We start from the raw sequence: 288,358 nt of genomic DNA on the forward strand, positions 1-288,358 counted from the left end.
TGTTACCAATATCGTTTAAATGCTCAGAAATGCGTTTCTTCAAATTACGAATGGTACATCCAACGTACATTTTATTACATATGGAACAATTAATTATGTATACCACATATTGACTATTACAATTCATAAATTGTTTAATACTAAATTGTTCAGAGGAATTTGAGTTAGAGAAATTCTTAGTAGTTGTCACAAATTTACATATTCTGCACCGGCTTTCACCACATTTAAAAAAACGTTTACAATCAAGCCATGTAGAACAACCATTTTTTCCCCTATTATTTGGAGCTGGTAAAAGACTGCCTAATGTTCTGGCTCTTTTTGCTACTACCGCACAACCCGGTTCTAAAATTTTAGATAATATCCTATCTTCCGCCAAAAGGGGTAAATATTTAAGTACAATTTTTTTAATATTACACAATTGTGGACTATATTGTAAAAATAGTACGGGCTTAGTTTGCCATTTTTTCTTTTTTTTGGATGCATCCTCCACTAAAAGTTCAAAACAATCCTTTTTCTCTACTATATTTTTTGCTCTATGTAGCATCCAATTTGGATAGCCTCGGTTAGAGAGTTTTTTTTTCACTTTCTTCCAATTCCCCCTTTAATTTTACTTCATCATTACAGTTCTGTTTTATACGGGTGAATTCCCCTACAGGGATCGACCTGATCGTGTGCTTGGGGTGACAGCTGCGTGCATGCAGTATGCTGTTGCCTGACATCGGTTTAGAAAAGGTAGAAGTCATTATAAAATTACCTTTGCCCTCCAAAAAAAGATCTAAAAAGAAATAGAAGATGCAAGAGTGCTAGATGTGAAAGAAAGACCAAATGTATTATTGTTAATGTAGTTTACAAAATCAGGTACAGTAGCTGTTGCTTTGACTCAGGGTTCTCTCTCTGTTAGTCAGTATGCTGTCCGTTTTCAGACACTGGCTTCCGAGCTGGAGTGGTCCGATAAAGCCCTCATCTCTGTGTTTTGGAGAGGTTTGGCGGAGCATGTTAAAGATGCTCTCTCTACCAGAGAGGTTCCTGCAAATTTGGAAGAGCTGATTGCCATTTCTACCCGCATTGACCTCCGTTTTTCGGAGCACGGTGTGGAGCGTGCTCAATCCAAATGGAAGGTTACCTCGGCTCCCAATTTTTTTGAGCCTCTGGAACTACCCGAGCCAGAGGTTCCACCCCAAGAGCCCATGGAGGTGTCTCGCGCCGTTCTCCAGGCGCGTCCAGCACAAGACTCCAGTTGCGGTTATATTTGTCAACACGCTGTTTCTCAGAACAGCAGTTCCCCGCAACGGCCAAATTCTGTGCCGCCCAGCAAGATCCTTGTTCCTCCCCGCCTTTGGCCGAAGGTTCTCGCGTGGGCACACGCATCCAGGAGGGGTGGTCACTGTGGCTATATGCAGACCACAAAACTCCTGGCAGGGTCTTACTGGTGGCCGCACAGGGCTCAGGATGTTAAAAAATATATTCGGGCCTGCGCCTTTTGTGCTCGGAATAGCCTCCTTAAACGAAGGGTGGAGATGCCTACCGACACACGGTGGCGTTCCACTTTAACTTCTGCTCCTGTTGTCTCCCATGGGTCCCTTCTCAAACCTGGTGATCTTGCCGCCCCTGATGCCTTCCATTTGTCCCGGGTCTCCCTGTCACCTACCGGGACTACAGACTTGCCTTCGGACGAGTCTGAGGCCTATATCTCTGATGGGCACAAGTTGGTGGATCAGAAGGCTCAGGGAGGAGGGGGCCCTAGAAGGGGGGGGGTAATGTTAGGCGTCGGATTTCTGCGTTTACTCTGCAGGGATCCAGACCTCACATTCTGCAGTCTCCTGCTGTTTATCTACTGCAGAGGAGATTGCAGTGGAGATTTGTTATGAGCTCATTTTCTGCTCCACCAGTTGAGAGTTCTCCTTCCGTTCTCCCTCTGGTGGTGACAGGAGGTAGTGAGGTTGGCTTAATTGGTAGTGATCTGCCACCTGGTGAGGAAGATAACAATTGGATCTCTGGAGTATCAGACTGGATATAAGACAGCCGACGCCCTATCCTGGTGCTGGTGATTCAGTCTGCTTCTCAGGTCTTGGACTCAGCTCTGTTCCAGTCTTCTCAAGCTAAGTTTGTTTTTGCTAATTTTCACACATGCTCTTGTTGGTCAATTCAGTTTTTTGTGTGGTCAGCCAGCCCGGCTGGGCTGTGCTGAATTTCCACTCTTATTTATCTGTATTTGCCAAATTGCCTTTTTTTGACCCTTATTAGATTGGCCTCTTTTTGCTCTGTCTCAGAATATTTCAGAGTGCTGATATAGTGGGAGAAGTCTAGTGACTTCAGGGTTAATTTTACTATCAGTTGTGTTGGACATTTTGGTAGGGTTTTTGGCAGATTGCAGACAGTTTCTCTCCTTTCCTGTCCTTTCTAGTTAGTTTGGCCCCATCGTTTGCTCAGCCTATTTTCCTGCCTTTGTTTGTGTTTTCATCTTGTTTCACCGTTAATACATGTGGAGGGCTGTCTTTTCTTTGGGGTCTGCTCTGGGGCAGTTAGTTTTCCTCTTTTCCTGCTTTAGGCTTATTTAGCTCTCCGGTTGTGACGAGGCATCTAGGACCACCGTAGGAACGCTCCACGACTGATGCTAGTTGCGTGTTAGGATCAGGGGTCTGCAGTCTGCATAGTTACCAACCTCTTTGGTTTTCTGGGACTTAGCTTGTGTTGATTTTTATTTCCTCCTCGGCAACCCGTTCATAACAGAATCACCAGCCTTACCGCAGATTCTAGGGTACTCAAAAGCAGGAGAAAGTTGTTGAAAAAAAAAAACGAAAAAAAAAAAGTGTCAGAATTTTGTTTTTTTTAATTTATTTTTTCCTCTTTTTTTTTCTGGGGCCGTAGGAGGATTTTTTTTTTTCCCCTAATGGAGATTAAGCAATTGTCTGATCGTGTGGAGCAACTTGCTGCTGAAGTACAGGGAATTTCCACCTACCTCATTCAGTCACATGCTGTTGAAACTAAGATCCCTACTCCTGATGTGTTTTTTGGGGATCGGTCTAAATTTCTGAATTTTAAGAATAATTGTAAATTATTTCTTGCCTTGAAGCCTAACTCATCGGGGAGCTCTGTGCAGCAGGTTAAAATTGTCATCTCCTTGCTGCGCGGCAATCCCCATGATTGGGCGTTTTCTTTGACACCTGAAAATCCTATTCTGACTAATGTGGATGCATTTTTTCAGGCCTTGGGGTTGTTGTATGATGAACCTAATGCTGTTGATCAAGCCGAGAGAACCCTGTTGGCATTAAACCAGGGTCAGGATCCTGCAGAGTTATACTGTCAAAAATTCCGAAAGTGGGTGGTCCTTACTACATGGAATGATAGTGCATTGGCAGCCCTCTTTCGGAAAGGTTTATCAGAGACTGTAAAAGATGTTATGGTGGGATTTCCTGTTCCCTCCGGTCTGGATGGCTCTATGTCATTAGCCATTCAAGTTGATCGGCGTTTACGTGAACGTAAAACTACACGGGAGGCGCTGCCACCTTTTGAACAATTGTCAGAATCTATGCAATGTGATGGGGTTTTGTCTACGGCGCAATATCAGGAGTTTAGAAGGCGTAATAAGCTGTGTTTTTTCTGTGGAGACGCCTCTCATACTATTTCTGTCTGCCCTAAATGAGAGAAACGTTTTGCACACACATTTGCTGTGGGCAGTGTACAACCTAAGTTCCTTTTGGCAATTACTCTGATCTGCTCCTTGTCCACGTTTTCCACTAAGGCTTTTGTGGATTCAGGAGCAGCTCTGAATCTGATGGATTTGGACTTTGCTAAACGTTGTGGTTTGTCCATGACACCTCTCCAGACGCCTATTCCTTTGAGGGGTATTGATGCTACTCCTTTGGCGGAGAATAAACCTCAGTTTTGGACCCAGGTGATAATGCGAGTTGCCCCAGACCACCAAGAAAATTGTAAATTTTTGGTGCTGCATAATTTGCATGATACTATTGTTCTGGGTTTTCCTTGGTTGCAAACTCATAATCCAGTTTTGGATTGGAAATCTGTGTCTGTGGTGAGTTGGGGTTGTCAGTGTGTTCTTAGGGACGCTCCTGTTTTCTCCACCTCTCCTCAGTCTCATGATATTCCTGATTATCTGGCTGAATTCTCTGATGTATTTAGTGAGAGTAAGTCTGCGTCTTTGCCCCCTCATAGGAGTTATGACTGTGCAATTGAGTTGATGCCTGGGTGTAAATTTCCCAAGGGTCGGCTTTTCAACTTATCTGTACCCGAACATGATGGTATGCGATCCTATATTAAGGAGTCGTTGGAGAAGGGTCATATTAGACCATCCTCGTCACCTTTAGGTGCTGGGTTTTTTTTGTGGCCAAGAAAGATGGTTCATTAAGACCGTGTATTGATTATCGTTCCCTTAACAAGATGACGGTTAAATATCAGTATTCGTTACCTCTGATGTCTGATTTATTCTCCAGCGTTAAGGGTGCCTGCTGGTTTACTAAGCTTGATCTCAGGGGGGCATATAATCTTATTCGCATCAAGCACGGGGATGAATGGAAGACGGCGTTAAATACTCCGGAGGGACATTTTGAGTACATGGTGATGCCTTTTGGGCTCTCCAATGCCCCTTCTGTCTTCCAGTCCTTTATGAATGATATTTTCCGAGACTTTGTGGATAAGTTTTTGATCATCTATCTGGATGATATTTTGATCTTTTCTAGTGATTGGGATTCCCATGTGGAACATGTCCGGACTATGTTACGGATTTTGAGGGAGAATTCCCTGTTTGTTAAGGGATCAAATTGTCTCTTTGGTGTACAGAGGATTTCATTTTTGGGATTTATCTTATCTCCATCGACTATTGAAATGGACCCGGCTAAGGTACAGACCATTTATGATTGGGTTCAGCCTACTTCTTTGAAGGCTCTTCAGAAGTTTTTGGGTTTTGCTAATTTATATCGTAAATTTATAGGTAATTTTTCTAGTATTGTCAAACCGCTGACTGATCTGACCAAGAAGGGCGCTGATGTGCTGAATTGGTCTCCTGAGGCTGTCTCAGCATTTCAGGAGCTTAAGCGGAGATTTACTTCAGCTCCAGTTTTACGGCAACCTGATGTCTCACTTCCATTTCAAGTGGAGGTAGACGCTTCTGAGATTGGTGCAGGAGCTGTTTTGTCCCAAAAAGATCCTGTGACTTCTAAGATGAATCCCTGTGCCTTCTTTTCTCAAAAGTTCTCCCCATCTGAACGCAACTATGACGTGGGGAATCGGGAATTGTTGGCCATGAAATGGGCATTTGAGGAGTGGAGACATTGGTTGGAGGGAGCTAGACATCAATTTGTGGTCCTCACCGATCACAAGAATCTGACTTATCTGGAGTCGGCCAAACGCTTGAATCCTAGACAGGCTAGATGGGCCTTGTTTTTCACGCATTTTAATTTTGTGGTCTCTTTTCTTCCGGGCACTAAGAATGTTAAGGTAGATGCCCTTTCTAGGAGTTTCTTTGCTGATTCTCTTAATGTGACCAAGCCTACTACTATCCTAGGTGAGGGGGTAGTTCTTTCTGCCATTTCGCCCGATTTTAGACGCGCCCTGGAGGAATTTCAGGAGGATAAACCTGAGCGTTGTCCTATGGGAAGATAGTATGTTCCTGACCAGTGGAGAAAGAGAGTGATGTCTGAAGTCCATTGCTCCGAATTGGCTGGTCATTCAGGTATTTTTGATACCAGAGATTTGGTGAGTCGGTCGTTTTGGTGGCCTGTCTTATCTCGTGATGTCAGGAATTTTGTACAGTCCTGTGGGACTTGTTCTCGGTCTAAACCCTGTTCTCGTTCTAGTTGGTTGCTGATGCCCCTGCCAGTACCCAAGAGGCCATGGACGCATATCTCAATGGATTTTATTTCTGATCTTCCTGTCTCTCAGAGAATGACTGTTATCTGGGTAATTTGTGATAGATTTTCGAAGATGGTCCATCTTGTACCACTCCCAAAGTTGCCATCTTCCGCTGAGTTGGTACCCTTGTTTTTACAACAGGTGGTTTGGTTACACGGGATTCCTGAGAACATTGTGTCCGATAGAGGGGTCCAGTTTGTTTCCAGAATTTGGAAAGCCTTTTGTTCCAATCTGGGAATTCAGTTATCCTTCTCCTCCGCGTTTCATCCCCAGACCAATGGGCAGACTGAGAGAACAAACCAGACCCTGGAGTCTTATTTAAGATGTTTTATATCTGCTGATCAAGATGATTGGGTCTCATTTTTTCCCTTGGCCGAATTTGCGCTGAACAATAGAGCTAGTTCTGCCACTTTGATGTCACCCTTTTTCTGTAATTTTGGGTTTCATCCTCGATTCTCGTCAGGGCAAGTGGATTCTTCGTCCTGCCCAGGTGTGGACACTGTGGTTGTGAGAATGCAGCAGATATGGGACCGAGTGGTGGATAAATTGTCACTCTCTCAGGAAAAGGCCCAGCGTTTTTCCAACCGGCATAGGACCATTGGTCCCCGGTTTAAAGTGGGTGATATGGTTTGGTTGTCGTCTAAGAATATTCCTATGAAGGTTGCATCTCCAAAATTTAAGCCAAGATTTATTGGACCTTATAGGATTTTGGAGAGTCTTAATTCTGTTTCTTTTCGATTGGCTCTTCCAGTTACGTTCAAAATCCATAATGTATTTCACAAATCACTGTTGAAGAGGTTTGTTGAGCCAGTAGTTCCTGTGGCGGCACCTCCTGACCCTGTGTTGGTTAAAGGCAATATGGAATATGAGGTAGAGAAAATACTGGATTCTCGTTTGGTTAGACGGAGACTCCAGTATTTGGTCAAATGGAAGGGTTATGGCCAGGAGGATAATTCTTGGGTCTCTGCCTCTGATATTCATGGCAATAAATAGGTTCGTGCTTTTCACCGGGCCCATCCTGATCGGCCTGGTGGCATGGATGAGGGTTTGGTGACCCCTCCTCAAGGGGGGGTACTGTTATGAGCTCATTTTCTGCTCCACCAGTTGAGAGTTCTCCTTCCGGTCTCCCTCTGGTGGTGACAGGAGGTAGTGAGGTTGGTTTAATTGGTAGTGATCTGTCACCTGGTTAGGAAGATAATGACTGGATCTCTGGAGTATCAGACTGGATATAAGACAGCCGACGCCCTATCCTGGTGCTGGTAATTCAGTCTGCTTCTCATGTCTTAGACTCAGCACTGTTCCAGTCTTCTCAAGTTAAGTTTGTTTTTGCTAGTTTTCACACTTGCTCTTGTTGGTCAATTCAGTTTTTTGTGTGGTCAGCCAGCCCGGCTGGGGTGTGCTGAATTTCCACTCTTATTTATCTGTATTTGCCAAATTGCCTTTTTTGTCTCTTATTAGATTGGCCTCTTTTTGCTCTGTCTCAGAATATTTCAGAGTGCTGATATAGTGGGAGAAGTCTAGTGACTTCAGGGTTAATTTTGCTATCAGTTGTGTTGGACATTTTGGTAAGGTTTTTGGCAGATTGCAGACAGTTTCATTCCTTTCCTGTCCTTTCTAGTTAGTTTGGCCCCATCGTTTGCTCAGCCTATTTTCCTGCCTTTGTTTGTGTTTTCATCTTGATTCACCGTCAATACATGTGGGGGGCTGTCTTTCCTTTGGGGTCTGCTCTGGGGCAGTTAGCTTTCCTCTTTTCCTGCTTTAGGCTTATTTAGCTCTCCGGTTGTGACGAGGCGTCTAGGACCACCGTAGGAACGCTCCACGACTGCTTCTAGTTGCGTGTTAGGATCAGGGGTCTGCAGTCTGCATAGTTACCAACCTCTTTGGTTTTCTGAGACTTAGTTTGTGTTGTTTTTTATTTCCTCCTCGGTGACCCGTTCATAACAGAGATTGCCTTGCAGCAAATCTCTCCTGAGGCTAAGTCCTTCTGTCCTCCTACTGAGCATGCTCATGGGACGATCTCCCATTGGAGATCGAGAGTCATGTACTCAGGTCCAGCTCCAGATCTCATTGGTCCATCTCAGAGATCTGGAAGCTTGCGGAGGGTCCCGGCTGCTATAAAAGGCGCGCATGGCTGTTCCGCCATGTGCTAGTATAGACTTACTTGCTGCTGTGTGCATGAGGACGGATGTATGATTCTGGTGAATGACTCATTAAAAAACCCCTTCCCTCTGATATTACGTATGTGGTTAGGGACTGAGTTACAATCAGCGCCAGCGCTCTTCTGCTGCAACATCAACAGCTGCTAGCATCCGACATTGCGCTTGCGCCTTAGCCTTGTCGTTTAGGCCTCTTTCACACTTCAGTTTTTTGCATCAGTCAAAATCCGCCAAAAGGACGGATGCTGGATCCGTTTTAGAACTGATGACAACGGATGCCACCGATCCGTTTTTTTGACGGATCCGACAAATGAACAATTTTAAAGGAATCGCAGCCTGGAAAAGGAGAGAGAGAGAGAGAGAGAGAGAGAGAGATTTTTTTTTTGTCCGGCACCCAGAAAGAATTTCAGGTTAAATGAGTGTCTGGAGGATCCGCCAGAGAAAAAAACGTTGCAAGCTCCGTTTTCAAATCTTTGAGGATGGTGACGGACAGCAACTTTTGGCGGATCCTCAAAAAAAACGGATGCAACGGACGGCAATCCGTCACAATCCGCCAATAATGGAAGTCAATGGGGAAAAAAACGGATCCTCAAAAGAAAATTGAGGATCCGTTTTTTTTCAAAACCTGGCGGATTGTGACTGATTGCAAAAAACTGAAGTGTGAAAGAGGCCTTAGCGGCAGTGTCCACGCCGCGCTGCAGTAGCAGCCCCTTTTCGTCTACAGTTGCGACGCTCAGCACACGGTAGGTCTAGACGGACGTAGTGCTGCCGTCTTGGGCTACACCTGTGACCTGATACCGTGTGTGCGTTTTTACTGAGTACTGTGACCTCAACAGGCTCAGTCTTTTGTGTTTGTACTTATTTGGCATCTCTGTGCATTAACTGAGATTGCTCTGCGCACCTGGGTGAAGTTTAACCCTGTGCACATTTCCGCCATATTGCTCCTGCCACCACTTAGCAGCGGCTATATCACCTACTGCACGGTGGACCCCGAGCGGCGAACGCACTTTATTATTATTTTTATTTAGTGCGTTCCGCCGTTCCTAACAGTAGAAATATCACCCCTCCAAATAAACAGAAGATCATCAATAAATCTTGCATACCACTGTATATTGGAAATAAATGGATTAAAGCTTGTATATAAATAATTTAATTCCCAATAGAACATTACTAGAATTGCTACTGATGGAGAAAATTTTGCCCCCATTGAAACGCCCCTGCATTGTAAATAAAATTGGTTGTCAAAAATAAAAAAATTGTGTGTCATCAGAAAAAAACAAACAAATCCAATATGTAATTACATAAATCTGCTGAGTAATTACTATAGCGGGACAAATGAAATTTTAATTTTTCCAAGGCAACCTCATGGGGAATGCAAGTGTACAGGGACACTACATCATAACTAACCCAGGAATAATTGGAATTCCAGGACACCTGGGATAGCTGTTGTAGAACATCATGGGAATCTTTCAAAAAACCGCATGCTCTTTGTACTAATGGTTGCAGCATATGGTCGAGCCATTCTCCTGCACGTTCGGTTACTGAACCAATCCCAGAGATGACTGGTCTCATGGGAGGGGGAAAAATCGCTTTATGAGTTTTTGGTAAACCATAAATATATGAAATTGTAGGTTGATCAACAGTCATATATTCTTTTTGTTGCAACCCCCAAAGCGAAACCTTCATTAATAATGGAATGGGTTTCTTTCATATATGTTTTTATCGGATGCCCTGATAATTTGGTGTAAATAGATGAATCGGATAATAGCACATACATTTGTGAGTTATACATATTCAGATCCATAACAAAAACTAGTCCCCCCTTATCAGACATTTTAATAATGACATTATCTAGGGATCTAAGCTGTTTTAAAGCCATGGATTCAGCATGAGTAAGGTTAAATTTCTTAGAATTAAATTGCAGAGACGCATGCATTTTTTTCAAATCATGCTGAATGGCTTCTTGAAATTGATCCATCAGATCCGATCTGGACTGAACAGGATAAAAAGTGGGATTTTTCGTTTGAAATTAAGGCATGTTTTCCAATAAAATTTGTGCATCCCCTTCTCTTTCACCTAAATCTTGTAGATTCAATAAAGTCAACTGTTCATCAAAATCAAGAGACCTGTATTCATTAACGCCAGATATAAAAATATCATCCTCAGTATCATTGTCATGATCAGAAAAAAATGTCTTTTTACCATAAGATTTCGTACAAAACAGTTAACATCCAATAATGTCCCAAAAAGATCAAAAGTTTTGGCTGGTACAAAATTAAGTCCATAACTAAGCACACGTAGCTGCATAGGGGTTAATACCTGCTGCGATAAGTTCAAAACATTCGAAAAGTCCACGCTGTTTAAAACTTTCTTCTGCGTCTGGTTACCATCCCTTGGACGTTTATGGTGTTTCCGTCCTTGCCCGCCTTCTCTGTTTTTTGATTTGTTTTTTGTTTTCCTGAAATAAATCATCAGCAGAGACACGTGGAGGTGAATGGGTAGCAGAGGCGTGGAATTGGTTGAGGATAACAGGTTTTAGAAGGGACACGTGAAAGGAGTTAGGGATGTGGAGCGAGGCGGGAAGCCGCAGCTTGTAGGAGACATCATTGATGCGGGCCAAGACCTCAAAGGGTCCAATATACCGGGGACCTAGTTTATGCAACGGGATTTTTAGGCGAATGAACTTGGAGGATAACCAAACCTTATCGCCCAGCTGATATAGTGGGGAATCCAAGCGCCTCTTGTCTGCGTGTTTTTTCATCCTGTCACGTGCTAGCTCGAGAGCGGTCTTGGTCTCCTGCCAGATCCTGGAGAATTTCCCGGACAGAAGATCAGCCACCGGTACACCCGAGACAGGAGGGACCGGTAGGGGTATGCCTGGATGTTGCCCATAGACGACAAAGAAAGGTGACTTGGCCGAAGATTCGCTGGTGTGATTGTTATATGCGAATTCAGTCCATGGGAGTAAGTCAGACCAGTCATTCTGGTGGGCATTAGAGAAATGACGGAGATAATTCACCAGGCTCTGGTTAGTCTGCTCCACTTGACCGTTGGACTGTGGGTGGTATGCTGAGGAGAAGTCAAGTGTGACGTTCATAGACTGGCATAGAGCTCTCCAAAACCGCGAGGTGAACTGGACTCCCCTGTCCGAAACGATATGTTGAGGTAGACCGTGGAGACAGATATGGTGGATGAAAATTTTCGCCAAGTCAGGTGCTGAGGGTAAACAAGGGTGAGAGATGAAGTGAGCCATTTTGGAGAATCTGTCCACGACCACAAGGATGACTGTGCCGCCCGAAGACCGAGGTAGATCGGTAATAAAGTCTATTGCAATGTGCAGCCACAGATTCGAAGGGCTGGGAGCGGGTGTAGGAGACCAGAGGGCAACTGCCCAGGAACTTTGTTCTTGGCACAGGACGGACAAGAAGCAACAAAACTTTGGACATCATGGAGAAGGATAGGCCACCAGTAGTAGCGGGACACGAGGACGAGAATCTTTTTAAGACCGACATGACCTGCAAGTTGGGAGGCATGCCCCCAGCGTAAGACTCGCCTCCGATTCTTCTCTAGTATAAAAGTTTTACCAGGAGGTACAGAAGTTAGCGTAACAGGTGCCACCATGATGAGCCTGGAAGGGTCCATGATGTGCGTGGGTTCTTCCTCAGTATCTGCAGACAAGAAGGACCTGGACAAAGCGTCGGCATTGTGGTTTTTGTTGCCGGGACGGAAGTGAAGCTCAAAATCGAAATGGCCAAAGAACAGGGATCACCTGGCTTGCCGAGGGTTGAGTCTCTGAGCCGACCGGATGTAAGCTAAGTTTTTATGGTCCGTGTAGATTTTAAAAGGATGTACGGCTCCCTCCAATAAGTAACTCCACTCCTCCAGCGCCAACTTGATGGCCAGCAGTTCCCTGTCACAGATGGAATAGTTCCGTTCCGAGGTGGTGAACGTTTTGAAAAAAGAAACCGCAGGTAACAAGCCGTCCGGAGGAAGATCTCTGAGAAAGCACTGCTCCGGCCCCGGTTGCAGAGGCATCAACCTCAAGGACGAAAGGTTTATTAGCCTCTGGGCGATGGAGCACGGGTGCGCTGGCGAAGGCTCGCTTCGGAGACAGGAAGGCGTTCTCGGCCTCGGATGACCAGAGGTGAGGGTTAGCCCCCTTGCGGATCAAAGAGAAGTGAGGGATAAACTGCCGGTAGTAATTTGCGAAGCCAAAAAATCGCTGAATTGCCTTAATACCATGAGGACGCGGCCAGTTGAGCACAGCGGACACTTTCTCTGGATCCATGCATAAGACTGAGTCAGAGATGATGTAACCCAGGAACGGGAGGGACGACTGCTCAAAGGCGCACTTATCCAGCTTAGCATACAGGCGATTCTCCCTCAGACGCAGCAGTACTTGACGGACATTTTTTCTATGGGTGAACAGGTCTGGAGAGAAGACAAGAATATCGTTCAGATATACCACCACATAGGAGTACAGAAGGTCTCGGAAAATATCATTTACAAATTCCTGGAATACTGTGGGGGCATTGCACAAACCGAAGGGCATGACCAGATACTCATAGTGCCCGTCCCTGGTGTTGAAAGCGGTTTTCCATTCATCTCCGGAGCGAATACGGATGAGATTGTAGGCCCCACGGAGATCCAGTTTGGTAAAGATCCTTGCTCCCCGCAGCCGATCGAATAACTCCGGGATGAGAGGCAGCGGGTACTTGATCTTGATAGTGATTTCATTAATTCTCCGGTAGTCAATACAGGGACTGTTAGGGATGGCGGAACGCACTAAATATAAATAGAAAGTGTGTTTGCCGTGTAACAACCGCTGCTGAGTAATGGCAGACTCACTATATGGCGGTATACTGCGCTCAGGTTAAACGTCACCCGAGGTGCGCAGAGCGGACTCTGTTGCACTCACAGAGGAGCTAAAGCATAAATGGCGAGCCTGTTAGCTTCACAGGTCTCAGCTGGCGAGCACACGCGGTATATGGTCACAGGACACGGCCTAAGACAGAGGTCGGTGTCCGTCTTGACCTACCGAGCGTGCGGCGTCGCTACCGCGGACGCCGGTAAGTGCTGCTACCTGCAGCGCGGCGGTAACTACTGCCGCTGTACGACAGTGCCGTGAGGCATCACACTATCGGACGGTAGTGTAGCGGTGCGGTATGCACTGTGGCGTATGGCTTGCCACTGACTGGCGCTGACTGCTAAACTAATTTCCTAACCACATGCGTAATATCAGAGGGAAGGGGTTTCAAATGAGTTAGTCACCAGAATCATACATCCGTCACCATTCACACATAGCAAGTATAGCCTATACTAGCGTGTGGCCGAGCGGCCATGCGGACCTTTTATAGTCGTGCGGGACCTTCCAGATCTCTGAGATGGACCAATGAGATCAGGAGAAGGACCTGAGCACGTGACTCCCGATCTCCAATGGGAGATCGTCTCGTGAGCATGCTCAGTAGAGTGGCGGAGGGACTTAGCCTCAGGAGCGATTTGCTGCTGAGCAGTCTGCATTGCTATTGCTGACCCAAAAGTGGCAGCAACAGCCAGACCCATAGAGCAGGTCTGGCCAGAGCATCTGTGACACTGGGATTGCTGAGCAATCTCCTCTGTGGTTGATAAATAATGGGAGACTGCAGAATGTGAGGCTCTGGATTCCTGCTGTGTAGCCGCAGGAATCTGACGCCTAACAGGGACGAAGAGATCCGTCCTTCTTCTTGACAAAGAAGAAACCTGCGCCAGCGGGTGAAGACGACTTCCAGATAAAGCCTCTGGCCAGATTTTCCTGGACGTACTCGATCATGGCTTGGGACTCAAGAGGGTTCAGAGGATAGATTCGGCCCCTGGGTGGAGTAGAGCCTGGAATAAGGTCGATGGGGCAATCGTATGGATGATGCGGGGGAAATGTTAGGAATCTGTGTCCTGCCATACATATGCAGAGATCCAGATCCTCACATTTGTCTCCAGAGGCTAAGTCCTTTCAGCCAGCTTCTGAGCATGCTCGTGGAATGAGTTTCCATTGGAGTTCAGGAGTCAGGTGCTCAGGTCCTGCTCCTGTTTCCATTGGTTCAGCTCAGGGCTCTGGAGGTCCTGTACGCTATAAAAAGTGCGCATGGCCGCTATGCCATGCGCTAATATTTTCATACTGCTGCTGTGTGTATGGTGACGGATGCTTGGACTGATGGCTGACTTATTATGAAACCCCTTCCCTCTGATATTACGACTGTGTGAGTGATTGGGCAGCCACCAGTAGCAGCGCTAGCGTCAGCGCGCTCCAGCTACTTCTGTCTCAGCAGCTAGCGTCCGATATCGCGGTGTCTCCGCTGAGGCTCCATTCTCACCACGCTGCGTTTGCAGTTCCTCGAGCGTTCGCAGTTGCGACGTCTCGCACCTCTCTCTCACGGTAGGTCTAGACGGAGTTCTCCTGACGTCTAAGGCTACTCCTGTGACTATTTATCTGCTCTGCTGGAGTCTGTGACCTAGAACAGACTCAGCGGTTTTTGCATGCTTTAAGCGTGCAGTTCTGTGATCTTAACAGAGCTTGCTTTAGTGCACTGGGTGCAGTGAACCCCGTGCACGTTACCGCTAGCAGCCATATCACCTGCCGCACGGTGGACCCCGGGCGGCGAACACGTTTATTTATATTTTTTTTTAAGCGTGTTCCGCCGCCTTAACAGGAAACCTCTCTGCCTCCTTCTTATTGAAGACGTCGGTGAAGGCCCAATAGGCCGAAGTCAAGTCTGCAGGCACCGTGGTTGGCTGCGAAGTCTTCAGAGGCTGAACAGGAAGGAGGCACTTAGTCTGGCAGGACTGACCCCAACGAAGAATGTCTCCAGACCGCCAATCCAAGACAGGTTCATGTATCCTTAACCAAGGAAGACCTAAGAGGAAGGTATGGGACAACGAGGGCAGCATGAAGAAGGCTATTCTCTCACGGTGTAAGGCTCCGATCTGTAGCTCCACCTCCTCCATGACCAGGGAAACGGTCTCTCGCAGAGGTGCGCCGTACACCGAAGCTATCCGCCGAGGAGTCTCTAGGGACCTGACTGGATGAAGTTCGCTGCTGCCCCAAAGTCTATATAGGCCACTTCTGAAAAGCGTTTAGAACCCAGGTTTAACAAGACAGAGAGAGTCAAGGGTAAAGAGGTATCACTGACACCAAGGGAGGCCTCTCTTACCTGTCCTAGGCACCAGACAGGAACGCAGAAAATGAGCGGCACTGCCACAATAGAGGCAGAGACCCTGGACGAGTCTCTCTTGGCGACGCAGCTCAGCCGACTTGAGGCGGTCCACCTGCATGGGCTCTGGTGTTGAAGCCGCCGTGGAAAATCGCGAGCGGGGAGGGCTGCGTGTAGCTGGAGATGAACGAGAAGGCCTTCTCTCCCTGGTAGCTTCACGGGAACGCTCCTGGAAGCGTAGATCGAAACGCGTAGCCAGGGAAATGAGGTCCTCGAGAGACGTTGATGTGTCTCGCCCTGCCAGCTCGTCTTTAATTCGAGCGGACAAACCTTGGCAAAAAGCTCCTACCAGGGCCTCGTTGTTCCATCCCAGCTCGGAGGACAACGTACGGAACTGGATAGCGTAGTGACCAACAGAGAGAGTACCCTGGCGGAGACTAAATAGGGACTTGGTGGTAGAGACCAGGCTTGTCGAAGACTTTATGAAAAGTCTCCAGAAAGGTTGCGAGCTGGGAGAGAGGAAAACGGAGAGGGAAAGTGAGATTCAGGAACAGGCAATAGGAGCTGCAGGCAGGGACAAGCTCAGAGGGACGTGGGGCCAGGATCACTTGTGAGGCACAAATGACAAGCAGGCACCGCCAGGAGGAAGAGGCGGCCTGATAAGGAGAGTGTGTAGGGAACTTCCGAGTCAGGGTCCTCCAGGGGCACAGAGCAGAGAGAATGGAGTGCGCGTGCACTGCTAAACACAGGATGGCTGTGCGCCCTTAGGGGAGGAGAGGAAGCAGGAGGCAGAGCGGGAGCGCACAGGGATGCCGAGGACGGGTAAGTGTGCTGGGGGTTGGGAGGCAGCGGCAAGGCCGGCGGCGGCCGCGGCGGTGTGAGGAGCGGTGTGACAAGTATATTGTCAATCATTTAATTTTTTAAAGATATTTCTACAATTGAAAACCAAAATATCCAAATTTTAAGAGATGATTACACGATGGACACCATTATGAAAGTTGGTATCAGGATTGTTCCCAGAATTTTGTAACGCCCAGCCTGTACAAGCCTTATAACAACATCAATCGATCAAAAATCTGGCTATAAGTGAAGGGCTACTATGGGTGAGGTCATCACCAGTGTAAGACCTCACTTCAAACTAAAAACACAATCCTTTTCCAACCATGATAGATTTTTTAATTGCAATTCTGATCATATAATACATATTATTGAATGTAAAGAATGCAACTTAAAATAAGTAGGATCTACAAGCAGAAAACTCAAAACCAGAGCGAGAGAACATCTGTACGACATCACACACCTGCAGCTTCTGACATGTCTCTATGACATTAAAATGATTTTGTGATGTTACCTTAGAATACACTCTTAAAGGGGGTCTCCCCATAGTATAAAAATCATAGCAGTTATCAGGGGTCAGTACTGCTGACAGACTCCCTCTAAAGGCTCATTCACACCTCAGTATTTGGTCAGTATTTTGCATCAGTGTTTGTATGCCAAAGCCTGGAATGGAACTTACCGAGAAAAAAATATAATTGAAAGACTGACTCCTGTTCTTTATTTCGGAGACACTCCTGGTTTTGGCAAATACTGATGAAATACTGATCAAAAATACTGATGTGTGAAAGAGGCCTAAAGATGTAATCATATAACCTCATTCAGACACTCATTTACCACAGACAGAGCACGCACCACTTATTCTCTATTGGTCTGCTTGTGTTTTTTACTGACCGAGCAAAAGAAAAACAAAGAAAAAAGGAGCCGTCTAAACTCACACAGTCAACAATGGGTCTGATATAAAAGAAAACACCTAGCACACGGATGCCTTCCATTTTACATTCAACTGCAGTCCGTATCTTAGTGTCTCATTGGTGGGAGATGACTGGAAATGTTTGATTTTTTGCATATGAGAAAACGGATGCCACACGGATGGTAAAAATGAACACAGACTAAAAAATGTATAAATATTGGATCAACGAAGCTGATCAAAAACAGTCCAGGAAATACTATAACCATTCACTGTGTAGGGGCCGCTATGGGATAGGTGTCACCTAGGGAACAGGAGCCACCTATGGGACAGGAGCCAGCTATGAGGCAGAAGCCACCTATTGGAAAGGAGCCACTTATGAGGCAGGAGCCACCTATGGGACAGGAGCCACCTATAAGCCAGGAGCCACCTATTGGAAAGGAGCCATCTATGAGGCAAGAGCCACCTATGAGGCAGGAGCCACCTATTGGAAAGGAGCCATCTATAAGGCAGGAGCCACCCGTGGGACGGGAGACACCTATGGGACAGGAGACAACTACGGGGCAGAAGCCACATACTGTATGTGTCAGGAGCCATCAATGAGGCAGGAGCCACCTATGGGACAGGAGCCACCGATGAGGCAGGAGCAACCTATGAGGCAGGAGCCACCTATGGGGCAGGAGCCACTTATGAGGCAGGAGCCACCTATGGGGCAGGAGCCACCTAAGAGGCAGGAGCCACCTATGGGGCAGGAGCCACATATGGGACAGGAGCCACTAATGGACCAGGAGCAACCTATGAGGCAGGAGCCACCTTTGGGACAGGAGCCACCTATGGGAAAAAAGCCAACTATGGGCCAGGAGCAACTATGAGGCAGGAGTCACCTATAGGACAGGAGCCACCTATGAGACAGGAGCCACCAATGGGTCAGGAGACTACTACGGGGCAGAAGCCACATATGTGTCAGGAGCCATCAATGAGGCAGGAGCCACCTATGGGACAGGAGCCACCTATGAGGCAGGAGCAACCTATGAGGCAGGAGCCACCTATGGGGCAGGAGCCACTTATGAGGCAGAAGCTACCTATGGGGCAGGAGCCACCTATGGCACAGGAGCCACCTATGGGGCAGGAGCCACATATGGGACAGGAGCCACCTATGGGACAGGAGCCACCTATGGGAATAAAGCCAACTCTGGGCCAGGAGCAATCTATGAGGCAGGAGCCACCTATGGGACAGGAGCCACCAATGAGGCAGGAGCCACCAAAGAGGCAGGAGCCACCTATGAGGCAGGAGCCACCTATAGTGCAGGAGCCACCTATGAAGCAGGATCCACCTATGGGACAGGAGCTCTCTATAGAAAAAGTCAACTATGAGACAGGAGCAATCAAAGAGGCAGGAGCCGCCTATGGGACAGGAGCCACCTATGAGGCAAGAGCCACCTATTGGACAGGAGCCACGTATGAGGCAGGAGCCACCTGTGGGACAGGAGCCACATATGGGACAGGAGCCACTAATTGACCAGGAGCAACCTATGAGGCAGGAGCCACCTTTGGGACAGGAGCCACCTATGGGAAAAAAGCCAACTATGGGCCAGGAGCAACTATGAGGCAGGAGTCACCTATAGGACAGGAGCCACCTATGAGACAGGAGCCACCAATGGGTCAGGAGACTACTACGGGGCAGAAGCCACATATGTGTCAGGAGCCATCAATGAGGCAGGAGCCACCTATGGGACAGGAGCCACCTATGAGGCAGGAGCAACCTATGAGGCAGGAGCCACCTATGGGGCAGGAGCCACTTATGAGGCAGAAGCTACCTATGGGGCAGGAGCCACCTATGGCACAGGAGCCACCTATGGGGCAGGAGCCACATATGGGACAGGAGCCACCTATGGGACAGGAGCCACCTATGGGAATAAAGCCAACTCTGGGCCAGGAGCAATCTATGAGGCAGGAGCCACCTATGGGACAGGAGCCACCAATGAGGCAGGAGCCACCAAAGAGGCAGGAGCCACCTATGAGGCAGGAGCCACCTATAGTGCAGGAGCCACCTATGAAGCAGGATCCACCTATGGGACAGGAGCTCTCTATAGAAAAAAGTCAACTATGAGACAGGAGCAATCAAAGAGGCAGGAGCCGCCTATGGGACAGGAGCCACCTATGAGGCAAGAGCCACCTATTGGACAGGAGCCACGTATGAGGCAGGAGCCACCTGTGGGACAGGAGCCACCTATGGGACAGGAGCCAACTATGGGGCAGGAGCTATCTCTGAGACAGGAGCCACCTATGAGGCAGGAGCCACCTATTGGACAGGGGCCATGTATGAGGCAGGAGCCACCTGTGGGACAGGAGCCACCTATGGGACAGGAGCCAACTATTGGGCAGGAGCCATCTCTGAGACAGGAGCCACCTATGAGGCAGGAGCCACCTATTGGACAGGGGCCACGTATGAGGCAGGAGCCACCTGTGGGACAGGAGCCACCTATGGGACAGGAGCCAACTATGGGGCAGGAGCCATCTCTGAGACAGGAGCCAACTATGAGGCAGGAGCCACCTATGGGCCAGGAGCCACCTATGGGCCAGGAGAAATCTATGAGGCAGGAGCCACCTATGGTACAGGAGCTACCTATAGGAAAAAGTCAACTATGAGCCAGAAACAATCTATGAGGCAGGAGCCGCCTATGGGACAGGAGCCACCTATGAGGCAAGAGCCACCTATTGGACAGGAGCCCCGTATGAGGCAGGAGCCACCTGTGGGACAGGAGCCAACTATGTGGCAGGAGCAATCTCTGAGACAGGAGCTACCTATGAGGCAGGAGCCACATATGGGACAGGAGCCACTTATGGAACAGGAGCCAACTATGGGGCAGGAGCCATCTCTGAGACAGGAGCCACCTATGAGGCAGGAGCCACCTATGAGGCAGAAGCCACCTATGGGACAGGAGCCACTTATGGGACAGGAGCCACCTATGGGACAGGAGCCACCTATGAGGCAGGAGCCATCTCTGAGACAGGAGCCACCTATGAGGCAGAAGCCACCTATGGGACAGGAGCCACTTATGGGACAGGAGCCACTTATGGGACAGGAGCCACCTATGGGACAGGAGCCACCTATGAGGCAGAAGCCACCTATGAGGCAGGAGCCACCTATGAGGTAGAAGCCACCTATGGGACAGGAGCCACTTATGGGACAGGAGCCACCTATGGGACAGGAGCCACCTATGAGGCAGGAGCCACCTATGGGACAGGAGCCACTTATGGGACAGGAGCCACATATTGGACAGGAGCCAACTATCGGGTAGGAGCCATCTCTGAGACAGGCGCCACATATGGGGCAGGAGCCACCTGTGGGACAGGAGCCACCTATGGGACAGGAGCCAACTATGGGGCAGGAGCCATCTCTGAGACAGGAGCCAACTATGAGGCAGGAGCCACCTATGGGCCAGGAGCCACCTATGGGCCAGGAGCAATCTATGAGGCAGGAGCCACCTATGGTACAGGAGCTACCTATAGGAAAAAGTCAACTATGAGCCAGAAACAATCTATGAGGCAGGAGCCGCCTATGGGACAGGAGCCACCTATGAGGCAAGAGCCACCTATTGGACAGGAGCCCCGTATGAGGCAGGAGCCACCTGTGGGACAGGAGCCAACTATGTGGCAGAAGCAATCTCTGAGACAGGAGCTACCTATGAGGCAGGAGCCACATATGGGACAGGAGCCACTTATGGAACAGGAGCCAACTATGGGGCAGGAGCCATCTCTGAGACTGGAGCCACCTATGAGGCAGGAGCCACCTATGGGACAGGAGCCACTTATGGGACAGGAGCCACCTATGGGACAGGAGCCACCTATGAGGCAGGAGCTATCTCTGAGACAGGAGCCACCTATGAGGCAGAAGCCACCTATGGGACAGGAGCCACTTATGGGACAGGAGCCACCTATGGGACAGGAGCCACCTATGGGACAGGAGCCACCTATGAGGCAGAAGCCACCTATGAGGCAGGAGTCACCTATGAGGCAGAAGCCACCTATGGGACAGGAGCCACTTATGGGACAGGAGCCACCTATGGGACAGGAGCCACTTATGGGACAGGAGCCACATATGGGGCAGGAGCCGCCTATGGGACAGGAGCCACCTATGAGGCAGGAGCCACCTATGGGACAGGAGCCAACTATCGGGTAGGAGCCATCTCTGAGACAGGAGCCACCTATGGGGCAGGAGTCACCTATGGGACAGGAGCCACCTATGGGGCAGGAGCCACCTATGGGACAGGAGCCACCTATGGGGCAGGAGCCACCTATGGGACAGGAGCCACCTATGAGACAGGTGCCACCTATGAGGCAGGAGCCACCTATGGGACAGGAGCCACCTATGGGACAGGAGCCACCTATGAGGCAGGAGCCACCTATGGGACAGGAGCCACTTATGGGACAGGAGCCACCTATGGGACAGGAGCCAACTATCGGGTAGGAGCCATCTCTGAGACAGGAGCCACCTATGGGGCAGGAGCCACCTATGGGACAGGAGCCACCTATGAGACAGGTGCCACCTATGAGGCAGGAGTCACCTACGGGACAGGTGCCACCTATGAGGCAGGAGTCACCTATGGGACACGAGCCACCAATGAGGCAGGAGCCAACTATGAAGCAAAACTGCCAGCGATGTACGCGGCCCTCCGCCTGTCCCGCAGACAATGCGTGTGTTGCAGTTATGTGTATGGCCACCTTTAGTCACCTGCTACATACACCCTACACAGCTATTTTTTATTTTCCAGGATATTTTTGTCTTAAGCGCCATTTGTCTGACGCAAAGCTCCACGTCCTCCCTTTCCACAGGCCCAGCAACAGAATTAGCAGCAGCATAACATTCTGTATACTTCCAGCTGCCACTAGGGGGAGCTCACATCTCTGGATTGTGTCCAGCTCATAATCAATGACTTTCATATCCTGTGAGCGCCTCCTAGTGGCGGCAGGGAGGATTTTCATTTGATCTGCACCACGTTACACACACATTCATAGACTGCATGTTCTACACATATAACTCTCCCTAAAGCGACTTTCACATTACTTGCTTATGAGGCCGTGGTCACACCCAATAGAAAGCCACCGGAAATTCCCGTTAACGCAGACAGTAGCTCCCCATCTCACGTGACTGATGACTGATCACATGCTCACACCGTCATCGCAGGTCCTTTCCTTCAGTAGAATGCTACGCTCACTGTAGCTGAAGCTTCCAGGATCCAACATGGCGGCGTCCACAGTGCATCTCTCACATGCGGCTTTTTCTGTGAACCGGTGCCCGCACTGTTTGAGCTGGAGCCGGGGTGGTGTGCTGGCATGTGGGACGTGTCACTGTGTGGTACTGTACAGCCCTCAGGTAGGCGCTATGGGCCTCATGTCTGCAGCTGACAGCCTGCTGCAGGGGGAGGGGAGAACCAGGTGACAGGTACAGGATGCATGAGGCTGGGCACACACCAGTGTAGGTGACAGGAGTGTGGGCGCACACCAGTGTAGGTGACAGGAGTGTGGGCGCACACCAGTGTAGGTGACAGGAGTGTGGGCGCACACCAGTGTAGGTGACAGGAGTGTGGGCGCACACCAGTGTAGGTGGCAGGAATCTGTGCACACACCAGTGTAGGTGGCAGGAGTCTGGGCACACACCAGCGTAGGTGCCAGGAGTCTGTGCACACACCAGCGTAGGTGCCAGGAGCCTGGGCACACACCAGCGTGGGTGGCAGGAGCCTGGGCACACACCAGCGTGGGTGGCAGGAGCCTGGGCACACACCAGCGTGGGTGGCAGGAGCCTGGGCACACACCAGCGTGGGTGGCAGGAGCCTGGGCACACACCAGCGTGGGTGGCAGGAGCCTGGGCACACACCAGCGTGGGTGGCAGGAGCCTGGGCACACACCAGCGTGGGTGGCAGGAGCCTGGGCACACACCAGCGTGGGTGGCAGGAGCCTGGGCACACACCAGCGTGGGTGGCAGGAGCCTGGGCACACACCAGCGTAGGTGACATAAATCTGGGCGCACACCAGTGTAGGTGGCAGGAGCCTGGGCGCACACCAGTGTAGGTGGCAGGAGCCTGGGCTCACACCAGTGTAGGTGGCAGGAGCCTGGGCGCACACCAGTGTAGGTGGCAGGACCCTGCGCACACACCAGCGTGGGTGCCAGGAGCCTGCGCACACACCGTAGAAGTCTGGGCGCACACCAGTGTGGATGGCAGGAGTCTGTGCACACACCAGTGTATGTGACATAAATCTGGGCACACACCAGTGTAGGTGGCAGGAGTCTGGGCGCACACCAGTGTAGGTGGCAGGAGTCTGGGCGCACACCAGTATAGGTGGCAGGAGCCTGGGCGTACACCAGTGTAGGTGGCAGGAGCCTGGGCGTACGCCAGTGTAGGTGGCAGGAGCCTGGGCGTACGCCAGTGTAGGTGGCAGGAGCCTGGGCGTACGCCAGTGTAGGTGGCAGGAGCCTGGGCGCACGCCAGTGTAGGTGGCAGGAGCCTGGGCGCACGCCAGTGTAGGTGGCAGGAGCCTGGGCGCACGCCAGTGTAGGTGGCAGGAGCCTGGGCGCACGTCAGTGTAGGTGGCAGGAGCCTGGGCGCACGCCAGTGTAGGTGGCAGGAGCCTGGGCGCACGCCAGTGTAGGTGGCAGGAGCCTGGGCGCACGCCAGTGTAGGTGGCAGGAGCCTGGGCGCACGCCAGTGTAGGTGGCAGGAGCCTGGGCGCACGCCAGTGTAGGTGGCAGGAGCCTGGGCGCACGCCAGTGTAGATGGCAGGAGTCTTGGCGCACACCAGTGTAGATGGCAGGAGCCTGGGCGCACACCAGTGTAGGTGGCAGGAGCCTGGGCGCACACCAGTGTAGATGGCAGGAGGCTCCAGTGTAGGTGGCAGGAGCCTGGGCGCACACCAGTGTACGTGGCAGGAGTCTGGGCGTACACCAGTGTACGTGGCAGGAGGCTGGGCGCACACCAGTGTAGATGGCAGGAGTCTGGGCATGCTGGTGACACTAACATGTTCACGTAGAGCTCAGACCTGTGGTTCCCATTGTGTCAGTGTGATCTGTGAATATCTGCTGATCTAATCAGATGTGTCATGGATCCTGTAAAAACCCCGGAACCAAAGGATATCAGGCTGGAATTCTTGAGTTTGGTGGCAGATCCCTGGGTGAGGTGGCTCTCCTCGGTACAAAGTTTTGCAACCATTGAATAGAATTGTATATTTAATTGCAGGTGTTTAGTAAATACTAAGTTCCTTTTAATTCACAGGATGTTTAAAGGGAATGTGTCATTAGAAAATGATTATCTATTGATTAAAGGGTTATTCCCATCTCCGTGATCCTACCCCAATATGTAGATATAATATTAGCAAATACTTCCAAATAGAAATATAGTACAGTTCTTCTGATTTGCTATGTCGCTTACCACTTGTGCAGGGCATTGCAGTAGCTTAGGTTTCCATGGTGACGACCACTCATATAGTGTTAGTTGTTAATGGTCGTGACAATGGATTCCTAAATTACTGCAATGTCCTGCACATGGGGTAAGCAATATAGTGAATCAAAATAACTATACTACATTTCTTTTTGAAATTATTTGCTAATATTATTCTTATAGTTACTTCATATTGGGATAGGATTTTAGAGATGGGAACACCCCTTTAAATCAGATTTTTGTGTTACGTTGTATTTTCTTGTTTTGTTTTACACAGCACAATTTGCACAAAAATAGAAAAACCTTAAAATTTCCACACTGGCCACTTTTAAGCTTTAACACAAGACTCCTGGCTCCTCGCTTCAAAGCTTGCTTTAAACAGTGAAATTTGTGGCATAAGATATGTTACAACTCATCATGAACTATTTGAGTGAGTCTCACCATGCTGTGTCCTGCCCCAGCTCCTTCCATTTGGTGGAACTGGCCAAGAGTGGTATGTAAACGCCAAAAGTCGCAAAAAAGTTGCAACATTTTTAAAGTGTTTTCCGTAAAAACTCTGATGAATCACGGCCTAACTTCCTGCTGTTTCATGAAATAATACATGTACATTGCTACAATGGTCAGATCCCTGTCTTTTGTATTGAAATATCTAATGAGTCTGTACAAAGGTATTTGTGAAGGGAGAAGGAGCAGGTCGGCTGTGACATCGTCTGTTGTATGATCGGTGGGTCCTGTGTTATTTCTGGTGACACATGAGTCTTAAAAAGCCTAAGTGGCCAGTGTGAAACTTGCAAGATTACTCAATATTTTTATGATCAACATAAAAGCACACCTGGCTCAAAAGCGAGATTTAAACAATGCGTCATTTCTTTATTATAAATTCCATTTAATTTTTGTTTTATAATTTCAGAAAAAAACAGTGATAGCTACACTTAATGGACACTCTGAGCGGGTCAACTGTGTTCAGTGGATTCAGAAACCTGATTGCAGTAAGTACTTGTATATTGCAGAATCTACTTAATCTCTTTTCTTTACAGCTGAAATGAAGGTATGCTGATGTATACCACTCTGATGGCATATGAAGCCTTATGGATACGCTTGACATTTTTACCAGGAGACTTAAAGGGTTTCTGTGCTTTCAAGTAACTTTTCAGAATAAGCGGTCCTGTGTGTGACAATGACACGTATCCTGAATTATCACTAGTTTTCTTTGTATGCTCTATCTCTAATTTGCAATCCACGCTGAGCTGGTGGAGAAGACTAGCTGCTATGATGTCGCCCATGCACAGCACACAGATGGATTCCTGCTCTTTGTTCCTGTTTTAGCACATGGAGACTAGCAGCAGCGTGGATGACATTCTAATGCAGCTGAACCCAATAAATCTAGCTGTGGTGAGATAAAAGTCTTGTTAGACAGTTCAACAGAATCTTTATGTCTCTCTGCTTGTGTCCTGCTCATCTTTCATCCTTCCTTCTTCATAGAGTGTAACAGGCTGCATCACATTACAACACTGTGAACTGTCAGTCCTTGTCACAGCAAGATGGATTTGAGATGCTTTTCAGAGTGGATGACAAGTTCATGTGACGGAGAAGGAAAATAAATTACTTATAATTGGGAAAAGAAGCTGATTTCATTGATAAGATACATTACAAAGTTTCTTATATTCACCGGTACTATTTATTTATGCCAGGTTTGTTGAAAGTGCAGTTTCTAAAACCTTCATCCTCGGGCAATTTTTCCTTTTTTTTCCTGTTTTTTCCTCCTCTTCTTCCAAGAACCATAACTTTTTTTTTATTTTTCCGTCCCCATAGCCATATGAGGGCTTGATTTTTTTTTTTGTGAGACCAGTTGTGCTTTTGAATGACTGCATTCGTTTTTTCATGTGATGCACTGGAAAGTGTGAAAAAAAAGTCCAATTGTGTCTAAATTCCCAAAAAATGCCAATCCCACAATTGTTTATTTATTTTTGTTTATTTCCATGTTCTGTATATGGTAAAACTGATCTGGCATTATGGTTCTCCAGGTCAATATGATTCTGAAAATACAAAAACATATAGTTTTTATTTTAAGTGGTGAAAAAAAAATTAGCTTTTGTTGCCATTTGCTGGGTGAGGGCTTATTTTTTTGCTCCATGAGCTGAGGTTTTTATTGATACCTCTTTTGGGGTAGATACAATGTTTTGATCGCTTTTTATTGCAATGTTGCTGCAACCAATAAAACAATTTTGGCATTTTGATTTTTATTCATTACGCCATTTACCAATTGAAATAGTTTGCTTTATATTTTGAGAGTGATTTGAACTTTTTTTTTTTTTTTTTCGTTTTTTTTTTTCTTTTCTTCACTTTTTTCTGTATTTAGTAGTCTCTTTAGGGGACTTGAAGCTGCGATCTGATCACGTGTCCTATATATATAGCCATGCATCAGCACTCCTATGTATAGCTAAAATCATGATTTCCTATTAAAGGGAATCTGTCACACTTTTTTTGAAGCTGCCGGCATTGACATCAGCGGCTTATCTACAGCATTCTGTAATGCTGTAGATAAGCCCCTGATGTAACCTGAAAGATAACAAACAACATTAGATTATTCTCACCAGAGGGGGCGGTCCGGTCCAGCGCCTCCCATCTTTATACAATGCCGTCCTCTTCTTCGCTTCCTGTCGTGGCTCAGGCGCACTGCTCTGCCCTGTTGAGGGCAGAGCAGAGTCCTGCAGTGCACAGGCGTCGGGAGAGCTCTGGCGCCTGCGCACCGCAGTAGTCTGCTCTGCCGTCAACAGGGCAGAGCAGTGCGCCTGCGCCGGAGCCACGACAGGAAGGGAAGAAGAGGACGGCATCGTATGAAAATGGGAGGCGCCGGACCGCGACACTCATCGGACCAGACGGCCCGCTCCGGTGAGTATAATCTAACGTGTTTTTCTTATCTTTCAGGTTACATCGGGGGGCTTATCTACAGCATTACAGAATATCGTAATGACAGGCACGGCGGTCATCAGCAGACCCCCAGCTATCATGACAGCCCACTTTCGCCCCACTATTGAGTCACAAGCGCACCAATGGGAGCTTGGAACAATGCGTCCCCCTACCAGCGAATGTTATATGCCTCTGTCAATCTTTTGACAGCAACATTTATCATGTTTATGACCTCAAGCCAAGCTCCGCTCCACCCATGGCTGTTAAATGCACATGATGGCTTATTAAATCAGCCATCATCTGCTGGGAATGATGTGGTCTCATCGTGTAAGCATACTTAAAAGTCAGGGACACGACTTTTGACGTACATGTAAGTGAAGGTGTTAAGATTTCAGATGAAATGATGTGCACTAAACTTAATTTTTAACTTTGGGAATAACCCTTTATCAGCTAAACATAGCATAGTGACTAACTTACGGGTTCGACTGCTGCGACCCCAATAATCTTGAGAATGGGGCTTTGCATTCATTTCCAGTGGAACTGACTGAGAAAGCTGAGTGCAGCTCTTGGCGTTTTCCCATACAGAGTGATTGGTGATAATTTGGTATTTTGGAAATACCCCTTTATTTCTAATCCTAATCTGTCTTTATTGTATTACGTTTACACTTATAAAGGAGGGTATTGCTTCAAGGCAGTTTTTAACCCCTCTCTGCCATCTGACGTACTATACCGTCCATGTGACCTGGCACAATTTGACCATGGACAGTATAGTACGTCATAGCGCCGGCACTAGGAGCTAGGAGTGGTCACAGACCGCTCCCTCCACTGTAATCCATGAAATGCTGCGATCGAATGCCATCGCAGCATTCCGGGAGCAGGCAGAAGGCTGACAGCCTCTCTGCCTTGGGATCGGAAACCCCGCGGCGTGACGCGGGGTCCTGATCGCTGCCATTGATCTGTTGTGCGCAGTGAATGATCAGGAAGTCTCTCAGTGTCGGTGCCATAAGTGCAGCGCTGACAGCTTCTCTAGCATGCAGATGCTGCTTCATCTGCATGCTATAGAAGCGATCAGCCGGCAAAAAATGATTGTCCCATAGTGGAACAAAGGAAAAAATAGTCATAAAAAAGAAAGCATTTTTTTTTTAAATAATTGTAAAATATATATATAATAAAAATTCTATATATTCTATCACTAAATAAATATTTGAATGAAAAAAAAAATCTAAACAATAAAAGTAAACATATTTGGTATTGCAGCGTCTGTAGCGACCCGACCTATAAATCTGTCCCACTAGTTAACCCCTTTAGTGAACATTATAAAAAAAAAAAAAGAAGCAAAAGAAATTGCTTTATCATCATACCGCCGAACAAAAAGTGGAATAATCCGCGATCAAAAAGACGGATATAAATAAATGTGGTACAGCTGAAAACGACATCTTGTCCCGCAAAAAACAAGCCCCCATACAGCTCCATCAACGGAAAAATAAAAAAAGATATGGCTAGTTATGCAAAAATAATTATTTTTATATAAAATAGTTTTTATTGTATAAAAGCGTCAAAAGACAAAAAAAGATATAAATGAGGTATTGCTGTAATCATACTAACGCGAAGAATAAAACTGCTTTATCAATTTTACCACACATGAAACTGTAAAAACGCCCCCCAAAAAGAAATTCATGAACTGCTGATTTTTGTTTATTCTGCCTCCCAAAAATTGGGATCGCTTTGCCCGGATTTTCCCACTTGTCATGTAGCGGTGGCAAGTGGGGTTCATATTTTTGAGGTTGATGTCACCTTTGTATTGCCCTGTGACATCAAGCCCACCACCAGTTTACCAGCCTGAGAATACCAGCCCCCAGCTGTGAGTTTTGTCTGGCTCGTTATCAAAAATAGGGGGGAACCCGCGCTGTTTTTTTTAATTACTGTATTTATTTACAGCACAGGAGCGGCAAATGAATACTCCAATCCGCTGCTCCTGCTGTCACTGTTATTAGCAGCAGCAAGGGTAGGCTGATGGGAGTAATAGTCCCATCAGTCGCCGCCTGCTGTCTTTTATTACTTAAATGTAACTCTCATCATTCTCCCCTGCTTGCGCCGATCGCCTGCAGAGCAGGGGAGAATGATGAGAGCCGTGTTCAGCACTCGGCGCCGGGGAACAGCGCTTACTGTAATGCTTCTTCCCTGGCGCCCATCCTTGTGGTACTGATGCGGCACACGCAGGGGAGAATGATTAGAGCCGTGTTCCGCACCCGGCGCTGGGGAACAGCGCTTACTGTAACGCTTCTTCCCTGGCGCCGATGCGTGTCACATGGATGACATTCACGTGTGTTATGCGTATGCACGTGTGCTAGATGTTTTGTGGCCCATGCTGACATTAAAAAACGGACATGTCAGTGTTTTGTCCACGGACACATGGTCCGTGGAAACACACTGACATATACACAGACCCATTCACTTGAATAGGCAAACAGCTCTCAGTTCCTCCCAAGTCTCTCCACATGGTTAAGTAGCACTGTACAGCCACATATGGGGTATTGCCACATTCAGTAGTAATTGTGGGACAAATTTTGGTGACATTTTTACCCACTTCTTGTGTGAAAATGTAAAATCTTTGACTAAAATTAAATTTTGGTGGTAAAAATGTAGTTATTTTGTCCTCACTGCCCAATGGTATAAAATTCTGTGACACACCCATAATGTCAATATGATTACTGCACCCCTAGATTAATTCATTGAGAGGTGTAGTTCGTAAAATGGGGTCACTTATGGGGGGATTCTGCTGTTTTGGTACCTCATGGGCTCTCCCAGTTGGGTCATGGCACCTGCAAACCGTCACAGTAAAATCTGGTACTCCTTGCCTTCTGAGCTCTGCCATGTGCCCAAACAGTGGTTTACCCCCACATATGGGGTATCAGCGTACTTGGGACAAATTGCACAATACCTTTTGGGGTCCAATTTCTTCTGTTACCCTTGGGGAAAATAAAAAATTGGTTTGAAAAGATCATTTTTTGTGGAAAAAATATGATTTTTTTAAATGTTTTATTTTTATGGCTCTATGTTATAAACTTCTATGAAGCACTTGGCGGTTCAAAGTGCTCACCACACATCTAGATAAGTTCATTAGGGAGTCTAGTTTCCAAAATGGTGTCACTTGTTGGGGGTTTCCACTGTTTCGGCACATCAGGGGCTCTCCAACTGCGACATGGAGTCTTATCTTAATTCCAGCCAATTTAGTGAATCCTGCTTTGAGCAGGGGGTTGGACCAGATGGCCCAGGAGGTCCCTTCCAACTCTACGATTCTATGATTCCAGCCAAATTTTGCGTTGAAAAAGTCAAATGGCGCTCCTTTCCTTCCGAGCTCTGCCGTGCACCCAAACAATGGTTTACCCCCATATATGGGGTATCAGCATACTCAGGACAAATTGCACAACAACTTTGGGGTCCATTTTCTCATGTTACCTTTGGCAAAATAAAAAAAAATGGATCTGAATAAATTTTTTGGTGAAAAAAGATGAAGTTCATTTTTTTTTTTTAAAACATTCCAAAAATTCCTGAGAAGCACCTGAAGAGTTAATAAACATCTTGAATATGGTTTTGAGCACCTTGAGGGGTGCAGTTTTTACAATGGGGTCTCTGAGTATTTTTCTATCATATAGACCCCTCAAAGCGACTTCAAATGTGAAGTGGTCCCTAACAAAAAATGGTGTTGTAAAAATGAGAAATCACTGTTTAACTTTTATCCCTTATAACTTCCTAACAAAATAAAATTTTGGTTCCAAAATTGTGGTGATGTAAAGTAAATGTGTGGGAAATGTTATTTATTATGTATTTCATGTGACATATCTCTGTGCTTTAAGGGCATAAAACTCAAAGTTGGAAAATTGCAAAATTTTCGCCAAATTTCTGTTTTTTTTTCACAAATAAACGCAAGTCATATCAAATAAATTTTACCACTATCATGAAGTACAATATGTCACGAGAAAACAATGTCAGTGTCACCGGGATCCATGGAAGCGTTCTAGAGTTATTACCTCATAAAGGGACAGTGGTCAGAATTGTAAATATAGGCCTGGTCATTAATGTACAAACCACCCTTGGGGGTAAAGGGGTTAAGCCAGACCGGAGAGCAGCTCATTAGCTCCCCCTGACTTATCCTAGTAATTCCTGAATTACAGAATATACCTTAGTGATAAAGGCGGGCTACTAAAATGATAAATGTAGTTGGTTCACTACAATAACCAGAAAGGTTATCAAAATTAGGTCTATTTACTCTAGAAAAGAGAAGACTTAGGGGAGACTTAATATATATGTACAAGTATATCAGAGGGCAATACAGAGATCTCTCCATTGAACTGTTTGTACCAAGGACTGTGACAAGAACAAGGGGGCATTCTCTTTGTTTGGAGGAAAGACAATTTCTGCACCAGCATAGAAGAGGGTTCTTCACGGTAAGAGCAGTGAGGCTCTGGAATTCTCTTCCTGAGGAAGTGGTGATGGCCAACTCACTGAATGAATTTAAGAAAGGAATGGATGCTTTTCTTGTGAGTAACAGTATAGAAGGTTACGAATAACAGAATATTATAGGTAGATTGTTGACCCAGCTTAGGGGAAGGAATTTTTTTCCCTATGGAGAAAATTGGCTTCTACTCTGTGGGCTTTTGCCTTCCCCAGGATCAACAATGCAGAACAGCTGCACTAAAAATAGGCTGAACTAGATGGACATAAGGTCTTCCTTCAGCCTTCAAAACTATCTTACTATGATAACAGTCCATTTAGTTTTGTGTAGCTGGACCTCCTGCGTCAGCCAAATTACTGCCAATATCTATTGTGTTATTCATGTGACACTTGTGTAATAAATAGTGAGTTTCTCTAATGTCTGGCCTGTGTATTTTTAGGTCCTGAAACAGAGCTTGTTTCTGGGGGGTCTGATAAGAAGGTGATTATTTGGAGGACAGGTGACTATCAGGTATGTAGAATTTTGAATACTGTAATAACGCATACGGTAATATAATATTATATGCGGCTGTGTGCTCCATTCTATAAATGATGTGAGTATTAGCCATCACTGGGGAGTACTGTGATATCTCTAGGCTAGGGCAAAGTGCATTTCTACAGGTCAAAGGACTCAGGTGACTCCTGATATGTGCCACTGAACTTCTTATTGAAGAGATTGGGGCATAGTTTCATGTCTGCTGCTTTTTGATAAGTAACACCAGCACACTTTTTTATACAAAAGTTCTGCAGCTGCTTTACTTGTGCACATTGTTGTACACACTGCTCCAGCTGAACAACCATTTCTTGAAGAGATTTGCCACTGCTATAGTATTTAATGACCTTTCCTCTTGGGTAGCGCGGTGACTGAGCACTGCAGCCTTGCAGCGCTGGGGTCCTGAGTTCAAATCCCACCAAGGACAACTTCTGCAAGCACTTTGAATGTTCTCCCCTTGATTGTGCGGGTTTCCTCCCATCCTCCAAAGACATACTGATTTATACTGACTTCTTTAGTGGCTGCGCCACTTTGTGGTGTTCCACTCTGCACCCCGTTTACATCCTGAGTGTGCTGTAACATAGTCGATTTGCTTTTGATGACCTATATGCATAGGTCATCAATATCATATAGTTAACAATGGCTTTAAAGAGAATGGGAGTACAGTATATAAGAGTTGATCACTTTCTGATGAAATTTCTAAAAGGCCATGACCTGACATGCACTGTCATAGAAAACCCTTACCCTTCTGTTTTTTTACTGCATCACCCCAGCTTTAGGCCTCTGCTGCCCATGAGTATAGTAGATCCCGGCGGCCCCCACAGTATTAGTGCTTCAGATGGTGGCAGTCACGTGTTGTATCCAGCTTCTTCTTCTGAAAATGTTGAGCACACAATCAGATACAGGCAGCAGAATCTGCTGGGATTGGCACAGTGAAAGGAGCTTTGTATAAAAGCATTCAAACATTCCTCTTCTTCGGGAAGAGATAAACCACGTCTATGAAATGACATTTATCTCTGTATAATCATTGTGTTCTGAGTGCAGAATGTTACATTCATACAATATCATTTCCAGAAATGTCAATGCCGAACTTCTTGCAAATAACATTTATTATAGATCCTACAGAAGAAAGACCAAGACACAAAAGTACAATTTATGAAGAATGAACAATCTTTAATGATAATAATTTTTATTTGTGCCAACATTTTCCACAGCACTTTTCCTGTTCAGAGGGTTCACGTACATACAAGATAAGACATTACAGAATAACACATAGTTCTCCACATACCGAGAGGAGTGAGGGCCCTGTTCAATAGGGGGACACAAAAGTTAAAAATAAAGTGATAATCATGTAAGGTCCAGTCATCAATATAATAAGGTATTCAAATAACTCTGAATGAACTAGTCACCAGCCATTATCTGTTTAGTACTGGTAAAAAGAGCTATTGAGTGCATGGAACAGAGAACAGGGAAAAGTTAGATTAATGAAGTGAGGTGATAGACCAGTCTAAAGAAATGTGTTTTTAGGGCATGCCTGAAACTGTGGATACTGGGAATTTACCGAATTGTCCAGAGTAGTGCATTCCAGACAACTGGTGCAGCACAAGAGAAGTCTTGGAGATGGGTTTCGACTTAGGTCGTTAGCATAACAGGGATGACTGGTTGGTTTCTAGACAGAGATGAGGGAGGAGATGTAGGGTGGTGCAGAATAGTGGAGAGTTTTGTGGGTGAGAGTAGTAAGTTTATATTAGACTCTGTAGTGGATGGACAACCAGTATCAATTGGTCATACATATGATCCTGTTTACTGCATTCATTATAGACTGCAGAGGAGAAAGCTTTATGAGGGGGGGTGAGGATCATAAGAGCGTTGAGGTAGTCCAGATGACAATGAATCAGAGCAACAGGAAGAGTCTTTGCAGAATCAAATGTACGGAAATCTCGAATTCAGGAGATGCTTTGAGGTGTAGGTGACATGAGTGAACAAATGTATTATTACTCTTTATTAAATATAGCAAAATAGACAGTTAAAAATGCATCACACTGTGGGTGAGAAACGGATGTTGCATCAAGATGACACTGATACTGCTGTATTTACAGCAATGCCAGTAGAGAAATCATATATCATGGTGTCACATGAATGAAGCCGTATGATAGGAAAACAAAAACACTCCTGCCTTCCAGAGGTAGACTCTTGTAGCTGCAGGTGATCAAAGAAGGGTCCTGTGCAGTCCCATGTAAAAGTAGAAGATCTAAAAGAAGCTTTATCATTACTGAAAATCTAAAAGGTCCCTAACCTCATTCCACTATATGCATTGGTCCTTTTGTTATCATTACTGTTAATTTGGTGGGTGTGATCCATATTTATCTATTCACTGTGCTCACTAGAGTAAGAGTGGTTCTCTGCGGTCAAAAAGGTCATATTCTCCAGCACCAAAGGAAAGTAGTTAAAACTCAGCCTTTAATCATTCAGGATAAAAATAAATAGCAGAATGTGCACATGTTAAAAAAAAAAAAACCATAATGCTTTTAGGGTAGAAAAACTTTTAATCATGGTTGGTCATAACAGCAATGGGTAAGGGTTTTTCTACCCAAAAAACATAAGTATTATGTTTTTTTTTTAATATGTGCATATTCTGCCATGTTTTGCATCCACTATGACTAAAGGCTGAGTTTTAACTACTTCTCTTTGGTACATAACATCATTACCTTTTGTACCATTTAGAGGTATTTGCCCTGGAAGCCAGACCACAGACTGTGTACCCTGGAAGTTTTCTGGGATAGTTATCTACATTATAACACAGGAGTAGTGAGCTGAATTAACACTTTTTCTGTTTTTTTGTATATATATGAGTGTTTTTATTCGGTCGTCTTTGACAGAACCACCTGAGAGGGGATCCGCCCTCCAGGAACAGGAAATCCTACAGATACATAAGGGCGGCACCTCTCTCACGCATCAGTTGATTTCCTGTTCCAGGAGGACAGGATTCCCTACAGATCATACCATCATGGACGAAGGAATCCCCAGGCCGGCTGTCTGACTCAGGTAGCGGGGGGTCTCCTACCTTGGGCAGTGCGGAGTCCCCTGGAAGCGCTACGGTGGGCCCGGGTAGGGTTCCACGTCAATGTGCGGAACAGGTGGGAGCGGGGTCCGGCGGATGCCCGTCTCCGGCGGGTAAGTATGGATCCCCCCGGACCCCTGTCCCCGGTCTTGCAGGTGCGGTCTCCCTTCGGTCCAGATCGCGGTCGGGGGCGGGCGGCTGTACCTCGGTGGCGTGCAGGGAGCGCTGTGCGGGGTCGGGCGCCGCCATGGCACTGGTGACCTGCGTGTCCCCGCGCGTTCACTCAGACCGGAAGTGACGCGGGGGACGGTAGCGCCAGGCCGGAAGTCGGATGCCGGCCGGCTTTTCTCCCAGGTGCGTCGCCGGGCACAGCGGCGCGAGCGCCGACATAGCGGCTGGGGCGGGGGGGAGGGGCCGCGCGCAGGGAGGAGTATCCATGGACGTCATGAAGGGGAAAGGGGGGGGGGAATTATCCCCTGGCCATGACACCTGTGATCCCGGATTGCCGGGGGGAAGATAAAAGGGCTCAGAAGCACTGTAAAGCGGCTTCTGCTCAGGTGCAGAAATGGACGAGCTGGAAGCTCCCATGGCCCAGCTGGACCGAGAGCAGGAACGTACCTCAGAGAGGTCCCAAACCAGCTCCCAGCAAAAGAAAAAACGAACTGGAAAATCCGGCCATAGAAGTTCCTCCAGGCCGAAGGATCCAGCTCGCCCCCCTGTGATCCGGTACCTATGCCTTGTGCTCAGGGTTAGAGATCTTCGTGAATGTGCCCTGATGCAGTGTTCCCCTTATGTTTTCCTCCTATAGGGGAAGAAATGCCCTGACAAGGCAAAAAACAGGGAGTGCGCCCTTTGCAAGTACCCCTTGCCGGATGCCTACCCTAAAAGGCTGTGCCAGTCATGTATACGGCAGACGGTAAAAAAAAAAAAAAAAAAAGAGTAGTCCCAAAAAATTAGCATGCATACTTCCTTACCCTGTCCCCCCTCCTGTAGGTGGCGGAAGAAACCCCTGACTTCGCTGCAAGTCTAAGGGAAATTATCAGGACGGAAGTTAAAGCCCTAAAGTCCGTACCCCAGGGGGAGTCATCTAGGAAAAGAAAGAGAGCAAGTTTCGTAGGGTCAAGCTCTTCAGCTGACCCTAGAGGAAATGAAGACTCCTCAGAGCCCTCCACCTCCGCATCTGCGTCCTCTTCAGAGGAAGACGCCAGTCGTTTCTCCCTGGGTCTTTGGGTCTGGAACAAGTGGACAAACTAGTCAAGGCAGTCAGGGCTACCATGGGGGTAACAGACACAAAACCAGAACGGTCAGCGCAGGACCTAATGTTCGGGGGTTTAGACCCCAGGAAACGTAAGTCGTTCCCGTTAGACGACAAGGTCCAAAATTTGATCAATAGGGAATGGAGGAAACCAGAAAGGAAAGGCTCCCTACCACCAGCTTTTAAATGGCGATACCCCTTTGAGGACCCCGTGGTGAACAAATGGGACAAAGCCCCGAAATTGGACGCAGCCGTGGCTAAGGCGTCCAAAAAATCCGCTATCTCCTTTGATGACATGGTCTCTTTAAAGGATCCACTAGATAAAAAGGCTGACTCCTGCTTGAAAGGGACATGGGAAATGTCAGCTGGCGCCCTGAGACCAGCAGTAGCAGCTACCTGCACAGCCAGATCTATGATGGTCTGGCTGGACCAGCTGGAAACACAGAGGACAGAGCCTCGAGGTAGTCTATCTTGAAAACCCTACCTACCATCCAGGATGCGGCAGCCTTTTTAGCCGACGCTTCTGCAGATTCCACAAGGATGGCGGCCAAAGCCGCAGGGCTATCAAATACAGCCCGATGGGCTATATGGCTGAAATGCTGGCCCGGGGACATCCAGGCCTGATCCTGGCTTTGCTCCATCCCGTGTGAGGGGGAATATCTATTCGGACCAGTCCTAGATGAACTGGAGATGTGAAGTACAGTATTCAGATGTACGGGATATCTTGTTCTTCAGACTCCATTTTTGTGCTTGCGACACCATTTTGTTGTTTACAAGTTAAATTTTGTAACCTAACTAGATGAAAGTTCACGGCTGTTATGAAACCAGACTGTTCCAGCTTGCACAAGATATGAGATGAGACCCTAAAAGAATGTGCTATTGTTCTATATTCTACGTCACGCAGCTAGGGACATATTCCAATTTTCTTGCAATACTATTGGCTTAAATGTATTACGATTCTATTGGTAGTTGTATACTTTGCATAATTAAGCAAAAGATTATAAAAGATGTGACTAAAATAAAGGGGCTTAGTGATCTGCCTGGAACCTCCCATACAGAGACACATCTCCGTATGGTTATTCTCAGTTGCTAGCAACATCCTGTGAATTAATTTGGAAATCACTGGATCAACCGTGAAGGGTTAATTTAGCCCTACCTCAACAGTTTTGGCGCCCAACGTGGGGCCCCCCGAACAGGGATGCCTCTGCCCCCGGAGGACAACAAGACAAAGGACCCTCGGAGCGGACACGGGTGCTGGAAAATTGGGACTGATCATCCCCCATGGCAACCACGGTAAGTTGGCAGTTATACTGTTCAGACTGACCGTTGGTGTGGTTTTCCTGTGCTTGTTGCTGCAAAGAGGATCTGAGATTTGTCCCCTGGTGGGGTGATTCATGGGTGGAATCATATAGAGGTGCAGTCCCATTGGGGGCCCAGTGCTCGAACCGTACCTCATAAGGGACGGACACCCCGGATTGACCAGTAATTGTGACTCTCTTTATAGTCAAAATATCCTGAATTCCTGATAATTGTTAGTAATCAGGCGTGGTCATGTGATCGAAGATGGGTAGGATACGTAACTCAGGTGTGTGTATATGTATGTATGTGTGTATAATATATATATATAACCAGAGGGGTCCGGAGGGATAGTCTGAGACGCCCTCCTCCTTTCACTAAGTACCGCGAATTTTGGGCTTCCCAGAGGGGGTTGACCTGGTGGAACAAACTGAGACGGCCGCTCCAGTATTATGCACAACTAAAGGATATTTAGCTCTAAATGAGAGAATCCGTGGAAGGAAAAGAATTTTGTGGCTTGGCACATGAATTGTGTGACAAAGGAGTTAGGAAGAACAGAGGAAGTGAATTCTGATTGTTTCTGTTACTGCTATGTTGAAGAAGGAAAAATTGTCTATTATTATGGCAAGGACGGGATGTATTGTGGTTCAAGAAAGTGACTGTGGTGTGAGGAAGTGATTGATTAAGAAGCAACTAAGATTGATACTGTGTCAGGCAGACAGATGGTTAAGAATGATTTGAAACAAGAAGTTTCCCTGCTAGATGATAAGGTCCCTCCCCAGGAAATCAAGCCTCTCCTCCCAACTGTAAGCTCTGTGCCCCTTAACCCTAAGGCACCGATGTATCCTGGACTACCGAAACTCAGTATGCCCCCACCCTATGATCCTGCCGGGTGGATCTGTGCTGTATGTGGAGTTACTAATCCTCAGTGGAGAGAGGTCTGTTATAATTGTGGCACAAGGAGACCGAGAGTCGCAGCCCCCACCTTTTCTTTGTTAAACGCTCACGGTATCTATTATCAGCCACCGCTGCCAGCCTCAGTCCCCGCTAAAAAAAAAAAAGTTTTCAGAAGAATTTAACCCGTCTGTTCAGCGTAGAGAGAAAAAAAAAAACAAGCTAGCAGCCAGCAGCTGCTCCAGCCCCCACCATTGTGCCCAGCGAGGCTGCGAGTTCACAGTCCCTTATCAGTATCAGTGTGCCCTTCAGCCCACACAGCAAACACTGGCCCCCCCTCAGACTTCAGCTACTGGGAAACCTGCTCCTCAGCCCCTCCCTGCTAATGCTGGCGCTGTGCCAGACTCGAACACTTTCAGAGAAGTTGTCATTCCCCTGCTATTTTAATCCGAGTAGATGGTAGACCCAATTAATATACTTTTATAAACCCTATTTCTGTGGGACCTTTTCCCAAGGTTACTGTTTAGTTCGTAATCTCTCCCATATGTCCAGTAAATTTACTAGGGGCAGATTTATTATCACAGTTCCGCTCCGGAATACCATTCCAAGATGATGGTCAGATGGCTCTTACGTTATATAATCCCTATGTAGATGAAGACAGTGAGGAAATCTGTATTTTGCATGCCCTTCCTACAGTTATGATGGCCCTGATAGGCTCAGATCCACCCCCAATATTGCCTGAGGATCAACGACTCACCCCATAACTCTCAGAGATACCATCTAAACTCTGGTCAAAAGGGCCAAATGATATAGGGAAAATGCCTGTAGAACCAGTAAAAGTGTTTCTCAAACCTGGTGCCTAATCCTCATACTCTTTTGTCCCAAATACCCCAGGATGCTGCTTGGTTTACAGTTATTGATCTTGCCAATGCCTTCTTTAGTATTCCGTTACACCCAGACTGCCAGTTTCTATTTGCATTCACTTATCAGGGACGACAGTAAATATGGACAGTTATGCCACAAGGGGCCCAAAACAGTCCCAACCAGTTTGAAAAAAATATGAGCGAGTGTCTTTTGCCATTTTTGCCAATGTTAGTCTCCTTAAGTATCTGGCAGCACTGAACTGTCGGGTTTCGGCCTCGGGACTTCAGTTCTGCCTTGGTCTAGTGATATTCTTGTGTCACTGGCTCCTTCAGGGTGTTAGACACCTCACAGAAGAACGAAAAATAGCTGTCAGCTCCCTTCCTTTCCCAAAAGATGAAACTGAACTCCAGCGTGTTCTTGGATTATGTACCTACTGTCGTCAGTGGATACCGGATGCATCCCGCATAATGCAACCCATTTACAATGCCTTGAAAGACGGTATAATGAACTAGAAGGAAAGATGGCAGTGATGAGGATTACCTCCAACATGATTGTTCCCAACTTCTGACTGAAGAAACAGCTACTCCACCAAATGTCAGTGAGAATTCACTCCCAAATCCTGATCTGGTGTTATACACGGATGGTTCAAGATATGCTGACGAGTTTGGTAGATTCCACACGGGATATGCTGCTACCACAGAGGACACTGTAGTGCATGCAGCTGCACTCCCGCCCTCACAGTCAGCACAAGAAGCAGAACTCCAGGCTCTGTCTACTGCATGTACTTTGGCCAAGAACAGACGGGCTAATATATACACGGACTCATGGTATGCATTTGGTATTGCTCACGATTTTGGGGCTCTATGGGCCAATCGAGGGTTTATTACTACTGCCGGAACCCCAGTGAAAAATGCTGAAGCTGTTAAAACCCTCATGGACTCGATCAAATTACCTACTCAGGTGGCCATTATCAAAGTTAAGGCGCACGGTCCTAGGAACAGTCCACAGACTGTTGGCAACGCATTTGCGGATATGCAAGCAAAAGCCGCAGCTCTTTTACCTGTTGAACCAACCATACCAACTATGGTGACCACACGCTCTCAGCGTAAACAGTTACAAGAAGCTTTGACCCTACAAGAACTTGATGATCTACAACAGACTAAAGTTTTCTGTCGGACCCCGCAAGACCGCTTAATGACAATGCAGAGAATGTCTCCAAAGGAAGAGGTGAAGCAATGGAAGACTGATGGGGCACGAATGGATAATGGTCTCTGGAAAAAGGACCAACTTGTGTATCTCCCTAAGCGGATGTACCCTGGTATTGCCATATGGGCACATGGGCCTACACATAGAGGAAAGAATCAGGCCCTCGCACTCAACAGAGAAAGCTGGCGACGATAAAAAGAAATTCCCTTCCCTGCCCACCCCTTCCTATAGGTGTCCCTTTGCTAGTAAGAGATTTTTCCATAGGAGATCATCCAGGGACCGGGGCAGATGGGAAGATAAAAAGAAAAAAGGTACCTGGTTTATGTTTGGAGGGGGACGCCAGGAAGTATCCCGTGAGACCAAGAAACCTCCCCAATGACTAGAGGCCCCGGTGGGAGGTAGACTATCGGCCTTCTACCAAGCCTGGTCGCAGATCTCAAACAGTGACTGGATCCAGGGGTTGGTAGCCTCAGGCCTAAGGCTAGAATTTGTCTGTGTCCCCCGGAACAGTTTTAGGGTCACCCCGCTCAGGTCTTCCCTGGTGTTACAGGCTGCCCTAGAGATTGAAATTCTTGACCTATGTCATAAGGGAGTACTGATAAAGGTACCAGAGGAGGAGAAGGGCGAAGGCTTTTACTCCCCCCTATTTTTGGTCCGTAAACCGGACAATTCTTACAGGACCATAATCAACCTGAGGGCACTCAATAGATACCTGGTCATTCAACCTTTCATACTCACAGACGCGGATTCTTTACTGTAAGAGCAGTGAGACTATGGAACTCTCTGCCATATGATGTTGTAATGAGTGATTCCCTACTAAAATTTAAGAAGGGACTGGATGCCTTTCTTGAAAAGTATAATGTTACAGGGTATATACACTAGTTTCCTTAATATTGCGTTGATCCAGGGAGCTAGTCTGATTGCCGTATGTGGAGTCAGGAAGGAATTTTTTTCCCCAATGTGAAGCTTACTGTTGCCACATGGGTTTTTTTTGCCTTCCTCTGGATCAACATGTTAGGGCCAGTTAGGATAGGATATGGGTTGAACTAGATGGACTTAAAGTCTCCCTTCAACCTTAATAAATATGTTAATATGTTAAAATGGAAACGATCAATTCCACAATAAAATTACTGTTTGAGAAATGTTTTATGGTGGTGTTGGATTTAAAAGACGCTTATTACCATATACCCATCTATGCGTCTCATCAGCGTTTCCTTAGAGAGGCGGTTCATTTAAAGGGGTCGTTATAGCATTTTCAATATGTCACCCTTTCCTTTGGTATAGCAGTCGCACCCCCGTGTTCACTAAGGTTATAGCGGAAGTTATGGCCCATCTGCGGGAAGTAGACATCCTAGTAATCCCCTACCGGGATGACTTCCTTATTGTAGGCAAAACAGCAGACCATTGTCTGGATCAATTGCAAGAAACAAAATCAGCTCTGGAACGGTTAGGGTGGCTATTAAACATTAAGAAGTCCCATCTACAGCCCATGAAAGTCCAGCAGTTCTTGGGCTTAACCCTAGATTCGCAGAATCAGGAGTGTCGTCTTCCACCCGAAAAATTAGTTTGCCTACGTCAGCAGGTCTTGAACGCCTCCAATAGCCCTACCATGTCTCTTAGAAAGGCAATGTCCCTCCTGGGTTCTCTCTCATCCTGCATCCCCGCGGTCCGGTGGGCCCAGTTTCATACAAGGGGGCTACAGGGCGAGGTTTTACGCCATCAAAAGATCCTGGGCGGTTATCTAGAAGGCCAGTTGACTCTGTCCCAACATACTTTGAAATCCCTGGAGTGGTGGCTAGACAAAAACAATCTAGCCAGAGGGGTGCCCTGGAAATACAATGTAACCCGGGTAGTTGCCACAGATGCAAGCCCTACGGGTTGGGGGGCCCACATGGGGGAAATCTTGATCCAGGACCTGTGGGAATACCATCAGATGGAAATGTCCTCCAACCTGAAAGAACTAACAGCCGTAGAGCAGGCAGTTAAAAACCTTCTTGTGTATCTACAGGGTCACCATGTTCGAATATTCTCCGACAATCAGGTCACTGTGGCTTACATCAGCCACCAAGGTGGGACTCGTTCCAGGCCCCTGATGGAGGTAGCAGAGCGGCTGTTCCAAACGGCAGAGCAACATCTCCTGTTTTTAACAGCTCTGCACATAAAATGGAAAGAAAACACCGCAGCAGACTTCCTAAGCCGCAACATTCTAAAGCAAGGGAAATGGTCCTTAAAAACCTCCATCTTCTACCTGATTGTAAAAAAATGGTGGAAGCCAGAAGTGGACCTCTTCGCCACCAGAGAGAAAAGGAAGGTGCCTCAGTTCTGATCTCTAAATCCCAGGGAGATCCCTCTGGCAGTAGATGCCCTTCTGATCAAATGGGACTTCGGGCTAGCATACGCCTTCCCTCCCCTGTCTCTACTACCTCTGGTGATGAGGAAAATCAGGAAGGACAAGGCGAGGATTATAGGGATCGCCCCGTTTTTGCCCAAAAGGGCATGGTTCTCATGCCTCAGGACCATGTCGCTGTCCGACCCTTGGGTCCTACCAAACATCCCAGACCTCCTATCCCAGGGCCCAGTTTACCATCCTCAGGTAGCTGGCCTACATCTGACGGCGTGGATTTTGAACGGTCGCTACTAAAGGAGAAAGGTTTCTCCCCAGGCCTAATTAACACCCTGCTCAAAAGCAGAAAGCCAATTACAACTGAAATCTGTCAGGATTTGGAAAGATTCCTTCAGGGATCAGGGGTAGTAGCTGGGCAGTCCATTCCCATAGCACAGAAATTAGAGTTCTTACAAAGAGGTCTGGACATGGGACTCTCCACCAGCACCCTTAAAGTACAGGTGTCGGCTCTAGGGGCACTTTTCAACTGCAACATCGCCAATAACTATTGGATCAGTAGGTTTATTAAAGCAACAGGCAGGTCCAGACCAGTAGGAAAAAAATAAATTTATGTCATGGGATCTAAACCTAGTCCTCACGGCCATGACGGAGGTTTGAACCTATCTCGTCAGCCTCCACAAAAAAACTGTCTCTTAAAGTAGCTCTTCTGGTAGTGTTGACATCAGCCCGTAGAGTAAGTGACATCTAGGCGTTATCTAGACTTCCTCCCTACATACAATTCAGGGACGACAGGGTAATTCTTACACCCGATCCAGCATACCTGCCTAAAGTAGCCTTCAGTTTCCATAGAACTCAGGAGATGGTCCTTCCATCCTTCCTCCCTAATCCCACGAACGGTAAGGAAAGGAAACTACACACTCTATACGTTAGGAGATGTCTCCTAGAGTACCTGGCGGTAACTGACCCCTGGAAAAAGGATAATGCCTTGTTTAACTCCTATCAGGGCACCAGAAAGGGCCTTAGGGCTTCAAAAAGCTCACTAGCAAGGTGGATTAGGGAGGCCATTTCATTAGCATACACCTCAAAGGGCAAACCGGCTCCTGGCAAGCTGAGGGCGCATTCCACCAGGGCCATGGCAACCTCGTGGGCAGAGAGATCGGAGGTCTCGATCGACCAGATATGTAAGGCAGCTACCTGGTCCTCTCCGAGCACCTTTTATAACCATTATAGACTAGACCTGGGTGCTTCCTCAGACCTCTCCTTTGGTGTCAGGGTTCTGCAGGCTGTAGTCCTTCCCTAAAGTAATTATTACTCTCTGTAATTCTCTCAGGTGGTGCTGTCATGGACGACCGAATAAAGTTGTAGTTACTCACTGGTTAACGGTTTTTTTCGGAGTCCATGACAGCACCCGTATATTCCCTCCCTTTAGTTTAATTTGGGTGTGCACTTCTTCCTCTTATGACACGGGTAATTAATAGTTGTGTAGAGTATTGTATATTAATTGTTCTATTAACTTCGGTGGTCCTCTTGTGCTCTGTAAACCAACTGATGCGTGGGAGAGGTGCCGCCCTTATGTATCTGTAGGATTTCCTGTTCCTGGAGGGCGGATCCCCTCTCAGGTGGTGCTGTCATGGACTCCGAAAAATACCGTTAACTGGTGAGTAACTACGACTTTCTACCTTTCTCTTTAAAGGGGACATCCGGGACTTTATTAAAAAAAAAAAAACAAAATTAAAAATGTGCTTAAGTGCTAACAGGCAGGTAGTCACTACCTACCCACCTGTTGTGTCCCGCACTGTTTTCGCTGACACACAGTGGTCTGAATGACAGCCGAGTCGCTACTGCCTAACTAGCGGAGCTGCCTGTCAATCAACATGACAACGACAAAGAGCGGAAAATAAGCCGCTGCTAGGTCAACGTGACGTCAGCAGAGGCAACTGAATCGCCGGCAGGAGGGGTCTGGTGGCCTGTGTGACTATTATGTTCAGACGGAGGTTTTTGAGGTGGAAAAATCTGATGTGGTTTTCAAGAAAAATCCACATCAAGAATCCTTGCATTTTTTTTTTTAAACTTTTTTTCGACACCTTATTTTTACACCCTTATGACTTGACAATTGCAAGTTTAAAGCGGAATCTGCATCAAAGAAGTATTGTTTCACTCGTTTTTTTCTCAAGTGAGGCTTTCAAAACCTTGTTAGTAAAAATAAAAAATGCTGTTTGCATTGTAGTGTAGATTTTATCATTAAATCAATAAGAACAGTATTTTAGAGCGGATCTGATGTGGCTTTATGTATTTTTTTTTAAATCGGATACATTTTTATTTAACCAAAATACAAGGTACAAAACAATAGAACAAAAATCGCAATGAGAACAACATTAACAATGGTCATTAAGCTGGAGTCACACATAGCGACTTACCAATGATACCGACACCGATATCAAGGTGTCAGGATCGCTGGTAAGTCGCTATGTGATCGCTGGTGAGCTGTCACACAGACAGCTTCACCAGCGATCAGCACAAGCGATGCCGAGCGCCAGGCATCGCTTGCCATCCCTGTAAAAAATAGAATTAAAATAAAAAATATTGTTATTCTCACCTTCCGACGTCCCGTGCAGCCATCCTGCCTCTCTCCACGCTCCGGTCCCAGTAATCCTTTGTGAGAATGGCCGCGAGAGTCACGGTCTCGCGGTCATTCGTGCAAAGGATTACTGGGACCGGAGCGTGGAGAGAGGATGGCTGCGCGGGACGTCGGAAGGTGAGAATAACAATATTTTTTATTTTAATTCTATTTTTTACAGCTGATCGCTGGTCTCTCCTGCCTGTCACACGCAGCGATGCGTGCTGGCCAGCGGGAGCCCAGCGACCAAAAAAATGTCCAGAGGTTTCTTACAGCGATCAGCGATACCGGCAGGGGGGCCGCTCGCTGATCGCTGGTTTCCTCCCCCCACCCCCATTACAAGAGCAGCAAATAATGCATGGTGTAACCTACGAGCATGGTCATATTCTCTCCACCCAAGGTGTCCACAGTGTCTCAAATGTTCTTATGCCTTTTCTCTTAACGTAAATGTTTATTTCCATATTCACAATAGAGTCACTGTCTGAAAAATTCCCTCAATGTCGGCGGATCTTCATTTATCTACTATCTGGCGATCAGTTTTTGCGCAATATATAATAATCTAGCTATTGCAGCTTTATATTTATTATGTACCTGGACCTCCTCCACATATCCCAGTATACACACCACAGGATCCCTCTCAGTCCTACAACCATACGCGCCTCCTATGTCATTAAGCACCGCCGTCCAATATGGTTTCAGATTTGGACACTGCCATAACATTTGAAGAATTCCAGCCCCCTCCATTCGGCACCGAGGACACTCAGAAGTCTGTTTCAGACCTCCTCTATACAGCCGTTCAGAAGTTTTATATACTCTATGGAGTACATACATCTGCGAGAGTCTGCCTGGCTCACTCAGCGATAATTGGCAGTGCTTCCCAGGACTCACATCCAAGGATGATATTTCATATTTTTTAATTTTATAGGTTAAAAAAGGAGATACAACGCGTTTCGGATACAGTGTATATCCTTCATCAGGTATCATAAAAACACAGTACAAATCCTAATACTATAACATTCAGTTACACTTTTATATAGTAGCAACCTTTTATCCCAGTCTCAGAAACTTGATTTAGGGTGTGGACCAAGTTCAGGAGCACACCCACTGATTGATCCAACCTTGACAACATAGATGCAAGAAGAAGAAAAAAAAAAACCCAGAGGAAAAAAAAGGCAATGTTCAAACTCTCTCTCTGATATCATTCAATCCATTTGGATATAATGTTCCCAGACTACATATCCAAAACGTTTCTTTCCGGTTTAAAAGAGCATTCCTATTTGCAACACCAGAGGGTATCTGCTCCACAGGAGTTACTTTTATGTAAAAAATGTTATGTTTAATTAGCAGATGCCTTGAGAGACTATGTTTTAAAAAGCCGTTTTTTGCTCTAGTTCTGTGACCATTAATGCGGTGTCAATGATATTGAATGATATCCTAGAGAGAATTGGAACGTTGCCTTTTTTATTTCCCCCCTGGGGTTTTTTTTTCTTCTTCTTGCATCTATGTTGTCAAGGTTGGATCAATCAGTGTTTGAGTTCCTGAACTTGGTCCGCACCCTAAATCAAGTTTCTGAGACTGAGATAAAAGGTTGCTACTATGTATAAGTGTAACTGAATTTTATACTAATAGGCTATGTGCCCATGTTAGCGTTTTTAAACGCTCAGGAAACTGATCCCCTTCCCAGAAAACTCGCATTTTATTTCTGCACGTTTTTTGCATGTTTTTGACGCGTTTTTTTCCACGCGTTTTCTGGGAACATTGGAAAAGGCTAAAAACGCTCAGCAATGTGGAAATTAATGAGCATGCTGCGCTTTTAGCCACTAAGCGATTCCTGAGCGTTTAAAAACGCATGCATTGGCACAAGAAGCCTAAAACGCATGCAATTTAATGTGAAGCTTCTTTTAAGCGTTTCTGCAGCATCTGAGCCGGCACAAACGCTGCGGAAATGCTTAAAAAAACGCAACGTGGCCACACAGCCTTAGGATTTGTACTGTGTTTTTATGATACCTGATGAAGGATATACACTGTATCCGAAACGCGTTGTATCTTTTTTAACCTATAAAATAAAAAAAAATGAAATATCATCTTTGGATGTGAGTCCTGGGAAGCGCTGCCATTCATGGGCTGGATGTGCCTTTCTTGATTTACTCATCCTGTGTGAGCCTAAATCTGTCTTTTTCACTTGGATCCACCCGAGGCAAGCTGCAAGCCCTGTCTATTGAAAAGTATCCCAGAAGGAGGGATTTTTGAGGATACACAATCTAAGGCCATATTAGTCTTCTATCAGGTGAGTGCATAAAATTGTGCACCCTTTAAAGAGTACAATATTGTGTTTACGCAATTAGGGTGCCGCGATTTGTCTGTTCTTCTCTCCCAAACAGGGGTTTTTCAGTGATAATTTGGGTATATATTCCATAATCACTTCCCATTTATCTTCCTTTAGCCTACCCAATTCCTCCACCCATTTCCCCTGTGCTCTAATAGGATAATTATTTAAAAAAGTATGCATTAGATCCTTATAAATGCCCGACACTACCCCTTTTGTTCCCCCCTCTGCACAGACATAATCAATTAATATGTCCTTGTGAATCTCCATATTCATCGTCCTACTCTGCGTAACATAAGAATGCCTAAACTGCCCATATTGAAATCTGCAAACCTCTGGTAGCCCATAATCTTCCTGCAACTTTCCAGAGGGCACCAGTCCCTGCATGTCCTGCACTTGAACCATGTACTGTATTCCCAGTCTCATCCAGTGTTCCTAACCCCTAATATTTTTAATTGCCTCCCAAACTTTACTTTATGTATCAGCGCTAAAGTAGAGTACATCAAACCCAACTTCCTAAAACTTCCTGCCTCTAACCCCTGAATCAGCTCCAGACACATCTCTCCACCCCCTGATTTGTTGGCCCTGAGCAGCTAAGTAATAAATCCAAGGGTTCGGAAGTGCCAGTCCCCCTCCATCCTTGGGTCTCTGTAATATCTCAAGTCTGATCCTTGGCTGCTTTTTTCCTCACACAAGATCCCTAAATATAGAGTTAATAGTACAAAACCACCGCCTAGGGAACCATACAGGGGCATTGTGCAAGAAGTACAGCAGTTCATCAAAATCATCTTAATCAGATTAATTCTTCCACTACTTAAAGATACAGTTTACACCACGCCCCTACTTTACTCCTAAACTTATTCAGCAGTGTGATCAGATTCAAATCTGCATAGCTCGAAATCGGAAGTGCCACCTGAATGCCCAGGTATTTAAACTGTTGCACCACTGCCAACCTACTACCCTCCCAGGACACTGGCAAATCAACAACACAATAATCTACAGCCATGGCAGTGGATTTTTCCTAGTTAATTTCTAATCCCGATATAGACCCAAATGTTTTAATAATATCCATTGTTGTCAACAACGACTCTCCGGAATCCTCCAAACAAAGCAACACATCATCTTCATACAGTGATACTTTTTCTTCTGCCAAGCCATATCTGAACCCTTTAACCGAAGCCGTCTTCCTAATTGTCTGCGCCAAGGGCTCCACTGCCAAAGCAAAAAGTAGAAGGGACAGCAGACACCCCTGCTTAATCCCCCTATGAAGCGCAAAAGTCCCAGACATTTGCCCATTAACTCCGACCCTAGCGGTCGGGGAAGTATATAGCAAACGTATCCATTAAATAAAGATTGGCCCAAAACCAAAGCGTTCCAACACCCTCCAAAGATACTGCCACTCAACACTATCAAACGCTTTACGTGCATCCAATGATACCACAGCTCTACTTGCCCCTATTGTCCGACGGCAGCTGCAAATTCAGAAAAAGTCTACCCAATTTCAGAAAAAGTCTACACAAATTAATCGCCGTAGACTTATTTGGCATAAATCCGTATTGGTCAGGATGAACAAGATCCTGAACCACACTCACCAAATGGCTAGCCAAAACTTTAGCCAAAATCTTTACATCTACCGTCAGCAACGAGATGGACCTATAAGATTCTGCCAACCCCGGATCTCTTCCCTCTTTCGGAATGACCATCACCACCGCCTCCCTCATGGACGCCGGTAATTCACCCTCCCGAAGAGCCTCTTCAAAAACCTTTTGCAGTCTGGGTGGTACCATCTCAATTTCTCAATTAGGCTATGTGCACGGTGCGGATCCTCCCGCGCGGATTTTACTAAATCCGCAGGTCAAATGACCTGCATTTTTCCTGCGGATTTAGTGCATTTTTTGTGCGGTTTTACTGCCGTTTTTGTGCGGTTTTCCACTGCGGTTTTCCACCTGCGGATTTGTAGAATGGAGCAGGTGGAAAACTGCAGCAAAACCGCACAAAAGAAGTGACATGCTGTTTTTTTAATTCCGCACGAAATCCACTCGGAAAAATCCGCAGCATGTGCACAGCGGTTTTTTTTTTTTTTTTTTTTTACATAGCCAATAATGGTACTGTACATCACCTGCAGTTCTGCTGCGGATCTGCAGCAGAATCCGCACCGTGTGCAGAGAGCCTTAATTTGTTTGTAAATTTCACTCGTGATACCATCTGCCCCCGGGGCCCTATTATTAGCCATAGATACAATAGCCATTTCAATCTCTTCTTTTGTTATGGGCCCCTCCAGTCTCTGTCTTTAATACTCGGGAGCCCTGCCTCCTGAAGAAAACCCTCTATGTACCCAAATGAATCCCCCGATCCCAAAGAATATAACTGATTATAGAATCGTCTAAATTCCTCCAAAATGCCCTCTGTGTCCCCCACCTCCCTTCCCTCATCAGTCTTCAATTTATATACAGAAAACGATTCCCTCTGCGCCGCTACCACCACTGACAACAGATGCCCCACTTTTTCACCTTCATCATAAAATTGCTTTTCTGGAAGGCCATCCTCTCTGCTTTCTTCAGATACACCTTATTAACTTCTTTCTGTGCACCCCTTAGCCTACTCTGATTTTCTGCTGACGGGTCCAGTACCATATCCCTCTCCAAGGTTTCTATTATTTTCCTGTCTTCTAGCTGAGATTTCGACATTCACCTGGAAATCTCTTGAAACAAAAGACCCCTTAGGACCGCTTTCATAGCGTCCCACACCACCCGACTATCAGCACTCCCTTCATTAATCCGCCAATACTCCTCCAATTCTTCCTTTATAGTATTCATATCAATATATTCCAGCCACACTGGGTTCAACTTCCACCCACCTCCCTTCCCAATCTTGCCCCCCCTATCCATCTAATGGACAATTCTATAGGCTTATGGTCCGAAATCACCCTTGGGAGGTACTCCACTCCACAGACCATTTATGTCATTAGCTCATTTCCCAGCGCCATATCTATTCGTGAGAGAGACCCATGCGTCGCAGAATAACAAGAGTAGCACATCGCATTCTCATTTCTCACTCTCCACAGGTCCATCATTCCAATCTCTTTAATATAATTCCCAAATGCCATCAATTTCCTAATGCTTTTACCTGTACTCTGTTTATGTCTATCCCACCCCTCATCTATAACATTATTGAAATCACCAATAATAAGTAATGGTAATCCCGTACCCCCCTTAAATAATTCCATAACCTCACATAACTTTTTCCCGCTATATGGCGGTGGTATGTACATAGCTACTATACATAGTGATTGCTCATAGATTGTATAAAAAACAAAAATATACTGTCCTTCGCTATCAATATGGCTTTCAATTTCTTCAAATGGCGTAGACGTTCCTATTAATAAAGAGACCCCTCTAGCATATGAAGAATATGTGGAATGATATGCTCTCCCACTCCACCTTCTCTTCAACACCTCCACCTTTTCCCGTAGTAAATGAGTCTCCTGGAGACATAGAATATCCGGTCTCCTCTTCCTAGCATATTTCATGATCGCCGTTCTTCGTGTTCCCTCTGACAGTCCTCTTACATTCCAACTAAGGATTTTAATTCTATCACCCATCATACAATTCTATACATGCAAGTTCCCAACCCTTGAAAATATCTTGCAGCTCTCCGTATGCAATAGCACTCTTCCCCAAAACAATTAGCTTTGTAATGTAGCAGGTGATTCCTTGATATTCTTGATATTCTGGTGGCTCTTGTAATTTGGTTTTCAATTGTTCTTGGATGGTAGCCCTGATTCAAAAAGTTTTTTCTGAGGCGACCAAGGTGTTTGTCTCTATCCGTTGGGTCTGGGCATATACGATTGTATCTGATGGCTTGGCTGTAGACAATAGAGTTTGTGTTTTGGATGGAAACTGTCCCATTTAAGGTATGTTGGACGGTCGATTGGCTTCTGATACAGGGATGTCTCTATTTCATTGTTCTTTAGCTTAATGATGGTGTCTAAAAAGTTAATTTCAGTGCTGGAATAGTTGAGTGTTAAGTTGATGGTGGAATGAAATTGATTAAACTGTTCGTGGAACATCTTTAGCTATTGCTCAGACTTCGTCCAGATGATTAGAGGCCTGATGGGACATGAGGACAAAAAAATTGCTTTCAAGCTTGGCCATGAAAAGATTTGCATACTGTGGAGCCATTTTACTTCCCATAGCTGTGCCAGTCTCCTGTAAATAGATATTATTGTCAAATTCAAAGTAATTGTAGGTGAGGATAAATTTTGTGAGTTTCACCACAGAATTTGCATCATTCCCGGTGTTTTCCATGAAGACTTTGCAGGCATTTAATCCATCCTTGTGTGGGATATTAGAGTACAAAGATTCCACATCCATGGTGGCCAGGATGGTTCCTTCTGGTAGAGGACCTATTGCTAGTTTATTCAGTAGGTCAGTTGTGTCTTGAATGTAGCTAGGTGTATCCTTTACCAGGGGTTTAAGAATACCCTCTACCCATCCAGATAGCTGCTCAGTAAGGGTGCCCACATGCTGGACATTTCTTCTTTAACTCCTTCAACTCTCTGTGTAAGGGTTGTTAGTGCAGTCTTACAAAATCTATCCAAGTCATATACAGTACATCCATCAATATGGGCTCCTTTATAACAGGCTCTTCCATGTCTTCCTGCTCCACACTCTTCTTTTTCCGCCATTCATCTTCACCCATTTACCCCTCCTGTACCAAATCAATCTCTGAGTCTTCTTTCTCCTTCTCCTTGGACCCCCCTCCTCCCCCTTCAGACATCACCTTTTCTGCTCCTTCCAGCCTCGCAAACGTCTCCAATTTGGCTGCTATCTCGAGTCTCCGTACATAGGAGGCATTTGCTGCGTCTGCCTTCTCAGCTGCCTCCACGCTGTTGGCACCATCTTCAACCCGGCTCCCAGCCCCTGCCTTCTCCTTTCCATGACCTCGGGTCACCACAACACAGCGTGTTGGGGGTCTGCTTCCACTCCCCACCACCACCAGCACAGATCGTTATCAGCACTCCAGAGGGACTTTGAACAGGATAAATGAAGATATACAGTGAAGAGATCACAGGAGCCGTCCGCTCACATCGAGTGCTAGGCCACGCCCCCCTGATGTGGATTTATAAATGGATCAACCACGCATTTCACATAAAAGACCTGTGTGAACTTACCCTAGGAGGGGATGTTCATACAGAGTTTCTTTTGTATCGTCATCTCGGGTTGAAGAATCCATGTTAAAAAAAAAATTACTGTCACGATCCCGCCGCTGACACCTCTATGTCACGGACGGAGGGACGCAACACACTGCCGACACACGGATATCACAGGCACAGGGACTTATCTTAGTTATCCCGCCGCTGGCACCATGTGATAAAAAAAGCAAGCTAGTCTTGCCCTAACAATTTATCGCAGGGGGTTACTTTGGGTGTCTCACCACTGCCAACAATACTTCACGAAACTTTTCAGTTCCACTTTGGAACTCGCAGCTCTCCGCGCCCCCCTTACCCTCAGGTCAGTCAGGGAACTACACCTGGGATAATTGGTCACCGGCCGGCTGCTTCAATGAAGTATGGCCACCCGGCACGCTACAGTGAGGGAATTATAAAATGCTCTGGCCGCAGCCACCCAATTAGCTTATAAAATCCCTTTCTGTCACAGCCAGCAGTACTCGGGACCCAGACCACACTTCGCCGACACCAGCTCCAGATTTTCTCTTATTAATTTATAAACTTAATACAGGGGTTCGAAGCCAACCCGATTCAGTAGCGTGATTATCTTAAAGGCACGTAAATTCGTCTTAGAGCATGAAGACAGACTAATAAAGTTATAATTTATTCCCCAAAAGGCGGGCAGTGATTACAGAGATAAAAGATCTTACAAAGTTGAGACTTTAGATATGTACAATGCAAATATAAAATAAACGGGTTTAAAAACAGAAATTAACACTTACATGTGCTTAAATGGTCTTAGGCTAACCATGTGGGGAGGAGGGGCAGCCAGCCTTACGTCTCCACTCATCTGAGAACCTCTTGGCATGAGATCTCTGGCAGAAATGCTGAAGGTTTAGGGGACAATGCCTTATAGCTTTGGGCTAGTGACATCACAAAAGGGGCCGCCTGGTTATGGTCCTCCCCCTGCTCTTGGAGTTAGAATCTGACTACAAAACTTATAATAACCATATCTCGCAGAGGGTACCTCGTATAAACACGCACATAGTATCATTTTCTTTAGCCTGTCGAAGGCAATCATTCAAAACCAAACATGCAGTAATTACATCAAACCGTTTATGAGAAATCCATTTCTCAGATTCTGTCGGGTCTAGAACTTGGCAAGAACCACCGTAGTGAAGCTGGATCGGAGCACGTCACAGAAATGTCCATTTCATTTTTCTGTCGCGAATTGGCTCCGCTGTACGACCTCTTTTAATATTTCCCACACTTGAATTCGCCGCATGGTGAGGACAAAGGACATTCTTTCCACTGCTAATTAACATTCCTTAGCTGGGGATGGGGGGGAAGGTTGGCACAGGAAGTGTCTGGTGTCCTGTTACAGATGCAGGCACAGAGCTGCAATGTGTGTGAGCTGTGGTACAGTATCATTACAAGTATCATTACAAATACGTTGAAAAATCAGTATTGATGTCAATAGCAAACTTAAAGCGTATTTAGGTAGTTTTTTATTTGGATTTTGGAACACAATCCACACTGAATTCCATGTCCAAATACTTTTTGTGAACATAACTTGATGTTTATGTGTGTGTGCACAGTGTCTTTTTCAGGCAGATTCCGCCTGAAAGAGGCTATTAAAAAAGCAAAAAGAATAAACATGTACACTGCAATGTCAAAACAACTTGCTGTGCATAATTTCTGTCTTTTGTAACTTTTTTTTTTTATCACTTCTGGCTTCTGAAATGGACAGTATTATAAAAAAAAAACACTTGAAGTAAAGACGCTACAAAATGTCCATGAAGGCCTCCAAAAAGGAATAATCCCTGCTTCAAAAACGATGTGGGTATGCCAGCATCTTAAAGATGCTGTATTCATATATCGTAAATAATATGTCAGTGCTTTACTTGAATACTCTAAAAGGTTCTCCTGGCATAAGAACTAAACATATTGCATTAGCCAAGTATGAATAGAGCCTACCTTTGTTTCTATATTACAGTACCTAATCATTTCATTTTGGCACCAAGTCGAAGAAGCATTGCTTTCATAAGACTTGGCCCTGATTCATCATTGCTGTTTCTCCATTTTTCTGGATTAATTTGCTCCTTTTTATTTGGCGTTAGTATTTGCGCCTTATAGTCTACGTGTTTTGCCCCTAATTACCGTAGTCTGTCTGTTTTTATTTTTTTCTTCTGCATCTTTGCTTATCCTGATGTTTTAAACAAACAGATTCATGAAATATGACTTTTACTAGATGCCCCTTTTTGGCACATCTCACTTCAGTGTGACCGCTGGAGTAAGATTTCTAGGGGAGTTTTCAATTTAGTGCATTCTTGCGACTTGCTAAAGGATTTGCGATTTATTTTTTTTTTTAGTGGCTTAATGTGCAAAAACTAGTTAAAGACAAAAATAAAGAGCAATTTTTTTTTATTTTGCACTAAATTCATGAACCCCATGCACCATTTTTGAAGAATTTGATACAAAAAACATCTTTGAATGACACAAAAAAAAGTGACTGCAATAAATCGCAAATGATAAATTAAGCTTTTTTCAGTTAGTGGGTCCTTAGTTCTTAAATCAGCCTTCATTGTTAACATCTGCTTTTTCTTCTTTCTAGCTCATGCACAGTGAAGTACTGGATGGTCACACAGAGGCCGTGTGTGCAGTACATGCTGTGTATTGGCCTTCAGACTCTGAGCATGATCTTCTTGTGGCCTCGACTGCATCAGACTGCACTGTTAGAATATGGCAAAGAAATGGTTCAACAAGTAAGTCATCTTAATCAGCAATCAGCTAGTGTTTAAAGCCCCCGTCACACTAAGCGACGCAGCAGCGATCCCGGCAATGATATGACCTGGTCAGGATCGCTGGTGTGTTGCTACATGATCGCTGGTGAGCTGTCAAACCGGCAGATCTCACCAGTGATCAGGACCAGCGACGATGCGGGTCGCTTAGTTACTCGCTGTGTACCCTGGATACCAGCGTGCTCGCGCTGGGAGCTGGTATCCAAAGTAAACAGGGGGTAACTAAGCATGCAACGCTTAGTTACCCGCTGTTTATCTTGGATACCAGCTGCCAGCGCGAGCACGCTGGTATCCAGGGTACACAGCGGGTAACTAAGCGACGCGCGCGCTTAGTCACCCGCTGTTTACCTTGGATACCAGCTGCCAGCGTCTGCTTACAGCGCTGGGAGCTCGCTGGTCGATGGTCTCCTGCTGCCACACGCAGCAATGCGTGCTGGCCAGCGGGAGACCAATGATTTAAAAAATGGCCCAGGACATTAGAGCACGATCAGCGATACCCAGGCGTGGGGCCGGTCGCTGATATGTGTCACACACAGCGAGATCGCTGTTGCGTGACAAAACTTGTGACTCAGCAGCTATCTCGCTAGTGATCTCGCTTAGTGTGACGGGGGCTTAAATCTACTTTTTTCCATGAAATGTATTCTTGTAGAGCAGTAATCCAGACAGATAAACTGCTACATAATGGGAGGTGGCAGTAATGTAGGGTGGTGTCATATAGGCTGTCAGTTAGACAATTAGGGTAGAAAAATGAAGAGTAGATTTTTAGAATAAAATAGCTTAATAAAAAAACTTGCACAGTGGTTTGTATTCAATGCTTCTCGTATACCATAATAGCGAAAACGAAGCAGAATCCTCACCGAGCCATCTTTGCAGGTTCCTTAGCTCATGTGCACTGTACATAGTGAGATCATATAGACCAAAATAAGATCTGCTCTAAGATCAGGTGGTAGGTTAGCCTTTACAGGGAATCTGTCACCCATATTTCGTGATATCATGTAAAGATATCACCCAATTGCGCATCCCATAAGGATTCTGTTAGGGCTTTTGACTCCCCGGACCCCGCACCTTTGAGGTATAAATACCTTTTTGATCTTGTTGGGAATGTATACAAATCGTCGCGGTCCGGTCCGATGGGCGTGGCTTAGTCGCCTTCTCCCCCCCCCTCCTCGGCTTGCTGCACGTAATCTTCATCTGTGAATAGCACAGATAACGTTGGTTTCCGCTCTTGCGCATTGTAAAGGCCACCAGCGCCTGCGCAGTATGCTTTGCCCAACTGTGGGCGAAGCATATAATCGCTACTGCGCATGCACCGGTATTTTCCAGCGCGGTCTATGCCCCGGAAGTCTTCACATGCATGCGCAGTAGCGATTATATGCTTCGCCCACAGTTGGGCAAAGCATACTGCGCAGGCGCCGGTGGCCTTTACAATGTGCAAGCACGGAAATCACCGATATCTGTGCTATTCACAGATGAAGATTACGTGCAGCAAGCCAAGGAGGGGGGGGGGAGAAGGCAACTAAGCCACGCCCATTGGACCGGACCGCGGCAATTTGCATACATCCCCAACAAGATTAAAAAGGTATTTATGCCTCAAAGGTGCGCGGTCGGGGGAGTCAAAAGCCCTAATAGAATCCTTATGGGACGCGCAATTGGGTGATATCTTTACATGATATCACGAAATATGGGTGACAGATTCCCTTTAATTTTCTAGCTTTTATTGATCCGGTGCAAGACCTAAATGGGTAATTATTCTGAATTGCTTTTTGTAAGAATGACCTACTTGTGCCTCTGTAATGGGAATTTACATGAGGATATGGCAATGCATTATCTTTACTGCACTCACCTGACCTTATATTCTCGTATTCTGAAAAATACACTTACTGTACTCTACCCTTCTGTATGTTGTCTTATCTATGTGGATGTTAAGTTAGTATTTTTCTGAACAATTTATTTGAGCTTTGTTTAGGTACATTTTTTTTTAATATTTAAAATTCAAATGGCCAATAGTGTGGCACCCCAAACATTAGCTGTAACTGCCTGACCACTATGTGCATCTGTCTTCTATAATTGTTTCTCACATTATAACTCTGAATATACCAAATACAATGTAGTAGGAGCAACAGAAAAAATGCCCTTTCTACCTCCTTATACTTTATCACTAAACTGTCTGTGTAACTATTGCTTTTAGTATTTTGCGTAGCTTACACTTGACAGCAGCAGTAAACTGATCTTTGCCATTGGGCCCATTATAGTTTTTGATTGAGGGTTAGGCTTGGGCTATGTGGTGACTTTGACAGTGACATAGGTCACACAACCAAATGTTGCTATATGCCATTTCTCCAGCGCAGTGAAACGCAAGTGAATGGGGTCCATTGCGATCCTTAGGCTACTGCAACAAGCAAGTGTAAGAAAGTCACACCCATTTGGATTCTTTGTGAACTACTTCTATCGGTGCCATAGGATTGTACTGTAATGTGTGATGTAGCAGCAGCAGACACATAGCAATTTTTGACCGTGTAACCTGCGTCTCCTTATTGGAACTGCTTTATTCTGTTTTCTTCAAATTTTTCAAATTATATTATGATACTTAACTGAAATAACCAAAACTGGGTCTATTCTTCATTTAGTCATTCGAAAATAATCTGTTATTTGAAACTTGTTTGTTACCAATTTGGTTGTTTTTTTTTTTTTTTTTTAATGTTTCTTATTCCTATCTTTATTTAAAAAAAAAAAAAATCTTGGAATCTGGTAGTTTTCACTCTGCCCACCAAGCCTAATTATAGACTGACACCTTCTCTAGAGCTCACGCTTTAGCAGTTATCTCATTATCATTACAGACAGGTTTACAGTGAAAGGAAACACCTCCTACTATGTTGACAATGGAATGTCAGTTGTCACAGAGTGACTGGCCCTGTGTGACATGACCCAACAAACGGTCGGTCACTAAACGGTAAACAAACAAGGGACCACCGGGGAAAGAATTACAAGGGGGGGCCCTGCGATAGGCAAAGGGGAAATGGACACCTCCTGCACTCTCCTGAGGCTGTGCCCTGGTCTATCCTGACGTCCCTATACGGCTTCTTTTAAACCGCCGTCGAGCAGGATACCTTAGCCCTCACTTGCCCTGCACCTATCCCTCAGTAGGGAATTGGCGAGTGCGGGCACTGGTCCCACCGCCGCACTAATACAACACCACGGAAAAATATAACAGACAAGGAAAGACAAAAAACACTTCGCTTTCTCTGCTGCAATGCACCGTATATCAGAGTAAGGCACCAGATCACAGCATTCAGCTAAAGCACCACTGCACCAGAAAGCTCTGGTCTTCAGCACGGTTGGTCTCCCAAAAGGACCTGTATAACCAACAGTCAGCTGATGCACCAGGTGACCTTTTAAAGGAATGTGGGAGTGGTCACCACCTGCATCAGCAAACAGACCAGCCATGTAATTACACCAGCGGCCACTGCGGGGGAAAACTGATATTAACCCCCGATGGCCTGAAAGGAAAAAAATTTGTATGTGAGAATGCAGATCTGCCACAGATCCAAAAATGGATCGTGACAGTACTCCACTGACCCCCCAACACCGTACCTAACCAGAAAACCACCTACAATGAGGATGCCTCGATCCACCAGAGTTCACCTCGGCAGTCACCTGACTCTCAGGTTTATGGCAGACGTGGATTCATGGAGGTGGCAACGTATGCTCCGGAGGCACCACAAATCTCCAGAGTGCCGACCTGGGGAATGAGTTGTGTACGGGCATTACTGGGGGTAACTCCAGCTTGTAAGTCCCCGGGCCGAGAATGGCCGACACCCGATACCGCCCGATCAACCGAGAACTCCAGACCCCAGCAGCAGAATTCCACCGGATTTTTAGTGGACACCTGAACGTTTATTGCCACGCACACGTTTGCCACAAGATGGTGAACTCTTCACAGGACCGACAACAGAGGCGTCCCCCTGTGTCACCCACCATGCTCAGAAGGAACCACCACCTTCCTCTGGCCCTTCCTCCTACGAGGACTCCGACACTCAGGGTTAGCATGTGGTGATGGCTGCAGCTTGCCCCTACTCCCTGGCAGCACCTCTGCTGCCCCCACTGGAGAAGAAGGGGACGGTTGTAGAATGACAGCAGAGACAGTTGCCCCTGGGCAGCAGCCCTCACACGACTAATACCAGCTGACTACTTCCCTAGACCACCAATCAATGACCGGGTTGTGTCTTTTCAACCAAGGGAGGCCTAAAACAATGGGTGTTAGCATGCCCCCCAAGATGTAGCATGACAGGGACTCTACATGATGAGTCCCTATACGCAGATGTATATTATCCACGAGTTGGGTCAACCTCCCCTGGCTAAGTGGGACAGAGTCAATGGCCTGGACGCTTAGGGGTTTTGCTACTGTCCTACACCTCAGGCCATGGGTCTGGACAAAGTGAGCATTCACCAGATGGACACTTGCTCCACTGTCCACAAGCACCGGTATACCCTCAGTTACCCCACCAACCACCACTTCTGCTGACAAGGTACACTGAGGGGAAAAAAATGGAGGAAATATACACTCCCTGGTTTCCTCCCTCCACACGACCAGGGGGACGTGGCTTCTTAGGTGGTAGAGATGTTTTGGCGCGATCTGGGCAGACCCCGATAAAATGACCAGTCTGCCCACAGTGAAAACGACGAACCACAGGCAACACCTTTTGGGAACTAGCTCCTCCCACTTGTATGGGTTCGTCCGTCCGCACTGGTGTCCTCCCTAACAAGGACTACAAGGGGGCACATTTGGTGTATGCCTCTCCCTGAGGCATCTATCCACCCGGATGGCAAGGGACATGGCGGCCTCCAACAACCTGGAGGTGGCTACTGCACCAGAGTATCCTGCAACCTTGGGGACAGACCCTGCAAAAAATGACTCCTAAGGGCAGGGTCATTCCACTGTGTGTCAGTGGCCCACTTCCTGAACTCTGAGCAGTACTCCTCAGTCAGCCGGCCCCCCTGCCTGATTTTACGGAGTGGGGTTTCCGCCAGGGAGATGCCATCAGGATCTCCATACACCAGCGCCAGAGCCGCAAAAAAACAGTCCACTGACCGTAACGATGGCGAATTGGTCGGCAGGGAGAAGGCCCAGGATTGGGGATCACCATTAAGAAGGGAGACAATAATCCCCACACGCGGTTTCTCACTCCCTGATAAACGGGGGCAGAGCCTGAAGTATAATTTACAGGCCTCCTGAAAAACCAGAAATGTCTCTCTCTCCAGAAAACCTGTCAGGGAGAGAGATCTTGGCTTCTGGTTGAGCATGCACCTGAGCCAAGGCCCAGAACCCCACTAACTGCTGCATCACCTCACCCCGCAGCACCTTAAGCTCATCGGTGAGGTTCTGAAGCAGTTGGGCAAAGGCCTGCATTTTGGCCATGATTCACCATAAAAAATGGAGCGCTTGGTTATAATGTCATGGAGTGACTGGCCCTGTGTGACACGACCCACAAATGGTTGGTCACTAACAACGGAATACCGTTGACACAATTACAATGGTGGGCTGTTATGAATGGGTCACCGAGGAGGATGGCAGAAACAGACTAAGCCACCAGAAGACCAGAGAGGTTGGTAACTAAGCGGATTGCAGACCCCTGATGCTATCCACACAACTAGCCGTAGCCGTGGAGCGTTCCTACGATGCCCTAGACGCTTTGTCACAGCCGGAGGACTAACTAAGCCTAAAGACAGAAAGATAAAATCTAAACTGCCCTGGAGCAGATCCCCAAAGGAATAGACAGCCCCCAAACATATATTGTCGGTGAGACAAGATGAGACACAAACACAGGCAGAGAACAGACTGAGCAAACGGTGGGGCCCAAGCTGTCTAGACAGGACAGAAAAGATACGCACAAAACCCTGAAAAAGTCCAACACTTCTGATATACAAAAAACCTAGATCAGCACTCTGGTATAAACTGGCAGCAAAGCAAAAAGGTACTAACATAACAGGGGACTGAACAAGCTGCAACATATGAAGCAGGACCCAGTGCTGCCCCCAGCAGGGAGCACACTGAACCCTAGCAGCAAAACAGAAAGCAAAAAAAAGACACAACCAGATTAGATGCAAAGGATTAGCAAAAGAATCACTTAGCTGAACCATGCAGATCAGGCAGGGGACAAAAGAGCTCCAAATGCACATGGAGGAAATCACCAGCAACCTCCAAGAGCACCCAGCTCAATTATATGCTCCCAGCCAGTAATCCCAGGTTTCCAATTATTGTTGGCAGGTGGGGAACTTCCATCCACCTGGCCAGCTCCACTACTCAGCAACCACCAGAGGGAGCTTCAGCTCAGAACTCCGAGCAAGAGAATTCACAACAGTGGGCCCTGCGATAGGGAATGGGGAAAGGGACACCTCCTACACTCTCCTGAGGCTGTGCCCTGCACTATCCTGACGTCCCTATACAGCTTCATTCAAACCGGCGCCGAGCAGGATATCTCAGCCCTCACTTGCCCTGCACCTATCCCTCAGTAGGGAATTGGCGAGTACGGACACTGGTCCCACCGCCGCACTAATACAACACCACGGGAAAATATAACAGACAAGGTAAGACAAACAACACTTAGCTTTATCTGCTGCAATGCACCGCACAGAAGAGTAAGGCACCAGATCACAGCATTCAGCTGAAGCACCAGAAAGCTCCGGTCTTCAGCACGGTTGGTCTCCCATAAGGACTTGTATAACCAACAGTCAGCTGATGCACCAGGTGACCTTTTAAAAGAATGTGGGAGTGGTCACCACCTGCATCAGCAAGCAGACCAGCCATGTAATTATACCAGCAGCCACTGGGGGGGGGGAAACTGATATTAACCCCTGATGGCCTGAAAGGAAAAAAGTTTATATGTGAAAATGCAGATCTGCCACAGATCCAAAAATGGATCGTGTTATCAATGGTGTAGCTAGTCAGATGGTCCAGGTGCCTTAATTTGACCTGGGCCTCCACCTACATGTTGATCAGATCTGTTAACCATTGTAAAGTTCTAAGTCCTAAAAAGACATTCATGTTACCCCCCCCCTCGATAATTTAATAATGTGCCCCATCCTGGAACTGTTCCATAAAAATGTATCTCATCCTGTATCCCTTGCAGTAATAATGTCCAATATTTTATGCCCCTTCCAGTAATAATGTCTACCATCCTGGTCCCTTCCAGTACTATATGTCCCCCATGATGGCCCTTTCCTGGTATATTGTCCCAGTTCTTGAGCCCATCCTGTAATAATGTGCCTATTCCCGCTGTTGTCTAACACATTAAAAAAAAAAAACCCAATAAGCTCACATTTCTCCGCTCCCATTACATGCAACATCCTCTATAGCCACCAGCTGACTTCTCCGTGCCTGCTATGGGCGAAGCATGATATTATTGCTATGCACCTGTGATTGGCACATCAACTTCAGCTGCATGTATTGCGAAGTATTGACCCGGTGGTTCTCTGCACCGCAATAGGCTTCAGCAGAATGTCGTCCTCTCTGCGCCAGTGATTTTTTGTATCTGCTATGAAACCCATTATCAAATGCGGTTAATAGACACTTGTATTCTAAATGTCCATTTTATGCAGTCTCCATTGGCCAAAATACTTCACGGACTTGGTTTCCATGTTAGATCCATTCAAATGGTGATTTGTCATCTGAAAACCTAATTGTTATATCCCATATTAATGGGATTGAAATGCGTGCCATATTATTTTTTCCTAGGGTTTTGAGCAGCAGCAGCAGTAGACTGTGATAACATATGCAAAGTCCAAGTCTAAAACGAGTGCGCAACGGTCTCTGTGGATTCTTTAAAATATCAATACACTACTCTGTGATCGGACCTGAGTAATATTCTTTCCATTTATATGCTTGGTTGAAATTGAGAAGCGGAACGGGTCAGACATGCACAATAAGTTCAGCACTTGAGGCCAAGTCATTAAAAGTTAGCTTGTTAATACTATTCCCAAGCTTTTGGCATTACTTTTCTCTTTGTCTCCTGTAGAAGTGTGCACTAGCCTAATGGATTTCTCACTATGCTCCTTTTTAGCTAAATGTCTGCAAACTTTGTCATTTGGAAATGGATTTGTGCTGGATGTCTGCTTATCGGTATTGCCTGGCAGCGGAGGTGCGTAGAGTTCACTAGCTTTTTATCATTAAGTCAGAAAGCAGATGGCTCTGAATTGACATTTAGAGTTTACCTTGTCACTTAAAATAAGGGGATTTACTATTTTTCCGCCATTTTCTTTTTCTAGTATAAATGTTCCTTTGATTATTTACTTAACCCATTTCTGACATCTGACTGTACTATCCCGTCCATGGGACCCGGGCCCCTATGCCCATGGACGGGGATAGTACGTCATAGCGTTCAGCGCCGCTGATTGCGGCCAGGTGTCAGCGCACTATACCCCTGGCACACTGCGATCAAACACGATCGCAGTGTACCGGGGGTTTAGGGAAGCATCGGCAGGGAGGGGGCTCCCTCCGTGCTTCCCTGAGACCCCTGCAGCAGCGCAATGTGCAGTGCTGCTGCAGAGGCCGCCTTTCCTGCAGGTCCCCGGATCCAAAATGGCGGCAGGGACCTTCGGGGGCCTGCAGGGAGGCGGCTTCCTCATGCCTGCAAAGCGCCGGCATGAGGAAGCCTGCAGCACTGCCTGTAACAGATCGTCACATGACAGTTATGTCCCCCCTGGGACATTGTAATAAAGTTAAAAAAAAAAAAAAAAAAATAAAAAAAAAAATGTAAAATAAATAATTTATAAAAAATCGCTAAATTTAAAACAAAAAAAAATATTCCCTAATAAATTCATTTTTTGGAAATAAAAAAAAACAATAAAAGTACACATTTTTAGTATCGCCGCGTCCGTAACGACCCGCCCTATAAAACTGTCCCATTAGTTAATCCCTTTAGCGAACCCCTTAAAAAATAAAAGTAAGAAACAAAGCAAAAAAAAATGCTTTATCATCATACCGCCATACAAAAAGTGCAATAACGCGCGATCAAAAAGACGGATATAAATAACCATGGTACCGCTGAAAACGTCATCTTGTCCCGCAAAAAACGAGCCGCTATACAGCCTAATCAGTGTAAAAATAAGTTATAGCTCGCAGAATAAAGCAATGCAAAAATAATTATTTTTTATATAAAAGTTTTTATTGCATAAAAGAGACAAAACATAAAAAAGACATAAATGAGGTATCGCTGTAACCGTACTGGCCCAAAGAATAAAACCACCTTATCAATTTTACCACACGTGAAACGGTGTAAACGCCCCCCCCCCCCCCAGAAGAAATTCATGAAATGCTGGCTTTTGTTCATTCTGTGTCCCAAAAATCGGAATAAAAAGCGCTAAAAAATGTCACGTGCCCGAAAATGGTACCAATAAAAACGTCAACTCGTCCCGCAAAAAATAAGACCTCACATGACTCGGTGGGTCAAAATATAGAAAAATTATAGCTCTCAAAATGTGGTGATGCAAAAACTATTTTTATAATAAAAAGTGCCTTTTAGCGTATGACAGCTGCCAAACATAAAAACCCGCCATATATAGTAAATCAAACCCCCATTTATCACCCCCTTAGTTAAAGAATAATAATAAAATTAAAGAAATGTATTTCCATTTTCCCGTTAGGGTTAGGGCTAGGGTTAGGGCTGAGATTAGGGTTAGGGGTGTGTTGGGGTTAGGGTAGGAGTTAGAATTGGGGGGTTTCCACTGTTTGGGCACATCAGGTGCTCTCCAAACGCAACATGGCGTCTGATCTCAATTCCAGCCAATTCTGCTTTGAAAAATCAAACGGTGCTCCTTCCCTTCCAAACTCTGCTATACGCCCAAACAGTGTTTTACCCCAACATACCGGGTATCCGCGTACTCAGGACAAATTGCAAAACAACTTTTGGGGTCCAATTTCTCCTGTTACCCTTAGGAAAATAAAAATTGGGGGCAAAAACATCATTTTTGTGGAAATAAAATGATTTTTTTATTTTCTCGCCCGGGCATTATAAACTTCTGTGAAGCCACTGGGGGTTGAAAGTGCTCTCCACACATCTAGGTAAGGTCCTTAATGGGTCTAGTTTCCAAAATGGGGTCACTTGTGGGGGTTTTCCACTGTTTAGGTACATCTGGGGCTCTCCAAAGGCAACATGACACCTGCAGACCATTCCATCAAAGTCTGCATTCCAAAAGGTCACTACTTCCCTTCCGAGCCCCGACGTGTGCCCATACAGTAGTTTTCTCCCACATATGGGGTATCCGCGCACTCAGGACAAATTGGAAAACAACTTTTGGGGTCCAATTTCTCCTATTAGCCTTGGGAAAATAAAAAAATTGGGGACTAAAAGATCATGTTTGTGGAAAAATATAATTTTTTTATTTTCACGCCTGGGCGTTATAAACTTCTGTGAAGCCCTTGGGGGTTCAAAGTGCTCACCACACATCTAGATAAGTTCCTTGGGGGGGGTCTAGTTTCCAAAATGGTGTCATTTGTGGGGAGTTTCCACTGTTTTGGCACATCAGGGGCTTTCCAAACGCGACATGGTGTCCGATCTCAATTCCAGCCCAAAAAGTCAAATGGCGCTGCTTCCCTTCCGAGCTCTGCCATGCGCCCAAATAATCGTTTACACCCACATATGGGGTATCAGCGTACTCAGGACAAATTGCACAATAACTTTTAGGGTGGTGAAATTGGTGGTGAAAAGATCATTTTTGTGGAAAAAATGATTTTTTTAATTGTACGGCTGTACGTTATAAACTTCTGTGTAGCCCTTGTGGGTTCAAAGTTCTCACCACACATCTAGATAAGTTCCTTGGGGGGGTCTAGTTTACAAAATAGGGTCACTTGTGAGGGGTTTCCACTGTTTAGGCACATCAGGGGCTCTCCAAACGTGACATGGCGTCCGATCTCAATTCCAGCCAATTTTGCATTGAAAAAGTCAAACGGCGCTCCTTCGCTTCTGAGCTCTGCCATGCGCCAAAACAGTGGTTCCCCCCACATATCAGGTATCAGTGTACTCAGGAGAAATTGCACAATAACTTTTGCAGTCCAATTTCTCCTGTTACCCTTGGTAAAATAAAAAAAAATTGGACCTGAAGTAATTTTTTTGTGAAAAAAAGTTAAATGTTCATTTCTTTTAAACATTCAAAAAATTCCTGTGAAGCACCTGAAGGGTTAATACACTTCTTGAATGTGGTTTTGAGCACCTTGAGGGGTGCAGTTTTTAGAATGGTGTCACTTTTCGGTATTTTCTGTCATATAGACCCCTCAAAGTGGCTTCAAATGTGATGTGGTCCCTAAAAATAAAATGGTGTTGTAAAAATCAGAAATTGCTGGTCAACTTTTAACCCTTAATACTTCCTAACAAAAAAAAATTTTGGTTCCAAAATTGTGCTGATGTAAAGTAAACATATGTGAAATGTTACTTATTAAGTTTTTTGTGTGCCATATCTCTGTGATTTAAGGGCATAAAAATTCGAAGTTGGAAAATTGCGAAATTTTCGTCAAATTTCCGTTTTTTTTCACAAATAAACGCAAGTTATTTGAATGAAATTTTACCGCTAACATGAAGTACAATATGTCACGAGAAAACAATGTCAGAGTCACTGGGATTTTCAGCGTTATTACCTCATAAAGGGACAGTGGTCAGAATTGTAAAAATTGGCCCGGTCATGAACGTGCAAACCACCCTTTGGGGGTAAAGGGGTTAAAATGCAGATGATTTTATGGATAACTAAAAACATTTCTCACTTCAAGTTATTAGTGCGTTTTCCTAAAAAACCCATCAACTTAATATAAAAGGGTATTTCTGACTAGTTAATATTGATGACCTATTTTTATTTTAAAAAAATTAAAAAGCAAATTAAAAAAGGGCCCACTCAACATTTGTATTAAATTTGTATGCATTTGCACAAATATATGGCTAATATACAAGCACATACATACACAGTCGGCACACTGTGACTGATGAATACAAGAACCCCAGTATTGCTATATGCCTAAAAAACATGAGCTACTTAGCTAACAGTTTTAGATCTAAAAGTGTAAAAGCCATACAGCCATGACATGTTGTACCTCATATGGATGGTCCCTAATTCTAGTCACTCGCCTGTCCTATGTGCCTAAAGAAGCCTAAAATTAAATGGGGAAGCGATGGGAACCAGGCTTAGGTTTAATGGGGTTGTCCGGTCCAAATCGATAAGTCTGCAGTCACTCTGTCTGACTACAGCCTTATGAATCCCCCCCGGGTGCGCATTTTGCACTGCACAGAATCGCTGGTTTCTGAGCTGGGACCGGAGGGTATGCATGCGTTTATACATACTCCTGGCCAGAGCCCAGCCAATGGGCACGGACTCGCTCCATACACTTGGCCATGACATCTAGTCGGCCACAGCCATTGGATGGCTGCCTCACTTAAAAAAAATACAAGTGTATATAGTGAAGCCAAGCCCAATGGATGGGCTCTGGCCTGGTGTATGTATAACACATACTGTACATACCCTCCGGTCCCGTTTAGACACCATTGAATCCTTGCAGTGCACAGTGTGCGTTAGGAGGATTCATAAGTCTGCAGTCACACCGAGTGAGTGCAGACTTATCGATTTGGACAAGACATCCTCTTTAATAAGAACCTTCTTGGGAAAGATGGATGGTTATTGGTGCAAAGCCTGGGAGGGGAGCCACCCAACCCATTTGCATACTATAAAAAAAATAAAAAATGCCCCGCACACCTTAAGGCTATATTCACACGTTGCTTTTTTCCTGCAGCCAAAACCTGATCTCTTTGCAGTAAAAAAGCTGCAGACAAAACGCAGGTTTTGCTGACTTTTTTCCTGCGTTTTTCAGGATCCAAATGTTCATCTTTGCTTCCACCATACAAGCATGAACAATGCAAGGTATTAGGCCACTAATTTAAGACATATGTAACACCATAAAACATTTTTTTGAAAAAAGGGAAATTTGATCAAATTATTTAGTGGAAAAGGATTTTTATGTCTGAAAAAAGTCCCTATTCTGCTATGTAGAAGATGACAGTTACTACTGATAAGATTCTCTCTCAGTAATGCCCCAATTTTACATACCAGTGAACTGAGAATTTTGAGAATGGATTTTTCTGATAAGATACATTACAATGTTTCTTATTTTCACATTTACTACTAATTTATTAAATAAAAATTAAAATGATAGATATTCTTTCTGAATATAACAAATATTTACGTCATCGACCGCGTTCCTGCCTGAGCCAATATCTTTCCCTTCATATGATAGCTGATTTAATCATCCATCAAGTGTCTCTGACAGCTGCAGGTGGATCCAAGATCCACCCACCACTTTTAACCAGTTAAATGCCGCTGTCAATCACTGACAGCAGCATTTACGGTAAACCCGGCGCTCTGCAGAAGACCCCTGTGCCTGCCATTGTGAATCTCCTGTGAAATCTGGCTCTTGGCCAGCGTTCATAGATCGTTATTTTTGATATACATAGCAGGGTTGAAGCCCTGCTTATGCATAGCACAGGCGATTGGACGATTGCTGCTTCAAGTATCCTTAGGAAACTAATAAATAAAGTAAAAAGTGGAAAAAAAACATTGTAAAAAAATGCAAGTTCAAATCACGCCCCCTCCTTTCACCCCATGTTGCTGCATTCAGAAATGTCGATCTATCAAAATATAAAGTAAATTAATCTTATTGGTAGAAAGCTTAACAAGAAGACAAATCAAGATGCCAGAATTACGTTTCTTGGGGCACCACAACATTGAAATAAGAGGCGATGAAAACATCATATTTACCCCAAAGTGGTATTAATAAAACTGTCAGCTTGGTGTGCAAAAATTAAGACCTCACCCGACCCCAGATCATGAAAAATGAGAACATTATGGGTCTTGGGAGTCTTGGAAAATGGTGACAAAAGCAAAAACTTCTTTTTCAGACAAATTTCTAAAAAAATTTTCACAACTTAAAAAATAAACCATACATGCTTGGTATCAGTGTACTCATACTGACGTGGGGAGTCAAAATTTCACGGCAATTTTATTTTTTTCCCCAATTTTCCTGTACACTATATGGTAAAATGAATGTTGTCAACAACAAGCCCTCACACTGCCATATTGACAGAAAAATAAAAAAGTTATATCTCTTGGAAGAAGGGAAGGAAAAAACAAAAAGTGGAAAATCGCCTTGGGGTGAAATGGTTAATATGTGGGTGCCCAAATATGCCGGCCAATATAGATATATTGACATATAATGTGCAGCAGCACATTTTTATTAACGCATACATGAATTCCATTATTGCTATACAAGTATTGCATCGTAAAAGCAAGTCATCGACAAACTTTCTTATTTTAATGCAAACTAAAGTAATTTAATAACATTACTGACATAAATTTCCAAAAAATGGAGTCTACTGAAATTACAGTTTTAGTAGCGCCTTGTCAGTGGGGTGGTGTGATGGGCTGATCACCACTCTACTCATACTAGATTCTTCAGAACCCTGGTTTGTGGATTGTTGGAGGTCCAATCGGTCAGACCATCAATGATCATGAAGTTATCCTCTGATATATATTTAGCAAATAACTTCCAATTTTGGTAATACCGCTTCAATACACAAAACAATACCTTCAAGCAAGCACTGCAGAATAGTGTTGATCACCTTTTCGTATTTGTGTCTGACTTTTCCTTTCTGTCTCCAGTCCCCATTTTAGCTTGCGGAGCAGATGATAGCCGGGTTCATTTGTATGTAAAGCAGGACGGGCAGGTAATTATTCCTTCCACAGTTGATATTGGTTTTTGTGTAGAAATTAGCATTATTTTTCACCTTCTTTGATGTATAACCTAGCTCCATAAGTTCTCCCCAGAGGATTGCCACACAAAACCTTTGTCATTTAAATTCTGCGCCTCCAAGCCTTGACTAATTAGGACATGTTAATCTGTGACTTTTCCTATTAAGTTTAGGTAAAATATGTTTTCCTCTGTGAATAATGCAAAAGCTTATCTGCCACAATGGGAAATAAATGTCAGAAATGTGATTAATATAAACTAGCACTTTAGCTCCTCAGAAGTACTGATTACATTTTGACCAACTAGACAAAACACCATGCATCTTTATCTACTATATAATTGTCTAATTCTGTCTGTCTGTCTGTAATGGAAATCCCACCTCGCTGATTGGTCGCGGCAGTTAGGCCGCGACCAATCAGCGACAGTTGCTTAGTCGTCGCGGCAACACGGCCGCATTGCTTATTGTACAGGCACATTACAGCCATTAAAGGCATCACTGCTGCGTTGCTCATTACACAGGCACAGTCCTGTACATATTCTGGAGTACAATACATTAGGTAACAGCAGAACAGTGACTGCAGCTCTGGGTGTAACTTGTGTACAATACATTAGGTAACAGCAGAACAGTGACTGCAGCTCTGGATGTAACTGGAGTACAATACATTTGGTAAGATCTAAACAGTGACTGCAGCTCTGGCTGTAACAGGAGTATAATACATTAGGTAAGAGCAGAACAGTGACTGCAGCTCTGGGTGTAACTGGACTACAATACATTAGCTAACAGCAGAACAGTGACTGCAGCTCTGGATGTAACTGGAGTACAATACATTTGGTAAGATCTGAACAGTGACTGCAGCTCTGGCTGTAACAGGAGTATAATACATTAGGTAAGAGCAGAACAGTCACTGCAGCTCTGGGTGTAACTTGCGTACAATACGTTAGGTAACAGCAGAACAGTGACTGCAGCTCTGGATGTAACTGGAGTACAATACATTTGGCAAGATCTGAACAGTGACTGCAGCTCTGGCTGTAACAGGAGTATCATACATTAGGTAAGAGCAGAACCGTGACTGCAGCTCTGGGGGTGTAACTGGACTACAATACATTAGGTAAAAGCAGAACAGTGACTGCAGCTCTGGGATTAACAAGAGTACAATATATTAGATAACAGCAGAACAGTTACAGCAGCTCTGGGTGTAACTGGAGTACAATACTTTAGGTAACAGCAGAACAGTGACAGCAGCTCTGGGTGTAACAGGAGTATAATACACTAGATGGTTGCCCGATTCTATCGCATCAGGTATTCTAGAGTCTCTGTTAAAATAAAAAATAGTTATATACTCACCTTTCCGATGACCCCCGGACTCTGTCCCTCCTCTCACCACGCTCCCGGCATTTTCCGGTCCCAGTAATGCTTAGCAAGAAGGGCCGGAGATGACGTCACTCTCGCGAGAGCGCGACGTCATCAGCGGTGTTTCGCGCTAAGCATTACTGGGACCGGAAGATGCCCGGAGCATGGAGAGGAGAGAAAGAGTCCGGGGGCCGTCGAGAGGTGAGTATATCACTATTTTTTATTTTAACAGAGAATCTAGAATACCCGATGCAATAGAATGGGGCCACCATCTAGTTATATAATATTACTGTACAACTCATTAATTTTGAAAAGGAACCTGCCATCAAGTTTCCCCAATATAAACTGCTCTTCAACTTGGTTTGCCCTTAAACAGGTATTTAATTGTGTTTTGTGGCTTCGCCACAGGCTGGCATACAGTATAGAAATGACTTTATGCATGCCATCAGGCTTGCCTTGTGCTCTAGCCCCTTTTCCTGAGATTGATCTGGGTGCCTTTCTGTGTCCTCCATTTCTAGCTTTAGACCTCCACTATTGCAGTTCACCTAGTGCAGTGTCAAATACGCATGCTCTGATGCATGGCAATAGTGTGAAGTTTACAGTTAGATGTGGATGACGTAAGGGATGTCAGGCACATCAATCACAGGCAGGGGGTGTCAAGACTGCTTTGTTCCCGCTAGTGAGGAGCCTATGTGCTCAGATAAGGTGTTATCCGAGTAGGCTCGAGTGCTATCCAAGTGTCTTCGGCGTGCTCGAATTATATATTCGAGGCCCCGCAGCTTCATGTCTCACGGCTGCTAGGCATTCCCTGCATATGTTGCGGCTGTCTAACAGCCGTGAGACATGCAGTCGCGGGGTCTCGAATTTATTATTCGAGCATGCCAAACAAACTGTTAGCATTCAAGCATATTCGCTCATCACTAGTGCCCACCAAATGGTCGGCATGCCAATGATTTGCATGTTCTAGTCACTTTTTTGGCAGGTCAGGCTGCGATGGTGATCTGAGGACCTATTTAAAATCTGTTTAGAGGTATAACAAAATGATGGAAGCCGTTTTATGCCAGGAAACCTGAGTATCTGCGTCTACTGCATTGTCACAAGGAAAAAATTATTTCATGTAATTTAGATGACCAAATAGGACTTTATGCAACTGGCATTTTTATTATTTGGTGAGACTTTTGTGTAGATACCAAAGCGCCGATTTATCTAAGCTAACTTTTATACACTTGTCTTGATGAACGATGCTCTCGAATAGGATGTGCTAAACTCAGTAAGAGGCTTGTACCTCTTGTTGAATTTGACGCATCTTTCAGCTGCTGTGCACCAACGTATGACATTTAGTCGACTCGGCTACAAGTTGCGTAAGTTTTTGCCATATTTCAATTTTATGCTAGATTTCTGACGAAAAAGGTTTGATGAATCGAAGACCATGTTCCTGATTGTGTGCCGTTCAGAAACCTGAGACGAATTTGATATGGTTTTCCAAGACTTACAACCGTTGCGATAGGCACATTTTGGGTTTACTTGCTAAATATTTTCTATTCTATAATACGGTATGCTGCCTTACACAAAGGCATCGAGTGACTTACCATCTCAGAATCCTGGGAATAAAGCAGTGCACAGAGGGTGGCAGGCAAACACTTTGTTGTCCCATCAGTTGGACTTCTCCAATCAGAAAATAATGGCATATCCTGGAATTATCAATTCACTTTCTGACATGGGAAAATTCATTTAAAACTTATTTCAATCTTCATAAAGCTCTACTGCAAGAATATTTTCAGCCATGAAGAAAAATGTGTGGCAAACAAAATGGTTAGAAATCTAATAGGGCTTATTATGTCTTTAGTTTCAGAAGACACAAGTTCTCCCAGGACATGAGGATTGGGTGAGAGGTGTGGAATTCGCTATTAATGGTATGTACTTTTGCTGTCTATGTTAGAACATCACTCTAGTCGTGCGTAATATCTGGTATAATATGTGTCAGGAATGAAGCCTGACATTAGGTTTAGCCACTCTCCAATCATAACACCCAAACCACCTATTTTTTATTAGAACCTGATTTGGCGCAGCATAGTTCAGATGACTTGCCAGAGGTACAAGTGTGCCATCCGTGATACAGCCACAAGAATCATTACATCAGGGCCAAAAAATTAATTAATTATAGCGGGACAATAGCACTATGATATATTTTAATCATATAAATAAAAATGTGAGTAAATAAAATTAATTTCATATCCAAAATATATTAAACATTTCATGACCAATAAGGTGTAAAAAAAAAATATAAAAATTAATAGTGCATAAATAAAATTAATTATAAAGTGATAAATATGCATTATATATCAATATTTAAGTGCACTAAATGAAATTAATAAAACACCATCACATAGTATACAATTTACTATGGATTAAATGCAAACCTCATATAAAATATCAAAAAAAAAATATAATATAATAGTGCAAATGGTGCATAAGTTGATAATATCAAAGTAATTAATATGCATCATACATTACTTAGAGGTGTACAAGATGTTAATAAGCTGCTATAAAATAACATATAGTTTGCTAAGGATAAAAACTATCATGGATGCAGACCTCACATATGATGAAAACAATGGAAAGGGTCCATTATCAAAGAGGATACATTATCCACCAGAAATGGCAACAAACTGCCCCCGCACACACCACTTCAACGCGCGTTTCGCTTTCACCACTTCATCACGCGCGTTAGAGTCGTGTGTGCGCAAACCCCATGTGGCAAACAGTAAGCTTCACATTGGGGAAAAAAAATTCCTTCCCGACTCCACATACGGCAATCAGACTAGCTCCCTGGATCAACGCAATATTAAGGAAACTAGTGTGTATACCCTGTAATATTATACTTTTCAAGAAAGGCATCCAGTCCCTTCTTAAATTTTAGTAGGTAATCACTCATTACAACATCATATGGCAGAGAGTTCCATAGTCTCACTGCTCTTACAGTAAAGAATCCGCGTCTGTGAGTATGCTTAAACCTTCTTTCCTCCAGACGTAGAGGATGCCCCCTTGTCTCCGTCACAGGTCTAAGAATGCATATTTATCACTTGGATAATTAATTTTATTTATGCACTATCAATTAATTTATATATTTTTTTTTACACCTTATTGGTCATGAAATATTTAATAATATATTTTGGGATATGAAATTAATTTTATTTAGTCACATTTTTATTTATATGATTAAAATATATCATGGTGCTATTGTCCTCCTATAATTAATTAATTTTTTGGCCCTGATGTAATGATTCTTGCCACCTGTTCTGGCTTATTTTCTGCCCCTGCGCATACAGTGTTTTGTTTGTTTGTAAATTATTGAATAAATATTGTTTTTAATCATTTATTGAGATATTGTGCTTTCTTTGTTTATTTTAAGTAAATATTATTGTATAGGATCTTTTTTTTTTTATTTGATGAGAAGCCTGAATTTATCAGGTTTAAATTCTTTTTCTCATTTGCCATTTATGTGGTTTACCTTGAGCCCATATGGAACTGTGTGTATATATATATATATATATATATATATAAGTGCCTACAAGTAGTATTCAACCCCCTGCAGATTTAGCAGGTTTACACATTCGGAATTAACTTGGCATTGTGACATTTGGACTGTAGATCAGCCTGGAAGTGTGAAATGCACTGCAGCAAAAAAGAATGTTATTTCTTTGTTTAATTTTTTTTTAAATTGTGAAAAGTTTATTCAGAGGGTCATTTATTATTCAACCCCTCAAACCACCAGAATTCTGTTTGGTTCCCCTAAAGTATTAAGAAGTATTTCAGGCACAAAGAACAATGAGCTTCACATGTTTGGATTAATTATCTCTTTTTCCAGCCTTTTCTCACTATTTAAGACCTTCCCCAAACTTGTGAACAGCACTCATACATGGTCAACATGGGAAAGACAAAGGAGCATTCCAAGGCCATCAGAGACAAGATCGTGGAGGGTCACAAGGCTGGCAAAGGGTACAAAACCCTTTCCAAGGAGTTGGGCCTACCTGTCTCCACTGTTGGGAGCATCATCCGGAAGTGGAAGGCTTATGGAACTACTGTTAGCCTTCCACGGCCTGGACAGCCTTTGAAAGTTTCCTCCCGTGCCGAGGCCAGGCTTGTCCGAAGAGTCAAGGCTAACCCAAGGACAACAAGGAAGGAGCTCCGGGAAGATCTCATGGCAGTGGGGACATTGGTTTCAGTCAATACCATAAGTAACGTACTCCACCGCAATGGTCTCCGTTCCAGACGAGCCCGTAAGGTACCTTTACTTTCAAAGCGTCATGTCAAGGCTCGCCTACAGTTTGCTCATGATCACTTGGAAGACTCTGAGACAGACTGGTTCAAGGTTCTCTGGTCTGATGAGGCCAAGATCGAGATCTTTGATGCCAACCACACACGTGACGTTTGGAGACTGGATGGCACTGCATACGACCCCAAGAATACCATCCCTACAGTCAAGCATGGTGGTGGCAGCATCATGCTGTGGGGCTGTTTCTCAGGCAAGGGGCCTGGCCATCTGGTCCGCATCCATGGGAAGATGGATAGCACGGCCTACCTGGAGATTTTGGCCAAGAACCTCCGCTCCTCCATCAAGGATCTTAAGATGGGTCGTCATTTCATCTTCCAACAAGACAACGACCCAAAGCACACAGCCAAGAAAACCAAGGCCTGGTTCAAGAGGGAAAAAATCAAGGTGTTGGAGTGGCCTAGTCAGTCTCCTGACCTTAACCCAATTGAAAACTTGTGGAAGGAGCTCAAGATTAAAGTCCACATGAGACACCCAAAGAACCTAGATAACTTGGAGAAGATCTGCATGGAGGAGTGGGCCAAGATAACTCCAGAGACCTGTGCCGGCCTGATCAGGTCTTATAAAAGACGATTATTAGCTGTAATTGCAAACAAGGGTTATTCCACAAAATATTAAACCTAGGGGTTGAATAATAATTGACCCACACTTTTATGTTTAAAATTGATTAAAATTTAACTGAGCAACATAACTTTTTGGTTTGTAAGATTTATGCATCTGTTAATAAATCCTGCTCTTGTGTGAAGTTTGAAGGCTCTAACTTATTTGCATCTTATCAAACCTGCTAAATCTGCAGGGGGTTGAATACTACTTGTAGGCACTGTATATATATATATATATATATCTCAAAAGGGCAGCACTACCAAAATTATAAAATTGGTGCAAAACCTATTCAGCAGTGTCCAAACAACCGAGTTAATAAATCAAGAAAAATAAGCAGCACTCCAAATTAAATATGAAAAAAGTGGATACTTTACTGATCCTCAGGTGGTCACCTGAGGATCAGTTTTATATATATATATATTATATTATATTATAGCCATATAAGATTACTCTTTACTGTCTTCAAATGTCCCATAGTGAATGAATGGAGGGGGTGGGCGAGCTTGTGCACTGCTGCTCCTATCAGACATCTTACAGGTGAAGAGAGGGGCTATGGAACTGGCGAGAAAGCCAAGCCAAGCTCTTTGCTTTCTTAGTCTATCCCATACAGAATGAATGGACTGACGCTTCATTTAGACCAGGGACAAAAATGTACCATTGTAGTCATCAGAGGGTGATCACTAGAAACGGGCATTTTTGTCTCCCGTCTGATTGGAGTGAGAAGTTATTACATGTCCTGTGGATAGGTGATAACTTTTTGTATTTTATAATACCTTTTTAAATGGAACTTAACAGTTCATTCATGGTGCCCAAGCTACAGAGTGTCAGAGAAAACATAGTTTAAACATTTGGCTTCTTCCCTCACCGCTTTAGTTGATTGAGTCTGTCCTGCTGCACACTTCTAGGAGAAACCTGTCAATCACCTGTAGCTGTGCCTGGAGAAGCCAGCCAGGGCCTTGATTCTGCCTATGATTCCATGCCGGACCGACAAGTTATGATCTATCTAAAAACACTGGAGCGTTTAAGAGAAAAACATACCTGGATGCAATCACGCATCCAGGATCTGATTCATGCTGCCCACGGTTTGGGCAGCATAAATAAACTGACAGGATCCCTTTAAGTATAAAATAGACTTGAACACATGGACTGTATTTATAAACCAGAACTTTGCTAAAGGCGGTGTGACGCACAGGGACATTTTAATGACCTAATAAAATGCCAACATTTTGCTTCAAAGTTCTGCCACAAAGTAGGTTCCCTAATAAGTGATGTAAACTTTGACTGGACATTCTAAAGATGTGCCAGATTTATCAACCATGAACCACAGTGATAAGTCTAGCGCATTTTGTGACTATCTGTATTAATTAATATCCGTTAGTATTTTTGCAAGCGCTGTGTGTTCCTTGTTCTGTTCCCAGAGTCTGTGCTGATCCTGTGCTTGAATTTATTTTTAATGGCAGTTATCAGAAAAGTCTTAAATTAATGTCTGTGGTGACAGAATTCTGTCGGAATGCGAATATGTTCTGATTGTTCCTTACCTGAGCTGTAAATCCTTCTTTTCATCTGAAGGGTGTCTTATGAGGGCTGTGCTCTGCTCTCCTTCAGATAATCCCGACTATACAAACTGATGACGCCTTTCATTCTGACCTTTTACTAATGCTGAAAATGGCTTGTTGACTCACCACTTTGCGTTTTGTATACATTCTCTTAGTTGTGTGTCCTGCTTTTTAGCCATTTACTTCTTCGTTTTTCAGCAATGTGCCAGCAAAATTCTGCAAGATTTGCTCTAAACAGCAAAAACTTATCTAGAAAAAAACCCTGAAAGTCTAATACTTTTGAGTTACACGGTAATATAACATCATCCCTGATAGAGTGCCAAATCCGCACGGACCTGAATGCAGGTCGCTAATATTGACTCTCGGAGATGTACTTTCCTAACGTGCTAGCCTAGAACAATTGCTATTCAGAACTGGTGAAACTTCTCCATACATCATTTGGCTACATTTTTTGTTGATGGTCCAATTAAAATAATGGAAAAGGATTGACAGAAAGTTCAAAAGTGTGCAATAAAGGAGATTTACCTGTACATTTTCTAATGGTGTTCTGGTGTACTACACTAATGCAATTTTCCAATCCCCTTCCTTGCTTTTAAGAAGAATGCTTTTCATTCATTTTTTTAGTCCTGGATTCCTGCTATAATTATTACTGTCATAGATCCATCAATACATTACAATGTATAATGGCTCCATTCTTTCTGTACCAATGAATCTACTTGCCCTTTCCTTCCATATGTATTATATAATCTGTCTCAGGAGCGGACACTGAAAGAAAAGGATCCCGATGCACAATTCCACCTGCTTTGGAGTTAGTAGTGGGCCCTCTTACCTCTTGGGCCCCTGGGCTCCTGTATAAGTTGCACCAACGGTATGCCTACCTTATATCTGTCTGGCCATCTATCTGATGTTTTGACTCTGAACCATCTGTACAATCTAGAGATGTGCCATATTTTTAAAGCCAAAAACAGTAGTTCAAAAAAGAGGTAACATAAGTCTTTCCTCTATAGCTTTCCTTCCTATTAGATCTAGTTCTAGCTTGGGCTCCAAAAACTTTATCATAATATAGTACAATGGTTGCCATACTGAGTGCATGTGGTGATGCAGCAAGAAGTTTTCTACTTTCAGGAAAGTGGACCCCAAGTTAAAAAATAAGAAGCTGAGCTGGTATTCACTCTCCCTGGGTCCAGCTCTGGCTCCCATCTGCCTCTCCTGTCTGTAGAGCTCAGTGATTGTGCCAAGGTAGGCCGCAAAAACCGCCGTGCCTTTTGATTGGTTATAATGGTGATAAGTTCCGTAGACGTGATGCCTCCACAGCAGCCCATACACTGAGATCCGAGCAGTGGCAGGGAGCCTTTGCTGGTCTCATGGTACCTGCTCTGTTTAGGTATTTCACAGCATTTGACATCTACTTTTCTAAAACTGGAAATCCTCTTTAAAACAGTTGGCTTACAATCCCAATTTATCACTTAAACACAATTTTGTAATTTCTGGGTCTCCCACTAATCAAGAGATTGATGGTCCTTCTGTTTAAATGAAAGTGTTAATACAAGCAGACTGCCGCTCAGTTTAAAGTCTATGGGACTGTAAAGCGCTGCGGAATATGTTGGTGCTATATAAATAAAGATTATTATTATTATCATTATTATTATGGGACTGACTGAGATAGTGGAGCATCAGCCCGATAGATTTAAACGGGAGCGTCGTGTGCATATTTGACCCCCTCTCTAGGTTTCCAACACTGGGACTCCTAGCAATCAGGAGCCTATTACCTCTTCTATGAATATGGTACCGTTCCTGTGGACATAGGTTGAATGTGTGACAACCCCTTAAATTATAAGGTCACATGAATATATGCCCTATTCAGAAACATGCTAGAAAAATGAAGGCATACATCTGTTTGTATTATAGTGTTAGTATGTCAGGAAACAGTCTTGCCCATCTCTCAGTCCAAATGAGTCTTTGCATATTCATCCATGCCTCAACAACTTGAGTAACCGATAGAGCAGTGGTCTAGAAATAACTCTGTTGAGCCCAGCAATGTCAGTTAAGGCCCTGGTTCACCCAAGACTCCCGCCCTGATAAGGGCAGTCCACAGCTGTCCATCTGCAGAGGATGCCCTAAGTGTGCTCTATGTGGTTTCTGACGCGTTTTCTCCATCTGGGTTCATCAGGGGAATTGGCAATGCAAGTGCGTATCTGTATACAAGCTCCAGGGCTGTGGTACCAGTATTCCAGTTGTGTAATGTGCATTCGTCAAAGTGGTCTTTTTATGCACACATCTCCCCACACACGCCAGTGGTTTAATGGCTATCTGTTTTTCATAGAATTGGTTAGTCCTGTATTTACGGACCGTTCTTGGATAACTGAACAATTGTCAGCACAAACCTGTTATACACCTATACCATTATTAATGACTCCTAACTGTCATGCTTGCATCCATCACTGAGGATATTGTTTTCTCCTGTATTGAACAGGTGACTTTTATTATGTGTGGTTATTTGATTTGCAATTGCAAATATATTTGCTTTAATGCATATTAAAGGCTATGTTTGAAATAACTCACAATGTGCTGATATACTGATATATTTGTTGAGTAGACTAGTTCTTTAGGACATGGAGTTGAGGCTATCTCTTTTCCCTTTATACTTATCTATATAATATATAGTGTGCTGTTGTTTTTTTGTTCGTATTTTTTTCACACAGGTCAGGATATATACTTGGCAAGCTGTGCCCAAGATTCTCTTATCCGTATATGGAAACTTTTTCCTAAATCTGCAATTGAAAATCTCAAAATTGAAGATGATGAAAACAACATTAAGCTAAAGGAGAATATACTCACCGTTAAAGAGAAGGGTAAGTTTTACAATGCTGTTTCTAGACCCGATATAGAATGTGAAACAGGGCCGTCAAACTCTTCACTAGCACTTTATACTACTAGTGTTCTTTTCTCCACCTTCACTGTGTGTTCCTGACTTTGTACATTGCATGGTCTAAAACATTGAAAAGTGTGCTGACTTAGCTAATGAACAGGCTCGGGTGTTGATACATGTAGGGCAGAAATAGTTGGAACCCTGGATTGAGCTGTTTTTTACAATGGGGTAAAAATACTTTTCTTAGCATTTTTGAAGTGTAATTTTAGCCAAGGAGGCGTGTGTAATGTCCAGTAACGCAGATTTGTAAAATGAAAAGCGAGTAATACTGTATTTTTTTTATTTATAACTGTCTGACTGTTGGCAGTATGCCACAGTTGACAATCTCCATCCATCAGACATTTTTACCTATGTTTTGTATAGTTGATATCTTATTAGTGGCACAAGTTCAACATCCAACTCTGTTAAGCCACCAGCCCCAGGGTCAACATCCACTTCCAGTACTGACCAGCTATGCCAAGCCTAAATTTTAACGTCCACGTTCATAGTCTAAGTGGATGTTAAATTGGGAGCATAACAGACTGGTCAGTAGTGAAAGTTCTACTGGACAATCACTAATCCAGCCGCAACTAATTGACTGCCTAGCAGCATTATCTGTACAGGAGACTGATTAATCCAACCTGTAAAGGGCCTGTCACACTAAGCGATATCGCTAGCAATATCGCTATAACGTCACTGGTTTTTGTGACGTTATAGCGATATTGCTAGCGATATCGCTATGTGTGATACTTACCTCCGACCGCTCCCCCGCTGGTTATCGCTGATTGTGCGAGAACGTCCTAGACCGTTTCTCGTCGTCAGCTTCCTGTGGCGCCGACGAGTGACGTGCCGTGGACGCGGGCGGGAGGACGTCAGGATCGCCTCGTCTCACAGGTAAGTAAAGACCCCCGACCGCTGCTATGTCACTGGTGAGATCTGCCTGTGTGGCAGCTCACTAGCGACCACTTAGCGATGCACCAGCGATCCTGACCGCGTCATATCGCTGGTCGGGATCGCTGGTGCATCGCTAAGTGTGACAGTGCCTTAAGTCAGGTTAATGATAGTGGTGTGCAGCCTGCAGAAGCTTCTTTACTCTTTCAACTTCAGGTCCTTTTGACTGGGAATAGGGAGATTTATTACTGTCTCGGCCATACACTCGAAGTACAAAAGTGTCATATATGTAATGTTGTGGAGCGCTGGGAACACAGAGACAGAGAATATTTTTTCTTTCTTTAAGCCCACAACGTGTTTCGACGGTGACGCCATCTTCATCAGGTGGTAGAAACTACCACCTAATGAAGACAGGGTCACCGTCGAAATGCAATGTGGGCTAATAGAAAAAATATTCTCTGTCTGTGTGTTCCTAGTGCTCCGTGACCGTCCATCCTTATTGCTATTTTACTGTCTTCCTCTGGAAGTCTACGGCTGGAGCCACGGTGGATCACTCCCTTCTAAATTATTGGGATGGGCCGTCCCCCTGGCACGCTCCCCAGTGACCACAATTCACATCTGTTCTATATATGTAATGTATCATGTCAGTGCTGAGTAAAGGTTTTGGGCATATGAGGCAAATGAACTGCAAAAAATACTTTAAAAAATAGAAGGGTTAATATTTTTTTTTAGATGGTTAGTCGCTGGCTCGCTCTTGTTATCTGCACCTCAAAAACATTTCTAGAATTCGACCTTTTCTTATTTTTGGCTCCGCAAAAACTCTTACGGTTTCTCTTATTCATTCTCGTCTCGACTATTGTAACTCTCTTCTAATCGGCCCCCCTCTTACCAAACTCTCCCCCCTCCAATCTGTCTTGAATGTTGCTGCCAGAATCATATTCCTCGCCAATTGTTAAACCGATGCCTCTACCTTGTGCCAGTCATTACACTGGCTACCCATCCACTCCAGAATCCAGTACAAACTAATTACCCTCACCCACAAAGCTCTTCATGGCTCAGCACCACCCTACATCTCCTCCCTTGTTTCAGTATACCATCCTACCCGCACCATCCATTCTGCTGATGACCTGAAGTTAGCATCCTCAATAATCAGAACCTCCCACTCCTGTCTCCACGACTATACACGTGCTGTGCCAATTCTTTGGAATGCACTTCCCAGGTCAATACGATTAGTCCTCAATCCCCACAATTTTAAGCGTGCCCTGAAAACGCATTTATTCAGACTGGCCTACCACCTCAACACATTAACCTAATCTATCCCTGTGTGGCACAGCCAAAAGTTTTTACCATAACCAGGTTCCCCGCATCATGTTCCCACATGCTTTATGCATCCATTAGCCCTCTGCGTCTGTACTGTTACACACTTAACATTATGGCTGGTCCATACAATCAGGGCAACTGTTACCCACCCACCTTTCGTGTCTACCTTTTTTCCTCATAGATTGTAAGCTTGCGAGCAGGGCCCTCATTGCTCTTGGTATCTGTTATAATCTATGTGATTATTGTTATGCTGTAATGTCTATTGTCTGTACAAGTCCCCTCTGAAATGTAAAGTGCTGCGGAATATGTCGGCGCTATAGAAATAAAATTTATTATTATTATAAGTAGGTATGGATATTGTATTTGCCGCACCTCCTAACTATATAGTTATAGGGAGAGTGAACCAAGCTATTGATCTCCTAGCACATCGTCTGCGGGTCACTGACTCTGTAGTAAACATTAGGACACAAAATCTTGCCAGTCAATGTACATATGATTGTATAAAAAACTTGACTCTTTCAGTCTGATGTGTAGCTATGCATGAGGCTGATTTTAAAGCATACAATTTGCTTTATAGGTTTCAATGACACCTGTTCTTGTAACATCTAGTCAGAACTGCAATGGAAGTGGAACTTTGGTGATCAAAAGGGGATCATAAATTGGGCCACTTCATTATTTAGAATATAAGATCGTTAGTAAGTTTTATTACTTTACATCTTGACAACAACCAAACAACTTTTGATGTCATTGAACAACCCCTGTAACCAGCTCTCTCCAACTTTAACCATCCATTGATTAAGAAAGACATTAGCCATGTTTTTCTATCCCTGCACTACACGTTTTACTCTTTTCCTGGCAGGGCAATTTTTATAATGTTGACAAATGAAAATTCTGAGTTCATTTCTAAAAAAAAAATACGTCATGTTATTCAAACTAACGCCAGTAACCTGTGAAAATGTCAACCAGAAATTTATAATCATAAGCACCTTCATGAATCTTTGCAGGAAAAAACGTAATGTTGAGTTAATAAAAAAAAATGATCATGTTTATAGCTAAGATTCAGACCCACACAAAAAGTGGACACACATCCCCTCCTAAAAATGTAATGATGTGCTGTGATCTTAAATCACATGGCAATGAGCTCTTGTCATTACTTATGCTCCAAAATGAAATGGACCAAAAATTGTGATGCGGATGCAGGTAACCACCTGAGTCAAAGAGTTGTCTGACTAGGCACAGGGTATGCAACAGCTATGCTACAAAAATGTCCTCTCCAAATATGACAGTCAACTTCAAAACCTCTCGGCTTGGCAAAGGAAAAGAAGGATGACAGCACAAAGAAAAGCTCCTGTATTGCTTACAAACTGACCAATAAGGGATTCTTGGACTTTTCACGACAATAAATTTGCGTGTCTTTTTCAATGGATAGGTCATCAATGTCTGATTAGTCGGGAGCCGGAACTGCTCAGTTGCAGGACTGCTCTGTCTTCTGATAGTGGCCTCCGTAGAGTACTGGAGATCCGCCTCCTATTGATTTGACTAGAAGGTGGATGTGCGGTACCCTGCCGTGGTCACAATCAGAAGACAGTGCAGCTCCTCAATTATGCAGTTCCGTCCGGCGGCTGCCACCACCAACACAGAGAACAGCTGATCAGCAGGAGTGCTGGTTGTCTACTGATCAAGCTTTGATGACCTATCCTGATTTGCAATTAACTTCTGTTATAATGAAAAGCCACTGCAATTTTTATGAAGCATTTTCTTGGCAGCTGCACGTCAGATGTGTGCTACTCCTGTGAAGAAAGATACACAAGGACCCCAGCCTATCCACAGGGTAATCATCGCTCATTTCTGATCATTGTTCAGTGTAGATAATATGACTAGCAAATAAACGACAAACAATAATTTGCTTGTTTTGCATCGCATCTTTTATGCAAACATAAGAATCATCACAAAACCCTTACAGTAATTTCAACATATGGTTGTATAGGAAGCAAGAGCTGATCAATTTGATCAATTGTTGATCGGCACTCATTATTGGAAATTTAGCCTCACATGTTAATGGACCCTTAGTGTTTTGTGATTATCAGCTTACTGTATGTAGAAAAACCGTGAATATACAGAGAGGTCGTGTTTACCATACAAAAGATGAGTGAATTTCACATTGTCGTTGTACTTTATAACAAATACGTATTAAGTTCCCTTGTAGACAGCTTTTTCCAGTGCAATCACCTTCATTGTCAAAGGGAAGATTGTAATCCGGGAGAAGAATAGTCTGGTCTTTTGAAGTAGTCATTGTTATTCTGCAGAGCACAGAAGTGACACTGTTTCTTACCAGTTCATTGGGGAAATATTTCACATGTCACTTTATTGATTAGAAGCCATTTGGCTCTGCTGCTCTCTAGTGTATGCCTCCAGCAAACGCTAATCATTTCATATCAGAAGAAAAAGCTTTGTCCTTATTGTTTGCATTTGCTATTGATGCATGGACCTGTTGTGAAAGAAAGAAATGTTATTTACATGTCAAGTGCTGGAGATGTAGTGTTTGCTGATGCAAATGCCCTCATAATGTTTTTAGAGATCATCTATTACATAATGAAGCTCTTAATTTTAGGCCATCTCTACAACAAAGCTTCTACCCCGACTAAGCAGCCCCAGTCTGCCAGTCACTGGGTAAAAGATCACATGCATTCTGTAAGGGAACCTGAGCCCTTATGTTAGCACCACGCCGGATCCCTGCTCTGACAGGCAGGGTCTCCAGCGTGTCATTTTACTCACCCGCTCTGCGGTCGATTCCTCTCTTCCTCATGCTTTACATGCTCCCAGCAGTATTTCCAGCCGGGCTTCCAACCGTGTCCTTATGGCACGCGCTCCCTCCCTCTTAAAGGGCCAGCGCGTGCACTTGATATTTCCTCCCCAGCCAATGGTTGAGAGTCATTATGTATATATTACTTCCGCTGCACTGGGGAGGTGCCTGAGCAACTTTCCTATTTTGCAGTCTAAGTTGTGTAAGGTTGCATACCAGTCCCTGCCGCACTCTGGTGCAAGTCCTGCTTGCTGCCGCCCCCTGGTGCAAGTCCTGCTTGCTGCCGCCCCCTGGTGCAAGTCCTGCCTGCTGCCGCCCCCTGGTGCAAGTCCTGCTTGCTGCCGCCCCCTGGTGCAAGTCCTGCTTGCTGCCGCCCCCTGGTGCAAGTCCTGCTTGCTGCCGCCCCCTGGTGCAAGTCCTGCTTGCTGCCGCCCCCTGGTGCAAGTCCTGCTTGCTGCCGCCCCCTGGTGCAAGTCCTGCTTGCTGCCGCCCCCTGGTGCAAGTCCTGCTTGCTGCCGCCCCCTGGTGCAAACACTGTCTGCCGCACTTTGTCTGGTGTGAACTGTGTCTGCTGCATTCTAATACAAACTCTGTGAGCTGTTCCCTTCAGTCCGTCTTGGAGTGACACCTGGCGTTCATCGGGAGCCAAGTCTAATCTCACCATCAGAGGCTCTAGTGAACAGTCAGGTGTGCGCTTAGTCACACCCCTTCAGGCTCTCCAAGGTCCGTGACACAGTGGTTCCACAAACCACGTCTGTGTCACCTTAAAACCATGTAGAGATGGCTTAGGCTCCTTAATTTATAATTGAAGGTTTAAAGAGGACTTGTCACTTGCTAAAAAAAAATGGAGTTAAATACCTTGTTAAAATCCCTGAGTTCCTCTGATTCTGCAGCTCTTTTCCGCTTTGCTCTGTGTTACCCCATTGCTTTTGTTGGTGATGATAGCTTCAAGTCACCTCCTGCATGGAGAAACTAGTCTCATGCATTGCTCAGGTGTGATTTGGTCCCATTCTTCTCCCTCGCAAACACTCTTTATTCCTGAAGGTCCATGGGCTCCTTCTCTCAACTCTGAGCTTTAGTTCCTTCAGTAGTTTTTTATTTGATTTCTGTTAGGTGATTTGCTGGGCCATTCTAGCAACTTTATTTTCTTTCTCTGAATCCAATTGAGAGTTTCCTTTGCTGTGTGTTTTGGTTCTTTGTCATCCTGAAATGTCCACCTTTATTTCATCCTGGTAAATGGCAGCAGATTTTTATCTAGAATGTCTCAGAATATTTGTACATTCATTCTTCCTTCAAATACATGAATTTTGCCAGTGGTGTATGCTGAAAAACTGCCCCACACCATGATGTTCCCACCTCAACATATAAAGGTACTGTCACACTTAGGCTGTGTGCCCACGTAGCGATTTTTAAGCGTTTTTGCCGCGATTTTCGGCGCAAAACCGCTGCGAAAACGTTTAAAAATCGTGTACAGAACGCCCCCCATGCATTCCTATGGCATTCCGCACATGCTGTGCTAATGCTGCGGCGGAATCGCATCGCGGAAAAAATCGCAGCATGCTCATTCTTTTGTGTGGAATCGCAAACAATTGCCGCGATTCCGCACCCATAGGAATGCATGAGAATCGCTTACTTCCCGCATGTGGCTATGCCCACCATGCGGGATGTTAAGCGTCTCATGTGCGGTTGGTACCCACGGTGTGGAGGAGAGGAGACTGTCCTCCAGGCCCCCTGGGTACCATACACCTGTAAAAAAAAGAATAAAAAATAAAAAATCGGGGTATATTTACCTTCCGGTGTCCCGCGCTGCATTCCCGGCCTAAGCGTTCCCAGTAATGCCTTGTGGCAAGGCCCTGTAATGACGTAGTGTCGCGTGACTCTAGCGGTCTCGCGAGATCGCTATAGTAACGCGAGACTACGTCACCACAGGTCTCGCAAGGCATCGCTGGGAACGCTGAGGCCCGGGAATGCAGTGCGGGACGCCGGAAGGTAAATATACCCCGATTTTTTATTTTTTTTTTAGCATTTTAACATTCTATCTTTTACTATTGATGTCGCATAGGCGGCCTCAATAGTAAAAACCTGGTCACACTTGTCAAACACTATGTTTGACGAGTGTGACCAACCTGTCAATCACTTTCCAAGCGATGCTTCAAATCGCTTGGAAAGTGCTTGAATATCGCACGCGAAAATCGCGGCAAAATCGCGATCATAATTGCGGTGAAATCGCGCGGAAAAAAAACCGCGCGATTTCTGGGAAGGAGTCCGGTTTTTAGAGCGTTTTAAAACGCTACGTGGGCACATAGCCTTAGCGATGCACCAGCGATCCCGACCAGCGATATGACTCGGTCAGGATCGCTGGTGCATCGCTAAGTGGTCGCTAGTGAGCTGCCACACAGGCAGATCTCACTAGCAACATCGCTGGGTACGGGGGTCGCTACTTACCTGTCACACCAGGCGATCCTGCGTCCTCCCGCCCGGCTCCACGCGTCGCTCGTCGTCACAGCAGGAAGCGCCGCAGGAAGCTGACAACGAGAAACAGTCCAGCCTGTTCTCGCGCGATCAGCGATAAGCAGCGGGGGAGCGGGTTGTAGCTAAGTATCACACATAGCGATATCGCTAGCAATATCGCTATAACGTCACAAGTTATAGCGATATTGCTAGCGATATCTCTTAGTGTGACAGGCCCTTAATTGTATGGTGTTATGGGGGTGATATGCAGTGCCTTTTGGCCTTAAAACATTGTCTGTATTATGACATCCAAAGAATTCGATTATGATCAAACTATGTTCTCCCAGTATTTCACAGGCTTGCCTAAATGTTGTGGAGCAAACCTTAAACTTGCTTGAGCATGCTTTTTGTTCAGCAATGAAGTCTTGTGTGGCGATCGTGCGTGCATACAGGCCATTTTGCATGAGTTCATTACTTGATTTCTTTGAAACAATTGTACCTGCTGATTCCAGGGATTTCTGTAACTTTCCACGTGTGGTCATTGGCTCTTGAACAACTCTTCTGATTCTTTTCACTCCTCTTTCTGAATTCTTGAGGGGAACACCTGGTCATGGCTGGTTTATGGTGAAATTATGTTCCTTCCACTTCCTGATTATGGCCCCAACAGTGCTCACTGGAACCTTCAGTAGTGTAAAAAATTTTCTGTAACCAATGCCATCAGTACTGTATGTTTTGCAACAGTAAGGTAGCAAAAGTTTTCAGACGGCTTACTAGTTTTACCCATCATGAGTTGTTTGTTGTGTAGGACCTTGTTAAAGAGACACCTTTTTGTAGGCCATCAGTTGAACCAGCTCATATTATTTGTCATTAAGTGGCAGGAGGATTGCTTTCTAACTACTGATAGATTTCAGCAGGTGTCACGACTTTCCATGGCTTTTTGCACCTTCTTCATATGTTAAAACATACTTTTTCCTTGTGTCATTTCTCATTATTACACATAACTTAATTTATGGACATCTATGGCTTGATTTCTTTGCCTGTGTTGATTGGATGGGTTGTTACCAACATCTTGTTAGAATTTCATGACAATAGTACCTGTAGAAACATACTTACTTAGAAATTTGGTGACGTGCTCAATACTATTTCTCCCACTGCATGTGTTTGTTAAACATTTTGCATACGTTTTTTAATTTTGACTTCTTATTTATGTCTGTTCTGTGGCTGCGACCAATGTGAGCCAGTGCTCTTGTGGAAGCTTGCCTTGTTTTTGTCAAACAATATACATGCTCCTTTTTTATACAGAGATTTTTTGGCAGGTTAATCTGAGGTTCAGTTCCCATCTCATAATGTGAACACATTCAGAGTATGTGAAGGGAAAGCTCTTGGAACATTTCCCAAATGTAGCCATAGTGCCCTTGTCAAGGAAGATACAAAAAAACAGTGCATTGAGCTTTTTAATACTTTTCAGGCATCTGTAGGTTTTTTTTTTGCATGTAGTCCAACACCACAGATGTGTTATGAACCTAGCCTAAGAATAATTACGAGCTTTCCACTGTTCACTTTTTAAAGGTCAGTTTATAAAGAATCTGAGTAATTGTACTAAAGCGGTTGTCCAAAATGGGAAAAACATGTCTGATTTCTTTTGGAAACCTGATTGAGTCATGCCTGTTATTGCAACTCAGATCCACAGAAGTGAATGGAGATGAGTTGCAACACCATGTACAGTCCATGCTTTGGTTGTGCGGTTTCTGAAATGTAGCCGCCATGTTTTTCTAATACTGGACTGCCCCATTTATAGAGACACTCCAAACTCATTTTCGAGAACACTCCTAGGCTAGAAGAGGTGGTTCTTGGAGGGTCACCACTTTTTCCTGGCATTTGTAGGTTTGGGAACTACATGTCTCTGTGACATATCAGGAGATTGAATATCCCACCATTTTAAGTTAGAATTTGGTGCCTGCATATTTTTGGAAACTTGTCTAAAGTGGAATTGTTAGATGGAGTCCTACTTACAATATTGCTTACCTAGTTGTGAATTGCATATGAATTTCCTGTAGTGGATTTTCAGATTCCCTTCGGTGACCCAGAAACTTCAGAACGGGTTAGACTATTCAATTTACCAACGATCAATTAGTTTGTGCATGGGACGCAGAGGACAAAGTGTTGTAAATCATTTTATAGTTTGTCAAAAGAAATCAAATAAAGGGAACGTATTCCCATATCCTGCAGGACTAATGGGATAACGTCTGATAAATATGTGGAGGAGCTGTTTGTGTGACACCAAAGGCTCAGAAAAGTGTTCTGTGATCAGACGTCTGGCTAACTGTAATTGTTCTTGTTTTAGGGGAAGAGTTCAGTTATGCAGTTACCTTAGAATCTGTCTTGGCCGGTCATGAAAACTCCGTGTACGCCGTTCACTGGCAGCCGTCTTTCTTGAAAGGTAAACGCGTGGCACATATTATGGACTGAATGGACTGTATGTGTAGCCTATTTCCAGACCATTACAGTAAATTGCAGCTGGTAATCAGAAGGTTTCCTTTTCCATGATTTCCATAGTTATTTATATAGTGCCAGCATATTTAAATAGGACTGTATTTTCAACAAAGTTTGTATAAATCAGTAGTACCGGGAATCATAAGAAACTTTGTAATGTTTCCAACTTACTAATATTCTTAGGTTGTCCAGAGAAGTCCAAAAAAGGTAAGAGAATAAATTATTACCTTGTAGAAACAAAGAAAAAGAAACAAAAAGATTGCAAAGATATTGAATGTATTTAGAAAGAGAGTTGGAAACAAAGTTCACAAACTTTGTACCTGGATGTGTTGCAACCGACAAAAGAAGAAAAATTGGTGCTTAATATCTCATATTCACATTATTATTATTATTAATAATAATATAAAATAATGCGATTTCCAAAGACACAATAGCCAGTAAGGTGCACAAATGGGATGGTGCCTAAAAGATACAGTATAATTACATAATGTAATTCCCTCCAGACCTGTTTCCCATCTTCCTAATGGGCATTTCACCCTCATTAAAGATTAAGAGCTATATCTTGCCTTTTCATCTTTTTTTATGATATGTAGTTCTTTAGGTGCATCTCCGTTACATCTTGCCTTACTAAGAGCTTTTGGAGACTTTGAAAGTGTAACTGTCGTCTCTGGAAACTTGCAGTAGGATGTCTGTGTCTTCCTCTAGCTCCTCTCTCCACCCCTCTCCCCCTGTCATAGAACTTTATGAGCACCACCTGTCATACATTATTTCAGGATTGGGAAAGTCTCTAGTCACCGAAGATAGATTGTGGCTTGTGATTTGAGAAAATTGAGAGTGAAAGCTCAGTACAGGAGTTGAAAGTAGCACATTTCTTTAATAAGATATGTTACAAGAATTCTTATTTTTGTGACTACTATTGATTTATGAAAAAACCCTGTCAGATAGGGGAAGCTGTCACCCGCTGCCACTAGATTCATCAGGAGGCAGGAGGTTAGAAATTACAAAATACCTGCAGCAATATTTGGTGGCAGCAGGCAATGACGTTTCAGATTGCACAGTTAGGTGCATGCTGATTGCTGAGCTTCTCCATGCCTAAACTCCAAGATGTATGCCACTACTGATCCAAAAGCACAGGACACATGCTAAAGCCATAAAAGTATTGGGATTCTGTTCTGTAGAGTGATGAAACAAAACTGGAACTTTTCATACTTATGTATCAGCAGTATGTTTAGAGGCCGAGGAATTAACCATACTCTGAAAAACTACGTGTTATACAGTGAAGCATGGTGGTTGCTCATTGATGCTTTAGGGCTGGTTTGCTTCCTCTAGCAATGGAAACCTACAGAATGTGGAGGATACAATGGATTTAGTCAAGTATCAAGAAATCCTATAAGATAATGTCATGCCTTCTGTAAGGAAATTGAAGCTTAGATGTCATTGGATCTTCAAACAGGCCAATAATCCTATGGATTCAGTCAAGTATGAGGAAATCCTATGTGATAATGTCATGCCTTCTGTGAAGAAATTGAAGCTTTGAGGTCGTTGAATCTACAAACAGGACAATAATCTTCTGCAGAATTCACCAAAACTTGGTTTCAGAAGAAATCGCGGAAAATTCTGGAGTAGACGTCACAGCCTCCGAACTCAAATCCCATAGAAAATCTTTGGGATTTGAAGGTGGCGGTTGCAGCACACACAAACCCAAGAATATGAATATTAATAACCTTGAGGCCAGGTGTTTATAAAGGAATATGCAAGTGCTGGTGATTTGGGGGCCATGGGGGACCTGTCAGGTTCCCTTCATTCGTTCTTGTTAATTGTTTTAATGCAAAGAGCATAAAGTTTGTAATTGTACCTATAATTTCAGTGGGGGGTGCAGCTATCATTTGGATTGGATCCGTACATGTAATATGTATATATTTCCATAAATATAGAAAATCCTGTACATAAATACTTAGAGAAAAAAAGATTCTGCTTCTTATGTAATATTAAAAAAATTGCCTCAATGAAGATTTGGGAATGTACTCAATTATATTTATTAGTACAGATTTTTGACAGGAGTTATTTGTATGGAGTACAACTTTTTTTTTCTGTTCACTCTACATGACTACAAGACAAGGGTCACAATATAGTTTGGCATTCTCCTGCAAGAAACACTTCCATACCATGATGGATACAAATGACGTAGAAAAATCCCATTCACTATAATGGGATCAGATTGGTTTCCGTTGAGGAAACCATTAATTTAACTTACCTAAAAGTGCAGTATATTTTTTTTCAAGCAGAATTGACAGGACTTGTATCGAAGCCTTCATTAGGAAGCTCTGTCACAAGTATGAACCAATATATTATGTATGCCACTGCTGTGTTTTGTCCTGCAGGTGGCAGCATTGTACAACCTATGAGCCTCTTATCCGCATCAATGGATAAAACCATGATTCTATGGGAGCCTGATGAGGAGACGGGAGTATGGCTAGAACAGGTTTGTATCCTATTGTTTGTTATTACATCTTGTGTAGTAACTTTTGATTAGGATTAAGTAAAAAAAAAAAAAAATAGCAAGTCTATCAAAATTGGCAAGTTTTGCTTGCAGCCTTTCTAATGTGCATGGCGAGCTCGAATAAGGCACAAACTGCAAACATACAAACTTCTGAACCATGGGATTGATCTTAAAAATTTTAAAGATCAATCTAAATTAGCTGTGTCTTAATAAAATCTGTATGTAAACGATTAATTCAAACCAATCATATCTTAAAACATGCCTAATCTTAAGATCGTGGTCAGATGAGTGTACGCAAAGTTGTCCAAGTTTTATCCTGAAAACTTGGACGATTTTCATCCCATATTGCCTTTCATGTGTGCATTTTTTGTCCGTGTAGCATCCGTTTTTAAACATTAGTTTAAAATGTACATGATCAAATACAGTTTCCTAGGTTAATGGCAATGTATCCACAAAAATCAAATGTCAATTTTTTTGTGCTCCCCCATAGTAACATTGTTAGCATGGCCGAAAAAAGACATTTGTCCATCCAGTTCAGCCTGTATTTCGTCAGAATAAATCCCCAGATCTACGTCCTTCTAAAGCACCTAATAACACTAAAATACAATATTGTTATGCTCCAGGATGACATCCAGGCCTTTCTTGAACCCCTAGACTGAGTTCGCCATCACCACCTCCTCAGGCAAGAAATTCCAGATTCTCACTGCCCTAACTGTAAAGAATCCTCTTCTATGTTGGTGGAAAAACCTTCTCTCCTCCAGACGTAGAGAATGCCCCTTTGTGACCGTCACCTACCTTATTTGTATTGTCCCCTTATATACTTACACATGGTTATTAGATCAGTCGTCTTTTTTTCTAGACTAAATAATCCTAATTTTGCTAATCTCTCTGGGTGTTGTAGTTCCCGCATCCCCATAGACTTGAGTAAGCGAGTCCTATTTGAAATATGGAAGATAATGGTACTCTGTCCATGTGAATAAGTTGTCATCTGGACAGCCCTGTTGAATTACATTGGTCTGTGTGCTGTCTGATTTTTACTGTGACAGCACATGTCCATACTATGCTCTGGTCTGAACGAACCCTAATGCTAAGGCTTTTCGCATGTATAGACTGCTTGGCTATGTGTATGGTGGAGCTGAAGCTGGTACATTATCTTGTAAAGGCCGCCGCCGAAACGCGCGTTGGGGAAGCGGCACCATCACTGTAAGCTTGGTAGGTTATTACCATGTATTTTTTCATGTGATTCTTTGCATCCAGTAGCTAACTTTAATGATTTCTATGTATGAGACTATTTTTTACAAAGGTTGCTACTATAATTAATATAACTACTATGGCGTTTTCCCTTTTGTAAACATCTTCTATGAAGTATATAAGTTTAAGTTTATAGAATCCATGATTTTAATGTTAGTATAATTTATACCTGCCCAGTGTTGGTGTCGCTTTTGTTGGGCTCATGATCATTCACTTTTTGCACCTTTTGTGATATGTATATGTGTTTTTATGTTCTTTTTAATAATTATGAATAAAAATTTATATTTTGCACATTCATTATGCGCTGTTTTCTTTTTTGATAGAGGGAGTTGTCCATCTTTGAGGATAATTATTTGGTCTTACACAAATGCTTGTCTTTTTGGCAAAAAAAAAAAATTCAAATTGGATTTAATTAAAAATGTTGTACTTTTTGCCCTTTATAGCCTTTATGTTGGACTGCCTATTGCTGGCTGCAGAATGAGTGTTCTAAAAATCTATCAGTAAGCTTATTCTGATGGTCCAGTGGGAATAGGAAAGTTTTTATCTGCCGTTTCATGAGCTCCTCTGAGCTGACAACACCTTTTTCAGTCTGATTCCACCGCGGAATTGGAAATCGCTCAAACTAATGAATATTTCTGTATAAAATGATCTTGTATATGTTCAGGTTTTTGACTTTTTTTTACCACTTCAGATTTCTAAAAATGCTAAAAGGTTAAAAGAAGTGACATGACCATTCTTCAGACGGTTTACTTTCAGAAGACGCTCTGTACTTTATAATGCATGTCAATGTGAAAGTTGTAAAAAGAACATTAGCTTTTTCTCCATTAGTCAGTGAGGTGAAAAAAAATGACAGTAAAACGACAGTAAGAAAAGACGTGGCAAAAATAATGGGAAAACCCTTGAAAGACAGGCAGAAAAACACTTCAGAAATGTTCGAAATAATGGGAGAAAACGCTTTGGGATAAAAAAAAAAAAAAAAAAAACCACCAGACTTTCTTGGATCAACTTCTGCTTGAAAAACTCGGGTGGTTGTGTATATAGCCAAACAAGAGTCTATAAAAGCTAAACAGAATGGTGCAAGGTTTTTATTGCAAAAAATGATTTCTCTATCGCTTCATTGGGGGACATAGGAACCATGAGTGTGTACTGCTGCCACTAGGAGGCTGCCACTATGCAGTGAAAAAAATGTTAACTCCGCCTCTGCAGTATACACCCCTCCGATCGGCTGTAGGACAATCAGTTATCAGAGATGCCCTCAGATGAGGTTTCGGGGTACGGGCCAGAGCAGTCCCAGGACATCAAGGATATTGTCCAGGGCATCATTGCCGCGGTCAATGAGAATTTTAACATTCAGGACTCCACATCGATACCCGATGATCAGGCGTTTTCATTTAAGCGGCATAAGTCCCCCTCCAAAGTCTTCGCTTCCCACAGAGATTTTGAGGAAGTATTGGCCAGGAAGAGGGAGAACCCGACCAGGCGGTTTCAAAGAGGAAGTCGTTTTGAGATCCTATATCCCTTCCCTCCGGAACTCGCCGCCAACTGGACTGCTTCCCCTTCCGTGGATCCGCCAGTGTCGAGACTATCTAACAATACAGTCCTTCCACTCGCCAGTAGGGCAGCCCTTAGGGATCCTAATGACAGGATGATGGTATCCTTGACAAAATCTGCCTTCGAAGCAGCAGCCGTGATATTGTGTCCAGCCTTTGCCTCAGCTTGGTTGGCTAAATCTGTTACAAAATGGGCCAAACAGCTAAGACAGGGCATTTTGACTGGAGCTCCACCGATAGAACTAGCGGATGTCGCGGATCAGATCTCAAATGCAGGGAGGTATATGGTATCAGCGACCTTGGACGCCACATCTCGCGCAGCTCAAGCATCCAGTAACATGGTAGCTGTCCGGCGGACAGTCTGGCTAAAGGCCTTGCAAGCTGATTTATCCTCAAAAAAATCCCTGTGTGACGTTCCGGAGTGGACCCTCTGGGTCGTGTATCTGGAGCCCCTGGGCCGAGCATGCCAGGTGATGACCGACCCCTATACAGGGATCGTTAGGGGCAGGACCGCAGATGTCAGAACCGCGACAGCCGGTACCAAGAGGGGCGGCTCACAGGAGGTACGGATGAGTGAAAGGTACAGGACTGAGGATAGAATGCAGAACGGGGTAGGAAGTGCAGGTCAAGGTATAGAACGGAGACACAGATTACAGGACTGGGTGCTGGAGTACTGGACAGAGACACGGAGTACAGGACTGGGCACTGGAGTACCGGGTGAAGACACTGAGTACAGGACAGGGCACTGGAGTACAGGACGGGGATACGGAGCACAGAACTGGGCACTGGGATACAGGACGGAGATACAGAGTACAGGACAGGACACTGGAGTACAGAACTGGGAGCGAGCACCAGACTGAAACAAGGCAGGAATAGGAGGAAGGTTACAGGAAGGCTCCTGCAACCCGGCCAGAACACCGCAGGCAAGGCACACGATAATCAGGCGTCTCCACCATCTTAGAGACGCCTGATATAGCCTGTGCACAGCTCTCATTGGTGGCCTCACAGCTCTGAGCGGGCGCTGCAGGGTTAAGAAACCCTCAGAGCGCGCGCCCGCACCCTAGAGCGAGTGCACATGGCCCGCCGGCGCCAGGAGGACGGGAGTGAGGAGGAGGCAGAACCAGCGCGGCGGGGGGAGGACGGGTGAGTGCTGGCAGCGGCGGGCCCCACCGCTGCTGGAACGGCGGCGGCTACCGCCGCAGCCGTGACCCCCTGACTAGTCTGCCTTTTCAGGGTTCCTGCCTCTTTGGTCCAATGTTGGACCAAATCATTAAGGACGTGACCGGGGGCATAAGCTCCCTTCTCCCTCAGTCCAAATCTCACCAATACCCCTCAAAACGAAAGGCCCAACCGTTTTGTTCCTTTCGTCGCACCCTGACAACAGACGCTTATGCCCAGGGCTTGCAGAGACCACAGGCGCCTAAAGATAAAAAGAAAGTGTCTTTTCGAGCCACCCTTTCATGGCATTCCCACAGTTCCCACAGCAAATCTGCCAGGACGGGGCCAGGCAGGTCCATTTCAGCCTGACTCTTGCAGGAATCCCAGCCTTTTGCCCAAGCTAGGAGGCCGTCTTCTCTTCTGCAGAGACATTTGGCTAAGTTCGGTAGAAGATGCATGGGTAAGAGAGGTGGTATCCACAGGATGCAAAATAGACTTCACCTCGCTTCCGCGAGACCGTTTTTTCATTTCCCGACCGCCAAGAGACGCTTCCCTTGCTTCGGGTTTTTTCGCAGCCATCGACTCCCTCCTCAGCTCCGGAGTAAACATCCCCATACCTGAGCAAGAGCGTTTCACAGGTTTTTATTCATGCCTGTTCGTGATACCAAAAAAGGATGGCTCGGTTCGGCCGATACTAGACCTCAAGATGCTAAACAAATGGATTCGTCTGCGTCACTTCAGGATGGAGTCGATTCGTTCAGTGATTGTTTCTATGGAGGATCAGGAATTCCTGTGCTCCATAGACATTCGGAACGCCTACCTGCACGTTCCTATTTTCCCGGGACATCAGAAATTCCTGCGCTTCATTATCCAGCAGGATCATTTCCAGTTTGTGGCCCTAACATTTGGGCTGGCAAGAGCCCCCAGGGTTTATACAATGATTATGGCTGCACTGGTAGCCATTTTACGGGTCAAGTTCATAGTGCTAAATCCCGTTTCTCAATGGTATTCTCGTCAAATCGCCGTCCTTCGCTCAGGCTCAGGAAAACATAACCGTGGTCCTCGACACTCTGTCCCGGTTTGGTTGGCTCATCAACAGGGAAAAATCCTGCCTTACACCAATGCAACACCTACAAATCTTAGGCGTGCTATTCGACACCAGTCGGTCAAGGGTTTTTCTCCCCAAGGGAAAAAGACAACTCTCCAGCAGGGAATTCTCTCTCTGATATAATCCCGACTCCTGTCTTTTCGCGCTGCCATGAGGGTCCTGGGGAGGATGGTAGCAGCATCAGAAGCGATCCCCTTTGCCCTGTTAATTCCAGAATGCTTCAAAGAGACATTCTCCTTCAGTGGGACATGTCCATCCCTTCTCTGGATCACCCTTTTTGTCCTTCTATCCAGGCCAAGCAGTTCCTCAGGTGGTGGCTAACCTCCCCTCTTGTTCATCTGGGTTGGTCTTTCCTTCCCGTCCACTGGCAGGTGATAACCACGGATGCCAGCTTCCTAGGCTGGGGGGCGGTATTCCGTCACTTGACGGTCCAGGGATGTTGGTCGACTCTAGAATCTTCGATGTCGATCAACGTTCTCAAGCTGCGGGCAATCCTTCTATCCCTCCTTCATTGGGAAGGACTCCTGAAGGACCAACCGGTCCGGATTTAAACGGACAATGCCAGAGTAATGCCATACATCAACCACCGGGGTGGACCCGGAGCTCCCGGGCATTGGCCGAGATATCTAAAATCTTCAGCTGGGCAGAAGCATCGATTCCGGCAATATCGGCTGCTCACATCCCCAGTATAGACAACAGGGCCGCCGACTTTGTCAGCCGGGAGGTATTTCGTCGGATCTGTCTTTGATGGGGGACTCCGGATGTGGACCTTCTGGCGTCTCGACAGAACAGAAAGGTCCAACAGTTTGTCGCTAGGTGCTGCGATCCTCTTGCAGTAGGGGTTCGACGCTCTGGCCATTCCTTGGTCACCGTTCAGACTCCCATACCTGTTCCCTCCCCTTCCTCTCCTTCCCAGGTTGATGAAGAAGATCAAGACGGAAGGGGTGCCGGTCATACTGATCGGGCCATATTGGCCCAGTAGGGCCTGGTTTGCAGAAGTAATCTCACAGACGCCCCCTGGAGTCTCCATGGCAGACCAGATCTTTTGGCTCGGGGACCGTTCTACCACCTGAATTCTCCGTTGCTCAATTTGGCGGCGTGACTGTTGAAACCATGATACTGAGAGCGACGGGATTTTTGAACCGAGTCTGTAGCACGATGATCCAGGATAGGAAGCCATCTTCTTTCAGGGTCTATCACCGAACCTGGAAGGCTTACTTTAGCTGGTGTGAATCCAATCACATCACACCTATGTCCTGTTACTTACTATCTGTCCTAGCCTTCCTTCAGGCAGGGTTAGATGCCGGTGTTGCCCTGAGTTCCTTAAAGGACCAAGTATCAGCACTCTTAATTCTTTTTCAGAAGAATTTAGCTTCCCATCCACAGGGTAAAACCTTTCTTCAGGGGGTGGCATTAACAACACCTCTGTACAGATCTCCAGTGGCCCCCTGGGATCTTAGTCTGGCCCTGGAAGCCTTGACAGATCCCCCCCCCCCCCCCCTTTAAACCTCTCCGGAAAGTTTCCATGTCCTTGTCCTGGAAGGTGGTATTTCTCGTAGCCATCACCTCTATCAGAACTGTCTCAGAGCTGGCAGCCCTTTCATGTCGCCCTCCCTTTTTGATTCTTCACCAAGACAAGGTTGTTTTGCGGCCTCCCCCTTCCTTCCTTCCCAGGGTCGTGTCCGCCTTTCACATGAATGAGGATATAATCCTTCTGTCGATCTGCCCAGCCTGGTCAGGGCGATAAGGGTCTATCTGGCTAGGACCACCCCTTTCACAAAGACAGACTCACTCTTTGTCATTCCTAATGGTGTGAGAAGAGGCCTGACGGCCTCTAAGGCTACAATCACCCATTGGATCAGAATGGCAATTCTGTAGGCCTATCGAGTTAGGAACAAGGTGCCTCCTGCTGGGGTTAAGGCTCACTCTACCGGACGGTGGGCGCCTCCTGGGCGGTGCACCATAGGACATCAGCCATGCAGCTGTGCAAGGCGGCTACCTGTTCGTCCGTTCATACCTTTTCAAGGTCCATACCTATGCTTCTGCGGATGCCAGCCTAGGCAGAAGTATTTTGCAGGAGGCAGTGGTGAGCTCTCCGACCTGAATGAAGTTCCTGTTTTCTCCCTCCCCAAGGACTGTTCTAAGACGTCCCATGGTTCCTTTGTCCCCCAATGAAGCAATAGAGAAAACAGGATTTTTGATTGCTTACCGTAAAATCTGTTTCTCGGAGTCTTCATTGGGGGACACAGCACCCTCCCATGTTTATATTACTTGTTATGATTGGCTTATATGATGATTTCTCCTACTGTTTTCTCACTAACAGATTGTCCTACAGCCGGTCGGAGAGGTGTATACTGCAGAGGTGAAGTTAACATTTTTTTCACGGCATAGTGTCAACCTCCTAGTGGCAGCAGCACACACCCATGCTTCCTGTGGCCCCCAATGAAGACTCCGAGAAACAGATTTTACGGTAAGCAACCAAAAATCTTTGTTTTTCAGCCTCAAATGCATCCACTTAAGTAAAACAGAAAATATCCCCAGAGATGGACTAAATGCATAAACATTAAACCAATGTTGGCAGGATCTGTTGACTCTCTAGTTTTTGTGGGGGTCTCCTGGCTGTCCCTTGATAGATGATGTTAGAAGAAAAAGAAGGATACAGCCCTTGGAGATATTTTTTTTTCTCCAGGTGATAACTTGCTGGCAGAGTCGTCTGACAGCAGCTCGCTCATAGAGAACATAGTAGCTCCCAGCCTTTCTGTGTATGAGAGACTGGGGAGAGAAAGCTGTTGGTCTACTGATTTGCTCTAATGTATGTGGAGGCTTTTACTGTGTCCTAACAGTAGGCATACTGATCAGACCGCTCTAGGGCTCTTTAAAGTTTCTCTAGTTGGGACATTGGAAAGCACAAAAACCCCATCATGCCGCCATTAAACATCCAAATGTTTAAATGGATCATATTGAATTGTGTTCTTTTTTTTTGTTTCCTTGATTGCACTTTACTGTCGTTAAATCTTTTTGGGTGATGGCATTGTCTAGTGCACTTAGCTAGAATTTTGTTCTTTTCAAGGATAAAACCACTGTAGCCCATGAATGGAATATAGAATCTGTCCCCAAGGGTGCAACACTTAATTCTTCCATTTGGAATGTTTCAGTCTGCTGCCTGGTTGAATATATTGTGCAGTCATGATTGACCAGACATACAAGGACAGTTGTTTCATTTCTGTTCGACTCAATTTCAGCATGCTTGCAGGCTATCTTCTGTGAAAATGGGAATCGTTTGCAAACCAGGCAGAATTAGTTTATGGCATATAGTGATAGAGCATTGTATGTGCGTTTATCCATTTATAGGCATTCTTTGTGGGAAAGCTCCAAGCCATGTTCTTTGGTGACCTATAAGCAGTGCTGCTCTAACATATCACTCGGGTATAAAATCCACTTCTAGTGCTGAAATTGCTGTCTATCATTTCTTTTCAACTTCACTTCTGCTTCTTGGCATTCCAATCTTGTAGGAAAATACTAATGCAGCATAAAATTTCTGATTTTTCAAGAAGGTTTGAAATACTTAAAAATGTAGGCCAAGTATGTAAGCTTTGTCTGGATGATGGTTGTTGCATGTGAAATAGACTGTTACACACACCTCAACAGTGAGATTGCAACACAAAGAAGAAAGTTGTGGAATTATGGAAATTGCAGGAACAATAGACATATTAATGATATGGAATTTATGAAAATATAAAGACCACATTTTCAAAGCCTTTTCAATTTAGTCAGTATCGACTATTAACATCAAGTGCAGAAATACCCGCACTTAATAGTGAAGAGCGAATATGCTCGGATTGCTTAAAGAGAACCTGTCACCAGGTTTGGCTGATGCGAGTTATGGCCACCGCCTTTCAGGGATTATATACCGTACATCATTCCATAATGCTGTAGATAAGTCCCCGATCCGACCTGCAAGAGAAGAAAAGTAAGTTTTATTATACTCACCTGCAAGGCGGTCCTGTCCGATGGGTGTCACTGGTCTTGATTCGACGCCTCCCATCATCTTTCTATGCCACTTTCCTGCTTGCTTCATGGCTCCCCGGCATCACACTCCTGTGCAGGAATACTTATCTGCCTTGTTGATGGGAGAGCAAAGTACTGCAGTGCGCAGGCGCTGGATCTCTGACCTTTCCCAGCCCTGAAAGGCGGTGGCCGTAACTCGTATCGGCCAAACCTGGTGACAGGTTCGCCTTAACAGGCAATCCCCTCGTGTTGTGGCTGTCTTAACAGCCACAAAACATGCAGTCGTGGGGACTTTAACATAATATACGAGCATGCCCAAGATATGCGGATAGCACACTATCCGAGCACGTTGGCTCATCTCTAGAGATGAGCGAATTTGTTTGGCTCCTTCCTTATTCGGCAAGCTATAGCGCTTACCGAATAAGCTGCAAAGGGAACCCGGCTTTCTGGACCGCTCATGATAATCATCTGTCTGGCTTCGCAGCATCATGTGTCGTGGCTGTTTCACTGTTAAAACACATGCATGGACAGCCTGTTTGTTGGGCTCTCTATGTATGTTTTTTGACAGTGAAACAGCCGCGACACATACAGCTGCGGCGTCGGACAGCTGATCAGCAGGAGCAAGCCAGGTTCCTTATGCTGCTTATTTGGTAAGCACTATAGCTTGCCAAATGAGGAGGGAGCCGAACAAATTCGCTCATCACATATATATATATATATATATATATATATATATATATATATATATATAGATATATATATATATATATATATATAGATATTACTCTGCTTGCTGAATCATTGCTATAATTCATCTGTTGCATTGTACTCAATACTCACTGCTGTATATCCATGGCTGGGGTCACTGTAGATAATATCTTGGGAAAGGTGTTATAGCATAGAGATGGAGCCAGGACTAGTGTCTTTGATCATCTATCCACTCCCTTGTGTGTTGGAGCTGCTAAATTATCCCAAACCAGCTCCCACAATCCCTCTCTCCTGACCCTGTAGTGTGGCCTATAAATTTAGAAGCGTTCTAAGGGTCCTGTTTCACTTAGCGACGCACCAGCGATCCCGACAATGATACGACCTGGTAAGGATCGCTGGTGCGTTGCTAAATGGTCACTAGTAAGCTGCCAAACAGGCAGATCTCTTCAGCGACGCAGCAACGATCCAGCGATCCTTGTAACGACCTCGCCGGTCGTTGGTACCTTGTCACACAGCAACTCTTCAGATGATTCCCACCTGCGTCCCTGAGTTCTGCGTCGCCAACAACGAAAAAATGTCCCAGGACATTTGAGCACGATCAGTGATATCCAGCGGGGGGGGGGGGGGCGGTCGCCGCTGCGTGTCACATGTAGCAAGATCGCTTGCGTGGTCGCTGTTGCGTCATAAAATCGGTGACGCTTCAGCGATCTCGCTATGTGAGAAAGGGGCATAAGGGGTGCGTGCAGTGTGAGGTGCAAGCATCCCCTCAGCAAAGCATCCCGGCAGCTAAACATCAATAAAAAGCAGCTAATCCATAGCAGTTAGGGCAGGAAACAGGTAACACACACTTTGCTCTCCCTTTTATCCATGTGCTTTATTTCTATCCTGCTGTGTTCCCTTGCCATCCAAATTCATTGCCCCATCCCCCCTCCATCACGACTCATACACATTTTTTTATTTTACTCATTTATATAGCACCATTAATTCCACAGCGCTTTACAGACATTATTGGCACTGTCCCCGATGGGGCTCACAATCTAGAACACATCAGCCCCTCTATACTTCCCACTCCCATGTACAGCTCCCATGCACTTCTCACCTTCCTGAAAAACAGCCCACCTTGCACAAACACATTGCACAAAAAAAATTCTTACAATTCCAATAACTACTTGCTCTTTATCTTCCTACTTCTACTGATTTCAGGGGACATCTCCCCCAACCCTGGTCCACCATCCCTCAACCCCTACCCTACCTCACATCGAAACTTTACAAACTTTATTAATATTAATTGCACTCCTTCATCTCCTTCTTTTAATTGTGCCCTCTGGATTCCACGGTCTGTACGTAACAAGCTTCCTTTCCTGCACAATTACTTTCTGAACAACTCTCTTAATCTGTTGGCCCTCACTGAAACTTGGATTCAAGACAGAATCCTGACACTGTCTCCCCTGCTGCCATTTCCCATGGTGGCTTACAATTCTCCCATTCCCCGAGACCCTCAAACAGACTTGGTGGTGGAGTCAGCATACTCTCGTCCCCACAATGCATTTTCCAGGTGATCCCCCCTCCTGGTTTCATCACTCTCATTCCCTTCTTTTGAGGTCCACACCATCAGGCTCTTCTGTCCCCTCTCCCTTAGAGTAGCAACCATATACCGCCCCCCCGGGCTCACCCACCCACTTCCTTGACCATTTCTCTGCCAAGCTGCCGCACTTCATGTCCTCAGAGCTCCCAACCCTTATCCTGGGAGACTTCAACATCCCTATTAACAGTCAAACTTCCACATCTGCATGCCAGCTTCTATCACTAACCACTTCCCTCGACCTCTCGCAGCTCTCAACCTCTGAAACACACAAAGATGGTAACACTCTTGACCTGGTCTTTGCCTGCTCTGTTCAATCTCCTACCTAGATAGCTTACCGCTTTCCCTCGCTGGCCACATCATTCTCTCCTTCATGCTCACAAATCCTCACCCACCCCAGCACACTCCTACCTACCACACATTCAGAAATCTACAAACCATTAACCCTGATACGCTTTCAGACGCCCTACACTCATTACTGGCCCCAATCTCCTCTTTTTCATGTCCTGATCTGGCTGTACATCACTACAACGACACTCTTAGAAGTACCCTTGACCAATTATCTCCCCTCACCCTCAGAAACTAAGCACAGAGTAAAACAGCCCTGGCTCACATCACAAACTCGATTTCTCCAGCGTTGCTCTAGGGGTGCTGAATGCTTATGGAGGAAAACTTGCACACCAGAAGACTTCATTCACTTCAAATTTATGTTAAGAACCTATAACTCTGCCCTTCACCTTGCCAAGCAGACCTACTTCACCAACCTGATCTCACTAGCCAACAACCCCAAGAAACTTTTTGACACCTTTCACTCCCTCCTCAGGCCGAAAGCACAAGCCCCTATCACAGACATTTGTGCTGATGACCTGGCCTCCCACTTTATAGAGAAAATAGATAATATCCATCAGGAAATCCGCTCCCAGGTGCCGTGACTCACATCCCTCCCTGCATTTCCCCTGGCTCACTCTCCAAATTTGATCCCATCACAGAAGTCGTCTCCAGTCTCCTCTCTTCTTCTCCTCTGACTACATGCACTACTGACCCCATTTCCTCACATCTCCTCCAGTCTTTCTCTCTCCAGTCATCACAACTCACCTAACTACAATCTTTAATCTCTCCCCCTCCTCCTTCAAACACTATCATTACTCCATTATTAAAGAAATCCGCTCTCGACCCATCCTGCACAAACAACTACAGACCACTCTCCAATCTCCCCTTCATCTCTAAACTCTTCAGAGTCTGGCTTTCGCCCCCTACATTCGACAGAAACTGCACTCAAAGTGACCAATGACCTTCTGTCATCAAAATGTAAAGGTAGCTACTCTCTGCTCATTCTTCTCGACCTTTCTGCAGCTTTCGACACTGTTGACCACCATCTCCTTCTCTCTAAGCTCTAGTCACTAGACATTAAGGACACTGCTTTATCCTGGTTCTCTTCCCATCTTTCTGACCGCCCCTTCAGTGTTTTGTTCACCGGCTCCACTTCATCCCCTCTTCCTCACTGTTGGGGTACCCCAGGGCTCAGTCCTTGGCCCCCTTCTCTTCTCTCTCTACATGGCCCCAATTGGACAGACATCACCAGATTTTGCTTTCAGTACCATCTTTATGCCGATGACACACAACTATACATGTCATCCCCTGACCTTACCCCCGCTGTAGTCCAGAACACCAGTGACTGTCTGTCCGTACTCTCTAACATCATGTTTGCTCTCTATCTGAAACACAACCTTTCCAAAACTGAATTTCTTCTGCTCCCGCCATCTACTAACCTACCTAAATCTGACATTTCCCTCTCCGTGGGTGGCATTGTAATTACACCCCAGAAGCAGGCAGGCTGTCTGGGTGTTATGTTTGACACCAATCTCTCCAACGCCTCCGATATACAATCTCTTGCCCGCTAATGCAGTTTACACCTAAAGAACATCTCTAGAATCCGCCCTTTTCTCACCATGGAGACAACAAAAACCCTCAGTGTTGTCCCGGTTCCACTCCCGTCTGGACTACTGTAATGCTCTGTTAATTGGCCTCCCCCCTCACTCGACTTTCCCCTCTCCAGTCCATCCTTAATACAGCAGCCAAGGTCATCCATCTGGCTTATCAGTACTCGGACGTGTCTGCTCTTCGCCAGTCGTTAAACTGGCTGGATCCAATTCAAAGTACTTTTTCTCACCCACAAAGCTCTCCACAGTGCGAGACCTCCTTACATCTCCTCCCTCATTTCTGTCTATCGGCCTAGCCGATCGCTGCGCTCTGCAAACGACTTTCGACTAACCTCTGCACTATTCCGTACCTTCCACTCCCTACTCCATGACTTCTCCCGTGTTGCACCAACCCTCTGGAATGCGCTACCCCAAGAAATTAGGACCAGCCACAACTTGCACAGTTTTAGGCGCTTCCTCAAAACACATTTGTTCACAGCAGTCTATCACGTTCCCTAATCAGTCTTTTTATGTGTAAGTATGTATAGCCCAATCAATATCTCTATCTATCCCCCACTTCCTCACGATGGCTGGACCATCATCGTAAATACATCATTGTAAATATACACCTTTACTTTGTATCTTCCCGACCTCATTGTAAATTGTAAGATCTCATGAGCAGGGTTGTTTTATTTTGCTTTAATTATTGTATTATTGTTAACGTTGTTACTTATGACTGTTGTGTTTGAAACTATTAAACTGTAAAGTGCTGTGGAATATGTTGGCGCTAAATAATAATAATCTTATAATTATTTAATCATTGAGATCTGCTGCTGGAAGCTGCCTTTACAATTGCTATCCAGTGATATCCCAGATGTTCTTCATGGGAGATAAGTCTAGAGATGCTGCAGGTCTTGGTAGCACATTCAGACAATGCAGCTTGCTCACAGTAGCACAAGCAGCCTGGCGTTTTCGTGTTGAAAAATGGCCGCTGGGACAGTTTAAGCAAATGGCCAAACGACGGGTTCCATGACCAAATCAATATCACGCCGAGCTGTAGGGTGCCTGAAATGAAGACTAGAGGGGTTCTGCTATTGTACATTATTTCATCCCACACCATAATCCTGGGTTAGGACCTCTTCAAGACTTTTATTGCCCACATACCCTCAATATAGAGATCATATGTAATGATTACTGGAAAATGATCTGTAGACCTTGTGGGCAATGCCATGAAGAAGCCTATATAAGGGAATAAACACTAGTCATATTTCTGAGACTATGGTGTCAGGTGGCATAAAGTACAGTAGTTGGACCCCTCTAGTCTGCATTCTTGTTGCACTTAACAGCTCAGTGTTACATTAAATTGGTGGTGCAACCAATGGTATTGGCATTTCAATGTTCTGCCCAAGTGCATACAGATTGGTAGAACATTCTTCTCACAACAGTCTATAACCTCATGGATTGCCTGCCAAAGAGAATAAGTGCATGTAGCATTACCTGCATGTGGTACTCATACTTGATACAGAATAAATCAATAGGATTTGAAAAATGTTTCCAATTTTCCGGTTCTTAAAGGGGTATTTCAGTATTGCAATATTGATCCAATGTTGATCCTTGATAGGCCATTTTGAATCCAGAAATTTTAATGCATCATGTAAGGGGTTACCATATCCAACATTTTTCACCTAATTGCCTTTTCCTGCTTAAAAAAATTAGCTATACTTGCCTTCCCTTGCTGCAGCTCTCGGCAACTGCTACCAGTAATAGTCTACAGCAGTGTTTCCCAAACTCCAGTCCTCACGGCCCCCAACATGTCACGTTTTCAGGATTTCCTTAGTATTTCTCAGGTGATGGAAGTATCATCAGGAATTCTCTCACATGTGTAACACTATGGAAATCCTAAAACATGACCTGATGGGGTCCATGAGGACTGGAGTTTGGGAACCACTGGTCTACAGGGTATGGTATATTACAATCTAGTGCACGTGTCTGTTGCAGCTCAGCAGCCACTGCCGTCTACATCTGCATCCATCTTGAGCCCAGTGACTAGTTGCAGTTGTCATGTGCTGTAGTTGTCTTGTCATCGCTGTAAACAATCACCTGAAGCAGTGGTGGAGAGTTAGCCCTGAAGCAAGGGAGGGAAGTACAGCTGATTTTGTTATTTTTACATAGAGCAAGCTGATGGGATGAAAAAGATTGAAGATGGAAAACTCCTTTAGCCAATGAAGTTTAAAGGGATACATGCTACCTTACCCATGGGCAGCAATAAATAGTAACTGATTAAATAGTGTTGCTATCCATGTGACCCTGGTTTTTTTTACTATCACAAAGAAGTCTTTTCATCTGCATCATATTTCAGATGCCTTCCAAGAGATGCCTAATTATTTCCTTTTTATTTTGTCAATTGAAGGTACGTGTTGGAGAAGTTGGAGGAAATACTCTAGGATTTTATGGCTGTCAGTTTAGCCCAGATAAGTCAATGATCCTTGCCCATGCATTTCATGGAGCCCTGCACTTGTGGAGTCGAAATTCAGAGAAGCATGTAAGAAAAGTGCATTTTGTGTTTTTTGATAAAAAGAAAAGACAAAAAAACCTAATAGGAACATGTACTGAAAGTCATATGATGAATATTGTATAGTTAATGTGATCGCGGCAGATATAAAGGAATGTACCATAGCAGTTAGTCATGTTTGCCGTACAGTGAAGATCTAAGACCTAACCCAAACATCTTACAACACTTTGTGTTCAGTACACTTCTAGTTCAGTTTTAGTATGCTGCACCTAGGAAAATAGATTTTTATGCATCTTTCTCTAATTGAGCTAGTTTAAACATACGTCATTGATTCACATGAAAACGTCCTTTTTGTAAGTTTGTAATCTAGATTTAAAACAACATACTTTGTAGTGTTGATTAGCTTTACTTACCTGCAGGCTCGGGCAGAGTAGGAGGAGACTGTACTTATTGCAGCCCTTTACTTTGTCCCTGCTCACATCTGTTGCTGGTGTAAGTAGAGATTTTTAGCCAAAATACCTTATACTACTTATTTCCTGTTTGGATTTGTGTCTGAAGAGTTGGGTTACCGAGCTTCCCCAAATATAAGCTCTAGCGTGATTTTAAAGGAAATCTGTCACCTCAATTTTGGCCTATGAGATGCGGCCACCTCCTTCAGGAGCTTATCTTCAGCATTCTGTATTGCTGTAGATAAGCCCCTGATGTAACCTGAAAGATAAGAAAAACGACTTAGATTCTACTCACCCTGGGGTCCGGTCCGATGGGTGTCGCGGTCCGGTGCCTCCCATCTTCTAGCGATGACGTCTTCCTCCTTACTTCTGCCGGACCTCTCTGACCTTTCCCGGTGCCTGCGCACTGCAGTACTCTGCTCTGCCCTCAACAGGGCAGATAAAGTACGCCTGTGCAGGAGCCACGGCAGAAGTAAGGAGGAGGACATCACTTGAAGATGGGAGGCACTGGACTGCGACACCCATCAGACCTGACCGACCCCCGCTGTGAGTATAATCTAACTCGTTTTTCTTATCTTTCAGGTTACATCGTTGGCTTATATTCGGTGGCCGCATCTCTTGGGGCAAAAATGAGGTGACATATTCCCTTTAAAGGATTTTTGGTGTGTGCTTGAAATATAAGCCCTAATCCAAAAATAAACCCTAGTTACAGTCGGGGCCGGCGACAGGGGGAATCAAACTGAGCAATTGCCCAGGGCCTCCACTCTATTAGGGGATCCCAGTGTTTCTTTTCTGAAGCTAAGATTGCTTGAGGATCTTTGGTGACTTCACAGTCATGTGACCATGATGTCACCAAAGGACTCTTAACTGCAGGAATCTAGAGAACTAAGCAGGAGACTGGCTGGTATGCAGGGCCAGCAACCTTGCTTGAGGACCTCACAGTCATGTGACTATGATGATGTCACCAAAGATCTCTCAACAGTAATCTGGAGCTGAATAGGAGACAGGCTTCTGTGTACTGTATGTGCAGTGTGTGTATATACATGTGTATGTGCAGTGTGTGCTTATATATACACTTATGTATGTATATATCTGCCAGAGGCGCACGGCACTTGTAAGATTCCTAATTTATTAAGTGGTGTGCGCCTTTTAATGAATTAGGTGCATCTTACTCCACCGGCCCCGTTCACTAAGACAGGCCTGCCAATGCAAGTCTTAATGAATAAGGGCCGTTTTTCTTGTTAGAACATCGCACAGTGTAGATAGATGTGCTGCCGTTAACATGATATGTATGGGGACAGAATGATCTATTAGTGATCTTTCTGTCCCCATCGTTCTTCGTTAGCCTGTGTGAAGAGTAGATTGTTGTACGTGGAAAAAGGAAATAGGATCTCAATAAATTCATGATGGAATTCAGGGTTTGGAGAGTTACGTTGATGTCCCAAAATGTGATGACATGATTGTATTTGAAATAACTGTTGATATTTTTTTTTTTTTTTTTTTTTTTGTTCAAGAATAAATGTGGATTGTTGTTCATGGGAAAAAAAGAAATAAGACATCCCCTGAAAATAAGCCCATCCTTTAGAGCAGAAAATAATATAAGACTGTCTTATTTTCAGAGAAATATGGTAATAAAGTCCTGTAATTACAGCTGCATGAATCAAATAGTGTGTAAGGATGTACTGCGAATGGCGGTGTCAGGAGACGTGAGAATGATGTGTGTTACCAGACTTATAAAAATAGTGACTGGTGATAATCTGCAGCTCAACAATATGTCTCACATGGCAGACAATAATGGCTTCCAATTAGGACGTTATTGAATTGGCAAGAAGGATGTGTATGCAGTAAAGACTGCCCAGCTTTGAAGAGAGAGGCTGCAGAAAGGTGTTACATGTGAAGATCAAGGAAAAAAGGGGCACATTTACTAATCCTGTTAGATAGCTGAAGACTACAGTCTCCAAATTATCAATGTGTCTCATGCTGTGTGATACATTTGGTGAATAAGTGCACCAATAATTTGCTCCTGGACTATCTATTATTATTATTATTATTATTATTATTATTATTATTAATTTAGCACCATTGATTCCATGGTGCTGTAAATGAGAAGGGGTTACATACAAATTACAGATATCACTTACAGTAAACAAACTAACAATGACAGACTGATACAGAAGGGAGAGAGGACCCTGCCCTTTCGGGCTTACATGCTACAGGATGGTGGGGAAGGAGACAGTAGGTTGGTGGGTTGCAGCAGTTCCGGTGTTGGTTGAGGTGATATCACCGGTAGTGGTGAGAGAGAAGGAGGTAGCGGGGTCATTGCAGGCTGTAGGCTTTCTTGAAGAGGTGAGTTTTCAGGTTCGTCTGAAGGATCCAAATGTGGTTGATAGTCGGACTTGTTGGGGCAAAGAATTCCAGAGAATAGGGGCAGTTCGGGAGTAGTCTTGGAGGCGGTTGGGTGAGGAGTGAATAAGTGTGGAGGAGAGAAGGAGGTCTTGGGAGGACCAGAGATTACATGAGGTAAGGTATCGGGAGATTAGTTCAGAGACATATGGGGGAGACAGGTTATAGATGGCCTTGTAGGTCAGTATTAGTAATTTGAACTGGATACGCTGAGGTAACGGGAGCCAATGAAGAGATTTGCACTGCAGAGGGGAGAAGTGGAGGAGTAGTGAGGAGAGAGATGAATTAGTCGAGCAGCAGAGTTAAGGATGGACTGGAGAGGTGCGAGGGTGTTAGCAGGGAGACCACAGAAAAGGATGTTGCAGTAGTCGAGTCGGGAGATGATGAGGGCATGCACAAGCATTTTAGTAGATTGAGGGTTGAGGAAAGGACAGATTCTGGAAATATTTTTGAGCTGGAGGCGACAGGAGGTAGAAAGAGCTTGGATGTGCGGTTTGAAGGACAAGGCAGAGTCAAAGGTTACTCCGAGACAGTGGACTTCTGGTACTGGGGAAAGTGTGATGTCATTAATTGTTATAGCTAGGTCGGGTAAGGAAGATCTGTGAAATGGAGGAAAGATGATGAGTTCAGATTTGTCCACATTGAGCTTGAGGAAGCGAGAGGAGAAGGAAGAGGATATGGCTGATAGACACTCTGGGATTCTGGACAGCAGAGAGGTGACGTCTGGGCCAGAGAGGTAGATCTGAGTGTCATCAGCATAAAGGTGGTACTGGAATCCGTGGGACTTTGAGTTGCCCCAGACCAAGTGTATAGATTGAGAAGAGTAAGGGGTCCTAAAGCAGAGCCTTGGGGGACTCGAACAGAGAGAGGGTGGGATGAGGAGGTGGTGTGGGAGACGCTGAATGTGCGGTTGAAAAGGTGTGATGAGATCCATTATAGGGCAAGGCCTTTGATGCCGAAGGAGGAGAGGATCTGTAGTAGGAGGCAGTGGTCAAAATCACATACCATAGAAGAAAAAAAGCAGGACAAAGGCACAGCTGTATGACCTCGGGTTAATGAAGCTGCACACACATCAGGGAATACCGGTGCCACTTCCAAGGAAAAAAGTCTGTATATCCATAGAGAAGAAAGTGGATAGGCACATACCGTCCCATGCAAAAAATATCCTTTATTGTGGCATCAAGTTACCAACAGCAGGCAGATAAAACCATGGAGCAAGTACAGATGACGATCGTTTCGCGCTTACATTGCGCTTCAACAGGTCATATGTAGGACAAAGCTCACAACATATTTAAAAGCAACCATTGTCCTTGTCCCACCCACCAAACATCAGGTGACAGCATCTCATTAATTATGAACAAGTGGAAAGTAAAAAAAATTGCAAAAGACAGATTATTTAAAAACAAATTAAAAAATCACAAAAACACAGCCATGTTTATCATTGGAACCTAATGGACCTTGAGCACGAGTCCGAATAATCCATCTAGCCTCCTTTCTTAATAATAATTTATTTAGGTCCCCTCCTTGTGCAGGCATTTTAACGGTTTCAATCCCTGCGGACCATAAAACTTCAGGATTACCTGCATGTTTTTTTCTTATATGTTCAATTAGTCTGGGACCCTAGTGTTTCATATGAAAAGAAACGCCAGGTCCAACAGAACAAAAAGAAAAAAGATTTATTTTTAATTTCAGATTTGGTCCTATGGATAGTCAAATTAGATCTGCGATCAACAAGAATTGGCATTTGCTAGAGGGAGAAAAAGAAATTGCGGATATAGTGTCCAGGGGCCCGCTTGTTACATACCGGAAGACTAAAAATATTAAAGATATTCTAGTTCGCAATCGTATACAAACTGAATCTAATAATTGGTTGCAAAAATATATGCCTGTAGGTAATCATAAATGCGGAAATTGTTCTTTCTGTTCCTTCCACCTTAATAATAAATATTTACAGATGGGAGGTATTTCACATAAAGTTCAAGATTTTATAACATGCCGCACTAATTACATTGTATACGTTGTTTTTTGCCCATGCTGTTTTCACTACATTGGAAAGACTATTCGTCCCTTATTTGTACGTTTCCGTGAGCATTTTAACTCCATCACCTCAGGTAAAGGGGTCCCGAGACTAATTGAACATATAAGAAAAAAACATGCAGGTAATCCTGAAGTTTTATGGTTCGCAGGGATTGAAACCATTAAAATGCCTGCACAAGGAGGGGACCTAAATAAATTATTATTAAGAAAGGAGGATAGATGGATTATTCAGACTCGTGCTCAAGGTCCATTAGGTTTCAATGATAAAATCGACATGGCTGTGTTTTTGTGATTTTTTTAATTTGTTTTTAAATAATCTGTCTTTTGCAATTTTTTTGCTTTCCACTTGTTCATAATAAATGAGATGCTGTCACCTGATGTTTGGTGGATGGGACAAGGGCAGTGGTTGCTTTTAAATGTGTTGTGAGCTTTGTCCTACATATGACCTGTTGAAGCGCAATGTAAGCGCGAAACGATCGTCGTCTGTACTTGCTCCATGGTTTTATCTGCCTGCTGTTGGTAACTTGATGCAACAATGAAGGATATTTTTTGCATGGGACGGACTGTGCCTATCCACTTTATTTTCTAAGGAGGCAGTGGTCAACTGTGTCGAATGCAGAGGACAGGTCTAGAAGCAGGAGTATAGAGTATTGTCCATTTGATATAGCTGTAAGTAGGTCGTTAGTAATTTTGGTCAGGGCTGTCTCAGTGGAGTGATGGGGGCGGAAACCAGATTGTAGATTGTCAAAGAGCGAGTTAGATGATAGATGGGAGGAAAGTTCAGCGTGGACGTGCTGTTCCAGGAGTTTGGAAGCGAATGGGAGCAATGATATTGGGCGATAGCTGGACATAGCGGATGGGTCGAGTGTTGGCTTTTTAAGGATAGGGGTGATTGTGGCATGTTTGAAAACAGAAGGGAAGTTACCGGACGTTAGTGATAGGTTGAAGAGGTGGGTTAGGAATGGGATAAGTGTGGTGGTGAGGTTGGAGAGGAGATGGGATGGGGTCAAGTGCACAGGTTGTGAGGCGCGATTTGGAGAAGAGACGATTAAGCTCCCCTTCAGTGATGTTGGAGAGTGAGGTTATGGGGTTTGGGCATTGGTTTGGTATACAAAGGGGTTGTGGTGGTTGAGTGATGAAGACTTGCCTTGTTTGGTCGATCTTATTTTTGAAGTGTGGGGCAAAGCCCTCGGCAGAGATGAGGGAGGTTGGAGTAGGCAGTGGTGGGTGGAGGAGGGAGTTAAAAGTTTTGAATAACTGTTTGGGGTTGTAAGATAGGGAAGATATGAGGGTTGTGAAGTAGGCCTGTTTAGCAGAGGTGAGGGCAGGTTTGAAATCGAGTGTTGCCTGTTTGAATGTGGTGAAGTCATCTTGCAAATTTGTTTTCTTCCAGCGCCGCTCTGCCATCCTGGACACTTGCCGGAGCTTTTTAATGGTGTTATTGTGCCAGGGTTGTCTGTTGATACGTCACATTCTGCCGTGAACGAGAGGGGCAACCGCGTCTATAGCTGATGCGAGCGTGGCATTGTAGAAAGCAGTGGCACCGTCTTTGTCATGGAGTGAGGATATGTATGCCAGTGGTGGAATAGAGTCAGAGAGCGCGTGGGTGTCTAGGTGTGCAAGGTTTCTGCGGTGGTGCGCGTGTTGCTGGAAATGGGTGCCAGGTGAGGAGGACAGGGATGAGAAAGTGAGTAGATGGTGGTCAGAGGGAGAGGGGAGGTGGTGAAGTTAGAAAGAGAGCGGGTGAAGACCAGGTCTAATGTGTGTCCGTCTGTGTGGGTGGCTGAGAAGGACCACTGAGTAAATCCAAAGGATGAAGTAAGGGACAGGAGTTTGGAGGCTGCTGACTGAAGGGTATCAGTGGGGATGTTGAAGTCACCCATGATGATAGTGGGGGTGTCAGTTGAAAGAAAATGAAGAAGCCAGGTAGAGAATTGGTCAATGAAGGCAGTGGTCGGGCCTGGAGGTCGGTATATGACGGCCACTTGGAGGTTGCAGGGAGAGTAGATGCGGACAGAGTGGACTTCAAAAGAGGGGAGAATTAGGGAGGGAAGAGGTGGGATTGGGTTGAAAGTGCAGTTGGAAGAAAGGAGAAGACCCACTCCTTCACCATGTCTATTGCCAGGGCGAGGAGTGTGGATGAAGTGGAGGCTGCTGTAATACAGCTCAGTATGAGAGGCGGTGTCAGCCATGTTTCTGTGAGGCCGAGGAAGGCAAGATTGCGAGAGAGAAAGAGGTCATGAATCACATGTAGCTTATTTCAGATGGAGCGGGCATTCCAAAGTGCTCCCGAGAGAGGGAGCAGGGGGTTGGGTGTCAATGGCACAGGTTTTAATTTGGAAAGATTGCGGTAGTTCTTATTAGATAGGGAGTGGTAGGAAGGGGTAGTAATGGGGGGGTATGAGCTGTGGGGGTCCAGGATTGGGAGATGGGTTGCCAGCAGTGAGGAGAAGCAGAGAAAGGGAGAGCAGATGGGAGAAGGAGAGTGGGCAGCTTGTTTTATGTTTCATTCGGACAGATTTGAGATTGAGGAGCAGTTCAGCAGAGGAGGTCAGGTGGGGAGGAAAGAGGGAAGGGGAGATGATTATTTGGTTAGAGGGTGCTGGGGTTTGGGGATAGCGAAGGAGAGTGAGGATTAAAGGAGCAAACACTGTGAGGGCATATGTAAACATGGTGAAGAAATAAGATAGGTTAAAAGAAAAGCTAAGACCAAGAAATAAGAAGGGCTTACTCAGCAGACATACCCAAAGAGACAGGTGTATAGTGAGGGGTCCTGACTCCTGCCGTGACTAACTGCCGTAGTAATGACTGCATCTTCACTTTCACTATACTTATGCTGCAGGGAGACGCGTGCCCCCCTAGGAGGTATCTGAATATTTAGGACTGAGTAGTGGATCAGGTGATAGGGATTGTGGGAACTGATTTGGAATAAATTACCAATTGCCTAGCACACCAGGGGAGGTTAGACAATCAAAGGCACAGGGCCTGGCTACATCCATATGCTAGTAACACCTTACACCTGATAGCATCTCTACTGGCCCCAACATGGCTATACAGCAGTAAGTATTGAGTTCAATGCAACAAATGAATTTAGCAAACCTTCAGTAGGCACTGTTATATACCATTAAATGAAATGTTTCACTAGATGACAGCAAACAGGCATTGTAGCAGTAGCAGAGATTGTACCTGTGTGAAGAAAGGAGAGGAGCTTGATGTTAATTATCGTCCGTAGTAATAACTGCATCTTCAGTATACTTATGCTGCAGGGAGACACGTGCCTGACCCGCACACGTGCCTGACCCGCACACGTGCAATGTAGCAGTTCAAGCCATGCTTCCTTTCTTGTAAATTTTAACTCTTTTCTATGGCTCTTAGGCTAGTTCCACACTAGCGTTCGGCAGGGCTGCGCATGGCAGCCTTCTTCCTCCGTTAAGCCCCGCCCACTGCCGCTCCTCTTCCTTCAGTTCCGCCTACGTCTGCATGCGTCCTGCGTATCCTATCTTTAACATTGGGTACGCAGGTCATGCGGATGTATGCAGATGCCTCCGCATGCGTCGTTTTGACACTGCGCCGAGCTGCGTCGTACGCAACATGTTGCATTTTGTTGCAGTTGGCGCAATGTCAAAACGACGCATGCGGAGGCACCCGCATGGCCTGTGTACCCAATGTTAAAGATAGGGTACGCATGATGCATGCTGACATAGGCGGAGCTGAAGGAGGAGGTGCGGCAGTGGGCGAGGCTTAATGGAGGAAGTAGGCTGCCATCCGCAGCCCTGCTGAACGCTAGTGTGAAACTAGCCTTATCGAGTCAGTGAAAAAATGACTAAAACCGTTAGAGATCAACTACCTATTCTGAATTATTTTAAAATTTATGCCAAAACCTGTAAATCAGTAGGGGTCCTACACTTTTCACAGGACTTAGGCCTCTTTCACACATCAGTTTTTTGGCATCAATCACAATTCGTCGGTTTTCTGAAAAAAACGGATGCAGCAACTGATGCCGCTGGATCCATTTTTTTCTCATAGACTTTTATTAATGACGGATGGCCGCATGTTTCATCCGTCATTCGGCGTATCCGTCAGAAATTCTTTGTCTGTCGGCCGAATACAACAGACATAGGAACGTTTTTTGTCTACGTCGAAAAGTCGAACAGCGACGGATCCAGCACCATCCGTCATTGGCTATAATGGAAGCATATGGGCGCAGGATCCGTCGCTGTCCGTCAAAAGATGGATTCCGGCGACAGATTCCTTTTTTTAAAACTGAGCATTTAACCCATACAGCCATTCTGGCACATAAAAAATCTCTCTCTCTTCACAAGGAACAAAGTTCACCACAAGCTGCTGTGAAGGATCCGTCAAAAAAACGAATCCAGCACATCAGTTTTTTACAATCTGCACAGGATCCTTTTTTTTCACACTTTGACGGATTACGACTGATTGTAAAAAACTGGTGTGTGAAAGAGGTCTTACGTGAGCCTGCATTTACAGCAGCGTACGGATTCAATGGAAGGCATACATTTTGTACTCTTTCCCTTCTATTGAATATACTCTGCTCTTTGTGCAAACTTTTGAATAATTGTTTAGGGTCTCAGAACCCAGACCCCCACTGATTTTTTGATATTTAAAGTAACTGCAGAATGTAAACGAAAATTGCTGAAAGTTTACTTCGTAAATAAATGTGGTACAAGGCATGTCCACTGTTTTTATGGCACAAATTCTTGCATGTTAAGCATAGTACATCTCCATCACATTGCTTTAGGTTTTGCTGGAGGTACTTTGTAAGTTTGGAAGCCTTGATGCTAGGGCGCACTGAACATAGTGGTAATGTGTGGACATCTACTTTAGGCCAGGAGCAAAACACAAAACAAATATCCTGGAATAAAAAAGTAAAAAAATATATTGCAAAAATTGCATGAAGGTAGTAATAATAGTAATAATAAGGGTATTTAGTTAACATATGACCGCCGTGTTTCTGAGTTGGAAAATCCATTCTGTCTGGCCTATACTATTACTGGTGGTTCAGTCCCTCTGTCCTTGTTCACATTTACGTCACTTGACAAGTGGAAAGGTTTTAAATACAAGAGTTAGGACTGTCCCACAAGGGTTGCCGTGACGTGGCGGGATGGCTTCTACATTATTTTGATCAAAATTATGTTAACTAAATACCCTTATTATTACTATTATTACTACCTTCATGCAATTTTTGCAATATATTTTTTTACTTTTTTATTCCAGGATATTTGTTTTGTGTTTTGCTTTTGGTTTTCTCTGTGTAAAGGTCATGTGTTCATATGCAATTACATTTTGCATGCACATTAATTTACTTTTTCTGCTCAGACCCAGTTTCTACTTTAGGCCAGGGTCGGATGTGCGAGATACTCGCACGAGTCTTGCACGTCAATACCCAGCACTGCCGCCAGCACTCGGACTGGAGCGTTCAGCTGCATGTATTTCTATGCATCTGAACCCTCCGGTCGCGAGTATCAGCGGCAGTGCTGGGTATTGACGTGCGAGACTCGTGCAAGTTTCTCGCACGTCTGACCCGGCCTTAGTGAAATAGTTGAAGACTAGCGATGAAAAACTGAATCCGCTGCCCCCGTTGTGCACGCCTTTCACAGTGTGCGACGGTACGTCGCCCCGATGCAGGGCGTCGGCCGTCGCACGACGCTAATGTGAAAGTAGCCTTTGGCTTCATTTCCACAATGAGTATTTGACGCTGCTTATTTTTGCTGCATAAAAAACGCAGCATCTTACAGTTACAAAGTGGATGGGATTTCTAGAAATCTTATGCCCACTGTTTTTTCTTTTGCGCTATATAAAATGACCTGCGGTACGCATTTGGAAACAGCGATTTATCAATTTCTTTTACAACTATGCTGATTTTCCCCATAGACTTGCATCAGATGACAAAAATCCACAGGTAAAAACTCATGTGTTTTTAGTGCGTTTCTTTTCTTGAATCACACTAAAAATGCGTATAATACATGAATCAATAACGTTTAACAAAGCCATATATCCGTAACTAATAAAAACAGAGTAAAAAACACTGACACCAGAAGGTAGTAAAATATAAAAATAAGAATATAAGAAAAAATATGTATGTGTGTATATATAATCAAATTATCATTTCATATTTTTATAATCTATCTGGTGCACAGTGAGAAAGTGGAAACCACTTAATATATAGAGCAAAACTCCAATACCAAGAGCATAGAGTAGATAGAGAATTCCAGACATGAAATTTGTGCAATAACAAAGTTTATTAAGGTTTAACAAATAGTTATAAATGGCATTATAGAATTAAAATATTTAAAAAAAAAAAAAAAACTGTTGTGCGCATCTACAGGATCAATAAAATACCATATAAAATGAATAGTACTAATTAGGTATATATAGTAACCCATAAAGGTAATAAAAGTCCATATAAAAAACCTCTAATAGCAATAATGACAGTGAATAGGTGGAAATATATTAAAAATTGCGAAAAACTGAAGTGCAAAATAGTGCTAAAAATTAACTCACGATGTGCTGCAAATAACAAAAGAAAGGTAGAAGTGCAAATAACAAGATACACCAAAGGGTATATTATAAACAGGGCACAAAGTCTTCAGATGTTAGGATCATGTGTACACACATGAATCAAATAAATATAAAGTGCAGATAAAGATATGCAAAAGGTTATATTAAAAATAGGACAAAATACCTTAAGGGGTTAAGATCCTGAGTGCATACAGGACACCCCGACGCGTGTTTCTGTTTAACTTCCTTCGTCAGCTTCAACAACAACGCTGGAATCAACAAGTGTTTTGTACCTAGGGTTATTCTGTGTTTCTTCTGCTTAATATTTGAACGAATGAGTCATAAAGTTAGAAGCATACAAAATCACTACCAAAGAGCTTCAAATTAGTAATTAAAACTGTAAGACAAAGGGAGATTTCAGCCTCCACTCCCTACAAGTGATTTATTCTCTGCTAAGATGATCTTCCTTTTGTGGGGCTGCAATGCTAATCAGTGCAGGGCAGATGGCAATCAGTATTGCAGCACATTAGAGCTGATTGCAACAGAAGTCCAACTGGCACTTCTTTATTTTATTTATAAAACTTCTGATGTGCCTGCTGTCAGAGCGACATGGTGCTGATATACAGCACAGTGCTGCTTCACTTCATTTCATTTTCCATGCCCTGCACCTTTCAGTGTGCTGTTTGTCCATGATAAAGTTAAAGGCTAAAAATTGCACTCCTGAAGGGAGCGCTTTTTAAATTGCAGATCACTTTAAGCTGATTAGTATATAATTTGCTCTAGAGTATGCTGAGATCTTAATACGGACAATATATTACCTTCCTGTGTAATTGTAAAGACCAAAGGTGCTTTCTCTGTATTTCATTTTTTTTCGTGTAGATGTTAGAAGCTATCCGTCTAAAGCCGGCAATACAAATAGAGAAAAAAGACCAACACTAAGCTAGTGGGAACAGGTGCCAGCCAAAAATCATATTACTTGAAAAACTATAAGGTTACACCATGTATTACTAAAAATGATTACTCTAGAACATTTAAACTGCATTACTGCCATAGAAAACGGGAAAAAGGAAAAAAGTGCTATACAATGTATATCTGATACTTAGCGAATAGATTGGCCAATGTATGTGAGCTCAACTACAATATATGTGAGCTCAACTACCAACTTCAAGGTGTCCTTCAAAGTTGAGTCCCAGTCCTGTTATGTGTCAGAAGGCAAATTTGGCAAAATCTTTTTGCAAGGTGGACAATCCTTTTAATTGAATTCCACTGAGAAGTATCCCTCGTATTTGATTATATGTATGTTCCATTATCATGCATCTATTGTTTTCTGAATACTTTTTAGGAGGAGTGGATTCCTATGGTTGTCATCTCTGGACATTTCAACAGTGTTCAGGGACTCCGATGGGATCCCGATGGAGAATTTATAATAACAGTAGGTGCAGACCAAACTACCAGACTCTTTGCTCCTTGGAAAAGAAGTGACCAAGCAGAGGTATTTCATTATTTTAATAGAAGTGAAGTTTTCTAAAATTATAATTTGTTTGTGTTATTTATTGGCAGACTATTTTCTGATTTTTGTTTTTATTTTTTATAAATGTGTGTTTTAACTTCAAGAAACAGAAAGAAAGGGTTAATAAACTTCTTGAATGTGGTTTTGAGGACTTTGAGGGGTTTAGTTTTTTAAATGGTGTCACCTTTGGGTATTTTGTGTCACATAGGCCCCTCAATATCACTTCAAATGTGATTTCTTGGATATATGAGAAATTGCTGATTAACTTTTTACCCTTCTGGCTTCCTAACAAAAAAAAAAAGATGTTTCAAAAATGATGCAGATGTAAAGTAGACATGTAGGAAATCTTATTTACTATTTTGTGGCATAAATTATCTGGTTTAAGTTCATAAAAATTCAAAGTTTGAAAATAGCTAAATTTCGATATTATCATAAATAAATACAACGTATCAACAAAAATGTACTCCAATCATGAAGTACAATGTGTCACGAAAAAAACAATCTCAAAATCAGTGGGATCCGTTGAAGCGTTCCAGAGTTATTGCCACATTAAGTGACAGAGGGCACAGTTGAAAAAATTGACCTGCTCAGGAAGGTGAAAACAGGCTTGGGTGTGAAGGGGTTAAAGCTTCCCTGGTCTTGTTGAAGAGGAGGGGTCATTATTGCTAATTTAAATGCACTAAGGTAGAATAGGGATTTAACAGATCTATTGTTAGTTTTTTTCTGCAGTGTGTAAGTATGTATTATGCACAGACTTCTCTGCTATATATGCGTATACTGTATATATACCTACCAGCTCTGCTACATGCAAATATAGGCACACAAAGCACTGCTACATGTGAACATATAGACATACAAGCACAGCTGAGCTACCTACACGTTTACAGATACATGCCATACATTACTTCATTCTGCAGTTCCTTCCAGGCTGAAAGGTCCTGGAGCTAGTTGGGTGGAATGTTATCAGTTGGTCAGGATGGCTTCCTCTTCTGATCTGGACCGATCAGATAGATCAGTGTAGGGCAGGCAGTTCTATCTGTGATTGGGAAGGACAGGTGACTGCTTTCTCCTCCATCACAGGAAGCTGCCTCAGTCCAAACGATTAGACACACACTTTTTTAGTAAATGTCCTTGATCTCTATATACAGGTGCTTCTCACAAAACTAAAATATCATCAAAAAGTTAATTTCAGTTCTTCAATACAAAAAGTGAAACTCTTATATAGAGTCATTACAAACAGAGTGATCTATTTCAAGTATTTATTTCTGTTAATGATTATGGCTTACAGACTATGAAAACCCAATAGTCATTATCTCAGTAAATTAGAATAATTACAAAAACACATGCAAAGTCTCCCTAAGCATTTAAAAAGGTCCCTTAGTCTGTTTCAGTAGGCTCCACAATCATGGAGAATGGCCATTCAAAAATTAGGGGGAGATTCACAAGGAGTGGACTGCTGCTGGAGTCATTGCTTCAAAATCCACCACACACAGACGTATCCAGGATATGGGCTACAAGAGTTGCATTCCTGAGGCAAACCTTCACGTGACCAGTAGACAACGCCAGAAGCGTCTTACCTGGGGCAAGGAGAAAAAGAACTGGACTGGTGCTCAGTGGTCCAAGGTGTTGTTTTCAGAAGCAAGTAAATTTTGCATTTCATTTGAAAATCAAGGTCCCAGAGTCTGGAGGGAAATACACACTATCCAAGCTGCTTGAGGTCTAGTGTGAAGTTTCCACAATCAGTGATGGTTTGGGGAGCCATGTCATCTGCTGGTGTAGGTCCACTGTGTTTTATCAAGACCAAAGTCAGCGCAGCCGTCTGACAGGAAATTTTAGAGCGCTTCATGCTTCCCTCTGCTGACAAGCTTTTTGGAGATGAATATTCATTTCTCTTAAGTATCGGCACACGTGACCGCCGGCAGTAGCAGGAAGCTGGTGGCTGACACTGCGCGCTACTGAAGAGCAATGAATACTCACTGCTCTATGCGCACACAGTCCTGGCGAGTATTCCGGCAGCTGTGCTCTGCTTGTGAGCAGTGCATGACGTCCCTGCCATGCGCTGCTTACAAGCATAAAGCAGTTGCTGGCACCGGAGCAGGACGCTGCGAGGGAGCACTGTAAAGGTAAGTGTAATGTTATTTTTTTAATTTTTTCTGATGGGGCCAGTCATACCAAGATAAGAATGGGACCAATCATACCAGGAACGGGATGAGGGCATGCATACCAGGATGGGGGTGGTTGGGGGCCAATTATAAGGATGGGTCATGCATATTAGGATAGGGATGGGGCCATGCATACCAGGACGAGATGGGGGGCCCTGCATACCAGGATGGGGCCATGCAAGCTAGTATAGGGATGAGGGCGATCATTCCTGCCAGGATAGGGATGAGGGGGCATGCATACCAGGATAGGGATGAGGGATCCATGCATTCCAGAATAGGGATGAGGGGGCTATGTGTATCAGGATATGGATGAGGGGATCATATATACTAGGATAGGGGATATTAAGTACAGAATTGACCATGTTTTTTGCTTCAATTTTTGATGATATTCTAATTTTGTGAGGAGCACCTGTATTTCTTATAATCTGGTTGCTCTGTGTTGTTAGTGCCATATGCTTACAAGTGCTATGGCTGTAAAATGTAGCAATTTATATTGTCATAAAGTTAAAGCCAATAATATTACTACTTATTTATTATGAGATGTCTCTGGTTTTTCTTATTGCACATGTATTGTGACATCACTACTTGTAGCAAATTGAGCATTTACTTAAAATACCCCCAAAAGGATTTACTATACAGCGTGATGATTTATCTTTTAATATTGATCGGTGGACATTAGGCAGAGAGTGCAGTGAGTCAAGTGCACACAAGCGTTTTATTGCATTTACAGTTAACAAGATTATAAAATCACATCCTGTGCTTCTTGGTGTGTTAAATGTATTGTCATCTTACAGATTGTTACATTCCAAGATTCTTCAAAACAGTGTCAGTTTTATCTTCATGTAGACCTCATATATTCCAAAGACTATATGGCCTTCCGAGAATCCTTTGTCATGGTCGCAAGCAGCTGCCGAAGTTGCCATTTATGGAGAAGATGACATATAGAGACTTAGAATTCGCCTCTTGCGATTAGAAGTGCTCTGTGTCATGGTGAAATATTGCTCGTTATCTTCTCACTAGCGAAAACTGCAAACATGAAGGAGTTGGATCTTTTATATGCATTAACTTTATCTGCTCATTATGCTCTTGTCTTCAGCTTTTTGACATGGGAATGCTCTACCTCTTGTCAGCCATAGAAGCTTAAAATCTCCATCCCCAAGTATGTAAGACTATTCCTTTCTTTCCATCAGCCTAAGCTAGTCACACATGTAGGATAGCTGTAGGCCGATGTCTCCTTCATATTATCCTTTATTAGTCCCCTCAGGGGACTTGACCTTGCAATTGTCTGATGGCTTATACCAGTGATGGCGAACCTTTCTGAGACTGAGTGCCCAAACTGCAACCTAAAACCCAATTATTTATGGCGAAGTACCAACACGTGCCAAATACCCCATCATAATCCCCTCCATGTAGAAATATGCCCCATCATGATCCCCTTCATGCAGAAATATGCCCCATCATGATCCCCTTCTTGTAGTAATATGCCCCATCATGATCCTCTTCATGCAGAAATGCCCATCATGATCCCCTTCATGTAGAAATATGCCCCATCATGATCCCCTTCATGTAGAAATATGCCCCATCATGATCCCCTTCATGTAGAAATATGCCCCATCATGATCCCCTTCATGCAGAAATATGCCCCATCATGATCCCCTTCATGTAGAAATTGCCCATTCCACCACCTCCATCATTTCCTCCTCCCCATCACCACCCCCATCATTGACCCTCTCCCCATCACTGGCCCTCTCCCCATCACTCCCATCATTGGCCCTCTCCACATCATTGACAAACACACACCACAGCGGCCACACTCACCACACACACACCAGCGGCCACACTCGCCTCTCTGCGAATTGCACTCGCAGAAATGCACTCTCCAGAATTGCCATTTCTAGTCGATGCTCCTCCTCTAAAAAAAAATGTAATAAGAAAGTAATCTAAGCATGGTAGTATGTAATGCAAAGTGTTCGCAATAAAATAATCCGCTCGCCATGCAGGAACGTGTCCTCATTAGTGATGAGCGAGCATACTCTGTAATGTTCGGTACTCGCCCGAGCATCGATGTACTCGCGGTACTCTGCAAGCACCGAGCATTTCCGTGATTATGCGGTGGGAGCTCGCGTCCCCACCCTGCATGTTTGTCGCTCTTTAGAGCGCCAGTCAACATGCAGGGATTGTCTGCCACGCACTGTAATGCCGCAGCCATCTTGGTTGTGTTATTACAGGGATTGGCTGGTCGCACAGCATCATTAGGTGTATAAGATACCTAGCGCCATGCTTTTCACAGTCACCTCCGAAATCAGTTAGTGTAGTTAGAGCTGCTGCCGAGATAGGGTCAGGCGATTTGAGGGTTTATAAGTTAGTGGGTATACCATCATAGAATACACAAATGCAGCTAAACCAACAGTCCTTAATTACTGGGTATAAAGATTGCAGTGCTAAGTAGGCAGGGAGTGTATGTGCGTATATACATATCAGTGGAAGGCATGCAGGCACTGTATGTGGGTATATAGAGATTAGTAGCAGGAAGGCATTGTATGTGGCATACTTCATTGCTTACATCAAGAGGGTCCATTCCATTACTGTCTGCTGCTGCCTATTACACTCCCAGGGGTGCTGGGTTTCTTTTTATACACACCCACTAATTAACCGATCATTTACTGAGCACAGGTGAGGATGTAAACTGGAATTGGGTGCATTATATGACCAGGCGACAAAACTTTTGTCTTGCCAAAATCTGACCATTCTGTATCCATTAAATGATCAATATTTCTGCATTGATGCCAATTTCTGTTCTTAACCTAAACCACATTTCGGAGGGTTTCAGCTTTCAAAAGAATAATTTATACAACCAATGGAAAAATATTCAGGATTGAGAGTCCTCAGTAGTTGATACCTTTTAATGGCTAACTGAAAAGATGGTAACACATTGCAAGCTTTCGAGACTACTGAGGTCTCTTCATCAGGCTAGACTAATACAAAATCTGAAGTCACATATTTATGCACAATACAGCCTAGAAAAAATGCAATAGATAAGACAAGTGATGTGAAGCAGAACTATCAATATGGGAGATGGAAAAACATAAATATAAACATTGGACCAGTTCATAGATAAGGAGTCCGGATGTTTTATGGTCCTCTGATTGGGGTCCTTATCTATGAACTGGTCAATGTTTATATTTATGTTTTTCCCTCTTCCATATTGATAGTTCTGCTTCACGTCACTTGTCTTATCTATTGCATTTTTTCTAGGCTGTATTGTGCATAAATATGTGACTTCAGATTTTGTATTAGTCTATGCCTGATGAAGAGACCTGAGTAGTCTCGAAAGCTTGCAATGTGTTACCATCTTTTCAGTTAGCCATTAAAAGGTATCAACTACTGAGGACTCTCAATCCTGAATATTTTTCTATCTACTGGCTAACACGGTACAAAGATGTACATCTTTCCTGTACAACCAATGGATGAATTTAACGTCAGGTTATAAGCTTTTATTTACATAACGTGGATAAGCAACATAACTTCTCTCAGGAAGTGTACATATATTTACCGTATATCCGTAGCCCCAGGTTTCAGTGGGCAGGAAAAAATTTTTTGGTATCTTAATCCTGATTATTTTATTCCAAAGCAATCGACACCCCTTTTTTTTTCTCCATTTGCTTGTCGACACTGCAGAATACAGGCAGATCCTTTTCATAGTACAGCATGAAAAGCCAGCTATTTTAAACAGGTTTGCCCGTCCCCAGCCATCACATCTGAGTGCGCAGAAATTTATGACATTTTTGTGGTACTGTTAAATTTTTTTGGAGTGTCTTATATAATTTCTTAGTTTCAACGTTTTTATTGAAAAGAAAACATCATTTAACATGAAATACATTCATATTGGAGTACAAGGATCCCCTCGCAGGGGGAATTATTAAAGAAAAAGCATGGGAAACCTATATAGTATCCTTGACTTCATTGTCTTAGTTTGAAAGAATTGCTAAACAACAGTTTTTACATAACCAAATTAGTGTCAAAAATATAAGATGAGTCGACGTGAAATACTAGCATAAGCGGTTCAGAGTATATAAATTTAGACAGTAACTACCTTGTCGATTAAACTATATAGATAAAGATATCATCCTAGAGAGGTCCTCACCATTGAATGCCTGGATCCAAGGTTCCCATACACCTTGGAAAGCATCGAAAGTATCGGATCTAATGGCTTCTATTTTTTCATAAAGCATTATCAAATTAACCCTTCTTTTCACCTGCGTTATTGAAAGCGTCTTAGTTTTCCAACTGCTAGCTATGTGGTTCCTGGTTGCCATAGTAATAAAATCAATAAGATGACAAGTCTTATTATTCGCATTGACTGGTCTGTCTCCGAGCAGTAATACCGACGGAGATAAAAATAATTTCCTATTTAGGGCTGTATTAATTAATTTGACCACATCCTTCCAGAGAGATTTCACTATCGGTCAAGTCCACCATGTGTGGAGCATGTCCCCACTATCACTACACCCCCTAAAACAGTTGCCTGGGATTTTGTGGTAGATGTTGTGTAGGAAGCTAGGTACATAGTGAATTCTATGGAACAATTTAAGGGATGTCTCAGTAAGCGAAATTTGATTGCTACCCTTCACAATGTTTTTGTAGCACCTGTACCACCTTTGTGGTGAGAGGGAGATTTATAAATCTGCTTCCCATTGCTCCATAGACTTCAGTTTCAAGCATTCTCTAGGTTGGTTAAATGTGGAATAAAGATGAGATATAAGGCTGTTACTCAATGGGTCGTATAGACATTTTAATTCGTAAGTTGTGGGCTTTGTATTTGTAGAGTTTACTGTTAGATTTTGTAAAAAATGAAAAATATGCTCCAGTCTGAAAGCTTCTGATCTTGGTGCTTGATATTTTGTGATGAACTCTTGTTTTGACATTAGTTTAAAGTGAGTAGATAGACTTTGCAGTCTGGTTAATTTATTCTGTTGCCACCATGCGTGATTCCTGGAGGTAACTCCTGGTGGTAACATGGGATTGTAAAACAGGTTTAGAAGTGGAGAGGGGTGGGATTGTAATGCAAATTGAAATCTATTTGCTCTCCAGACACGTAGAGAATGAAAAGTATATGGCGAATGCAGAGCTAGATCTTTCGGCAAAGGTCCTGTAGCCCAAATTAAGCTTTCCAAGGAGTATGGTGCTATATGGGAGTTTTCTATTTGTGGCCAGATGGGCGCGTGGTGTTCTGCATTTACCCCTGCCAGCTGGGCAATCTGGGCCGCCTTATAGTAAAGATTGAAGTTCGGCAGCGAAACTCCTCCCTGTCTTTTGTGTCTGAACAGTATTTGCTGGGAGATACGAGGTTTTTATTGTTCCAGATAAAACCTGTTATGTGTGAGTTTATCGTTTTGAAGGTCAATAGAGATATTGGGATGGGTAGAGATGGGAATAAACATAGAGATTGAGGCAATGAGACCATTTTTATCGAGTGCTCTCTTCCCAGGAGCGAGAGAGACGGAGAGAACCATTTTGATAGGGATTGTGTTAGTTTTTGAAGTAGGGGGGTATAGTTATGCTTAAAGAGTGGATTTGGATGGCGTAAGATTTATTCCTAGGTAGGTGATATATCGCTTCGCGTGTCGGAAACGGAAGTTCTCTATTATTGAGGCTTGTTCATCCGAAGGGGTGTTCAGGAACATAATTTCTGATTTATCAACATTGACCTTTATACCTGAAGTTTCCTCAAAATGTTTAAGTGTGCTTATAAGATTAGGCAGAGATACATGGGGGTTTGTCAGAGTTAAAAGGAGGTCGTCTGCAAACAGACTGACCTTGTATTCCTGTTTACCAATAGTTTGACCTGAGATATCAGGGTGTAAACGTATCTTTTGCGCCAAAAGTTCCATTACCATAGCGAATAGGGCTGGGGATAGGGGGCAACCTTTCCTAGTTCCCCTATTAATGATTATTGGTTTAGGAACGGTTGAAGGCAGTTTTAAATATGCTACCGGGTTATTGTAGAGAAGTTTAAGCGAATCAATCAGTTGTTGCGATATCCCCATACTATGCAATATATTAAACATGTATGGCCATATAACGGTGTCAAAAGCTTTTTCTATATCTAAAGCCAGTACTGTCATGGGGGTTTTACGTTTATTGGCGTTATGAATAAGATTTAGATTCTTGCGGATATTGTCCGGGGCTTGTCTTGTTGGAATGAATCCGACCTGGTCCTGATCTTTGTGAATGAGGTTAGGCAAACATTTATTAATCCTATTGGCAATTATAGAGGAGAAGATCTTGAGATCCAAATTCAGTAAGGAAATGGGCCTGTAGTTTTGTGTAAGTAATGGGTCCCTCCCTTGTTTTGGAATAACTGTGATATGTGCTGTGTAGTATTCTGGTGGCATGGCTTGACCTGTTAGCATGCTATTACAGTATGTTTGTATATGCTTGAACAGGATGTTTGAGAATTTTTTATAATATAGTGCAGTCAGCCCATTGGGACCTGGAGCTTTCCCAGTTTTTAGATGATTTATGGTGGAATTTAATTCCTCTTCGGAAATAGGAGAATGTAGTGTAGCAGCGAAAGTCGTGGTTAGGGACGGTATTGGTACATTAGTTAGGAAATCATCCAATTTGGGTAAAGAGAAATTTGTACTATCTGTATACAGTTTTTGATAATATTTTTGAAATATTTCATAAATTCTGTTCGGGTTGAAAGTAATTTGACACTGCTCATCTTTTATGGAGAATATGGAATTTAATCTCTCTTTCTGTTTTAATTTTAGTGCAAGCATTCGGTCCATTTTGTTAGAAAATCGAAAAAATGTTGCTTGTGTTCACCTGATTGCTTTTTCAGTACGAGTCGTTAGTAAAGTTTTTAATTGTAGTTTTAAATCGTAGATACGTTTAGTGAGATATAGTGAAGGATTTGATTGATTGGCGATTTCTAATTTATAAAGTTCATTTTCAAGGGTGAGTTGCTCTTGGAGGCGGTTTCGTTTCTTTTGAGAAGCTATCCTAATGAGTACGCCAGTGATATATTTTTTATGGGCCATCCATGTATTGCCTATAGAGGTATCGGGGGTGATGTTTGAAAGAAAAAAGGCTTTGAGCTCTTGCTCAATCGTTATTCTTGTATGGGGGTCGGATAACAAAGATTCATTTAACCTCCATGTATATAACCTTGTATTTGCTACTTCTAATTTGAACACAAAGTACACTGTCATGATCAGGCCATGAAGAGGGGACATGTCTAGAATACATCAGTGAAGGTATGTTTTCTGACTTAGTAAGAATCCAATCTATCCTGGAATATGAGTGGTAAACATTAGAGAAATAGGTATAACCTCTTGTTTGTCTATGAGATTCTCTCCATGTATCAACTAAATGATGGGCTTGGAGGATATTCTCAAGTATAGTTTTTTCCTTCTTTGACATGTCAAGCCTCTTATTATTGGAGCTATCAAGGGTTGGGTTTACCGTTAAATTAAAATCGCTACCCCATATGATAGTGTCGTAGGAAATGGAATTTAAGGATCTAGCAATAGATTTGATTGTTTTCATTTGTTACGTTGGAGGGGCATAGCAGTTGACAAGACAGATTCTTTTTTCTTGTACCGTTCCAGAAAGAATTATATATCGGGAAATTGAACCCCCTTACATTGTGTGACAGCATCCTATACATTTAGTTTGTTTAAGGGGTTTCTAATTAAATCGACTACTTGGAATAGGTTGTTTCACGTCGACTAACAATCTGGTTACATGTTTAAATCTCATCAACACTCTGGTAGGGAAAAGTGTGGTGGTAAGGTGAACAGAAATAAGGTAACAGGAGAAACGTTCACAACCATTGACCATTATGTGGGCTAAGGTGTGCCGACCCATTATTAGTAGGGCCAGAAACAACAGCAGCCCAAAGTGGAGTGGCATACTTACCCCAGGGGCACAGCACTCCAGAATTAGAGAAAAAAAAAAGTAATATCATTCGTAACACGTCATGAAAGACATCAAGTAATAATACTATCAGAACAATGTCTCAGTATTTTGATTGCTCATTTTAGGTCCGTTCCAGGACTTACGTCGACAGGAGTCTCAGGAAGCAGACTGCCTATTGTGTGGTAAATTGTTGGGCCTGGTACGGCGAGCTTCTATCCATTCTCTGCGAGGCCTTTGTCTCTGTGGTAATGTTCCCGACTCTATGATCATGATGCCTGCTTTTTCCAGCACCCTTCTACCTTCCTCTTGATTTTTTGTGGAGTAGGTGGAGATGCAATGTGAAAAGATTAGAGCATGCGGAAATCCCCATCTGTATTTGATGTTTGCTTTGATTAAGGCCATCGTTGTCTTTCATGGCTTTTCTACTCAGTAGAGTCGCCAGGCAGATGTCAGGGAACAACCGTATCCGGAACATCTGGTAAATTATTCATTTTACGAGCTGCTGATAAGATCAAGTCTCTGGCCTCTTCATGGTGCATTTTAAGTACAACATCTCTTGGCGAGGCGTCCGGTTTGGGACCTCCCAGAGCTCTGTGGATTCTGGTTATTTTTAAAGAGTTAGAGTCTGCTTGAGGCAAGAGAGTGCAAAAGAGGTTCGAGGCAACCTCCATTAAATTGGTGCAACTTTCTGGTAGTCCTTTGATTCTGATGTTACCTCGGCGTGATCGATTCTCCAAGTCCTCACACTTAAGCTCCAGAGACTTGATTCTAGCATCTTGCTCCTGCAGTTGTTCTCTATCATATTCAAGGGCATCAGCAGTCATCCATTCTTTTCTCCAGGTCATTGGTTCTTTGGGCAATATCTTGAATTTCTTGTGTGAAATTGTCCACAGCTGATGACAATTCAGCCCAGAACTTTTTCTGAATGGTAGCTAGGAGAGTCGGTCTGCTGTGACCTCTGAGGTGGGCTCCTGGAGCTCGATGTGAAAGATTGTGATGCCGACATAGTGCGGCTTGTCGATTTTGGACGTTGAGACAACAATTGTGTAATCGATCGAGTATTAATTTCTGAAGAATTGAATTTTTTGGAACGCATTGCTCTGAGACCTCCTGCGTTCTGTAAGTTAGCTCATGACGGTTACTTAAATAATCGACTGCATATTAGTGCCCGTGGTGACAGACCTATGGCACCATGGTTATAGTCCACCAGGGCTGTCCATGCCCTCCGTGTTGGATTTTAGCAGGATATGGGGTAGATTTTGTAAGATGCAATATGTCTCTAGTGTGGCTCTGTTGCAGACTCTATGAACTGTGTATCCCTTTAATATTTTAGGAGTGAGGGGGTGGGAGGCCCAGCATATCAAGCCAGCTGAAGATATTGTGGTACAAAAAAGGAAAAAGAGTTAATAAGGGTAATAGTGCCAGTTGGCCAGTAGATGGAGCCCCTGTCACTGTAATGTGAGGCAGCTGTTGAGAAATATTTCTCAGGCTATGTGCCCACGGTGCGTGTTAAAACGCACACCAAAAACCGGACTCCTTCCCAGAAATCGCGCGTTTTTTTCCACGCGATTTCACCGCGATTATGATCGCGATTTTGCCGCGATTTTTGTGTGCGATATTCAAGCACTTTCCAAGCGATTTGAAACATCGCTTGGAAAGTGATTGACAGGTTGGTCACACTCGTCAAACATAGTGTTTGACGAGTGTGACCAGGTTTTTACTATTGAGGCCGCCCATGCGGCATCAATAGTAAAAGATAGAATGTTAAAATGCTAAAAAAAAATAAAAAAATCGGTGTATATTTACCTTCCGGCGTCCCGCGCTGCATTCCCGGGCCACAGCGTTCCCAGTAATGCCTTGCGAGACCTGTGATGACGTTGGTCTCGCGTTGCTATAGCGATCTCGCGAGACCACGTCATCACTGGACCGTGCCGCAAGGCATTACTGGGAACGCTTAGGCCGGGAATGCAGCGCGGGACGCCGGAAGGTAAATATACCCCGATTTTTTTATTCTTTTTTTTACAGGGGTATGGTACCCAGGGCCTGGAGGACAGTCTCCTCTCCTCCACACCGTGGGTACCAACCGCACATGAGACGCTTAACTTCCCGCATGGTGGGCATAGCCACATGCGGGAAGTAAGCGGTTCTCATGCATTCCTATGGGTGCGGAATCGTGGCAATTCTTTGCGATTCCGCACAAAAGAATGAGCATGCTGTGATTTTTTCCGCGATGCGATTCCACCGCGGAAAAAAGCGCAGCATTAGCACAGCATGTGCGGAATGCCATAGGAATGCATGGGGGGCGTTCTGTACACGATTTTTAAACGTTTTCGCGCCGAAAATCGCGGCAAAAACGCTTAAAAATCGCTATGTGGGCACACAGCCTCACTGTGATTTATGTTAAAGGGAATCTGTCACCCTTTTTTGAGATATCATATAATGTTATTCAATTGTGTGTCACATAAGGATTCTCTTAGTACTTTTGCTTCCCCCTGACCCCGCACCTTTCATGCATAAATACCTTTTTTATATCGGGTCAGATGTATGTAAACTGCCACGGTCCAGTCCGATGGGCGGGGCTTATTCAACTGCTCCCCCCCTCCCTGTCTTGCTCTATGCATTTCTTCTTGTGAAAACAAAAAGCAAAAAACACAAATATCCTGAACTAAAAGTAAAAAATATACTGCAAATAATGCATAAGGGTAATAATAATAATGGTATTTAGTAAACATAATTTTGATCAGAATAATGTACAAGCCATCCCGCCACGTCACGGCAACCCTTGTGGGACAGTCCCTACTCTAGTATTTAAAACCTTTTCACTTGCCAAGTGGCGTGAATGTGAATAAGGGTCGAGCGGCTGAACCACTAGTAACAGCTTAGGCCAGACTGGATGGCTTTCCCAGCTCAGAAAGAGGGCAGTCACACCCATATATGCACTGAATGCATTTCTTCTTGTGTAGAGCAAGACAGGGAGGGGGGGGGGCAGGTGAATAAGCCCCGCCCATCGGACTGGACCGTGGCAGTTTACATACACCTGAACCGATATAAAAAAGGTATTTATGCATGAAAGGTGCGGGGTCAGGGGGAAGCAAAAGTACTAAGAGAATCCTTATGTGACACACAATTGAATGATGTCATTATATGATAACTCAAAAAAGGGGTGACAGATTCCCTTTGAGTCCCTGGTGCTCCTTTAATATTGCTGAGTGGGGGGTCCCAGGGAACTCAAATCAAGCAGGCCGGCTATCTCAAACCCGGGACCGGCTCCCAGGAGGTCGCTCCTCAGGATTAACTGGGGGAAGGAGCACGGAGGGGGGAAAAGGGCCGCCCGTCACTTTAACAAGCCGACTCCACGAGGCTCACAGCAGCTGGAGTTCTCCTGCTTGTGTGCAGGAGCAGGTGAGGGGGAGAAGAAGCCGAGGGCCCGCAGGGGGGAGGCTCCACAGCGTCTATCTCACCAGAACTCAGAGCAATGCAAGGTCAGACACTGTGAGTAGCGGGGGGAGGGGAGAGAAGCCCAGGACTTAACAAGTAATACCTTCACAGAGCAAGTCCTGTATGTCACCATAACAATTTCAGCTCCTCTCTCAGCCCTCTCACCTCCCCGAGTTTGCAGCTCCCTCGCTTCAGGATTTCGTCCTCTCATCTTATATAATGTCTTGACACCAATTTGCCGCACAAAAAAATTTAGCTACCAAAAAAATATTTAGCTACAGGGCAGATATTTTACACCGGGTTTTGTCCGCCACACGGATCGCATATCATTGCGCTCAAAATTGTGTCATTTTCAGGCCTCCATAGAATGTTCTTTGTTGTGTCAGCCTACTTGTTGACACAATTTGGCTGGGCAAAAAAACAAAATAAAAATTTAGGCCAGATATTTAAAAGTGGGCTATCTCCGTCAGACGCCTCATCTATCTGTGGGCTACAAATTGTGGCATTTGAGACCTCCAATCAACTGTTTTGGCTGTCTGTTACCCTAGTTACTGCATATACACTATCTTGCGTTACTCTATTTTGGGATAAAAAAATACAGGCCACATATTGAACAGTGTGGTATTTCCGTAAGACAGATCTGATCTATCTGTGGGCTATAAATTGTGGCATTTCAGGCCTCCATTCCACTGTATTTGCTGTCTGTTACCCTAGGTTTATACACTATTTTGCATGGTAAAAAAATAAATAAAAATAACACATATTGAACAGTGTGGTATCTCCGTCAGATGCCTCATCTATCTGTGGGCTACAAATTGTGACATTTCAGGCCTCCATTCGACTGTGTTTACTGTGTCTTACCCTAGTTATTGACACCACTTTTGTAGCAAAAAATTCATTTCTACCTATATTCCTGATATTTGAGTGGTTTTCCCGCACACGGATCACATACAAGTTTGCTCCCAATTCAGCCATTTGAAGTGAACATGGAAAATATTGTGGTCCATTTAAAATGGGCAAGGCGTGTGGCTAGGGATGGGGAAGTGCATGCCGAGGCCGTGGACAAGCTAAAATTGTGCCACAACAAACACCAACATCTTCTCGCATGACCTTCCTGTCAGAAGTCATATGGACTGCAGAACAACACTATTGAAACCAGAGCAGTGTCAAAAGGTTGTTGCTTGGATAGCAGATAATGCTTCCAGTCACTTATCCACCACCACCAGCACCCTGTCTTCCACACGGTCAAGTCTGAGTAGCCGTGAGTCTGAACTGCATATTCCTCACCCTGATCCTCCTTTCTCTCGCAATGCAGCGTGTCCGGAGACAACTGATCCCACACTTGGACCCTCCGAAGAGCTGTTCACTTTTCCATTTATAGATTCGAGCCTCTCGCCTTGAAGCAGGGCAAGATGAGCTAGCATGTAGCGATTCCCAAATATTTGAACAGCCACATTCACACGAAGGCGATGGTAATAACGTGTCACAACAGGTGGACGATGATGAGAGACAATTGCCAGAAAGAGGAGGACCAGGGTGCGGAAGTGGAAGCCGAGGTGGTGGATGATATAGTAACTGACCTAACCTGGCAGGAGGACATGCAGAGCGAGGACAGCAGCACACAGGGGGAGGGAGGCGTAGCACCCCAACAGGCAGGAAGAAGCAGTGCGGTGTCCGCAGACTGAAGGCGGGCAACCGTTCCTCGTAACACCAACACAACAGAAATCGGCAGTACAACTGTTAGATCTTCCCGCGTCTGGTTGTTTTTTAAAGACTATGCAGATAACCCCAGACAGGTCATTTGCACCACCTGCCATGCCTGCATCAGCAAGGGTAGCAAAACTAACAGCCTGATCACCACCAGCATGATCAGGCACATGGCAGCAAAGTACCCGACTTTGTGGGCCGAACACCAGGCTCCAGGAACAGTGTCTGTGGGTGAAAACACTGCTTCCACTGTTGTGCGTGCAAGCCAATCCCCTGTCCACGTTGCACGTGAAGATGCCTCCTGCCCTGCACCTGTCGTTGCACACACTCAACTACCACGATCAACAAGCACGTCCTTGTCCCAGCACAGCTTTTAGTTGTCCATACCCAAGTCATTGGAACGCAAGCAAAAATACGCAGCCAATGCCCCACAGGCTACAGTACTAAATTCAGACATTTCTCGTCTCCTTGCACTCAAAATGTTGCCTTTTTAAGCTCGTGGAGATGGAAGCTGTCTGCAGCGTGATAGCTGCGGCTGTTCCAAAGTACTCGGTCCCCAACCTCCACAGTTTCTCCCGGTGTGCTGTCCCAGCATTACACAAGCACGTGTCCCACAAAATTACCCGTGCCCTGAACAATGCTGTTACTAGGGAAGTCCACCTAACCACGGACATGTGGACAAGTGCTTGTGGGCAGGGACACTAAATGCCGCTGACGGCACATTGGGTTAACATAGTGGAAGCCGGGACCCAGAGGGACCTTGCGCTGGAACACGTTCTCCCAACGCCGAGAATTTTGGGCCCTACATCAATCAGGGTTTCCCCCACAGTCTACAGCTCCTGCACCTCCTCTTCAGCCTCCATCTCCGAATTGACTACATCAGTCACAACCTAGAATCACTGCCTCAGCCAAGCGTCAACAGGCTGTACTAAAGCTAATATGCTTAGGTGACAAACTACACAATGCTGAAGAGTTGTGGACAGCTCTGAAAGAGCAGGCAGATGTGTGGCTGACACCGCTGAAAATACAGCCAGGCATGGTTGTGTGTGACAATGGCCGGAACCTGGTGGCGGCTCTGAGGCAAGGCGAGCTCACACATGTACCATGCCTGGCCCAAGAGGGGGATGAAAAATGAACACACAAAAAATGGTAACTTGCCCAGTATTAAATGGTTTAAGGGAGGGGTACTGACATGATGTATGCCCCCAAGGCGGTCCAGTCCAATGGGCGTCACTGGTCTTAGTCTGATGCCTCTTTTCTTTTTTGATGCCGTCCTTCTTCTGTGCTTCGTGTTGATGACACATCTTATGTCATCCACACAGTGTCCCCAAAATCGCACTCCTGCGCAGGCATGCTTCTCTGCTCTGACCAGGGTAGAGTAAAGTACAGCAGTGCGCAGGCGGGGCTCACTGCAGTACTTTGTGCTGCCCTTGACAGAGCAAAGAGGCATGCCTGAGCAGGAGTGCGATGCCGGGGACACTGTGGATGACATAAGATGTGTCATCCACACAAAGCTCAGAAATATGACAGCATTGCAAGAAGAAGGAAGGCACCGAACTAAGACCAGCAATGCCCCTCGGACCGGACCACCCCACCCCATATATATAGAATGCTGTATATCAGGGCTGAAAGGTGGTGGCCTTAGCGCATATGGGACAAACCTGGTAATAGGTTCCTTTTAATTTAACCCTCTTTGAAGAAGCTGACATTGCGAAACGTGCGTAAGCTGGAAAAGTGGTAAATTTCATACTTCAATGCCTATACTTTTGGCATGTTGTTTTAGGACATTGATTTCATACTTTCAAATTAGGATGTTTATTTTCACAAATCAAACGAGTTGCACCAGACTCATGGGATATGCTATAATAGCGCTTGCTAGCACTTTATATACATATATCTTTTATTTTTCTACCCCATGAGTCTGATGCACTGTTTGCTGTGATTATACCCCCTTTTTTTTCTCTGTGTCCTCACTATATGGGTTATTCTTTGACCAGTGCATCACATTTTTGTCCTTCTGGGTTGAATATAATGCTTATAATTAGATTATTAACTAGATGAAGAGCCTGGCGCTGCCCAGGCATAGTAACTAACTACAGTTAGTCATAATAAATTATAATGATTATATATATATATATATATATATATATATATATATATATATATATATATATATATATATATATATATATAATATATATATATATATATCTGAGTGTAGAGCCCCGCCCACTCCACAAATTCACATTCACTATAATATCCCACATCGTCTCGTCAGCCAGAGCTACCGGACTACTACCCCTAATATCCCACATCGTCCCGTCAGCCAGTGCCACCGGACTACTACCTCTAATATCCCACATCATCCCGCCACAGCCGCCGGACTACTACCTCTAATATCCTGCATCATCCCGTCAGCCAGAGCCACCGGACAATTGCCACTAATATCCCACATCATCCCGTCACAGCCGTCAGACTATTACCCATAATATCCCACATCATCCCGTCCGCCAGAACCACCGGACTACTGCCTCTAATAGCTAACATCATACCGTCAGCCAGAGCCACCGGACTACTACCCCTAATATCCCACATCATCCCGTCAGTCTGGGGTCAGAACCAGAGCGCTGAGTGGAACGGTCCTAACTTCCATACCGGGGATCCCTTTAAGAGATTCCTGGGGTCAGTACCAAAGCGCAGAGTGGATTTGCCCCAACTTCCATACCGGGGATCCCTTTAAGAGGGGCCTTGGGTCAGAACCAGAGCACTGAGTGGAGTTGCCCTTACTTGCATGCCAGTGGGGTCAGAATCAGAGCGCTGAGGGATTTGCCCTATCTTCCATACCAATAATCCCTTTAAGAGACCCTGGGGTCTCTCTCTCCCCTTTTCCAGCGTTCTGTTCCTTTAAATTTCATACACCGGCTGTTGCGACGGATCCGTCCAAAAACCGGATTTGTTGCATCAGTTTTTTGCAAATCTACAACGGATCCGTTTTTTCGCAATTTGACGGTTTGGTATGGAGGATGTGTGATGGGTTTATAGGCACGGGAGCTGGGATTCATTTTCTATCATGTGCTCGCTGCTCCTTTCTGGGGGGCAGACAATGGCTGGGAGCTTATGTTCCCGGGGATGCTAGATTTCTCCCACCATGTCAGTGTCTGCTGAGGTGTTGTCAAGTGGGAAAACTTGCTCATAGCAACCAATCACAGCTCAGCTTCTTTTAACCAGCTCTGGTGACATGAGAGATGCTTAGTGATTGGTTGCAAGGAAACCTGTTGCTCATAGCAACTAATCACAGCTCAGGTTCTTTTGAACAGCTCTGGTGAAATGAGAGATGCTTCGTGTTTCGTTGGTGATACACACATACATAAATTCAGTTTTATATATGTAGATTACCTATATTTACTAGTCTTAAAATAAAGTTAATCTTTTATCATTTTGTATATATACATATATATAAACCTGATAGGAACCTTTAACTTACCTCATTTTTGCACTTTTGCACATAACCACCAGATGGAGCCACCGTATCCAACACGTGCCTGTTTTGTCTATATTCTCGCATGATTTACATAGATTTTTGAATTGTTTGGTTGAAATACCTATCCTCTTATCCCAATAGTTGTATAACTAATGCATTTATTTTGTATGTATATATGATTGACCACTTCTGTCTCTGGAAAAACAATCCCCTTTATGATATGCCTTTGTATGTTTTTATTGCTATTTAATAAAGATGAATTATGTTTTATGAGTTTTTTTCTTGGTAGTTTAATGTTTGATGGCGTTTATTGTGTAATCTAAACTCCCGTATAATATTGTCACCCCGTCTTGTGTTGTCCCTTTAATGCTTCACTGCCCCTCCATTCATTCTCCTAAAATGCGGGGCGCGTCGAGGAGGAACAAGGACCTAACATAGATCTGTTCTGTACGACATATGTGCTGCCGAGTGCATTAGAGTAAAGATTGTGTGTGCTGGTCACTGAGAATGCTCTGCAATAAAGTCTGACATTGTGTGTGCTAAGGGACTACCATTAAATACATTAGGCAAATGTGTGGCAATAATCGAAGTGTTTTCTGCATGACTCGTTTCTTTGGGTCCACCTTACCCTAATGCATAGTGCCATTTTTTATTTACAATTTGCTGAATAACTGTTTTCTGCCTGAGAAAGCCGTTCTATTCAGGTCGGTGAAACGGCCGGCTTTGTTGCTAGGCAACAATACAGCATGAGGAGCAAGTCTTAAACAAATGCGGTGTAATGACGTGACGTGGTTTTCTAAATGCATCTGCAGTGTCAGATACTTTTTTTTTTTTTATTGTGGCCAGGTAGCTGGAACATGTTTGTAGAAAATCTGTCACCAGGTTTTTGCTACCTGAGAGCAGAATAATGTAGGGGCAGAGAATCTGGTTCCATCAATGTATCATTTACCGAGCTGTTGTTTTTGATAAAATCACTGTTTTATCTGTTGCAGATCTACCAGTTCTGTCTGCTGACCTCTGAATAACCATTCCCCCACCACTATTTGGCAGTTTTCTGAGTGCACTGTGCATAGGCAGAAAACTGGCAATCATTACTGGGGTGGGATTCTACAGAGCCCATGATTGTGGAAAGCTACATGGCAGCAGATTTGCTAGTCCTGCTGATTTAAAAAAAGTGTCCTCTTCAAATCAAGCAACCCAGTAAGTGGCACAATGCTGGAGTCAAGGTCTCTGTCTCTACCTTATGTTGCTCTCAGATTAGGTGCAAAAACCTGGTGACACCTTCCCTTTTGACAGGTCATTTTTTTCTGCAGCTGGCAGATTGTCCTGTAAGTCCTCTTAAAATCAGAAGCTCTCATTGGTGAAGTTCTCACTGGTGAAAGCACAGTAAGGTGCCTCCATATGGCTCCCTGTACAGCCAACCACCTCAATTATACATGTGGTGGGACCTGCCACATATATTTTCCTAATGTTTTTCTTCTAGAACAGTGCTCAAGGTGTCAAGCTCCAGTCCACTTGCTCCACAATAAATCTAAAGATGGGGAACCACATTCCCCCATGCAAATATTGAAGCTAATATTCATCCAATGCAGTTTTAAAAGCAGCAATGTTTAATTTCTATATCGGTTTTTCTCAAGTTTGAGGAAGACTCGTCTGTAGTTGAAATGTCGCTGTTTAACTGTATTTGATGAATAAAGGAGACCATTTTTAATTTCCTATATTGGCTGGGGTGTTGTAGTTTCCACATGTTTGGATTTATTGTGGGGCAAGTGGAGTAGAGCTTGACACCTTCATTACCATCTTGGATGTATTACTACTTGAATAAAACCTTTGTTGCAGTGCAGCTTTTTTTCTGATTTTTTTTTTTTTTTTTTTTTTTTTTTATTTCTATTAATCTGTTAGGGGAAAAAAAATCAAAGATGTGCAGACTTACTGTTCAAGCAAGTCTGAAAATTTATGTGGGTGTCCTATAACTGGATCCTTAAAGGGAACGTGTCAGGTGATTCATGTCACCCACAGTTAGCAAGGACCAGAGACTAACTCTATTAATACAAATATCTGTTTTAATGTGAAACGCTGTGATTTTTCAGAGAAAACCTAGTTGAAAATTGGAATCATGAATAAGTTAACTGAGTACACCAGTTGTGTAAACATGTTCCATCAAATTCTGAAAAACTTAAAGCGATGAACTGGATTGTAAGTTGGTGTGCATGCAGCGTGTAAGCACATGTTCCAACTGGCCATTAAACAGACAGAAACATATTAAAGAAATACCCTGCAGTAAATGAACAGCAATAGTGCATGAAAGTAATATAGTGTGCTTGGTTAACATAATTTTGATTTAAAAAATGCAAAAGCCATCCCACCACATCATGGTGACCCTATTAGGACGGTCCTAACCTCTAATATTAAAACCTTACTATTTGTCAAGTGACGTGCGTGTTGATAAGGACTGAAACACGGCTAGTGAACACGCATCCTCGGGGAACTATATGAATATAATGTCCAATTCAAAAAAAAAGGCAGGCCACACCTGAGTGCAAACAGCCAAAGAGAAAACCTGAAGAGATGAACTGGAATGTTAGTTGGTGTGCATGCAACTGGTAAGCGAAACACATGGACACTTGACAAATTATAAGGTTGTAATATTAGAGGATGTGCCCGTCCTGTATAGTTGGTATAGTTGGTTGGAAGTTGGTTCGCATACAGCATGTAAGCGCATGTTCGCACTGGCCACTAAAAATACAAAAAACAAAGAAAAAAACATGAACATGATAAGCAAATAACCTGCAGTGAATAAATAAACAGCAATAGTGCATGAAAAGAATATAGCATGCTTGGTTAACATAAATTTGACTTAAAAAATGCAAAAGCTATCCCACCACATCATGGGTCACCATGATGTGGTGGGATAGCTTTTGCATTTTTTTAAATCACTGCAGGTTATTTGCTTATCATGTTCATGTTTTTTTCTTTGTTTTTTGTATTTTTAGTGGCCAGTGTGAACATGCGCTTACATGCTGTATGCGAACCAACTTAAATTCCAGTTCATCCCTTTAGGTTTTCTGTTTGTATTCAGTAAATATAAAGGTGTGGCCTGCCTTTTTTTGAGCTGGACATGAAATTTATGTAGTTCCCCATAGCTGCGTGTTCACTAGCCAGGTTTCAGTCCTTCTTTGCCCTTATCGACAGGCACATCACTTGACAAATTATAAGGTTGTAATATTAGAGGATGTTCCCGTCCTGTATAGGATCACCATGATGTGGTGGGATAGCTTTTGCATTTTTTAAATCAAATTTATGTTAACCAAGCACCCTATATTATTTTGATGCACTGTTGCTGTTTATTTACTGCAGGGTATTTGCTTATATTTTTATCTTGGGTTTTGTTTCCATCAAATGCGGAGTCTGACTCAGCTTGATGAAGTGGTCTCTTCCCAATGTGTGTATGTGGATGTGCCCCGGCTAGCTGAGTCGGGGGGAGGAGAAGCCACCTTAATTTATTCATAAATGTCCAGGAGATTTCATGATGAGATACAAATGTTGACTATAGTCTACTAATGTAGACAAGACAGTTGACAGGTCTGCTTTAAAGGGTTTATCCAGGACTATTTTTTTTTTTTGGCTACGATAGTTCTTAACTACTTGCCTATTGTGCCCGGCACCGATCTCTGCTGGCACAGAGTTGTCACAGACTGCTCCTGCTGGGGATTCAGCCTCCATTAGCAACTACCTGCCTGTTAGTTTTTAGTCCCATAGTAAAAAAAAAAAAAAAGACTCAATTTTGGAAGAAGTGTGCAGTTCTGTTTCCATTACATATAAATGTGATCCGCTTTTTTTTTTTTTTTTTTTTTTTTACATAGGTGACTTGGCATGAAATCGCAAGGCCTCAGATCCATGGCTATGACATGCAGTGTATTGCAATGATCAGAAGATTTCAGTTTGTATCCGGAGCAGATGAGAAAGTTCTTAGAGTGTTCTCTGCAACAAGGAACTTCATAGATAACTTTAGTCGTATTTCTGATGTGTCAATGGAAAAAATTCTTTTAAACGCAAGTATCATTTCCATTTACTAGAAATCTATTTAACCCTAAAATGTCCCGTTGTGCGTGATTTCTAACTGACACAGAAAAAGATCCCCCAGATAACTATGAATCCCTTCACACGAATACAGCTACCAAAAAGAGCAAATGAAGGACTAAGATCAAATTTATAAAAAACTAGCTGAAGAGCCCGGCGCTGCCCGGGCATAGTAACTAACTGTGGATAGTTATAACAAATTATAATTATCCTCCATCCCATAGTCCCGTGCCCATATACCCAACATACCTATCCTCCATCCCATAGTCGAGTGCCCATATACCCATCACACATCCTCCATCCCATAGTCCCATACCCATATACCCATCATACATATTCTCCATCCCATATTCCCATGCCCTTATACCCATCATACATATTCACCATCCCATAGTCGAGGGCCCATATACTCATCACACATCCTTCATCACATAGTCCCATGCCCATATACCCATCATACATATCCTCCATCCCATAGTCCCATGCCCATATACCCATCATACATATTCGCCATCCCATAGTCGAGTGCCCATATACCAATCACACATCCTTCATCTCATAGTCCCATGCCCATATACCCATCATACATATCCTCCATCCCATGGTTCCGTGCCCATATACCCATCATACATACATATCCACGATCCCATAGGCCCGTGCCCATATACCCATCATACATATCCTCCATCCCATAGTCGAGTGCCCATATACCCATCACACATCCTCCATCCCATAGTCCCATGCCCATATACCCATCACACATCCTCCATCCCATAGTCCCATGCCCATATACCCATCATACATATTCGCCATCCCATAGTCGAGTGCCCATATACCAATCACACATCCTTCATCTCATAGTCCCATGCCCATATACCCATCATACATATCCTCCATCCCATGGTTCCGTGCCCATGTACCCATCATACTTATCCGCCATCCCATAGTCCCGTGCCCATATACGTGTCATACATATCCTCCATCCCATAGTCCAGTGCCCATATACCCATCATACATATCCTCCATCCCATAGTCCCGTGCCCATATACCCATCATACATATCCGCCATCCCATAGTCCTGTGCCCATATACCCGTCATACATCTCCTCCATCCCATAGTCCAGTGCCCATATACCCATCACACATCCACCATCCCATAGTCAACCATTATGACATCATAATGAGCGGCGGGGCTTGCAACCTAGGATGACATCAGCGTCGCCATGGCAACCATTATGACATCATAATGAGGGGCGGGGCTTGATACACACACACTTTTTCCCCATTATGTAGATAGGGGCAAAATTGTTTGGTGAATTGGAACGCGCAGGGTTAAAATTTCACCTCACAACATAGCCTAGGACACTCTCGGGGTCCAGACGTGTGACTGTGCCAAATTTTGTGGCTGTAGCTGCGACGGTGCGGATGCCAATCCCGGACATACATACAAAGTGTGTATGTATGTGTGTGTGTATGTGTGTATGTCTGGGATTGGCATCCGCACCGTCGCAGCTACAGCCACAACATTTGGCACAGTCACACGTCTGGACCCCGAGAGCGTCCTAGGCTATGTTGTGAGGAGAAATTTTAACCCCGCGTGTTCCAATTCACCAAACAATTTTGCCCCTATCTACATGCAGGGGAAAAAGTGTGTGCATGTCAAGCCCCGCCCCTCATTATGATGTCATAATGCCCCTATTTGCATACTGGGGAAGCAGTGTGTGCGTATCAAGCCCCGCCCCTCATTATGATGTCACAATGGTTGCCATGGCGACGCTGATGTCATCATAGGTTGCAAGCCCCGCCGCCGCTCATTATGATGTCATAATGGTTGACTATGGGATGGAGGATGTGTGATGGGTATATGGGCACTGGACTATGGGATGGAGGATATATATGACTGGTATATGGGCACGGGACTATGGGATGGCGGATATGTATATGGGCACGGGACTATGGGATGGAGGATGTGTGATGGGTATATGGGCACTCGACTATGGGATGGCGAATATGTATGATGGGTATATGGGCACGGGACTATGGGATGGAGAATATGCATGATGGGTATATGGGCACGGGACTATGGTATGGAGGATGTGTGATGGGTATATGGGCACGGGACTATGGGATGGAGGATATGTATGATGGGTATATGGGCACGGGACTGTGGGATGGAGGATATGTATGACGAGTATATGGGCACGGGACTATGGGATGGAGGCTATGTATGACGGGTATATGGGCACGAGACTATGGGATGGAGGATGTGTGATGGGTATATGGGCACTCGACTATGGGATGGAGGATGTATGATGGGTATATGGGCATTCGACTATGGGATGGAGGATATGTATGATGGGTATATGGGCATGGGACTATGGGATGGAGAATATGTATGACGAGTATATGGGCACGGGACTATGGGATGGAGGATATGTATGACGAGTATATGAGCACGGGACTATGGGATGGAGGCTATGTATGACGGGTATATGGGCACGGGACTATGGGATGGAGGATGTGTGATGGGTATATGGGCACTCGACTATGGGATGGAGGATGTATGATGGGTATATGGGCACTCGACTATGGGATGTAGTATATGTATGATGGGTATATGGGCATGGGACTATGGGATGGAGAATATGTATGATGGGTATATGGGCATGGGACTATTGGATGGAGGATGGGTATATGGGCACTCGACTATGGGATGGAGGATATGTATGATGGGTATATGGGCACGGGCCTATGGGATCGTGGATGTGTGATGGGTATATGGGCACGGGACTATGGGATGGAGGATTATTATAATTTGTTATAACTAACCACAGTTAGTTACTATGCCCGGGCAGCGCCGGGCTCTTCAGCTAGTAATAGATATAAATTCAAATTTTATTAAATATCATGAAAAACTACAGATTACAACACAGTAAAACAGAGTACCAAATAGTAGGGACCAAGTAACAATGAAGCACACAGGAGGTATGACCAAAAAGGACTATGATATACAAAGGTATGCCCAAAGAAATAAAGTGCATAAATACCTAAGCTGCCCTATTAGCATTCTAAGGGATATACAATACTTGTAAGGTGTCACCCAATCAGATAAGCAGATGACTTTGGCGTTTAGCATCTACTATATAATCATCTAAGTCTGTCTGTCTGTTTGTAAAGGTAAATCCGTTCTATAGTGGGTGTGTTAGGAACTCATTTCAGTGGTCCACACCTTATTTAGCATAATGCTACTCCTTTATAAAGCTATCCACAATTTTGGAACATATCACAATATACCTGAGGAAGACATCTTATACTGTCGATGTATGATGCCAATCCCGGACATACACACATACAAACATACACACATTTAGCTTTATATATTATATACTAGCTGAAGAGCCCGGCGTTGCCTGGGCATAGTAACCAACTGTGGTTAGTTATAACAAATTATAATGATTATATTGCACATAAAAACCGTGCATCTAATCCTATCCTGTGTGATACTGACTGCTGAGCCTTGTATCTAATACTATTCTGTGTGATACTGTGTGCTGAGCCGTGTATCTATTCCTATCCTGTGTGATACTGACTGCTGAGCTGTGTATCTAATCCTATCCTGTGTGATACTGACTGCTGAGCTGTGTATCTAATCCTATCCTGTGTGATACTGACTGCTGAGCCATGTGTTTAATCCTCTCGTGTGTGGTACTGACTGCTGAGCCGTGTATCTAATCCTATCGTGTGTGATACTGGGCTCCCCCTGCAGTCTGTGTCAGAGGGTGGTCTGTGTTGGCACGGTAATAAATTGTGTTATTTCCAGCTTTACAGAAGGCCTCAGTTACCACAACTGTCTACAAAGAAAACTGTTGCTCATAGCAACCAATCACAGATCATTTCTCATCTTTTAAACAGCTCTGGGACAGCGTGACGAGTTTTGAGTGGTGACTTTTATGTGGCGAGGTTGGTATATGTGTGGTGAAATGTGTGCTGAGGTGGTATATGTGTTGAAGCACGTGGTAGTGTGTGGCACATTTTGTGGGTGTGTTCACATCCCCGTGTGTGGTGAGTATCCCATGTCAGGGCCCCACCTTAGCAACTGTACGGTATATACTCTTTGGCGCCATCGCTCTCATTCTTTAAGTCCCCCTTGTTCACATCTGGCAGCTGACAATTTGCCTCCAACACTTTTCCTTTTCACTTTTTTCCCATTATGTAGATAGGGGCAAAATTGTTTGGTGAATTGGAATGCGCAGGGTTAAAATTTTGCCTCACAACATAGCCTATGACGCTCTCGGGGTCGAGACGTGTGACTGTGCAAAATTTTGTGGCTTGTAGCTGCGACGGCGCGGATGCCAATCTCGGACATACATACACACACACAAACACACACACACATTGAGATATACACTCACTGGCCACTTTATTAGGTACACCATGCTAGTAACGGGTTGGACCCCCTTTTGCCTTCAGAACTGCCTCAATTCTTCGTGGCAGGGATTCAACAAGGTGCTGGAAGCATTCCTCAGAGATTTTGGACCATATTGACATGATGGCATCACACAGTTGGCGCAGATTTGTCGGCTGCACATCCCTGATGCGAATCTCCCGTTCCACCACATCCCAAAGATGCTCTATTGGATTGAGATCTGGTGACTGAGGAGGCCATTTGAGTACAGTGAACTCATTGTCATGTTCAAGAAACCAATCTGAGATGATTCGAGCTTTATGACATGGCGCATTATCCTGCTGAAAGTAGCCATCAGATGTTGGGTACATTGTGGTCATAAAGGGATGGACATGGTCAGCAACAATACTCAGGTAGGCTGTGGCGTTGCAACGATGCTCAATTGGTACCAAGGGGCCCAAAGAGTGCCAAGAAAAAATTCCCCACACCATGACACCACCACCACCAGCCTGAACCGTTGAAACAAGGCTGGATGGATCCATGCTTTCATGTTGTTTACGCCAAATTCTGACCCTACCATCCGAATGTCGCAGCAGAAATCGAGACTCATCAGACCAGGCAACGTTTTTCCAATCTTCTACTGTCCAATTTCGATGAGCTTGTGCAAATTGTAGCCTCAGTTTCCTGTTCTTAGCTGAGAGGAGTGGTACCCAGTGTGGTCTTCTGCTGCTGTAGCCCATCTGCCTCAAAGTTCGACGCACTGTGCGTTCAGAGATGCTCTTCTGCCTACCTTGGTTGTAACGGGTGGCAATTTGAGTCACTGTTGCCTTTCTATCAGCTCGAACCAGTCTGCCCATTCTCCTCTGACCTCTGGCATCAACAAGGCATTTCCGCCCACAGAACTGCCGCTCACTGGATTTTTTTTCTTTTTCGGACCATTCTCTGTAAACCCTAGAGATTGGTGTGCGTGAAAATCCCAGTAGATCAGCAGTTTCTGAAATACTCAGACCAGCCCTTCTGGCACCAACAATCATGCCACGTTCAAAGGCACTCAAATCACCTTTCTTCCCCATACTGATGCTCGGTTTGAACTGCAGGAGATTGTCTTGACCATGTCTACATGCCTAAATGCACTGAGTTGCCGCCATGTGATTGGCAGATTAGAAATTAAGTCTTAACACACAGTTGGACAGGTGTACCTAATAAAGTGGCCAGTGAGTGTGTGTATATATATATATATATATATATATATATATATATATATATATATATATATATATATATATATATATATTCCATCCAGAATAATTTAGTGGTTTGATGTAGGAAAGATGTATATCTTTGTACCGTGTTAGCCAGTAGATAGAAAAATATTCAGAATTGAGAGTCCTCAGTTGTTGATACCTTTTAATGGCTAACTGAAAAGATGGTAACACATTGCAAGCTTTCGAGACTACTCAGGTCTCTTCATCAGGCATTGACTAATACAACATCTGAAGAATCACATATATATGCACCACACAGCACAGAAAAAATGCAATAGATAAGACAAGTGACGTGAAGCAGAATTATCATTATGGGATTTTATCCTAAGTCATATTACAAGACTCGTTAAAGGGTTGATTGTGACTTGTAGGATCGCTACCACCAATAGGTGGCGCTGTAGAGTAAAAGTCCTCTTTCAGTCTGAAGAGGCAATTTGCACATTATGGGATAGGGAGAAACATAAATATTGGACTAGTTCATAGATAAGAAATCTGGATGTTTTATTGTCCTCTGATTGGGGTCTCCTAATGTGTTGTGATGCCCCCACAAGGTCTTGGGAGCAAATTCCTTAACTGATGTAAAAAGACCTAAATCCATGCGACACATTCATTCCAGCACTGAGAGTGTCAAAGGTCATCATAAATTTATACTCCCATACCCTCCTGTCTCTCTGAGAAGTGAAGTTACTTTTCAATACCAGTAATTTCATATGTAGTCATGGGAGGGAAGCACTAGTGAAGTGACCTTTGAGGAAGCACCTCAGGGGTTTCCTTTCTTCAGAAGATTTGCTGAAAACATATTTCTAGCTAAAAATCTACTGTATTTTTGAATGAGTGGGGTCTTGACACATGACATTGCTCATTTTTAGAAGTAAGATGTGGTTACAGCAAAGCTTTTTTTGATTATATTCTGTCAATCAATGTTTTTTTTTTTATTTCATTTTCATACTTTGATTGAATTTATCTCATTTCTTTTACATTTGATCCTATATTGGTCCCAAAAACTAATACGTGATGAAAAATAAATCTACACTGTAATGTTACTTCTAATGAGTTTTCGGTGTTGATGGTACATTGTGCACTGTAATGACTCCATTTGTGTTTTCCCATGTCAGTAGTATTATATGGAACTTCTTCACCAAGTTTTGAATCTGTCTTGACAGCTGTTTTTTATCCATGTTATAAACATGATTGACGAACGGATGTCCATCGTCCTAATGTGCCTTTAGAATAACAAAATACAACATTGAAGTAACAGATAGAAAAAAAAGAAATAGAGAAGTTATCTTGGCCTAAAGGGACTCTGGCACCAGGTTTTTCCTACTCCATGTTATTATTATTACTACATGTGTGCCCGATGCTATAGCATCGGGAGGGCAGTAACGTCACGATGGGGGCAGCTTTGTGGTGCTGGGGGTGGCAGCCCACTTCCGTGCAGTCACAACCGGCAGGAAAGATGGTGTTTTGCGGCCTGTGCTGGAGATGGTGTGCGGCGCCACCAGAGGGTGACCGCATCCAATCTCCAGCACAGGCCTCAAGCCGCGGTCTTTCCTGCCGGCTGTGACTGCACGGAGATGGGTGGGAAAGCAGCGGCGGGATCCGTAGTCAGGCGGTGGGTCCTGGCGGGTGTCCGGCGGCAGGCAGCTTCCCTCTCATTACTCCCCTCTCATTACACCCCTTCATTACACCCTCTCATTATACCCCCTTCATTACACCCCTCTCGTTATATCCCTTCGTTACACCCCTTTCACAGCCTTGTGATCGCAGTGGCAGCCTGGATCCGAGCGGCCGCTGGGATCCAAGCGGCGGTCGGGATCGCAGCGGCAGCTGGGTTCCCAGCGAAGGTCGGGATCGCAGCGGCGTTCGTGATCACAGCTGCATTCTGGACCTGAGCGGCATCACTTGAGTGTTCCAAAATGGCGGTTGGCGTAGTGGATTGTAGGATTCGGGGCATCCAGACGGAAGTGGATGACAGCCAATTTAAGGCAAATATATATATATATATATATATATATATATATATATATATATATATATATATATAATTTTATGCATTTTATTGATAAGGGGGGAGTAAAGGAGATCTTGAGAGGATCGAAGGTTGCGTGTGGGTAGGTACCGGGAGACCATGTCACAGATGTATGGAGGAGACAGGTTGTGGATGGCTTTGTATGTCATGGTTAGGGTTTTGAACTGGAGCCTCTGGGCAATAGGAAGCCAGTGAAGGGCCTGGCATAGGGGGGAGGCTGGAGAATAGCGGGGAGACAGGTGGACCTTTTGTGTCGCTTTATTTATTACCTGGTTTATTTATCAAGCCTTTTGTTATGGATTGGTTTTTCCATTTTCCATACATATATTGCTAATGTGGTTGTATATTTTATTATACCGGGTGAGTCATAAAGGACGGATGTATTTGAAGTGGCTATAACTCACCACCAGGTGGAGGTAGAGATGTGCGGGAGGCGGGGTTATGTTTGTGAGGTGAAAGCATTGTTTTTATTTTAGTTTCAGTTTAAGCTATGGTGCCGTGGACGATAGAACATCGCGTTTTTGCGTACGACAGTTTTGTCAAGAATAATGAGTGTATCACAGCCATTCAGCGTGAGTTTCGGCGTCATTTCAATATTCACAGAAATCAAGCTGTTCCCGCTCGTAACACTATCCTACGTTGGGTTGAAGCACTCCGTACACGAGGTACACTAATGAACAAACGACCACGGGGGCTCCACGAACGGCACGTACCCCTGAAAATGTGGAACGCGTCAGGCAAGCCATGCTGCGTAGTCCGAGTCGATCTGCTCGGAAACATTCTTTAGAACTTGCCCTCAGTAATCGTACAGTAAGGCGTATTTTGCATTTAGACCTGCATTTCCACCCCTATAAATTGGCCATTGTGCAACAGTTGGAGCGCGGGGATTACGCAGCACGACTGAAGTTCGCACATGAGATGGAAGCAATTATTGAGCAAAACGACAACCTTATTTTATTCATGAGTGATGAAGCTCATTTCCATGTCAATGGCGTGGTTAATCAGCAGAACTGCCGTTATTGGGCCTATGAAAATCCGAAAGAATTACATGAACGACCGCTGCACAGCCCTAAGGTAACGGTGTGGTGCGCTATGGGCAAATATGGCGTGATCGGTCCGTACTTTTTCGAAGGCGATAATGGCAATACTGTTACCGTGAACTCACAACGTTATATCGCCATGATAAATAACTTCTTTGTTCCTGAGTTACGACGGCAACATATCCCCATCTCTAGTGTGTGGTTTCAACAAGATGGGGCAACGGCCCACACAGCCGGAGCAACAATGAACGTTCTTCGCCCTCTCTTCCCTGGTCGCATCATTTCCAGGTTTGGCGATATTAATTGGCCTCCTAGGTCCCCAGACCTGTCCATGTGCGATTATTACTTATGGGGTCACCTCAAATCACATGTATACAAGCTTAAGCCTCGATCATTACAAGAACTGAAGGAAGCTATTCGAGTGGAAGTTGCCCAAATCGACAGAGTTGTGTTGGAACGTGTTGATGCCAACTTCCAAGAACGCCTTTGGAAATGCATCACTGATAATGGCCACCACATGGCAGATGTTGTTTTCCACACTTGAATTTGTCAAATGCTATTAGTATACGTAACCAAATCTGTGAATACATTTATATTTAATAAATATTTAACGATTTTATGATTAGTTTAAAAACGTCCGTCCTTTATGACTCACCCGGTATATACATTTTTTATGCACTTAATTGTTGTGCCAATATTTTAATAAAGGCATTTTTATACTTAAATAGTGTGTTACCAATTATTTTATATTTTTTTATATTTTTTATATGTTATATTAATTTTTACATCTTTTTACCCTGTGGGATCTTATTTCCATCCATCTTTGAGTCACTTTTCTTTTACATATACCGGATGGTCTGCCATCCTTTGTTAGAGGGATTGGTTCAACCACATTTTTGAGTTAACATATATTATCACACACATGTTTATAAAATATTATATATAAATACAGTCATGGCCAAAAGTATTGACACCCCTGCAATTCTGTCAGATAATATTCAGTTTCTTCCTGAAAATGATTGCAAACACAAATTTTTTGGTATTATTATCTTCATTTAATTTGTCTTAAATGAAAAAACACAAAAGAGAATGAAGCAAAAAGCAAAACATTGGTCATTTCACACAAAACTCCAAAAATGGGCCGGACAAAAGTATTGGCACCCTCAGCCTAATACTTGGTTGCACAACCTTTAGCCAAAATAACTGCGACCAACCGCTTCCGGTAACCATCAATGAGTTTCTTACAATGCTCTGCTGGAATTTTAGACCATTCTTCTTTGGCAAACTACTCCAGGTCCCTGATATTTGAAGGGTGCCTTCTCCAAACTGCCATTTTTAGATCTCTCCACAGGAGTTCTATGGGATTCAGGTCTGGACTCATTGCTGGCCACCTTAGAAGTCTCCAGTGCTTTCTCTCAAACCATTTTCTAGTGCTTTTTGAAGTGTGTTTTGGGTTATTGTCCTGCTGGAAGACCCATGACCTCTGAGGTAGACCCAGCTTTCTCACACTGGGCCCTATATTATGCTGCAAAATTTGTTGGTAGTCTTCTGACTTCATAATGCCAAGCACACGGTCAAGCAGTCCAGTGCCAGAGGCAGCAAAGCAACCCCAAAACGTCAGGGAACCTCCGCCATGTTTGACTGTAGGGACCGTGTACTTTTCTTTGAATGCCTCTTTTTTCTCCTGTAAACTCTATGTTGATGCTTTTGCCCTAAAAGCTCTACTTTTGTCTCATCTGACCAGAGAACATTCTTCCAAAATGTTTTAGGCTTTTTCAGGTAAGTTTTGGCAAACTCCAGCTTGGCTTTTTTATGTCTCGGGGTAAGAAGTGGAGTCTTCCTGGGTCTCCTACCATACAGTCCCTTTTCATTCAGATGCCGACGGATAGTACGGGTTGACACCGTTGTACCCTCGGACTGCAGGGCAGCTTGAACTTGTTTGGATGTTAGTGGAGGTTCTTTATCCAACATCCGCACAATCTTGCATTGAAATCTCTTGTCAATTTTTCTTTTCCGGCCACATCTAGAGAGGTTAGCCACAGTGCCATGGGCTTTAAACTTCTTGATGACACTGCGCACGGTAGACACAGGAACATTCAGGTCTTTGGAGATGGACTTGTAGCCTTGATATTGCTCATGCTTCCTCACAATTTGGTTTCTCAAGTCCTCAGACAGTTCTTTGGTCTTCTTTCTTTTCTCCATGCTCAATGTGGTACACACAAGGACACAGGACAGAGGTTGAGTCAACTTTAATCCATGTCAACTGGCTGCAAGTGTGATTTAGTTATTGCCAACACCTGTTAGGTGCCACAGGTAAGTTATAGGTACTGTTAATTACACAAATTAGAGAAGCATCACATGATTTTTCGAACAGTGCCAATACTTTTGTCCACCCTCTTTTTTATGTTTGGTGTGGAATTATATCCAATTTGGCTTTAGGACAATTCTTTTTGTGTTTTTTCATTTAAGACAAATTAAATGAAGATAATAATACCAAAGAATTTGTGTTTGCAATCATTTTCAGGAAGAAACTGAGTATTATCTGACAGAATTGCAGGGGTGTCAATACTTTTGGCCATGACTGTATATTGTGAGTTTGAATTCTTTTCCTCTGTTTATTTTTGGATTAGTTGGGCAGCAGAGTGTAGGGTGGACTGGAGTGGTGACAGAGTTTCTAGAGGGGAGGCCAGAGAGTTGGAGGTTGCAGTAGTGAAGGCGGGAGATAAGAGCGTGCACTAGTGTTTTTGCAGTTCCATGGTTGAGGAATGTGCGGATCTGGGAAATATTTTTGAGTTTGAGGCGGCAGGAGGAGGCAAGGGCTTAGATATGTGGTTTGAAAGAGAGGGCAGAGTCGAGGATCACCTCAAGGCACCGAGTGTGCAAGACTGGGGAAAGCGACCGGCCATTGACATTGATGGATAGGTCTGGTGGAGGGGGTAAAGTGAGATGGGGGAAAGATAATGAATTCTGTTTTGTCCATGTTCAGCTTGAGAAAGCGAGCAGAAAAGGAGGATAAGATAGCAGACAGACATTGGGGGATTTTGGTCAGTAAGGAGGTGAGGTCAGGTCCACATAGGTAAATCTGCGTGTCATCGGCGTAGAGGTGATACTGCAAACCATGGGATTCTATGAGCTGTCCCAGGCCGAAGGTGTAGATGGAGAAGAGTAGGGGTCCTAGGACTGAGCCTTGAGGAACACCGACAGACAGGGGGCCAGGTGAGGAGGTGGTGTGTGAGAGGGAGACACTAAATGTTTGGTCTGTTAGGTATGATGAGATCCAGGATAGGGCCAAGTCTGTGATGCCAAGAGGTGAGAGAATCTGTAGCAGGAGGGAATGGTTCACGGTGTCGAAGGCAGAAGACTGGTCCAAGAGAAGGAGGACAGAGTAGTGTCGCTTGCGCTTGGCGGTTAGTAAGTCGTTAGTGACTTTAGTTAGGGCAGTTTCAGTTGAGTGATGTGGTCGGAAGCCAGATTGTAACCAGTCAAAGAGGGTACAGGAGGAGAGGTGTGAGGACAGTTCAAGATATACATGCTGTTCCAGTAGTTTTGAGGCATAAGGGAGAAGAGATATTGGACGATAGTTAGACACAGAGGATGGGTCGAGGGAGGGCTTTTTGAGGATGGGTGTGATTGAGGCATGTTTGAAGGATGAGAGAGTGGCACCATTTGTAAGTGAAGGGTTGAAGAGGTGTGTTAGAGTTGGGAAGAAGACTGTGGCAAAGATAGAGATGAGGTGGAATGGGAGCGGGTCAAGCGCACAAGTGGTGAGGTGTGATCTTGACAGGAGGGTGGAGAGCTGATCTTCTGTCATGGTGGAGAAGCTGGTATTGGAAGAACAGGGCTGAGCGGCTAAGAGGAGCATTGGGGGTTGCGGGCCAAAGCTTTCTCTATGAGAGCAGCATTATGTAGGGGCAGTGACCCTTATAACGATGTATCACTTACTGTGGTGCTTGCCGCAGTTTTGATAAAATCCTTGTTTTATTTGCTTGCGATCTAGCAGTTCTCTGAATGCTGAGCTCTATAACCACGCCCACATCACTGATTGGCGGCTTTCTTTGTGCACTATGCACAAGCAGAAAGCTGCCTATCAGTGGTGTGGTACAGTTGGACTACCTGACCAGGTTTACGTGTCATCCAGTGATAATCTTCTGCTCATAAATCAATGATGTTATGAAAACTACACTAAGCACCACAGTAAGTGACATGTTGCTGAAATGTGGGTCTCTGCCCCTACATTATGCTGCTCTCACGTTGGGTGCCAAAAATCTGGTGATGGATTCCCTTTAAAGTCATGTATTATGAAGCCATTCCACTTGTTCTACATTGATATTCCTTAACTAGGAAACTTTTTAATACGTCAGTTCACTAGATCCTGTGCTTCTTATAAAGTATATTGGCTGTAAACCAGGTTCAGTATCTATTTCCTTGAAGTCACCTTGGAAAGTGATTACCTTCAAGCCTCTTACATTCGTGACTTTCTATTGACCTTCAAGTCTCATCTGCTTCATTTACTAGACTAAATTGTTTCCATTTGTGTAGATTAATTTAATTGAACATGGAATGTGCAGCTCAGGAGGAGGTAGCCATGAAAGAATTGGTGTCATAAGACCATATGATACTGTATTTAAGTCCAGCATCTTGTGAAATGAAAAGTTAAATGCCCAGCTAAATAAGTAATGTAATATTATCATTTCCATGTGATGTCACCACATTAGGCTAGTTTCACATTAGCGTTTTTTTGCGCAGCGCATCGTGCGCATAAAAAACGCAAAGAAAAACGCAAAACAAACGCACGTTTTTTTAACGTCATGCGCACGCTGATGCGTCAAAAAAACGCAGCGTTGCTTGCGTTTTACATGCGTTTTTGCATGCATTTGCGTTTTTTTTATGCACATGCGTTTTTAGGTGTGACATTTTTTCCATTGTCTAGAGAACATTCTAGACTTGTTTCACTCAAAAACGCATGCGCAAAAAAACGCAACCGTGCGCAAGACCATGCGCACGCATGCGTTCCCATAGACTTCAATGTGTTGTTTTTGCGCATTCCGTGCGCAAGCGTGCGCATGCGTTTTTTTGCCGAGACATGGCACACCAAAAAATGCAACATGTTGCGTCTGGCGCGCCTGGCGCAAAAGACAAAAAAACGCATGCGCACGAAAACGCAAGTTTCCAAGACCATGCGCACGTCATGTTAAACATAGGTGCGCAGTGCGCACACGCACGATGCGCTGCGCACAAAAGCGCAAATGTGAAACCAGCCTTATTCTTTTAGTGTGGACTAAACCAGAAGCTGTAAAATGAGTAACTAGAATGTCACTGTTATTAATGGGTTACAAAGGCATCAGACCACTTTGTGACAGTACCGTCACTATCCAGCTTTTCTATGTAACACGATACATACAAATAGTGTCATACTTTCCATGTTTAAGAACCATCATTATCCAAAATTCAATATTATACAATTGTCATAAGATGAACTATTTTGCTTTACTGGTTGAGAGTTACCGTAAGTCATCCAAAGGAGCGTTCGCAGTTCTGCAGACTCATGAGTTTGAGTCTCCTATAACATTTGCTTGTTCCTTCTCTGTTCGGGGCTTGCGCTAGTAACTTGCATTTGGAAAAGGGTCATTTTTGTCCCATGCAATGATTTAGTGGTGGACACATGCAGACTGTTCCAGGAACCAGCACAGATGATTGTGCTATGGTATCTCATATGTTGGTGGTGGAGTAAGCCTTCGGAGGGCTTTTAAAAATGGCTTAGTTTCTACATTGAAAAATCAATCTTCAACCAATCTGACAATGACTAATCAGCTGATAATGCTATTTGTGCCATGGTTCATTGGGTGTTTTCTTTTGGTGAGAGAACATCACCTGTGCAGGGAAGTGACTGATTCAAGGTAAGGAAAAATAGAGACAGCAGAGGACTCAAAAAAAAAAAAAAAAAAGGTGTTACAGGGGGTTTTACACATAGCGATATCGCTATAACATCACCGATTTTGTGACGTTATAGCGATATCGCTATGTGTGATACTTGCCTCCGACCGGCTCCCCCGCTGTCCATTGCTGATCGCGCGAGAATGTCCGGCTCCATTTCTCGTTGTCAGCTTCCTGCTGGGGCTTCCTGCTGTGACGACGAGCGACGTGTGGAGGCGGGCGGGAGGACGTCAGGATCGCTGTGTGTGAAAGGTGAGTATCGTGCGCTGTGTCGCTGCTGCATCGCTGTGAGGTTTGCCTGTGCGACAGCTCATTAGCGATCATTTAGCGATGCACCAGCGATCCTGACCGGGTCGGATCGCTGGTCGGATCGGATCGTTGGTGCATCGCTAAATGTAAAGGGGCCTTTAGAGTTACTAGCTGGCTATTTTGCCAGAAGATGGGAGTGGATGAGAATGAAGAGTATGTATTGTAATTTGGTAAAGTGGGAAGAGTGTGGATGGGAAATGGTTAAATAACACATTTTCTATTTGACTCCACCGTCATCCCAAAAATTAGACCTAATGTGTAAATTGGAATGCTATCCCTAGTTTTGGGCAGCAAGAGAGTTTATTCCACCCCTGTGTTCTCATGCCAATGTGCTTTAAATATATAAATTTCCTTTTCAGAGAGGAAGAGAACTCGAACTTTAGTGCTACCTTTTGGAAGGAGCGATTCTAAAAGTCAACTTTGACCCTTTGAATAAGCACTTCCTCTAAGTTTTTCATTCAATAAAGAGGTTGTCCACTACATTCTACAATGCCCCCACAGATTTAAACCTTGTAAAGAAGTATTTTGTAAATACCTCTTATTGCCATCTTTGCCTGTGAGCAGCGCGATCTCTGACCGCTCACTCGGCATCATGTGACCCCGGCTGCAGCCGCCGCTGACATTCGCTGATGTCAAGTTCCAGAATCCCTTGCATCACCCAGGTGTGACCCAATTGCACGCATCTCTGCTGATTGACTGTGCTCTGGCCAGTGTTTCACTGCTTGTCACAGACTAGTATCTGGCGCGCGCTCGGGGCTTGTGAAAGCAGGGAGAAGGAAAGCATGCCCTGGATACTGGGCTGTGACGTACGGTGAAACACTGTCGAGAGCACAATCAGGAGGGGTGCCCCCAACTGGGTCATGCCTGCAATGGAGTCAGGAAATTCACGTGCTGCAGCCGGGGTCACGTAATGCGGAGTGAGCGGACAGAGATCGCGCCGCTCACAGGCACAGATGACAACAGGAGGCATTTACAAAAATACTTCTTTTACAAAGTTTAAATTGATGGGGAATGAAAACTTTTCCAGAGCGTGCTTCTTTAAGTGAACATGCAAAGATACAGTTTATATGCACACATTTCAACACATGCTGTAATTTGGGACCAGTACAAGATAAGTAATGTAAGAAATGTTAATGGGGTTGTCCGGTGTAAATCAACAAATTTGCAGTCACTTTGTGTCATTGCAGACTTGTGAATCCTCACATAGTGAAGATTCTCCGGTGCCAGGAATGCCGGTCATGAGACCACAAGTATGTGATATGCATACTCTAGGACAGAATCTGACTAGACTGTTTCCAATGCTCTCAATGTTCTCAAGTGTATTGCGCTAGGCCAGAAACAGCCTAGTTGGATTCTGACTGGGAGTATGCATATCACATACTTCTGGTCTCATGTCCGCCGTCCCTGGCACTGACACCAGAGAATCCACACAGCATGTAGTGCACGCTACTTAAGAATTCACAGGTCTACGGTCACATAGAGTAACTGCAGACTTGTCATTTTTAGACTGAGCAACCCTTTTAAAGTAATTTACATTTTGCCTGCTCTTTTGCATTATTTCAGGGTCATTCCAATGCGGTAAAGTGTTGGTGATTTTATAGGTCACGATACGCCATGATTTTATGATTGGTGGGGAGCCACACTGATCTTAAAAATGAAGAGGCTTTAGCTCTGTATCCTCTTTACTACATTTCCCCACACTGCAGCTCCTTAGAACTACAGAGAACTAGGGACATACATCACCATCATGTTCAAATATTTGGGACCAGCTGCATTCCCCTGCACAACCTGGTGGCCAGAAATCCTGTTTCCTAGGGAAAATTTAGAAGGGGATTCAGTGGTAGACCTAGCGTTGTGGCTTTTTCATTCTCCAGATTGGCAAGGGTCATAGAGGTGAGACCACATAAATATAAAGAGATGATATACTGTATCCTTGTGATATGCCATCACTTTACAAGATCGAACTACATCTATAGACTTCATTCGGGAGCTAACATTTAAATTAGTTTTAGCTTTCATGTAAATTAATATACAGTGTGTCCGTAAAGTCATGGTGCACTTTTGACCAGTCACCGGAAAGCAACAAAAAACGATAGAAATGTGAAATCTGCTCCAAATAAAAGAAAGCCTCTCCCAGTTTCATACCTATTCAGTGCCGTTTGATGTGGGCTCCATTTGTTGCTCTACACACATCCAAACGATAGTGAAGTTCTTGCCACACACGGGTAACGACGTCTGGTGTAACAGAGTGAATAACGTCTGTGATTCTCTGTTTTAAGTGATTAATGTCGTTGATATGTTCAATGTACACATGTTGCTTCACATAACCCCAAAAGTAAAAGTCTAAGGGCGTCAGATCCAGGGAACATGGTATACTTGTATAATAAAAAAGAAGAAATGCCAGCTTACCCGGTTGGTTCAAATGATAAGCTGCTATACTGTATAGGCTCTCAGCAATGGATAAATGACAGGAGCTCTTGTCAACAATAAATGCGAAAAGGAGATGAATCCAGCGAGCCAAGTTTGAAGTACATAAAAAATATTTTTCTTTATTTCAAACGTAGATTAAAAATATTATCCATAGCAGCATATTATATAGGCAGAGATAGGAAAAATTACTGCTGTAAAGCGCACGGCAAGACGCGTTTCGGCTAAACCTTTATCATTGGCAATGATAAAGGTTTAGCCGAAACACGTCTTGCCGTGCGCTTTACAGCAGTAATTTTTACTATCTGCTTATATAATATGCTGCTATGGATAATATTTTTAATCTACGTTTAAAATAAAGAAAAATATTTTTTATGTACTTCAAACTTGGCTCGCTGGATTCATCTCCTTTTCGGTATACTTGTATACTTTCCTGTGACTGGTCAAAAGTGCACCATGACTTTACGGACACACTGTATTCCTCTATATTGTTTAGGAGTTCCTAGAATGTACTTTACCTTACTGTTTGACTTGTGAAAACAGTATGTTATAACCTATTGATTTTACACTTCTGTGCTGTTGCAGGACCACTCCAGTCTTCCCGAAGGTGCTACTGTGCCAGCTTTAGGTTTGTCCAATAAAGCAGTCTTTCACGGTAAGATTGATAATTTCATTCTCCAGGGTACAGTGAGTGTTACTGCAGAAGCCAGTCCCTGAAAACAAAATATCTCTGCATTCTAGAGATCAGCTGGTTTTTCCAGATGGCGTTAGTTTGACTGGCCAGAGACCATTGTCGTAATTAGCTACTGCAACAACAATGACTTTTTTTTTGCTTTCACGTGAATTATGTTTTTTCCTTTGGTTTGTCATTTAAGTTTATTTTTGGGGTAAGCAGTTTCATATCTTGAACTTTATTGAAGGCATTAAAAGGAAGTTTCTAAAAATTATTCATGTACGTAGCTAAAAATTCCCTCCAACAAAAAAAAACAAAAAACCTTGCTATATGATGAGAATATTATTCATTTACCAAGATGCAAACCCGAATAAGCTATGTGGGGGCATACATTGATTAAAAAAAAATCTATAGAGCTTTTTTTTGTTTTTTTCCTGCATTAACCATATTCTCTGTTCCATTCTATCTTGCATAATAATTTGTCATGTGACATTCAGTACCAATTATTTGGCGGCAATTATTAAAGGAACATGGTTGACGTGACTCTAATTACAGAATTCACTTATTTCATCACTGTGGATGACCACACTAAATTTAATACAAATGGTAGCAGTGGACCAAGTATACTGACTTTGCGGTAAACAGACTAAGATAATTATTTATTTCGGACAAATCGAAAAAAAATTTTACGTTTTGAAAAATGATTCCTTATTCCTTTTTCCAAATATATATTTTTTTTTATCATCTACTAGTCATTATAATGTCCAACCTTAGGAAAGTAACAATACTGTACAGTGTATAGAGACATTGCTACTCCAAGGCATTTTTAACAGCATAGAAATGTTAAGGCATTCGGCCAATTCTTAGTGTTCATGGAATCCCAAAAGGCGGCTCATTGATTTCACGACAACTTGTTTGGAGTATAGAGCTTATATGGCTTACATTGTAAAGGTTTGTTTTAACTTACACTATGTTGGGTTTAGTTTGTTGTTCTAGATAGTTCATATAATCTAAAGTGGCTTTTGAAAGATTCACCCCCTTGGCTTTTCTACCTATGTTGGAAAATTAAAACCTGTGTTTAACCCCTTAACAACCGGCGATACGCCTTTTAACGGCGGCAGTTATGGGTACTTATTACTCAGCGCCTCTTTTTAAAGGCACTGAGAAAGAAGGGTATAGCGCCCCCCCAGCGTCGAAAAATCTCTGGGATTTCAGCTACTGGGGGTAGCTGAGACCCTGGAGAACATGATCAGGGCCCATCACCGAATAACGACGATCAGAAAAAAAAGTGCTATTTAAAATTCATTTTTCTCCCCTCTGATATGATCTAATATATCATAGAAGAGAGAAATGGGTCCCTCATTACCCTCCGCCATCCCATGGGCCCTCCTGCTTCGTCCCCTGGGCCTCCGCGTCATCTTCCATCTTCCTGGAAAAAAATGGTGGTGCATGCATTGTGCGCCTGCCGATATTTGCCGGCCAGTACCCGGCAACAATAGGGAATTTTTCCTATTGGTTCCTTTTGAGCAGTGTGCTAGACCCTATCACAGTGATCAAAATACAAAAACATAGTAAATCAAATCCCCCTTTGTCACCCCCTTTAGTTAGATAAAAAATATAAAATAAAAAAAATTCATTTTTTCCCCCTTCTTTGGGGTTGGTGTTAGAGTTGTGTTGGGGTTGAAGTTAGAATTGGGTTTTTCAAAAGTTTTTAAAAAAGTGATATGACGGCTAGTGTTGAGCACAAGTTCTCACTACTTAAGTTTGCATCGGGTGCTTGGGTATGTATGGGCTATCGCGGATTCCCACATGTTTTTTTTTTTTTTTTTGGGTGTCTAACAGCTGTGAAACAGGCAAGGCAGGAATTCACGCATGTCACTTGAGCACCCGCTTTATTTGGTGCATGCCCGTGCTCAACACTAATGACGACATATTCAATGTGTTAACAAATTCTGTGTTGTATTTGTGGGCTCAAAATGCTCATTATACCACTGGATAAAATCCTTGAGGGGTGTGGTTTCCAAAATGACAAGTTCCCTGAGGGGTCTAGTTTTCAAAATGGTGTCACTTGTGGGGGATTTCCACTATTTAGGCACATCAGAGGCTCTCCAAATGCGACATGGCGGCCAGTCTCGATTACTGCCAATTTTGCGTATGGGGTATCGGCGCACTCAGGAGAAACTGCACAACAAATTTTCATGTCCATTTTCTCTTGTTACCTTGTGAAAATAAAAACGTTTGGGTCTAAATTAAATTTTTTGTGAAAAAAGTTAATGTTAATTTTTTTCCGTCAACATTGCTTCAGTTCTCATGAAGCAACTGAAAGGTTAATAAACTTCTTGAATGTGGTTTTCAGTATCTTGAAGGGGTGCAGTTTTTAGAATGGTGTCACTTTTGGGTATTTTCTGTCGTGTAGACCCCTCAAAGTAACTTCAAATGTAATGTGGCCCTTAAAAAAAAAATGGTTTTGTAAATTTTGTTGGAAAAATGAGAAATCGCTGGTCAACTTTTAACCCTTATAACTTCCTAACAAAAAAAATTGTTTCCAAAATTGTGCTGATGTAAAGTAGACATGTGGAAAATGTTATTTATTAACTATTTTGTGTGACATATCTCTGATTTAAGGGCACAAAAATTAAGTCTGAAAATTGCTAAATTTTTAAATTTTTTGCCAATTTTCCTTTTTTTCATAAATAAAAACAAGTCATATCGAAGATATTTTACCACTATCATAAATTAAAATGTGCCACGAAAAAACGTTCTTAGAATCCGTGTAATACCTTGAAGCGTTCTAAAGTGATAACCTCATAAAGTGACACTGGTCAATATTGTAAAATTTGGCTTGGTCACTAAGGAGTTAAATAATTTTGTAATCCGATTTGTCTGTGATGCAGCAGCACTAAGAATCAGCACTGGTCTAAAGGGGGTTTTACACATAGCGATATCGCTAGCAATATCGCTAAAGCATCACCGATTTGGTGACGTAGCAGCGATATCGTTATGTGTGATACTTACCTCCGACCGGCTCCCCCGCTGTCCATCGCTGATCGCGCAGCTCCATTTCTCGTCTGGCGCTTCCTGCTGGCGCCGACGAGCGACGTGTGGAGGCGTGCGGGAGGACGTCAGGATCGCCGCGTCTGAAAGGTAAGTATCGTGCGCTGCGTCGCTGCTGCATCCCTGTGAGATCTTCCTGTGTGGAAGCTCACTAGCGATCATTTAGCGATGCACCAGCGATCCTGACCGGATCATATCGCTGGTCGGATCGCTGGTGCATCGCTACATGTAAAGGGGCCTTAAGTTGGTGAAGTGAGAAAAATATAGGCTTAAACTAAATTTATCTGATCAAATAACTAAAAATTGTCATGTGCGTATGTATTCACCCTTTTGGCTATGAAGCCCCCAAAAATTTGTGGTGCAAGCAATTACCTTAATAAGTCACACGCTTAGTGAAAGAAAGTCCACCTGTTTGCAGTCTAAGTGTCAGATGGTCTGTCAGTATATACACACTTTTTCTGAAATGACATAGAGGCTGCAACCCTACTAACCAAACAACAACATGAAGACCGAGGAGATCTCCAAAACAAGTCAGGGACAAAACTGTTGACAAGTACAAGTCGTCAGGGTTGGGTTGTGAAAAAAAAAGTATACCATTCTCTGTAGAGTTCCCAGCAGAGGCTGGAGTATCTGTCCATATGGACACAATAAACCCTACACACCATTGAAGTAGCCTTTATGGAAGAGTAGGCAGAAAAAAAGCCTACACTTACACACCAAAATTGTAATGCTCGTTTTGAGTTTGCCAAAAGTGATGTGGGAGACTCCCCATATGTATGGAAGAAGGTGCTCTAGTCAGATGAGACCAAAATTGAACTTTTTACCCACTAAGGTAAGCATTATGTCTGGCGCCAAACCAACAAAGCTCATCGCCCCAAGATCTCCATCCTTACAGAGAAATATTTGGTGGCAGCATCATGTTATGGGGATGTTTTTCGGTTGTGAGGTAAAAAAACATAAAAAATGCCAAGGGGGTGAATGCTTTCGCAAGCCACTGTATTTAAATTTTTGTTATCCTTTTATTTTTTTTATATCATTATTGCAACTGATATTCCCTTGCTTTTATCAAGGTGATTTGAATGCACCGTCTGTACAAGAAGAAGCGACCTTCAGCAGTGCGTCTGACCAGTATTCGCAGCCTTATTTTCAGCCTCATGTACTTACAGGTCAGTGAACAATCACTAGTCTTTTAAGTATATCGGAGATTATAACATTATGTAATATGATTTAAATGGTGACATTTGTATTGTAAAATTGACAATATCACAAAGACATCTCATAGAGCAGGGGTCTCAAACTCTGCAGAGTAAATGGGCCGCACATAAAAAAAAAATTTGAGCTGGGGGGTCGCATTCCTTTCAAACTTAATACACCTCGTACACGCGCGGCTCTGCACACCTCGTACACATGCGGCTCCGCTCTGTACACCTCGCACACACAGGGCTCCACTCCGTACACCTCAAACACACAGGGCTCCGCTCCGTACACCACATACACACAGGGCTCCGTACACCTCGTACACACACGGCTCCGCTCCATACACCTCGTACACACACGGCTCCGCTCCATACACCTCGTACACACGGCTCCACTCCATACACCTCGTACACACACGGCTCCGCTCCATACACCTTGTACACACAGGGTTCCGCTCCATACACCTCGAACACAGAGCTCTGCCCCATCCACCCTGTAAACCCCTCCTGAACCAATGCATAAGCTTACCTTCATCCAGTACCATGACAACCAGCACACACACAGCAGCGTCTGTCCTGCACACACTAAGGCCCCTGATCATGTGACCCCTGACTCCTCCCCCACCTCGTACACACAGGGCTCCGCTCCGTACACCTCGTACACACAGGGCTCTGCTCCGTACACCTCGTACACACACGGCTCCGCTCCGTACACCTCGTACACACACGGCTCCGCTCCTTACACCTCGTACACACGTGGCTCCGCTCCTTACACCTCGTACACACAGGGCTCTGCTCCGTACACCTCGTACACACAGGGCTCTGCTCCGTACACCTCGTAGACACACGGCTCCGCTCCTTACACCTCGTACGCACACGGCTCCGCTCCTTACACCTCGTACGCACACGGATCCGCTCCGTACACCTCATACACACACGGCTCCGCTCCATACACCTTGTACACACAGGGTTCCGCTCCATACACCTCGAACACAGAGCTCTGCCCCATCCACCCTGTAAACCCCTCCTGAACCAATGCATAAGCTTACCTTCATCCAGTACCATGACAACCAGCACACACACAGCAGCGTCTGTCCTGCACACACTAAGGCCCCTGATCATGTGACCCCTGACTCCTCCCCCTCCTGTGACCTCATCCCAGGTCCTGTGCAGTGTGTGCACACAGAACAGCCAATGCCATTGCTGCTCCTGAATGCATTCCTTCCCCCTGCTTCAGGGAGTGAGACATGTGGTGCACCGCGGGCCGCAGATGCCTGCCTCAGGGGCCACGTGTTTGAGACCCCTGTCATAGAGCATGTTATTAACTGAAAGAATGTATTTTATGCAATAAATGATACACTGGTATTCACTTTTTATTGTGTAGCAAGTACGAGAGGTTTATTGTTCTGCAGTAACCCATGTTTTCGGCTTCATCATATTGCTTTGCATGATTGAAATGGGTATGCAGTCCAGTCATCATGATGCATGGTGTAAGCATGAAGTAAGATTCAACGTAACCTTGCACCTGATTCGTGCTGTAATAGGAATCAGAACCTGGCTACAAAATTGTAGCCAGATATGTTTTTTGTGTAGATTATGCAGCAAGCAGCTTCTGTCACAGACACTTTATTGTACTGCAAAGGATCCATATACCGTTCTTGGCCCTCTCTGTGTCCACCCCTGGTTTCAGAGAAAATATACTTTGAAGATGCAGCTGGGAACCATAGTTGAAGATGAGACTAGTTTGGTGCCACCCCTGACTAGTGCTTTACAGGTCTCTTTCTATGGAAGAGATTAGATTTGTATGTAAATATTCCACTAATGCCAACAAAAGTGTAAGTCTACATCTTGCTCAATATAACATTAGTGAATAGAATCTGTTTTCTGCAGAGCCCCCAACAGAAGATCACTTGTTGCAGAATACGCTGTGGCCTGAAGTTCAAAAGTTGTAAGTTTTTTTGGTCAAATCTTGTTTTCCAGTGGTATCTGCGCCGTATTGTTACAGAGCTTGTCTGTTTTCCATTCCTGCAGTTATACAGTGCTCTTTAGAGGTTGTTCTTTATAAATCCCTAGTCTTCTCACAATATGGTCTTATGTTAAAGAGAACCTGTCAGCTCGATTGTGTAATGTAAATACGTGGATGTAATGGCGCTGTAATACTGAATACATTGATACCTTTGGTGAAGAAATCTGCCTTGTATTTCGATGTACACCTCCACCTGCCTTTGGTCTGTGAATAACCGGCCTCCCCTGTCTGAAATCTCAGCAGTGGCCAGCAGGAGGCGTATCATTCACAGACTAGAGGCAGGTGGAGGGCCAGGGAATCTCATCAGGGAGAAGAACACCCGGTGCACAGTACGGCCAATGTGCACCAAAGTCTAATTAGCAGAAAACTTTACATGGTGATTAAAGAGGAACCACAAAGTCTATTTCTTCACCAAAGGTATCAATGTAATCTGTATTATAGCGCTCTAACAGCCATGTCTTTACTTTTAATTACAAAATCATGCTGGCAGGTTCTCTTAAAGTAAAGAGGTTTACCAGGACTCTTTAAAAAGTTACCAGAATAAAGAGACCTTTATAAAATCAAGAAATAATTGTTACTGACTACGCCAAAGTCCACCACTCTGGAAGTCTCTAACAGGGCCAGATGTGATGGCGTCTCATTCAGTCATCTAAAAGTTTCCACTGATCGACTGCTCGATCAAGTGACTGATAACCCGGACATCACCACTTTTATTCATGGGTGTAGAGTAAGCGACAGTTGTTTCTTTATTACATTAATATCCCTTCACTCGTCTTTTAAAAATAATCCTGTTGACATTGGACTGAAATCTGAGAAATGAAGGCGAGATGTACCAAGCTAAATGTGCAAGGATTCTGGACCAATTTTTGCCAAATAATTGTCCTTTGTGACTCGCATTATATTTTGGTGCGTTAGACACTTTCTACACTTTGGCTGACAAAGGGGTGAAGTTTTGCTTAAAATGGGCATTGCTTCATTGAAAGGAGAGTGGTCTAGTATGCCGCCCTATTTACTGCCCCCAGATTGTGGCTCATAGTTAGCCAAATAGGATCTGGTGTAACGTTTAACTGGTCTGTCTAAAGATGCGCCAGTTTATCGAACAGTGTGAAGATAAAAACTGCTGCATTCTATGACTCTTAAGAATTAGACAGTGTTTATTAATCTGCCCCCAATTTTTTCTTAATGTGTTCTTTGTATTCACTTTCTAGGTATGGACACGGCTATGAAATTTTTGCTGTAGCTTGTAACAATGCTGGAACAATCATTGCTTCTGCATGTAAGGTAATAGAAGAAATAAGCATTGCGTGCTGATGAGGCCATTCTCCTTCCCCCATGAATAAGTTATGTCTACATGTATCCCATTTGTAAATTTTATGTCTCATTATAGGAAGATATTTCCGAAGCTGCTGCTGGTACTTTGTGCTGTGGGCACGTAATTTGTTCGGATCGCTCAGGCTGACACAGGTTTGACCCACTTTCATTTTTTTTTCTTCACCCCTGTTTAGGCTTCCAAAAAAGAACACGCAGCAATTATTCTGTGGAGTACCACAAGCTGGAAGCAGATCCAGACCTTGTCGTTTCACAACCTGACTGTTACTCAGATGGCATTTTCTCCCGATGACAAATTCCTATTAGCAGTTTCCAGAGATAGAAATTGGTCTCTGTGGAGGAAGCAGGAGGAAATTCCCACAGAGTCAGGTAAGTGGTAGCAGATGGGCTTTTGAGTGCACTACTAATTGGTTATCTGGCCTAAAAAAAAAATGTAAAATGTGTCGGTGGCACATGAGTATATTTTATTATTGTATTACTTCTAACCCGAGGTCCCTGATTCAGTAAACTTAGTGTAATATTATTAGTAATTTTATATATGTGCAATGTTCATCCACCAAAATAATCACTTTCTGTCTCCAAAGATTGTGAATTGGTAATGGACACCATAGTAGCTTGTAAATAAGCCTGAAGGTTGTCTTATTGAAAAGGAACCATCATATTATTGTCTGTTTTCCCATTGCCCAGCAGGCACTAATAGCCGAATACTGACACTATGTGCAGATGAATGGACTGTTTATAGAGGATGTCACAATGCCTGTCAACTTGTTTCGACTTTTGACTTTTATAAAGTGTATATATATATATATATATATATATATATATATATATATATATATATATCTCAAGACAAACATACACGTAATTTCTGGTGGGGGCAAGCCGGAGATGAAAGATGCGCCAAATTAATTAGCAGGTGATTGATTCTTAATAAATTTAGCATATCTTACTCCTTCAGTAAGACATGCAAAACACCAGTCTTTAGGAATTGGGGCCTTCATTTTTAGTAGAGCTTCAACAAAATTGTGTTTTAACTTTTATCTCTCTTTTTTCCTTAAACAGCACTCCAGTTCAGATTACATGCAAACACTGACAAGAGTACATCTGTCCATTCTCGAATCATTTGGTCATGCGACTGGACTCCAGACAGCAAATTCTTTGTAACAGGAAGCAGAGACAAAAAGGTGTGTGGATTAGAGTGTAAATTGGATCACAGTGCATTATTTTATACCTTGTCCACCTATTACCAGGGCTGTGGAGTCGATAAGCCAAACTTCCCACGTCGTCAACTCCTCAGTTTTCCTGAATTCGACTCCACAGCCCTGCCTCACTACTGAGCATGTACATACAGTTTGGCACATTCATCTCAACTAAAAGCTGAGAACCTCAGATCGGGAACAGAACAGACATTTATAGGACATTTCATAACTTCCCAAATTGTTATGAAAACGTTTACAGCACATCCTGCACTGAACTACAGAACCCAATTTATTACATATTTTAGGAGTTGGTCCATTTTATACCGACACCACGACTCCAACTCCACAGCCCTGCCTTTTACTTAGGATTTTAGCAACAGAAAGTGAACAGAAGTGCGGGATTGGTGTTGCAACTAGTACAGTACGTTGTGGTTTGTTTAAGGAGTAATTAGACTTTATTTTGTTAATGTGCCCAGCATGGAATGTTATGAAAGTTCACTTCTTTGGGTAATTGAGCTTTTTTCCTTTCAAAATTATGATCAGAGTGGCCTTCAAAAACCCAGCTTACTTCTGGCTTGTACAACCTCCGTACCCCACCTCTATATAATTGGATTATGGATTTTGTTAGTAGAAAGGGTGGCAGCTTTGCAACTCAAGGGCCTGTCACACTAAGTGATATCTCTAGCAATATCGCTATAACTTGTGACGTTATAGCGATATTGCTAGCGACATCGCTGTGTCTGATACTTACCTACAACCCGCTCCCCCGCTGGTTATCGCTGATCACGAGAGAACGTCCTGGACCGTTTCTCGTCGTCAGCTTCCTGCGGCGCTTCCTGTGGAGAGACGAGCGTGGAGCCGGGCGGGAGGACGCAGGATCGCCTAGTGTGACAGGTAAGTAGCGACCTCCGACCCCTGCGATGTCGCTGGTGAGATCTGCCTGTGTGGCAGCTCACTAGCGATGCACCAGCGATCCTGACCGCGTCATATCGCTGGCCGGGATCGCTGGTACATCGCTAAGTGTGACAGTACCTTAAGTAATGATCTAACTTGAAATCTCTTCTGAGTGCTCTGTTGCGTAGCATTATGACATTGCATAATGAGTGAGAGATGCCAACACAGCAGCAGGAGAGGAGCTCATCTTATCTTCTGCTGCGGCAGCGTGGCTCACTCACGGTGCAAAGTCACAATACAATGCACTAAACAGTGGAGAACTCAAACATGGCTGTTTTTTCCATTATAGCATCACACTATGAGAAAGAGATGCCACCACAAAAGCAAGAGAGTAGCTCATCTTCTGTTTATCCTGCCTCCTGGCTTGTGCACCATCCCTGCATATGTAATTGGAGTATGGATTCTGTCTGCTGAGTGGTTTGCATCTTAGGAGCATGCTTAATGCAGAGTGTAGTAATGGGCTGATGTACATTCTCCTTTCAGATTTTGCATTTGACATCACACAGTGACTGAGGGACACCAGCACAGCTGCAAGCGAGCAGCTCAACATCTGTTTATCCAGCATTCCTCTCCTACTGTTGTGCCAGTATCTCTCACAGTGCAATTTCAGAATGCAAGTTAGAGCTTTCCAAACAGTTGAGCACCAAGAGGAGAATGCCTCCTGAATTGCACTATGACTGAGAGATGCTTGCACAGTAGTAGCAGGGGAACGCTGGATAAGCAGAAGATGAGGACTCTTGCAGCACTGCTGGTGTCCCTCACTCCATAGTGTGATGTCAGAATGCAAAATCTCAGAGGAGACAGTACATCAGCACATTACCTCCCTTGGAAACGGGCACGCTCCTGAGGTGCCAACCTCTCCGCAGACAGAATCCATACTTCAGTTACATAGACAGGACAGTTGTACAAGCCTGTATAAAGCCAAAATTGATAGTTAAAAAGTAAATATATTTTTATGTATACAATAACTGTCAAACATGTATGAGTACACAGAAACAGACAAGGCACATACAAAAACTCGTGTGGAAGGGCACAACTACTCTAGTAACGGAGAGGGTTAACCACAAAAGTTGTAATCTATTGCAGTGACAAATTTACAATAAAGTGCATAGTGCAAAAAAGATATGCATTAGTCACAAAGGTGCTCTCCCATATATATATGGCAGACATGAGATACATGGATTGATCTCATTCAGAGCTGCAAGATCACTACAAAGTTTTGGGAAATCTCCCTTTAAGAAATGTTGGACTCACCCATATAAGTATCCTCCAGTGCGTATCCAATGGCAGCCCCGACTCGCGTTTCGGTCCCTGACTATGTCTTCTCCTGTATTGCATTGTTGGTATGCAGTGACTTATGGCAACATAAATATACCTGGAATGTGCTGCCGGCCTTTAGCCAATAGCCATTGTTGCTTTAAACAGTCGGTAGAGTGGTAATTGTCTCTGTTGTAGCCACCTTTATCTGCTAGGACGGAGAGTGGACCTGGAAGAACTGAGCCACAGCTTAATTTATTAGTGGTTATTTAATACTTAATCTCCAATGTGTGGACAAACAAGCGTTTCCTTGGCAAAGTCTATGGTTTATCAGAGATGCATTCTGAAATAGGGTTGTACATTCTGAGACTATTCCTTGAATTGATAGTGTTAGCACCCCCGGAGGACACTTATTGCATGCTGAATTATTATGCAGTGAAATTTTCTGCTAGGTCCTGCTAGTGATTGAAGAATTTTATAAATTAAACAGGTTTTCCAAGAACGTGATAAAAATGGCCCCCGTGACATTTTGTATACTTTAACCTGTCCTAGTAATGTGCCAGGATCGGTTGCAGACTGAAAGAACACCGCTTGACATGTGTTTCTCAACTGACTGAAGAGGAACATGATGAAGAAAGAAATATTTTTCCCCTACCTGAGTCATATGAAGGTTTTTATCTCTAGCTTCGAACTTCTCCATGCCCATTTGTATACCCTTTTTGCTCAGTCTCCGTGCCATGCTATAAAACGGTCAGGCTGACTACACAGAAAAGCTATACAAATGTTCATGGAGGATGAATCTAGAGCTAAAATCCCCGTGGGACTGTTCCAGTGGCTGAGTGAGCTATGTTTTTCTTCCCGTGTGACAGTCCTGCTCTGGCACCTTAGTGAGATATGCGTGTTTATGATGCTGCTTTTCTGTCATTTCAGACGTCTCCAGTGATGTTTTCAGTCTGCAATCCATCCTAAATCGTGACTAGGATAGGTTGCAGTTTGAGATATGTCACGTTTCTTATTAAATTTACATTTTTGCAGAACATTTTAAGGAGGACCTGTCATCAGGTCAAAAATGACTAGTTTTTACTCTACCTTCATTTTTGCTAATCCCATTAGTAGTCAGTTTTTTTTCCTTTTATATCTACTATATGGTTCCAGAGATATGGGCCATTTTATTTAGTGCCACTTTTTCTTTTTCTAGCTGGCGATGCTCACAGAGTAATAAAGCAGAGCAGCCTAAGGGTGTGTGCACACGCTGCGGATTCTGCTGCGGATCCGCAGCAGTTTCTGCTGCATTGTACAGTACCATTATAATCAATGGAAAACAAAAACCGCAGTGCACACGGTGCAGAATTTTCCACACGGATTTGCTGCGGTTTCAAAACCGCAGCATGTCACTTGTTTGTGCGGAATCTGCAGCGGTTTTACACCTACTCCATTGTCCAGGTGTCAAACCGCAGCATGTCACTTGTTTGTGCGGAATCTGCAGCGGTTTTACACCTACTCCATTGTCCAGGTGTCAAACCGCAGACTAAACCGCAGCAGAATCCGCAGCGTGTGCACACACCCTAAAGCTACTCTTCTAGAGATTGTTATGAGCAATGCACACTTGGTACAAACCATAAAAATTAGAACTAATTTAATAGATCCATATTGCTATAACCTTATGGAATGTTTAAGAAAAAAAATAACAGTGGATTAGTCAAGGGAGCAGCAGGAATAAAGTCAGAGCACAGACCTTTCACTTTTGACCTGGTGATAGGTTGTCTTTACTCCATGGCCTTGCAGGGGGTTTTGATCTTTGAGGGAAAACATCTCAGATTTCAATAATGATAACATATTAAATGAATCACCACAGAATTTTGGACATAATAGAATAATAAAAATGTTTTTAAAGGTGAAACTTTACTTAGATTTTTTTTTTTTCTGGTTATAGTGATCTGCAATTTCCAGCTATGGCATAACATAAAACATTGTGTAAACCATCTAATATTATATTTGAATGGATTAACCCATGAACAATATGTATCGGCTCTGCACGTCATGTGATAAATGTTTGATTGCTTGTGTTCCCAAAGCTAGTACACCCACTGATCGAAAGAATGGTGGTCCTTTGTCTCCTGCTAGAAGAAAGCAATGGGCACACATGCACACTACCGCTTTATTCATTGCCTATGGGACTGACTGGGGTAGCCAAGTACAGCACTTGGATATCTTCATCAGTCCCTTAGACTTTGAATGGACCAGTAGTGTGCGTGCATGACCTCCATTCCATTTTAAATGGGGGCGGGGGGGCAATTATTTCCTGTGATCTGTGGGGGTCCCAACAATTTGATTCTCAATCTGGATAATGATAAATGTTTGTCATGGGCACACTTTGATATGTAGAGCATAATATTTTTTTTCCAATGTTAATTGTTATTGCTTTCTGTATATCCATTGTTTAGGTGATTGTATGGGGTGACTGTCAGGTGTGTGATCACATGGATGAGAAAAGCTGCTCATCTGTGAAACCTTGCTCTACACCTCTGGATACAGAAGACTCCGTCACTGCCGTCAGTGTGAACCAAGTAATTGCTTCTCAAGGAAGGTAATCATGTAAATAGATTATGTGAACGTCAGCTGAAGATGTGGTTTTCCCATCCCTCATATATTATTGATATGAGATCCGCCAGTATAAAGCATATGGACGTCTGTATTGGGGCATTCGGATGTGAGAGGGTGCACCTCAACAAGCAGATTCTCAGAACTGGGCTATTCATCTTAATGTGAGAGAGTAAATGTTTGGTAGGCTCTGGCATTCCTTGGCTAAATCTTCTGCTTGCCGGGGGCTCAGGTGATCGCTACACTGGCTCCCATGTCTGTGATGAAACAAGCAAACGTGCCTTAAAGTTCTTTATAGATGCTATTTTCTATGTGCTATGTGCATATTTAGATATATTTAAAATTACATTGGGAAGCTGTAAGTGACATAATTTTTTCTTATCTAGCTATATCATTGCTGTTGGATTAGACTGTGGAAAGATTAATCTGTACAAATGGCAGTACAATATTACTCCTAATGACTGGATAAAAGCTTATGAGATAGACCAAAGGTGAGTGTTTTTTTCTGTTACTCTTTGGAGGGTCCTATATTATGAGTACTAAATGAAGGCAAAACTACACAGGGGTGGAGTACTTTTTTTTCTGCCAAGGGCAGTTTCAATATTTATAACATTTCATAAGCCTTAGGCAACTTTCACACTTGCGTTTTTTTGCGCTGTGTGCGCAGTGCAAACGCGCATAAAAAACACATCGTACGCTTTTATGCGTTTTCTTGTTTTTTTGCGCATGGTTTTTTTTAAAAAAAACGCATGCATTTTTTTGCGCTGACGTGCGCATGGTCGTGGTCAGCGCACCCATAGACTATAATGTGTTTTTGGGTGAATTTCGTGCACATGCGTTTTTTTGAGACAGGTAGGGCGCACAAAAAATGCAACAGGATACATTTTGTGCGCCCAGGCACACACTACAAAAAAAACGCATGCGCATACAAACGCATGACTATGCGCACCCATTTTAAGTATAGGGAAAAAAACACATGCGCATTTATGCGCAAAAAAACGCAAGTGTGAAACCAGCCTTACAAAATTATCAACTTGAAAATGATCCTACTATATTTGGTCAAACATTTATTTTATTATTTATTATGCTTTGCTTATATAGCGCCATCATATTCCACAGGGCTTCACATACATTATCAGTACTGTCCCCATTGGGGCTCGCAATCTAGATTACCTAAGAATGTGTCTTTGAGTGTGGGAGGAAATCAGAGTAACTGGAGGAAAACCCATGCAAACATGGGGACAACATACCAATTCCCTGCAGATGTTGTCCTTGGAGGGACTTGAACCCAGGACCCATAGCTGCAAATTAACAGTGCTTACCACTAATTAACTCACCCCTAATGTGGTAGCTGGAGCTGCTTTCTTTGATGAGGCATATGATGTTAGGTGATATTGATGATGTTGCTGCTTGCAACTGATTTTCCAAGTTTTCATCCGTCTGGAATGCAGTCGACTCTTGGTGATAAGGTTTGTAATAAATTGATCACAGCAGTAAGTTGTTCTGAGCATAGATGTAAATTTCACTGCATGTTACATTTATAGAACATTGGGAAGTCAGCTGTATACATCACATAGGATACACTGAGACTGCAATATTTACATCATATAGGAGACACTGAAACGGCTGTACGTGACATAGGAGATACAGACTGCTGTTTAGTCATGTCCTCGGAGACATCAAGACTGCTGTATACTTCAAATAACAGACACTAGGACTTGTGTATACATTAACTTGGAGAAACTGGGACTGGTGTATACATCACATAGGAGACACTGGGGCTGCTGTCTTCATAAGTGGGATGGGAGCATGAAGCGTGCTAACTCCTCCCCAAACCTTCATTGCAAGTGTAAGAAGAAATTAAAAAGCCAGCGACTAGCAAAATAGGGCAGGTGGCCAAAGCATTGCAGTACCCAGGAGTCTGCCTGGGGCCGTAGAAAGTGACATTACCCTCTCCTGGTCTACATTTTACAATCAGTAAGCATTTTCATGAAATAATCTGTCATCCCTCTTTTATTCTTCGTGTGACTAAATGGATAACTTAAAATTTCTACAGTTTGCCCAATCAATATGGTGTCTCTACACAGTCTGTCATTGCCAGCACTGATTGGACAGTGTCACATTGTTTTGCGGACATGCCTTGTTGACAAGGGCAGAGGTGAAGTCCACTTATGCAAGGAGATGTTAATGAGGAACATGACAAAGCATGTTCCACTCTGCTTCATCAGCTGGAAGTTACAGAAGAACAATTTCCCCCCCATTTTCAGTAGTCAGCAGAAGACTTTACCACTGCCTGACCCAGTGTTTTGGAGGAATGCACAGCACTGACATTAATAATCTTTAATAATAATCTTTATTTTTATATAGCGCTAACATATTCCGCAGCGCTTTACAGTTTGCACACACATTATCATCACTGTCCCCGATGGGGCTCACAATCTAAATTCCCTATTAGTATGTCTTTAGAATGTGGGAGGAAACCGGAGTACCCGGAGGAAACCCACGCAAACACGGGAGAACATACAAACTCCTTGCAGATGTTGTCCTTGGTGGGATTCGAACCCAGGACCTCAGCGCTGCAAGGCTGCAGCGCTAACCACTGAGCCACCGTGCCGCCCATACATTACATATAAGCTGCTATGTACTTCCTCTACACATTAGGAAACATTTGTGATTGTTTCAGCTAGGAAAAGAAGAGGTGGCATCACCCAACACCTTGAGGAAATATCTGTCTGCCAAGTTCATGAAGAGTACATAGGCCAATAATGTGATTGCTAGGGTCAAAATATGATTTACTTGTATGTACAAACAAATGGGTATACACACAATTTGTTTGTGCATATAAAGTGGATGTAAAAAGTGTGCACTACCCTTTTTGTCATGTAGAAAAAATTGGACCATGAAGAAACTTCTCGGAACATTTCCCACCTTTAGTGTTACCCATAATCTGTAATCCAGTAAGAAACAAAATGAAACCACTTACAGGGGGAAATAAAAATATCAAAACTAAAATAATGTTGTTGCAAAAGTGTAAACACCCTCTTAAAATTGGGGATGAGGTTGTGTTCAGAATTAGCTAATCACATTTAAACTCATGTTACATAGTAGTCAGTGCACAGCTGCCATCATTTAAAGTGATTCTAATTAACCCCGAATCTAGCTGTGCTACTTGAATTTTTCTGACATTTTCTTCATTGCATTTTACATCAAAAGTCATGGTCCGTAAACAGCTTACAACACCACAAAGGGATCTTATTGTTGAAAGTCATCAGTTAGGAGTAGGGTCCCAAAATTTTCTAAGGCATTAGATATACCATGAAATTCTGAGAAGACTGTCAAAGGTTGAACTTAAAGGCTATAGTTCCAAAACATATGTTTGGTTCAAAGCCAACATTGCGCATCACGAAAGAACATTATACCCGTAGTGAAGCATGGTAGATATAGCATTATGCTTTAGGCTGTTTTTTTACAGCAGAAAATCCAAATCCAATTGAAAATCTATGGGTGACCTGGACCTGGGAGCTTTACACAGGACATCCCTTTACAATCTGACAGATTTAAACTGGTATGTCAACTTTCATATCCACCATACGTGTGTGTATGTGTATGTATGTATGTATGTGTATATATACACTCACTGGCCACTTTATTAGGTACACCATGCTAGTAACGGGTTGGACCCCCTTTTGCCTTCAGAACTGCCTCAATTCTTCGTGGCAGAGATTCAACAAGGTGCTGGAAGCATTCCTCAGAGATTTTGGACCATATTGACATGATGGCATCACACAGTTGGCGCAGATTTGTCGGCTGCACATCCCTGATGCGAATCTCCCGTTCCACCACATCCCAAAGATGCTCTATTGGATTGAGATCTGGTGACTGAGGAGGCCATTTGAGTAGAGTGAACTCATTGTCATGTTCAAGAAACCAATCTGAGATGATTCGAGCTTTATGACATGGCGCATTATCCTGCTGAAAGTAGCCATCAGATGTTGGGTACATTGTGGTCATAAAGGGATGGACATGGTCAGCAACAATACTCAGGTAGGCTGTGGCGTTGCAACGATGCTCAATTGGTACCAAGGGGCCCAAAGAGTGCCAAGAAAAAATTCCCCACACCATGACACCACCACCACCAGCCTGAACCGTTGATACAAGGCAGGATGGATCCATGCTTTCATGTTGTTTACGCCAAATTCTGACCCTACCATCCGAATGTCGCAGCAGAAATCGAGACTCATCAGACCAGGCAACGTTTTTCCAATCTTCTACTGTCCAATTTCGATGAGCTTGTGCAAATTGTAGCCTCAGTTTCCTGTTCTTAGCTGAGAGGAGTGGTACCCAGTGTGGTCTTCTGCTGCTGTAGCCCATCTGCCTCAAAGTTCGACGCACTGTGCGTTCAGAGATGCTCTTCTGCCTACCTTGGTTGTAACGGGTGGCAATTTGAGTCACTGTTGCCTTTCTATCAGCTCGAACCAGTCTGCCCATTCTCCTCTGACCTCTGGCATCAACAAGGCATTTCTGGCCACAGAACTGCCGCTCACTGGATTTTTTTTCTTTTTCGGACCATTCTCTGTAAACCCTAGAGATGGTTGTGCGTGAAAATCCCAGTAGATCAGCAGTTTCTGAAATACTCAGACCAGCCCTTCTGGCACCAACAATCATGCCACGTTCAAAGGCACTCAAATCACCTTTCTTCCCCATACTGATGCTCGGTTTGAACTGCAGGAGATTGTCTTGACCATGTCTACATGCCTAAATGCACTGAGTTGCCGCCATGTGATTGGCAGATTAGAAATTAAGTCTTAACACACAGTTGGACAGGTGTACCTAATAAAGTGGCCAGTGAGTGTGTGTATATATATATATATATATATATATATATATATATATATATATATATATATACATATACACAGTCATGGCCAAAAGTATTGACACCCCTGCAATTCTGTCAGATAATATTCAGTTTCTTCCTGAAAATGATTGCAAACACAAATTCTTTGGTATTACTATCTTCATTTAATTTGTCTTAAATGAAAAAACACAAAAGAGAATGAAGCAAAAAGCAAAACATTGATCATTTCACACAAAACTCCAAAAATGGGCCGGACAAAAGTATTGGCACCCTCAGCCTAATACTTGGTTGCACAACCTTTAGCCAAAATAACTGCGACCAACCGCTTCCGGTAACCATCAATGAGTTTCTTACAATGCTCTGCTGGAATTTTAGACCATTCTTCTTTGGCAAACTACTCCAGGTCCCTGATATTTGAAGGGTACCTTCTCCAAACTGCCATTTTTAGATCTCTCCACAGGTGTTCTATGGGATTCAGGTCTGGACTTATTGCTGGCCACCTTAGAAGTCTCCAGTGCTTTCTCTCAAACCATTTTCTAGTGCTTTTTGAAGTGTGTTTTGGGTTATTGTCCTGCTGGAAGACCCATGACCTCTGAGGTAGACCCAGCTTTCTCACACTGGGCCCTAAATTATGCTGCAAAATTTGTTGGTAGTCTTCTGACTTCATAATGCCATGCACACGGTCAAGCAGTCCAGTGCCAGAGGCAGCAAAGCAACCCCAAAACATCAGGGAACCTCCGCCATGTTTGACTGTAGGGACCGTGTACTTTTCTTTGAATGCCTCTTTTTTCTCCTGTAAACTCTATGTTGATGCTTTTGCCCTAAAAGCTCTACTTTTGTCTCATCTGACCAAAGAACATTCTTCCAAAATGTTTTAGGCTTTTTCAGGTAAGTTTTGGCAAACTCCAGCCTGGCTTTTTTATGTCTCGGGGTAAGAAGTGGAGTCTTCCTGGGTCTCCTACCATACAGTCCCTTTTCATTCAGATGCCGACGGATAGTACGGGTTGACACTGTTGTACCCTCGGACTGCAGGGCAGCTTGAACTTGTTTGGATGTTAGTGGAGGTTCTTTATCCAACATCCACACAATCTTGCGCTGAAATCTCTTGTCAATTTTTCTTTTCCGTCCACATCTAGGGAGGTTAGCCACAGTGCCATGGGCTTTAAACTTTTTGATGACACTGCACACAGTAGACACAGGAACATTCAGGTCTTTGGAGATGGACTTGTAGCCTTGAGATTGCTCATGCTACCTCACAATTTGGTTTCTCAAGTCCTCAGACAGTTCTTTGGTCTTCTTTCTTTTCTCCATGCTCAATGTGGTACACACAAGGACACAGGACAGAGGTTGAGTCAACTTTAATCCATGTCAACTGGCTGCAAGTGTGATTTAGTTATTGCCAACACCTGTTATGTTCCACAGGTAAGTTACAGGTGCTGTTAATTACACAAATTAGAGAAGCATCACATGATTTTTCGCACAGTGCCAATACTTTTGTCCACCCTCTTTTTTATGTTTGGTGTGGAATTATATCCAATTTGGCTTTAGGACAATTCTTTTTGTGTTTTTTCATTTAAGACAAATTAAATGAAGATAATAATACCAAAGAATTTGTGTTTTCAGTGATTTTCAGGAAGAAACTGAGTATTATCTGACAGAATTGCAGGGGTGTCAATACTTTTGGCCATGACTGTATATATATATATATATATATATATATATATATATATATATATACATTTACACGTGTATGTATATACTGTATATATATATGTGTATGTATATGTATATATAATATATATTTTTGTGTGTGTGCAAATGCAAGCTTTAACGTCTTTTCAGCAGGCCTACTATGCTTTGTATTTTTTTAGTTGCTAAAATGGCAAAATCTGTACGTGAAAAGACAAATTGAAATAGCGACACTGTATTCAGCTGGTCCACATATCAGTTTATCTGGTGCATATCTAGGAATATGACAAATCTTTTTATTGCAACGTAAGATTATCCCCTCACCAAAAAATCATTAAATGGTAATTGAGAAGTGTGACCCGACACTAATGTGTTGAAAGTTAAAATTGATGTAGTTTGCAGTTTAAATTATTGACAAGTGAAGGGATAAATGTCATTAGTGTTGTTAATAATCTTGGCAATTCCGGCATATTTAATACCTGCAGGTTGTGACAAGTCAATTTCTCCCGGTTGGCAGAAGTGCGATAAAGTAGACTAATTAGATGTAAGATGGTATTTGAATCTTGCAGCCCAGCTGAGTTTGACATTTTCCTGTTGTCACACAGATCCTTTCCTTATTCCATTCTCTCTCTTTCAGCCTTTGTCACACTCTGACTGTCAAGCAGCTCTGCTGGAGAAGCAAGCCAGGTCGTGCTGGACATGATGATCCGGACAATGGAGAGTGGTTGCAGCTGGCGAGCTGTGGAGCAGATCATGGTGTTAAGATATTCAATGTTAACAAGAGTATATTCTCATTATAAAAGCTACTTAGAGAAATGAACATAATTTATGAATGAGCTAGCACGGCCAGTGCTGATAGATCATGGCTTCAAAGAAGCTGAGTGTCATTTCACTTACAATTCCAAGACTGGCGGATTTTTTATTAAAAGTAGCAATAAATAATCTATGGGACAAGTGAGATTTGCATGCTGTCAATCAAACGTTTTCTTCTTATATGACATTCAGCGCACAAGGTGAATCCAGGAATCATGATCTTATCTGTCCTGGAATTCTCTTAAACGGTCAATTTTGTGTCCCATTTGTCATCACATTAATGGAAACATGCACTTATCTGATCCTTAGCTTCTTGTTCACTGTCTAGACTAAAGAAAAAGTCTGGAAGGTTGTCTTGTACTATGAATTAGCTTTAAAAGGGTTGTCCACTACCATGACAATCCCTTCTTAATCCATATATTTACCCTCAGTAAAATAATAACACACTCACCTCTGGTGACAACGCTGCTATTCCAGCAGTGTCGACAGTGGCTCTCTGTAGGATCACGTGATATTGTTACTTCACACGATTCTTAAGGCCAACAGCCGATTCACTGTCTTCTCCTTTGGATAAATCACATTGATCCTGAGGAAGTGAGAGCTGCTACTCTCTCTCTTCCTCCAGGTCATAGGCTGCATAGGCAGCCTCAATAGTAAAAAGTTGGTCACACTAGTCAAACACTATGTTTGACAAGTGTGACCAACCTGTCAATCGGTTCTCCAAGCGATGCTACAGATCTCTTGGAAACCGCTAGCATTCTGCAAGCTAATTACGCTTGCAAATCGCTTGTTTTTCCGCTGGAAAATCGAGGGAATTTAAAATGCGAATTTCCCGCAGAATGGAATTCTGGAATTCTCGCGGTAACTTCCGCGGGACTTCCGCTACGTGTGAACCCAGCCTCAAGGCAGAGACACACTGCCGTATTTCTCGTGCGAGAATTGCATTGTAAACCTCGTACTGGCTGTCGGCTCTCCTGACCTGAGCTTGACAGCTGCATAGTAATCCATCACACTGTCATGCTCGGGTCAGGAGAGGTACCGGGCCAGTCCATGCATTGCGATGCGATTTTTGCACGAGTTATACGGCTGTCTGACTCTGCCCAAGTGTTATTGTTTTATAAGTAGGAATCAAACGGATTGAGAAGGGGTTGTCTGAGAAGTGGACAACCCCTTTATTATTGTCAACAGGGAAATTGCGAGTCAATGGGAAGAATTCATTCAGCAGGCTTTACTCTTTTTTTTTTTTTTTTTTTATTCTGAATTTCCTACATGGCAAGTATATATAAAAGTAGCATTTTCACAGCAATTTACAAGGAAATGTCATTTTTTTTTTATTTTTACTTCTTTAATTTACTTATTGAAATGAAAAAATGAAAATACACTTTTTGTGGCGTTTACATGGTTTTACATCGTTTAATTAAATTTCAGCTGACAGTTTAAACGTTTTTCAGGTTTTCTTTTTCCTAAAAATAAACGGAAAACTATGAAATAATATTTGTCATCATTCGTGTTGCTGCAACATATTCCTCCATAGCACTTTACAATTCAGTATTCAGAAATTTAAAAAAAAAAAGTTACTTCTCTGCTCTCATCTCCAGCACCTTGACTCTTGTAGGCCCTGTCTGTTCTGCAGTTATGATGAGCCATCTCATGATATTCCTGCAGCTAATCACTGGCCTGAGCTGCAGAAGTAGCATGTGACTGCTTAGGCCTGTTTCACACATACGTTTTTTTGCATCAGTTGCAATCCGCAAAAATGGCGGGACACGGATCCGCAACTGTTTTTAAACCAACGTGTGCTTCCGGACCGTTGCTTTGACGGATCCGTGGAAGGCAGAAATTTAAAGGAACCCGTGCCCGGGATGAGAGAGAGAGAGATTTTTTTTTTACCTGCCGCCAGAACGGGATTTAGGGTTAAATGCTCGGGAAAAGCAATGCTGCCAGGCATGCGCAGTGACAAATGCGGATCCGGCTAGCCAAAAAAACTTGCATTGTCCGTCCTGTCATATCAGCGGACGCCAAATTTTTGGCGGATCCGTAAAAAAACGGATTACCACCCGTCTAGATCCGCCGATAATGAAAGTCAATGGGAAAAAAAACGGATCCGCCAAGAAAAATGGCGGATCCGTTTTTTTTGCAAAACGGCGGATTTTGACTCATGGTCACAAAGGGATGTGTGAAACAGGCCTTAGGCCAGTAATTGGCTGCAAAAGTCACGTGAGTGATGTGCGAGATGTTATCACTGCAGGACCGGCAGGGGCCATCTAAGCGGCAGCACTGGAACAGCATGGAATTCAATTGGTGAGTAATGCTTATTTACCTTAGAATATCGCCTACTCTTACGACATTGTGTAAAATTCCTGAAATTCCCTATAATGCCTTAATGACCTCCAGTACACCTTTTTAAGCTGTCATTAAGCAGCCTTATTCCTCAGTGTTGCCTTTAAACGGTGCTGAGGAATAAGTGAAATGTGCCCCCAAATATGTGAAAATGCAGTGGGACTCGGTTGTATACTACAGCTGACACCATGCTGCATCTACCATGATCGGTGTTAATACTGATAGGGATCCTTATTTCACCATTAATGTGGCATAATTAGATGCAAATCTGTAGTAATGGTCCAAAAAATACGGTAAAGCCCACGTCTCGCATAGCGAGATCGCTGAAACGTCACCGATTTTGTGACTTCGCCAGCGATTTGGCTGCATGTGACACGCAGTGGCAGCCGGCCCGCCTGCTGGATATCGCTGATTGTGCTCGAATGTCCTGGGTCATCGTCAGTGTCCCCCTGGCCAACATGCATCGCTGTGTTTGACCCCGACGAGCGACCTCGTTGGCGACGCAGAACTCAGGGACGCAGGCGGGAATCGTCAGAAAAGCTGCTGTGTGACAAGGTAGCAATGACCACCGAGGTCGTTATACGGATCACCGGATTGTTGCGTCGCTGAAGAGATCTGCCTGTTTGGCAGCTTACTAGCGACCATTTAGCGACGCACCAGCGATACTTACCAGGTCGTATCGTTGTCGGGATCGCTGGTACGTCGCTAAGTGAAACAGAACCCTAAGTCCTTCTGGCACACCATCTTTGAGCATAAAAGCATTCAGATAAGGGTTAGTGTGTACTTTAATTAACCACTTAAGCACCAACCACTTTGTAGGTTAATGACCGTGCCTTAATTTTGAAATCTGACCACTGTCACTTTATGTGGTTATAACTCTGGAATGCTTCTACAGATCCCACTGATTCTGAGATTGTTTTTTCATGACATATTCTCCTTTTATGATAGTAGTAAACTTTCTTCAAAATTTCTTGTGTTTATTTGTGGAAAAAAAAGGAAATTTGGCAAAAAAATTTAAAATTTCACAATTTTCAAACTTTTAATTTTTATGCCCCTAAATCAGAGCATTATGTCACACAAAATAGTTAATAAATAACATTTTTCACATGTCTACTTTACATCAGCACAATTTTTGAACATAATTTTTTTTTGTTAGGAAGTTATAAGGGTTAAGATTTGACCAGTGATATCATTTCTCTAGCAACCTTCCACGACAGCATAGGAGGATGTCTCCACGCCCTAATGGGGGACAGGAAGCACGAAAGGTTAAAAGGTCCCTCCCACCTCCCTCTCACCAGTGACTTTCCTGTCCCTCCATGGGGCATGGAGAGGTCTGGTATGCTGTGTGGCCGGCTGCCGCAGCGTACCTGGAAGATGCCAAAAAAGCGGGGCAGTGGTGGTCGGTGGCAACGCCTCCCCTCCTCCGTTTCTGCTCCCGTCTTCTCTGAATTCGGGACCGTTCCTGGCCCTCCCGCGCTCCCCTATGGGGAGTAAAGCGGGCCAGTGATCCCTGACCGGAGGCCTCCTGCAGCTCTCCGGTCTCTCCTCTCCCTGCGTGCAGTGCGATACTGGAAGTGACGTCAGCGCGCGTGTCACTTCCGGGGTATGTGGCGGTGGCGCTGTCATGGCGGCCCCCATCCTGTTGCTGGTGCGTCGAGCTCGCCAGCGTTGCTGTGCCTGCTCCGGGACCCAGGGAGGAGGAGAGGGAAAAAGATGACTGCGCTGAGGGCGGGGTTAATTTCATATTAACCCACCGGAAGACGCCGACAGGTAAGATGAGAATCCCCTGTTAGCATGGATGGATCTTCCTGCCCTGCGTCTGCAGAGCCCAGCGCTGCCCCAGCCACAGTAAGTGTCCAGGGGGGTCCTAATGGTGCGGTCAGGGCATAGGTCCTCAAAATGCTTCTCCCCCTTATTCCATAGGGAGAAAAGTCTGCCCATAAGAGCACCAATACATCTATCAAGTCGGCCAAATGTGCCATATGCAGCAAAAAACTTCCCTCAAATTGGGAGAAGAAGCTATGTAGAGCTTGCACGGATAAAGTGGTTAGGGCTGAGCATCCGTCATTGATTGACGAAATCCGCAGCTTGGTTACAGGAGTGTAGCAGATATGATTTCCCAGGAATGGGAGTATCCAGAAAAACGCTACTCGGCCCCTTCAGAACTCCGACATAGATTTCCCCTAGAGGGAGAGGAATTTAGATGGGACATCCCGAAAGTAGATGTCCAGGTAGCAAGAGTGGTAAAAAAGATGGTTCTGCCGTTCGATGATGCATCCCAGCCTAGAGACCTGATGGACCGTAAAGCAGAAAGCCTCCTAAGAAAAGCCTGGGAAAACCTCTGCCTTTACTTTAAAATCAGGAATCGCGTCCACCTGTATCTCTAGGTCCCTCTTCCAATGGATTGAGGAGCTAGAGAGCCATATTTCTCGTGGTACCTCAAGGAGTGACCTCCTTAACTCCCTTCCTATCTTGCAGAGAGCTACGGGTTTCCTGGCGGATGCATCAATGGAGATGATTCATGCCTCTGCCAGGGCCATGGTCCAGTCAAATTCCGCCAGGCGGGCCCTCTAGCTTAAAACATGGAGTGAGGATGTTACATCCAAAGTTAAACTCTGCTCTTTACCCTTCAAAGGCGAACATGTTTTCGGCCCTGCCTTAGGCGAAATTCTAGAGAAGGCCACAGATAAAAAGAAGGTGCTTCCAGAGCAGAGGACCACAAGAAAGCATCTTTTTCGAGCCCCCCAGAGACAGTCATCCCAACCGCGAGGAAAGGGAAAGACTGGAAGATGGAGCTACGCTAAAGGGAGAGGCAGGAACATCCTGGTCCCCCAGCAGCAGCAGCAGCAGCAATCTCAAGAAAAGCAATGACTCGACCCCGGTTGGGGGAAGGCTTTCGAGGTTTTTTTTCTTGCTTGGCGGTTGATTTCCAACAGCCCCTGGGTCTTCAGTGTGATCAGAGAGGGCCTACTGCTAGAGCTCAAATCCTCCCCCCCGCGGGGTATAAGAGTTACCTCCCTACCACCTCGGGAGATCCCAGCATTAAAATCCGGCATTCGGCTTCTTCTACACTCAAAAACCATCTCTCGGGTCCCTGCGGAGGAACAAGGAAGGGGGCATTATTCCAGATTGTTCCTAGTAAAAAAATAAACCACAGGGGAGGCAAGAATAATAATAAATCTGAAAGGCCTCAACCGACACATTGCGTACCGCAAATTCAAGATGGAGTCAGTAAAGACCGCTATTCCTCTGATAGGGCCGGCGTACTTCATGGCAACCATAGATCTGAAGGATGCTTATTTCCATATCCCCATACATCCTTCCCACAGGAAGTATCTGAGGTTTGCGATTCATCAGGGTCCGGAAGTCAAGCACTTTCAATACAATGTGCTTCCCTTTGGAATATTCTCTGCCTCTCGAGTTTTTTCCAAAATTATGACAAGCCGTGTCCTACATCAGAAGCCGGGGTGTTATGATTGAGTCACCGTAGGAGGCAAAAACAGAACTACTAGCTAAGCCCAGAAAACCAGAGAGGTTGGCAGCTATCGGATTGCAGACCCCTAATCCTTCACAACAACTAACAGTAGCCGTGGGGGGTTCCTACGATGCCCTAGACCCCTCGATCACAGCCGGAGAATTAAATAGGCCTAAAGAAAGAAAGGGGAAATCTAAACTGCCCCAGAGCAGACCCCAAAGCAATAGGCAGCCCCCAACATATAATGACGGTGAAGCAAGATGAAAACACTAACACAGACAGAAAGATAGACTGAGCAAAGACGGGGCCCAAACTACCTAGATAGGAAAGGACAGGAAGGCTGCTGTCTGCAATCCGTGAAAAACCCTATGAAAATAAGAGCCAACAGACTGACAGTGAAAAAGGCCCTGAAGACGCTAGGCTTCAAAAAGACTGTCAGTACTCAGGAATATTCTGAAGACAGAGCAACCGGCAAAAGGAGATTCAGCTCATCCCAGCAGGGAATGGCAGAATCCAGAAAAGCAAGGAAAACAAAACAAATGCAAACAGGCAAAGCAGAAAACTTAGCTTTAGGGAAGCAGGAATCAGACTGGTGTCCTAGAAGTCCACAAAGAAATCACCCGCAGGGCAGAAGGGCGTCGGCAGCCTTATATCCAGTCAGTGACTCCACTCAGCCAGTCATCCTCATTAGACTCAGGTGCCTGATAATCAGGCTCATTACCTTCCATTACCAGAATAGGGAGTTCACCAGACCTCAGTGACGAAGGGGAAAATGAACTCACAACAGTACCTCCCCTTTGAGGAGGGGTCACCGAACCCTCAACCACGCCACCAGGGCGATCAGGGTGAGCCCGATGAAAGGCACGCACCAATCTTTTGGCATGAATATCAGAGGCAGAGACCCAGGAATTATCCTCCTGACCATAACCCTTCCACTTAACCAAATACTTGAGTCTCCGTCTAGCCAGACAGGAATCCAGTATTTTCTCTACCTCATATTCCATGTTACCTTCAACCAATACAGGGTCTGGAGGTGCCACCCCAGGAACAACTGGTTCAACAAACCTCTTCAACAAGGACTTATGGAACACATTATGGATTTTAAATGTGACAGGAAGAGCCAAACGAAAAGAGACCGGATTAATAATCTCAAAAATCTTGTAAGGTCCAATAAATCTAGGCTTAAACTTAGGAGAAGCCACCTTCATAGCAATATTTTTTGATGATAACCACACCATATCATCAATCTTAAACTGGGGACCAATGGTCCTATGTCGATTGGAAAACCGCTGGGCCTTTTCCTGGGAGAGAGATAACTTATCCACCACTTGGTCCCAGATCTGGTGCAGTCTCTCCACCACAGTGTCAACACCTGGGCAGGCAGAAGGCTCCACCTGCCCTGAAGAAAATCGAGGATGAAACCCAAAGTTACAAAAAAAAGGTGACATCAAAGTGGCAGAACTAGCTCTATTATTTAAAGCAAATTCGGCCAAGGGCAAAAATGAAACCCAATCCTGATCAGCGGAAACAAAACATCTCAAATACGACTCCAAGGTCTGGTTTGTTCTCTCTGTCTGCCCATTGGTCTGAGGGTGAAAAGCAGAGGAGAAGGACAACTGAATTCCCAGCTTGGAACAGAAAGTCCTCCAAAATCTAGACACAAACTGAACTCCTCTGTCAGATACAATGTTCTCAGGAATCCCGTGTAAGCGAACCACCTGTTGCAAAAACAGGGGCACCAACTCAGAGGAAGATGGCAAGTTAGGGAGTGGTACAAGATGAACCATCTTAGAGAACCTATCACAAATCACCCAAATAAGTCATTCTTTGAGAGACCGGCATATCAGAGATGAAATCCATTGAAATATTGGTCCATGGCTTCCTGGGGACCGGCAAAGGCATCAACAACCCACTAGAGCGAGAACAAGATTTAGACCGGGAGCAAGTCCCACAGGACTGCACAAAATTCCTGACATGAGACAAGGTGGGCCACCAAAAAGAGTGACTCACCAGATCTCTAGTACCAAAAATACCTGGATGACTAGCCAATGCAGAGCAATGAACTTCAGACATCATTCTCTTCTTCCACTGGTCAGGAACATACAACTTTCCACTGGGACAATGCTCAGGTTTGTCCTCCTGGAACTCTTGCAGAGCAAGTCTCAAATCGGGCGAGATGGCAGAAAGAACTACCCCTTTGCCTAAGATGGTAGCAGGCTTGGTCACCACAGGAGAATCAGCAAAGAAACTCCTAGAGAGGGCGTCTGCCTTGACATTCTTAGTTCCAGGAAGAAAAGAGACCACAAAATCAAAACATGTAAAAAACAAGGCCCACCTAGCCTGTCTAGGGTTCAAGCGGTTAGCCGACTCTAGGTAAATCAAATTCTTGTGGTCAGTGAGGACCACAACTTGATGTTTAGCTCCCTCCAACCAATGTCTCCACTCCTCAAATGTCCATTTCATGGCCAACAGTTCCCGATTCCCCACATCATAGTTACGTTCAGATGGAGAGAACTTTCGGGAAAAGAAAGCACAGGGATTCATTTTAGATGTTACAGGATCCTTTTGGGACAAAACAGCTCCTGCACCAATCTCAGAAGCATCCACCTCTACCTGGAACGGGAGTGAGACATCAGGTTGCCGCAAAACCGGGGCGGAGGTTAATCTTCGCTTCAGCTCCTGAAAGGAAGCAACAGCCTCCGGAGACCAATTCAACACATCAGCACCCTTCTTAGTCAGATCAGTCAATGGCTTGGCAATACTAGAAAATTTTGCTATAAATTTCCGATAGAAATTAGCAAAACCCAAAAACTTCTGGAGGGCCTTCAAAGAAGTGGGCTGAACCCAATCATAAATGGCCTGTACCTTGGCCGGGTCCATTTCAATAGTTGACGGAGACAAAATGAATCCCAAAAATGAAATTCTCTGTACTCCAAAAAGGCATTTCAATCCTTTGACATACAGGGAATTCTCCCTCAAGATCCGGAACACAGTCTGAATATGTTCCACATGAGAATCCCAATCCTTGGAGAAGATCAAAATATAATCCAGATAGATAATCAAAAATTTATCGACAAAGTCTCAGAAAATATCATTCATGAAGCACTGGAAGACAGAAGGGGCATTAGTGAGCCCAAAAGGCATCACCAGGTACTCAAAATGTCCCTCCGGAGTATTAAGCGCCGTCTTCCATTCATCCCCCTGCTTAATGCGGATAAGATTATACGCCCCCCTGAGGTCAAGCTTGGTAAACCAGCAAGCACCTCTAACTCTAGAGAATAGATCCGAAATCAGGGGTAACGGATACTGATATTTAATAGTAATTTTATTGAGGGCACGATAATCAATACAAGGCCTTAAAGAACCATCCTTTTTGGCCACAAAAAAAAAACCGGCACCTAAGGGTGAAGAGGATGGTCTAATATGACCCTTCTCCAACGCCTCCTTAATATAGGACCGCATAGCCTCGTGCTCGGGTACAGATAAATTGAAGAGCCGACCCTTGGGAAATTTACACCCCGGGTTTAGTTCAATAGCACAGTCATAACTCCTATGAGGAGGCAAGGACGTGGACTCATTCTCTCTAAATACATCATAAAAGTCCGCCAAATAGTCAGGAACATCATGCGACTGAGGAGAGGTGGAAAAAAACGGAGCCTCACTAAAGGCACATCGAAAACCCCCACTCACCACAGACACAGACTTCCAATCCAAAACTGGATTATGAATTTGCAACCAGGGAAACCCCAGAACAACGGCATCATGCAGACCATGCAACACCAAAAATCTGCAATTTTCTTGATGGTCTGGGGTGACCCGCATGACCACCTGGGTCCAAAACTGAGGTTTATTTTTAGCCAAAGGAGTAGCATCAATCCCCCTCAAAGGGATAGGCGTCTGCAGAGGTGTCATCGGAAATCCACAACGTTTAGCAAAATCCAAGTCCATTAGGTTTAGCGCTGCTCCCGAATCCACAAAAGCCTTGGCGGAAAATGTGGACAGGGAGCAGATCAAAGTAATTGCCAGAAGAAACTTAGGTTGAACACCACCAACAGAAAACGTGTTTGCAAAGCGTTTCTCTCATTTAGGACAAACAGAAATAATATGCGAGGCATCTCCACAGAAAAAACACAGCTTATTACGCCTTCTGAACTCCTGACGTTGCGCCTTAGACAAAACTCTATCACATTGCATAGGTTCAAACGTCTGTTCAACCGGTGGCAACACCTCTCCTGCAATCCTGCGTTCACGTAAACGCCGATCAACCTGAATGGCTAATGACCTAGAATCATCCAGACCAGAGGGAACAGGAAATCCCACCATAGTATCTTTTACGGCTTCTGACAAACCCTTCCGAAAGAGAGCAGCCAAGGCATTATCATTCCAGGTAGTAAGGACCGCCCACTTTCGGAACTTTTGACAGTACAACTCTGCAGAATCTCGACCCTGGTTTAATGCCAACAGGGTCTGTTCAGCCTGATCAATAGCATTAGGTTTATCATACAACAACCCCAAAGCTTGAAAGAATGCGTTCACATTAGTCAGAATAGGATCATCTGGTTTCAAAGAAAACGCCCAATCCTGGGGATCGCCACGCAGCAAAGAGATGACAATTTTAACCTGCTGCGCGGAGCTCCCTGACGAGTTAGGCTTCAAGGCAAAAAATAATTTACAATTATTTTTGAAACTCAAAAATTTAGATCGATCCCCAAAAAATACATCAGGTGTAGGGATCTTTGGTTCAACAGCATGCGAACGAGCAAGGTAGGTGGAAATTCCCAGCACTTCCGCAGCGAGCTGCTCCACACGATCAGACAATTGCTTTATCTCCATTGAGAGAAAAAAAAATTCCCCCTACGGCCTCAGAGATATAGAGGAAAGAATATACACACACTTTTTTTTTTTTTTTTTTTTTTTTTTTTTTAACACAATTCTTTCCTGCTATTGAGTACCCTAGGATCTGCGTTATGGCGGGTGATTCTGTTATGATTGAGTCACCGTAGGAGGCAAAAACAGAACTGCTAGCTAAGCCCAGAAAACCAGAGAGGTTGGCAGCTATCGGATTGCAGACCCCTGATCCTATCACAACAACTAACAGTAGCCGTGGGGGGTTCCTACGATGCCCTAGACCCCTCGATCACAGCCGGAGAATTAAATAGGCCTAAAGAAAGAAAGGGGAAATCTAAACTGCCCCAGAGCAGACCCCAAAGCAATAGGCAGCCCCCAACATATAATGACGGTGAAGCAAGATGAAAACACTAACACTGACAGAAAGATAGACTGAGCAAAGACGGGGCCCAAACTACCTAGATAGGAAAGAACAGGAAGGCTGCTGTCTGCAATCCGTGAAAAACACTATGAAAATAAGAGCCAACAGACTGACAGTGAAAAAGGCCCTGAAGACGCTAGGCTTCAAAAAGACTATGTCAGTACTCAGGAATATTCTGAAGACAGAGCAACCGGCAAAAGGAGATTCAGCTCATCCCAGCAGGGAATGGCAGAATCCAGAAAAGCAAGGAAAACAAAACATAAATGCAAACAGGCAAAGCAGAAAACTTAGCTTTAGGGAAGCAGGAATCAGACTGGTGTCCTAGAAGTCCACAAAGAAATCACCCGCAGGGCAGAAGGGCGTCGGCAGCCTTATATCCAGTCAGTGACTCCACTCAGCCAGTCATCCTCATTAGACTCAGGTGCCTGATAATCAGGCTCATTACCTTCCTTTACCAGAATAGGGAGTTCACCAGACCTCAGTGACGAAGGGGAAAATGAACTCACAACATCGGGGTATATGTATTGTACCGTACCTGGACAACCTACTGATAATAGGGTCCTCCTACCAGACCCTGGAAGACCAGGTAGCCCAGACTCTGGACATTCTTCAATCATTGGGGTGGATCCCAAATATAAAGAAATCACAAATTCAACCCTCTCAGGAGGTAAAATTCTTAGGAATCCTACTAGATTCAAAGAATCAAATGTCCTTCCTCACGGAGGAACATTAGAGGTCCATAATGTCAAGAGTCTCAGATTTCAGGGGACAGAGGTCCCCGACCCTCCGGTCAGCCATGTCCATTCTAGGGTTAATGACCTCCTGCATCCAGTCGGTGCCTTGGGCTCAGGCCCACTCCAGAACGCTCCAATCCCATATCTTAAGAAACTGGAACAGGGATCACACCTGCCTGAACAAAAGAGTCCAGACCCCAGGAACAGTGAAAGCTTCACTGGCATGGTTGATGGACCGCAAAAACCTGTGCAGGGGAATCAACTGGTCCCAGATCCCCTTAGTTACGGTTACGACAGACACCAGCAAAAAAGGCTGGGGAGCTGTAGTGTCTCGACAACCATTCCAGGGGTTATGGAGCCAGAAAATGAGTGCAAGATCCTCAAACTTCAGGTAGCTGAAGGCAGTGGAGGAAGCCCTCAGGGCAGCAAGACACCTGGTCCAAGATCAACATATCAGAGTCTACTCGGACAATGTAACAACAGTGGCACATCTGAGGCATCAGGGCGGCACAAGATCCAGCAACCTGGAGGGCCTCTCAGGCCGAATATTTTGCTGAGCTGAAAGACACCTCCGTTCCCTGACAGCGGTCCACCTGAAAGGTACGGCCAATCTTCAGGCAGATTTCCTGAGCCGAAAACGCATCCAGCCCGGCGAATGGACCCCGAATGGAAGAATCTTTCGAATACTAGTCAGCAGGTGGGGTCTCCCGGAGGTGGACCTTCTAGCCTCAGGAGAGAATGCTCAGGTGAGAGACTACTTCTCCCTGAACCCCAGGGACAGATCCCTGGGAGTGGACGCCTTCGCCCACAAGTGGAGGTTCCGTCTGGCATATGCCTTCCCGCCAGTTCCAATCCTTGCTGCAACCCTGAGGAAAATCTGGGAGGATCAGACCCCAACCATTCTAGTAGCTCCGCTGTGGCCAAAGAGGAGCTGGTATTCGCTAATTACAGAACTACAGGTAGATGGGCCATTCAGCCTGCCCATAGAAGATGACCTTCTCTTACAGGGCCCTCTATATCACCCAAACCTCCGAGCAAAGAAGCTAGCGGCCTGGTTTCTAAAGCCCAGATCTTGAGAGCCAAGGGGCTATCGGAGGCGGTAATTAAAACCCTCCAGAAATCTCGGAAGCCGGTCACCATTGCCATGTATAATAAAATATGGAAGAGATTCTCCTCATGGTGTCTGCCAGACCTGCCCAACCCAGACAACCCTAACAATTCCCGCATCCTGGATTTCTTACAGAGGGGGCTGGAGCTAGGTCTAAAACCTAGCACACTGAAAGTACAAGTGTCGGCATTAAGCTCCATGTTTGACTGTGACTTGGCTAACCACAGGTGGATAAAAAGATTCTTAATCATAGAATCGTAGAGTTGGAAGGGACCTCCTGGGCCATCTGGTCCAACCCCCTGCTCAAAGCAGGATTCGCTAAATCATCCCAGTCAGATGTCTGTCCAGCCTCTGTTTGAAGACTTCCATTGAAGGAGAACTCACCACTTCTCGTGGCAGCCTGTTCCACTCATTGATCACTCTAACTGTCAAAAAGTTTTTTCTAATATCTAATCTGTGTCTCCTCTCATTCAGTTTCATCCCATTGCTTCTAGTCTTTCCTTGTGCAAATGAGAATAAAGTTGATCCTTCTACAATGTGACAGCCCTTTAGATATTTGTAGACAGCAATTAAGTCTCCTCTCAGTCTTCTCTTTTGCAAACTAAACATTCCCAAATCCTGCAACCTTTCCTCATAAGACAGGGTTTGCAGACCGGTCACCATTCTGGTCGCTCTTTTCTGAACTTGCTCCAGTTTGTTGATGTCTTTTTTAAAATGTGGTGCCCAAAACTGGACACAATATTCCAGATGAGGTCTGACCAAAGAGGAGTAGAGGGAAATAATGACTTCACGTGATCTAGACTGTATGCTTCTGTTAATACATCCTAGAACTGCATTTGCCTTTTTTGCTGCTGCATCACACTGTTGACTCATATTCAGTCTGTGATCTATTAGTATACCCAAGTCTTTTTCACATGTGCTGTCACTTAGCCCTATTCCTCCCATTCTATATATGCTTTTTTCATTTTTATTGCCCAGATGTAGTACTTTGCATTTCTCCCTGTTAAAAACCATTCTGTTAGTTACTGCCCACTTCTCCAGTTTATTTAAATCTTTTTGAATCCTCTCTCTCTCTTCTCTAGTATTAGCTATCCCTCCTAGCTTTGTGTCATCAGCAAATTTAATCAGTTTACCCTCAATTCCTTCATCTAAATCGTTGATAAAGATGTTGAACAATACAGGGCCCAGGACAGAGCCCTGTGGTACCCCACTTGAGACATTCTTCCAACTGGATGTGCAGCCATTTACGACCACTCTTTGGGTCCGATCACTAAGCCAGCTATGAATCCACCTAACAGTTGCCTTGTCCATTCCATACTTAGTCATTTTTTCAATAAGGATTGTATGAGAGACTTTGTCAAATGCTTTGCTGAAGTCAAGATATACTATATCTACAGCATTTCCTTGATCCACCCAATCAGTGATACCGTCATAGAAGGAAATTAAGTTAGTCTGACATGACTTATTAGTTACAAACCCATGCTGACTCTGTTTGATCACTTCATTCTTATCCAGGTATTGACTTACATGTTGTTTAATTTGTTCAAAGATCTTTCCTGGTATAGAAGTCAGACTCACCGGCCTATAGTTGTCTGGGTCCACCTTCTTCCCCTTTTTGAAGATAGGAACAACATTTGCTCTTCTCCAGTCTTCTGGCACTTCTCCTGTTCTCCAAGAATTTTCAAAGATTATGGAGAGTGGTTCAGAAATTTCTTCTGCTATCTCCTTCAGTACTCTGGGGTGTAATTCATCTGGACCTGGAGACTTGAATTCATTTAGGTTAGCTAAGTGTTTCCTCACTATCTTTCTGTTTATAGATATCCTGGATTCTTCTATTCCCTTAATAGGACAGTGAATAACAGTTGGTGTTACATTTCCTTTCTGAGAGAAAACAGATGCAAAATAGGAATTTAAAAGTTCAGCCTTCTTAACATCCTGTCTTACCATTTCATCATTTTCATCCTGTAAAAATCCTATAGCATCTTTGACTTTTCTTTTACTTTTGACATATCCCCAAAATCCTTTATTATTGCTTTTGACATCTCTTGCAAGCCTCAATTCATTTTCAGCTTTAGATAATCTGATTTGTGCCCTGCAGATTCTGCAGACAGCATTATATTCTTCTTTAGATATGCCTCCCTCTTTCCATTTTATAAACATTTTTTTCTTCCTTTTTAGCATGTGCTTAAGTTCTGTGTTCACCCATCCTGGTTTCCTTAAATGCTTCCTATTCTTCCCTCTTTTCGGAATTGTTAACAACTGTGCTTTGAGAATTTCATTTTTCAAGATTTCCCATCCTTCCTGGACATTTTTGTCTTTAAGGATATCCAGCCATTGGATCCCTCCAATTATCTTTCTGAATCCCTTAAAATCTGCCTTTCTGAAATCTAACCTTGACGTCTGAGTCTTCACAGGTCTTCCGCCTCTAGTTATCCAAAATTCTAAAATAGCATGGTCGCTACCTCCTAGGGTTCCAGCCACTTTTACCTCCTCAACCATTTCCTCCCTGTTTATAAGGATTAGATCCAAGGTAGCAGTTCCCCTTGTTTTCTCCCCTACCTTTTGGAAGATAAAGTTGTCAGCAAGAGAGGATAAGAATTTCCTTGACCTGTTAGTTTTGCCTGAGAGAGATTCCCAACAAATGTCTGGATAGTTGAAATCTCCCATGACAACTATGTCATATTTTTTGGAGAACTTGGCCATTTGATGCATAAAGAGTTCATCCATATCTTCAGCTTGCACAGGCGGCCTGTAGTAAATGCGTACAATGGTGTCCTTTCCATTGTTCTGTCCTTGTATTCTTACCCAAACAGTTTCCACAGAACTCCCAGTCTCTGAAGCTTCAATCTCTGTGCAGATATACGCGTTTCTAACATACAATGCAACACCCCCTCCTCGTTTATCAAGTCTGTTTCTTGCAAATAAGTTGTATCCTTCTAGTCTTGTATTCCAATCATGTGTATCGTCCCACCAAGTTTCAGTGATTCCAATGACATCATATTTCTTTTCCTGTGTTAGAAGTTCCAATTCTCCTTGTTTGTTGCCCATGCTTTGTGCATTAGTATAGAAACATTTTAGTTTGTGATTGGTTTCTCTTTCTCCAATATTTTTATTAATTAGATTCTTTCGTCTTTGTTCTTCCTTTCCACTTCTATTAGCAGAGTTCTCAATAGCATTTGTCAGGTGTATGGCTTTTTCTGGTCTTTTGCTTCCCTTCCCATGTTGTTCTAGTTTAAAGCTCTCCTTACAAGTGTAGCAAGGCGACTTCCAAATACATGCTTTCCAGTCTTCGTAAGGTGCACCCCATCTCTAGCAAGTAGTCCATCGTATAAGTAGTTCACTCCGTGATCCAGAAATCCAAATCGTTGCTGACGGCACCATCGACGTAGCCAGTTGTTCACCTGCAGAATCTTATTCCACCTCCTTGTTCCATGGCCATCCACTGGGAGGATGGAAGAGAAGACCACCTGCGCTCCCAGTTCTTTCACTTTCTTGCCTAAGTCTTCAAAGTCTCTGCAGATGGTTTCCAGGTCGTTTCTTGCGGTGTCATTTGTCCCCACATGTAGTAGCAGGAATGGGTAGTTATCTGTAGGTCTGAAGAGTCCTGATATCCTGTCAGACACATCTTTAATTTTTGCACCTGGAAGACAGCACATTTCTCTTGAAGTTATATCCGGTCTGCAGATAGCGGCCTCTGTTCCTCTCAACAGGGAATCCCCCATGACCACCACTCTCCGTTTCTTCTTCACAACATTTTTCTTTCTCCATCCAGGAGGACTCTGAAGGCGTACAAGGTTGCTGTTTGTTGGCAAAGTCTTATCCTGATGTATTTCTTCATCATTTTCCTGCGTGAGAGCCTGGTACTGGTTTCTGAGCAGTATGGGTGCTGACTGCCTCCTGATCCTCCTGCTTCTCTGGGTCACATGTCTCCATTCCTCTGTTTCTTCAGGTGCACTTCGAATTTCTTCTCTTTCTGTAACATGAAGAGATAATTCTGCTCTGTCCAAGAACTCTTCACCTTCCTTAATGATCTTCAACGTAGCCAACCTCTCTTTGAGATTTTGCAACTTTTCCTCCAACAGGGACACAAGCTTGCATTTGTGGCATGTGAAGTTTGGCTTTTCCACTGGTAAGTCTGTGAACATGTAGCAAGAAATGCAGCTCACCAAATGGCTCCTGGCCTCTTCCATATTGAGATTTCTTAAAAACGATGAAAGATGAGCCAAAATTTTTCCGATTTCCTCTTTTCAGCTGCAACGGCCAAAACCCAGTGATCGTTGAGCTCGCGGAGACTCTTCACTTATTCCAGAAGGCACTGGGAATATGCAAATGATCTCCTCAAGACTCTTCCCCTGGTTTTCCGATTTCCTCTTTTCAGCTGCAACGGCCAAAACCCAGTGATCGTTGAGCTCGCGGAGACTCTTCACTTATCCCAGAAGGCACTGGGAATATGCAAATTTTCTCCTCAAGACTCTTCCCCTGGTTTTCCGATTTCCTCTTTTCAGCTGCAACGGCCAAAACCCAGTGATCGTTGAGCTCGCGGAGACTCTTCACTTATCCCAGAAGGCACTGGTAATATGCAAATGATCTCCTCAAGACTCTTCCCCTGGTTCTTGACATCATCCGCTAGGCTACATCCAAAAAAACTAATTTCCGTTCCACCATGGGACTTGAATGTGGTGCTTACGGGACTCACTCAATCACCCTTTGAGCCTCTATCGTCCTGTACTTCTCAGCTCCTCACCTACAAATTAACCTTCCTTATAGCAATAACCTCAGCAAGGCGAGTAGGAGAGCTCCAGGCTCTCTCAATCAAGGAACCTTACCTAACAGTTAGAGACGATTCCATAGTTCTCCCTTGATCCATCTATTCTACCAAAGGTTGTGTCTGACTCTCATAGGTCTCTGAATATAACTCTTCCTTCATTCTGTCAAAACCCAGCAAACCCCAAAGAGGAGGAGTTCCACACGCTGGATGTAAGACGTATAATTCTCCACTACTTGGAGTACACCAAACCATATAGAGTCGACCACAACCAATTTATCCATACCTCTGGTCCAAACAGAGGAAAGAAGGTGGCAAAGAACACCATTGCGAATTGGATTAAAAAGGCTATCTCTGAAGCATACCTGGCGCAAAACATCACTCCCCCTGCAGGGATCAAAGCGCATTCAACACGATCTACCTCTACTTCATGGGCTGAGAGGGCAGGTGCATCTTCAGAGCAGATTTGTAAGGCAGCAACCTGGTCCTCCTTACATACTTTTACTAAACACTATAGATTAGACCTTGTGTCCAACAGGGATCTAGTCTTTGGCCGAAAAGTTCTTCAGGCCGTTGTCCCCCCCTAGTGCAGTATAGGTTGTTATGCCTCCTATGCTGTCGTGGAAGGTTGCTAGAGAAAATAGAACTAGACTTACCAGAAATTCGGTTTCTAGAAACCTTCCACGACACCACTATTTCCCTCCCTGTTTTCTTGGACAAATTCTGAGAATCCTAAAGGTAACCGGTGCTATGGTAATCAGTTATAAGTCACTGGTGAGAGGGAGGTGGGAGGGACCTTTTAACCTCTCGTGCTTCCTGTCCCTCATTAGGGCGTGGAGACATCCTCCTATGCTGTCGTGGAAGGTTTCTAGAAACCGAATTACCAGTAAGTCTAATTCTGTTTTTTCAATAATTTACAAAACCAAAGTCACTTTGAGGAGTCAATATAACAGAAAATACCCAAAAGTGACACCATTCTAAAAACTGCACCCCTCAAGGTGCTCAAAACCAGATTAAAAAAGTTTATTAGCCCTTCAAGTGGTTCTTCACAAGAATTGAAGCAATGTGGAAGGAAAAAATGAACATTTAACTTCACAAAAATTTTACTTCGGACACATTTTTTTAAATTTTTTCAAGGGTATCAGGAGAAAATGAACCACAATATTTGTTGTGCAATTTCTCCTGAGTACACTGATACCACATGTGTGGAGGAAGACCACTCTTTAGGCGCACGGCAGGGCTCAGAAGGGAAGGAGCACCATTTTAGGTTTTGAACATAAAATTGGATGGAATCGAGAGCGGACACCATGCCATGTTTGTAGAACCCCTGATGTGCCTAAACAGTGGAAACCCCCCATTAGTGACCCCATTTTGAAAACTAGACCCCCCCAAGGAACTTATCTAGATGTGTGGTGAGCACTTTGAACCCCCAAGTGCTTCACAGAAGTTTATAACGTAGAGCCGTGAAAATAAAAAATCATATTTTTTCCACAAAAATTATCTTTTTGCCCCAATTTTTTATTTTCCCAAGGGTAACAGGAGAAATTGGACCCCAAAAGCTGTTGCACAATTTGTCCTGAGTACGCCGATGCCCTATATGTGGGGTGAAACCACTGTGATCGCCTTACTGCGATCTTTGGGAGGCAGAATGAACAAATCCATAAAAGTTGAAGAATTGGTTTTATTTTTTACATCATTCCTCGTGCGATATAAGAGATTAGGCGACTTTATTCTTTGGTTTGGTGCGATTACTGAGATACCAGATTTATATCCTTTTTTTATGTTTAGCTTCTGTCACACACTAAAAGACACTTTTTTGTTTTTGCATCACCGTATTTTGAGAGCTATAATTTTTCCATATTTCGGCCGATAGTCATGTGAGGGCTTGTTTTTTTCGGGCACATGACATTTTTTGATCGCTTTCTATTCCGATTTTTATGGAGGCAGAATGAACAAAAACCAGCAATTCAGGAGTTGTTTTTGTTTTTTTTTCTCCATTCCATGTGTGGTAAAATTGGTAAGACAGCTTTGTTTTTGGGGTCACTACGATTTCAGCGATACCTCATGTATATCATTTTTTATATTTTGGTGTTTTTACACAAAAACTTTTTAGAAAAAAATATTTTAGCATTGTTTTATTCTGAGAACAATAAGTTTTTTATCTTTCCGCTGATGGAGCTGTATGATGGCTTGTTTTTTGCGGGATAAGATGGCGTTTTCAGTGATACCATTTTTATTTACATTTGTCTTTTTGATCGCGTTTTATTCCACTTTTTCCAAGCGGTATGATGATAAAGCATAATTTGCTTTTTTTTTTCCTCTCTATGGCGTTCACTGAAGGGGTTAACTAGTGTAACCCTTTTAAAGATCAGATTTTTACGGACGCGCCGATACCAAACATGTACTTATTTAATTTCTTTTACATAAAAATATGTATTTATTAGTAAATGTTTTTGTGATTTTTTTTTTTTTAAGTTTTCTTTTTTACCTAGTCCCTTTATGGGACTTTCACTTTTTTTTTTACTTTGATTTTAGGTATAATACATTGCAATGCTCCAGCATTGCAGTGCATTTTACCTATGCTGAAAGCGTATGACACCATGCTGTGAGCATGGTCTCAGATGCTTTCCATAGCTTGATGACCCGGGGGCAGTCATGACGACCCCGGGTCGCCAGGGCAACGATCAGGCCCCGCGGAGATGCCGATCTGAAGGCAGAGGAAGCTCCTGTCTTTCTGCCTCCCTCCTGAATGCTGCGATCACGCTCGATCGCACCAATTAGGGGGTTAACAGCCAGGGACGCCACTCCTTGTTACCGCAGAAGCTCAGCCACTGGCAGCGCTGAGCTCCTGCGCTGACCGGGTATGAGGTGCTGATATTTCAGCATCTCCTGGGCGGTCATGCTGTGATCAGTCAGTCAGATTGACTGACTGATCACAGCGATCTGGGTGCGGGGACCTACGGCATGGGTCCCTGCATCTGTTCCCATGCCTCTCAGCTGTCACAGACAGCTGTCGGCACTGAATTACCACTGCGCGTGCATAACGGGCACAGTCCTGGTGCGGGACCTTACACCCGGCCATGACGGACTGTGTGTCCGTCAATGGACATTAAGGGGTTAAACAGGTAACTTTGACATTGGTGTTTTTAGTATCTCTGAATGTAACCCACTGTCAGTTTTGTACACAGCAAAAATAATCTGGTTATATAAGTAAAAAGTGCAAAAATAAAATATATCTCTAAACTTCAGGGGTTGTTTCTACATGGTGCATGTGTGGTTCATTGTACATTGCTGAAATCCTGGGTAGTGGCTGCATGTAAGAAACTGACTGAGTACCGTGAATTCACATTGAGAACCTATGAGACTAGTAATATGTTCATCACATGCTTTAATTCATCAGTGTATTGTTGGATAAATCACGCTCATACTGTATATTAGTTTTTCACAATGTGAATACACTCTTGTTGAGTTTCCAAGTGTTTATTGATTTCCATTGGTTTAAGCAATTATGCAGAATTGTTTGCCTAAATCAAAACCGATTTCATTTCTGAAATATTTTGTATTTTTTAGAAGTTGTCAAAGGTAATAGAATAGGGTCGAGGAAAGCAATTTTCTTTACTCATTATTTTGACTTTATATTTTTTATGGTTTCGTGTGAGAATTTTTTACTTATAAGATTGTGCACTAAAGGTGTATACAACCCATTATAACAAGAAAAGAGAACGTATAAAAGGTTTACACATTTCTGTTTCACTCTATAGTAATGCATACTGTCATTTATGTTTAGTACAGAGGTACACAAGTTGATATTTATCTTTAATAGTATCTTGGTAAGGTTGCCCCGTCATGAACCAGGGGTGTCTGGTTGCCCCCAGTTCATCAGGGATTTATTATATCCCACTTTCCAGTTCCTGTTGGGAACTTGCAGCTCTCTGGCGACCCCTGGCTATTGGGCACTCTGCAGGGAGGGTGGTATGTATATCCCCCATCTCAGGCAGGGTCCACGTTCTTGATGAGCCTTCATCATATTGACGTGGATGTCCTTGCGCCTATCCCGAGCGTGGTCAAGAGTGACCACGTAGGTGACTGGGTTGAGCTGTTGGTGTACAACATATGGGCCTTCCCAGGTTGCCTGAATCTCATGTTTTGGTACGGGGACCAGCACCCACACCTTCTGACCCACCTGGTAGGTCCGATCCCGGGTGTTCTGGTCGTACCAGTGCTTCTGGTCTGCCTGAGCCTGCGCCATATTGTTGAGCACCAACTGCGTCAAGGTCTGCATCTTGTCACGGAAGCGCATGACATACTCCACGATGGACACTTCTGAAGGGTTTGTCTCTTCCTCCCAGGATTCCCTTACCAACCCAAGGGGACCCTGGACTCGCCTACCGTACAGTAGCTCAAAGGGGGAAAACCCTGTCGAGGCCTGCAGAACCTCTCGGTATGCGAATAGCAGGTGTGGGAGGTACCCCTCCTAGTCGGGTCCTTGAGTCTCAGACGGCATTCTTAGCATCTGTTTGAGGGTACTGTTAAAGCGCTCACACAAACCGTTGGTTTGGTTTGGGGGTGATACACATTCGATACCAGAGGCTTCCCCTGCATTTTCTTACAGAGAGCCTCCATTAGGCGTGTCGCAAATTGAATCCCTTGGTCGGTATGCATCTCCCTGGGAAATCCTACTAGTGAAAAGATGGCCAACAGGGCGTCCACCACCTTATCCGCCCTAGTTGAGGACAGAGCCACTGCCTCCGGGTACCGTAGTCTACCACAGTGAGGATTGTAATGCTTTCCAGAGCTGCTGGGGATGGAAAGTCCCACAATGTCCACAGCGATCCTCTGGAAAGGCTCCTCTATTACCGGCAAAGGGATCAGTGTAGCCTTGGTAACAGGCCCTGACTTCCCTACTCTTTGACAGGTGATACAGAAGTGGCAGTAGTTTGTCCCCATCTTGGGCCAAAAGAAGTGTTGAGACAGCCGTGCCTTAGTTTTGCTGATCCCCAAGTGTCCAGCAAGTGGGATCTCATGGGCAATCCGCAACAACTCACCCCTAAATTGGTACGGGATGACCAGGTGTCTTTTCCTCAACCACTCCTTTTGGGATTTACCGGGACCTGTCTCCCAGTACAACCTCCCTCGTTCTCAGAATACCCTCTCCTTATCCATCTCAGAGGTGGGCATCTTGACGAGGTGTCTCAAGGTCTCCAGGCTCAAATCTGAGTGCAGAGCAGCCTGGAACTCTTGGCTGAAGGCAGCCAGAAGTGACATCAAGGTTCCTTCCTCACAGGAACCCTCAGGGACCTACTTTGGGTCCTTCTCTGGTTCAGTTAACCCTCTGACTGAAGAGGGTCCAGAAGGCAGGGCATTACCTACATTCTGGGCATTCTGACTGAGGGTGACAGCGGCTACGTAGGCTGTCTCCCCGGAGATTTCCATAGACCCATCAGCTGGCGCTGCTATGAGTTCTACCTCCCCATCCATCCCTAATAACTCAGGAGCAGTGCTATATATGGGGCATTTACCTTCCTCTGTGGTACTGGTCAGTTGCACGGCATCACCTTCCTCATGGTTCCCATGCATCTCCTCATTTCTCTTAGCACTGTCGCTTGTTCCTGTTAGGGGTTCCTCAGCCATTTCACCCCACAGCGTGACATGGCTGAGTACTCCTGCACCTGTAGACACATCATCATTATCAGATAGTTTGTTGTCAGGTAAAGCATTGTCAGGTAAATTACTGTCAGGTGAAGCATGCATATTCACATCATTAGCATTACCATTGGTATCAGATTGGGGAGGGGTGTCAGGGACATAATACGCAAATATTCTCCCCAAATCGATCCCCAACAAAACGTCGGTGAGCAAGTTTTCGGACAACCCCACTTCCTTCACCTCGCTCCCAGCACCCCAATCTATAAACACCAGGGCCATTGGCAAGGGACAGCGGACGTCCCCAATCCCTGTGACTGTCAGGGTTTTCCCAGGAATAATCTCTTCAGGGTTCGTTCAGCCCCGATGTCCTTGAGACCTGTAGTGACATGGCCCCCCACGGTGACGTGTTGCAAATTTTCACGGACCCTCCCAACCCCCCACCTACAAAAATAACTGCTGCATTAGGCCCTGAGGCCTTGGTTGGGGGGATTGTTCTGCTTCTCCAGACAAGTGGCGCTGAGATGTCCAGTCCGATTGCAGGCAAGACACTTGCGAGGGTCTGATGTAGGCCTGGCGGTGGCAAAGGTAACAAGGCCTCCGGTGAGTTGACTGGCAGGGGTACTGGGGTTGGTTGTTGGCTTACCCCCTTTTCCAGCTGGCGGTGACTGGCTTCCGCTCTTCCGGGTGGCTTCGTATGTGTCAGCGATCTGCGCTTTTTTGTCTGCGAATTTTGGCTCTCAGTCCATCACAAACTGTCACACCTCAGCTTGGAAAAGATGTAGGAATTGGTCTTTTATCATAAGGTCCCTCAGCTGCTCAAAGGTGGTCACTGACAGTCATTGGATCCACTTGTCAAAGTGGATCCTGAGTCTATGCACCACATCGCTGTAACTGTCGTGTGGGCCACTTTGGAGGTTCTGGAACTTTTTACAGTAAACCACAGGAGTCAGTTGGTACTTCTTTATCATGGCCTGCTTGATGGCCTCATAGTTTCCGTCTGGAGGGAGAGAAGCAAACACCTCCAGAGCTTTTTTTGAGGACTGGGGTTAGAGGTCAGGTCCATTGGCTCTCAGGCAGCTGATACTGTCTGCAGGCTTTCTCAAATCCCCGCAGAAAAATGTCCAAGTCCCCATCCTTTTCCATCACTGGAAAGGGCTCTGGCTGGAGTTTAGGAATTGTTGCATTATTGGACTCTGCTCTCCGTGTGGTAGATGGTGTTACCCTGAGTCGGGTCAACTGCAGTTCGTGGGCTCTTCGAGCTTGGGCCTCCCGTTCAGCGCTCTCCGCCTCCCACTCAGCTCTCTCCTCCCACTCAGCTCTCTCCGCCTCTCGCTGGGCTCTCTCCACCTCCTGCTGGGCCTATCACTATTGGAACTGCAAGATCAGCTTCAGACGTTCCTCACAATCGTCTGCGGGGATTTGTTCCAAGGCCATCTGTAGGTGGGGGTCCACTCCACCCTAGGTGTGAGTCGGGCTGGCATTCACCGGTTGGACCCCCACAGCAGCATCACCTGCGCTTGACGTGATTCCTGTGTCCTCTGGGCTCTGGGGACGGACTGGCTCTGCTTCAAGTCACACCAGTTCCGCGACCATTTGGTCTTGTTTCGTCCGTTGGTTTAAACTGCACAGGGCAATAAGAGTGTCCTTGGACTGCTGCCTATACCAGGCCACTCACTGCGTAACCATGGTTGCCAAATAAAATATAGAATAGAAAAGCAAAGAAGGGGGGGTAATTGCTATACACACTGTACTGTCTCAGTACTTATAAACACTGATTTCATTCTCCAAAACTTTTTGCGCAGGGTCCTTGCAAGAACCGTGCAAGTTTTTAGTGAGAGAAATGATTGCTCATACCAGATCACTAATGCTCTATTATCCCACCGCTCTGCCACCAATATGTCATGAACTGGGGGGTGTCTGGTTGCCCCCAGTTCATCAGGGATTTATTATATCCCACTTTCCGGTTTCGAACTTGCAGCTCTCTAGCGCCCCCTTATCTTCAGGTCAGTCAGGGAACTACACCTAGGATAAGTAGTCACCAGAAAGGCTGCCCTGTGTACTGGCTATTGGGCACTCTGCAGGGAGGGCGGTATGTGTATCCCCCTTCTCAGGCAGGAAATGCACAAATTAAACATCTGTTCCGTCACCAGCATAGTCTCACCAAATCCCCAGAACACTTGCTGCCACCAGCTCCTAGTTTTATATTAATATCGAGTCAGGAGCCAACACACTAGGTAGCATGAATTTAGCACGGAGATGTGGCAATAAGTTTATACTGCAAGGAAAACAGAACTAGTAATTTTTTATAGATTTTACTCCAAAAAGAATAGGCAGTGTTTACAAAAGTACAAAGATGTTACAAAGAGAGACAGATACAGTATATACAAGCAAATTCAAAATATAAGTGGATTAAGATATGAAAATTACAGTTATCAATCAATGGCACGCCATGTGGTGGTGAGAGGAAAGGAAACGTCCCAAATCATCAGGTCAAAATGCACAGCCTCTCATAGCTGATTCTCCGGGCAAGAAGACAATTTCCTAATTGGGCTTCATAGCCTTATACTCTCTGTCCCATGACCTCAATGGGTGCGCGGAGCTAGGGAATGCACTCCCCTTTTGGAGGTTATTAGAAAACATATAATCACCAGAACTCTGGCTGCGAGGCTCATAGAGTGGCGGCAGGGCTATCATTTTTGCTATTATGAAATTAGTTTGTGTTTCGTAGCAATAGAAAGCTATCTGATGGCTAGGGGAAGGCAGGAACCCTTTTCTCAGCTCCTGATGCACGCATAAGTCAGAAAACGCCACTGTGGATAGCTTTCAGGATGAAGATTCCAAGAATATATTTGCCATGCTTCCCTGCCTAATCTGCTTTATTAAATTTGGTCTGAAATGAACAAAGAGACATTGGATTGCCATGTGCTTGAGACAGACCAGATTTATCTGGTTAGGGCAATAAATGTGCCTAGCTGCTGGTCTCACATTACACCTTCACATTACACAAAGCTGTAGCAGCCAGAGGAAGAGGAGGGGGGGCTGCAGCTTTGTGAGACGGAATATCTGTAAGTTGTACCTGCATGTCATTCCCAAACCAAGGAGATGCAGCAAAGCTCTGTATGTGTGACTAGAACAATAGACAAAATGTCAGTGAGACAAGATGAAAACAGAAACACAGGCAGGAAAATAGACTGAGCAAATGATGGGGCCCACACTGACTAGACAGGAAAGGAAAGACACTGTCTGCAATCACGCAAAAAAACCTGCAAAAAGTCCAACACGTCTGATGCACAAAAAACACTGAAGTCGCACGACTTTGCCCCCACTATATCAGCACTCTGGTATATTCTGAAAGCAAAGCAAAAAGAGACCAATATAACGGGACAAAACAAACTGGCACAAACCGTAACATATGGGCGGTGATTCAGCACAGCCCCAGCCGGAGCTGGCTGACCCGCACAAAGCAGAGCTAGACAAAACCAGATCAAATGCAAACAGAATAGCAAATGAACCACTTAGCTAAGCCATGCAGTGACAGAGCAGGAGACATCAGACCTCAGAAGGCACAGGCAGCAGGCGCGCTGTCTGGGTGTTATGCTTGACACCAATCTCTCCTTCACAACCCATATACAATCTCTTGCCCGCTCTTGCCACTTACACCTATAGAACATCTTTAAAATCCACTCTTTTCTCACCATGGAAACAACTAAAACCCTCACTGTAGCATTGATCCACTGCTGCCTGGATTACTTCAACACTCTATTAATTGGCCTCCCCGTTAGTCGACTATCCCCTCTCCTGTCCATACTTAATGCAGCAGCCAGGGTCATCTATCTGGCTAATCGGTACTCGGACACGTCCGCTATTAGCCAGTCCTTACATTGGCTGCCCTGTTGTGAGTTCATTTTTCCCTTCACCATTGAGGTCTGATGAACTCCCTCCTCTAGTGAAGGAAGGTAGTGAGACTGATTACCAAACACCTGGGCAGCTAGATGATGACTGGGTGGCTGGAATTGAAGACTGGATATAAGGCTGCCGACCCCCTTCCTGGCTGGTGATTTTTCTGCTGGATTCTTGGAGACCAGTCTGATTCCTGCGTCTCAAAGCTAAGTTTTTCTGCTCTGCTTTGTACTCTTCAGTTTTGTTTTTGTTTTGCCTTGTTTTTTGGGAGTTCTGCCATCCCCGGCCGGGGGTGAGCTGAATTCCATTTTTGTCTCTTATCTGTTGATCTTTTGCTCTGTCTTCAGAATATACCTGAGTGCTGAGATAGTCTTTTGGTCTTTTGAAGCCTAGCGACTTCAGGGCCTGTTTTTCCTATCAGTCGGTTGGCTCATTTTGATAGGGTTTTTGCGGATGGTAGACAGCAGCTTTCCTATCCTGTCCTATGTAGTTAGCTTGGGCCCCATCATTTGCTCAACCTATCTTTCTATCTGTGTTAGTGTTTTCATCTTGCTTCACCGTCATTATATGTTGGGGGCTGCCTATTGCTTTGGGGTCTGCTCTGGGGCAGTTTAGTTTTTCCCCTTTCTGTCTTTAGGCTATGTAGTTCTCCGGCTGTGATCGAGGGGTCTAGGCCACTGTAGGAACCCCCCACGGCTACTGCTAGTTGTTGTGGATAGGTTCCGGGGTCTGCAATCCGATAGCTGCCAACCTCTCTGGTTTTTCTGGACTTAGCTGGTATTTTGTTTTTTCCTCCTTCAGTGACTCATCATAACAGAATCACCAGCCATACCGCAGATCCTAGGGTACTCAATAGCAGGAGAGAATTGTAAAAAAAAAAAAAAAAAAGTGTCAGAATTTTTTCTTTTTGTGTACATATTTTTTCCTCTATATCTCTGAGGCCGTAGGGGGAATTTTTCTCTCAATGGAGATGAAGCAATTGTCTGATCGTGTGGAGCAGCTCGCTGCTGAAGTGCGGGGAATTTCCACCTATCTTGCTCATTCACATGCTGCTGAACCAAAGATTCCTACTCCTGATGTGTTTTTTGGGGATCGGTCTAAATTCTTGAATTTCAAGAATAATTGTAAATTATTTTTTGCCTTGAAGCCTAACTCGTCGGGGAACTCCGCGCAGCAGGTTAAAATTGTCATCTCTTTGCTGCGCGGCGATCCCTAGGATTGGGCGTTTTCTTTGAAACCTGATGATCCTATTCTGAATAATGTGAACGCATTTTTTCAAGCCTTGGGGTTGTTGTATGATGAACCTAATGCTATTGATCAGGCTGGAAAGACTCTGTTGGCATTAAGCCAGGGTCGGGATTCGGCAGAGTTGTACTGTCAAAAATTCCGAAAGTGGGCGGTCCTTACTACCAGGAATGATGGTGCCTTGGCAGCCCTCTTTCGGAAGGGTTTGTCAGAAACTGTAAAAGATACTATGGTGGGATTTCCTGTTCCCTCTGGTCTTGACGATTCTATGTCATTAGCCATTCAGGTGGATCGGCATTTACGTGAACGCAAAACTACACAAGAGATGTTGCCACCTGTTGAACAAATGTCTGAACCTATGCAATGTGATAGAGTTTTGTCTAGGGCGCAACGTCAGGAGTTCAGAAGGCTTAATAAGCTGTGTTTTTTTTGTGGAGTTGCCTCGCATATTATTTCTGTCTGCCCTAATCGAGAGAAACGTTGTGCACACACGTTTTCTGTGGGTGGTGTTCAACCTAAGTTTCTTCTGGCATTTACTCTGATCTGCTCCCTGTCCACATTTTCTGCCAAGGCTTTTGTGGATTCAGGAGCAGCTCTGAACCTGATGGACTTGGATTTTGCTAAACGTTGTGGATTTCCTATGACACCTCTGCGGACGCCTATCCCTTTGAGGGGTATTGATGCTACTCCTTTGGCGAAGAATAAACCTCAGTTTTGGACCCAGGTGGTAATGCGGGTCGCCCCAGACCATCAAGAAAATTGCAGATATTTGGTGTTGCATAATTTGCATGATACCATTGTTCTGGGGTTTCCCTGGTTGCAAATCCATAATCCAGTTCTGGATTGGAAATCTTTGTCTGTGGTGAGTTGGGGTTGTCGGTGTGCCCTTAGTGATGTTCCTGTTTTCTCCACCTCTCCCCAGTCACATGATGTTCCTGACTATTTGGCTGACTTTTATGATGTATTTAGTGAGAATGAGTCTGCGTCTTTGCCTCCTCATAGGAGTTATGACTGTGCAATTGAGCTGAACCCGGGGTGTAAATTCCCCAAGGGTCGGCTTTTCAATTTATCTGTACCCGAGCACGAGGCTATGCGATCCTATATTAAGGAGGCATTGGAGAAGGGTCATATTAGACCATCCTCTTCACCCTTAGGTGCTGGGTTTTTTTCGTGGCTAAAAAGGATGGTTCATTAAGGCCTTGTATTGACTATTGTGCCCTCAACAAAATTACTGTTAAATATCAGTATCCGTTACCCCTGATTTCTGATCTATTCTCCAGAGTTAAAGGTGCTTGCTGGTTTACCAAGCTTGACCTCAGGGGGGCGTATAATCTTATTCGCATTAAGCATGGGGATGAATGGAAGACGGCGTTTAATACTCCGGAGGGACATTTTGAGTACCTGGTGATGCCTTTTGGACTCACTAATGCCCCTTCTGTCTTCCAGTGCTTCATGAACGATATATTCCGAGACTTTGTGGATAAATTTTTGATTATCTATCTGGATGATATTTTGATCTTCTCCAAGAATTGGGACTCTCATGTGGAACATGTTCGGACTGTGTTCCGGATTTTGAGGGAGAATTCCCTGTATGTCAAGGGATCGAAATGCCTTTTTGGGGTACAGAGGATTTCATTTTTGGGATTTATTTTGTCTCCGTCAACTATTGAAATGGACCCGGCCAAGGTACAGGCCATTTATGATTGGGTTCAGCCCACTTCTTTGAAGGCCCTCCAGAAGTTTTTGGGTTTTGCTAATTTTTATCGGAAATTTATAGCTAATTTTTCTGGTATTGCCAAGCCATTGACGGATTTGACTAGGAAGGGTGCTGATGTGCTGAATTGGTCTCCGGAGGCTGTTTCTTCCTTTCAGGAGCTGAAATGAAGATTCACTTCTGCTCCGGTTTTGCGGCAACCTGATGTCTCACTCCCGTTTCAGGTGGAGGTGGACGCTTCTGAGATTGGTGCAGGAGCGGTATTGTCCCAAAAAGATCCTGTGACATCTAAAATGAATCCTTGTGCTTTCTTTTCCCGAAAGTTCTCCCCATCCGAACGTAACTATGATGTGGGGAATCGGGAACTGTTGGCCATGAAATGGGCATTTGAGGAGTGGAGACATTGGTTGGAGAGAGCCAAACACCAAGTCGTGGTCCTTACTGACCACAAGAATTTGATTTACCTGGAGTCGGCCAAGCGCTTGAATCCTAGACAGGCTAGGCGGGCCTTGTTTTTCACATGTTTTGATTTTGTGGTCTCTTTTCTTCCGGGCACTAAGAATGTCAAGGCAGACGCCCTCTCTAGGAGTTTCCTTGCTGATTCACCTGTTGTGACTAAGCCTGTTACCATCTTAGGCGAGGGGGTAGTTCTTTCTGCCATCTCGCCCGATTTGATACGTGCTCTGGAAGAGTTTCAGGAGGACAAACCTGAGTGTTGTCCCAGTGGAAAGTTGTATGTTCCTGACCAGTGGAAGAAGAGAGTGATGTCTGAAGTTCATTGCTCTGCATTGGCTGGTCATCCAGGTATTTTTGGTACTAGAGATCTGGTGAGTCGGTCTTTTTGGTGGCCCACCTTGTCTCGTGATGTCAGTAATTTTGTGCAGTCCTGTGGGACTTGCTCCCGGTCTAAACCTTGTTCTCGCTCTAGTGGCTTGTTGATGCCTTTGCCGGTCCCCAGGAGGCCATGGACCCATATTTCAGTGGATTTTATCTCTGATATGCCTGTCTCTCAGAGAGTGACTGTTATTTGGGTGATTTGTGATAGATTCTCTAAGATGGTCCATCTTGTACCACTCCCTAAGTTGCCATCTTCCTCTGAGTTGGTGCCCTTGTTTTTGCAACAGGTGGTTCGCTTGCACGGGATTCCTGAAAACATTGTATCTGACAGAGGAGTTCAGTTTGTGTCTAGATTTTGGAGGACTTTCTGTTCCAAGCTGGGAATTCAGTTGTCCTTCTCCTCTGCGTTTCACCCTCAGACCAATGGGCAGACGGAGAGAACAAACCAGACTTTGGGGTCGTATTTGAGATGTTTTATTTCTGCCGATCAGGATGATTGGGTCTCATTTTTGCCCTTGGCCGAATTTGTTTTAAATAATAGAGCTAGTTCTGCCACTTTGATGTCACCTTTTTTTTGTAACTTTGGTTTTCACCCTCAATTTTCTTCAGGGCAGGTGGAGCCTTCTGCCTGCCCAGGTGTTGACACTGTGGTGGAGAGACTGCACCAGATCTGGGACCAAGTAGTGGATAAGTTGTCTCTCTCCCAGGAAAAGGCCCAGCGGTTTTCCAACCGGCGTAGGACCGTTGGTCCCCAGTTTAAGGTGGGTGATATGGTTTGGTTGTCATCAATAAATATCGCTATGAAGGTGGCTTCTCCTAAGCTTAAGCCTAGATTTATTGGACCTTACAAGATTTTGGAGATTATTAATCCGGTCTCTTTTCGGTTGGCTCTTCCTGTCACATTTAAAATTCATAATGTGTTTCATAAGTCCTTGTTGAAGAGGTTTGTTGAACCAGTAGTTCCTGTGGTGGCACCTCCTGACCCTATATTGGTTGAAGGTAACATGGAATATGAGGTAGAGAAGATACTGGATTCCCGTCTGGCTAGACGGAGACTCCAGTATTTGGTTAAGTGGAAGGGTTATGGTCAGGAGGATAATTCCTGGGTCTCTGCCTCTGATATTCATGCTGAAAGATTGGTGCGTGCCTTTCATCAAGCTCACCCGGATCGCCCTAGTGGCATGGATGAGGGTTCGGTGACCCCTCCTCAAGGGGGAGGTACTGTTGTGAGTTCATTTTTCCCTTCACCATTGAGGTCTGATGAACTCCCTCCTCTAGTGAAGGAAGGTAGTGAGACTGATTACCAAACACCTGGGCAGCTAGATGATGACTGGGTGGCTGGAATTGAGGACTGGATATAAGGCTGCCGACTCCCTTCTTCCTGGCTGGTGATTTTTCTGCTGGATTCTTGGAGACTAGTCCGATTCCTGCGTCTCAAAGCTAAGTTTTTCTGCTCTGCTTTGTACTCTTCAGTTTTGTTTTTGTTTTGCCTTGTTTTTTTGGGAGTTCTGCCATCCCCGGCCGGGGGTGAGCTGAATTCCATTTTTGTCTCTTATCTGTTGATCTTTTGCTCTGTCTTCAGAATATACCTGAGTGCTGAGATAGTCTTTTGGTCTTTTGAAGCCTAGCGACTTCAGGGCCAGTTTTTCCTATCAGTCGGTTGGCTCATTTTGATAGGGATTTTGCAGATGGCAGACAGCAGCTTTCCTCTCCTGTCCTATGTAGTTAGCTTGGGCCCCATCATTTGCTCAACCTATCTTTCTATCTGTGTTAGTGTTTTCATCTTGCTTCACCGTCATATGTTGGGGGCTGCCTATTGCTTTGGGGTCTGCTCTGGGGCAGTTTAGTTTTTCCCCTTTCTGTCTTTAGGCTATGTAGTTCTCCGGCTGTGATCGAGGGGTCTAGGGCACCGTAGGAACCCCCCACAGCTACTGCTAGTTTGTTGTGGATAGGTTCAGGGGTCTGCAATCCGATAGCTGCCAACCTCTCTGGTTTTTCTGGACTTAGCTGGTATTTTGTTTTTTCCTCCTTCGGTGACTCATCATAACACTGCCCATTCATTATAGGATCCAATTCAAAGTTCTTGTTCTCACCCACAAAGCTCTCCACAGTGCGGCACTCCCCTACATCTCCTCCCTCCTTTCTGTCCATCGGTCTAACCGACCGCTGCGCTCTGCAAAAGACTTTCGACTAAGCTCTGCACTAATCCGTACCTCCCACTCCCGACTCCAAGACTTCCCCCGAGCTGTGCCAATCCTCTGGAATGCTCTACCCCAAGAAATTAGGACTATCCACAATTTGTATAGTTTCAGGCGCTCCCTCAAAACACATTTGTTCTGAGCGGCCTATCATGTTCACTAATCAAAGTTATTCTATGTGTTAGTGTGCGTGTGTAGCCCATTCTCTATCTCCATTTATCCCTCAGTCCCTCAAGATGGCAGGACCATCATTGTAAATACACCATTGTAAATACACACCTGTACTTTGTATCTCCCCCACCTCATTGTAGATTGTAAGCTCTCATGAGCAGGGTCGTCTTATTTTGCTTTAATTATTGTATTGTTAACGTTGTTACTTATGACTTGTGTTTTGAAATTGTTAAACTGTAATGCGCTGTGGAATACGTTGGCGCTATATAAAGATTATTATTATAAAAATAATAGGCCTCAGTTACCACAATGGTCTACAAGGAAAACTGTTGCTCATAGCAACCAATCACAGCTCAGCTTTCATCTTTTAAACAACTCTGGTGAAATGAAAGACGCTTAGTGCTTGGTTGCTATGGGCAACACAGGCAGTGTACCTGTTGTGGTCAAGAAGATCTTACTAAGGGACTATGTGATGGAGGATGTGTGATGGGTATATGGGCATGGGAGGGGGTGATTCAATTCTGTCATGTTCTCTCTGCTCCTTTCTGGGGGCAGACAATGGCTGGGAGCTTATGTTCCTGGGGATGCTAGATTTCTCCCACCCGGTCAGTGCTGAGGTGTTGTGGAGTGGGAAAACTGTTGTTCATAGCAACCAATCACAGCTCAGCATCTTTTAAACAGCTCTGGTGAAATGAAAGATGCTTAGTGATTGGGTGGGGCTATGTGGAATGGCCATGGCTGAGGCACACATACATACACTTATATATACAGTACAGACCAAAAATTTGGACACACCTCATTCAAAGTGTTTCTTTATTTTCATGACTATGAAAATTGTAGATTCACTCTGAAGACATTAAAACTATGAATTAACACATGTGGAATTATATAATTAACAAAGTGTGAAATAACTGAAAATATTTCATATTCTAGGTTCTTCAAAGTAGTCACCTTTTGCTTTGATTACTGCTTTGCACACTCTTGGCATTCTCTTAATGAGCTTCAAGAGGTAGTCACCAGAAATGGTCTTCCAACAGTCTTGAAGGAGTTCCCAGAGATGCTTAGCACTTGTTGGCCCTTTCGCCTTCACTCTGCGGTCCAGCTCACCCAAAACCATCTCGATTGGGATCAGGTCTGGTGACTGTGGAGGCTAGGTCATCTGGTGTAGCGCTCCATCACTCTCCTCCTTGCCTTACACAGCTTGGAGGTTTGTTTGGGGTCATTGTCCTGTTGAAAAATAAATGATGGTCCAACTAAACGCAAACCGAATGGAATAGCATGCCGCTGCAAGATGCTGTGGTAGCCATGCTGGTTCAGTATGCCTTCAATTTTAAATAAATACCCATCAGTGTCACCAGCAAAGCACCCCCCACACCATCACACCTCCTCCATGCTTCACGGTGGGAACAAGGCATGTAGAGTCCATCGGTTCACTTTTTCTGCGTCGCACAAAGACACGGTGGTTGGAACCAAAGATCTCAAGTTTGGACTCATCAGACCAAAACACAGATTTCCACTGGTCTAATGTCCATTCCTTGTGTTCTTTAACCCAAACAAGTCTCTTCTGCATGATGCCTGTCCTTAGCAGTGGTTTCCTAGCAGCTATTTTACCATGAAGGCCTGCTGCACAAAGTCTCCTCTTAACAGTTGTTGTAGAGATGTGTCTGCTGCTAGAACTCTGTGTGGCATTGACCTGGTCTCTATTCTGAGCTGCTGTTAACCTGTGATTTCTGAGGCTGGTGATTCGGATGAACTTGTCCTCTGCAGCAGAGGTGACGCTTGGTCTTCCTTATCTGGGGCGGTCCTCATGTGAGCCAGTTTCTTTGTAGTGCTTAACGGTTTTTGCCACTGAACTTGGGGACACTTTCAAAGTTTTCCCAGTTTTTCAGACTGACTGACCTTCATTTCTTAAAGTTTATGATGGCCACTCGTTTTTCTTTACTTAGCTGCTTTTTTCTTGTCATAATACAATTCTAACAGTCTATTCAGTAGGACTATCAGCTGTGTATCCACCAGACTTCTGCTGTTATGAATGGGTCACTGAGGAGGATAGCAAGCCCAGGCTACGCCACAGAAAACCAGAGAGGTTGGTAACTAAGCGGATTGCAGACCCCTGATCCTATCCACACAACTAGCACTAGCCGTGGAGCGTACCTACAATGATCATAGACACCTTGTCACAGACAGAGAGCTAACTAAGCCTAAAGCAAGAAAGGGGAAATCTAAACTGCCCCGGAGCAGACCCCAAAGGAATAGATAGCCCCCAAACATATATTGTCGGCGAGACAAGATGAAAACACAAACACAGGCAGGAAAATAGACTGAGCAAATGATGGGGCCCACACTGACAGGACAGGAAAGGAAAGACACTGTCTGCAATCACGCAAAAAACCCTGCAAAAAGTCCAACACGTCTGATGCACAAAAAACACTGAAGTCGCACGACTTTGCCCCCACTATATCAGCACTCTGGTATATTCTGAAAGCAAAGCAAAAGGAGACCAATATAACAGGACAAAATAAACTGGCACAAACCGTAACATATGGGCGGTGATTCAACACAGCCCCAGCCGGAGCTGGCTGTCCCGCACAAAGCAGAACTAGACAAAACCAGATCAAATGCAAACAGAATAGCAAATGAACCACTTAGCTAAACCATGCAGGGACAGAGCAAGAGACATCAGACCTCAGAAGGCACAGGAAAAAAATCACCAGCAGGGATAGAGGGGGTCGGCTGTCTTAAATCCCAGATCTCCAATCGTCATCCTCATTATCAGGTGGCTAGCCTCTGTCAATCAGATCAGGTCCACTACCTCCAGTAATCACCAGAGGGAGCCCAGTAAGGGAACTCACAACCCCTCTGTCAATCTGACCAGCTCCACTACCTTCAGGGAGGCCAGAAAGAGAATTCACAACATTCTGCACAACACAACTGATGGTGCCAACCCCATTTATAAGGCAAGAAATCCCACTTATTAAACCTGACAGGGCACACCTGTGAAGTGAAAACCATTTCTGGTGACTACCTCTTGAAGCTCATCAAGAGAATGCCAAGAGTGTGCAAAGCAGTAATCAAAGCAAAAGGTGGCTACTTTGAAGAACCTAGAATATAAGACATACAGTATTTTCAGTTGTTTCACACTTTTTTGTTAATTATATAATTCCACATGTGTTAATTCATAGTTTTGCCTTCAGAGTGCATCTACAATTTTCATAGTCATAAAGAAAACTCTTTGAATGAGAATGTGTGTCCAAACTTTTGGTCTGTACTGTGTGTGTGTGTATATGTATATGTGTGTGTATATATATATATATATACACTCACTGGCCACTTTATTAGGTACACCTGTCCAACTGTGTGTTAAGACTTAATTTCTAATCAGCCAATCACATGGCGGCAACTCAGTGCATTTAGGCATGTAGACATGGTCAAGACAATCTCCTGCAGTTCAAACCGAGCATCAGTATGGGGAAGAAAGGTGATTTGAGTGCCTTTGAACGTGGCATGATTGTTGGTGCCAGAAGGGCTGGTCTGAGAATTTCAGAAACTGCTGATCTACTGGGATTTTCACGCACAACCATCTCTAGGGTTTACAGAGAATGGTCCGAAAAAGAAAAAAAATCCAGTGAGCGGCAGTTCTGTGGCCGGAAATGCCATGTTGATGCCAGAGGTCAGAGGAGAATGGGCAGACTGGTTCGAGCTGATAGAAAGGCAACAGTGACTCAAATTGCCACCCGTTACAACCAAGGTAGGCAGAAGAGCATCTCTGAACGCACAGTGCGTCGAACTTTGAGGCAGATGGGCTACAGCAGCAGAAGACCACACTGGGTACCACTCCTCTCAGCTAAGAACAGGAAACTGAGGCTACAATTTGCACAAGCTCATCGAAATTGGACAGTAGAAGATTGGAAAAACGTTGCCTGGTCTGATGAGTCTCGATTTCTGCTGCGACATTCGGATGGTAGGGTCAGAATTTGGCGTAAACAACATGAAAGCATGGATCCATCCTGCCTTGTATGAACGGTTCAGGCTGGTGGTGGTGGTGTCATGGTGTGGGGAATTTTTTCTGGGCACTCTTTGGGCCCCTTGGTACCAATTGAGCATCGTTGCAACGCCACAGCCTACCTGAGTATTGTTGCTGACCATGTCCATCCCTTTATGACCACAATGTACCCAACATCTGATGGCTACTTTCAGCAGGATAATGCGCCATGTCATAAAGCTCGAATCATCTCAGATTGGTTTCTTGAACATGACAATGAGTTTACTGTACTCAAATGGCCTCCTCAGTCACCAGATCTCAATCCAATAGAGCATCTTTGGGATGTGGTGGAACGGGAGATTCGCATCAGGGATGTGCAGCCGACAAATCTGCGCCAACTGTGTGATGCCATCATGTCAATATGGTCCAAAATCTCTGAGGAATGCTTCCAGCACCTTGTTGAATCTCTGCCACGAAGAATTGAGGCAGTTCTGAAGGCAAAAGGGGGTCCAACCCCTTACTAGCATGGTGTACCTAATAAAGTGGCCAGTGAGTGTATATATATATATATATATATATATATATATATATATATATATACAGTGCTGTGCAAATTAATTGGGACAAAGCATTTTTTTAAGTGAAATTGTAAGTTGGTTATCAGTCAGTGATTCAAACCGGTTTTAACTGCTTTGAACAGGTGAGTCCCTGTCCACAACCTTAAACAATCACACTCCAAACTCCACTACGGTGAAGACCAAAGAGCTGTCGAAGGACACCAGAAACAAAATTGTAGCCCTACACCAGGCTGGGAAGACTGAATCTACAATAGGCAAGCAGCTTGGTGTGATGAAATCAACTGTGGGAGCAATAATAAGAAAATGGAAGACATACAAGACCACTGATAATCTCCCTCGATCTGGGGATCTACACAAGATCTCACCCTCTGGGGTCAAAATGATCAAAAGAACGGTGAGTAAAAATCCCAGAACCACACTGGGGGACCTAGTAAATGACCTGCATAGCGCTAGGACCACCGTAATAAAGGCTACTATCAGTAACACTACGCCGCCAGGGACTCAGATGCTGCAGTGCCAGACATGTCCACCTGCTAAAGCCAGTACAGAAGAGATGAGATTTCAGTGCCGAGATGATCTTCACTTGCGCGGCGGCCATTTTCCTGGAAGCAATCCACCGCACAGGCAAGCATGGATGGAATGGCAGAGCCCCCCACGCATCACGGGACAGATAGCAGCAGCACCGAGAGACAGAGTGGGTGGCAGTACCCGGCAGCATCGGGGGACAGAGGGTGGCAGCACCAGGTACAGAGCGCGGTGACAACAACACCCAGCAACACTGGGGACATAGCGCACCGCACATCAAAACACCCCCTCATCCTAGCAGCAGCATTCCACTCCTGCCTCTTCCAGCAGCAACCCTGGGACCCCACTTCCCACCACCCCCGGTAAGCAATAAGACGCCTGGATTATAAGCACCACCATTTTATTAAAAAAAGTTTTTGCCTATTTTTCACCTTAAAATTTGGGGTGCATCTTATAATCTGGAGCATCTTATAAAGCAAAAAATACGGTACTTATTTTCCACAATAATTTGCAAAATAAATCTTGCCAAATCAGACAAGGTGATTTTCTGGATTCGTTTTCTCATTTTGACTCTCATAGTTGTGGTCTATCTATGATGTCAATTACAGGCTTCTCTCATCTTTTTAAGTGGGAGAACTTGCCCAATTGGTGGCTAAATACTTTTTTTCATATATATATATGTATAGATATGCTGAAACATTAGAGCAAATTGGGTTGAAACATTTGGTGCTCAGGCCCCAAAGATACAAACCATTTACCGCATTCGTGACAAATTCGATGCCCCTGGCTCAATCCTTAATGCTCCAAAAACTGGTCGACCCAAAACAGCCTGTACAGAAAATAAGAAACAACTTGTTGCTGAAACATTTGTTTAGAGTCCAAAAAAGTCCATCAGAAGAGTCTCTTTAGAATCAGGAATTTCACAAGCTTCCATCATGCGAATCCTGAAATCTATTGGGTGGAAAGCTTGTCGTCCACGTCTAATTCATGGTTTATTGGTGGATGATCCATACAGGCGGCTGAAATTTAGTGAGATTATGCTTAATGAAATTGAAGAAAATCCAGTAATTTTAGATAACATTATGTGGAGTGATGAAGCTTCTTTCTGATTATCTGGCCATATTAACAGGCATAATTGTATTTACTGGTATAATGAGAACATGCATTTAGCATTAGAGCAACAACTAAATGAGCCTGGTGTCAATGTTTGGGGTGGTATTTCAAGTTTTGGTGTTTTTGGACCATTTTTTTTTTTTTGGAACAGTCACAGGAGATAAGTATCTCGAAATTCTAATGAATCAAGTTGTTCCCCAGTTACAGCAACAGCCTAATTCAAATTACCTTTATTTCCAACAAGATGGGGCCCCTCCACATTATTCAAGAGTAGTCCGCGAGAATCTTGATGAAACATTTCCTAATAAATGGATTGGCCAAAGAGGCCCACTTGATTGGCCGGCACGTTCACCAGACTTGACCCCAATGGATTAATTTCTTTTGGGGAGTACTCAAGGACAAAGTTTATAGTCGAAAGCGAAAAAGTGTCAGTGATTTGAAAAATTACATAAGAGATGCATTTCAAGAAATTAATACCCAAAGAGACTTGTGCAAAAATGTTTGTCAAAGCGTTAAGAGGCAGACTTCAAAGCTGTGCAAATTGTGATGGAAAACAGTTTGAGCACCTGCGTTGATAAAATTTAAGGGCTTTTGTATTATTGTTCAGAATAAAATTTAATTGTCAATGTTTTGCTTGTGCTAGTAAATACAATTTTATATATAAATCAAAATAAATGTTATTTTCTGTCCACCTAATTTTGGACCACCCTGTGTGTGTGTGTATGTACAGTGTGTGTGTGTGTATATATATATATATATATATATATATAGTCATATGTTAAAGTTTGGGCACCCCTATTAATGTTAACCTTTTTTCTTTATAACAATTTTGGTTTTTGCAACAGCTATTTCAGTTTCATATATCTAATAACTGATGGATTCAGTTATATTTCTGGATTCAAATGAGGTTTATTGTACTAACAGAAAATGTACAATCTGCATTTTAACAAAATTTGACCGGTGCAAAAGTATGGGCACCTCAACATAAAAGTGACATTAATATTTTGTAGATCCTCCTTTTGCAAAAATAACAGCCACTAGTCGCTTCCTGTAGCTATTAATGAGTTACTGGATCCTGGATGAAGGTATTTGTGACCATTCCTGTTTACAAAACAATTCCAGTTCAGTTAAGTTAAGTTTGATGGTCGCCGAGCATGGACAGCCCGCTTCAAATCATCCCACAGATGTTCAATGATATTCAGGTCTGGGGACTGGGATGGCCATTCCAGAACATTGTAATTGTTCCTCTGCATGAATGCCTGAGTAGCTTTGGAGCGTTGTTTTGGATCATTGTCTTGCTGAAATATCCATCCCCTGCGTAACTTCAACTTCGTCACTGATTCTTGCACATTATTGTCAAGAATCTGCTGATACTGAGTTGAATCCATGCAACCCTCAACTTTAACAAGATTCCCGGTGCCAGCATTGGCCACACAGCCCCAAAGCATGATGGAACCTCCACCAAATTTTACTGTGGGTAGCAAGTGTTTTTCTTGGAATGCTGTGTTTTTTAGCCTCCATGCATAACGCCTTTTTGTATGACCAAACAACTCAATCTTTGTTTCATCAGTCCACAGGACCTTCTTCCAAAATGTAACTGGCTTGTCCAAATGTGCTTTTGCATACCTCAGGCGACTCTGTTTGTGGCGTGCTTGCAGAAACGGCTTCTTTCGCATCACTCTCCCATACAGCTTCTCCTTGTGCAAAGTGTGCTGTATTGTTGACCGATGCACAGTGACACCATCTGCAGTAAGATGATGATGCAGGTCTTTGAAGGTGGTCTGTGGATTGTCCTTGACTGTTCTCACCATTCTTCTTCTCTGCTTTTCTGATATTTTTCTTGGCCTGCCACTTCTGGGCTTAACAAGAACTGTACCTGTGTTCTTCCATTTCCTTACTATGTTCCTCACAGTGGAAACTGACAGGTTAAATCTCTGAGACAACTTTTTGTATCCTTCCCCTCAAAAGCTATGTTGAATAATCTTTGTTTTCAGATCATTTGAGAGTTGTTTTGAGGAGCCCATGATGCCACTCTTCATAGGAGAATCAAATAGGAGAACTACTTGCAAGTGGCCACCTTAAATACCCTTTCTCATGATTTGATACACCTGGCTATTAAGTTCAAAGCTCAATGAGGTTACAAAACCAATTTAGTGCTTCAGAAAGTCAGTAAAAAGTAGTTAGGAGTGTTCAAATCAAGAAAATGATAAGGGTGCCCATACATTTGCACCGGTCAAATTTTGTTAAAATGCAGATTGCACATTTTCTGTTAGTACAATAAACCTCATTTGAATCCAGAAATATAACTGAGTCCATAAGTTATTAGATATATGAAACTGAAATAGCTGTTGCAAAAACCAAAATTGTTATAAAGAAAAAAGGTTAACATTAATAGGGGTGCCCAAACTTTAACATATGACTGTATATATATACTAGCTGTTTCCAGCCAGCTAACGCTCGGCACGCTCATTGCTATCTAATTAACGCTGCTGGTGATTAAACTAAAGTAAATAATGACAACATTCAATAGCGCTTACGCAGGTGGTGCACGACGCAAACTTTGCATTGTGTAATTTTTCTTTCCAAAAGTGAGATGCACCGCAATCACTACACGTAACGTCTCGCTTTCCCACGTGGTGTTCACTGGGTATATTCTCTGGATTTCTTGCTGCATACCTCGAAGGTGGTGGCAGTTTACGTAGACGGGCATTGTTGTTTTCAACTTCCGCAGGTGTCAAATTCCTTCTTCGTTGACGCTGGTTATATATATCAGCTTCCCTTCTTTCTGTCACTCAGTTGATATAAACCTTGTGATATCTCTCTCTGTCCCTATCAATCTGCTCAGGTGTTCGTTGTTGATAACCAATCCTACGATTTTGTCGATATTGTTGTCGATCAGCTACTGCATCGTTGTCCGGATTTTCCTGCGGCCTGTGAGATTGACCTGGCGACTCTTCTTGGCTCATTTTGTTTGGGAGAATGCTGATGCAATTAAATGTACGTTTACCTTGGCTGAAGTGGTTGAATTACATAGAAAGGAAGTGCTGCGTGTGGTAATGTGTGGGGACAGAGCGTCATGTGGTAATGTGGGGGGACGGAGCCTCCTGTGGTAATGTGTGGGGACAGATCCTCGTGTGGTAATGTGTGGGGATGCAGCCTCGTGTGGTAATGTGTGAGGATGGAGCCTCATGTGGTAATGTGTGAGGACAGAGCCTCGTGTGGTAATGTGTGAGGACGGAGCCTCATGTGGTAATGTGTGAGGACGGAGCCTCATGTGGTAATGTGTGAGGACGGAGCCTCGTGTGGTAATGTGTGGGGACGGAGCCTCGTGTGGTAATGTATGGGGACGGAGCCTCGTGTGGTAATGTGTGAGGACGGAGCCTCATGTGGTAATGTGGGGGGGACGAAGCCTCGTGTGGTAATGTATGGGGACGGAGCCTCGTGTGGTAATGTGTGGGGACGGAGCCTCGTGTGGTAATGTGTGGGGACGGAGCCTCGTGTGTTAATGTGGGGGAACGGAGCTTCGTGTGTTAATGTGGGGGAACGGAGCCTCGTATGGTAATGTGTGGGGACGGAGCCTCGTGTGGTAATGTGGGGGGACGGAGCCTCGTGTGGTAATGTGGGGGGGTGGGATTATGTGTGGTAATGTGGTGGGGGGCGGGATTATGTGTGGTAATGTGGGGGGTGGGATTATGTGTGGTAATGTGGTGGGGGGCGGGATTATGAGTGCTGATGTGGTGGGGGGGCGGGATTATGTGTGGTGATGTGGTGGGGGGGCGGGATTATGTGTGGTGATGTGGTGGGGGCGGGATTATGTGTGGTGATGTGGTTGGGGGCGGGATTATGTGTGGTGCGGGGCGGGATTGTGTGGTGATGTGGTGGGGGGCCGGGATTGTGTGTGGTGATGTGGTGGGGGCCGGGATTGTGTGTGGTGATGTGGTGGGGGGCCGGGATTGTGTGTGGTGATGTGGTGGAGGGCCGGGATTGTGTGTGGTGATGTGGTGGAGGGCCGGGATTGTGTGTGGTGATGTGGTGGAGGACCGGGATTGTGTGTGGTGATGTGGTGGGGGGCCGGGATTGTGTGTTGTGATGTGGTGTGGGGGCCGGATTGTGTGTGGTAATGTGGGGGGCGGGATTGTGTGCGGTAATGTGGTGGGGGGGCGGTATTGTGTGTGGTAATGTGGTGGGGCGGGATTGTGTGTGGTGATGTGGTGGGGGCGGAGCTACTGTGAAAGGGGCGGGATTAGAGAATAATCACGATGCCATATATATATATAAATTGCCAGTTCTGGAGCATTTTTTACATTTTTTTTTCTATTTTGACATTTCATCATATAGAAAAAATATTTTCATATTTTATTAGTTTATTATTTTGGGCAATTGTGCAGTTGCTAGAGTAAAATTCATTAGCTTTTTTTTTTCATTTAGCGGTTTCTATTTGGGAAAAGTAGGAGTGATGTAAACTTTTTTAGATTTTTTCAAATATATTTTTCAATGTACTTTTTATTTTTACACTTAGGGAACTTAAACCTGCTATCACTTGATCACCATTACAATACTCTATTATTGGCTAAACAGAGGAGATTACTATAATCATAGTAATAAATATATTAAAATATTTGCATATTACTGGATATTAGCTTTAACGCTTAAAAGGGAACTAGTCAAGTTGGATAACTCTATTAACCTGCAGATATGGGGTTAATCTTTCAGTATGGCAGCCAGGCACCTTCATAATGCTATTAACCTGCAGATTAACCCTACATCTGCAGGTTAATGGCTATACCTCGCAACCGTCCCGGATCCAGCGGGACAGTCCCAATTTTGACCCTCCCACCCGCTTTCCCGCCCGGGAGTCTATTTTTCCCACTCTTCACTGAGATAAGCCACACCCCCATGCACCCCATCCTCACCCTCCCAGAGAGACCCACAGCCAGCAATGACATCGCTAGGCTGTTCTCCTGTGCACACAGGACCTGTGATTTGGTCACAGAAAGGGAAGAGTCGGGTCACATGATCAGGGGCCTCTGTGTATGCAGGACTCCGCTGTACAAGGTGTATGGAGCGGAGATGTATGTGTACAAGGTGTATGGAGTGGAGACACGTGTATAAGGTGTACAGAGTGGAGCCACGTGTGTATGAAGTGTACGGAGTGGAGATGTGTGCGGAGCAGAGCCGTGTGTGTGTACAAGGTGTACGGAGCGGAGCGTGTGTGTACGAGGGGTATGGAGCGGAGCTGTGTGTGTACAAGGTGTACGGAGCGGAGCTGTGTGTGTACGAGGTGTGCGGAGCCATGTGTGTACAGAGCTGAGCCGTGTGTGTATGGGGTGTACGGAGTGGAGCCGCGTGTGTAAGGAGCAAAGCTGCATGGCTGCGTGTGTGGGGTTGTATGGAGCGGAGCCGTGTGTATGGGGCATACAAAACGGAGCCCTGTGTGTATGAAGTGTATGGAGCAGAGCCATGTGTGTACGGAGCGGTGCCGCATGTGTACGGAGCGGAGCCGCGTGTGTACAAGGAGTACGGAGTGGAACCACGTGGATACGAGGTGTATGGAGCAAAGCTGCATATGTACAAGGTGTACGGAGCAGAGCCGCATGTGTACGAGGTTTACGGCGAGGAGCCATGTGTCTACTGAGTGGAGCCGTGTGTGCGTGAGGTGAGCGGAGCTGTGTGTATGAGGCATACGAAGCGGAACCATGTGTGTATGAGGTTTGCGGAGCCATGCGTGTACAAGATGTATGGTGGGGAACATTCATACCTCCCCACCATCCCAGATCCAGCGGGACAGTCCTGAGTCCTGAGAGTCTGCCCTACTGCCCCATCCGAGAGCTTACTTTTGCCGCGGACACAGTAATACACGGCGGATCCCCGAGGAGCATTTTAACATTTGCACGTGACGTTCCACCGGAAGTGACAAGCTAGAAGCTGACTGGAAATGAGATAATTTCGGGAGGAGATTGTGACAGAACCAAGGAGACACTTCAAGGAATGCTTCAAATCCATCACCGTGTCCTCCAACAGTGCGGATAGCGGGATCACCTTGGACTCGTCGATGTCTGCCATGTGAGCGGATCTTGATATGTCCTGCACCAGGAGGCTCAAGTGGGCACTATAATGGGAGCCGGGCTGCTATAGTATCTTTATAGAATCTTTTTTTCTTTCTCTCTGTCTCTGTTTCTTTCTCTCTCTGTTCTTTCTTTCTCTTGCTAATCTTTTTTTTTTCTTTCTCTTGCTGTTCTTTCTTTCTTTCATCTTTCCTTCTCTCTCTCTAATTTCTTTCTTCCTTTCATTCTCTCTGGTCTTTCTTTTGCTCTGTTCTTTCTTTCCCCTCTTTCTTTCTCTCTAATCTTTCTTTCTTCCTCTCTCTGTTCATTCTTTCTCTCTGTTCTCTTTCTTTCCCCTCTTTCTCTCTGTTCTTTCTTTTTCTCTCTGTTCTTTCTTTCCTCTTTTTCTCTCTCTGTTCTTTCCTCTTTTTCTCTCTGTTCTTTCTTTCTCTCTTCTTACTTTCTCTTTCTTCTTTCCCATCTTTCTTTCTCTCTGTTCTTTCCCATCTTTCTTTCTTTGTTCTTTCTTTCTCTCTCTGATCTTTATTTCTTTCCCCTCTTTCTTTCTCTATCCCTCTCTGTTCTTTCTTTCCCCTCTTTCTCTTTTTCTCTCTCTGCTCTTTTTTCTGTCCACTCTTTCTTTCTCTCTGTTCTTTCTTTCTTTCCCCTCTTTCTTTCTCCCTCTCTGTTCTATCTTTCCCCTCTTTCTTTCTCCCTCTCTGTTCTTTCTTACCCCTCTTTCTTTCTCTCTCCCTCTCTGTTCTTTCTTTCCCCTCTTTCTTTTTTCTCTGTTTTTTTCTCTGTCCACTTTCTTTCTCTTTCTGTTCTTTTTCTCTTTCTTCTTTCTTTATCTCTGTTCTTTCTTTCCCCTCTTTCTTTTTTCTCTCTCTGTTCTTTCTTTCCCCTTTCCTTCTTTCTCTCTGTTCTTTCTTTTCCATCTTTCTCTCTCTCTCTGCTCTTTCTTTCCCTCTGTTCTTTCTTTCCCCTCTTTCTTTTTCTTTCTTTCTCTCCTTTCTTTCTCTGTCCCTCTGTTCGTTCTTTTTCTTCCCGTTTCTTTTTTCTCTGTTCTTTTTCCTGTCCCCTCTTTCTTTCTCTCTGTTTTTTCTTTCTTTCTCTCTCTATCTCTGTTCTTTCCCCTCTTTTTATTTCTTTCACTCTGTTATTTCTTTCTCGCTGTTCCTTCTTTCCCTTCTTTCTTTTTCTCTCCCTCTGTTTCTTTTTTTCTCTCTGTTCTTTTTTCTGTCCCCTCTTTCTCTCTCTGTTTTTTCTCTTTCTCTCTCTCTGTTTCTTTCTCTCTATCGCTCAGTTCTTTCTTCCCCTCTTTTTCTTTCTTTCTCTCTCTGTTCTTTCTTTCCCCTCTTTCTTTGTTATTTCTTTCCCTTCTTTCCCCTCTTTATTTCTCTCTCTGTTCTTTCTTTCCCCTGTTTATTTTGTCTCTCTGTTCTTTTTCTGTTCCCTCTTTCTCTCTGTTTGTTTTTCTTTCTCTCTCTAGCTCTGTTCTTTCTTTCCCCTTTTTCTTTCTTTCTCTCTGTTCTTTCTTTCGCCTTTCTTTTTTTTCTTTCTGTTCTTTTTTCTGTCCCCTCTTGCTTTCAACTCTGTTCTCTCTTTCTCTCTCTGTTCTTTCTTTCTCTCTGTTTTTTCTTTCTCTCTGTTTTTTCTTCCTTTCCCCTCTTTCTTTTTCTTTCTCTCTGTTCTTTCTTTCTTTTCCCTCTTTCTTTCACTCTGTTCTTTCTTACCCCTCTTTTTCTCTCTCCCTCCCTCTCTGTTATTTCTTTCTCCCTCTCTATTCTTTCCCCTCTTTCTCTCTGTTCTTTCTTTCTTTCTCTCTCTCCTTTCTTTTCTGTTTTCTTTTTTTTCTCTTGCTGTTCTTTCTTTTCCTCAGTACCAGTCAGTGTGCCCACAGTACCAGCCACTGTTCCCATAATGCCAGCCACTGTGCCCTGAGTACTAGTCAGTGTGATCAGTAGTGCTAAATAGGTGTGACTAGTTGTGAAATAGGTGTTGGGGTGTGGCCTAAAATTTGCTGCGGCGTGCTGTGCGTGCCACAAACTTTGTTCCTCTTTCCCTTCTTCAAAAGTTGGGATATATGGCTTTACGCAACCTGACAGGTTCCTTTTAAGTCAAATAATGGGTGCATTTAATTAGCTCATACACAATTGTAGCTATGCACCCTATGACAAACTGGAATTTAAGTTAGGAGCTTAATTATATTAAATGCACTATTGAGAAATTCACACTGCCCCCATCTCATTAGAAAGCTTGGCACTATCTTTCTGTCTCTGCCTGTTTTTTCACTCAGCGTGCCATTCCTCCTTCCTCTCCCATCTCAATAATATATACTAGTCTGTGGAGCCTAACAACTCACTGTGCTAGCAGCTGTTCTTTTATGAAGTCAAGTTAGGTCCGCTATTTTTTCAGAGTGGATGGTGAGTTCAGAAGGCTGTGGAAGGGGGAAGAAGTGGCTCATAAGTGGAGAAAGAAACAAATTTCTATGAAAAGATATATTACAAAGTCAACATGTCATGTGATAATATGGTATGCTGTATGTACTGCATACCACCATGAAGTTACTATTACTAGCTTAATGCTCCTATAATGCAAGAGGCTAATGCAAATGTATTTCCAGAGTTGTGATATTAATGTATCTTTAATGCATTTTAAAGGGTTGTTTAAAAAAACAAACCCTTTCCACAGGGGATAGGCGATCGCTGGTGGTCAAATCTTTAGGACTTCCAGTAATTCTGAGATCAGGGGTTTTGCATGAAACAGAGGTGCGCATGCAGGATCTCCACCTTAAATTCAATCATTGAAGGAACTGCTGGAGAAAGACTGATGCTGTAGCTTGCTTTCTCTAGCAGTTCAATTGATAAAAAAGGGGGTGGGGAATGAAGTCTCAAGCCTGAGTGGTAGTGTGTGAGATCTGTCCACGTTGTAGAAGAGCTGCCCACCTGGAGAAGAAGTTGAGGGTGCCTTGCTATTCAATGTCCTATGTGTGCTGTGTGCATCCTTCACACAGAGCACAGGAGGATATTGAAGTCAGGGCTGAGGTAGGCTCTTTTCTTTGTTCACAGTCCCGCTGCGTACAAATACATAGATAAACATAACACATGCATGTACACTGTGACGTTTTTGTGATGCAGTTGTTCAGACGAGTAGATGATTTTTTTTTTCTTGTTCACATTTGTAACAGCCATACTTTTTAATACAAAGCTTCACTTTGAGGTCTTGTTTTTCCGTGAGACAGGTTGTGATTTTGTAAGTGCCATTTTGCCAAGCGTGTATGTAATAGTTACATTTGTACTCACTTTGTTTTTTCCCTTATTAATAAAAAAAATCACAACATTTATTACGCCATCAATGAATTAACATGAATACTCTGTATTGATTGGGTTGTTACAATTACAGGACTACCAAATGTGTACATGTTGATTGTTTGGTTTGTGAAGTTTATTCTTAAAAAAGTATATTAAAAATATGATTACTATTATGCAAATGTATTTTCCGACTTTTGATCATTTTGTAGGAAAAAAAATCTCTTGACTTTTATTTGACCTTTAATATGAAGATGTACTGGTAAAAGAGATGTAATATTCCTGTAAAGAAGAATACCATTTAGCTCTTTTAGACTGAAAAAAATCTTCCTATATTTAGCAGCGCAGCGTGTGGCTCATTGGTGAAGCTCCTGCCTCTCATGCAAGAGGTTGTCACTTTGAATCTCGGGATAAACCACATAAAAAAACCCTCAAATCTAGCGAGAAGGAGATTCTACATACAGAGAAAGTAGATTGATCACAGCAGCATCTGAGCTACCTGAAGTGCAACTGTTCCCCCTCCCCTATGAAAATAATCGCTGCTATATACCGTCGATATATCTGTTAGGGATTCAGCTCAGGATGGGGGTGACTTTTGAGTGGGCCCCTAACCAGGTAACCCTGATTACAACTACGGTGCACACTCTAAAGCGGGAGTCACACACAGCAATCTCGCTAGCGATATCGCTGCTGAGTCACAACTTTTGTGACGTAACAGTGATCTCACCAGCGAGATCGCTGTGTGTGACAGCGATCAGCGAGCGGCCCCCCTGCCGCTATCGCTGATCGCTGTAAGAAACCTCTGGACATATTTTTCGTCGCTGGTCTCCCGCTGGCCAGCGTGCATCGCTGCGTGTGACAGGTGGGAGACCAGCGATCAGCTGTAAAAAATAGAATTAAAATAAAAAATATTGTTATTCTCACCTTCCGGCATCCCGCGCAGCATTCCTCTCTCCACGCTCCGGTCCCAGTGATCCTTTGCACGAATGACCGCGAGACTTCGCGCTCCCGCGAGACCGTGATGTCTCGTGGTCATTCTCGCAAAGGATTACTGGGACCGGAGCATGGAGAGAGGCAGGAAGATGGCGCGGGATGTCGGAAGATGAGAATAACAATATTTTTTATTTTAATTCTATTTTTTACAGGGATGGCAAGCGATGCCGGGCGCTCGGCGTCACTGTGCTAATCGCTGGTGAAGCTGTCTGTGTGACAGCTCACCAGCGATCACATAGTGATTTACCAGCGATCCTGACACCTTGATATCGGTGTCGGTATCGCTGGTAAGTCGCTATATGCTTTTGGGTATAGGGGATGCTCAGCAGTTTACCAACCCTGTCTGAATTCCTGTGTATTGTGTATGGGGGTAGCTCCTCTTCGTATGCACCTATTCACATTAGTTTGGATGTGCCAGTCAGTTTTTTTGTCTCCTGTATGTTAGCTTACTGACTGAGCACTCCGCCCTCCACCAGGTGGTGATTTTAATTATAGTAGGTCCCTACTTACCCATAAATGCAGGCATTGCTGAGAGAGGTGTCCACATTCACCCAGGAATTCAGACATCAGCCTTAGAGAGGTATTCACACAGTGTAGGTACCCATCAGATTTGAGGCTGCCTTGACGTTGGCTGGTGGGCAGATATTTGGCCAAATTTTATGCTAAGAGTCTCAGATATATTATTTCTATAATTCTAAAGCTGTATTGCAAATCTAATTACATATATTCCACATTGACATGCCTTAGCATGATCGAGTGCAACCATTCTTTGTGTATGGGGTAGCTCCTCTTGGTATGCAGCTATTCACATTAGTTTGGATGTGCCAGTCAGTTTTTTTGTCTCTTGTTACTGGACACAGGCATCACATGATTGAAACAAAGTTGTTTAGCCACATTTTTGGAAAGGTGGCAACAGTTTTGTCTGGCCTGTTTTTTCTCTTTTTTGTGTTCTTCCAGTACACACAAAGGAAACAAATGTGAATAACAAAACGTGTAATTGCAATAATATTCTCGGAGAAATACTTCATTTTCTGGAACAATTTCAAGGGTGCCAACACTTTTGGTCATGACTGTATATGTGTGTTTGTGTATGTATACAGTCATGGCCAAAAGTATTGACACCCCTGCAATTCTGTCAGATAATACTCAGTTTCTTCCTGAAAATGATTGCAAACACAAATTCTTTGGTATTATTATCATCATTTAATTTGTCTTAAATGAAAAAACACAAAAAGAATTGTCCTAAAGCCAAATTGGATATAATTCCACACCAAACATAAAAAAGAGGGTGGACAAAAGTATTGGCACTGTTCGAAAAATCCTGTGATGCTTCTCTAATTTGTGTAATTAGCAGCACCTGTAACTTACCTGTGGCACCTAACAGGTGTTGGCAATAACTAAATCACACTTGCAGCCAGTTGACATGGATTAAAGTTGACTCAACCTCTGTCCTGTGTCCTTGTGTGTACCACATTGAGCATGGAGAAAAGAAAGAAGACCAAAGAACTGTCTGAGGACTTGAGAAACCAAATTGTCAGGAAGCATGAGCAATCTCAAGGCTACAAGTCCATCTCCAAAGACCTGAATGTTCCTGTGTCTACCGTGCGCAGTGTCATCAAGAAGTTTAAAGCCCATGGCACTGTGGCTAACCTCCCTAGATGTGGACGGAAAAGAAAAATTGACAAGAGATTTCAACGCAAGATTGTGCGGATGTTGGATAAAGAACCTCGACTAACATCCAAACAAGTTCAAGCTGCCCTGCAGTCCGAGGGTACAACAGTGTCAACCCGTACTATCCGTCGGCATCTGAATGAAAAGGGACTGTATGGTAGGAGACCCAGGAAGACCCCACTTCTTACCCCGAGACATAAAAAAGATAGGCTGGAGTTTGCCAAAACTTACCTGAAAAAGCCTAAAACATTTTGGAAGAATGTTCTTTGGTCAGATGAGACAAAAGTAGAGCTTTTAGGGCAAAAGCATCAACATAGAGTTTACAGGAGAAAAAAGAGGCATTCAAAGAAAAGTACACGGTCCCTACAGTCAAACATGGCGGAGGTTCCCTGATGTTTTGGGGTTGCTTTGCTGCCTCTGGCACTGGACTACTTGACCGTGTGCATGGCATTATGAAGTCAGAAGACTACCAACAAATTTTGCAGCATAATTTAGGGCCCAGTGTGAGAAAGCTGGGTCTACCTCAGAGGTCATGGGTCTTCCAGCAGGACAATAACCCAAAACACACTTCAAAAAGCACTAGAAAATGGTTTGAGAGAAAGCACTGGAGACTTCTAAGGTGGCCAGCAATGAGTCCAGACCTGAATCCCATAGAACACCTGTGGAGAGATCTAAAAATGGCAGTTTGGAGAAGGCACCCTTCAAATATCAGGGACCTGGAGTAGTTTGCCAAAGAAGAATGATCTAATATTCCAGCAGAGCATTGTAAGAAACTCATTGATGGTTACCGGAAGCGGTTGGTCGCAGTTATTTTGGCTAAAGGTTGTGCAACCAAGTATTAGGCTGAGGGTGCCAATACTTTTGTCCGGCCCATTTTTGGAGTTTTGTGTGAAATGATCAATGTTTTGCTTTTTGCTTCATTCTCTTTTGTGTTTTTTCATTTAAGACAAATTAAATGAAGATAATAATACCAAAGAATTTGTGTTTGCAATCATTTTCAGGAAGAAACTGAGTATTATCTGACAGAATTGCAGGGGTGTCAATACTTTTGGCCATGACTGTATGTACAGTGAAGGAAGTAATTATTTGATCCCTTGCTGATTTTGTAAGTTTGCCGACTGACAAAGATATGAACAGTCTATAATTGTAAGAGTAGGTTAATTTTAACATTGAGAAATAAAATATCAACATTAAAATCCAAATACTCACATTGCATAAATTATATAAATTTATTTGCATTTTACAATGAGAAATAAGTATTTGATCCCCTACCAACCATTAAGAGTTCTGGGTCCTACAGACCAGTTAGACACGCCTAATCAACTCATTACCTGCATTAAAGACAGCTGTCTTACATAGTCACCTTTATAAAAGACTCCTGTCCACAGACTCAATTAATCAGTCAGGCTCTAATCTATACAACATGGGCAAGGCCAAAGAGCTTTCTAATTATGTCAGGGACAAGATCATAGACCTGCACAAATCTGGAATGGGCTACGAAGCCATAAATAAGACGATGGGTGAGAAGGAAACAACTGTTAGTTCAATAGTAATAAAATGGAAGAAATACAAAATGACTGTCAATCGACATCGATCTGGGGCATTATGCAAAATCTACCTGGACAGGGAAGTCTTGCCTGTTGGGAGTCTGGCCCACATGATTGACTTTATGTCCCGCTGCCTTTCCTGTGACCCTTGCATTATACACATTTTGGCCAACACTGATTACTGGTTGTTTATCATTCTCAACCTATGCTACAAGGAGAACTTTCCATCCTTTCTTCCTGCGGCAGAGAGGGTTAGTAAAATGGTCCAATACCAGAAAGCTCTAGTGACACAATTAGAAAAAAAAAAAAATCCCATCTGACAACGCTGGTGGCAGAGGTCCTACATCATTGGGCAACCAAGGAGGAGAGACGAGGGAGGCACACACCAGGTTCAACAGAGGCAGAGGAACACTATCAAAGGTCTGGGAAAATTTCATTAGACCCTCCCAGCGCCTGGAGCCTGATTCATGGGGTAGCCTAACAAGGAGAGAAATTTCTTTTTAAGATGGGGAAGGATGACCTAGCCTAATGACCAGTATCTTCCGTGATTCCTCTGTGCCGTATAACTATTTGGTATCCAAGCTGGACACGTGACATTTTGTCAGAGCAGAGTGGGTTCTTAGTGCCGCCAGGGGCATAATAAGTGATAGGGGCATCTGCATGTCAACTGAAAATGCTGACAGGCTAACTCTTATCAAAATGAACAAGGCCTGGATTGGCCCAGACTTCACCCCTTCGGCCGACAGCACCAAAACTCAAAGTCCTTTCAAATGTAGGGTCATCAAGCAGCCCTCACTCAAAATCTTTATAGGATCCCACGGGCAGCCCTCTCTCAAAATCTTTATAGGGTCAACAGGCGGTCCTCACTCAAAATTTTTATAGAGTCATCATGTGGCAATCACTCAAAATGAACAAGTCCTGGATTGGGCCAGACTTCTCAAACCAACTGGATGATTGCAAAACATAAGGCCAATTCAAATGTAGGATCATCAGGCGGCCCTTACTCATCATCTTTAGAAGGCTATTCTAGTCACTCTCCATATTTTTAGCGGGCCATTATGCGTCACTCTCCAAATTGTAAAGGGTCATTAGGCATCATTTTCCATTTTAGGAGAGCCATTATGCATCACTCTCTCCAAATTTTTAGAAGGTGGTTATAGTCACTCTCCAAATATGTAGGGGATCATCAAGTGGCATTTGTTCAAAATTTTTGTCTTGCAGGGTATATTGTAGTACCTTCTAATTTTTGGCAACCTTTGCACTTAATGAATAGGCTTTGAGTCTAGGAGGTCCAATACTTAACAATTTTAACTGAATGTGTATGCAGCCCTCATTTATGGCTAATACTAGGTGTATTGGATTCCATCTTCCTAAGTTTTAGCAGTTCTTGCATTGTCCGCATAAGCTTTGTGAATTTGAGTCCCTCCTTCAAAAATTAAACCGGATGTGTCTGACCATTTCAACCCTAACACATAACCAGAGAACATAGTAAAATGTTAAAATTACATTTACCGGCAGGTGTAGTTTTATTTCACCCTCCAGCTACTGTAGTTATAGGTGACGGCAAAATACGGTGAGAGATGGCCTAGTTACTATGGGGTGGAGAAGCCATTTTTTTTTTCTCTTTTTAATTTTGCCTTATATACAAGTCATTATACATTAAATAATGTTTGCTAACATTTTTCCCTGTAAAATCCATTTTCTCTTTGGTTTTGTATGTTTTATTGTCATTCCTAAAAGTTGTGTAATACTCTGAGAACTATTGTTCCAAGCAGTGACTTGGAAGTCAGAGATGCATTCAGGTATCTTCCCCATGCTGTTCCCATTCCAATTCAGAAATTTTCCTGCCACCTCCTTCCCACCCAGCGCAGGAAAGGTCTTAGAGAAAATGATCAAGTATCCCATCAACCTCCATTAAACTCGTTACTCAAGTCAAGCCCATCTGAGAGTCCGACCTGCTCGATTTAAGTACTGAGCACTCAAGCATTTTAGTGCTCAATCATCTGATAGCTCTTGTGTAATAAAACCAGAAAAAAGGGAAAGGTAAGGGAAGTCTTGTTTATTTTCCACTGCTCAAGAGTCCAGTAGTGGAATGCTTCACACCACTCAATACAAAGCTTTGCATTGTGCTTGGTGATTTAATGCTTGTATGCAGCTACTCTGTTATGGAAACCCATGCCCCCGGAAAATCTTGGAACACAGAATATGTGTGGATGTTAATGTCAGGGGCATTTTTGAACCCTGATGTGATGGTGTGATATGTTATGTGGATATCATTTTTTGTATATTCCTATTTTTAACAATTCCAGTTATTTTCATAGTGTTTTTCTTATTACATTGTAAGTATACAGCCTCACTGTATCTGTCTCTTGATGACCCCCTGTAGTGCATTAATCCCTAAGGCCCTTTGTTCTCCTCTGGGAGGCTTGGAAACCGCCCCAACTGGTTTGACTACCCCAGGACAAGGAAGGGGGTGGGGGGAAGAACAGCAGCTGGATAAGTCAGTTTCGGTCTGGACAGGATCGTACACAGACAGCACTTCAGAGAGAGAAGGACCCATTTTATCCTCTGGTGCTAGAGTTTTGGAATCTCGTTTTCGTGGACATTTTATCCTGATACTGGACTGCATTCTTATTCTGGACTATCTTGTCCTTTGTGTGGTGGACTGAATATGGACCTTTTCGTATTTTTGCCTGAATAAAGGTCTTAGAATTGTTCACTCTTCGCTTGCTCTGTTGATTGTGTGATACCAGAGAAGGACCCCGTGACACCTGAATTTATTGATTTATCTGAGCATTGGCAACTTTTATGTATTTTGTGGCTGAGTTGCTGTGGGTCTGAATGAAAAACTTGTATTTAATGATTAAGAAGTATGTTCCTATACTTTTGTCTATATAGTGTATCTAATAGACCACAATTGGAGCACATCTTCAATGTACCCATAAAAGGGTATACTACCTCAACAAACATACAGTTGTGTGAAAAAGTTTGTCTCCATCCTAATTTTCTATTATTTTGCATGTTTGTCACACTTAAATATTTCATATCAGTGAACAAATTTAAATATTAGAAAAAGATAACAGGTAAACACAAAATGCAGTTTTTAAATGCAGGTCTTTTATTTTTAAGGGAAAATAAATCCAAACCTGCAGAGCCCTGTGCCAAAAGTGATTGCACTCCCCACTTAAAACATAAAAGAACTGCAGTTTATCACATCTTTGAGAAGCTGAATTCAAACTTCCTAGCCACACCCAGGCCTAATGACTGCCACACCTGTTATCAATCAAGAAATGACTTAAAAAGGACCTTCTTGACAAAGTGAAGTAGACCAAAAGATCCTTAAAAGCTAGACATCATGTCGCAAGCCAAAGAAATTCTGTAAAGCACCTGGGGGTTCAAGGTGCTCACCACATGTTTAAGTAAATTCCTTGAGAATTCTAATTTCCATAATGAGGTTACTTCTTGGGGGGTTTCACTGTTTAGGCACATGAAGGCTCTCCAAACATAACATGACACTTGCAGACCATTCCATCAAAGTCTGCCTTCCAAAACGTCACTCCTTCCTTTCTGAGCCGTGCCGTGCACCCAAACAGTAGTCTTCCCCTACATATGAGATATCTGTGGACTCAGGAGAAATTGCACAACAATTTTTTTGTCCATTTTCTTCTGTTACCCTTGTGAAAATAAAAAAATTGGAGCTAAAATAACATTTTTGTGTGAAAAATTTGATTTACTTTATTTTCACAGCTTAGCGTTATAAACCTCTGTGAAGCACCTGGGGGTTCAAGGTGCTCAGCACACATTTAGATATATTCCTTGAGGTATACTTTCCAAAATGAGGTCGCTTATGGGGGATTTCCACTGTTTAGGCACATCAGGGGCCCCCCAAACGCGAAATGGTGTCCTCTCTCGATTCCAGACAATTTTAAGTTTAAAAATCAAACGGTGCTCATTCCTTTTTGTGCACCAAAACAGTATTTTTACCCTACATATGAGGTATCAGCGAGCTTAGGAAAAATTACACAACAAACCTTGGGGACTATTTTCTTCTGCTGCCCTTGTGGAAATAAAAAAAAAATTAGGTCTAAAGTAACATTTTTGAGAAAAAAGTTAAATGTTTTCTAAGCATAGGTTTCCAAGAGTATTGCACTATATGTTGATTGAAAGTTGTTGTTCTTTTTTTCCTAATAAAACTTAAAAAAATATATAACTGAATCATAGAATGTTAGAATTGGAAGGCACTTCCAGGGTCATTGTGTCCAACCCCCTGCTCGATGCGGGATTCACTAAACCGTAATGAAAAAAGAACCAAAAAGAGCCACCTTGTATGTTTCTGTATTTATCTATTTAGACATCTGTTGTAAGCCACAAGTTAAAGAATGTCTGTAATCGTCTGCTGGGGTGACCCCTATTCCTAAATTATAAACAATAGTCACTGCCTTTCACATAATTACCTGCCTGTTGGAAGGACAAGCTGCCTACCACTGGGGATAAGTGACGGAGTGATGCAACAGTGATTGTTGTCATGGTAACAAATAACTTATCCACAGTTGGAACAACCAAGCACTTGAGCAGTACAGAAAGGTGAAGGACGCGATATTCATGATCTGTAGGATCTTACAAGGATGGCTACTATGGACATTATCAGTGTGAAGCACCGTTTATTGGCTGCATGTACTCTTTTGGTATGTTTTTTTTTTTTTACTTATAAACTCTTGTCTGGTAATTTAGTTGTGGCCAATGGGAGTCTTTGACACTTAAAACAAGCAGCAGGAATGGGCTTTAAAACATTCATTTCACCTCTACTCCTATTTATTTTCCGATATTTGTCCTATAATGTCCTATTTTCTGCCACATCATACAGCAGCCATAGCGGTATTACAGAACTGTGCAGTTTGGAAGGTCCCACTGATCACTGCCCTAAGTCTTCCTTCTCTGTATTGTATTGCCATGTGTACTGAGTAATTTCTGATACACGACTTTGCTGTACTCTTCCACTGTAGAATCTTCTCCTTAGAGATCACAGTGAGTGGACACCCCGGCCCCGGGACTCTGATTGTGCTCACTTGGTTTCATCATAAATTGAACGACTCAAATTCAGGACCTGTTCAGTCCAATCCACAGGCTGCACTGTTGTGAAGAAAAAGAGGAACAGATCATGCGGCACATGTATAGCGTGCCAATTAACCACACCTATAGCCACAGTCATTTTCTATTTCGATCTCCAATGGCCACATAAGGAAATTAGTAGAAAGTGACATATGAATACTAAAAAAAAAAATATAAATGCATGGTATTTTGATTTTGGTTGTTTTAAACATTTCATTCCACTTACTTTTGTTTTCCATTTTTTTAAGTACAATTTATGTAATTTAAATAAATGGATTGCATCATTCAAAGTTGCAACTCATCTTGCAAAAAACAATCTCTCATACAGCCATTTTGACAGAATAATAAAAAGTTATGGCTCCTGAAAAAAGGGAAAGCTTAAAAATGAATATTGGTTGCAGGGGTGAAGGGTGGTCCAGGCTTGGAGCAAAAGTCTACAGGCACTCCGTGACTGCAGATTGCTGAAATCTAATAGTCTGTGGTGCGCTGGTGGTCATGTGACTGCATATATGCAATTTGGATACTAGGGATCACACAGCATCTAGACATAGGAAAAGGTAGGACAATAGTGATGGGGACTGTCCAAAATTAGGTCACTTTGTTGAGGTTGGATTGCTTTATGCTTTTTATTAAAAAATAAGTGTTAACTAAACAAATCAAATCGGGAGGATGCGATAGCATCACACCTCTTGCCATGTTAACCCTCAACACACACTCCTCTCACCTTTCACCATCTCCACTCACGTCCACTCACTCTTTCACTCCACATACGACCCCTTCTCTCACTCCGTCTCTCATACTCACGCCGTCATCGCCGCTGCTCCACGATCCCCGACATCTTCTTCCACCGGCGCCATCCTGGATCCAGACGTTGTCCACGCCGGCGACATGTTCTTGCGGCGACGCCATCTTGAGTATCGTGAAATCCCGCGATACTCAAGATGCCGTCGCCGGAAGAACATGTCGCCGGCGTGGACGACGACGGGATCCAAAATGGCGTCGGCGAAATCTCGCGAGTTTTCACCGACGCCATTTTGGATCCCGACGTCGTCCACGCCGGCGACATGTTCTTGTGGCGATGCCATCTTGAGTATCGCGGGATTTCGCCGATCCAAAATAGCGTCGCCGCAGGAACATGTCGCCGGCGTGGATGCCTTCGGGATCCAAAATGGCGTCGGAGAAATCTCGCGAGATTTCGCCGACGCCATTTTGGATCCCGACGTCCTCCACGCCGGCGACATGTTCTTGCAGCGACGCCATCTTGAGTATCGCGGGATTTCGCGATACTCAAGATGGCGTCGCCGCAAGAACATGTCGCCGGCGTGGAGGACGTCTGGATCCAGGATGGCGCCGGCGGAAGAAGATGTCGGGGATCGTGGATCAGCGGCGATGACGACGTGAGTATGAGAGACGGAGTGAGAGAAAGGGTCATATGTGGAGTGAAAGGTGAGAGGAGTGTGTGTGTTGAGGAGGAGTGGTGTGTTGAGGGTTAACATGGAAAGAGGTGTGCGGTGACGTCACCGGTTACAACTGGACGGAAGTTGTTACAACCGGAAGCTGCTTAGGGCATTTATTATTATAGATAGTGGAGTTCAATTATTTGTTAGTCACAATGTGCTGATACAAAGTGTATGTATCTGTTTGAATATTGCCCAAATAGAGTATTTGTACACATGTACGTTCATTTCATACTGAAGGTGTACAAGCCTTGTTCGGGGATTTTTTATGAATACAGTGGTGTTTGAAAGCTTGTGAACGCTTTAACATTATGCATAAATTTGACTTACAAATACATCAGATTATCTCATAGGTCCTAAAAGTAGATAAAAGAACAAAATCAAACAAATGAGTCCAAAATATTAGACTATCATTCTTCATAAAATAAAAAAAATCCAATATTTCATGTCTGTGAGCTGAAAGAAGCATGTAAAACTGTAGCCGTTAGCAGATAATTTAAAGGTGAAACTAAAGTCTGGTGTTTTCAATCAACTAGGTGCCTATTATGTGTAAGTGGATGACTGTTTTACTTACAGAGAAACTTTCACCATTTATTGTGTTGAACTAGACACATGATGTAATAGTGACTATAAAGCAGATTTTTTTTGCCGCCTGCCACACGCAGCGATGCATGCTGGCCAGCGGGAGACCAACGATCAAAAAAAGTCCACCCCTTTCCACAACGATCAGCGATACCCGGCAGGGGGGGCCAGTCGCTGATAGGTGTCACACACAGCGATCTCGCTGGTGAGATCACTGTTGCATCACAAAACTTGTGACTCAGCAGCGATCTCGCTAGCGAGATCGCTGTGTGACCGGGGGCTTAAGTGCCGGAATTGGCGCATCTTATAGATGTGCCATTTCTGGGGCAGCTGCGGGGTGATCTTTGTAGCCGGGGGGGGCCAATATCCACGGCCCCTTCCTAGGCTATGAATATGAGCCCACAGCTGTCTGCGTAGCCTTTCTGGCCCTAAAATATAGGGGGGCCTCGTCATTTTTTTTGGGGGTCCCCTATTTTTAGTGCCAGAAAGGCTACGCAAACAGCTGCGGGCTGATTTTCCTAGCCTCCTAGCCTGGGAAGGGGACATGGATATTAACCCCTTCCAAGGCTCTAAATATCTAACTGCAGCTGTCTGCTTAGTCTTTATGGTCGCTTAATAAAAAAAACCTGTGTCTATTTCATTAAACAAATTTTTTTTTCTCCCTTTTCCACTTTGGGAATAATAATGGATCGGTGTCTTATTGATGGTTCTCCTTTATTAACCGGGCTTAATGTCACCTATCAATCAAAGGTGACATTAACCCCTTTATTACCACATATCCCACTGCTACATGGGGGTGGGAAGAGAGGGGCTAGGTGCCAGAATTGACACATCTTTTAGATGCGTCATGTTTGGGCCGGATGCGAGCTAATATTTGTAACCAGAGGGGGGCCCCTTCCTAGGCTATGAATATCAGCCCGTAGCTGTCTGCGTAGCCTTTCTGGCTATGAAATATAGGTGGACCCCCCAAAAAAGAGGTGTGGTTCACCCTATATTTTATAACCAGAAAGGCTACTCAGACAGCTGTGGGCTGATATTCATAGCAGAGGAAGGTGTTAATATGCATGTCAACTTTGCAAGGCGATGAATATCAGCCCGCAGCTGTCTGCGTAGCCTTTCTGGCTATAAAATATAGGGGGATCCCCACGTCATTTTTTAAGGATTGAAATAAGGTTTATGGTATTGATTTGTGTTGGGATTATGGTTCAAGGAATATGTCACCTATTTTTACACCTATCAGCTGTTGTCCCCAGCCATGGGCTTATCTACAGCATTCTGGAATGCATTCTGTAATGCTGTAGATAATGCCCTGATGTTACATGAAAGATAAGACAAACAATTTATATTATACTTACCAGGTGGCGCGGTCCTGTCTGGCACCGGGAAATGTCACAGACATACGAAGCAGGACGGCTTCACTAGAAGATGTGAGGCACCATACCAGACAGCGACACCAATCGGAAACGGACCAGACGTTGGGTTGCGTATTATATAACTCGTTGTAATCTTTACGATAATATCAGGGGCATCTCTAGAACATTGCAGAATGCTGTAGATAAGCCCCTGATGGCAGTACAGGCAGGTGATCAGACTCAAAATAGGTGACAGATTCCCTAAAGTAAAATGAACAAAAATTTGTTTTGGTGTTGGATAGAGTATGTCATGACATTACTGTGTATACATTTTAGGTCCAGGACTATCCAGCTATCTGGGACCCCCCAGAGGAGACCTACAAGGACCGCTATTATGGTGACCTGTGCTGGACAAAAATATTTTGCCAGATGTACCTCGACTGGGATCATTGAACCAATGGCGTACAGTTGCAAATTGGTAATTATACTATATTTACGGTTTACTATTATATTTTGTAAAAAATTTAGATAATATTTTTTTTGTTTTTTTAGAGAAAGATGTAAAGCAGTGGTGGCGCTTTGTAAGGGACCGTTTCACAAAGTTTCTTGCCAGCTGCTCCAAAAGTGGATCTTCGCCAAGCAGGAACCACTTCCCCTTTTGCGAAGAGTTAAAATTTCTGGTATCAAGCAAGACAGTGCGGAGTTAATTTTTCCAAAACCAACCAAAAACCTTTCATCTCTTTGTTCCAGGTGTCGTAACAATTGGCTGCATAATGAACGCTGTATCATGTGCCATCTTTCAATTGCCATGATCCCGCTGTTACAGCATATTGCAGGGGATTTCATTAAATCCCCTTGACGCTATGCGTCCAAAAATGTAGGGGTTGAGGCATACCTAACTCGACATGTGGCACGTGTCTGGACACCGCAGCATGTCTATTTAGCTGGCGTAGGTGCTTTTTCTCCGCAAACTATCACAGTATAATTATAGCATGCGGTGATTTTGCATGTATTTACTTATTATTATTATTATTATTATTATTATTATTATTATTTATTGTTATAGCGCCATTTATTCCATGGCGCTTTACATGTGAGGGGGGTATACATAAAAACAAGTACAATAATCTTAAACAATACAAGTCATAACTGGTACAGGAGGAGAGAGGACCCTGCCCGCGAGGGCTCACAATCTTCAAGGGATGGGTGATAATACAGTAGGCGAGGGTAGAGCTGGTCGTGCAGCGGTTTGGTCGATCGGTGGTTACTGCAGGTTATAGGCTTGTCGGAAGAGGTGGGTCTTCAGGCTCTTTTTGAAGGTTTCGATGGTAGGTGAGAGTCTGATATGTTGTGGTAGAGAGTTCCAGAGTAGGGGTGATGCGCGAGAGAAATCTTGTATGCGATTGTGGGAAGAGGAGATAAGAGGGGAGTAGAGAAGGAGATCTTGTGAGGATCGGAGGTTGCGTGCAGGAAAGTACCGGGAGACGAGGTCACAGATGTATGGAGGAGACAAGTTGTGGATGGCTTTGTATGTCATGGTTAGGGTTTTGTAATGGAGTCTCTGGGCAATTGGGAGCCAGTGAAGGGATTGACAGAGGGGAGAAGCTGGGGAATAGCGGGGGGACAGGTGGATTAGTCGGGCAGCAGAGTTTAGAATAGATTGGAGGGGTGCGAGAGTGTTTGAGGGGAGGCCGCAGAGCATGAGGTTGCAGTAGTCAAGGCGAGAGATGATGAGGGCATGGACTAGGGTTTTTGCAGATTCTTGGGTGAGGAATGAACGGATGCGTGAAATATTTTTGAGTTGAAGTCGGCAGGAAGTGGAAAGGGTTTGAATATGTGGTTTGAAGGAGAGATCAGCATCAAGGATTACTCCGAGGCAGCGAGCTTGTGGGACTGGGGAGAGTGGGCAGTCATTTACTGTAATTGATAGGTTCGTAGGGGGGGTCACGTGAGATGGGGGAAAGATGATGAATTCTGTTTTGTCCATGTTGAGTTTCAGATATCTAGTGGAGAAGAAGGATGAAATAGTGGACAGACATTGAGGGATTCTGGTTAGTAGGGAGGTGATATCTGGTCCGGAGATGTAGATCTGTGTGTCATCAGCATAAAGATGATACTGAAAGCCATGAGATTCTATGAGCTGTCCCAGGCCAAAGGTGTAAATAGAGAACAGCAGGGGCCCTAGGACTGAACCTTGTGGGACTCCGACAGATAGGGGGCGAGGTGAGGAGGTGGTGTGTGAGTGGGAGACGCTGAATGTCCGGTCTGTTAGGTATGATGAGATCCAGGAGAGGGCCAAGTCTGTGATGCCGAGGGATGAGAGGGTCTGTAATAATAGGGAATGGTCCACTGTGTCAAAGGCAGCCGACAGGTCCAGGAGGAGGAGGACAGAGTAGTGTCGCTTGCTCTTGGCAGTTAAGAGGTCATTGGTGACCTTAGTAAGGGCAGTTTCAGTGGAGTGGTGTGACCGGAAGCCAGATTGTAAGCGGTCGAAGAGGGAGCAAGAAGAGAGATGGGAGGACAGTTCAAGGTAGACGTGTTGTTCCAGTAGCTTGGAGGCGTATGGGAGAAGTGATATAGGGCGATAGCTAGATACAGAGGATGGGTCAAGAGAGGGCTTTTTGAGGATAGGTGTGATGGAGGCATGTTTAAAGCTTGAGGGGAAAACACCAGTTGTTAGTGATAGGTTGAAGAGATGGGTTAGGGTTGGGATGAAGACTGGTGAGGTTTGGGATGAAGTGGGATGGGATCGGGTCGAGTGCACAGGTGGTGAGATGTGATCTTGAGAGTAGAGTGGAGAGTCGATCTTCTGTAATGGTGGAGAAGTTGGTTTTGAAGGTGGAGGGCTGGGAAGTCGGGAGGAAGGGCTCTGGGGGTTGTTGACCAAAACGGTCCCTGATGTTATCAATTTTCTGCTTAAAAAATGAGGCAAAGTCTTCAGCTGAGATGAGTAGGGAGGGAGGAGGTGCTGGGGGGCGGAGGAGAGAATTGAAGGTGTTGAATAACTGTTTAGGGTTGTGAGACAGGGAGGATATGAGAGATGAGAAGTAGGTTTGTTTAGCTGTGGCGAGTGTGGTCTTGAAAGTAGTGAGGGACTGTTTGAATGCGATGAAATGCTCGTTGGAGTGGGATCTTTTCCATCTGCGCTCAGCAGCCCTGGAAGCTCGCCTCAGCTCTTTGGTCAGGCTGGTGTGCCAGGGCTGTCTGTTGATTTTGCGAGTTTTGGTATGTGTAAGTGGGGCAGCGGATTCCAAAGCTACAGCTATTGTGGTGTTATATAGAGCGGCAGCGTCATCCGCATTGTGTAAGGAACTTATATCTGTAAGAGGGAGGAGGGATTCGGAGAATGAGTGTAGGTCAAGGTGTTTAAGATTCCTGCGAGGGTGTGAAAGTTTGTGGGGTGGGGATTGTAGACATGGAGGAGAATGTGAGCAGGTTGTGGTCAGAGAGAGGAAGAGGTGAGTTAGAGAGGTTAGATAGGGAGCAGAGGCGGGTGAAGATGAGGTCCAGTGTGTGGCCATCTTTGTGGGTGGCTGTAGAAGACCATTGAGTGAGGCCGAAGGAGGAAGTGAGAGATAGAAGTTTAGTGGCAGCTGAGAGGGAAGTGTCAATGGGGATGTTGAAGTCGCCCATGATGATAGTAGGGATGTCCGCGGAAAGGAAATGAAGTAACCAGGTGGTGAAGTGGTCAAAGAAGGTGGTGGCTGGCCCTGGGGGGCGGTAGATGACAGCCAGTTGGAGGTTGGAGGGGGAGTAGATGCGCACAGAGTGCACCTCAAAGGAAGGGAGGGTAAAAGAGGGTGGCAGTGGGATTGGGGTGAAGGAGCAGGTATCTGACAGGAGAAAACCAACTCCTCCACCATGTTTGCTGCTGGGGCGGGGGGTGTGAGAAAGGTGGAAGCCGCCATACGAAAGTGCAGCAGGAGAGGCTGTGTCAGAAGGGGTGAGCCAGGTTTCGGTGATGGCGAGGAAGGAGAGTTTGGTAGTAACAAAAAGATCATGGATGTAGGAAAGCTTGTTGCAGACAGAGCGAGCGTTCCACAGAGCTCCTGTTAGTGGGACTGGGGAAGCGGGGGCTGGGTGAATGGGTATAAGGTTGGAGAGGTTACGGAAGGTTGTGATAGAGCGTGGATGGGAGGTAGAAATGACTGTGGGAATGTGGTGAGGAGGACCAGGATTTGGAGAGATATCACCAGCAGTGAGAAGGAGCAGAGAAAGTGTTACCAGGTGGGAGCAGGAGAGGGCATGAGGGGGCTGTCTGTGTTTGGAGACAGAGGATTGTATGTTAAGGAACAGTTTTGAGGCGGAGGTGAGGTGGATGGGGAGGATTGAAGAAGAGATGAACAGTTCCTTACTAGGAGTAGGGATTAGGGGAATTAGCAGAAAGTGAAGGATTATTGGGGTGAAAGTGAAAACAAACAGAAACATTGTTTACAGTGACTGTGTCCAGTTACCTTCAGTTCCCTTCTGGTTCAATTCTGGTTTTAATTCTTAAATTAATCTTCACACTTCTAGCACACACTTATAGCAATCACAATGCAGACTGAAGTCTATGCAGACTTGTACTCTGCAATATATGTACAACTAAGTGCAGTCAGGTGTGAAGCAGAGAGGAGTGGTCTCTGCTCATCTTGGCCAGACAATTAAGAGTGGACCATATGTATATGATCAAGCCAGAGTAAACAAGGTCATAAATAACACTGGGGTAAGCTGGGGTTAGCTGAAAGGCATACCATGTGAATGCTAGGTGCAGAGGCAAGTCTATGTGCAAAGCTGGGTGATGCACTGTGTGTCCTTCATAGACAGACAGCAGGAGAGCAGGAGAGCTGGGTGGATGGACATACCATGTGAATGCTAGGTGCAGAGGCAAGTCTATGTGCAAAGCTGGGTGACGCACTGTGTGTCCTTCATAGACAGACAGCAGGAGAGCAGGAGAGCTGGGTGGATGGACATACCATGTGAATGCTAGGTGCAGAGGCAAGTCTATGTGCAAAGCTGGGTGACGCACTGTGTGTCCTTCATAGACAGACAGCAGGAGAGCAGGAGAGCTGGGTGGATGGACATACCATGTGAATGCTAGGTGCAGAGGCAAGTCTATGTGCAAAGCTGGGTGACGCACTGTGTGTCCTTCATAGACAGACAGCAGGAGAGCAGGAGAGCTGGGTGGATGGACATACCTGTCTTAAAACATGCTTTATCACCATGGGGAAATAAAAAGGGAGCAGCGCTTTTTGCTGAGTGGGATGTTGGCTGTGTCCAAAGTGTAGCTTTTTTGCAGCATGGATAAATACCATACTAATGTTTCCCTTTTTTTTACAGCACTCAAGGGAACATTGCACCTCCAATACCGACCGGACAAGAGTCTGAAGATGGAGCAGGGTCCTCTGGAGCTGGGGACATCTGTTCACCATGTGTTGAACCAGCTTCTGCCATTGCCACATGTTCTGTATCTGATGGAACATCTGCAACACCAGCTGCAGGAACATCTGGTTTGGCAGAACCTGATGTTCAACAACGAGCTGCCTGTACGGTGTCAGGTGAGCCGACGAAAATAAAAAACAAGAAAAAAAATGAAGATCAAACCATCAAGGCAGCCACTGATACTCTGGAGTTGATTAAAAAATCAACTTCAGAGGACCAGTATGATTTTTTTGCGCTGCAAATTGCCAGCAAAACTCGATCACTGCCACCGGACAGGCTGTCTCTTTCCATGAGTATGGTCCAGATGTCCCTAACAGCTCTAGAGGACCCTGCTCCAATCTACAACTATGAACAGATTTGGATGGGGATTTTTGGCCTATTCAGGCCCAGACAACAAGGCCAACAACCAACAGCCCCTGTGTGCCAAGATAGTCAACACAACAGCTTCACACAGCTGTTGCAGGCAGCAACAAAAGATAGGGTGGGAGACTCTTCATCAGATTGCAGTACTGGGTATGGATATTACCCCCAGTACTACAATTTAAATTAAAGTTTTCTTTTTGTTTATCATTTTTTGTTCATTTGTGTCCATAATGTTCTTTCACATTGGAAAAAAAAAGGTGAGATGTTTGTCATGAATGTTAGTGTTTACAAAATAAATTTCTAGTTTTTAAAATTATTTTTTGGTCCTGCTTGGTACTTCCTATGTTCTCTGTCTTTGCCCTTCTCTAGGCATTAGCATACGTTCCGCTTCTTTCTCTTGGACTCGGCTCTGTTCTTCAGCCTACGTTCCGCTCTCTACCTCTTGTATCTTGCCTGTGTTCCTAGCGTACCTTGTGTCTGTTTTTGTTTTTCGTGTGCAGTTTCACATTCACCTTTCGTACCAGGCTTTGCTGTGACGTCTTGCACGCGTCTTCTGTACCTTTGTATACCCCTGCCTTGTGGCTGCGTGCCCCTTGCACGTGCCTGGTCATGCCCGTGTCCGCCTGTCTGTGCCTCATCCGTGGCGCTGTAGTCGTTCCCGCCTGCCTGTGCCTCAGCCATGTTTTCCTTGCTCTCTTGCACTCACACTGTTTCTCGAACTGTGCGTTTCGTGCTTCTTCAGCACTAGTCTTTATCTATTTTTGCTCTGTCCTGAACCCTGTATCTCTGTCATGTTATGATTTCTATGAGCTGTCTTGAAACTTTGTCTTGTCCGTACCCAGCTCTCTGCTACTGCCTACGTTCTGCTCTTTGTCTTGAACTCTGCAACCTGGCAAGTCTCTCTGAACACGCAGGAACATGTCTTGAACTCTGCCCCTAGTGTGTCTCTCTTCACGCTCAGGACCATGGGTTGAACCCTGCCTTGGACCATGTCTTGAACTCTGGCGCACCTCCTTGCCTGAACCCTTGAACCCTGGCTTGCCTGCCGGATGCCCGTAGTCTGCCGATGCCTGCCATAGGTCCGGAGCCAGATGACTGCGACCTGATGTCCGGAGCTGATGTCCGCAGCCTATCGATCGTTGCCAGATGTCAGGAGTCAGATGCCTCCTAACCCTTGCCTGAACCCAGGCGTGCCACCTAGCACATAACATGCCTTGGACCTTGGCGTGCACTTGCACGCACCTTGCTGTGTATCACTTTGTCCTCACAATTATGTCTTGAACCGGTTGTTACCCTGAAATCACGCATTAATGAAGATACTCTGTTACCACACTTTGTCTTGGCTTGTATTCTGCACGTACCCTGTTGTCAGACACACTTGTGTCTTCCTTGAGCCGGCCGTCTCGTTCCAGCAGTCGTGGTGGCTCACCCCCTTGGTCTTGCCCCTGACACTCCCTGTATAGGTGGTGGTTCCTCACGGGGCCAGCTCTCCCTGGTTGGGTGGGTGAAATGACCCAGAGAGTCCACAGCAGAATCTGACTCCGTCACAGTACCTGACTGCAGGACTATGGGATAGAGGATAACTATGATGGGTATATAACCGCAGGACTATGGGATAGAGGTTATGAAGGATGGCTATATGATATGACTAATGGCTAATAATAATAATGGAGGATATGAGGGACTAGATGTGCGCCCGATGCTATCACATCGGGAGGGAAGTGTGTGTGTGAGTACGTGTGTGAGTACATGTGTGTGTGTGTGAGTACGTGTGTTATACGTGTGTGTGAGTACGTGTCTGAGTACGTGTGTTATACGTGTGTGTGTGTGTGTGTGTGTGAGTACGTGTGTGTGGCTATATTTGTAAAAGCAATATGGAAAATGGAGGAGGTTGGACAAGGAAATTACATCATTATTTTTTTTTCTTGAGTCTATTTTTTAAAACTTTATTGATATCTGATGCTGTGAAAAACGCAGACAATTCTGCAGTCCTGCGGTTTCTGCTAAGAGCTGCGGTTTTTGTGCAGAAAAATCCGCAGGAGAATCTGCAACATGTGCACATAGCCTAAAACACACTTTTTTCCTCCCAAATGTTGGAGGAAAGTGAGAGGTGCATCCTATAGTCCGAATGTACCATATACAGCTCTGTCAAAAATTAAGAGACTACTGCAAAATTTTCAGTTTGTCTGATTTTTCTCTTTATAGGTATGATTTTGAGTAAAATGTAAATTGTTCTTTTATACTATAAACTACTGACAACATGTCTTTGAATTTCCAAGCACTAAATTATTTATTTTCAGAAAATGAGAAATGGTCAAAATAACAAAAAAATGCAGTGCTTGCAGACCTCAAATAATGTTAAGAAATCAACTTCATAATTAGAAACAACAATACTAATGTTTTAACTCAGGAAGAGTTTCAGAAATCAATATTTTGTGGCATAACCATGATTTTCAAACACATTTTTCATACATCTTGCCATGCTTGACACCAGTCTTTCACAATGTTTTTGGGTGACCTTATGCCACTCCTGGTACAAAAATTTAAGCAGTTCTTCTTTGTTTGATGGCTTGTGATTATCCATCTTCCTCTTGATAACATTCCTGAGGTTTTCAATGGGGTTCAGGTCTGATGATTGGGCTGACCTTGCCAGGGATTTGATGTGGTAGTCCTTCATCCACACATTGATTGACCTAGCTGTGTGGCATGGCTTCAGAGTTGGGGAATATTGCCCGAGCAGAAGGAATCAACTGTTTTTCCAGGATAACCTTGTATGCGGCTGGATTCATACGTCCTTCGCAAAGATTAACCTGCCCAATTCCAGCCTTGCAGAAGCATCCCCAGATCACCACCGATCTTCCACCAAATTTCACAGTGCGTGCAAGACACTGTGGCTTGTACGCCTCTCCAGGTCTCTGTCTAACCATTAGACAACCAGGTGTTGGGCAAAGCTGAAAATTAGACTCATCAGAGAAGATTACCTTGCTCCAGTCCTCTATGGTCTAATACTTATGGTCTTTGGCAAACTTCAGCCTAGCTCTCCTTTGTTTCTCTTTGATGAAAGGCTTTTTTCTAGCTTTACATGACTTGATCCCTGCATCTAGGAGCCTGGTATGAACTGTTTTTGCCGTGCACTTCACCCCAGCTGCCATTTGCCATTCTTTTTGTAGGTCATTTGATGTCATCCTGTGGTTGCTGAGTGATATTCGAATAAGATGACGGTCATCCCAGTCAGTGGAGAGTCATTTTCGCTCTCTGCCGATCTGTAGCTTTGTTGTCTCCAATGTCTGCTGCTTGAGCTTGTTGTAATGGACTACCATCTTAGAAATTTTAAGAATGAAGGCAACATGATGCTCACTGTATCCCTCTACTAGTAAAGACAGAATTGAGCCTTTCTTTTTCTCACTCAAGACTGTCACGGTCACGTGTGTCTGGACGCAGCGAGTACCGCAAGGCGAACCCATATGACACACGTGACCCTGGATACACCGCCTCCAGTAGGGCGAATTTAAATAATAAAGCATGCAGCTGGATACACCGCCTCCAACTGGCAAATTTAGGTAATACATGTTATATATACAGTAGTCTGGAAACCCCGCCTCCAGTAAGGTGGGCCCTGCGATAGGGAATAGGGGCATGGAGACCTCCTGTACTCCCCTGAGCCAGTGTCCCTGCACTCCTAACGTTCCCTATGCCGGTTCCGCACCGGGCGACGCACGCGTACCTCAAACCCTGACTCGCCCTGCACCTAAACCCTCACTAGGGAATTGGTCGGGGTGGAAACTAATCCCACCACTGCACTAAACACATATAAGGGAAAATGACAATACAGGGGGAACACCACTTAGCTTTGCTTTGTTGCGTACACTCCTAGCAACAGAGCCCACCACCTGCGTGCATCTTCTCCTCCAACTGGATCCATCACCCAAGTGCAGCCTTGGAGCAGAATCCACCACCAGTTGCAGCTGCCCAGTAAACAGAGTCCCAAAGATGAGTCTAGCTTCTGCCAAAAAGTCCAGCATGCTCGAGTCCAACTTTTCTGCCAAGAAGTCAAGCATGCTTGAGTCCAGCTTTGAGCAACCAAGTCCTGCATGCTGAGTGCAACTATCACCATAGTCGCCACTCCACCAAGCCATGCAAGCACTTCCTGCTGACACCATAAACTGCGACTCCACCACGTCATGCCTGCCCTTCTTGCAGACACCAACGTAGAACTCCACCAATCCATGCCATCACTCCATGCAGACTCCATAGCTGACTCAACACCTCTGGCTGGGCTGCCCAGGACTCTCATTCAGCTCCTTCATCACCCAGGCTTGCTTCCCAAATGACGAACTATCAATATCACCAACGATCATCAAACTCACCTGAAACTCTTTTATAGAGCCTCTCACCTGATTTGTAATACGTGCACATTAAAGCTAAAGTGTAATACCATTCACCACCACCGTGGCAACTTAGAACAAACGACACTATGTATAATAATTCTAATGGCCACCGGGGGCAATCGACCCACTTTGGCACCAAGCCAAAGGAAAAAAGTTCACTTTGTCCATTTACTTGTCAGATCCACCTTGGATCATGAGAAAGACTTTTCTTTTCAACTCCTTTGGCATGGTTAAAAGTTATTTTTTCATTCCTATTACTTTTGGGATATTACTAGCACTTGTTTTACCATCCAGATTGTCCTATTGCAAGAGGATTGTGAACAGCACAGCAGGGTTTTTTATACTTTCCTTTGTTAAATAAGATTTGGTTCAGGTGATCACCTAATCGGAAGCACATTACGTAGAAAGAGGTGTACTCTGGTTGGAATTCAGCTGATACTGGAATGGAATGGCTGTAAGATATGTAGAGAAGCTGATTTTTATAAAACTGTGCAGTAGTCTCTTAATTTTTGCCAGAGCTGTATATGTCCCCTGTGGCTGTGGATGGGAGGTAGCGGCAGCAGGGAAGAGAGGAATCACAGGAGGCAGAAGCCAGCTGCTATGGCGATCACTGTGCCCGCTGTTAAATGAAAATGAATATTTACTGAGCTCGTTGTAGATCTGCAAATTAAGGCCAGGGTCACACTAATGATGAATACGGACGAGTGCTGTGCGATAAAACATTGCATAGCACTCGGACCAGTATTCATCTATGGGCAGCTCCCATCAGCATTTTTTTTTTGGCCGTTTTCAACGCGTGTGTGAAATCACAGCATGTTGCGATTGTCACCGACATTCGGCCGAGTCTCGGCTCACTCACACCCATATAAGCCTATGGGTGCTATTGAGACTACTCAAATCACTCGGATATCATCCGAGTGATGTGCGATATCATCTGAGTGATGTGCGATATACGCTGACCACGGCAATAGAGGAGATGAGAAATTCATTTCTCCTCCTCCTCCTCCGCAGCTGTGCTCCGATCCTCTCTGTGCGAGAGGCTCGGAGCACAGACGCATGACACTCAGCTCCTGCTCGCAGCAATGCAGGAGCCGAGGGTCATTAGCATATCGCATCCGATGCTCTCACGCTAGTCTGACCCCCCCCCCCCGGCCCAACCCTCATATCTGCAGGTTAATAACTTTTTTTTTACACGACAGGTTTAACAGCAAATTTTCATTTTTTTCAAGGATAAACTGTATCCCCCCAAACTATTCATACTGCTGACATGAAGTTTTTTAAAGCTTCAGGTGCTTTACAGAAAGAAAACACTAAGCTTAATGAAAGCAATGAGAAATTACATTTTTTTTCACTAAAATATTGCTTTAGCAGCAAATTTTTCATTTTCACAGCTAGTAAAAGGAGAAAATGAACATCATAATTTGTCACACACTTTCTCCCAAATGAGGTGATGCCTCATTTTGTGAGAAGGAGCCCTATTTTTATTTTTTTTTTTTCATTTTTGGAGCTCCAATTTGGCTGCAATAAATTGCAGGAAGGCATGTCGCATTTGCAAATCTTTTGAGATGCCAAAACAGCAGAAAACCCTCAAAAGTGAGCCTCTTTTAGAAACCGTATTCCTAAGAAGAGCTAATCTAGTGGAATTGTGAGCATTTTAAACAAATGTTTTTCCAGTAAAATGTTGTTAGATCCATTATCCTTATTTTCACAAAGGTTAATATTCGAAAAAGGACAGCATAATTTATTATGTAATTTTGCTAATACCCTACATGTGGTCATACACAAGAATTTTGGCACATGGAAGACGTCTTTCGGAATAAAGATTTCGGTAAAACAGATAGTGGGCCCCAATTGTAGAGCCCCTAAGGTGCTAAAACCCTCCACAAGTGAACTCCATTTTGGAAACTTCAGCCCTCAAGGATCCATCTAGGTAAGTGAAAGGCATTTTGACAAAATGGTATTCTCAGAACTTGGTCTTGAAAATAAAAAAATATTTTTTTTTTCAGTAAAATGTTTTAATCTCAAAGATTTCATTTTCACATGGGGTAACATAGATATTTGGCTTTAAGAGCTTGGATTTGGATGTTGTTGTTTTTGGGTTTTTTTGGGAGGAGAGCTATTTAACTATTCCAAAACTTTTGAGCCTACTATCAATATGGAATCCCCCTATATTTCCATTGATGGATGAAAGAAATAAGCTGACGTTTTGCCTTTTGTGTGATGATTTGAAATTTTCATTGGTTCAATTTTGGGCTACATAAAAAATTTTGGATTGATAAGATGAGTAGGTTCGTATTTATCCTGTGTTCTGCACTGAGCACGTACATCAGGTTTTCCAGCTAAGGCTCTCTGTAAGGAGGGGTTTTATATTTAAGCTCTCAAAATTGACTTTTTTAAACTTCTTAGGGAATGCTTAACTTTGTGTAGTTTTTGTGGCGCTTTATAGGAAGTGACGTCCTATACTTTTTTTCCACCAGACATTTTCAAAAACCTGAAAAGGAAAATAAAATAAAAAAAAACTGAACACATGCACAGCAATGAAAATGAATGGCAAGAGTCCTTCATGTGTTATATACTGTTTATTATGGCTTTTTTGAGCTGATCTTTTCCAAAGCTTCCTCCAAAAAAACTTTATGTGCCCATTGTCTAAATTCCCAAAAAAGAAAAAAGTATTCAGAAAGAAACCCCAATGAAACCATTCACTATAATGAATAGACAGTCACTTTGCACTCCATCTGGCCTCTGTTCCTTTGCTCTTGTGCCTGCTGTAAGGCAGCTCCTTTCTCAACAGTGTGGTAATAAGGCAGTGACTCAGGATAGTTCAACTTAAGGGTCTTTATTTTGGCAAATTACAAAAATAACTCAAACGTTATCCTCCGATTTGCAGCCAGATAATCGGCAACAGTCTATATTAACACGTTGCTGTGGGCAACCACACCACCGTTTCACTCGGTAGTGTGCCAATGGCTTTGCTCTCTCTCTGGCACTGACCTGTGTTCCGTCTCACACAGACCTGGTTTACACAGAGCTCCTGTTCTCCTGATTGCAGAACTAATACTGACTCACCCAAATCTTAACTGAAAGTTTAAATGGGAATCATGGATATGGGCCACTGCAAAGACCCGGAGTGGAAGGAGAGATCCATCCAACTACCATCCTACAGAACTCTCCTGAAATAAAACCCCTTGTCAGGTTTTCTTAAATCTGACTTGTTCAAATAGTTTGACCATATCCACACTTTTTTTGCATTGTAACCACAGCTGTGGCTGTAATTATAATGCTCTCAAGTGGGTTTAATATGCTTCTATGCACATCCTGAGGGACACATAATGACCCTCGTATATGATTCCCCTCACTACCTCACAAACCCCCCCTCTGTTTAAACTTGAGAGGTTGAACATCTTTTAACATAAAAGGTGCCCTTGATAGGGCATTCGCATTTCCTCGTGCCTTCCCAGCTCGATGTTCCACCAAGAAACTAAAGTTTTGCAATGACAGAAACCATCTGATGACTCAAGCATTAATTTCCTTGGCATTTCTCATTCAGATCAAGGGTGAATCATTCATTAAAAAGCAAAACTGTTGCTCAAGTTAATAATAATGTATGGACTCCAATGCCCACTTAATGGCCAAGCACTCCTCCACTACGCTATAATTTTCCCTGCTGGGGTAAGTTTCCTACTAAAGTAGGTGACTGGATGTTTTTCTCCGTTCACCTCTCGTGACAAAACCGCTCCTCAGAGGCATCTGTTTGCATGATGAAGCTTTTCTTAAGGTTGGGGCTGGTGAGTGCGGGCTGTCCGCACAACGGCATTTTCATGGATTTGAATTCTTCTTCCGCCTAAGGGTTTCACAGAACCAATACAGATTTCCTTCCCTTTAAGAGGTAGGTCAAAGGTGTCCATCTCCAGGCAAAATTAGGTATAAATTGTCTGTAATACCCAATGATGCCAAGGAACGCTGTTACCTGTTTTGCAGTAAGAGGCAATGAACAGTTTTGAACAGCCTCGATTTAGTTTATTTGGGGTTTGACAACTCCACGGCTGCTCTCTTGCTTGCAAAACCCATACTGACACACCCAAACCTTAACAGAAAGTTTAAATGGGAATTGTGGACACAGCCCACTCCCAAGACTCGGAGGCGAGGGAGAGATCCATCACATTACCATCACACAGATCTCTCCAAAAATAAACGCCTAAGGCTGGTTTCACATTAGCGCATTTTCAGCGCGCGCACGGCCGGGGGTAGCTCCGCCCCCGATCCGGCTCTCTGCCCGGCGTGCCCGCCCCTTCCTTGTAGCGCCGCCTCCTAGCGGACAGCGGCGCCTGCGATCGGCGCACCCTATCTTTAGCATAGGGTGCGCCGATCGTGCGCAGGCCGTGCGCTAGTTGCGCTTTGACCTGCGCTGCGCACTTTTGACGGTGCGCCGTGCGCGCCAAAATCCAACTTTTCGGATTTTGGCGCGCACGGCGCACCGTCATAAGTGCGCAGCGCAGGTCAAAGCGCAACTAGCGCACGACCTGCGCACGATCGGCGCACCCTATGCTAAAGATAGGGTGCGCCGATCGCAGGCGCCGCCGTCCGCTAGGAGGCGGCGCTACAGGCAAGGGGCGGGCACGCCGGGCAGAGAGCCGGCTCGGGGGCGGAGCTACCCTCGGCCGTGCGCGCGCATAAAATGCGCTAATGTGAAACCAGCCTAAGTCAGGATTTCTTAAATCTGACTTAGTCAAATAGTGTGACCAAATGCACACTGTTTTTTTTTAATTGTAACCACAGCGGCGTTAGTATGTTTCTATGCACATCCTGGGGGACACACAACAACCCTCGTATAGCATTCTCCTCAATGCCCCAAAATGCCAAAAAAGGTAAATACATACAAAAAATAGGACAGCAGAGCCCAAAAAGATTGCACCTGTCTCATTATAGTGAATGCTTTTGTGATGGCTTCAGTATGTGATGTTTTTGCAGATTTTAATGGAGATCTGGGCTTTGCTTTTGTTTGGAGGACTACAAGTTCTAGATACTTTAAACGAGGCTGCTGACAGGAGCGGAGGCTGCATTTTAAGTACGTACATATATGTAAAGGGACAGGGGATAGGAGAGTCAGCTCATCGAAGTTCACTTCTTCGGATGAAGATGGAGTCCATGCAGGGAGTCACCCCAGCTCTGGGCATAAAGAAACAGTCAATGTGAAAGAAGTTCTCCAGCATGGTCAAAATAAAACACGCTTATTGTACAGGGTGGGCCATTTATGTGGAGACACCTAAATAAAATGGGAATGGCTGATGATATCAACTTTCTGTTTGTGGCATATTAGTATAGGGGGGGGAAACTTATCAAGATGGGTGGTGACCATGGTGGCCATTTTAGATCCAACTTTATTTTTTTTTATGGTAAGAGGGTCATGTGACACATCAACCTTATTTGAGAATTTCACAAGAAAAACAATGGTGTGCTTGGTTTTAATGTATCTTTATTCTTTCATGAGTTATTTACAAGGTTCTCTGTGTTTACAGCCATTGACATGTCGCAGAGATTAACAGATGAGGAGTGGATAGAAATTGTGTTGATGTCTGGTGAACACAGTACCTGGGTCATTGCAGCAGATTTCAATGCAAGACAAACTACGCAAGAAAACTGTGACCATTCCCATTTTATTTAGGTGTATCCATATAAATGGCCCACCCAAAAAAGTTTGCCTCATCACTGAACATAATGTTCTGTGTAAACTGAGGGTCCTGTTGCAATTTTTGTTTTGCCCATTCTGCAAATTCAGCACGTCGATCTGGGTCACCAACCATTCCCATTTTATTTAGGTGTATCCATATAAATGGCCCATCCTGTACAATTAAAGTTATACCAGATTTATATTGTTTTATGTTTTTTGCTACTTTTTCACATTTAAAACATTTTAAAAAAAACATTAATTGAGAACTATAACTTGTTTATTTTTCTTTTGGCTTATTTTCTTGTGGGATGAGTTGAAGCTTTTATTGGTACTATTTTGGGATTCATAAGATTTTTTGATCAGGTTTTACTCTGATATTTTGGTAGAATGTACAAAAATACTGTAAAGGGAAGTGCCTCAGGTTGTATATATATATATATATTTGCATGCTAGCCATGCATGCAAATATATGTATATATATTTTCCCCATATTAAAATATTGTTCCCCTTTATAATGTCCTCCACATGTGGCAATGTCCCCTCCATAGGTCATATAGACATGTCGAGCACAGAAAAGTCTCGGCATGTCAAAAGAAGATGGACAGATGTCGATGTGTTGTCTGTGGCTATATACTGACTTATTTACTTACCATGTCAAGAGATGGCCACACCGTCAGGACAAAAGGATCAAAGAGATCCTTTGTTCTGCCGCTGGGGTCCAGGCACCAGCACTAATATAATCATAGCAGTGCAGGCGCCCGACATCTCACAGTGCCCTGCTGCCATGCCAGGGTGCGAGCAGGAACGCACGTGTGCCAGGATTGTGCACCGTGAGAGCGCTTGCACCCTGCAAGCACAAGTGCTGGTGGGGGGGCGAGACCAAATTGGAGCGGGGGCATGGCTTGACAGGAGCATGCCCCACCAGATTTAAATATCCAGTGGTGGCGCTTCCACACCCTCTCTTCTCTGCTTCCTGCCAGCACAGCACTCTTCCTCACCCTACGTCTATCACCACATGTCCCTGTTTTCCCCTCTGCAGTCCTGCACTCACTCACGACCCCCTCTTTCTCCTGTTTGCTCACTGCAGATTTCCTCTCTCTCCTCGTGTACCTGCCTGCCCCGCTGTTGTTGTCCCTCTCTCCTGTTAGCCCTGCTCCCCTCTCTCCACGTCCTACTTTTATGCTGTTCACTATGCGGTAAAAGTGAAAAGTCAGTTTCATTTATTGGGTCAGCTTGATCGCAGCAATAATAGATATATATAAGTTTTTGTACGTTTTTGCTACTTTTACACACTGAAAAACAATAATAATGATCCGTCATTTATAACTGAGAGCAATATTTTATCATATTTCCGCCAACATAGCTGTATGGTTTTAGTGATATAACTTATTTTTTGTTGTGATTTTACAGTAACAGGATTTCTTTTTTTTTTCTTACTTTCAGTAATTGCATCACTTGGAATGCCAAATATCGAAATCTTACCATGATATAGTCTGTGCTAACAATAGGCCGTTAATATTGTAGTCTAAAAAAAAAACTTTCACATTTTTTAATTTTTTTGAAAAATTGCAAAAAGTGAAATCACTCCATGAAGTTGCAGCCCTGTATATTTGCTTGCTCTTGGAATAGAGTAAATGGGCTATAATTATTATATATTGTACATTTAATATTTTGCAACCATGCAAAAAACCGCCCCAATATTTATACATTATAAGTTTTATCATAAGTTATTTTTTTACATATTTTCCCTGCACTGTTTACCACATATTGTTATCTTTATTGTACCTAATGTTTATATAATTATTCTCTAATTTATTCAAGTTTTATTCCTAAGGTTGTTCTAATTTATTTTTAATGTGCAAGTAAATAATCTGTTTGCTCTGGTCTCAGCACTATCGACTATGAATAAAATAAATTTTCACATTTTACTATGCTATAAACTTTTGTCTTTTGATCTATGATTGAATAATTTATCACATTATGACTATTTATACTTGCAAATCAACTTATGGTGCTCTACTTTACATTAATTGGATACAAACTTTTAACTTTTCATATTCATTATATGAAGTAAGCAAATTTACTTAAAGGGATTTTCCAGAATTTAAAAAAACTTTGCCATCAGTAGAGCATGTTATAAAATTGAAGTGATTGTTAACCCCTTCCTGCCACAGCCTGCTTGGTTTTACACTTAACCATTTATTCCCACTATATTTTGTTCCTGGAGCCATAACTATTTTTTTTTTTTTGTTGTTGGTGTAGCTGTGTGAGAGTTTATTTTTATTTTTTTAATGATTTGAATTTGTAAGTGCACCATTTTGAAGTATATATAAGATATTAGCAAACTTTTTTAACTCTTTATGTGGTATAATGTAAGCAAAACAGCTAGTTTGACACAGTTTTTTGTGTATTAAACTTTATGCTAATTCACCGCATTGCATAAAAAAGTGTTAGCTTTAGTTGGCTTTATCCTGTAGATCAGAATAATTATGGTAATACCAAATTTATATAGTTTTAATTATATCTTATTACTTTTGCACAATTATTACGATTTGAAAAGATATTCATTTATTTTGGTGCTTTGAGCTGCGTTATTCTGAAAGCTGTAACTTTTTATAGTTTTCTATCCATGGAACTAAGTGACGGTTTATTTTTTGCATTACGAGTTGTAGTTTTCATTTGATCACTTTTTGGTAATTTTTTATTTCACTCTTTGGGAAGCAAAATTAAACAAAAACTGTTCTAGATGCTATTGATTTTTTACAAACACTGTTCAATGTGATAACATTGACATGTTTGCTTTTTTTCCCTGGGTGAATATGATTCTAATAATACCAAATTCATATACTTTTTTTTTTCTTTTTTACTTGTGCACACAAAAATATTTTTATTTTTGATTTTTCTTTCTTTTTCTGCATTCATCATGCAAGATAAATAGTGATTTACTTTTATAGTATGAACCTAGCAGATTATGCTGATACCCAACTTTAAATATTTTTTTTGTATGTTTTACTACTTTTGCACAAAAAATTTTTTAAGGAATATATTACTTATTATTCTAGGATCAATAAATTTAATTTTTTTCTCTAAAAAAGCTATTTGATTTAGTGTAAACTACTGTATTTTTATTGGTGATATTTTGAGATACATGCATCTTTTTAGTCACTTTTTTTTCAGTTTATAAAAATAAAAACTGACATCCGTTTTTATATTTTCATTTTGTGGCACAGATTACTACAGGCGTGGTAATAGCTATATCTGTCTTCCTTGGGGTGCATGCTTTTTTTCTAAACTAAAACACTTTTGGAAAACTGGGATTTGGGGGCTTTTTTAAATATTTATTTTTAAGCACTTTAGAACCTTTTTTTCTACAATATTTATTAGCACCCCAAGAGGACATGAATAGGGGATCCCTTTATCCCATAGGTAAAATGCTACAATACATATGTAGTGTAGTGTATTATCAAAGTCTGTGAGTATTACACTGGCAGATAGCCTACTAGATCCTGCCTCCAGCTGGATTCAGTGGGCTTTGTGTCTATAGGCGTTTCTATAGGAGACACAGAGGCCATTGTCAGGATTCAGGTTGCCATAGCAACCATCAGCATCCCACAATTTCACTGTAGGGGTGCCACTAGAGAGCAATCTCATTATTGAAAGCAGCATGCGAGGGGTTGACAAGTTGGGATCAGATATTGCTCTAGTTTCAGCACTTGAAGCAAAATCTTTGTTGTGTATTACAGTCACCTCCTGCTAAAGATGATATGGGTGGAACTCATGTTAATGTAGGGTTGAGCAGGTTCTCAGGATGCAGTGACGAGACACGAGACAAGGTATGACTTGTGAAATCAATTTTTATAACTTGGAGCCACTGGGGCTATGCTGAACAAGTAACAGGGGTAACAACAATCTGTCCTCGCAGGGACTCAGCAAAATAAACAATACTTTTCTTATATTCATTGTGACTGACCCGGCTAGTCCGGGCATCGAAGGCCACGTATGGCACAAACTATGGGTCCTTATTTCCTATAGTTCACTTATCCTTCCAGACGTCGCTTGGGTTCACAGGTGCGGCCGCTTAGAGGTCGCTGAATGCGGCTGCCTTGACGCCTCTTTGTCCCGGGATGATTTGAGCTTGACAGGCCCTGAAGGATCTGTGCTGGTGGGGCACAACAGGCCCTGAAGACTTTGTGCTGGTGGGGCACAACAGGCCCTGAAGACTTTGTGCTGGTGGGGCACAACAGGCCCTGAAGACTTTGTGCTGGTGGGGCACAACAGGCCCTGAAGACTCTGTGCTGGGGGGGCACAACAGGCCCTGAAGAATCTGTGCTGATGGGACTTGAGATAACAGACCTGTCTCAAAAGTCCGGAGGACCGCGGGCGTGGCTGTGTGCGACCGTGGGCGGGGAGCGGTCTCCGGTAAAAGTCTCTCACGTTTCTCTTGTCTGTGAGTGCGTAGCTTTCTCCTCACAGACTCCTGACAGTGTCCCTTACACACACGGCTCATCACCCCGTCTCTCTCTAAGTCACTCGGCTTCTCTCCTCCTGTCACACTCTCTGCCAACTGCCACCTGAGCGCGCCCCCTCCTCCCTTTGTCCTCACCCCGCCCCCTGTTGCCTGGACACCTTCAGTCGTGTGTCTCCCTTTATTGTCCCCCCAGAGTTGTTCCTTCAGGAACCCTGATGGCGGTCCCCTGGGTTCCGGCCCAGTCACTGTCTGGGAGTCCTCTTCCCCACATTCCACCACCCTGTAAGCTCGCCAGTCCTCGGGCAAGGGCCTTAGTATATTGAGATCGGTCTGTGGGGTTTCAATGTTCGTTGCCATATGAACTGATCTTGTTCATATCGTTCAGGGGGTTTGCCAGCTGTTGACCGCTCAGAGCGTCTCAGTTCAACTGGGGTGGAGTCTTCTGGGGTGGTGGAGATTGGTGGGCTGATTGGTGCAGGCGGGCTAATTGTGTCAGCTGGTTCATTACTGAGTTGAGGGCCTCTGGGTTCTAGGGGAAAGTCTTCGTCGTCGTCCGGGTCCCAACATATAGATGATGGTTCAGATGTTGACAGGGCAGGCTCCAGTTGCTTCGGGTCGGTGGAAGTACACGGGCGTAACATATTACGATGCACAATATGAGTGGGCAGTGTTTCATCCTCCTCGGGTTGTATTTCGTGCACAGGTCCTTCTGGGTGGATACGGCGTAAGACCCGATAAGGACTCTCTTCCCAATGCGGCTCTAGTTTGTTCTGGGGGCGTTGATCTAGTACAAGCACACGGTCCCTGCTTTGAAGGTGAGGAGGTGGGGTTGCATTTTTCCCTGGGTGCTCCCAGTCTCGGAGCTTGGTGTGTACAATTCAGTGAAGAGTCTGCAGCCAATGGCGATGATTTCGGACCCATGACGACACGCCGGTCCAGGGCTGAGGTTCTTCAGGATCCAACTCCACCTCCGTGATCCCTTTACCCTCTCGTCCAAATAACAGGGAGTAGGGGGTATAGCCAGTAACTCGATGTACCCGATTGTTATAGACCCATACTAATTCAGAAACATATTCGGGCCAATGGGCCTTCTTGTCACTCTCCAGAGTTCGCAACATCTGAATCAATGTCTGATTAAATCGTTCACAAGCCCCATTTCCTTGCGGGTGATACGGTGTGGTCTGGGATTTGTCAATTCCAGAGAGGTGATGTAGATTTTCCATAACTTTTCCCAAAAAACATGGTCCCTGATCAGAATGTATCCGTTGGGGACAGCCGAATACTTGTATAAAGTTTCTACAAATTGCGGAGGCAGCTGACTCTGCGATCTGATCCAGAGTGGCGGTGACCACAGCGAACTTGGTGAAATGATCTATCATAACGAGGCAGTATTTGTATCCCTGAAATGCAGGCCCAATGGTCAGGTAATCCACCGTCAGGAGTTCAAGAGCTGCTGAGGTCACAATAGTCTGTGTTGCGGCTCGCTGTGCGGTTGGTTTGGCCAATTCGCATAAGCGGCAGGTACAACAACTGGCAAGCGTGGGTGGTAAGCTTTCTGTTGCAGCCATTGCAAGGCCTTTTTTGTTCTGAAGTGGGCCCCTTTTTCGTGAGCCTCTCGAGCCAGTACGTGAAGTTGGGCTCCTGGCGTAACCACCTGCCAAGCCGTCATTGAGGTTGTTTGTGATTTTATTTTATGGTAAAATAGTCCCTTTCGGATAACCAATCTCTCTCAATGTCGCAACATCAGCAACAGGTCTTGAGTCAAACTTTGTTGTTGAGAGTCAGTGGGTAATTGCCCAGCGGCGACCCACGTCCTGAGAAGGCCAACCTCTTCGTCTTCTTGTTGTTGTTGTATCCACTTATCCCGAGATTGTTCTAACATGCCCCTTGGGGTCTCGGGGGAAGATATTTTTTTATTGTCAGTTGTGAGCACGGCAGCAGTGAAAGCGAACGGTATTTCCTCTCCTTCTAATTCTTCGTCTCGGTTCTGTCCATGAGTTGTATGTCATATCCTAAGAGGGCGTCTGCATGGACATTCTCGGCCCCTCTTTTGTAGATAATCTTATAATTGTACTTCGCCATCTGGCCACCCATCGCTGTTCCAGAGCCCCCAATTTGGCATTTTCCAAATGAGCCAGTGGGTTGTTGTCAGTTCGCACCACCACCTCGGAGCCCGCTAGGTACTCTGTGAATCTCTCCATCATGGCCCACACCACTGCGATGAGCTCGAGCTGGAAGGAGCTGTAATTGTCAGGGTTACTCTCGGAGTCAAGTGAGCGGCTTCCATACGCGATCACCCTCTTCTGGCCATCTTGAACCTGCGACAACACAGCCCCCAGCCCGTGAAGACTCCCGTCAGTGTGTAAAATGAACGGTTGTGAGAAATCTGCATAAGCCAACACTGGGGCATCCGAGAGCGCAGCCTTAAGGTCTCGGAAGGCCTCTTCCTGAGGGTGTTGCCACTGGATTCATCACCCATTGACCCCAGCGGGAGCCCCCTTCAGCAGGTCGTGCTGGGCTCGAGCTCGACATGCAAAATTCTTTACGAAACGACGGTAATATCCGGCTAACCCCAGAAAAGCCCGCACATCTTTTACCGTCTCGGGGGTAGGCCATTCCTGGATAGCAGCAACCTTCTCCCGGAATCTGTCGATATCGTTCCCGGATAGGGGCTGCTCCCGCTGTGGGGATTTCATGAGTGATGGCGGTGGTACACCCAAAATCGTCCTCATGACTAGCAAATACTTCATGGTACTGTCCAAGCAATGTTTTTATCTGTGAGAGTTGGGCTGCAGTTAACCCAGAAAGCTCAGCTCGCTTCTGCTCCAAAATATTTTGACCCTTTTCCTGTGCCAATACTTCGTGGGCCTGTAAGGTTCGAATTGTTACTTCCCAAGGATCCTCGGGGTGTACTCGCAATTGAACCACCGGAGCTGGCAGCACTTCTTCTAAAGGCCTCACTAGTTTGGCCAGTTCAGTCCGTGCTTTCAGAACGGTGTCTCTGTCTTCAAGGTTAACGCAGCGTACCAGGACAGATCCTTTTTGCACCGTAGCCAGGGAACGGGCCACCAGTATGCCAGGAGGTAAGCGCTCCGAGTGACACGGCTCCACCTGCACCTCCACGCCCTCCAAAGGTATCGGGGCTCGAATTGGCAGGGCCACCACAGTCTGTCCAGGAGGTAGCACAAGCAGGGGAGCTGCTGACGCGATGACCTTGCCCAGAGCCTCGCCCTCTTGGCAGTCCTGATGCACCCGCGCACCTCGCACCAGCTGCTGGAATACCTGTCCCTGAGCTATGCGAGAACCCCACTGCTTCAGAATCTTCTGTGTGGGATCATTTAGTAGTAAGTTGCCGAACTCTCGTAAAATATTCATGCCTAGGGTGACGAGGTGCCGTTGATCAGCTTCTCCTTGAGTTAGCACCACCCCTCTGCGACCAAGGGATTTACCGCACAACGTCACCTGCACCCACACTACCCCGGCAACTAGGACCGGCAGTTGTTTGGCGGCTATTAGTCTGATGATGGGCCCCCACTGAAGTCTTGCTGCCTCCGGGAAGTTTTGTTGAAAGTACGTTGCGGGCATGGTGGTCACTTGTGACCCCATGTCCACCAGACACCGGACGGCCCGGCCCTCCACTTCTGCGCATACCACCGGACACTTTGCTACCAAATCTTCGGGACTTCTACCACCCCTAGTTGTGGTTTTCGGCTCCGAGCGGCGTCCCCCCAGCCCAGAGCCCTTTAGTTTAATGGCCGCCGGGGTGGGTATCTCCCATGCCGCGGACACTCTCGGGCAAAGTGGCCTGGTTCTCCACACTCAAAACACTGGGCCTGTGTAGGCTGACCACCCAGCGGGAGGCGTGATCCCCAGGGGCTGGGGCTAAAACTAGGTCGTCCAGTCCCGGTCTTGGTTCTTCTCTTTACTTCGGCCAACTTGCCCTTAATATTTTTCAACTCTTGCTTCATCTCCTCCACCCACTGAGGCTCCTCGACTGCGTTCGCGGAGGCCTCCACACCTCAGACCTTCCCCACGGGGACCACCATCCCCTGCTCTTGCTCTGGAAACCCATGCCTGACTTCCCACCTCTGAAAAGTCTATTCGGGGATAGTATTGGAGCCGGAAAATCTAGGCAGGTTGTTCAGCATGGCCCCCAATGAAATGCTGAAGCGGGGACCCTCATTATTTGTGGAGTTGACAGCTCCACCCTGATCGGGGGCACCACTGTCTGTGCTCGGAGACTGCATCCTGCCGACTACGCCAAGTGTAGGGTTGAGCAGGTTCTCAGGATGCAGTGACGAGACACGAGACAAGGTATGACTTGTGAAATCAATTTTTATAACTTGGAGCCGCTGGGGCTATGCTGAACAAGTAACAGGGGTAACAACAATCTGTCCTTGCAGGGACTCAACAAAATAAACAATACTTTTCTCATATTCAATGTGACTGACCCGGCTAGTCTGGGCGTCGAAGGCCACGTATGGCACAAACTATGGGTCCTTATTTCCTATAGTTCACATATCCTTCCAGACGTCGCTTGGGTTCACAGGTGCGGCCGCTTAGAGGTCGCTGAATGCAGCTGCCTTGACGTCTCGTTGTCCCGGGATGATTTGAGCTTGACAGGCTCTGAAGGATCTGTGCTGGTGGGGCACAACAGGTCCTGAAGACTTTGTGCTGGTGGGGCACAACAGGCCCTGAAGACTCTGTGCTGGGGGGGCACAACAGGCCCTGAAGAATCTGTGCTGATGGGACTTGAGATAACGGACCTGTCTCAAAAGGGCGGGGGACCGCGGGCGTGGCTGTGTGCGACCGTGGGCGGGGAGCGACCTCCGGTAAAAGTCTCTCATGTTTCTCTTGTCTGTGAGTGCGTAGCTTTCTCCTCACAGACTCCTGACGGTGTCCCTTACACACACCGCTCATCACCCCGTCTCTCTCTAAGTCACTCGGCTTCTCTCCTCCTGTCACACTCTTTGCCAACTCCCACTTGAGCGCGCCCCCTCCTCCCTTTGTCCTCACCCCGCCCCCTGTTGCCCGGACACCTTCAGTCGTGTGTCTCCCTTTGTTGTCACCCAAGTTTTGTTCCTTCAGGAACCCTGATGGCGGTCCCCTGGGTTCCGGCCCAGTCACTCTCTGGGAGTCCTACTCCCCACATTAATATACGTCCAGATTAGTGATGAGCGAACGTGCTTGCAACTACTCGTTACTAGCCACGGTACTCGGTGCAATCGGCGAGCACTGAGCATTTCCGGGATTACTCGGCAGGAACTCGGGTCTCCACCTAGCTTTTTTGGCGGACTTCAGAGACCCAATCACGATGCAGGGATTGTCTCTCAGGCAATGAAATGCCGTAGCCATCTTTGTTGTTATCATGCAGTGTTTGGCTGGCCGAACAGCATCATCAGGGGAATAAGAGACCGGATGCCGCCATGCTCAGCACATTCAGCTCTGGATTTAGCTAATGTAGGGAGAGCTCCTGCTGAGATAGGGTAAGAATTGGGGATTTATTAGTCAATGTGGGGATTACCATCGTAAACTACTCAAATCACGCTAAACCAACAGTCCTTCTAAGGACTAATTCCAGAGGATATAGGTTCCAGTGTTAGGTAGGCAGGGCAATGTATGTTGCTCTATACACATCAGTGCAAGGCCTGCATGCACTGTATGTGTGTATATTGATTTCATTGCATACATCAAGAGGGTCCTTTCCCTTCCTGTGTTCTGGTGCTGCTGCTAGCTGTAGCATATATTGGCCGTATATACCTAGCCCCAGGTGAAATTGGCTTTAAAATTTTTTGGCCAGGGCTAATAGAGCTATTTTATTGCAAAGCAATCCAGAGCCCTTTTTTCCCCTCCATTTGCTTTTTGACAGTGCACAATACAGCCAGATCCTTTTTCTAGCACAGTGTGAAAATCCAGCAATTTCAAAGGGATCCCAAATATCCCTTTCGAGTGTGCAAAGAAATATTTAATTTTTATGTGGTACGATTGAGTAGATTTTTTTTTCTGAGTGTCTTACACAATTTCTTGACACTATTTTGCTGAACCCCCCAAAAAATGCATACAGGCCACATATTTTACAGTGTGGTATGTCTGTGACACGCCTCATCCATCCGTCTGCTAAAAATTTTGGTCTTTTTAGCCCTAAATTCAATTTTTTTTGCTGTCTTTCACTGTACTTTTGTACAACACTATCTAGCCCCCCGCCAAAAAAAAAAGGCCACACATTTCTCGTAGTGGCATCTCCGTGCCTGCTGATATCTGTGCGTGCTCAAAGTTTTGCCAGTTTAGGCCGGTTTTCCTTTTTTTGTCCTGGGTGTCACAATACTTATATACAGCACTAGTTAGCCAAAAAATAAAAAAATACAGGCCACACATTTGTCTTAGTGGTATCGCTGAGCCAGCTGATATCTGTGCATGCTCAACGTTTGGCCAGTTTAGGCCGGTTTTCCTTTTTTGCCCTGGGTGTCACAGTACTGTACTTATATAGCAGTAGTTAGCAAAAAAATAAAAAAAAAAATACAAGCCACATATTTGTCGTAATGTTATCTCCGTGCCTGCTGATATCTGTGCGTGCTCAAAGTTTGGCCAGGTTAGGCTGGTTTTCCTTTTTTTGTCCTGGGTGTCACAGTACTAATATATATCACTAGTTAGCCAAAAAATAAAAAAATACAGGCCACACATGTCATAGTGGTATCTCTGTGCCAGCTGATATCTGTGCATGCTCAAAGTTTGGCCAGTTTAGTTCGGTTTTCCTTTTTTTGTCCTGGGTGTCACAGTATTTATATACAGCACTATTTAACAAAAAAATATAAAAAATACAGGCCACACATTTTTCGGTCTGGTATCTAAGTGCCAGCTCATATCTGTGCGTGCTCAAAGTTTGGTCAGTTTAGGCCGGTTTTTCTTTTTTGCCCTGGGTGTTACTGAACTGATATACAGCACTATGCTGCATTATTTTAAAAAACAGGGCACATATTTTACAGTGGGGTATGTCTGTGAAATGCCTCATACATCCTTGTGATTAAAATTTGGGGATTTTTGGCCAGTATTCCAGTGTTTTCCTGTCTGTTACTCAAGTTATATACAGCACTATGTTGCATTATTTTAAAAACGGCACATATTTTACAGTGGGGAATATCTGTTACACGCCTCATACATCCATGTGCCAAAAATTGTGGCATTTTAGGCCTAAATTCCCTTTTTTGGCAGTCTGTCACTCTCGTTATATCCAACACTCTTTTGCATCCCAAAAGAAACATGACTGTGTTAAATGCTCCAACTACTGCCACCATCCTCATCTTCAGCCTAGAGGCAGTCACTGCGCAAATAGAAAGTCTGAGTAGCAGAGGGTGAACGCTTAGGCGTGTTGTACTCTGTCCCTGTATTACGAAGACTAAATCTTGCTCAAATCATGCCTGGAAGAACAAGAGCACATGGAAGATCACGGGGACAGGACTCGCAACTGCTGAAGCCTGGTGTTCATGGGCAGGATTCTGACAAGCCCTCACCAACTAATACTGAACAGGTTGGATGATGACGTCAAAAAGGAGCCCATGCATTTTCTATAACTGAAGCTAGAGATTTTGACATTTCGGCTGCATTTCAAGAGATGTCAATTGAAGAGCGTGGTGGTTGGAGATGTGACTTCTACACCATCACACGAGCTGCCGTCTCTCCACCACCCGAGGTGCTGCACCCTCCACCTTCTGTCTCTTTCCCATTCTCCCACAGAATGAAAGTCCGCAAGGACAAGGTTCTCTCCCTTCTGTACCAGTCTGTCATTGTAATTTTTTTCTCTGTAAATGATGTCTATTACTTTGTATGTATCCCCTTGTCATGTACAGCACCATGGAATTAATGGTGCTACAGTATATAAATAAATAAATAATAATGTTATATGGGTGTTTCCACTAGACAATCCTTCAAACATGTTATTGAAGGAATTTTTTTTTCTGACAACTCTTTTCAGCTGTGCACAAATTATGTCAACTTGGTAGCTAGACCCCAGTGGGTGTTGGCACAGTGTCCTGCTGACTACAGTCCCCAGATGTTATCTAGGTCCCTAATCTCAACTCTACTTTAGCAACATGATAAATTAATAGAAAAAGCACGTGGTATTGGTGGAGCTGTTGTTTTCTTGCCAAAGAAACTCAATAACATCAATGAGGTGGTTAGCCGCACACGGAATGGAGAAATAGTAAAGATGACAATTGACAAGTAGTTTCACATTTGAGGTAAAACACACTTCAACAAGTTGCTTTCACTCTTACAACATCATATTTCAAAGCCTTGAAAAAAAAGATGAATATATTGTGCATCAAATAGGTATGAATAAAATTAATCACACAAATGATGTTATATAATTCAGAACAAACACAACATATCAGTGGGGAAATTATTTTCCACCGAAAATTTTAAGTCTGAGACTAGTGTCATCTGGTGGAATGATATGAGCCACAAAGTCCTTCAAATTGAAACTGTTCTGGATGTACTTTACAATTTTCTCTAGAAAATTGGAAGAACATGCCTTCTATGCTGCTTGCATTAAAGAACTGATTGGCCGATATGTATCAGGATGACCGGGCTGCGGATACCTGTGCTGCGCCGTACGCGGAACTATCAAGGCTGCATCCCCTGTTTCCTGGCAAAAGGAATAGGGGAATGAATAGGCCCCATTACACAGAAAGAGGAGTTGTGTTTAGACAGGGGAACCTAGCCGGAAGCTGAGGGAAACAAAAGCAAAGCAGGAGTGAGTCTCCAGCTGTGAGCAGCAGGGGGGCAGTGCACTATGCAATCGAATCGCCGACGCTGTGCGAAATGCAGCAGACAGACCCGGTGACCAAGAGGCAGAGGGCCAGCTTAAGAAAAAGCGGGCACGCCGACAGATTTTTGGCGTGGACAAGCAGCGCATAGGAGGCTGAGTAGTGTGCTCCGTCCTTAGAGCAGTGGCGTTGCAAAGGACTGTTCCTGTTGTCTCCCGCCACTAAAAGCGGTACTGCCATTTAGCAAGACGCCGTGTGCCCAGTGACCGCCAGAGAGAGAGGCGCCATTCGCTCCTTGACCGTGAGTACAGCGCACGCGTGCAGTAGAGAGAGCCAGTTCATGCAACGTGTTCAGTGTGGATAACCAATAATTATAAGGCACAGAGGAATGACAGAGGATGTTGGTACAGTCAGCAAGGTACTCCTTCAGCATTTTCCCAAACTTTGCACTCCTTGTGCGAGTCCCCCCGCATCAGGGCCAGGACAATGGGAGGGTCTGAGAAAACTCTTCCCAAACTTTCCCAGTGTTCCAATGCCTTTGCTGGCTTGGAGTTGTGTCTCTCTCACCTGTACTCCTTGATTGGCCAACAAACTGTGACTTCTGCTGCCAGCGTTTTCAGATGTGAATTTTTTTAATATTTCCGCAAGAAGGGCCCTCTGGTCCTCCAACATTTTAGTAAAACCTGTCTGCCTCTGGAATAAGAGATGTAAAGTTCTCCTTGTAGCGTGTGTCTAGAAGTGTCACCAATCAGTATTGCCCGTCACCCAAAATTTTGATAACACGAGGGTGATGGGAAAGGCAGCGTAACATAAACTGAGCCATGTGTGCAAGACTACTAACTGTGAATGCTTCCGTGTCCTCACCAAGAGGATGACTGACCATGCTCTACTCCTCCTCCTTGTCCTCAGTCCTCCACGACTTTGAACTAACCTCAGTAATATCATTGTACAAACATCATTGTAAATACATTCTTTGTAAATACACCCCTGTAGTTTTTATCTCCCCCACCTCATTGTAGATTGTAAGATGTCACGAGCAGGATTCTTTTGTTTGGGTTTAATTATTGTTGTCATTGTTACCTAGTGTAGATTGTAAACTGTCACGAGCAGGGTTGTTTTATTTCTGTATAATTATTGTATTATTGTTATCATTGTTACTTAGTGTACATTGTAAGATGTCACGAGCAGGGTCGTTTTATTTTGGTTTAATTATTGTATTATTGTTATCCTTGTTACTTATAACTGTTGTGTTTAAAACTGTTAAACTGTAAATATACTGCTCAAAAAAATAAAGGGAACACTAAACAATACACTGTATTGTTTAGTGTTCCCTTTATTTTTTTGAGCAGTATATGTTTGCGCTACATAAATAACTATAAATATTCATATTAGAACACAGAGAAGAAGGATGGAGACATTATTAACGGCGTCAGTGATGCTCACCATCTTGGTGGATTCCTCCAAGTTTTGGAGGATGGTACATATATACTGTATCTGACATCCATGTCCACTCCTGAAATCTTATGTGTGAAGTCAGAACTGAATACCGACAACCTTATTCATGCTGGTAGACTTGTCACCAATGCCCTGTTCTGCTCACAAATCCTTTCCAACATCTGCAGTGTAGAGTTCCAACTCCTGGGGACATCACACAGCAGTCAGTGAGCCAGAAGCTGCAAGCGCTGCTGAATCACAATCAGATGAAGCTGTAGCTGACTTTCTAACATGGTTCCGCAGAGTGTTGGACTTTTCCTAGCAGATCTGGCAGCTCCGTGTCTCTTTTAAAAAAAAAAAGTTGACTAATTAGGTTAAGTGCATGAGCCAGGCATGGCATGTGTGTGAGCTTGCCTCGCCACAGAGCAGCCACCAGGTTCCAGCCATTGTCACACAAAACCATGCCTGGCTGTGGGTTCAGTGGTCTCAGACACCGATCTGCCTGCTCTTTCAGAGCTGTACACAACTCTTCAGCATTGTGGGGTTTGTCACCTAAGCTTATTAGCTTCATAACAGCTTGTTCCTGCTTTGATGAGGCAGTGCTGCAGTGCTTCCAGCTTGTGACTGATGTGCTACTTTTGTAGCTGGAGGGTGCAGAGGAGGCAAAGGAGGAGGTGCAGAAGCTGTACAATGTGGGGGCAACCCAGATTGACATAGGGCATACAATACTCTGTGTTTGGGAGGACGGGCACCATACCAAGGTCGGAGTGAGTCCTGCCTTCCACTATGTTAACCCAGTGTACCCTCAGTGAGCTGTACCATCCATGACCACAAGCACTTGTCCACGTGTTTGTGGTTAGTTAGACTTTCCAAGTAACAGCATTGTGGAGGGCACGGGTAATGTTGTGGGACATGTGCCTGTATAATGCCGGGACGGCACGCCGGGACGGCACACCGGGACACTGCCTTCCTACTGCCCATAGGCTACAGTTCAAAACCCTAAATATGACATACAAAGCCTTCCCCAACCTGTCTCCTCCATACATCAGTGACATGGTCTCTCAATGTCCGACTGGGTCATGACTTTTTCTACACAAACACAGTGTGCCGTCAGCAAGAGGTACCGTCGCTGCCCACAAGCACTTGTCCACATGTCCATGGTTAGGTGCACTTTCCCTGTACCAGCATTGTTGATGGCCCGGGTAATGTTGTGGGACACATGCTTGCTTGTCTAATGTCATGACGGCAGATTGGGAGAAATAGTGGCGGGTGGGGACCAAGTACCTTGTTACGGTCACCTCCATCAGATTGCAGAAAGCGTCCGTTTCCCACGAGCCAAGAATGCAACATTTTGAGTGCAAGCAGACAAGAAATTTTTTGAATTTAGTACTGTGGCCTGTGGGGCTTTGGCTGCATATTTCCGCCTACGGTCGAATGACTAGGGTATGGACAACTGAAGGCTGTGCTGGGACAAGGACGTGGACGTGCTTGATGATGGTGCAATTTGACTATGGTCAACGACAGGTGCAAGGCAGGAGGCATTTTCACATGCACCATGGACAGATGATTGGCTTGCACGCACAACAGTGGAAGAAGCAGTGGTATCACCCGCAAACACTGTTCATGGAGCCTGGGGTTCAACCAACAAAGTCTGTTGCTTTGCTGCCATCTGCCTGATCATGCTGGTGATGGTAAGGCTGGTAGTTTTACTACCCCTGCAGTTGTGGCCATGGCCGGTGGTGCAAATGTCCTTTTTAGGGTTACCGGCAGAGTCTACAAAAAACAAGAAGACTGGTAGGGGGACATTCATTGTCTCCCTCTACCACACCACCTCCTCACCTCGACACCTGTTTTTCATTGTTCCACAAGTCTCTGATCTAGGACCCCTACTCTTCTCCATCTACACCTTCAGCCTAGGCCAGCTCATGTAATGACACAGTTTGCAATATCACTACTACGCCGATGCCACGCAGATCTACCTATCTGTACCTGACATCACTTCCTTAGTGACCAAAATCACAATTCTTCCAGAGTAATCATCCTTCTTTTCAGCTCACTTTCAAAATGTGGACATGGACAAATCAGAATAGATCATCTGTGAAGCATCTCACACTGAGTACACCAGAGAGCTGTGTGTGCCTCATTCGGTACCACATTAGTAAGAGGTAAACTTTGCCCTAGAGAAAATTCCAGACATTCACTGCCTTTTTGGAACATTTTTTGCGGCTGTGATCTTCATGTTCTTGGTGTGGATGTGGAAATTTTCTAAGTCGTCATCAATACCATCATCGTCCATATGTTGTAAATAGGAAATCCGGTTTTTCAAAGGGTCGTGGTTATTTACGTTTTGTGACATTCCTTTAACAGTGTTGGCTGCACTTAGACAATTATTTGTAGACTGTGACATTTGTATATTATTGGTAATATGTATGGGTGAAGATGAAGAAGCTTGTTGCACGGGTGTGTTTATAGTTACAGGCAGTGTACTCCTCTTTAAACGTAATTTTTCACGAGCATCCATCAGTTTGTTTGTTTTTTCTCCTACACTGACCTGCTTTGTATAATTCAGCAACTCAGGAACATTTTGCACTTTGCCCTTTATACAGACACGTGCGTGTTTCGCAACATATTTTGGACGGGCATTTCTTAGGACGAGTCTCACACGCGCATCTGGTACATCGATCTTATGACGGGCGTGAAACCGATTATTGTAATTGATGGTGGCTAAACGACGAATCATTGTTGGCTGTATCCTGGATCTCATACCTCACACAGCCACTGCTGTTATTAATCATGTACTTTCCCATTCCTGTCATCACCATGACCTTTTTCCAGATCATTTCATGCAACGATTCGTCCCCCATATTTTTACTAAAAACCTGCTCCTTTCCAGCAGCAACTGTGTATGAAACCACGTTACAGTTTTGCAAGGTGTTTATGATGCCCCCCCACAAAAAAGTCACACTATGTTGATATCTACCCCCAGGGAAAAATGTTTGACAGCCCATACACTTAGTGTATGGGCATTCCAAATCTAGGAGACCCGCTCCTTTAAATTGGGCATAGATTTTAATGAGACCTTCCTCCACGTCTCATCATCCGCCGCCACTAGATCACCAGCGATAACGTGTTCCATACTACAGCCAGTGTCGGATTCCGAACAAGGGTGTATGGTTTTTCTGGCCGCAAAATATCCACCGCCACTAGATCAAAAGGGTTTACGTGTTCCGTGCAGCTACAGCCAGTGTCGAATTATTAACAAGGGTGGGTGGTTATGCTGCGTGTAAAATACTTGGTCTGAAAAAGGTTGAGGTGTACCCAACAGGGGAAATGTTTGACAGCCCATACAATAAGTGTATGGGCATTCCAAGTCTATGAGACCCGCTCCTAGAAATTGGGCCTATTTTTTAATCAGCTCCTCCTCCAAGTCTCATCATCCACCGCCACCAGATCAAAAGGGTTTACGTGTTCCGTGCAGCTACAGCCAGTGTCAAATTATTAACAATGGTGGGTGGTTATGCTGTACGTAAAATACTTTTTCTGAAAAAGGTTGAGGTGTACACCAGAGGAGAAATGTTTGACAGCCCATACAATAAGTGTATGGGCATTCCAAGTCTATGAGACATGTTCCTAGAAATTGGGCCTATTTTTTAATCAGGCCTTCCTCCAAGTCTTATCATCCACCACCAATAGATCAACAGGGTTAACGTGTTCTGTGCTGCTACAGCCAGTGTCGGATTTCGAACAAGGGTGTGTGGTTTTTCTGGTCGTAAAATAATTGTTATGGAAAAGGTTGAGGTGTAGCCCACAGGGGAAATGTTTGACAGCCAACACATTTACTGTATGGGCCTTCCAAGTCTAGGAAACCCACTCCTTTTTAATGGGACATTTTTTGTTAAGAGGCCCTCCTCCATGTTTCTTCCAAGGGGCATTGGGGTTATTGTGGTGCATATGACTTGGTAGCAGGGCAGGCCTTGCAGTCAATGCATAAGAAAACAGAATGGGAGTACAAACTGAATAATGTGAAGTGGATTTTCCTGGGCCCATCCAGTACCTGGGTTCAAAGGCATATTGGGGTGAATATGACTCAGCAGCAGGGCAGGCCTTGCAGTCAATGCATAAGAAAAGAGTTTGGGATTTCGAAATGAATAATGTGAAGTAGATTTTCCGGTGGCCATCCAGTATGTGTCTTGAAAAGCTTATTGGGGTGCATGTAACTTTGGGGCAAGCCAGGCCTTGCATTCAATGCAACATTTTTTCGGGAAGCCCTCCTGTACCTCTTGTGAAAGGGGTATTGGGGTGCGTCGCAATTCTTGGCAGCCCATCCACTCACTTCATAGGCATTAACAGCTTATGAGACCCACTGTTTATTAATGGCCCTTTAAGACGATTAATGCCGCCTGATGCCCCGGTAAAAATAGGCTCTGTGACTTTAAGAGTCCCTCCTTCATAAATGAAACAAGATGGGTCTGTTTATGTGTCACACACCACATGGCCAGCTAGGGTTGTTAAATGTTACAATGACGTTTCCCAGTGAATGCATTTGTATTGGTTGAAAGCAAGTTGAAAAATGCTTCAAAAATGTTGCGTCTGAACATAGCCCAAGTGGTGGAGGAATATTTTGGTCTAGGGTTAATTATTTTGCCTTATATACAAGTCAATAACCTGGAAAGGATATACCTTAACATATTTACCAGCAAAATCCGTTTTGTTTTTGTTTTGGTATGTTTTTTGGTGCACAGGTAAAAATGGCATGATACTCTGACAACATTGGATAAAGCTGTGATTAGGAGTCAGAAATGCTTCCAGGGGCGAATCCCATGATGTCCCTGTGTTATTTGAGCAGTGTTTCCATCATTTTCAGATGTTTTTAGACCTTAAAAGGACCCCTGAAAGTGATAGTAGTAAAAAATGCTCGGGTCTCCCATAGACTTACATTGGGCTTGTTGTTCTGTCCGTGTACCCGAGTATTCCAATTTGCTTGACCTGAGCAACGAGCACCGGAGCATTTTAGTGCTCGCTCATCACTAGTCCTGATGTAGAAAATACACCACATCATCAGGATATATTAGTATGTCTTGTTGTTGGGAAAGGGTTAACAGTTCTAGGGTGTTACCAAAAAAGATGCAAAACAGTACTATACTCACATACTGGAGCTCACCATTCTTCTAAACTCCACACAATGTCCTCTTCCCTATTCATTGGAGGATAATTTGCCACAGTGGTCACTTGATGCCTCTAGTAATAGAATACAGGAAGCCAGGAGAAAGGAAGTTGTTGATTAACCCCATCAGAGCTGCAGCCAACCACAAGGAAAGTACTGTTACAGCATTATAAAAGGCTTGCTTTGGTGTTTTGTCCAGTTGGGAACCAAGGAGAATAACAAGGTGTTAGGGGTGTCAAGATGTAGGATAACAAGCTGTGGTGCAAATTGCTTGTGGAGAAGTCAGAGTAGCGCCATTACTACATGCTGATTCTTCAGATGTTGTCGTACTATTGGAGCTATAAAATGTGTTGTTCAGAAGTTTGGCCTGCTCTGGCAAACATGACGACATGCTACACTGTGCTCCAACAGCAGAAGACACTCACCGCCTGTTTGCTCATCAGCTCTCTCTCCAAGTAACTGGGGAGCCACCTCAGTGAGAGTACTCACAGGACTTTACCTACGGACTACTGGCCTCTGGTACGAACCACCAGGTACTTACCTTACAGCAACATGATATCAACTGGACATTATTACCAACCACCAAGTTTGTTTACAGCACTGAGTGGTACAGCAGGAGACTCTACATGCTGACTATACGTGACATATACTGAACATTGGCTCAATCTCAATTAACTAAAGGCGGTAAGATCAGTGATATCTGTTTGTTATACACAATTGTTTGCATCTGAAAGATATGTAAGGCAAGCGGTCATATTTATTTGCTATATACAGTCATATGTTAAAGTTTGGGCACCCCTATTAATGTTAACCTTTTTTCTTTATAACAATTTTGGTTTTTGCAACAGCTATTTCAGTTTCATATATCTAATAACTGATGGACTCAGTTATATTTCTGGATTCAAATGAGGTTTATTGTACTAACAGAAAATGTGCAATCTGCATTTTAACAAAATTTGACCAGTGCAAAAGTATGGGCACCTCAACATAAAAGTGACATTAATATTTCGTAGATCCTCCTTTTGCAAAAATAACAGCCTCTAGTCGCTTCCTGTAGCTATTAATGAGTTCCTGGATGAAGGTATTTGTGACCATTCCTGTTTACAAAACAATTCCAGTTCAGTTAAGTTTGATGGTCGCCGAGCATGGACAGCCCGCTTCAAATCATCCCACAGATGTTCAATGATATTCAGGTCTGGGGACTGGGATGGCCATTCCAGAACATTGTAATTGTTCCTCTGCATGAATGCCTGAGTAGATTTGGAGCGGTGTTTTGGATCATTGTCTTGCTGAAATATCCATCCCCTGCGTAACTTCAACTTCGTCACTGATTCTTGCACATTATTGTCAAGAATCTGCTGATACTGAGTTGAATCCATGCAACCCTCAACTTTAACAAGATTCCCGGTGCCGGCAGTGGCCACACAGCCCCAAAGCATGATGGAACCTCCACCAAATTTTACTGTGGGTAGCAAGTGTTTTTCTTGGAATGCTGTGTTTTTTAGCCTCCATGCATAACGCCTTTTTGTATGACCAAACAACTCAATCTTTGTTTCATCAGTCCACAGGACCTTCTTCCAAAATGTAACTGGCTTGTCCAAATGTGCTTTTGCATACCTCAGGCGACTCTGTTTGTGGCGTGCTTGCAGAAACGGCTTCTTTCGCATCACTCTCCCATACAGCTTCTCCTTGTGCAAAGCGCGCTGTATTGTTGACCGATGCACAGTGACACCATCTGCAGCAAGATGATGCTGCAGGTCTTTGGAGGTGGTCTGTGGATTGTCCTTGACTGTTCTCACCATTCTTCTTCTCTGCCTTTCTGATATTTTTCTTGGCCTGCCACTTCTGGGCTTAACAAGAACTGTACCTGTGTTCTTCCATTTCCTTACTATGTTCCTCACAGTGGAAACTGACAGGTTAAATCTCTGAGACAACTTTTTGTATCCTTCCCCTAAAAAGCTATGTTGAATAATCTTTGTTTTCAGATCATTTGAGAGTTGTTTTGAGGAGCCCATGATGCCACTCTTCATAGCAAAATCAAATAGGAGAACTACTTGCAAGTGGCCACCTTAAATACCTTTTCTCATGATTTGATACACCTGGCTATGAAGTTCAAAGCTCACTGAGGTTACAAAACCAATTTAGTGCTTCAGGAAGTCAGTAAAAAGTAGTTAGGAGTGTTGAAATCAAGAAAATGATAAGGGTGCACATACTTTTGCACCGGTCAAATTTTGTTTAAATGCAGATTGCACATTTTCTGTTAGCACAATAAACCTCAGTTGAATCCAGAAATATAACTGAGTCCATCAGTTATTAGATATATGAAACTGAAATAGCTGTTGCAAAAACCAAAATTGTTATAAAGAAAAAAGGTTAACATTAATAGGGGTGCCCAAACTTTAACATATGACTGTACAATTGGTTACATCTGCCAATACATACAGCAACTGGTCATGTCAGTGGTATATGTTTGCTATACATAATTGCTTGCATCTGTCAATATACACGGTAACTGGTTATATCAGGGTTATCTGAAAACATTTTGTATCTTATTTTATACTTGTGTTTTATCTACAATATAAACCCTATTTTGTTACTACACAGTGTATGGTTAATAACCCATTTATCTCAATAGGCGCATATATACACATTTGCCATATACAGTGGGTACGGAAAGTATTCAGACCCCTTTTAAATTTTTCACTCTGTTTCATTGCAGCCACATAGTAAATTCAAAAAAGTTCATTTTTTTCTCACTAATGTACAGTCTGCACCCCATCATGACTGAAAAAAAAACAAATGTGGAAATTTTTGCAAATTTATTAAAAAAGAAAAACTGAAATATCACATGGTCATAAGTATTCAGACCCTTTGCTCAGAAACTCATATTTAAGTCACATGCTGTCCATTTCCTTGTGATCCGCCTTGAGTTTTCTACTCCTTCATTGGAGTCCAGCTGTGTTAAATTTAACTGATAGGACTTGATTTGTAAAGGCACACACCTGTCTATATAAGACCTCACAGTGCATGTCAGATCAAATGAGAATCAAGAGATCAAAGGAACTGGTCAAGGAGCTCAGAGACAGAATTGTGGCAAGGCACAGATCTGGCCAAGATTACAAATTAATTTCTGCAGTACTCAAGGTTCCTAAGAGCACAGTGACCTCCATAATCCTTAAATGGAAGAAGTTTAGGACCACAAGGAGTCTTCCCAGACCTGGTCGTCCAGCCAAACTGAGCAATCATGGGAGAAGAGCCTTGGTGAGAGTTGTAAAGAAGAACCCCCAAATCACTGTGGCTGAGCTCCACAGAGGCAGTAGGGTGATGGGAGAAAGTTCCACAAAGTCAACTATCACTGCAGCCCTCCACCAGTTGGGTCTTTATGGCAGAGTGGCCCTACAGAAGCCTCTCCTCCGTGCAAGACATATGAGAGCCCACATAGAGTTTGCTAAAAACACATAAATGACTATCAGACTATGAGAAATAAGATTCTCTAGTCTGATGAGACGAATATAGAACTTTTTGGTGATAATTCTAAGCGGTATGTGTGGAGAAAACCAGGCACTGCTCATCACCTGCCCAATACAATACCAACAGTAAAACATGATTGTGGCAGCATCATGCTATGGAGGTGTTTTTCAGCTGCAGGGACAGGATGACTGGTTGCAACTGAAGGAAACATGAATGCTGCCAAGTACAGAGATATCCTGGATGAAAACCTCTTCCAGATTGCTCTGGACCTCAGACTTTGCTGAATGTTCACCTTTCAAAAAGACAATGACCCTAAGCATACAGCTAAAATAACAAAGGAGTGGCTTTAGAACAACTCTGTGACCATTCTTGACTGGCCCAGCCAGAGCCCTGACGTAAATCTAATTGAGCATCTCTGGAGAGAACTGAAAATGGCTGTCCACCAACGTTCACCATCCAACCTGACAGAACTGAAGAGGATCTCCAAGGAAGAATGTCAGAGGATCCCCAAATCCAGGTGTGAAAAACTTGTTGCGTCATTCCCAAAAATTTTAAAAATTCTGTGGAAGCATAGTTGAAAATCAATGTCTGACTTTCATTTGTTCATTTTCATAGATTTTTAATTTATTGTTACTTTTGTCAGATTCAAGTTATTTATGTCACCATTGTGGGTTTTTCTGTCATTAAACGAGGGGTACCAACAATTTTGACCACGTGTGTAGATATTTTATTTATTTATCAACATATCTGAAGGAAGATGCCATAAGAAGAATCAGATGCTGGTACCTTGGAGGAAGCAGACATAGGCAAGAGAGCGTGAGGGTGCTGGGAATAACCCACAAACAATGGAAATGCTTCGGAAGACTACCCAACTTGTTTGTTGTAGTAAAACTCTGCCCAGAAAAGTCGTTGTACCCAGTCATTCTGGCAGGCAGAGATGAAGTGGCGAAGGTAGTTCTCGAGAATCTGATTTACCCATTCCAATTGCCCGTTGGTGTGCAGATGGTGCACAAAGGAAAAATCCAGTATATTTATCAGCATGTAAGAGCTTTCAAGAATTTAAAAGTGAACTGAGCTCCATGATCAGAGACTATATGGTGAGGAATGCCATGGAGATGAACAATGTGCTGGAAGAACTGCGTGGCGAGCTTAGGAGTGGAGGGAAGACCGAATAGAGGAATGAAATGAGCGATTCTGGAAAATTGATCCACTATGACTCAAATGTCCTGTATGAAAGTTTCAACTCCTCAGAAACTTTCAATGGCAATCTGGAAGCTCATGAGGAGCTGAAACAATTTTGTAATGATACATTTTAATAGTTTAATGACATAAAAGAAAAAATGTTAAACGGCAAGATTCTGTGACAATGTAGGTCTCTTCACCATTATGAAATATCTGATGAAGAGTAAGTACTCTTGAAAGTTTGCTAATTAACATCATTTTATTTCCTTAGCCACTGTAAAGTACTATAACTTGGTTATTTTTTTCTTATTATTAGTTGTATGACTAATTTCTTAAAAAAAAAAAACTTTTCGTACTGCAGTTCAATAAATTAATGGCTTGGAAGGATTTTATTACAGAAAAAAATGACTACATCATAGTCAAAGCAGCAATAAGATGAATAAAAAATAAAGCACAATGCCCTTATTAAATAAAACAGTCCCACACCTAGAAGTGGCTGTATTGCAGTTGTCCCCTCAAACTGCCATCAAATCCATATAATAGAAAATGGCACATCAGATTATTTTCTTTATGTTCTTTATCCACATATTTCTCATGAACATACAGTCAAAGTATTATTAAATGTTGTAAATATTTATAATCATCACTGCGAGAAGCATGTAGAATGCGATGCGGCCTCCATGAAACTTCCAGTATATGTTATTGCAGACATAGTGATTGAAATAATTGTAATATACTGTACAATGTATATGTAATTGATTTTACAATGGGTACGGAAAGTATTCGGACTCCTTTAAATTTTTCACTCTTTGTTTCATTGCAGCCATTTGGTAACTTCAAAAAAGTTCATTTTTTTCTCATTAATGTACACTCTGCACCCCCATATTGACTGAAAAAAAAACAGAAATGTGGAGATTTTTGCAAATTTATTAAAAAAGTAAAGCTGAATCAGCCTTAAAACTCATCCTGTGTGATAATATATATGAATCTAATGAAAATGTAGAATCCCTGTGGGTAGAGATAAGGGGAGGGGGGAAAAATAATAAATTACTCATAGGGGTTTGTTATAAGTCTCCAAAAATAATGGAAGCAACAGAGAATATCCTCATGAAGCAAATAGATGAAGCTGCGACTCAAGGAGAAGTCATTATTATGGGGGACTTAAACTACCCTGAAATACATTGGGGAACCGAAACCTGCAGTTCCAGCAAAGGTAATAGGTTTCTGACAACTATGAGAGACAATTACCTTTCACAACTGGTTCAGGACCCAACAAGAGGGGGGGCACTGCTAGACCTAATATTAACCAACAGGCCAGACTGCATATCAAATGTAAGGTTGAGGGTCACTTGGGTAATAGTGATCACAAATAGTTTTCATGTATCCTTTAATAAGATGTGTAGTAGAGGGGTTACAAGGACACTAAACTTCAGGAAGGCAAATTTCCAACGGATGAGAGATGATCTTGGTGCAATTAACTGGGACGATATCCTGAGACATAAAAATACACAAAGAAAATGGGAGACGTTTATTAGCATCCTGAATAGGACCTGTGCACAATATATACCGTATGGGAATAAACATGCGAGCAATAGGAGGAAACCACTATGGCTAAATAGAGCTGTAAGGGGCGCAATAAGAGATAAAAATAAAGCATTTAGAGAATTAAAGCAAGTAGGTAGTGATGAGGCATTAACT

The 288,358-nt window shown here is 44.0% G+C and overlaps 1 protein-coding gene and 1 long non-coding RNA gene across 5 annotated transcripts; both read left to right on the forward strand.

Annotated features, from left to right (window-relative positions):
- Nucleotides 1–22,066: 22,066 nt before the first annotated feature.
- Nucleotides 22,067–184,816, forward strand: ELP2 (elongator acetyltransferase complex subunit 2). 4 transcript variants are annotated; one of them, XM_073587856.1, is made up of 23 exons: nucleotides 22,067–22,329; nucleotides 25,299–25,377; nucleotides 32,194–32,264; nucleotides 55,933–56,083; nucleotides 64,177–64,254; nucleotides 70,808–70,872; nucleotides 74,093–74,159; nucleotides 81,441–81,590; nucleotides 91,456–91,551; nucleotides 91,788–91,811; nucleotides 93,986–94,086; nucleotides 109,799–109,930; nucleotides 122,654–122,803; nucleotides 145,399–145,587; nucleotides 163,610–163,679; nucleotides 167,822–167,917; nucleotides 169,838–169,895; nucleotides 171,182–171,254; nucleotides 171,479–171,671; nucleotides 172,365–172,486; nucleotides 177,157–177,299; nucleotides 177,700–177,804; nucleotides 184,498–184,816. In XM_073587856.1, exons 1-23 carry the CDS (start codon nucleotides 22,198–22,200, stop codon nucleotides 184,658–184,660), a joined length of 2,508 nt encoding a protein of 835 aa, XP_073443957.1. In that variant the 5' UTR covers nucleotides 22,067–22,197; the 3' UTR covers nucleotides 184,661–184,816. The 4 variants fall into 4 exon arrangements, with proteins under 4 accessions (XP_073443957.1, XP_073443960.1, XP_073443958.1 ...); XM_073587859.1 differs by lacking the exon at nucleotides 145,399–145,587; XM_073587857.1 differs by lacking the exon at nucleotides 91,788–91,811.
- Nucleotides 184,817–246,003: 61,187 nt separating this feature from the next.
- On the forward strand, nucleotides 246,004–252,439 carry LOC141099791 (uncharacterized). The gene is made up of 3 exons (XR_012234524.1): nucleotides 246,004–246,817; nucleotides 246,892–247,089; nucleotides 251,659–252,439. It is a non-coding gene; the product is annotated as an uncharacterized lncRNA (long non-coding RNA).
- The last annotated feature ends 35,919 nt before the right edge of the window (nucleotides 252,440–288,358 follow it).

This window comes from Dendrobates tinctorius, unplaced genomic scaffold (genome assembly GCF_039654945.1).
Source record: "Dendrobates tinctorius isolate UK_male_01 unplaced genomic scaffold, ASM3965494v1 ptg000102l, whole genome shotgun sequence".
Taxonomy (NCBI): Eukaryota; Metazoa; Chordata; class Amphibia; order Anura; family Dendrobatidae; genus Dendrobates; species Dendrobates tinctorius.

What these genes read in the sequence shown, in the direction of transcription:
- ELP2 (XM_073587856.1), top strand. Translation starts at nt 22,198, where the DNA reads ATGGCGGCGTCCACAGTGCATCTCTCACATGCGGCTTTTTCTGTGAAC. An exon ending in GTCGAAATTCAGAGAAGCAT is followed by an intron (nt 109,931 to 122,653) that starts GTAAGAAAAGTG and finishes AATACTTTTTAG; the next exon opens with GAGGAGTGGATTCCTATGGT. An exon ending in CAATAAAGCAGTCTTTCACG is followed by an intron (nt 163,680 to 167,821) that starts GTAAGATTGATA and finishes GCTTTTATCAAG; the next exon opens with GTGATTTGAATGCACCGTCT.